This window comes from Mesoplodon densirostris, chromosome 12 (genome assembly GCF_025265405.1).
Source record: "Mesoplodon densirostris isolate mMesDen1 chromosome 12, mMesDen1 primary haplotype, whole genome shotgun sequence".
Taxonomy (NCBI): domain Eukaryota; kingdom Metazoa; phylum Chordata; class Mammalia; order Artiodactyla; family Ziphiidae; genus Mesoplodon; species Mesoplodon densirostris.
The window spans coordinates 28,601,440-28,877,698 of record NC_082672.1 but is presented as its reverse complement, the minus strand read 5'-3'; the positions used below and the strand labels follow the sequence as shown (position 1 = coordinate 28,877,698).

Genomic DNA, 276,259 nt, shown 5'->3' with positions numbered 1-276,259 from the left:
CAGGACCACAAAGGGTAGTGCATGCTCATGGATGCAGGCCTGAAGGACACTGTCACGTGGAAGGGGAGAGTCATGGAAAGCAGGAGCTCTGGAGGGGAGCAGCGACCTTTGGAATTCTCACAGAAAGAGAGCCAAGGGTAATAAATCCCTAACTTTATATTCCCTGTTCCTCCTATCTCTGCCAAGGGTCCTCATTGGCAGAACCAACCAGAAGCTAGAAGGTACAGGAGTACCTGGATGCAAGGCAGCTGATCAGCCTCCTGGGGCAGAGCCAGAGGACATTTTTCCATTGGGGTAAGGACAGGGCGACCCAGCCGAGGCATCCATTCTGGCCAACTTCCACTGGCTTCCGTCTCTCAGCTCAGTGTTCTCCTCACTGTGCTACAATATCCCTTTCACATAGTTTCCTTACAATTTCCCTTAGTCACTCCTTTCCAACTCAGATTTTGAATTCTCATAATGCATGATGCACTTGGTGTTCCTAGAGCCAAGAAGTTGTTGTCCCTAATTATTAGTCTTTAAGACCGCTTAGTATTCTTTGATTGTCTTTCTAATAGATAATAACACATCATCTCAGTGTTAGGAAGCTTATTACATCCATGCACCCGCAGAGTCTTTTCCAGGTGCTAATTCTGCCACTTACTAGGAGCTTGAACTTGAACAAGTCATTAACCTCTCTGAGCCTTTTTTCTCCATCTGTAAAATGAGTTCATTCCTACAATGCACTTTTGTTAAATAATGCACTATACAAATGTTCGTTATTACATAAGCTTTCCATAATTAAGTGATGCATGCTGTGTGGTGTGTCAAATGTTCATCTCATCGATAATGTGCATTGCCAATTGCAGAGTTCAATTTAGGGGTCATTGAATAGCTATTAAAATAAATTAATGGCAAGAGTGAATTCAGCATTATGTAGAACCCAAATATTTACTTCTGCAATAAGCACATAACCTAATAACTAGAGACTAAGCACCTAAACTAATGAAAAGAAGTGTAAATTCAGGTTTTATGTATAAATACATTAATGTAGCACCCATTTCACAAGCGTCTCTAAAACCTTTATCTGTCCTGGACATTTTTTTAATCCTCCTGATCTCTACCGCAGAGATTCCAGTACTAAAATAAATGGAAACAGCATTACTTACTACCCAAACAATGGTTGTCCTTTTGAGTCACTATGTGTAAAGTTTGAGTCCACATGTGCACATGCGGAGAACAGGAGAGACACAGAGAATATTCTAAACTGTCTCTCAGCCATTAATAGGGCTGATAATCCAAGGTGAATAAAAGGTACAAGGAAGAACTTTTTCTCTTTAGAAATTATACAACATTAGAACTGCAAGGGACCTTTAACAACATGAGGGGCTTCCAATAAGAGGTTCTCCATGCTGCTTTATTGAAAGAAAATCACTTTTGGAGCCCAAACAGTCTTGTTTTAAATTCAGACTCTGCCCTTTACCAGCTCTGTGACTTGGTAAGAGTTTTACTTAATCTCCCTAAACTTCACTTTACTTATATTGGAGATAAAAATACATCTCCAGGTTGTGGGGTATTGTGAAGATTATATGAAATAGTAAATGCATTCTTGCGTCTTTGTAAAATGTTATCATGCTTATCGATGACATAAGTCACTATAATGACTATCGTCAAAGAAAAAGCAGGTCTGTAACCTAGCAACGGAGAAGTAAGTACCACAGAGGCCCACATCCTTGATTGTGTGTTAAATCTACTCTTTGTATTAAAATTAACTTTAAATCTAGATTATGTCTTTTCAAAATACTCCTAATCATTCAAAATATTCCTAAACATATTTAACTATATGTTTCTCCTTCTTGTACAACTGTATGTAGGAAATACAGGGTATATTTTCCTTAAACGCATGGGTTTCTAATTCAAAAAAGAAAACTATCTAGTAGATAAAATGTGACGGGCAGATCTGTTACACTGCACTTAAAATACTTACAAATTTCGTGCTTATTTTTCTCCTTTAATCTTGCTATTATAAAATAAGGTCTTCCTTATTCATCATTTTTAGAGGGTAAAGGAAAGAAATCAGCTCAAAGGCAAAACCTCTTTTAAGAAATGAAGTGAAATTGTATACAATTATACGTAGTAACTTTGGGAATTACAGTAAGAGGAAGCTGAACTATAAATCTTAGAGAAATTAGCATTTGGGCAATAAATAGGTTAGAATTCTTTTTAATTAACATTTGACACAAATGTTCTTGATGCTAATGTGGAAACTGGAGAAACTGATATCTGCCTTATGGACCATGTTTCTCTTATTCAACTAGTATATGTTCAGCACCTACTGTGTGCTAAGTGCTGTGTTTGAAGTTGTGGTTAGAACTCAGAACAACATAGATTAAAAAATCCCAGGACTTTCCTGGTGGTCCAATGGTAAAGAATCTGCCTTACAATGCAGGGGATGTAGGTTCGATCCCTGGTCAGGGAACTAAGATCCCACGTGCCCAGGGCAACTAAGCTCTGGAACCCGTGCACTACATCTAGAGAGAAGACCGTGCGCCTCAATGAAGATCCCGCAAGCTGCAACTAAAACATGACCCAGCCAAAAATAAATTTAAAAATAAAATAAATAAAAATAAATAATAAATAAATCTAAAAAAAAACCTCCCTGCCCTCTGTGAGCTTATGTTCTGATGGGAGAGACAGATGCATAAGTGGACAATTATGGTACATTCGTATAGGGGTAACAGAAACCAATGGAGAGGACCAGATCTAGACTTGGGGGAGCCACACAAGTTTCCATGGAAGAATCTAGCAGGACTGACAGACAAAACCAAGCTAAAGAGCGGGGCAGAAGGGTGAGGGTAGCATCTGAAGTTTACTGGAGAAAAACACCCAAATATAATGACTTGTCTTACTTTAAATTCATGATGACAAATTGAAATGGACACTTAGGCAATGGTACTGCCTGGAGATATTCTCTAGTGTATTTTTCTTCCCTCCCTCTGGGCAACCATTTCACACCACTTTCTCTCAGCCCTCTCCATCCCATCCCCATCCAATTCCCAACTTATAACCTTGACTCGTACACATCCGTGACAAATATAAGTATTCACCGTCCCACACCAAAGCCACCCACAGACCAGCACATGTACTGACATCCTTGCCTTCCCTCTTGTTAGCATGGACGAACACTCCTGGCTGCAAACATGGGCTGGCCCTTCCATTTGGCCTCTGCAATACTTATATCCTCCAGGCCTCATCCTGCAGCTACTATCTTTCTCCTATATGCTAGTGTCTTCCTCTCTCCCAAGTCATTCTTATCACATTAACATGGTCTACATCTCCCAGCAGTAAAAAGTAACACTCTCTTTATCCCATATCACCATTATAAAGCCCCATTTATCTGCTCCTCTTTTCAGCAAAACTGCTTAAGGGATCTTCTATGGTTTTGGTCACCACTTCCTCTTGTTGCATCCTCCCACAGCCCATGCCACATGAACTTTCATCGCCCCTACTCCATCATGTTCACCCTCGTCATTGTCACCAATGGCCTCCATGTTGCCCAATCCGGTGGTTACTTCTTAAGCCTCATTTACTTCACTCATTGGCAGCCTTCAACAGCCTTCACTCCCACATTTTTTTTGTTTGTTTTTGTTTTTGTTTTTGTTTTGGTCGAGCGCCACGGCATGTGGCATCTTAGTTCCCTGACCAGGGATCAAACCTGTGTCTCCTGCATTGGAAGCACGGAGTCTTAAACACTGGACCACGAGGGAAGTCCCACTCCCACTTTCTTGAACTACTTTCCGCTCTTGGCTCCAGGGTACCCTCTTCTGGTCTTTTTCCCTTCCTCACTGGTTTCCTCTGCTTGCTACTCCTTCTCCCTTGGGCCTTGAAGTGGCCCTTTCCACCTTCTCTCTACATCATTCTTTCCAAGGGATTTCAAGACTGCTGTTGCTTTAAGTACCATCTCTATCTTCAGCTCTAACCCTGTTCTGAAAGTCCAGACTCCTGTATCCTATTCCATGTTAACATCTCTCCCTCACCCATAGGTATCTTTTTTTTTTTTTTTTTTTTGCGGTACGCGGGCCTCTCACTGTTGTGGCCTCTCCCGCTGCAGAGCACAGGCTCCGGACGCACAGGCTCAGCAACCATGGCTCACAGGCCCAGCCACTCTGCGGCATGTGGGGTCTTCCCGGGGCACGAACCCGTGTCCCCTGCATCGGCAGGCGGACTCTCAACCACTGCACCACCAGGGAAGCCAACCCATAGGTATCTTAAACTTAGTATGAACAAAACAAAACTTGCAATCACTAAATGTTTCTTTTATTCTCATTTGCAGTAATTGGGCCTAATTTTTAAATTAATTTCTTCATTTCTCAAGCCAAAAATTTAAGTATCATCCTTGATGTCTCACCCCTCTTACACCCAAGGGCTCAGAAAGACCTGACTACTCTACCTTGAAAATATATCTTAATGTGTCCACTTTTCTCCATTGTCAGTAACGAAATTATTAGCAATAATACAATATGTGTTAAGTGCTGACTACATGCTGGAGAAGAAAGGAGAAAGAAGGAAGGTTCCCAGCAGAGAGAAGAAGACTGGTGAGATCTGAGAGGTCAGAATCAGGAGAAACCAAAAGGGAAACCTGGGGGAAAGACATGAGGCTGGAGAAGGAAGTCGTATAAATATTCTGCAAGCGTTTGAACTTAGTCCTTAGAGATATGGGGGGGGTGGTCATTGAATGATTTTAGTTCAGGGAAATAAAATGATTAATTTACCCCTGATTTATAGAAATAATTCTGTTCAAATCCCTTTTTTATACATAATATAAACTTAAACCTCATGTTAGCAGGACCAAATGATTGCAGAGTCTGAATTTTATACCCAGTTAATTGGATTTTACACAGTATATTTCCTACTGCTTCTTAGTTTCAAAAGAATATGCTTTAATCCCAGAAAGTCTTATTGAAAACTATCGTTTGATCTGAAGTATATCAAGGCTGTTTTCATATTTTATCTTTTATAAAGTAATTAGTTAAGGAAGAATTGTTTGCATAAAACACTTTTCCCCTTTAAGAGCAGAATATTTTCAACCAATAATTTATCTAAAATCCTCCTTGTTGTTTTCAAACACCAAATCTTCAATTGACTTTTTAAAATATGGCATAGTCCTTGATTTGCCTGGTGTTTTGCCCGTTAAGGAATCCTGCCAGTATTGCTCTTGAGGGTATCTTCAGCTTACTTTAACATTTCTTTTATTACACTCCTTAATCTAGAACATATTCTTATATTCCAGTGGTTTTCAGACTTTGGGGGCATCAGAAACACACTGAGAACTTACTTAAAATGAAGATTCTTGACCTCACCCACAGGGATCTGATTCATGAGTCAGGTGTAGACCTAGAAATATTTCAACAAGCTTCCAGGTGATTTTAAGGCAGGTGGTCTTAGGGGATCACACTAAGGCCTTAGGAAAAGCCTTCTAGTCCCTCAACCCTGTGCTTTCATTCTAACCCTCCCCATAGCATTCAATTCCAGTGGAGTCCATAATTCTTCATTAAAATTCCCACTGGTCTATAGAATATTTGAAAAATATTAAGCCCATAACTATAACAAGAGTTTCTTAAATCCAGAGAATTACTATGACAGATATTGTTAATTAAGGCTAACCTTGGCCTTCAGACCCACCTTTTGTTTGATTTTTACAAGATGTGGGGAAGCATAATTTTATACACCGTATATCTGAATCTCTTTAATAGTATGATTCTATTGCACATGATCTATCAAAAGGGATTTTATAGCTCAAGAAGTTCAGCATATTAACACAACAAAACAACAATATTATTTTAATCCAGAAGCCCCTGGTTCTAAACCAGTCTCTAATCAACTAACTGAAAATCCTTGTTCAAGTCACTTTACACCTCTGTGCTTTGGGATTTCTATTTAAATGGAGGAAGTATTTAATCCTGTATATAGTTACAAAGCACACAGAGGTCCTCAGATCAAAGACAAATGAAATTCAAAGAAAGCTTTAGTAACCCAAAGACACTGGAGTACTTAAGATTGTTAGGTTTTCCTGATGGAAAACATCCTCTGAACTGAATTTGAAAAGTAATAAATCACCCTTAGCCTGTGTTTGGGAGTAGATGTTAAGGACAGAGCTACAATTTTCTTTTATTCACCTAAAGAATGTAAATTCACCCACCTATTTTTTATTGGTCCCAATTACCTAACGATGGGAAGACTCTTTCACCTTCCCTTCCTTGGTCAATTTCCGAGTCAGTGCAAGCAGTGACCAACGACCAGACTGAAGCACACTGGAAAGATGGTTTTGCGTAAGGTCATAGCCACTTGGCTTTGCTCAGATCGTCCCAAATCCATTTCATTCCCCTATTTCAAATCTTCCAAAATGAAAAGACATTAGAAACATGTATTCTGGTTGAACATAGTGTATGGAAGACATGAATTAATGACACTCCATCAGGAAACTCCACCAAATGACAATGAGGGGAGAAATAAGGGGCATAAATATACAAGTCAAAGAGAATAGAAAACAACAGGTAAGAGATATTTGCCAAGAATCTAACTCACTTATCCAACAAATGTAATATTTGTTGAATATTTATTGAGCACTTCTTATGCAAGGCAGAGTTCAAAACTATACATAATTTGATATACATAATTTTCAAATAACTGGCCGAGCAATATGGTCTTGGATACCCCCAAAGTACAAAGAAAATGGCCTTTTCACATTTTTCTCTAAATCTTCATAACCATAACCATATTTCTCTAAACCTAAAATGTCCTTTTTCGTGTTTTAACATTTTATATCAGGATATGTCTTTAACATGGTCTGATTTTTTTCTTTCTTTGAAAATTGCTATTAAATCTGTACAGCCATAAAATTGATGATACCATAAAATAAAGGAAGAGCATGGGATTCTTGGAAAGCAAGAATTTCAGAAAGAACTCCTCAGCTTTTTTCCTTTTTTAAAAAAAATTTATTTTACTTTTTTTTATACAGCAGGTTCTTATTAGTCATCCATTTTATACATATCAGTGTATACATGTCAATCTCAATCTCCCGATTCATCACACCACCACCACCACCACCCAGCTGCTTTCCCCCCTTGGTGTCCATACATTTGTTCTCTACATCTGTGTCTCCATTTCTGTCCTGCAAACCGATTCATCTGTCCGATTTTCCTAGGCTCCACATATACGCGTTAATATATGATATGTGTTTTTCTCTTTCTGACCTACTTCACTCTGTATGACAGTCTCTAGATTAATCCACGTCTCTACAAATGAGCCAATTTCATTCCTTTTTATGGCTGAATAATATTCCATTGCATATATGTACCACATCTTCTTTATCCATTCATCTGTCGATGGGCATTTAGGTTGCTTCCATGACCTGGCTATTGTAAATAGTGCAGCAATGAACATTGGAGTGCGTGTGTCTTTTTGAATTATGGTTTTCTCTGGGTATATGCCCAGTAGTGGGATTGCTGGGTCATATGGTAATTCTATTTTTAGTTTTTTAAGGAACCTCCATACTGTTCTCCATAGTGGCTGTATCCATTTACATTCCCACCAACAGTGCAAGAGGGTTCCCTTTTCTCCACACCCTCTCCAGGATTTGCTGTTTGTAGATTTTCTGATGATGCCCATTCTAACTGGTGTGAGGTGATACCTCACTGTAGTTTTGATTTGCATTTCTCTAATAATTAGTGATGTTGAGCAGCTTTTCATGTGCTTCTTGGCCATCTGTATGTCCCCATTGGAGAAATGTCTATTTAGGTCTTCTGCCCATTTTTGGATTGGGTTGTTTGTTTTTCCAATATTGAGCTGCATGAGCTGTTTATATATTTTGGAGATTAATCCTTTGTCCGTTGATTCATTTGCAAATACTTTCTCCCATTCTAAGGGTTGTCTTTTCGTCTTGTTTGTAGTTTCATTTGCTTTGCAAAAGCTTTTAAGTTTCATTAGGTCCCATTTCTTTATTTTTGTTTTTATTTCCATTACTCTAGGAGGTGGATGAAAAAAGATCTTGCTGTGATTTATGTCAAAGAATGGTCTTCCTATGTTTTCCTCTAAGAGTTTTATAGTGTCTGGTCTTACATTAAGGTCTCTAATCCATTTTGGGTTTATTTTTGTGTATGGTGTTAGGGAGTGTTCTAATTTCGTTCTTTTACATGTAGCTGTCCAGTTTTCCCAGCACCACTTATTGAAGAGGCTGTCTTTTCTCCATTGTATATCTTTGTCATAGATAAGGTGACCATATGTGTGTGGGTTTATCTCTGGGCTTTCTACCTTGTTCCATTGATCTATATTTCTCTTTTTGTGCCAGTACCATATTGTCTTGATTACTGTAGCTTTGTAGTATAGTATGAAGTCAGGGAGTCTGATTCCTCCAGCTCTGTTTTTTTCCCTCAAGATGCTTTGGCTATTTGGGGTCTTTTGTGTCTGCATACAGATTTTAAGATTTTTTGTTTTAGTTCTGTAAAAAATGCCATTGGTAATTTGATAGGGATTGCATTGAATCTGTAGATTGCTTTGGGTAGTATAGTCATTTTCACAATATTGATTCTTGCAATCCAAGAACATGGAATATCTCTCCATCTCTTGGTGTCATCTTTAATTTCTTTCAACAGTGTCTTACAGTTGTCTGAATACAAGTCTTTTGTCTCCCTAGGTAGATTTATTCCTAGGTATTTTATTCATTTTGTTGCAATGGTAAATGGGAGTGTTTCCTTAATTTCTCTTTCTGATTTTTCATCATTAATGTATAGGAATGCAAGAGATTTCTGTACATTAATTTTGTATCCTGCAACTTTACCAAATTCATTGATTAGCTCTAGTAGTTTTCTGCTGGCATCTTTAGGATTCTGTACGTATAGTATCATGTCATCTGCAAACAATGACAGTTTTACTTCTTCTTTTCCATTTTGTATTCCTTTTTCTTCTCTGATTGCCATGGCTATGACTTCCAAAACTTTGTTGAATAATAGTGGAGAGAGTGGACATACTTTTTTTGTTCCTGATCTTAGAGGAAATGGTTTCAGTTTTTCACCATTGAGAATGATGTTTGCTGTGGGTTTGTCATATATGGCCTTTATTATGTTGAGGTAGGTTCCCTCTATGCCCACTTTCTGGAGAGTTTTTATGATAAACGGGTGTTGAATTTTGTTAGAAGCTTTTTCTGCATCTATTGAGATGATCATATGGTTTTTCTTCTTCAATTTGTTAATATGGTGTATCACATTGATTGATTTGCATATATTGAATAATCCTTGCATGCCTGGGATAAATCCCACTTGACCATGGTGTATGATCCTTTTAATGTGTTGTTGGATCCTGTTTGCTAGTATTTTGTTGAGGATTTTTGCATCTATATTCATCAGTGATATTGGTCTGTAATTGTCTTTTTTTGTAGTATCTTTGTCTGGTTTTGGTATCAGGGTGATGGTGGTCTCATAGAATGAGTTTGGGAGTGTTCCCTCCTCTGCAAATCTTTGGAAGAGTTTGAGAAGGATAGGTGTTAGCTCTTCTCTAAATGTTTGATAGAATTCACCTGTGAAGCCATCTCATCCTGGACTTACATTTGTTGAAAGATTTTTAACCATAATTTCAATTTCATTACATGTGATTTGTCTGTTCATATTTTCTATTTCTTCCTGGTTCAGTCTTGGAAGGTTATACCTTTCTAAGAATCTGTCCATTTCTTCCAGGTTGTCCATTTTATTGGCATAGAGTTGCTTGTAGTAGTCTCTTAGGATGCTTTGTATTTCTGCCGTGTCTGTTGTAAGTTCTCCTTTTTCATTTCTAATTTTATTTTATTTTTTTAAATTAATTTAATTTTATTATTATTATTTTTTTTTTTTGGCCGAGTTGGGTCTTCATTGCTGCACGCGGGCTTCCTCTAGTTGTGGCGAGCGGGGGCTACTCTTTGTTGTGGTGTGCAGGCTTCCTATTGCTGTGGCTTCTCTTGTTGTGGAGCACAGGCTCTAGGCGCATGGGCTTCAGTAGTTGTGGCATGAGGGCCCAGTAGTTGTGGCTCACGGGCTCTAGAGCGCAGGCTCAGTAGTTGTGGCACAAAGGCTTAGTGGCTCTGTGGCATGTGGGATCTTCCCAGAACAGAGCTCGAACCTGTGTCCCCTGCATTGGCAGGCTGATTCTTAACCACTGCACCACCAGGGAAGTCCATCTAATTTTATTGATTTGAGTCCTCTCCCTCTTTTTCTTGATGAGTCTGGCTAGTGGTTTATCAGTTTTGTTTATCTTCTCAAAGAACCAGCTTTTAGTCTTATTGATCTCTGCTACTGTTTTCTTTGTTTCTATTTATTTCTGCTCTGATCTTTATGATTTCTTTCCTTCTGCTAACCTTGGGTTTTGTTTGTTCTTCTTTCTCTAGTTCCTTTAGGTGTAACGTTAGATTGTTTATTTGACATTTTTCTTGAGGTAGTCTGTATAGCTATAAACTTCCCTCTTAGGACTGCTTTTGCTGCATGCCATAGGTTTTGGATCATCGTGTTTTCATTGTCATTTGTCTCTAGGTATTTTCTGATTTCCTCTTTGATTTCTTCAGTGATCTCTTGGTTATTTAGTAACGTATTGTTTAGCCTGCATGTATTTGTGCTTTTTACGTTTTTTTTCCCTGTAATTGATTTCTAATCTCATAGTGTTGTGGTCACAAAAGATGCTTGATATGATTTCAGTTTTCTTAAATTTGCTGAGGCTTGATTTGTGACCCAAGATGTCATCTATCCTGGAGAATGTTTCGTGTGCACTTGAGAAGAAAGTGTAAACTGTTGTTTTGGGATGGAATGTCCTATAAATATCAATTAAATCTATCTGGTCTATTGTGTCATTTAAAGCTTGTGTTTCCTTATTAATTTTCTGTTTGGATGATCTGGCCATTGGTGTATGTGAGGTGTTAAAGTCCCCCACTATTATTGTGTTACTGTCTATTTCCTCTTTTAGAACTCTTAGCAGTTGCCTTATGTATTGAGGTGCTCCTATGTTGGGTGCATATATATTTATAATTGTTCTATCTTCTTGGATTGATCCCTTGATCATTAGGTAGTGTCCTCCCTTTTCTCTTGTAACATTCTTTATTTTAAAGTCCATTTTACCTGATATGAGTATTGCTACTCCAGCTTTCTTTTGATTTCCATTTGCATGGAATATCTTTTTCCATCCCCTCACTTTCAGTTTGAATGTGTCCCAAGGTCTGAAGTGGGTCTCTTATAGACAGCATACATATGGTCTTGTTTTTGTATCCATTCAGCAAGCCTGCATCTTTTGGTTGGAGCATTTAATCCATTCACTTTTAAGGTAATTATCACTATGTACGTTCCTATTACCATTTTCTTAATTGTTTTCAGGTTGTTTTTGTAGGTCCTTTTCTTCTCTTGTGTTTCCCACTTAGAGAAGTTCCTTTAGCATTTGTTGTAGAGCTGGTTTGGTGGTGATGAATTCTCTTAGCTTTTGCTTGTCTGTAAAGCTTTTGATTTCTCCATCGGATCTGAATGAGATCCTTGCCAGGTAGAGTAATCTTGGTTGTAGGTTCTTCCCCTTCATCACTTTAAGTAAATCATGCCACTCCCTTCTGGCTTGTAGAGTTTCTACTGAGAAATCAGCAGTTAACCTTATGGGAATTCCCTTGTATGTTATTTGTCATTTTTCCCTTGCTGCTTTCAATAATTTTTCTTTGTCTTTAATTTTTTGCCAATTTGATTACTATGTGTCTCGGCATGTTTCTCCTTGGGTTTATCCTGTATGGGACTCTCTGCACTTCCTGGACTTGGGTGGCTATTTCCTTTCCCATGTTAGGGAAGTTTTCCACTATAGTGTCTTCAAATATTTTCTTGGGTTCTTTCTCTCTCTCTTCTCCTTGTGGGACCCCTATAATGGGAACGTTGTTGTGTTTAATGTTGTCCCAGATGTCTCTTAGGCTGTCTTCATTTATTTTCATTCTTTTTTCTTTATTCTGTTCTGTGGCAGTGAATTCCACCATTCTGTCTTCCAGGTCACTTATCCATTCTTCTGCCTCAGTTATTCTGCTATTGATTCCTTCTAGTGTAGTTTTCATTTCTGTTATTGTGTTTTTCATCTGTTTGTTTGTTTTTTAATTCTTCTAGATCTTTGTTAAACATTTCTTGCATCTTCTCGATCTTTCCCTCCATTCTTTTTCCGAGGTCCTGGATCATCTTCACTATCATTATTCTGAGTTCTTTTTCTGGAAGTTTGCCTATCTCCACTTCATTTAGTTGTTTTTCTGGGGTTTTATCTTGTTCCTTCATCTGGTACATAGCCCTCTGCCTTTTCATCTTGTCTATCTTTCTGTGAATGTGGTTTTTGTTCCACAGGCTGCAGGATTGTAGCTCTTCTTGCTTCTGCTGTCTGCCTTCTGATAGATGAGGCTATCTAAGAGGCTTGTGCAAGTTTCCTGATGGGAGGGACTGGTGGTGGGTAGAGCTGGCTGTTGCTTTGGTGGACAGAGCTCAGTAAAGCTTTAATCCACTTGTCTGCTGATGGGTGGGGCTGGGTTCCCTCCCTGTTGATTGTTTGTCCTGAGGCGGCCCACCACTGGAGCCTACCCGGGCTCTTCGGTGGGGCTCTTTGGTGGGGCTAGTGGCAGACTCTGGGAGGCTCACGCCAAGGAGTACTTCCCAGAACTTCTGCTGCCAGTGTCCTTGTCTTCACGGTGACACACAGCCACCCCCCGCCTCTGCAGGAGACCCTCCAACACTAACAGGTAGGTCTGGTTCAGTCTCCTATGGGGTCACTGCTCCTTTCCCTGGGTCCGGATGAGCACACTACTTTGTGTGTGCCCTCCAAGAGAGGAGTCTCTGTTTCCCCCAGTCCTGTCAAAGTCCTGCAATCAAATTCCACTAGTCTTCAAAGTCTGATTCTCTAGGAATTCCTCCTCCCATTGCCGGACTCCCAGATTGGGAAGTGTGACGTGAGGCTCAGAACCTTCACTCCAGTGGGTGGAGTTTTGTGGTATATGTGTTTTCCAGTTTGTGAGTCACCCACCCAGCAGTTATGGAACTTGATTTTATTGTGATTGCGCCCCTTCTGCCATCTCATTGTGGCTTCTCCTTTGTCTTTGGATGTGGGTCATCATTTTTGGTGAGTTCCAGTGTTTTCCTGTCGATGACTGTTCAGCAGTTAGTTGTGATTCTGGTGTTCTTGTAAGAGGGAGTGAGAGCACATCTTTCTACTCCACATCGTGAACCACTCTCCTCCTCAGCCTTTTATTAGTGATGAAACAACAAGTATTCAGCATCCCTACAAACTTTTTCCACTTTTCCCATGCACATCAGCACCACATGCTTAACTATGGCCCATGGGTTGGTACATGTCCAAACCACTCCAGAGTAGGAACCCCCTTTTATCTCTAGCATCTAACCCAATTCCTAACATGTGGTAGGTGCTCAATAAATACTTGGAAACTCCATAAAAGAATATGAATATCCCTGTAACATCTTACCCTTTCCCTATCAGTATGACTGTGGTCAACCACTTCATCTCTCTGGGTCTGTTTGCTCAGCTACATAATGAGCAAAATGAGCTTTGGATGAGCTCAGCTATAGACTCCTTCCAGCTCTAACCATCTCTGGGTAGGAGAGGTCATTCATTAAGATGTTGCAAATGGGAAACTACAGTGATTTTAGAGGACTTATTTGACGTGTGTATTGCTTATGAAGGTAATGCATTTAATAACTGTTATGGGCTGAATTTATGCTCCCACCCCCATGCATGTGTTGAAGTCCTAACTCCTAGTACCTCAGAATGTGTCTGTATTTGGAAATAAGACCTTTAAAGGGGTAATTAATGTTAAGTGAGGTCATAACTATACATCCTAGTCCAATATGACAGGTGTCCCTACAAGAAGAAGAGATCAGGACACAGACACACACACAGAAATCATGTGAAGACACAGGCAGAAGATGGCCATCTACAAGTCAAGGTCTTAGAAGGAACCAACCCTGCCAACATCTGGATCTCAGACTTCCAGCCTCCAGAATTGTGAGAAAATAAATATCTGTTGTTTAATACAATCTGTCTGTGGTACTTCGTTATGGTAGCCCTAGCAGCCTAATATAATAACATTTGCTCAACATTAATTGTGTAAGAAGGGAAAAGGAGTTTCCACACTTTGGGACTCCTCCCATCTCTGTCCCCAAGCCTCACAATTGCTGCTTACATGGAAGTCCTTCTATTCCAATGAACTCAACAATACTACATCATATCACTTGAAAGCTATTTGACATATGGCAGCTCTCTTTGTGTCTTATGGCTGATTTGTATAACTTTACTTAAGTCAACTGGCAGCTGTTTCATCATGCAAAGTCTTAGACAACTCATATCTAGCACTCTTATGGAAAATTCATAATGTAGAACAGGGGTTGGCAAATTATGGTCCTTGGTCAAATCTGCCTGTTTTAGTAAATACAGTTTTATTGGAATACAGCCATGCCCTTTCATTTGCATATTGTTTCTGGCTGGTTTCCTACTACAATGGCAGAGTTTAGTAGTGGCAAGAGACACCACGTGGCCTGCATATCCTAAAATATTTATTATCAGGCCCTTTGCAGAAAAGTTTGTGACCCCAGCCCTTGAGGAAAAGTAATCAAAAATCACAACAGCAGTTCTTATTTTTGGCTGTGCCACACAGCTCATGGAATTTTAGCTCCGTAGACCAGGGATCGAACCAGGACCCTGTGAAAGCACCCAGTCCTAACCACTGGACCGCCAGGGAATTCCCAGCAGTTTCATTGTTAGTGGTGAAGATAATGGATTTTGCTTCAGTTAAACAGATAGAGTTTATTATAATTTCTTCATTTCTGGGCCCTTTTGTTGGCTATATGCCATGACCATTTTTGTTTGGGAGTTGAGAGCATCTGATATGTTAAACCATATATAATTGCTGACATTCAACAGAGTCTGACCTATAACTATGGTAACTTCATGTGACTCAATCTAATACTTCGGCCTCCTTCAGTGTGATCAGTTTCAATTCCCCTTTCCCTTTGTAGCCTTCCAACTATCTCAGTGGTTCTCAGTCTTGGCTACGTATTAGAATCACCTGGAGAGCATTTAAAACATTAATGCCCAGGCCACAGCCAGAACTGATTGAAGCAGATCTTCCAGGAAAGGAGCCCCACATTTGATATTTTTAGAAAACACCCCAGGTGATTCCAATGTGCAATCAGGCTCGAGCGGTTCTGAGCTGAGCTTTTGGCAATACCCAGGTGATGCATGTTAAGGACTCCTTCCACTGAGATAAAAGAATGAGGGCAATTGTAATGAATGACTGAGGTTATCACTACTGCAAACCTAAACCTGAGTTAAATCACCTGGAGGGCTTGTGAAAACACAGATGCTGGGCCTTATCCTCAGAGTTCTAGATTCTGTAGGTCTGGGGCCAAGCCCAAGAATTTGTATTTCTAACAAGGTCCCAGGCGATGTTGATGCTTTTGGTTCAGGATCCACACTTTGAGAACCACTATACCATTACTATCTTCCATGGGCACAGTGCCTAGCTCAAAGTAAGTCTTTCGTGAATGCTGTTAAACCAGATAAATGGGAGAATTGTGACAGAAGTTACAGCTGGTGATTTTCTCTGTGCTAGGTGCTGGAGATATAGCAATGAACAAGACAAAACACCTCTGTCCGCATGGAGCTTATGCTCTAGGGAAAAATACAAAACTTTAAGGGTGAATATGAATACTACAAAAGGGAAACATGGAATACTGTAGCAGCACATAGAAATCCCCTGCCTAACGGTTCCTAGACCTCTGAAAAGCCCCTTTTAAATTCCATGTTGCCAAGTTCTGTCATCACTAGGTCAGCTAGAATCCAAGAACACAACACTTACTTGGGAAAATGGATGGAGAGCATGAAAGAGAAAGTCAGAGAAAGAGAGAAAAGAGAGAACAAGCATGAATGAGAGTTGGTTGATATATTTTAAAAAGAGCAAAAAATGTATTTGACCAGGAGTCAGATCTAGGTTCCTATTTTGGTCTTGTTACCACTGCATTAGTCGGCTCAAGCTGCCGTAACAAAATACCACAGACTGTATGGCTTAAAAGAAATGTATTTTGTCACAGTCTGGAGGCTGAAAATCTGAGATCAGGGTGCCAGCATGGTCAGGTTCTCATGAAGCTTCTCTTCCCAGCTTGTAGATGGCCACCTTCTCACTGGATCCTTCTATGGTCTTTCCTCAGTGTGTACGTGTGGAGAAAGCAAGAGATCTCTCTTTCTCTTCCTCTTCTTAAAAGGCCACCAATCCCATCAGATTAGGACCCCACTGTATGACCCCATTTAACCTTAATTACCTCCTAAAAACCCTACCTTCAAATACAGTCACATCGGGACTTAGGGCTTGAACATATGAATTTTATATAAATTTTGAGTGGACACTCAATATTTTGTTAGTCAGTGGTTGAGTCCATAGCAACCACTGACTACAAACATAGGTTTATTTAATCAACTATAAAATTATATTGTTTCTAATATAGCTGAGATCCTAATACTTCCTAGGAGGAAAAACATGGAGGTGTGAGTAAAGATGAGATGGCTCATTTCTCTGCTCCTCTCACACGCATAGAGATTCTGGAATGCTGGCACACCTTAGAATGAGAGAAAGTCATCATTTTCAGTTATTTGAGCTGCTTAAGACTATAAAGACCAAAGACAGACTCAGGGATGCAGAGAGCTAGATGGTTGTCTGGGATATCAAGGCAGTTGTGATGGCCCAATTGCCCCAACTAATCTTCCATTCCCATGGGTCAGTTGCTGTTCTCTCCCAGCCACTCTGGTTCTATAGCCCTTCCCACCATGAGTGCTCTCTCCAAGTCCTGGTCCATTTCTCTCACAACAGATATAGCCTCCTGTTATCTCCATAACCATGAAATGACGTGATTGGTTTTGTCCTGGGCTTAATTTTGAAATTCTTTTTTGCAAACTGTTATCGGAAACCCTCATTTTTCAAGCAAAGTTCCAAGTAATCTTTTGCATAGGGAAATCCATAAGTAATGTACTACATCAATAATAGACTTAGGTCAAGTAGATTTTTTCCTTACCCTTCATACTGCAAGACAGTTGTCTAAGTTCCTCCAGAATTCCCTCTTTCTATTCCTCTAAATGCTCCCCTCTGAGTGCTCTCCTGGTAAGCAGTGACGTTTTGTTTAACTGCGTATCCCTGAACAGGATGGTTGTGGTTTTAGTAGCGGGAGGACTCAATGGGCTTCACTTACTGGAGAAATTCCCAGCAGCCAGGGCACACAGCCACAGAACTTCCCACATGATTTACAAAAACTCTCGGCATACACTGGAATTTCTGGGGCATACAAAGCCATAAATTTCAAATCCATTTGTAAGACTGGTTCCCTTTGGTTCAATACTTGTGTTTAGTGAATGGAATAAAGCATGAAGTAGCACGTTCCAGGGACAAAAAATCAGTTATCAGGCTATGTGGGCATTATGGTTTTAAAACAGTAGTGGATGGAATATTTCCAGGGCCCTTCCTCCAGACCCCTGGAGGAAGGGGTCTGACCACTTTTGACCACTTTTCCTTAACATCTAGCTGTGTCACTCTTCTGGATTTGCCTTGCCTCTTCTCTCCATCATTGTACATGTTTTTTAGCTTTTTGTGTTCAGTGAACTTTACCCTTAATCTCAGGCACCTGGCCCCTTTGGCAGAGTCTTAGGGTGTTCTCCTGTCCTTCTATATCCCATGATTGCCTTCCCTGTCTTTTATTTTTGTTTATATCACTATTGAGAAGCAAGTCCCAAGGGTAAGAAGAAAGAAAGACAGAAAAGAAGGACAAAAGGAAACAAAGGAAGAGAAAAGGGCCAACATATGACTCAGAATTAGAACTGCAGTAAAGGGACATCCTCTAGGCCAGTGGGCAGGAGTTGCATTCTTGCCAACCCTTCCCATTAGCAGGCAGGCAATGCCTCCATTCAGACCATGTAAGTCATTTTGAAACTGATTGCAGCTGGGGCTTTTATTGGCATCCTTTTTTTGAAGTTGACTTTCAGATCATCAGTGGTTTTGTCTGCAGACCCTGATGCCAAGGTGAGGTGACAAACCTTTGTTCACAAAGCAATATTCTTAACAGTGTTTTGTCCTGGGCTATGGAGCTGTCCGATTAAAGGTGAATATAAAAAGATTGGTTGGTGGATGGATAGGAAAGGATAAATGAGTAGGTGATATGATACAGCAAGTATTATAAAATGTTAATTATAGAATCAAGGCAGTGGGTGGATGCGTGATTGCTTTAAAATTGTTTCAACTTTTCTGGATGTTTAAAATATTCACAAATCAAATATTGCCAGGGAGGTGGGGAGATGAGCACAAAGCTAGCAGTGAGGTTAGTAGTAGACAATAAATACTTGAAAGCTGAGCCTGCAAGTAGGACTGTAGAGGTGTTTTTTTTAATTAAACGATATATTGTTATAATTAATCATTTCCCTACTCAGTATTTTCCAAATTAAAGACATGGATGTTATGCAAGAAGGAAAGTTATTACCATTTTAAAGAACTTAAATGAAACATACTATCAAATTTCAAACAACTGATCATTTAGTAACACATAGAAAAAGTATGGGTTTTGGTGTCAGCTGGTAATGGGAAAATGCCATGACTCTACCATTAAGTCAAGTGACCATCTCTATGAGCCTTGGTATTCTTGCATATAAAATGGGCTGGGGGGCTTCCCTGGTGGCGCAGTGGTTGAGAATCCGCCTGCTGATGCAGGGGACACGGGTTCGTGCCCCGGTCTGGGAAGATCCTACATGCCGCGGAGCGGCTAGGCCCGTGAGCCATGGCCACTGAGCCTGTGCGTCCAGAGCCTGTGCTCCGCAATGGGAGAGGCCACAACAGTGAGAGGCCCGCGTACCGCAAAATAAATAAATAAATAAATAAAATAAAATAAAATAAAATGGGCTGGGAGGGCAGGAGTGAGCGATGATGCCCACGTCTTACAGTTAAAGAGTTATAAATGTCACTTAGAAAAAGAAATCAACTATTAGAATTACAAAGACTAAAAAGACTTTTATGTTATTCAGATGTTTCAGACCGTCCCACCCCATGCCGCACCCACCAATTTGCCCAATGCTATCTAATAGCATTGCTGGAGCACTTTGAAAGCTTAAAAGTTCAGGAGACTCTCAATTAAACTTAACCTTTTTTCTTCTGAAATACCTGGAACTCATAACACATGTAATGGGTTTTTTTCACTCAGAGAGAAAAAAATAGATGGAAATAAAATATTGTGACTTTTAACTGTAGTTCTTAAGTAATTACACAAAATCTATGTGTACCTATCACAGAAAGAAAATTTGCCCATTATTGAAACAAATGAAATACACTTGCAACGTTCCTATGAGAAATCTTTGTCCCAGGTCCCTATTTAATGTTGCTACTAAAGAATAGGGTGGGACTTGCCCTTTTAACCTCCCTCAGAAAAGAAATGGAACTATGATAGTATAACAAAGCAACCCCAAACTTAGTGTCTTAAAATAACAGCCATGGGCCTCCCTGGTGGCGCAAGTGGTTGAGGGTCCGCCTGCCAATGCAGGGGATACGGGTTCGTGCCCCGGTCTGGGAGGATCCCATATGCCACGGAGCGGCTGGGCCCGTGAGCCATGGCCGCTGAGCCTGCGCGTCCGGAGCCTGTGCTCCGCAACGGGGGAGGCCACGACAGTGAGAGGCCCGCATACCGCAAAAAAAAAAAAAAATAAAAAAATAACAGCCATTAACTTTTTCTTGGGAACCTACACTTATGCTTATCTCAGCTGTGCCTCCTCAAGTACCTGAAATCCAGCTCTGCTTCTGGATTTGGCTGCATGGGGTGCTGGGCTTGTTTACCTGGTGGATCCAGAGAGTTCCAAAAGAGCAGGCTGGCAGGCACAGTCTCTGCAGAGCAGGCATGATGTCACCTCTTTTGCATTCTGTTGGTCAAAGCAAGTCACAAGGTCAGTTGAGAGTCAAGGAGAGCAGAAATAGGCTCCCCCCACCTCTTGATGGGAAGAGCTATGAAGTCACATTGCAAAGGGAGCCAAATAATTATAGCCATATTTGCAGTCTATCAAAGCAATCACCACATTCATCACTGTTACCCGGAAAGATGCTGCTGAAAGTGTCAGCACATCCTCTTTAAAAGCAATTGTGCAGTCGTGGACCAAATCCTCTGTTTCAGGACTGACCGTCAAAAGGTGAGAGGCCTGAGCTATGAAAAACCAATGTGCTTACACCTGCCAGAATGGCTATTGTCAAAAAGACAAGAAATAACAAGTGTTGGCAAGAATGTGGAGAAAAGAGAACCCTCATGCACTATTAGTGGGAATGTAAATTGGTGAAGTCACTATAAAAAACAGTATGGAAGTTCCTCAAAAAATTAAAAATAGAACCACCATATGATCCAACAATTCTACACTTGGGTATAAATCCCAAGAAAATGAAAACACTGATTTGAAGATACATGAACCCCAATATTCACAACAACATTACTTGCAACAGTGAAGATATGAAAGCAACCAAACTGTCCATGAACAGAGGAATGGATAGAGAAGATGTGGTGTACATATACAATGGCATTTTACTCAGCCATAAGAAAGAATGAAATTTTGCCATTTGCGACAACGTGGATGGACCTGGAGAGTATTACGTTTAGTAAAATAAGTCAGACAGAGAGAGACAAATACTGAATCTTTCTCACTTCTATGCAGAATCCAAAAAAATAAAACAAATGAACAAATATAACAAAACAGAAACACACACACAAATACAGAGAATAAACTAGCAGACTTCCGGGGAAGATGGTGGAAGAGTAAGACGCGGAGATCACCTTCCTCCCCACAGATACACCAGAAATACAGCTACACGTGAAACAACGCCTACAGAACACCTACTGAACGCTGGCAGAAGACCTCAGACCTCCCAAAAGGCAAGAAACTCCCCACATACCTGGGTAGGGCAAAGCTGAGAGATTCCCGTACAGAGGATCGGTGCCGACCGGCACTCACGAGCCCGAGAGGCTTGTCTGCTCGCCTGCTGGGGCGGGCGGCGCTGGAAGCTGAGGTTCGGGCTTTGGTCAGAGCGCAGGGAGGGGACTGGGGCTGGCGGCGAGAACTCAGCCTGAAGGGGGCTAATGCGCCACAGCTAGCCGGGAGGGAGTCCGGCAAAACTCTGGAGCAGCCGAAGAGGCAAGAGACTTTTTCTTCCCTCTTGGTTTCCTGGTGCGCGAGGAGAGGGGATTAAGAACGCTGCTTAAAGGAGCTCCAGAGACGGGCGCGAGCCGGGCTAAAAGCGCGGACCCCAGAGACGGGCATGGGATGCTGGGGCTGCTGCCACCGCCAAGAGGCCTGTGTGCAAGCGCAGGTCACTGTCCACACCGCCCTTCCGGGAGCCTGTGCAGCCCGTCATTGCCGGGGTCCCGGGATCCAGGGAAGGCTTCCCTGGGAGAGCGCACGGCGCACCTCAGGCTGGTGCAACGTCACGCCGGCCTCTGCTGCTGCAGGCTCGCCCCGCACCCCGTGCCCCTCCCTCCCCCCTGGCCTGAGTGAGCCAGAATCCCCGAAGCGGCTGCTCCTTTAACCCGTCCTGTCTGAGCAAAGAACAGACGCCCTCCGGCGACCTACACGCAGAGGCAGGGCCAAATCCAAAGCTGAGACCCGGGAACTGTGAGAACAAAGAAGAGAAAGGGAAATCTCTCCCAGCAGCCTCAGAAGTAGTGGATTAAAGCTCCACAATCAACTTGACGTACCCTGCATGTGTGGAATACATGAATAGACAACAAATCATCCCAAATTGAGGAGCCAGGAGTCAGTGCTGTGCCTCTGAGGTGGGAGAGCCAACTTCAGGACACTGGTCCACAAGAGACCTCCCAGCTCCACATAATATCAAACGGCGAAAATCTTCCAGAGATCTCCATCTCAACACCAGCACCCAGCTTCACTCAACGACCAGCAAGCTACAGTGCTGGACACCCTATGCCAAACAACGAGCAAGACAGGAACACAACCCCACCCATTAGCAGAGAGGTGGCCTAAAATCATAAAAAGTCCATAGACACCCCAAAACACACCACCAGGCATGGACCTGCCCACCAGAAAAACAAGATCCAGCCTCATCCACCAGAACACAGGCACCAGTCCCCTCCACCAGGAAGCCTACACAACCCACTAAACCAACCTTAGCCACTGGGGACAGACACCAAAAACAACGGGAACTACGAACCTGCAGCCTGCAAAAAGGAGACCCCAAACACAGTAACATAAGCAAAATGAGAAGACAGAAAAACACACAGCAGGAGAAGGAGCAAGATAAAAACCCACCAGACCTAACAAATGAAGAGGTACTAGGCAGTCTATCTGAAAAAGAATTCAGAATAATGATAGTAAAGGTGATCCAAGATTCTATTTCCAAGATCCAAAATCTTGGAAATAGAATAGACAAAATGCAAGAAACAGTTAACAAGGACCTAGAAGAACTAAAGATGAATCAAGCATCAATTAAAAACACAATAAATGAAATGAAAAATACTCTAGATGGGATCAATAGCAGAATAACTGAGGCAGAAGAACGGATAAGTGAGGTGGAAGATAAAATAGTGGAAATAACTGCTGCAGAGCAAAATAAAGAAAAAAGAATGAAAAGAACAGAGGACAGTCTCAGAGACCTCTGGGACAACATTAAACGCACCAACATTCGAATTATAGGCGTTCCAGAAGAAGAAGAGAAAAAGAAAGGGACTGAGAAAATATTTGAAGAGATTATAGTTGAAAACTTCCCTAATATGGGAAAGGAAATAGTTAATCAAGTCCAGGAGACACAGAGAGTCCCATACAGAATAAATCCAAGGAGAAATATGCCAAGACACATATTAATCAAACTGTCAAAAATTAAACACAAAGAAATCATATTAAAAGCAGCAAGGCAAAAACAACAAATAACACACAAGGGAATCCCCATCAGGATAACAGCTGATCTCTCAGCAGAAACTCTACAAGCCAGAAGGGAGTGGCAGGACATAATTAAAGTGATGAAGGAGAAAAACCTGCAACCAAGATTACTCTACCCAGCAAAGATCTCATTCAGATTTGATGGAGAAATTAAAACGTTTACAGACAAGCAAAAGCTGAGAGAGTTCAGCACCACCAAACCAGCTTTACAACAAATGCTAAAGGAACTTCTCTAGGCAAGAAACACAACAGAAGGAAAAGACCTACAATAACGAACCCAAAACAATTAAGAAAATGGGAATAGGAACATACATATCAATAATTACCTTAAGTGTAAATGGATTAAATGCTCCCACCAAAAGACACAGATTGGCTGAATGGATACAAAAACAAGACCCATATATATGCTGTCTACAAGAGACCCACTTCAGACCTAGAGACACATACAGACTGAAAGGGGATGGAAAAAGATATTCCATGCAAATGGAAACCAAAAGAAAGCTGGAGTAGCAATTCTCATATCAGACAAAATAGACTTTAAAATAAAGACCACTAGAAGAGACAAAGAAGGACACTACATAATGATCAAGGGATTGATCCAAGAAGAAGATATAACAATTGTAAATATTTATGCACCCAACATAGGAGCACCTCAATACATAAGGCAAATACTAACAGCCATAAAAGGAGAAATCGACAGTAACACAATCATAGTAGGGGACTTTAACACCCCATTTTCACCAATGGACAGATCATCCAAAATGAAAATAAATAAGGAAACACAAGCTTTAAATGATACATTAAACAAGATGGACTTAATTGATATTTATAGGATATTCCATTCAAAAACAACAGAATACACATTTTTCTCAAGTGCTCATGGAACATTCTCCAGGATAGGTCATATATTGGGTCACAAATCAAGCCTTGGTAAATTTAAGAAAATTGAAATTGTATCAAGTATCTTTTCCAACCACAACGCTATGAGACTAGATATCAATTACAGGAAAAGATCTGTAAAAAATACAAACACATGGAGGCTAAACAATACACTACTTAATAATGAAGTGATCACTGAAGAAATCAAAGAGGAAATTAAAAAATACCTAGAAACAAATGACAATGGAGACATGACGACCCAAAACCTATGAGATGCAGCAAAAGCAGTTCTAAGAGGGAACTTTATAGCAATACAATCCTACCTTAAGAAACAGGAAACATCTCGAATAAACAACCTACCCTTGCACCTAAAGCAATTAGAGAAAGAAGAACAAAAACATCCCAAACTTAGCAGAAGGAAAGAAATCATAAAAATCAGATCAGAAATAATTGAAAAAGAAATGAAGGAAACGATAGCAAAGATCAACCAAACTAAAAGCTGGTTCTTTGGGAAGATAAACAAAATTGATAAACCATTAGCCAGACTCATCAAGAAAAAAAGGGAGAAGACTCAAATCAATAGAATTAGAAATGAAAAAGGAGAAGTAACCACTGACACTGCAGAAATACAAAAGATCATGAGAGATTACTACAAGCAACTCTATGCCAATAAAATGGACAACCTGGAAGAAATGGACAAATTCTTAGAAATGCACAACCTGCCAAGACTGAATCAGGAAGAAATAGAAAATATGAACAGACCAATCACAAGCACTGAAATTGAAACTGATAAAAAATCTTCCAACAAACAAAAGCCCAGGACCAGATGGCTTCACAGGTGAATTCTATCAAGCATTTAGAGAAGAGCTAACACCTATGCTTCTCAAACTCTTCCAAAATATAGCAGAGGGAGGAACACTCCCAAACTCATTCTACGAGGCCACCATCACCTTGATACCAAAACCAGGCAAGGATGTCACAAAGAAAGAAAACTACAGGCCAATATCACTGATGAACATAGATGCAAAAATCCTCAACAAAATACTAGCAAACAGAATCCAACAGCACATTAAAAGGATCATACACCATGATCAAGTGGGGTTTATTCCAGGAATGCAAGGATTCTTCAATATATGCAAATCAATCAACGTGATACACCATATTAACAAATTGAAGGAGAAAAACCATATGATCATCTCAATAGATGCAGAGAAAGCTTTCGACAAAATTCAACACCCATTTATGATAAAAACCCTGCAGAAAGTAGGCATAGAGGGAACTTTCCTCAACATAATAAAGGCCATATATGACAAACCCACAGCCAGCATCGTCCTCAATGGTGAAAAACTGAAACCATTTCCACTAAGATCAGGAACAAGACAAGGTTGCCCACTCTCACCACTCTTATTCAACATAGTTTTGGAAGTTTTAGCCACAGAAATCAGAGAAGAAAAGGAAATAAAAGGAATCCAAATCTGAAAAGAAGAAGTAAAGCTGTCACTGTTTGCAGATGACATGATACTATACATAGAGAATCCTAAAGATGCTACCAGAAAACTACTAGAGCTAATCAATGAATTTGGTAAAGTAGCAGGATACAAAATTAATGCACAGAAATCTCTGGCATTCCTATATACTAATGATGAAAAATCTGAAAGTGAAATCAAGGAAACACTCCCATTTACCATTGCAACAAAAAGAATAAAATATCTAGGAATAAACCTACCTAAGGAGACAAAAGACCTATATGCAGAAAATTATAAGACACTGATGAAAGAAATTAAAGATGATACAAATAGGTGGAGAGATGTACCATGTTCTTGGATTGGAAGAATCAACATTGTGAAAATGACTCTACTACCCAAAGCAATCTACAGATTCAATGCAATCCCTATCAAACTACCAATGGCATTTTTCACAGAACTAGAACAAAAAATTTTGCAATTTGTATGGAAACACAAAAGACCCCGAATAGCCAAAGCAATCTTGAGAACGAAAAATGGAGCTGGAGGAATCAGGCTCCCTGACTTCAGACTATACTACAAAGCTACATAATCAAGACAGTGTGGTACTGGCACAAAAACAGAAAGATAGATCAATGGAACAGGATAGAAAGCTCAGAGATAAACCCACGCACATATGGTCACCTTATCTTTGATAAAGGAGGCAGGAATGTACAGTGGAGAAAGGACAGTCTCTTCAATAAGTGGTGCTGGGAAAACTGGACAGGGACATGTAAGAGTATGAGATTAGATCACTCCCTAACACCATACACAAAAATAAGCTCAAAATGGATTAAAGACCTAAATGTAAGGCCAGATACTATCAAACTCTTAGAGGAAAACATAGGCAGAACACTCTATGACATAAATTACAGCAAGATCCTTTTTGACCCACCTCCTAGAGAAATGGAAATAAAAACAAAAATAAACACATGGGACCTAATGAAACTTCAAAGCTTTTGCACAGCAAAGGAAACCATGAACAAGACCAAAAGACAACCCTCAGAATGGGAGAAAATATTTGCAAATGAAGCAACTGACAAAGGATTAATCTCCAAAATTTATATGCAGCTCATGCCGCTCAATAACAAAAAAACAAACAATCCAATCCAAAAATGGGCAGAAGACCTAAATAGACATTTCTCCACAGAAGATATACAGACTGCCAACAAACACATGAAAGGATGCTCAACATCTTTACTCATTAGAGAAATGTAAATCAAAACTACAATGAGATATCATCTCACACCAGTCAGAATGGCCATCATCAAAAAATCTAGAAACAATAAATGCTGGAGAGGGTGTGGAAAAAAGGGAACACTCTTACACTGCTGGTGGGAATGTGAATTGGTTCAGCCACTATGGAGAATGGTATGGAGGTTCCTTAAAAAACTACAAATAGAACTACCATATGACCCAGCAATCCCACTACTGGGCATATACCCTGAGAAAACCATAATTCAAAAAGAGTCATGTACCAAAATGTTCATAGCAGCCCTATTTACAATAGCCCGGAGATGGAAACAACCTAAGTGTCCATCATCGGATGAATGGCTAAAGAAGATGTGGCACATATATACAATGGAATATTACTCAGCCATAAAAAGAAACGAAATTGAGCTATTTGTAATGAGGTGGATGGACCTAGAGTCTGTCATACAGAGTGAAGTAAGTCAGAAAGAGAAAGACAAATACTGTATGCTGACACATATATATGGAATTTAAGAAAAAAAAATGTCATGAAGAACAAAGAGGTAAGACAGGTATAATGACACAGACCTACTAGAGAATGGACTTGAGGATATGGGGAGGGGGAAGGGTAAGCTGTGACAAAGTGAGAGAGAGGCATGGACATATATACACTACCAAACGTAAGGTAGATAGCTAGTGGGAAGCAGCCGCATAGCACAGGGATATCAGCTCAGTGCTTTGTGACCGCCTGGAGGGGTGGGATAGGGAGGGTGGGAGGGAGATGCAAAAGGGAGGGGATATGGGAACATATGTATATGTATAACTGATTAAATTTGTTATAAAGCAGAAAAAAAATAAAATTAAAAAAATGTCTGTAAAAAAAAAAAAAAAAAAAAACTAGCAGATACCAGGGGGAAGAGGACTAGGGGGAGGGTTAGGATAGGTGAAGGGGATTAAGAGATACAAGCTACTATGTATAAAATAAATAAGATACAAGGATGTAATGTATACCACAGAGAATATAGCCACTATTTTATCATAACATTATATGGAGTATAATCTATAAAAATATCAAATTACTATGTTGTACACCTAAAACTAAGATAATATTGTAAGTCAACTATACTTCAATTTAAAAAACCAAGGCGATAATATCTGAATATTTTATAATATTACTTTGGACAGAGAATAAAAAGCAACTGATAACCTGATGGCTAGTCTCTGAGTCTCTTGATGTCAAGAAATTGATGTCTTGATGTCATGGTTTATCTTTAAATAATCAAAATTAGACCTAACGCAGAAAACACAGTTATACCTGCATTAGACACAAAAGTATCTTTAGTAGTTTACTACCACATTAACATGCATGGTACAGAGGGCACTCCAGCAGGATCTTGAAAAATGGTTTTTCTCTAGGTGAGATTGTGAAAGGCCTGGGATGCCTGTTTTCCCCATCCTCACCTCAGGGGCTGTATTCCATAGAATATTCTGGATTCCTTAGCTGGAAGTAATGTTTCTCCCCTCTTACACAAAGCGTTTTATTTTTATCTCTCTTTCAACACTTAAACTTTCTCCATTATCTTTTTTTTTTTTTTTTTTTTTTTGCCATACGCGGGCCTCTCACTGCTGTGGCCTCTCCCCGTTGCGGAGCACAGGCTCCGGACGCGCAGGCTCAGCGGCCATGGCTCACGGGCCCAGCCGCTCCGCGGCATGTGGGATCTTCCCGGACCGGGGCACGAACCCGTGTCCCCTGCATCGGCAGGCGGACTCTCAACCACTGCGCCACCAGGGAAGCCCTCTCCATTATCTTTTATACACATAATTCTTCTTCCTCCCAAGAATTGTTTGTCATATCTTCTTTTTTGTGTTCATCTTTGTGTCTCTCATAGCACTTTATAAAGTGCCTCTTTGATATTGGAGCTAGCAGGGCTGCTCTTTAGTTGTACTGGGCATTCATGGCTGGTGTCCATTCTGATTGCTCAGTAGCCATGCTGTATCATTCATAAGGACACACACACACACACACTCATTTAATTAAAGAATCTGTGGGCATTGAATGCATAATTATAGGGGATTATATACTCCAAAATGCCTTCCTATTACAACAGAACGAGATCCTATACAAATTTCCACAAACATACTTTCTAAAGAATTTTTTTTAGCCTCACAAGAAAGTAAAAGGAATATCTATACCCTCCACCCAACTCAACGAAGACAAAAATAAGATGATGAAGAAGTAGCAGACAAAATCCAAACAGTGAGCAGCAAATAATTCCAAAAGCTGAAGTTACCCTAGGAGAAAATACTCACCCCAGCTATGGAATGGGGAGGCTTCCACATTAATCCAAGACCCTCAAGGGGTACTAAAATGCTTCTAAGTTGGTAGCCATGGTAGACAAAATTCTAAACATGACCCCTCCCCCAAGATTCCTGTGCCCTAGTTATTCAATCAAATGCTCATCTAGGTGCTGCTCTGAAAGTATTTTGCAGATGTTATTATAGCCCCAAGTCAGAGACTCCATTGGTGGGCTTGACCCAGACAGGTAAGCCCTTTAAAAGCAGATAATTTTCTCCAGAAAGTAGCAAAAGAGGAAGTCAGAAAGCATCATGGGGATTCACACCCATTGTTGGCTTTGAAGATAGAGGGGGCCTTGGGCCAGGACCAGAGAGAAGTCTCTAGAAGCTGAGAGTTGCCTCCACCTGATAGCCAACAAGGAAATGAGGACCACAGGGAAGATAATTCTGCCAACAGCCTGGATGTGCTTGGAAGCAGGCTCTTCCCCAGAACCTCCAGATAAGAGCTGAGTTCGGCCAGCACCTTGACTTCAGCCTGTGAGGCCCTAAGCAGAGAACCCAGCCAGACCTTCCGAAATTGCTCACCACATAACTGTGAGCTAATAATTAGGGGTTGCTTGAAGTTGCTAAGCCTGTGGTAATTTGTTATGCGGCAACATATGACTCTGCAGTTTAAAGGTGTGAAGTTTAAAGAGGAGAGGGAATATGAGTAGTCTGTTCTTGAGAAGTGGTCATAAGGAAAACTGTCATTAGGCAAAACCAAGTTTCAGTTAAGGCACAGAAGTGAGGGCAGCGTTAACGTTTGCCATGCGCTTGTCAAAATGAGAAGATGATGAGTTCAACAGAAAGACGCTGACAGATACCATTATCAAGTGTAGGGTCTGGCTTACTTTCTTTTCTTTTTCTCTTTCTTTTTTTTTTCCCTTTTGTCTTTCTTTCTTTTTTAAAATCAAGGGATAGCTAAATATAAAGTTACATTTTATAAAGATAGCTTTTCTTTTGTATCCTTTCAGTTTTATTGAGATATAATTGAAATATAGCACTAAGATTAAGGTGTACAGTATAGTGATTTGAATTCCATACATCATGAAATGGTTACCACAATAAGTTTAGTGAACATCCATTGTCTCATATAGATACAAAAGAAAAGAAGAAGAAAAAAATATTTTTTCCTTATGATAAGAACACTTAGGATTTACTCTCTTAATAGTTTTCAACTATAACATATGGCATGTTATATTTAGCATGCTGTATATTACATCCCTAGTACTTATTTATCTTATAACTGGAAGTTTGTACCTTTTGGCTGCCTTCATCCCATTCACCCTCCCCCCACTCCCAAGATGGCTTTTCATAAAGCAGAAGATAACACAGTCAGAGGGAAATAAAATTTCCCAGGTCTCAAAAAGTTCCCCAACGTCTGTTGACAGGGATGGAATTAACTACCTGAACCACAGCTTCTATCTCAGCCACACCTTGGGGGTGTCCTGAGATGCCTCAAGGACAGCTGGAGGTGGGGACTGTAGCATTTCAGGGTTGTCTCCCCAGTTTTCTATGAGTCAGCTTCAGACTCATCCTGACAAGCTTTCTACCTCCCAACTCCAGGTGTGAAAATCTCAGGGAGAGAAACTCATGGACCGTGCAGGAGTCAGTGCTGGCTTGGGTCAGGTTTGCTAGGAGAAGAGCCTGTGAAGGGGCTATGTGTTCAAGTCATTTACAGTGAAAGTGCTCTCAGGAGAAAAGGAACGAGGGAGCAGGGACAGGCAAGGGGAAAGAAACCAAACAAGTGTGTAATTTCAAGCAAAATTCCAGCTTCAGCCTGATCCTGCGGGAAGCTCTGGAATGCAAACGGCGCTCAAAGTTTGTCCAGATACAGGGCAAGTGTGTGGCACTTTTAAACTGACCAGCTGGTCATTGGCTAAAGGTCACCCCATTCCAGATGCTTCTGACTCTCTGCACTTGCTTGCAAATGTGTGAAAGCAAAGCATCTCCAGTAGCCCAAGACAGGCCTCAGAAGAGAGTCACAGATGCAAACCTTTAGATACAAAGTACATCAAAGCCAGGACACAGGTACATAAAAATAGGTACCAGAGGGGATCGGTGCAAAACACCAATAGTGTTACATGCGGCTTTCTCAGGATCAAGTGCTACGGTCAGTGCCTTGGGATTTGATGTATCTTCATTTGATTCAGGGACTTCCCTCTTGCACAGTCACGGTGGCCAAGTATATGAAGTTACATAAATGATGGCTGCTGCTATATAGATCTCATGATTAGAGACGGGGAAAGGAGAAGTTCCCCCAAAAGGAATATGATAGATAAAATGTAATCTTTTGCCATAGTTACTCCCCAAAGATTATGAAGAGTGAACCACTTTCCACCAGAATTCTGCAGATAACTTTGAAGCTTCGAAGAATTTTGGTATTGAGGTCTAACACAAGGATACAGAATTATAAAGGATGCAACATTCTGTTCTTTATAATACTTGTTCCTTCAAGTAATATTTACTTATGGAGATGTCATTTAAAATGAAGAGTTTCTAATGGAAAGAAAAAGCTCTGGAAAAGGTCAAAAAGCATTCATAAGTAAAATGTATTTGAACTCATAACAATGTTTGAGTAAAGATAGATTTCTGGAGAACTGATCTGGCATATTATTTTCGTTATCTTGATCTACATTTCAGGAAATAGAATATGCGTGAAGTTTGTTGCTGAAAGTATTTTATTTCCTAGAAAACAATGTTTATAGCTAAGAGGGTATCACATGTCTTTCTGATTTTAAAAAAGGCAATTTTGAAGTTGGAAAATAAAGACAAATATTATGACTTACAGTTGATTTCAAAAGAGTACACATTTCAAAACAAAATATTGCAGAATATCACAAAGTAAATGTTCCCTCGGCTTACTCAAAAATCTGTACTAAGGCAACTGCAATGAAAGATTCATTGAGAGTTTGTGTAAGATTCCTGCAGAACACATCAAACAGTATGGAAATCTGACAGATGCTTGGATTTTATTGAGACAGTTTTCACAAGATTATAAGAGCTTCTTTCTAGTTTATAAAATGCATGGCCAGGCTCAGGATGACACTGCTAACACAAAGGGAAATTCAATGGAATTATAGAAAAGTACCAAGAAAAAACCAAGAGTTTGGTTAGGTTCCCATGGTTATGTTAGGTCTGTTTTCTGATTTATTCTTGCTCTCCTGGGTTCTAGATATCCTAGTGCCCTTTCTACTTTTCAAGGCTAACTCACTCCCTGTGGCCCTGATTCTTTACATTTCCCTCAAATATGGATCTAGAATCCTCTCCTTAGGTATACTTTATATTAACCTCTTAGTTCATGTCTTCTTCAGGTTGTTCTGAGTAAAAATTCACCTAACCCAGTTTGGTTCAGGTCATCTGTTGCTAAAATACCCCAGTCATGACATGCTGCCTTATCTCAAGAATTACAAGAAAGAATTTCTCAGGTGTAAGGAAATCCCAACATGATGTTTTTACATTTGATAATATGATTTTAAATTTTCTTTCAAAGAAGGAATAGGTAAAAATATCAAAGAATATTCTACAAAAGAAAAAGACGAAGAAGGGGAGCCAGCCAGTACTGCCTTATATTAGCCACAATAAATACATGTGTAGAGCTGGGATGCGATAACCTCACAGTGATACGAATTTAATATATCATAAGGCAAGCCTCATAAAATGACCAGGAAGGAAAGGGATAGTGGTTAGTGATTAGTGACTGGAGCAGAAAATCCATGTATATTTGAATCGTACACTGTGTAACACAGTAAAAACCTAAATATTTTAATGTATAGAAAAAGAGTTTAATATTTATCAAATATCTAAATGCTGGATTGCTTTTGATTACCTTAGAAGTAAAAGACAGAATCTAAAAGCTAGAAGTCTATAGATTTAGCTAAAGAGACCTTGCAAATCTTTACATCTCCATAAAAACAGCTTCCTCAACCAGAGTAGACAGACATACAAAAGGCTGTGAAAAGGTGGATAGAGCACATATGATAAATACAGCACATTCTTTACGACTGAAAGACTTTATACAAATCGGTAAGAAAAAGAAAATCCCAGTAGATAAATGAATGACTTGAACAAGAGGAAGCATAATTAGCAAACAAAAAGACTTAAAATTATGAACCTTGTTAAAAACGTAAAATATACACAAAAATAACAATTAGGATTTTTGAACAATTTAAACATACTGTCAGAGGAGGCTTATGGAATTTGGTACACTCACCTACCACTGCTGGCAGTGGGAATTGCTACAAATATTTTGGAAAACAAGTTAGCACCATATATAAAAATCATAATTTGCCTTGACACAGTAATCGTACTTCCAGAAACTTGGTATAAAAAAGACAAAATAAATAAGAAACAGTAGGACTTGTGAGAGGAAGAAAGGAAAGAAGAAAAGAGGGTAGGAAGTTAAGAAGTTAGAAGGAAGAAAAGAAGGAAGAAATAAAGGAAGAAAACACTAGGGCATTAATTAAATCGTGGAACAATTCAGTTTATGACGTACTATGTAACCTACAAAAAGCAAGTAAAATGCTTACTATGCAATGTTCAGTAAAAGAAAGCAGGGTATATTCTTTGGCAGATATTATTTTTATAAATAATAGTTTATTTAAAAATAGTTTATTTGTTGTAATAGTTTATTTTGATAAATAATAGTTTATAATAAATAATTTATTAGTCATTCCATTGTACATGCTGCTTCAGTGGCCTTTATCTGATAACTGTGCACTTTACCCTAGTTACAAAGATACTTTTTCTAAGAATATGTGAAAATCTGGCTTTTTGGATAGGCTTTGTCCCACCTCTCATCCATTTTACACTTGTCTGATTGCTTTAGTTCCCCACTTTGGTCAGAGGGGAGGGAGCAAAGGAATTGACTGCCCTGCTGTAGGTTTTTCCAACTGGTATCAGGGAACAGGCTTTCCTTTTTAAAGATTAATAATAACATGGTGGAATTTTTCTTGTTTGGTTGACATTTCTACACTTTCCATTGTTGTCAACCTGGCAGCCCCAAAAAGCCCCTCGAACAACCCCGAAACCACTGCTCTGGCTTGGGATCAATAGGCAGCAGTGTTTCCAAGCTGACAACTTTAGGTGGAAGAGATGTCAGAGTCACAACCCACCTGCTTTTGCCTTCTCCACTGTGAAAACTACAAGTGCCCATCTCCGTTTAATACCAAAGTCCAAAACTACAACACAAGAAAGAGGTTTCTAGTTCCTGCCTCCTCCTCCTGTAGTGGCAAAACTGTCTTTCCGACGGGTTATTAAAATCTCTGAAGTTGAGATGTGGGTTTTTTTTTTTTTTTGAAGTGCTCACATTCTTGGTTTTCGAATATCTTGAAAGACCAGGTACAACTGAGCTTCCTGACGACAGCATAGATCCAGCTCTGGTCTCCCAGAATGCCACTGAGCCCTGAGGTGGCGATTCTAGAAAGGAGCCCTGGAGAAAGCGGTGGTTGTTAGCTAGCAAGGTGTTACTGAAGTAAGAATTTCATAAAAATAACTACCTATGGCCTCAAATATATTTTCAGTGCAGTTCTTACCCAAGACTGACAGATCATTTGCTCTTCTATATTACAGAGCTGATATGATTTGGTTCTTGGTTATTCACTCCCTTAATGAAACTGATATGGATAATAAACTTAGGGCAAGAATATCAGCTGTTAATACAGTGCTGCGGCCAGGATCAATTAAAATCCATGTACACAACTGGTCAAAAAGATGCAAAATTGTGTTTCATATATGGAATATTGGATGCAATTCCTTACCTGCCTAACCAAGGCCATTTTTTTATACAAGTGCTTTTTTCCCATTATTTTAGTTTTTTTCCTTATCCCATTTGTAAACATATCACAACATACCAGGGACATCTAGGAAACAAGAAAAATTTCCAAATGGAATCATGACACTACAGAGAATTAAAAGCAGTTTTAAGAAATCTTAATAAATATCGTTGCAATTTTAGAAAAAAGTTCAGTTCCCTAGGACTGACCGCAGGATGTCCCTGTGACATCTTGGCAGGTTTTACTGGTGGCCTCTTCAGCAAGGGCTGGCCCGTCTCATCTTCATTCGGGACCCTGACAGTTGACACGTGGGCTTTCCTGGCTCCAAACTCCTGTGCCCGGAGTCACTTCCACCAAGCTCTCCCTGAGGGAACAGCAGAGAAGAGGCCACAAAAGGCAGGAATCCCCTGGATCTTGAAACGTTAGGGCCTGTTTCATGATGGATTTATTTCCTTTCTTGTTTATGTGTTTTCCTTGATGTAGCTGGGCCTCAGTTTCCTCTTCTGTAAAATGTAGATAATAACTCTTCATGTGATGGCTTTGAGGAATGAAGAGGTTCCGATGAATAAAGTACCTGGCACAGTTTATGGCCAATGCAAAGGACTAAAAAAATGACAGATAAAAATAATGAAAAATTTAAAATATGATAAGCTGGTTGTGATTAAACCAGTTCAGTGAGAAAATCTGTTTATTTCCTACATGTGATAGATACCATTATAGAAATCTTGACTCTTTTGCAGTAGGTTCCAGTACATGAATTTATTTTTATTTCATCTACCTAAACCTAAGAGCCCTTGAATTAATACAAAGACGATACAAAAATATATTTTATTACCAGAGCCCAGATCTCTTTTTCTTTTTTAAAACTAGAACTGCAGGATCCAGGGAAAGCTTAAAAAAAGACACAGAAACCTATTCATTGACTCCCACATATATTCTATTTCTTCCAATTCCATCCCACAATAGTCATACAGCTTTCGTGTGAATAAAGGAATAAGGGAGCATCCTCCCTGATAATCTCCCTCATGTCTGGTCTTGGCTCTGAATTATGAGAGTTCTTTGCCTGTAAGTCTGACCTCTTTCCTCCCCTCTCATTTTGCTAACCAAAGCTTAGTCTCATATCCTCACTGATGATTTACAAATTTTACAGAGCCTCTGGCATTTAGAATATCTCATTCTTTGATGATCATCTTGATATCAAAGCTAAGTTAGATTTAACATAATTAAATTTTGTAATTAGCAGCTCTGTGTTTTTAAACTCCTTTGGATATTTTATTTTCTCCAGAAAAGCATTCTTTGGTTCACTGTCATTACATCTGACTTTACATTCAAATTCTCTCAATAGTTAAAACTTAGCAGAGAGTAGGGCGAGGACTTACAGAATGTTGAGAAGTAAATTATTAAACGAATATTCTTATTTCATTGAGCTAGTTCTAGAAAGTAAAAAGGGGTTAATTTGTGTTCCCTCACATTTATGCAGGACCCACTGTAGGCAGAGTTCTATTTTGGTGACTGTGGGAAATCACCAAAAATGTGGAAAAAATGAGCCCTGCGACTCATGTAAATTTTAAAAGGTGGGGATTTTCAAGAGATCTATTTGTCCAGGTTCCCTATTTCTAGGTATGTTTATGGTTGTGTCAATAAATAAGCAAATGTAGCTTAGTTTTCTCCTGTCTGTGGATTGGGGGATGCTAATATTCAATCACCACAGAGGGTTGTTCTGGAGTGAATTAAGAAGAGTAGCCTGTGTGTGTGTGTGTGTGTGTGTGAGTGACACTTAACCACAGGGCTACATAACTTCCAGCATCTTTCTCAAAGGAGCCTCATTCCACCTCTCTGGCCTCTGACCTTAGAATTATCTGTGTGCAGGACTGCCTTGAATCAGGAGGTAGACACGTTAGGGAATTAAAGGATATGTTTGCCAATGTCTGACACACTGAAGAAATTTCTCGGCTGGTGAAAAGGATTTGGTCTTCTAGGAGTTCCTTGGTGGGCCCAGCAGGCCTATGGGGGCAGAGCCTGCATAGCCAGCTCTGGCCGTCAGGCCTGAGAACGAGGAGAGGGACACTCCCGGCAAATAAGCGAAGCCTCCCCTAATGAAATGTGACAGTGTTCCCACTGGTGGGAGGCGGCGGGGGAGAGGGCTGAGGGAGTGCTGGTAGTTAGGGAGGGATTTGCATAATTACATTCACCTGAGGGACTCCATTTACCCAACAATGGGTCTCATTGTGGTAAAGCCAGCAGCTGGCCACACTGTTAGAACAATGTGAGCTGTGGCCTTGTTCTTGCAAAACAAATGCTTGGATTCTGAAAAATGACAATTAGCATTTGGAATGATATACAGTTATTAATAGTACGGATCTTAGCATGATGTGTAACACTCCATATTATGAGGCATGTATTTATATGCGATGCATATATTACTCCATCCTATAGCAGAAGGATTACATAGCATTAATAATATCACATTTATGACTATACTGTCTACAGCTTCCATATATATATATATATATAAAACCATATATATTTATGTATATGTATATGTTTGAGACCTATGTGTTAAAGTACCCATGAACAGAGTGAGATGACTCTTCTAGTAGAAGTTTTCTCCTGATGTTTGGAAAAGAACCAAGTATTGAAGGCTTTTCCTGTGTAAGGCAGGTACTGTTGTAAGTTCCGGTACAGTCTTTTTTGTTCTTTGACTCCGAAAGATTGCCATGGATTTGAGAGATGTTAATCAGAATTTACAGGGGAGGTGGCTGACGGTGGAAGGCTGCCGGGCTCACATACGGCTGAGCTCCGTGGCTGGGGGCATGTTTATCCAAGACTCCAAATAGACGAGTGGAGATATGAAGACAGCAAATACTGTGCCCGGCTTGTTTCCTGGTATTGCTCACATTTACATTAAAGAGGGAGGTGCAGGGGGTGGAGGCTGGGTACGTTTAGACGTAATTCCTTTTATTATGCCCAGTAATTGTTCAGTCCCTCACATTTAGAGCACAGGATGCACTTCTGAGGGGAAAAGGAACCCCACAAGGGTTTGCCTTAAGACTCGGCTCTAATTAAGGACACATTTAAAATATCATTATGTAAGAACAGCAGCATCCGCATTTCTTTTCAGCATTTTACTAAAAAGTAGGGAAATACAGAAACCCTTTAATTAAGGAAGGAGCCAGGTTCCTCTTTTGAAACTCAAGCTGTGCCCAGCCTAATGCAAAAAGCAGGTATTTGCTTTAGCAATTTCCTGAATTTCTGATAAGATACAGAAGCTAGCAGGATCCCGAAGCCAGGAGTAGGTCCGTGTGGCCCCCGTCTTTTAGAGATGGCGTCCTGATGAAAGACAAACACGCTGCTCTTTATCTTCCTTCGACAACAGACAGTGGGAATTCAAGTGAGGACACCTTGCTGCCAGGGAGAACGCTCACTCCCAGGGAGATGATAATGCAAACGGGCAGGACGTATGGTGGAGCGCATACAGGGAGTCTCAGGAGGGCCATCACCAGGTCTCATGACCCGGCCTTCCACCCGGTCTCTGCCCCATCACTCCACCACCACCGCGCCACCAGACTGAGCTTTCTACAAAAAAAAACCGCACTTCCTTGAAACGTTCCTGGTCCCCATAGTCTATGGCAGTGGTCCCCAAACCTGGTGCTCCGTCAGAGCCACCTGCGCACGACCCCACCCCAAACCTTCAGAAACAGAATTCTCGGGGACAGACAGACACAGAAAGGAAATCTGTATTTATATTTTACTTTTCCTTCAGCCTTTCGGAATCAAAGAAATAATTACAACCACCAGAAAGAACTCAATCTTCCATGATATATATTTCCATGGGAATTTCATTTTCCTTCTAAATGCCTCTGAGGATTCCTGGGTTAAAGGGAAAGACATTCTGAGATTTTCCTTGTGTTTTCTTTTTCCTACTACCCCAGCTCCTGCCCTTTACTTTTTCCTTGATCAGTTTGGTGGTCTTGTAACAGGGAAGAGCCAAATCTGACTACATGTTGGATCTGTTTCTTTTACGATAACCTTTGCTTTCTGCTGCTCATGTTCACTAAAAGGATACTGTCTATACTAATGGCCTGCCTTGGGGAACCCTGCCCCTCTGCCTGAATGTTAAACCAAAGTGCCTTTGTTCAAGGAAGTGTCCTGACCCTGTCCACCTGTGGATGACTGCAAGAAAGAAGAAATTAATACATCCCCTCCCCAAGGCTGGCCATTCCAGGGGATATTTGCAAAACATATGGCCTTTTTACTTTACTTCCTCATCTCCTGCCCCTCTCTGTTCTATAAAAGAAACTGGCATCCAAACCCCCATAAGATGGGTATTTTTTGGAGACATTAGTCTGCCATCTTCTCAGTCTGCTGGCTTTCTGAATAAAGTTGTATTCCTTGCCTCAACACCTTGTTTCCCGAAGTATTGACCTGTCATGCGGGAGCAGAGTGAGCTTGGACTCAGTAACAGTCTCCCTGTCCTGTCTTTGTTTCAAATGATCCCCACCTCCCTACTTTCCCCAGGGTATCACCACCACCAGGCTGACACTAATTAGTGGATAATAAAGCTTACCTAATGACACAGGAAACACTAAAGGCAGAATAGGAAACAAGGTAATATTCAATATCAGACACCACTTCTCCTAGAAGGACTTGACCCTTCCCACCATTAGAGGAGTAACAGGATGGTTATCGCTGTCTTTATGCCCTGACCTTATCTGCTCCCTGCCCCAGAGTGCCCTCTTCCCATCTTCTCTCTCCTCCCCTCCCCCAGTATCAGGTTCCTACCTGTTGTCAAATGAATGCTTGTATTCCCCCCAAATACACATGTTGAAGCCCTAACCTCCAAATGTGATGCATATCTATTTGGAGGTGGGACCCTTGGGAGGTGCTTAGGTTTAGATGAGGTCATGAGGATGGAGCCCCACGATGGGGTTAGTGCCCTTATAAAAAGAGGAGAGACCAGAGTTTCTCTCTATCTCTCTCATGTGAGAACATAGCAAGGAGGTGGCTGTCTACAAACCAGGAAGAGGGCCCTCACCAGGAACTGAATCCACTGGCACCTTCATTTTAGACTTCTCAGATTCCAGAGCTGTGAGAAATAAATGTTTGTTGTTTAAGCCACCCAGTCTACAGTACTCTTTAACAGCAGCCCAAGCCAATAAGTCACTGCCTCTCCTCTCCAACTCTCCAAAATCATCACCTATCCTGGGTCTTCCTCTGGGAACAATCTAGAAGATGTCTGAATTGGAGGCATCTTGCTCAGCCTCTGAGAGACCCACCTTTGGTTCACAGAGGAGGTTAGTCCTTTTTGCATCAGTCTCCCCCTCCAGCCAAGTTCCTGGGCCTTGTGTTTAAAAAACAATATTAATGTGTGTCCACCCAAAAAAGAAAGAGCAGTGTTCTCCACAGATAAATTCTGTAATATTCCATACACTGTCCGATTTTTTTCATTGCAAATATCTCCTTTGCTGATACCTTAAAACTCTCTCCAGATGATTCTCCTGACCGTGTCTGGGAACTACGGCCTTCCCTTCTGTGGAAGATCCTTCTGGGAACCCTGTCCATCCTGGGGATTCCTGCTAACCCCAGAAGACTCTCTCTGCCTTTTGCTCCCTGAAGCTTTCTGTAAGTCTGCCCAATGTAGCTTTTTTTTTTTTTTTTCTCACACTGCTATACTTTGCACCTATCAGTTTGAAATCATTCATCATGTGATAGTGGGGTTTGGGGGTTGTCACTTCAGACTTGCCTACTGATCTGAGAGCAACTTGAGGGCAAGTCTTGCTCATTATGGTGTTCTCAGTGTCACAGAGTGGAGTATTGTGTGTTTACTGAATAAAGTAAGAGGTGAATTGATAAGTATCAGTTGGATTAGGCAATTAAGAGGTCACTGATGACCGTGGGCTTCTGCCTATGGTTGTGCAGACTGGGACCTGCACACAAGTGCTTGACTGGTGGGGGTGGCTCGATGGAATCTTACCCACAGTCCACTCTCCTAGCAACACCCTCTGCCATGTGTGTTTCTGCCCAGTGGAAGGATGTCATTTACTTATTAATCTACACAGAGATCATGTTTTTGCAAGTTGTCAGCTAGAAGAGGCACTTTGTGAATTTACTCAGGGGCACTGAGCATGCAGTAGAGTCCCTGGGGCTGTGTGGCTCCCACCTCCTGAGATTGGAGTCCATGGTTGCAACCCCATTGAGTCATTTCATTCCTTTTTCTCTGTGAAGGGGGAAAACCTATCACAAAGTTAAATGAATACTTTACAATGGCCATCTTTGCCACATATTTGGAAAATGTTCAAAGAGCCCAAGATGTTTCCACAGGCACCTCAAACTCAACATGTACAAAACAGAAGTTATCACCTCTCCTGTGTTTCCTTCAATGGGTACATCTGATTGCCCAAGCTAAAAGCTCTCCTGCACCACCACTCTCCAGTCTACCCACAAGTCCTACTGGGTCAAACTCAAAAAGTGAATCTGATTCTCTACCCTCCCTTCTTTGGCCACTGCCCTGCCTCGGTCCCTCATCCTCTCTTGACTAGATTATGTCAGTGGCTTCTTCCCATCTCCTGTTATATCTGGTCTTTCCTCCCAAGTTCATCTGCCAGATATCTTTTTAAAACCAGGACCTTGTTCTCTTGCTAAAATCCTTGTAATGTCCTTCTTTTACTCTCAGCCCACTGGATGTGTTCAGATTCTTTAGCTTGGTATACAAGTCCATTCACTTCTGTGCCAACCTACAATTCTGCCCTTTTCCAGCTGCTCTACGCTGTGCATTAGCCAGTTTCCTGAGGGCGCCATGTTCTATCAGACTTCCTTGGCTTTGCACATGCTGTTCTCTAAGCCTGTGCCTTCCCACCTTGTCTGTCAAGTTTCATCCTTAGATGAATCTAAATTTCCCTCTAGTTCTCTGTCTCTTCTCAGTATAACTGTACACCCCTCATTGTAGAACTTTGTGTTCACATGAAATCATTTTTTTAATCTCTTCCACAGGACCTTGACTTCATCAAAGGTGATGCATTATTAATTTTTCTCTCCCCAGCACTTATCAAAGTGTCTAGCATTTATTTTGTGCAAAGTAAATCTTTGTTGAATTGACTGTCTATCAACAGAGACATCAAGAGCTCTACCAGTAAATAATATACAACCACTAAGAAGAATGAGTTATATTTACGCATACTGATTATAATTTCAGAGTGATATGTATGGAACACCCCTATTATTTGTAAAAGGTAGAAAACAAATAACTCTTTGCATTTGTTTTTGTCTATCTGAATGTAGTGAAGTGGATGAAAGAAATCCTAGGTGCAATCCTTGGTTAACCCAGCAAGAGAGGTTGGAGAAAGGAGGGGAAGGGTGATTTTCTTAATAACTCCATTGTTTGACTTGTCACAAAGAGCAGATGTTGCTTTTGTAAAAATCAATTAAGAAAAATAAATGGTTGATAAGTGAGTAAATAGGCTTCAGGAAATATGTTTTCAGAAAAGAAGGGATAAGAAATTCTGAAGAAGAAATCAAAATCGCCAGAACCTACAATTAGGGTATTATTATTCACTCCCTGAAGGATTTTTCTCTCCTCTGAAAGAATCTCCACAGCCTTCTTTTTTAAATGGCAACTCCATTAAAGCTCTTACGCATTTGTTAATAGATCATTAACTGCAGTGGGGGACACAGGGGTGGGGCCTAGAAGGAGAAAGTTTTAGGAGCTGGTGCCAACTGAAGATCAATCAGAAATAAAGATAAGCTCCAGCGATATTATAATGTAATTATCAGGAAAATTATTACTTCGAAAAAATTCAAAGGTCACACAGTTTTTCTAGAGAAAGGGCAACAGGTAGCTCAGGTGGAAGAGGAAGGTGCCTGGCTTCTGGGAATGGAGAATGTGCAAGGTCAAGGCTGTAGTGAAAGCACTGTACCCATCCAGCAGGTACTGTATCCAAGTTCTACTTCTCACTAAGAAAGAAAATACTTTTCAGGTGTCTGCAATTTGTCAGAGAGGAGTAGGTGGTGGTGTGCAGAGTCTAAGAAAGCTTTTTTTTTTTAAATAAAAGCATAAAAATTAGATAAAGTAGACCCATCAGTCACCATGAAAGTAGAGGAAACACCAAGAATGTTTCATAATGAACATGGTGTGGCCCTGTAATGCAGAGGATGATGAGAGCTACCGACTCATTTTTAGTATTTGATTTAAAAAAAGTCAATCAGCATGCATTATTGACTTATCCCAAACTTGTCATTAAGGAATAATTTTAAAAAGAAATTTTCTACCAAAAGAAAGAAAATTCACAGGTCTCTTGGGCTCCCACCCACAATATTTATATGATAAAATCAAGTTAAAAATAATAAGCACATACAAATGAATCTATATACAAAACAGAAACAGTCTTACAGACATAGAAAACAAACTTATAGTTACCAAAGGGGAGAGTGGGGAGAGGGAGGAGGAGAAGGATAAATTAGGAGTATGGGACTAACAGATACAAATTACTATATATAAAATAGATAAGCAACAGGATTTACTGTGTAGCACAGAGAACTATATTCAATATCTTATAATAACCTACAATAGAAAATAATCTGAAAAGAATACATACATATATATATATATATATATATATATATATATATATATATATCTGAATCACTTTGCTGTACACCTGTAACTAACATAATATTGTAAATCAACTATGCTCCAATAAAAAAAAATAAGCACAGCCTTGAGGGTGAGAGGAAGAGAAGACACTTTGTGGCAATACATTGACTCCTCTGGATCAGGTAAAATAGGGGTGGCAGTCTTTTTCTATAAAGGGCCAGATAGTAAATATTTTAGACTTTCTGGGCCAAAAGATAAAAACCAGAATTTTTATGACAAGAGTGAAAAATAATGTTCTACAACTTCTTTTGTTGACCAAATTCAAACTATTTATGGACAGTGAAATTTGAATTTCATATCATTTTCATGCTCTATAAAATAGTATTGTCTTTAAACATTTTTTCAACCATTCCAAAATGTAAAAAGCATTCTTAGCTCATGGGTTATAAAACAACTGGTGGTAGGCTGGATTTGGCCTTGGGCTATAGTTTGATGACCCCAGACATAGAATATTTCTGGGTCATGACAGGGGTCCTTAATCGGTCAAGGCCCTGCCGGCTCAACTTGAGCTTGGGCATGACTTCAGAATCCTTCTCAACACAGCAGTGCTGCCAGTGGCAACAAGAGAAGTGGGGAAGGGCAGCCTGCCTGCCATGCAATGGCCATCTCCATAGTGAATGCTTGAAGAATAGTTATTCAAATATCAGCTGGGTTCTTCCTGCCCTTTCAAGATGTGGGTACAATTGACTCAGTCCTCTATCCCCAATGTCAAGAAAGTCAAGCTCCAAGATTCTGGTAATTCCCCAAGGAGCTTGCATGCTTGTGTTCAAGAGCAACTGCTTCTGCTACATTAGGTCAGTTTATGGATTTTCTTGCCCTTGTTTTCATTATTACTTCAACCAGAATGGGAAATTCAGTTATTAATATTTTAAATATTTTAATATCAAATTCATAGACTTTTAATTGAAGATTTGGGGATGCAATGATGATTTACATGGCAGCAGTAACAGCATCTGTTCAGCATTGTTGTTAACATCATCATCATAGCAACATTTCCAGACAACTGGCTTGTTTTATCAGACACTTTTCATATATTATCTTATTTAATCCTTCAGTAGTCATTGGATATAGGCTTTAAAAAAACAATTATTATCCTATTTTACTCAAAAAATTGAAGATAAAAGAGGTTAAGGACCTTGCCAGTTGCAGAGCTAGTTAGTGGTAGAGCTAAATTATGAACACAGTCAGCAACCCGCAGCCAGAGTTCCTGAACACTATGCATTCTGTCTACAGCGCTTTAACAGCATACATTTCTGTTCTTGAATGTCCTTCCCCTACCTCCTTAGGAGTTCTCATTGGCCAGATGACCTCATGGAGTATCCAGGCTTCCAGTCATTTTCCTGGTCCTTCTCCTCACTGGTGCCTTTCTCACCTCTTCTCCCAGATTGCTCCTGTGAACTCCCACAATCTTGATACAATTATTTAGAGTAACTTAGTTTTGCCTGCTCATCTACCCAAACTGAGCTGTAGAAGAAGTCCTCTTTGGGAAGTAATGCCATTTCATAGGAAGAAAACCATGATTGGTCAACTGGATGTGGAAACATAAGACAAGGTCTATAATGAGAGGGTGGAAGAAATGAAGTACATTAGAAAATGGAAGAATTTTCTTTCTGAGAGAGAGCAGGGCAGTGAACGGACAAGAAAGGATGAAATCAGGGAGACCTGAGCAGAATGGCAGAGAAGATACAGTAATTTTTTTTAAAGAAGTTGCTTACACTCAACTGTTCAGTAAGTTCTTCTATGCATTAAAAGGCCTTGTGAGAATATGCAGAATGTGTGAGATCAAGAAGTGAGGAAATCAGCAGAGATGGAAGGTAGAAAGTAAATGTAAGCTCCTTGAGAATTTAAAGAAATTTTATTGATTTTCAATATTGGATTTTTAACATCACACTTCCCAGATGATGTGCTAATGTTACCTAAATCTTTGGGAACAGGGTCAATCTATACAGTAAAGTGTGAGCTCACAGGGAAGAGGATAATTCTAACTGGGTGAAGAATAAAGAATGTAGAAAAATAAGTGCACAAGGAGGGTGAGTTGACAGTGATCTGAAAGCCATACCAGAGAAGGCAGAGGAGAGATTAAAAAGGGGGCCTGAATTAAGAACAGGATGGTAGCGCTGGAAGGGATAGGATGAATATGTGAAGGATGATGGCACTGGTCGGGGTTCAGGTGCAAGAAGCAGTGACCTCTCTAGGTATTTCAACTGGAAAGGAACATAATATAGGGAATTTAGTTCTTTCCAAACTTTTTGGAAGGACAAGAGAAGCAGACTCTAGGTCAATCTCTAGGAATGAAGAGAATTGTAGAATGACCCATTTGGGAATTGTACACCTGCCTCAATAAGAGAAGTGGGGAATCAAGAGGACACCTTCAGATTTCAGGAAGAGTTTCCCCTACCTGTGGCAGGAGCTGCTGTCACTGCAAGTAGTGGCTCTAGAGCTTTGCTGTGCTCGTTCCATCTGCAACAGCAAAATGTACATGCCCCAGCCCATACTTTGTAACTCTCATTACAGCAAGAGATGGCATGCTGGAGCACAATTAGACTTGCCAGCAGAGACTAGCATAGAAAGATAACTTCCACCTCATTTCTGCCTTCCAGGTATCACATGAGTGCATCTCACTGATGAAACCTAATTACATTAAGAACCAAGTACCATGCCAAGCCACAATGGGGACAAAGGCAAAAGAAAACAGTAATATTGCATTATATTTTAATTTTAAAAAAATACTTCATTAAGATTATTTATCTTGATTACTAAGTTTTTCAATACCCTCTTAAATATTGTGCCTGAGCTGCCTTACCTAGCTGCAAGGGAGTCTTAGAAATATAATTTTTAGCTTTCCATCCTCTGCTGTCCTGAAAGCACCCCGGAGTAGGTTGGGATGGAGGCAGAGAGTCATCTGTGACCATTCATTTTATGTGTCAACTTGACTAGGCTATGGTGCCCATTTTTTGGTCAAAAACCAGTCTTGATGTTGCTGTGGAGATATTTTTTAGATGTGACTAACATTTAAATCGTTGACTAAAGCAGATGACCGTCCGTAATGTAGGTAGCCTCATCCAATCTGTTGAAGGCTTTAAGAGAAAAGACTGGGATCACCAGAAGAGGAAGGAATTCTGCCTCTACAATTTTGTGAGCCAATTCCTTAAAATAAATATCTCTCATATATTTATAACATAATATAAAAATATATTTATATACATACACACACACACACCAGCAATCTCTCTAGGTATTTCAGCCAGAAAGGGACATAGTGTAGGGAGGTGGGTTCTTTCAAATGTTTCTAGAATGGCAAGAGAAGCAGACTCTTACACATATGTACAACACATCCTGTTGATCCTATTAGATCTGTTTCTCTGAGAACCTTGACTAATATACTTGGAGGAGGTGGGGATGGAGGCAGAGAGCAGGTTCACTAGCTCTACCACTATTGAAGTAGAAGAAACAATACTCAGTTGTAGTTTCACTGTAGAGGGAGGGAAAGAGAGAAGGGGGAGACTATGTTGATTCCAGGTTCCCAGTGTGGGTGACCAGCTGGTGGCCCTGACCACGATAAGGAAGATAGATACAGCACCAGATAACCCCATGAGAAAACAGAGCACATGCTCATCATCCTTAGAAGACACAGTTTAACATCTTCCAAATGTAGCCATGTTCCAGTGCATGAGATCCACCCCATGCATGTCACAGGTGGCCTGGAACAGGTAATTTGGTTATTTGATCACTTATTCATTGTTTCTTATTCCTTCAATAAATATTTAAGTGTCCACTAGTGTCAGGTACTATTCTAAGCTTTGGAGGTACAATGGTGAATGAGAGATGAGTTTACTTCTTTCATGATGTATTCATTCTAATTTAGGAAGAGGTGATAAACAAATACACAAATGAACAAAGGAAACAATTCCAGATAGTGATATATGCAGTGAGGACCATGGAACAGGGCAATGTGCTGGAGAGTGACAGGAAGCGGGGGTTACCCCGGACGTGGTTATTTAACTTGAATACACCTGGAACCCTTTGAACGTAGGGGCCAGACAGCCTTAGGGTGAGGGAAGAGCTGAGCTGCTGTGTTCGTCTCCAAGCCAGAATGAAAGAAAAGAGCTCCAGGCTCATGTGATGAGTTATTACAGGGACCGCAACCACAATAAAAGTGTCTGTGATGAACTCTTTGGTTCCCCAATGCTGAAGAGGAGTAGATCATAACTGAATGAGCCTGTGTAATGGAGATGCCAGCTAGATGGCAAGGCCTGGGCCCAGGGCTGAGTCTAAGAAGAGCAGCACGAGAATCCCCCTTGAGACCAGAGGCTCCCTAGGGTGAGGGTGATGCCTGGGGGTAGTTGTATTCCCAGACCTAGCACAGTGCTTGGCACATGGTAGGTGCTCTATAAATATTGGTTGATGAATCAAGGAATCCCTTGGCTGAAGATGGAGGGAGTGACTACAGAAGAACCAGGGAGCCTTAGCATTCTGCCAGATTTCTTCCTTTTTATTTTTTCTAATATTTATTTATTTATTTGGCTGCATTGGGTCTTAGTTGTGGCACGCAAGATCGTTGCGGCACGCGGGCTTCTCTCTAATTGTGGTGCGTGGGCTCTAGATCTCATGGGCTTAGTTGCCCAGTGGCATGTGGGATCTTTGTTCCCCGACCAGGGATGGAACCTGCGACCTGTGTCCCCTGCATTGGAAAGCAGATTCTTAACCACTGGACCACCAGGGAAGTTCCTCTTCCAGAGTTCTTCACACTTGGGAGCAGTATTTGCCTCTCTCCATAAAACAAGTCCCAGAGTCTCCCAGGTGGGAAGTTAACTGGCCGGTTGACTGCAATTTTGTCCCCTTGATTTCAGCCCTTGCTGTCCCCTGGGGGACTTGTTTTTAATGCTCCTGCCAAAGTATGGTCCCAAATCCTTTACTTAGGTTTGTCACCTTGGCACAGCTGAGAATTCACAGCCTGGGAATTCTTGAAGATTCATGAACTGCTCTGGGAGTAATATCATGCATAGTTTTCTCATCTTTCTAGACCTGCTGACTCTGGTGCCACATACTATGAAGAAAGGCTACTCAGTTCCAGTCCCGAAAGATGGGCACAGTTTCACAGACAACATAACCCAGCTCTAGGCCCAGCTCCCCAAACAGAGATGACTGAATCTTACTTTCCTTCCACACTGAAGCTAGTATTTGCCATTAAGATAGCATTGCCAGATCTAGCAAGTAAAATACGCCCAGTTAAATCTGAATTTCAGAGAAATAACGTTTTTTTAGTATGTTTCAAATATTGCATGAAACATACTTACAATTAAAATGATTTTTGTTGTTCATGTGAAATTCAGATTTGACTGGAGGGTCTTATTTTATCTGCGAAAATAAGACCTACTTAAGACTGAGAAAGAGATTTTAAACTCTGTCACTTGCATAAGTTTTTTCCATTAGATCCTTACTCTGGGTTCCAGCCCGAGGTCTCCACACCACCCTCAGGGGTGTGGTGGTGTTTTTACAACTGTAAGTGAGTTCTCCCTTTATCTGAGACCCTACCTACTTCCAATTCTACACACACAGGGGTCTTTGCCTGTCTGGACAGAATCACAATATCTGAACATACAATGAGTATACCAGCCACACAACAGAAAGTACACATTCTGTCACAGTTTTGTCTAGTCAGCATAGGAGAACTTTGTACTTTTCATTGGGTTAGTAAACTCAGTCTCCCAATGACCATGTCCCCCAAAATCCCAAGAAGAGTAAAGCTTCATGGACAGTTGGCAGATATGCAGACGAGAACGCTTCCATTTCTCGTGCACATCAGAGGATTAAATAGTCAGCCAACCATATGACATGCCTAGGAGCTATTTTTAGCTCTGTTTTAACCTGTTGAACTCCGGATAGCAGCTTCTGTATTTTTATCTAATGTTATGCTTCCTTTGAGGCAACAAGTATAGGGCAGTGAGGTTAAAAAAATACCAACAAACTAACAACGTTCAAGAAAACAATCTAAAATAAGCACCTGTGTAGTGATTATAAAAATATACAGATTTCCTTTCCTTCTACTGGTAATGTTGAAGCCCACACATCTGTGATGTGTCTGCATGTGATGCTCATCTAGGCACATGCTTCTTTTCCATTTAACCTTTTAGGTCATATCTGTTAGATTTCTCCCCTTCCCCTGTCACGTGATCAGTGCAGGATTTGTTGCTTTCTCATGTTGAAGCACAGTGATAATTCTGTTTAACCCTTAATTCAAATATAAAGGGTAATGACCATAGGTGTCATAATGAAGTACGTCCAAAGCTTAGCTGGAATTCCTGGTCCTGGTTCTCTTACTAAGTCAGGTTCGCTAGGCAATGTCTAAAAGTGTCCCTAGTCACTTTCTCCTCTGCTTAATGGGCATGACATTGTCGGTTCTTCAGCTGATTGTAAGTTCAGTGAGGACTTGGACCTGGCTTTATTCACTGCTGTAATCATCTGCTCGGCTGCCATAACGAAACACCACAGAGTGGGTGGCTCAAGCAACAGAAATTTGTTTTCCCAGAGTCCTGGGAGGCTGGAAGTCCAAGATCAAGGTGTCGGCAGATTGGGTTTCTTCTGAGGTCTCCCTGCTTTGAAAGCAGATGGCCATCCGCCTTCTCTCTGTCTCCTCACCTGGTCTTTCCTCGGTGTTTCCTTGTGGGTCCAAATTTCTTCTTCTTATGAAGATACCAGTCAGATTGTATTAACGCCCACCCTAATGGCCTCATTTTAATCTAATTACCTCTTTAAAGGCTCTACCTCCAAATACAGTGCTGGGGGGTTAGGACTTCAACATATGAATTTTGGGGAGACACAATTCAGCTCATAACAACCACTGTATGTCCAATAACTAATTTAGAACCTGGCACATGGTAGCAACAGGTGTTTGTTGAGTTAATACAAGAACCTTGAGAATGTCTTTTGTGAGGCACGTCACTTAAGTTTCTTGTATGGGTTAGTCCAGAGCATTTGATTTTTAAGCTTTTTTTCTACCTACACATTTTGCTTGTCATTGATTGTGCAATGGAAAGTAATCCAACCCATATAAGATTTGTGACATCCCGCTTCCATAGAGATGAGGCTGCATGGAAGCACATCTCTCCCACTGGCAGGCACAGAGACTGTCACTTCCATGTCGCATTTGCCTGCTCCCGGTCAGGCTCACGATGGTGGCCGACTGTAAACCTAGTGGCAGTAACGAGGCTTCCCCAGCTGTCATTCCCCAGCCCTCCTCCCAGCAGATGCTTAACCTCACCCTGTGGAGGCATGCATCTCTCTGCTTCTATTAGTTTCTTCAAATTGGGAAGAAAAAAACTATAACCCACCAAAGATCTCTTGCTACTTCTCTGGGGAGAATGGGCTTCTCAACAACATGTCCATTGTCTGATCTGAGCTTTGCTCTACTAGTCTTTCAGGGAAACAAACAAAAAAAGAGCCCCAAAACTTTGATCCCTGGGGAGGTGAAGCGGAAGTTGATCTTCACCATTAAATTTTTTTATAGATAGCAAAGTCCATGCTTCCACCTGCATCCAAAGCAGAGGCAGCTGGCAGAACAAAGCACCAGAGAAAAATAGCTGACCAGAATCTCTTAAATTGCCCATGTACAGGTGCAGCTTGTTTTTCATCTTGGTGGCAGTCACTAGTGATTGACAATGTTTTACCCAGAGGACTTAACCCCTTTTTCTCCTGAATGAACCAGAGTCAAGCCTTATGGTTTAGAAAACAATTCCCGCCCCTACCCCTCTCTCTGTTCTAAAGAAGTTCAACGCAAATGAATGGCAATAGTGCTTCGAACTAATGTTAACCTCAGTGAAAGAATGAAACAGTTTCAGACAAAAGTTTTGAAAAATTATCCCTAAGCCTTTCCAGCTTTGATGCCAAGGCTGAGACACTCCTTTTGTATCGATAGACCCTCAGAGACGGCGCTCCGTGGACGCTCCTCTAGAATGCGGATAATACCGTGTGTTGGATTCTCTAGGTGTTCAGTAAGTCTTAAAGTACCTGACCTAGGAAACCAATTCCTGTTTGCCCTCAGCTTTTTTCCATCACCATCAAACAAGTTATTTTAGAGACTGTGTAGCAGAGAGAAGAGATACAGAGACGCAGCCCAATTTTAAAATTTCCAAAGATGGTGAATGGGGCAGCCTCGCCTCACCAGTTCTGTGCTGTTGTGTCTGTTTCCCCCAGAATAACTCGCACTGTACCTCACATGGAGTTACTTTTCATTCTTGTGCACAAGGACATTAGCCATCTGGGGAGTCCCCCAGAAGGGTTGAATTTGTGTAGAGTCCAGACAGCCATCTGCATGGTGCTCTCTCTGGCAGTCTTTGGAACTTGCATGGTGGATGGATTGAGGGGTCACATGGGGACAAGGGAGTCTTTAACAAACAAATGAGCAAACATCAGGAGGGCTGCAAGAATAGCTCTCAGAACCTCCACAAGAAGTTCTGAACATTTGGAATGAGGCCAAGTGCAAAAGAGAAATTACCTCCTAAACATTGAGCCCTCCTAGTGAGAAGAGAAGTTTATTACTGCTGATTATAAGTTAGCACTTCAGGGGAAGGCTCCAGAGCCCAGGGGTGGACCCCTCTTGATCCTCAGCAGGGTCCTGAGCCAAGGGAAAGCGATTCATGTTCTGGTAGCTGCATTATGAATCACCTCCTCTTAGCACAAGAAACCTCACAGATGAATATTCTTGATCATTTAAATGCCTGGAACACATGATAACATGAACACAGAGCATGTCCTCAATAACTCTCACAGCCATGGAGCAATAATTTGACTTCTGAATGGAAAAAATGACATGCAGACAAGTCTGACACTTCCTTTGAGGGTCTTGGTAAATTTCCAGTTATCACACATGCCCAAGAGGCTTCCCACTCTGTGTCGTTCACCTTTGAAATGAGTGAATGTTAGGTTAAGGGCATCTTTCCAGATGTTCAGGTCTCCATACTCAAACCAGTTAATCTGGAAGTAAAATAATCAAAGGAACTCTGGGGCCTGGGAAACCAATCTATCTCATTCATAAATCAAAACTTTTGTGAGTCTTGATATATCGATGTGGCCAAAAGCTATTGAGTTTAAATTTTTTGAATTTTCATTAATTGTTTTGATCTTAGACATGGATAACAGCTGCTAGCGATTGTGCATGAAATAAAACACCAAGATTATGCAGAAATTATAGCCTCAGCACCATGGAGATAATCTAATGAGGCAAAAGCTTGGATGCATGTCAACTTAATCGGAACAATAGGTGCTGTCAAGCAGACAGAGATACTGTAGGAAGTAATGCCTTGGAAATGGCCCAGTCTAGAATCAGGCGGCCTAACTCCTCTCCTTGTGAGTTGATAGCGGGCACATGGAACACGCTTCTGTTTCAATCTAATTCACAGAAACTTCTGCGTCAGCGGTGAGAATAAACGCTAAATTCTACTTCATAATTTACTCCTTTCTTTTGGACTTACGTCACCACTATAATCTGGAAGCAGAGACCACACAGGCCCAGAGCGATCCACGGGGCAGCTGAGCACTGGTGATCGTCTTCTCACTTTGGACATTCATTCCATGAGGGAGAAACTCTTTCTCATTGTCATACAGATTCTAACAGATTTACGCACAAGGGGTTATATAGAATGCTCTAGACTTTGGATATTCTTGGCCTTGGGAAAGAAAAAATTTTTTTTAAGTTTGTAAAGGTAATTACCATTATTTACAGTACTGAGGGCAAAGCCCCACCCTGGGCTTGAGGCCAAGGGATCTCAGACTAGAGTGTATTGAGGTGAGCCAACTCCAAGACAAAAGCACAATTATGCTCACATAAAAACCAACACTGGTGGTAGTGGGGTGAAGGAAACACCCACGCAAGGGGGAGGTGTGTGTAGGGAGGGGCTTGTTTTGAAGTTTTGCATAAATTTTATAAATTTTTTCCTCCATAGTCCTGGGAATGAAGATTCTGCAGAGGTTTTCATCCTGGGTCTCTTGTTAAGCTGTGCCCCAAGGAAATGGACTTCCTTCTTACTTGATTTACCAATTTATAAAACTGAACTCTAAATAAAAGCATTTTGGTAGAATTAAGAAAACGGGAAATGTTATGTAAGGTGTTCTGAAGCTTTCTTCATTTCTTGGCAGAAAGGAACTCAAGCAAAAATCAAAAGAAGATATCTTTAGTTTTTAAGCCCACCTCACTTTACCCTCCTTTCTGATTCACATCCATTTGTCCACTTAGGAAAGTGTTAAAGCAGTGGGGTTAGAAACAGCGTTGCCACAGTCTATCTGGTTCTCCAGTAAGAAAATAATTAGCTACTACCTAAATACTCACACACATTACCTTCTTGTTAACCACGCCGTGTAACTTTTTCTTCTTGCCAGGATGAAGGCCAGATGATTATTTGGACTGATGCTATCAATCAGTGACAAAGAAAGCTTGTGATGGCAGTTTAGACATGCCTCGAGGTCCACTGGCACTGCAAGGAAATGGGAAGCAGTGACAGGGAGAACTGAGACCCACCAGGCACCCACACTTAGCCTGGAATGGCTGAGCACACTGGTCACCAGAAGGCAGGCTCCCTAGCTCGCCTGCTGCATGCTAGTTCAGGAGAAAAACCATAGGAAGTTGGATTTTCCCCTTCAGTCCGGAGGAAAATGCTCTTTGGGAAATGGATGGGGATACGTGAGGTCCTCGGGCTGTGACCTCAGTGAAGCACAGGCTGAAGACATTTTGGAGGATCAGCCTGCCTCTTGCCACTGCACATGCCAGAGGCTGACACCTGATAGAACTCGAGCCACCAGCTCTGCACACCCAGCTCTCACCTGCCTGGAAGCCTTGAGGAAAGGGGAATTACAGGTGGGCTGGGCTTGAAACACTGCTATGGTCCCACCTGAATTTCAGGTGCCCCAGGGAGTCCTTTCAACCACCTGGAATTGAGGCTCTTTCAAGGTACAGATGCAGTGTATGTTTGTCTTGCTTTTGTTTGTGCCTGAATACAAGTACCAGCTGGAAGTCAGGTGTGGGGCACTGCAAACAATTTTGGCTGTAAATAGAGAGAAAGTAAGAGTTTAAAAGCCAGGATGGGTGTGGAGGGGAGGGAGTGAGAGGGGTAAGGAAATAGATTTACTAGAGGAAATAGAAAAATACACAGAAATTTGGATTGGTGTGATACCGCTGCATAATTTCCATGATCTGTTAATAACCCTACCTACATTTCACGCCCAACTTATCGATATACAGAAAAGCCTTTGGACCTGTGATCTGCCTTGTTGAGTACTGAATGTGCCTATTATGCACCAGGCACTAAAGGTAACATTGGGAATAAATGATGAAAAGATATTGTCTCTCTGCAAACGGCAAGTTAACACTTATGAGATGGTTGCCATGATGATGTACACGGGCCATGATGACATAAAGGCCAGCTATGTCTCCTGAGGGTGGTGAACGGAGACTAAAGAGGAAACACAAGAAGGAAGACCTTACACAACCCTCTTCTTCACCCCAAACGCAACCCTAATAGACACAATTCTTACAGGGATGTGAAATGCATTGGTGAAGGTATTTTATTATTCATTTCTTTTAGACTAGGGTAACGTCTCTGTAGCACATAAAAATTGGAAAGAAAACATTTTTCTTAAATGTTAAAGGTTGGTGTGACTATTTCAATATGAACCTTTGAGATTCATTTCCTTTTTAAATTTTATTTAAAAAAATTTTAGGGCTTCCCTGGTGGCGCAGTGGTTGAGAGTCCGCCTGCCGATGCAGGGGACATGGGTTCGTGCCCCGGTTCGGGAAGATCCCACATGCCATGGGGTGGCTAGGCCCGTGAGCCATGGCCGCTGAGCCTGTGCGTCTGAAGCCTGTGCTCTGCAGCAGGAGAGGCCACAACAGTGAGAGGCCCGCGTAGCCCCCCCCCAAAAAAATTTAGTTTTATATTGGAGTACAGTTGATTTACAATGTTGTTAGTTTCCGGTGGACAGCAAAGTGAATCAGTTATACATATACATATATCCATTCTTTTTTAGATTCTTTTCCCAAATAGGTTATTACAGAATATTGAGTAGAGTTCTGTGTGCTATACAGTAGGTCCTTGTTGATTATCTATTTTATATATAGTAGTCTGTGTATGTTAATCCCAAACTCCTTATTCCTCCTCCCACCTTTCCCGTTTGGTAACCATAAGTTTGTTTTCTATGTCTGTGAGTCTGTTTCTGTTTTGTAAATTCATTCGTATCATTTTTTAAGATTCTACAAATAAGTTATATCATATGATATTTGTCTTTGTCTGACTTACTTCACTTAGTATGATAATCTCTAGGTCCATTCATGTTGTTGCAAATGGCATTATTTCATTCTTTATTATGGCTGACTAATATTCCATTGTGTATATATACCACATCTTCTTTATCCATTCATCTGTCGATGGACATTTAGGTTGCTCCATGTCTTGGATATTGTAAATAGTGCTGCAATAAATATTGGGGTGCATGAGATTAATTTTCGATCAAACTATTTTGTTGAAGACTGTTCTGCAAAACACATTAGAAATCTGGAAAATATTAAATGTTTAACTTTCTTATGCATTTCTAAAATAACAGAAAGTCACTTTTTGTCAACTGTGAGGGGAAGAAGCATTTTAAAAAGAAGCCATTTTATTTTAAAAGAACATACAGTCTGTAGTTTGGCAAACTTAAGGGCAGTAATTTAGTAATTAAGAGGGGAATTTTGGAGTCAGACAAACCAGAGATATAAATCCTGACATCCTGACTTACAAGCTGTGTGATCTCCGACACACAGAGTTACCTTTCTGAACTTCAGAGTTTTTGCTTTGTTTTTAAATGGGAGTAATGATAATGGTATCTACCTTGTAAGCTTATTTTGAAAATTTAATGAGATAATTATGCATATAAAGCCCCTGACAAGGAGCCTAGTACCTACCCTGTGCTCAGCAAATGGTAGCTATTATTAAAATTAGTCTATAATCATGAATAATTATAATAATAAATACTTTCCCTTTCCCTGCTAAATTATGACTATGCATAGGACAAAATGAATTGGAATAATGATTTTTTGTGAGTGAATTTAAAGGCTACAGACCACTAAAAAGGTTAAATAAGTTTTTGAGGGAATGATCTGAGAGTGCTGAAGAATGATTTATTTAAGAGGATAAATGTCAAAATCACATTTCCCTGGCTGTGTAGATAGCATGAGTGTCACAGCAGGGTTACCCACAATGGCCTGCATTTCTCAAGAAGCTGACCAGACTAACGTTTATATTCAGGAGTAGTTGCACTAATCCTAAGGAGAAATAGAAGATCCAAAGTTGAAAGCACATGAGCAAAAGTTAAGGGTGTTCAATAACATCTGTAACATCAGTCCCATAGAAATCTGAGTTCAAAGTGTCATGACTCTCAGCAGAACCCAAGCCGAGAACTGTCGAGCCTCATCCCTCTACACCAGGCAGCCAGGTCTATGTGTGATTCGTACACCTCTGCCTCGGGGGCTCTGGGGGGCTCCTGAAACTTTCTATGTAAACACTGCTGGGCTGGATATTGGTCTTGCTTAAGACCAAATAAGGTCAAAGAATTGTTGGAAGCTTTTAGATATTCTTTAGGTGATAAAAATATAGGGGATGGGGGCTTCCCTGGTGGCGCAGTGGTTGGGAGTCCGCCTGCCGATGCAGGGGACATGGGTTCGTGCCCCGGTCCTGGAGGATCCCACATGCCGCGGAGCGGCTGGGCCCGTGAGCCATGGCTGCTGAGACTGCGCGTCCGGAGCCTGTGCTCCGCAACGGGAGAGGCCACGGCAGTGAGAGGCCCGCGTACCGCAAAAAAAAAAAAAAAAAAAAAAAAAAAAAAAAAAATATATATATATATATATATATATATATGGGATGAAAATGACTAGATTCATTTACTGGTATAAACATATATAGCATGAGGTGGTGAATTCTTAAAATGAGATGCTTACACTCAGGCATTGTGATAGCGTGGAATTTGTTTATGAATCTAGGAATCTTTTCTCCAGAAAATTATTGAAATTTTAAGAAAAAAGTGGTAAAGGTATCAGATTCACAGTCAATGGGGTTAGATATACAAATTTTAGAAGGCTTTTGGAGGATTTTTACCCTCAGATGAATGGGAATGCAAAATATTACGCAAATCAGACTTACTCTTCCGGATAGTTTGCCTCAATAAAAACAGTTAAAGACATGAAAGGAAGACTACATCCACATTTAAAGATTGTGCTTTTATGTAAATAAAGTGCTGCTCAGAGTGCACTGGGGGCTTGGATAGAGGTAGTCAAAGTCACTCTCAGGATGGATCCTCCATCTTGGATTCCCAGTTTCAGGAGCAGACTGAGATGTGTCAGTGATGGTTTAATGTTGAATTCAGTGAATGCCACTGCTGATGTCAAGCAGGAAAGAAGGAAAAAGGGAGCCAGAAAAGAAGAAGAAAAGGGTAGCATGTGAGAAAGAGAAGAGAGAATGAAAAAAGACAAAAGACAGTTGTGAAGGTGTGGTAGAATGACTAATGACATTTTCTTAGATTCCTTCCTAAATTCCCTAGTCTTACTGGGCATTTAAGATTTTTAAAAAGATTAAATTCCATTTGAGAACTTCCTTTGATACTGAGCACAAGCACAGATTTATAAGAATATATATAAAACAACTATATATATATATATATATATATATACATATAACAACTATACTTCAATTTTAAAAAGCGTTATCTCAGGCACACAAGAAATGTTAAATAATACATTGATCAATGGACTGTCAGTTTCAACGTCATGTGCTAAGTAAATGTCTTTATAGACATTAGGTATAGGACACTGTGAGAGTACAATTACCCACCGTTAGTAATTAGGAAAGGAATCTTAGTGCATGTGTTATTTGAGATGAAACTTGAATGGAAATATATTTGGCAGAGGCTTTGGGAAAAGGGTGTCTTCAAGTCAAGAGAACAAGTCAAGGGCTTGAAGCAGCAATGGTCCCTGGAGGGCAGTAGTATGGTCTCGCTGCAGTGTGAACAGAGGACCTCCACACGCAGTCATGACACGGATGAACAGAGGGGACGGATCAGGGAGGTCTTTGCTGTGCTCAGTGGTTTGCACTTCCAGATATCAACCAAGTTTCTTACTTTTGCTGTCACTTCCAAGGTGACTGAATTTCATTTGAGTTTCCTGTGATATCAGAGAGCACAGGACTGAATTTATAGGAATAATTGTTAAGCAAATAGGAAAAACTCACTGGATTTCATAAGAGTGGATGGGAGCACCAGTGAAGAGTTTTAAACGGGGTGTGACGTGGTCAGGTTTGCATTTAATGAAAGGTTCTGTGGTACCTCCAAGTTAGTTGATATAATGAAGTTTTACGTCAAATGGGAATTTATTGCCCTTTAATAGAAAATGTAATTTATTTGGTAACTTGAATAAAAACTATTTGGCTTCAATATACAATGCATGATATGATTTTGTTTTACTTGATTTGTGAAAAGGTTTTGAAAGGGACTCTGGCATTTTCTGCACATCTCCTTCTTCCTCTGTCTAAAAAATACAATAAAAAAATTTTTTTACATGTTTTTATTTGGCCTCTGTTACAACTTTACATTTTAAGTTCTTGTATTTAAAAATATATTTAAATATAGGATGGCAGCAAAAACAAACACTTTATAGCTGACTACAGGAAGAGATCATAAATTGACCCAAAAAGACCCACATCCAAATTAGTGTTATTACATAATGTTGCCTCTTGTACAGGGAACATATATTGGCTTTCCATATAACTTATTTCCACAGTTTTCAGATGTCAGTGATGAGTTTTCCTGGTTGGAAAGAACACAGCACTGGGAAGAGGACAGCTGGATGCTGATCAACAGTTACTGGGCAAGTCACTCAACCTCTTTGCGATTGGTTTGAAAAATGGGGGACTTCTCTGTTTAACAAAGATTGTCATGAGGCTCAAGTTTAGTAATGTGTGTGGAAGTCCTCTGAAAACCACTGTGGGGTGATGGTGGCAGTAAACATGTGACAATTTCAAGGTGAAACACAGAGTAGAAGAGTTGAGGCTCCTGGTTCAACTGTCCACCCAGCTCCTGCCCACTGCTTGACAAACAGGCTTTCAATAATCAGCTGTTGGATAAATTGAAAGCGATCGCACACGCTTTGAAGAAACATGAAAAGTGTTAAAGCTATTGATGATCTTTAACTATAAGGATATATTTAGGCAAGCTGTCAGTAACTCCAGCTATTGATACATAAATAGAATCAGTCCTTATCTGTATCCAATTGTCAACATAGTAAAAAACCAAAAATCAAAGAAAACGACCTCTTGTGCATGCCCTGAAATGTCTCTCTCTGGACTCTCTGCTATCACCTTATACTTTTCCTACTTTCAACTCTCACTCATTCAAATTCACCACTTATAACAACCTAGTGTTAAAGGGGAATTTACCTGAATGTAGACTACGCTCTATACGGGATGTTATTCTTAGTTGTGTAGGAGGTTGAAAAAGTTCAGGATTTTTCAAGGATTAGGATTTAATAATTCAGCTTTAAGGTAACTGAGAATGTTACCTAGTAAACAGCAGTAGGAATAGGAGGTGGGGTCCTGGCCCTGGATTCTGTGACCCTGGACAAGTATGTAAAAGAAGGGTCTTCCTTTTTATGTTTTGATCTCTCTCTTCCATTTCCAGAGTTTTACATAGATGAGCTCTGAAGGGAGCTTTTCCAGTGGAGAGGAGTGGAAGGATACAAAAGCATTCCTACATGGTCTCTTGCTCACTTTTCCCCTTGGGTTATTCAGTTTGGGGTTCTGTGGCTGCTTTTCTCTAAAACTTAAGCCCAGGCAAAAACGTTCTCTGGTCCTCTGAACAGAATACATTTTCAATAGCAAGGATAAAGGGAAAGACAATCACTGGAGAAAATACAAAGAACATCAGGTGTTTACAGTTAGCCTTTGGCAACTGGGCTGAAACCACTGCCCCTTGCCTGCCTGGCTTCTCACCTCTGTTTCTGCTGAGCAAGACCCGTCCTATTCTTTACCACCTGGAACCTTGCCCTTCTCATGAAAACTTCCAGATCCAAGGTTCCCACTCTCCCTTGTGTTCTCTTGTTTGTAGTCCGAGGAACTCCGACCTTCCAAAGGAAATGCACGAGGCTGTGGACATTGATATGCTGATTTTATTTTTAGGGGCAGAATCTCCACTCCCCCAGCAAGAAGGAGGCTTGCTTACTAAGGTCCATCCTTAACACCAACCACTTAACACCTGTATCAAATTATACACATCAGGTAAAGAGAGGATCATTCTTTCACATCGATATGAACTGACAACTCACTGTTACACAGGAAAATCTATTTTGGCAAAAAAAAAAAATTACATTTTTTTTCTTTCTCTGTGTTGCAGCAGGGATCATTTCTGTATTTATCTGTGCTCTAAGTTTGCAAGATGGCAGGATTATGGGTTCCAGAAGAGAATGACACAGATGGAGAAGGTGGTCTTGTGAGTCTTGCTTACAGGGAGAGGATGTGTTCGAGAGAGAACTGACCTCAAATCTCCCAGGAGAGAATCCCATCATAGCTACAACGGGCAAGCATGCCAACCTAACGATATCATCCCCTACCCAGGGCGGTCCCTCTTCAGGGAAAGACTGGGCAACACAGAGAATAGATTAAACACTCAGCTTAGGATCTTTTCTATATTCTAGACCTTCTTTATTTTGGAATTAAAAAGTGACAAGTTTGTCCTTGGCTACAGGACACTCTAAACAGAGCTATATTCATGTTTGAAAGAAAAAAACTACCTTCACTTCATGGGACTGTAGGATTTGCAGCAACTCTAGTTTGTCTGTCGCAAGTGTATTGGATGTTTCAGTTTGCCAGACCTGTCATGAGAAATTAATTACAGGATGTTGCAGAAATGGCAAAGCTCCAGCAGCATCTTGCATAGTTTAATATAGCCCCGTTTCCCCATTTCAATGTATTTGTGGTTAGATAAATCCTCAGAAATTTACAGCTGCTATAGACTAGCTTATTATGTACTCTGCCTGCACACATGATAAGTATAAGAATTTGATGTTCTTAAAGTGCATAGATTTCACTGACATTTCTTTACCACGATGGAAATATTTAGTTGCTAAAAGTAGCATGTGCAGATACTTCTGAACATTAACTTCTTCTGTATAACAGGCAGGGATGTTAAAAACATCACCGCGCTTAGCCATCTTCCATTTACTTTAAATCGAAGAACTGCAGCTCTGGAAAAAGTTGTGTGGAATGTTTATATAAAATGGTCCCATGAACAAATTAAACAGAAAAAAAATTAACTACTGATCCTCAGTTGAAGTCACTGAAAAACTGAACCGTAGCGACCACGTTTTTCTCCAGGGAACCTTCTTCCTTTGGTCTAGCGACTGCTTTTTCACAAGCTTCAGTTGTTCATTTTTGCTCTAGCAACAAGCTAGTTTCCTCGCCTTCCTGCTTTCTCCTCCTTTTGTACTTTTTTTTTCTTAACTATAATTGTTCCCTCTCAACAGTAAGTCAGCTCATTCCAAGCAACTTTAAGGATTGGCAATATATGTTTACTTATATAATTGTTGTATAAAAAAAAAATCCTACATTTTCCTCTACCAAATTCTTTCACAATTCTTCACAAGGATCCAAGTGATGAGTTAAGAAAAAGTGAACTAGAATGAGTAAAAATCAGATTGTTTAGTACTTTTAGAGATGAATGACATTGAAGTATATGTAGCTGGACCATTCTGACACAAGTAATAAAACGTGTGTTATGCATGGTTATGCATACTTACTTATGACAGCCTCCCGCTCTTTAGATTGTGAGTAGATAGTAAAATTGTAGATTCTTAGCAGCTTTATCCTCCCTAACTTTCTGAGACAATCAAAATAACCCATCCATAATCAGAATGAATTTGAGGTGTTAGAACAGCAACTTTTGAAAACGGGGCTCACAACATATGCTTGATGTAGATGTGAAGAGATCATTAGAAAAAAAGCATTCTTTGTGTTTACAAAACAGATGTTTTTATGTTATCCAGTTCCCGCCTTAAGTTAAAGTATTCCCTATTCACTTTAATAATTAGAGCAGAAAGATATGATGAATGAAGTACCTCATTACCAAGTTTGCTTTCCGGGTCTCTGCAGAGAGTAGCTGTCTGCTTTTGCCTAGCTGGTCCATTGTTAACCCTAAATGATGCTGACATTCAATTCGCCTGCAGATAATTGGGTCCATCCACAGACTGAGTTTGCCACTCAACAGAGCCTTTTGATTGACGTGACTCTTGATGTTTTTATTTTCTCTTATGTGACTGGGATACTGTTTCTTGAATAAAATGTTACTGTCCATGTATTAGTTTGAGTCCACAGAATCGATTCCTTAAAAAAATGTAAGAATTAGAGTATGGAGTAAAGATTTTGCAAAACAAATATGAGGTAAAGACATTATCAGTTTTTTTAAAAAAAATTTCACTCAGATATGGTATTTCATTTTATGTAGGTCACGGCTGCATGGAAGACATATGAGATGTTTCTAGTCTCTGAGTGTGGCTGTACATTCATCAGGTTGCTTCCTTACTCCTGTGTGGGCTGGAGGCCAACCCTAGGTGCTACTGGCTCACTCCACCCAGCACCTGAGGCGGGTGGGGACCTTTGAGATGTCCCAGTGGAGTCTGACAAACCTCCATGGACAGCAAGCAACACACTGAGTGACCATGTGCACTTGGACAAGTTCTTTAACTTTCAAAGCCCCAGTTTCCTTATTTGCGGGGCAGGGAAGATTTTATCTTCCTCCTGGGTTTGAAGTGAGGACTAAATGAGGTCATGTACATAAGGTGAAGATTTGGGGAATCTCTTCTGTAGTCAAGTCCAATGAGGTAGAAATCAACAAATATAGAGCTTCAAAAGTTGGACTAGTGAAAAATGTTCCCATAATCCACTTAACAGATATGGACCTCAGATGGAAATCACTGAAATATGTATAAAAGTATAAGGTCATGAGTTTTTGATATAGTTTCTAGAACTTTCTACCCCTCTGAAAAATAGTTGTGAGTTAAATATATGACTAAAATAACATGACATATAAAGTTATAAAATGGTAAATTATTTCCCAGATGGTCCTGCTGAACTTCCTAAAGAGAAAATATCTTTCTTTAATAAAACTTTTCTGTAACTGAAAAATAAAATTAATGTCAAGTATCCATTTTTTTTGGAAAGAAACCTTACGAAAGGTTTCAAAAGTATCAAGTGTTAACCATTTAAAACACTGATTTCATATTTAAAAGGTGCATTTTAAACATGAATTTGCATTCATGGTGTAAAATATTTCAAGTTTTAAATCTTTTTAAAACTTGCTTTTTATTCTAGCTTTGCAAATTCTATTCATTGTATAGTTTTGATACTGAAGAAACTCGAACCTTCAAGACAGAGTAGAATCAATAATTGGAAATTAATTTGTAAGAATGACATTATCTATTATCTAGAAAAGATAGTGTCAAATTGATACTTATTTGGAGAAAAGAGACTATAAAATGGGATAGAATTCAATAATTTTAGAATAAAAATAAAACAAAGTTAATTTATTACTAAGTAAATAGTCTGATTTCTCTGCTTGATTATAATTTGGACTTATTACTTGGAGGGCACTCTTATGATCTCCCCCACGCGATCTCATCTTAGAAGGTGGTGAAGATTATTAATTAATAATAATTAATCTATTCACGAACATAACCCAAGTCTTGCTTTGTCATCAGGACAAAAAAGAAAAGAAATGGGCTTTGCGTAGAAACAACTTTTCCTGGTGTTTGCCTCAATTGTTATTTTTGCCTTCAGTAGTTGCAATATAAAAATAACCCTTTACTTTATTTTTCATATGAACATTGGGATTTCAGCAAATGTTTAGCTCCTCTGACATTATTTTATTATCGTCTTGATTTAAAATCATGTTGCAACTTGTTGAAATTCTTTGTAATTAAAACCAAAATCAGAGAATCTACACATATCTCAAAACTATGAGCTGAAACTGCAGAGAGCCACATATTTTTATTTTTTTAATTATCAAGTGCATTCACAAGACAGAAAAAACAAGCTTGTACAAGGGTGACTCAAGCTGGCTGGGTCCAGCTGTACCTGAAGCACAGACGTGTGCATCCAGAACAGGGGAGCTTGGTACTATCAGAACACATTTCTGTGCTAATGGCTGAGGGCTTCAGCAGTCATCAATGCCACTCACCACTTTCAAAAATGCCCCCCTCCCCCCAAGTTCTACACAGCAGGGGCAAGTTTACCAATTTTCATGCCTCTACAACATGTGCAGGGGTAAGAGTAAAATATATTTCTACTAGAAGATTTTTCACATCGGGTATACATCTGGGCAAAATTTACACCTCAATGCCCAACACTGTTTTTCTTACTTCTTACTTTAATGGAATCAATTGTCTAATTTGGTAAATAAGTTTTCTAATTTTATATAGTTTTGACCTTCTTGAAGTTAAATATTTTATTGACAGACTTAAAATCACAGAGTTTTAAGAAGAGTCAAGTGAAAAACAAAGAGATGAACTTTCCCATTTTATAACATCTCACTTCAAAATATATAGTCACATAGTAATGACACTGTTACTCTGGAACTAAAGAAATAAATAATTCAATGTAAAAATTTAAAAACAAGTATTAAGACTAAAATAAATATTAAACAATGTTAAGCCTACAAATCACTTATATGCTTCAACATGAAATGCTTTTTTTTAAAAGTAAAAAAATTTGGAACACTGTTGCCAGTCTAGCCAAAAACCACTTTTAGTTTATGTGTATCAATTTACACATATGATTCATTCAAAACAAACACATTTATTACCTTTTAATGCCTTTCTTACTTGGACCATTTTGAATACACAAAATCCTGAAGCTGCTTATCTTTATTTTAAATAAAGTTAAATTTAAATAGCAGATATTTCATATTCTGAGTATATCATCACACATATAACCACATTACAGATATAATATTAAGTGATTACTTTACGGACATCCTAACAATGCAAACACTTTTTCCTCATATTTGCTGCATGGCAATTATGGTTTTTCTTTATTGATTTTTCCAAGAATGGTAATGTAATTTTGATGCAGTTACTAATAAATACAAGTACCAATACTTTGATCAACAGCAAACACAATGGTTTATAACAATTAAGCTCAAAAGGCCACATTTATTTTTCCACCCATACCTTGCTACTGATTTTTCTAGATTCTTTCATAAGTATAAGAAATAGTAGAGCCTTCCTTTCTTCCTGGCCATCTGAAATTTCTGAACTCTGAAGAGAAATTCCATTTGGTTTAATTTGTCATTTCATTTCTGTATATTTGGTTCCTTGCCTCTTCATTCTTCTTCAGCTCTTTTTACTAGGAGAAAATGACACAAAATGTACTAAAATGAACTTAAACAATGTCTTCTAGTTACAACAAATCTTGGCATGCCCAGGCAACAGCACAAGTAATAAAGCACACTATGCGGGCTTCCCTGGTGGTGCAGTGGTTGAGAGTCCGCCTGCCGATGCAGGGCACACGGGTTCGTGTCCCGGTCCGGGAAGATCCCACATGCCACGGAGCGGCTGGGCCCGTGAGCCATGGCCACTGAGCCTGCGCATTCGGAGCCTGTGCTCCGCAACGAGAGAGGCCACAACAGTGAGAGGCCCGCGTACCGCAAAAAAAAGAAACAAAATACCCCCCAAAAAACACACTATGCAACACACACACACACACATACACACGACCAAAATACTAATTTGTCTTCTTGAACATACTTCTAGTTTAACTTCTAGAATTAAGTTCTAGCTTGCCTCTTGAACATACAGTTAAATTAACATCTTTTAGCGTCATCAGCAGTTGCTAAAGGCCTGATCCAGCACTGACTAGTTAATTTAAGTAAAAAAGAAATACATTTCTCAAATACAGACAATAAGCACTGCAAACCCTCAGTAACTTCCAGAAATTAAGTGCAGGCAATCGGAGTTTATAACATTCTTCATTCACTGGAAAAAAAATTGTCATGGAAGATGTTTCCGGGTTAGTGACTGGAAAGCCTATAGGCCGTTTTATTAAACAGCACTCTTTCATTTAGTCTAGGGTTGTGTCTTCTTTTAGAAGTGAGTAAACTATTATAGCTTTTCAAATAAATCCAAAAAATGGTACGTGGCATTTTTGATTGACAAAGATAGTGATGGTTAACTATGTATCTAGATGCAGCTTTGAAATAAAACAAATTATACCATCAATAAAAATCAAGAACCAATAGGCAGATGGAACAAGATGTTGCTTCTTTAGAGACTATGCAGTTAGTACACCAAAACTAGAGGGTGATAAACTAGGGGTTGAACCTGAAATTTTCTGATGCAATTATTTACATATCAGTGATGAGTATCTGGACTTACACAAAACTGTTGTTGTCTTTCTTCTGAACAGAAAGGGTTTAACATTTGGTTGCTCTTAGAAAACAAATTTCAACCTAAGGATAATGGCAATCTGATTAGGTGGTGGTCAATTCCATTGATCACTCCTGAGTAAAGTAGAGGCTAGAGCATCATGGCAAAAAAGGATGTGCTAATAACCATTCCCTAACCCTAAACCGGAAGGTTAGGGAACATCTGTGCCTTTAGGGACAGGCCCAATCTTTTACTTTTTAAATTTATTTTACTGAAGTATATTTGATTTACAGTGTTGTGTTAATTTCTGCTGTACAGTGAAGTGATTCAGTTATACATATATTGTGTATGGATATATATATATATATACATGCACACATTCTGTTTCATATTCTTTTCTGCTATGGTTTATGGCCCAATCTTAAATAAATGGTTGTACTACCTTTCCATACGAGGGAAAAAAAATCCTTTGTCAGTCCTTTTTTTCTGATTTTAAATTTGTTAAACCAGTATTATATAATATATAGAAGCCCCGAAATGTTTCAAGTGAACACGCTCACAAACGCAACTGAGGTAGACTATAAAATGGTACAGCTATGGTGAGGCAAGGTACAATCTCACCAGGGGCAAAAAAGGGCATCATACTGTCCTGGTGTGTATAAAGGTACAGCATATAAAACTTGCCTCAAATTAGGGTCTGATAAAAGTGGGGAAGAAAAGGCTCAAATGGATGCTGAGCACAAGTCACCCAGAGACCCTATAAACGTCTGCAAGGAACAGTGAGGAAGGTAAAGGACCTCAGAGGAGTAACGAGACAAACAGGGTGAGAGGAGGAGTTTATGAGAGTGGTAGGACAAAACCGAGGAAGAAAAACAGAAAAGGGAGGGGGAGGAGGAGAAGAACAGCTGGAAATGAGTGAGATGGATCCTGCACAAGACCGTAGGACACGCTAAATCAATCAGACTGAGGCTGCATTGTGAGAAGTAAACACAGGAGCCAGGAGGACCCTCAAGAGAGGGAACCTGAAGAGAAACTTAACTGGAAAAAGCTAAAGTAGGCAGTAAAGATAACATATTTAAGGGAAATGACTCAGACTAAGAAGAGGAAGGAACACTGAGTACAGAATGACAAAGACTATCTATGAAAGGGAGAAAGGGGACACAATAAAAGGAAAAGGAGAAGAGACTGCCACGTGCGCACCTTGGACAAGGAACAGCCCCCTTCTGACAACAGGGAACAAGCAAGAGGGACACAGCAGCACGATGATGGCTGCTGACAGCACAGAGACCGAACACCTAAGAGGCAGCAGAGACTTGCTGAAAAGGGAAGAGATGTCATCTAACCAAGACACCAGTATGAAAACAAATCCAGGCTTTCTCTGTGGTATCTCCTCATAAAGTATCCCCGTAACATAACAGAGGGAGAGAGTAACAGAGTGAGGGCCAATAAAGGCAAATCATATGAAAGGAGAAAGGAAAATCTCATAGCAGGATTTTGAAAATGAGTATGAAACCAGGTTAATGTTTGTGTGTATGGTATGTGTGAAAAATAAGATTCCTAAAAATATTGGGTCCTACTCCACAAGAAATTCAATCCAATGAGTATTCCCTGAAGTTTTACTACGTGGCCAGACACCAGGCTAAGTACTGGGGAGAGAAAATGTGAGCATGCTATAGCCCCCGCCTGGCAAGTACTTACCATTTAATCAGAGTTAAAAGGCAAAGCATGAGGGACCTTCAAGATGGTGGAAGAGTAAGACGCGGAGATCACCTTCCTCCCCACAGATACATCAGAAATACATCTACACATGGAACAACTCCTACAGAACACCTACTGAACGCTGACAGAAGACCTCAGACCTCCAAAAGGCAAGAAGCTCCCCACATACATGGGTAGGAAAAAAGAAAAAAGAATAAACAGAGACAAAAGGATAGGGATGGGACCTGCACCAGTGGGAGGGAGCCGTGAAGGAGGAAAGGTTTCCACACACTAGAAGCCCCTTTGCGGGCGGAGACTACGGGTGGCAGAGGGGGAAGCTTCAGAGCCGCGGAGGAGAGCGCAGCAACAGGGGTGCGGAGGGCAAAGCAGGGAGTTTCCCGCACGGAGGATCGGTGCCGATGAGCACTCACCAGGCCGAGAGGCTTGTCTCCTCGGCCGCCGGGGTGGGCGGGGCTGGGAGCTGAGGCTCGGGGCATGAACCGTGTCCCCTGCATTGGCAGGTGGACTCTCAACCACTGCGCCACCAGGGAAGTCCCTCTTTCTTTCATTTTTTTAAATTACATTTTTATTTTTTTATTTTTTATTTTAGTAAATTTATTTTATTTTATTTTCTTCTTTCTTTCTTCCTTTCTTTCCCTTCCTTCCTTCCTTCCTCCCTTCCTCCCTCCCTTCCTTCCTTTCATTTTTGGGCTCCCTTTTCTTCTGAGCCGTGTGGCTGACCGAGTCTTGGTGCTCTGGCTGGGAGTCAGGCCTGAGGCTCTGAGGTGGCAGAGCCGAGTTCAGGACACTGGTCCACAACAGACCTCCCAGCTCCACGTAATATCAAATGGCGAAAGCTCTCCCAGAGATCTCCATCTCAATGCTAAGACCCAGCCCTGTTCAATGACCAGCAAGCTACAGTGCTGAACACCCTACGCCAAACAACTAGCAAGACAGGAACACAACCCCACCCATTAGCAGAGAGGCTGCCTAAAATCATAATAAGGCAAAAGACAACCCAAAACACACCACCAGACGTGGACCTGCCCACCAGAAAGACAAGATCCAGCCTCATTCACCAGAACACAGGTATTAGTCCCCTCCACCAGGAATTCTACACAACCCACTGAACCAACCTTAGCCACTGGAGCAGACACCAGAAACAATGGGAATTATGAACCTGCAGCCTGCAGAAAGGAGACCCCTAACACAGTAAGTTAAGAAAAATGAGAAGACAGAGAAATACACAGCAGATGAAGGAGCAAGGTAAAAACCCACCAAACCACACAAATGAAGAGGAAATAGACAGTCTACCTGAAAAAGAATTCAGAGTAATGATAGTAAAGATGATCTAAAATCTTGAAAATAGAATGGAGAAAATACAAGAAACGTTTAACAAGGACCTAGAAGAACTAAAGAGCAAACAAACAATGATGAACAACATAATAAATGAAATTAAAAATTCTCTAGAAGGAATCAATAGCAGAAGAACTGAGGCAGAAGAACGGATAAGTGACCTGGAAGATAAAATAGTGGAAATAACTACTGCAGAGCAGAATAAAGAAAAAAGAATGGAAAGAATTGAGGACAGTCTCAGAGATCTCTGGGACATTAAACACACCAGCACTGAAATTATAGGTGTCCCAGAAGAAGAAGAGAAAAAGAAAGGGACTGAGAAAATACTTGAAGAGATTATAGTTGTAAACTTCCCTAATATGGGAAAGGAAATAGTCAATCAAGTCCAGGAAGTGCGGAGAGTCTCAAAAGGATAAATCCAAGGAGAAACATGCCAAGACACATATTAATCAAACTATGAAAAATTAAATACAAAGAACAACTACTAAAAGCAGCAAGGGAAAAGCAACAAATAACATAGAAGGAAACTCCCATAAGATTAACAGCTGATCTTTGACCAGAAACTCTGCAAGCCAGAAGGGAGTGGCAGGACATATTTAAAGTGATGAAAGGCAAAAACTTATAACCAAGATTACTCTCCCCTGCAAGGATCTCATTCAGATTCAACGGAGAAATTAAAACCTTTACAGACAAGCAAAAGCTAAGAGAATTCAGCACCACCAAACCAGCTTTACAACAAATGCTAAAGGAACTTCTCTAGGCAGGAAACACAGCAGAAGGAAAAGACCTACAATAACAAAGCCAAAACAATTAAGAAAATGGGAATAGGAACATACATATCGATAATTACCTTAAATGTAAATGGTTTAAATGCTCCCACCAAAAGACACAGATTGGCTGAATGGATACAAAAACAAGACCCATATATATGCTGTCTACAAGAGACCCACTTCAGACCTAGGGACACATACAGACTGAAAGTGAGGGCATGGAGAAAGATATTCCTTGCAAATGGAAATCAAAAGAAAGGTGGAGTAGCAATTCTCATATCAGACAAAATATACTTTAAAATAAAGACTATTAGAAGAGACAAAGAAGGACACTACATAATGATCAAGGGATTGATCCAAGAAGAAGATACAACAATTGTAAATATTTATGCACCCAACATAGGAGCACCTCTATACATAAGGCAAATAATAACAGCCATAAAAGGGGAAATCAACAGTAACACATTAATAGTAGGGGACTTTAACACCCCACTTTCACCAATGGACAGATCATCCAAAATGAAAATAAATAAGGAAACACAAGCTTTAAATGATACATTAAACAAGGTGGACTTAACTGACATTTATAGGACATTCCATGCAAAAACAACAGAATATACTTTCTTCTCAAGTGCTCATGGAACATTTTCCAGGATAGATCATATCTTGGGTCACAAATCAAGCCTTGGTAAACTTAAGAAAACTGAAATCGTACCAAGTATCTTTTCTGACCACAACACTGTGAAACTGGATATCAATTACAGGAAAAAATCTGTAAAAAATACAAACACATGGAGGCTAAATAATACCCTACTGAATAACCCAGAATCACTGAAGAAATCAAAGAGGAAATCAAAAAATACCTAGAAACAAATGACAATGAAAACATGACAACCCAAAACGCATGGGATGCAGCAAAAGCAGTTCTAAGAGGGACATTAATAGCAATACAATCCTACCTCAAGAAACAAGAAACCTCTCAAATAAACAACATAACCTTACACCTAAAGCAATTAGAGAAAGAAGAAGAAAAAAACCCCAAAGTTAGCAGAAGGAAAGAAATGATAAAAATCAGATCAGAAATAAATGAAAAACAAATGAAGGAAACGATAGCAAAGATCAATAAAACTAAAAGCTGGTTCTTTAAGAAGATAAACAAAATTGATAAACCATTAGCCAGACTCATCAAGAAAAAAAGGGAGAAGACTCAAATCAATAGAATTAGAAATGAAAACAGGAGAAGTAACAACTGACACTGCAGAAATACAAAGGATCATGAAAGATTACAACAAGCAACTCTATGCCAATAAAATGGACAACCTGGAAGAAATGCAGAAATTCTTAGAAAAGCACAACCTCCCCAGACTGCACCAGGAAGAAATAGAAAATATAAACAGACCAATCACAAGCACTGAAATTGAGACTGTGATTAAAAAACTTCTAACAAACAAAAGCCCAGGACCAGATGGCTTCACAGGCGAATTCTATCAAACATTTAGAGAAGACCTAACACCTATCCTTCTCAAACTCATCCAAAATATAGCAGGGGAGGAACACTCCCAAACTCCTTCTATGAAGCCACCATCACCCTGATACAAAAACAGACAAAGATGTCACAAAAAATGAAAACTACAGGCCAATATCACTGATGAACATAGACGCAAAAATCCTCCACAAAGTACTAGCAAACAGAATCCAACAGCACATTAAAAGGATCATACACCATGATCAAGTGGGGTTTATCCCAGGAATGCAAGAATTCTTCAATATATGGAAATCAATCAATATGATGCACCATATTAAAATATTGAAGGAGAAAAACTATATGATCATCTCAATAGATGAAGAAAAAGCTTTGGACAAAATTCAACACCCACTTATGAGAAAAACCTTCCAGAAAGTAGGCACAGAGGGAACTTACCTCAACATAATAAAGGCCATATAAGACAAATCCACAGCCAACATTGTTCTCAATGGTGAAAAACTGAAACCATTTCCACTAAGATCAGGAAAAAGACAAGGTTGCCCACTCCCACCACTATTATTCAACATAGTTTTGGAAGTTTTAGCCACAGCAATCAGAGAAGAAAAAGAAGTAACAGGAGTCCAAGTCAGAAAAAGATGAAGTAAAACTGTCACTGTTTGCAGATGACATGGTAGTATACATAGAGAATCCTAAAGATGCTACCAGAAACCTACTAGAGCTAATCAATGAATTTGGTAAAGTAACAGGATAAAACATTAAGGCACAGAAATCTCTTGCATTCCTATACACTAATAATGAAAAATCTGAAAGAGAAAATAAGGAAACAGTCCCATTTACCACTGCAGCAAAAAGAATAAAATAACTAGTAATAAACCTACCTAAGGAGACAAAACACCTGTATGCAGAAAACTATAAGACAATGAGGAAATAAATTAAAGATGATACAAACAGATAGATATACCATGTTCTTGGATTGGAAGAATCAATGCTGTGAAAATGAGTATACTACCCAAAGCAATCTACATATTCATGCAATCTCTATCAAACGGCCAATGGCATTTTTCACAGAACTAGTACAAAAAATTTCACAATTTGTATGGAAACACAAAACACCCTGAATAGCAAAAGCCATCTTGAGAAAGAAAAATGGAGCTGGAGGAATCAGGCTCCCGGACTTCAGACTATACTGCAAAGTTACAGTAATCAAGACAGTATGGTACTGGCACGAAAACAGCAATATAGATCAGTGGAACAGAATAGAAAGCCCAGAGATAGTGCCACACACATATGGTCACCTTATCTTTGATAAAGGAGGCAAGAATATACAGTGGAGAAAAGATAGCCTCTTCAATAAGTGGTGCTGGGAAAACTGGACAGCTACATGTAGAAGAATGAAATTAGAACACTTCCTAACACCATACACAAAAGTAAACTCAAAGTGGATTAAAGACCTAAATGTAAGGCCAGACACTATAAAACTCTTAGAGGAAAACATAGGCAGAACACTCTATGACATAAATCACAGCAAGATCCTTTTTCACCCACCTCCTAGCGAAATGGAAATAAAAACAAAAATAAACAAATGGGAATTAATAAACCATAAAAGCTTTTGCACAGCAATGGAAAGTATAAAAAAGATGAAAGGGGCCTCCCTGGTGGCGCAAGTGGTTGAGAGTCCGCCTGCCGATGCAGGGGATACGGGTTCGTGCCCCGGTCTGGGAGGATCCCATATGCCGCGGAGCGGCTGGGCCCGTGAGCCATGGCCGCTGAGCCTGCGCGTCCGGAGCCTGCGCGTCCGGAGCCTGTGCTCCGCGACGGGGGAGGCCACAACAGTGAGAGGCCCGCATACCGCAAAAGGAAAAAAAAAAAAAAAAAAAAAAAAAAAAAAGATGAAAGGACACCCCTCAGAATAGTTGCAAATGAAGAAACTGACAAAGGATTAATCTCCAAAATATACAAGCATCTCACACAGCTCAATATCAAAAAAACAAACAACCCAATCCAAAAATGGGCAGAAGACCTAAACAGACATTTCTCCAAAGAAGATATACAGATCGCCAACAAACACATGAAAGGATGCTCAGTATCACTAATCATTAGAGAAATGCAAATCAAAACTACAGTGAGGTATCAGTTTACACCAGTCAGAATGGCCATCGTCAAAAAATCTACAAACAATAAATGCTGGAGAGGGTGTGGAGAAAAGGGAACTCTCTTGCACTGTTGGTGAGGATGTAAATTGATACAGCCACCAGGAGAACAGTATGGAGGTTCCTTACAAAACTCAAAATAGAACTACCATATGACCCAGCAATCCCACTAGTGGGCATGTACCCTGAGAAGATCATAATTCAAATAATACCAAAATGTTCATTGCAGCTCTATTTACAATAGCCAGGACATGGTAGCAACCTAAGTGTCCATTGACAGATGAATGGATAAAGATAATGTGGCACATATATACAGCGGAATATTACTCAGCCATAAAAAGAAATGAAATTGAGTTATTTATAGTGAGGTGGGTGGACCTAGAGTTTGTCATACAGAGTGAAGTAAGTCAGAAAGAGAAAAACAAATACTGTGTGCTAACACATATATATGGAATCTAAAAAAGAAAAAGAGCTTTGAAAAACCTAGGGGCAGGACAGGATAAAGATGCAGATGTAGTGAATGGACTTGAGGAGATGGGGAGGGGGAAGGGTAAGCTGGGATGAAGTGAGAGAGAGTGGCATGGACAAATATACACTACCAAATGTAAAACAGACAGCTGGTGGGAAGCAGCCACATAGCACAGGGAGATTAGCTTGGTGCTGTGTGACCACCTAGAGGGGTGGGATAGGGAGGCTGGGAGGGAGAAGCAAGAGGGAGGAGATATGGGGATATATGTGCATGTATAGCTGATTCACTTTGTTATAAAGCAGAGACTAACACACCATGGTAAAGCAATCATACTGCAATAAAGATGTTAAAAAAAAAAGGGGAAAAAGGCAAAGCATTTGTAACAGAAATAACTCTGAACTTGGAGCCAGAAGATCAAGTCCTAGTTCAGGCATTTTTTACTCTGACTCTCAGACCTTGATTTCTTTAAATGTATAAAGAATGGGCTGTATTAAAAAAATTCTGAAATTACTTTTGTTTTAAAAGAAATGATCAAGTGTAAACAGAGAGATATACCATGTTCTTGGATTGGAAGAATCAATATTGTGAAAATGACTATACTACCCAAAGCAATCTACAGATTCAATGCAATCCGTATCAAATTACCAATAGCATTTTTTACAGAACTACAGCAAAAAATCTTAAAATTTGTAGGGAGACAAAAAAGACCCCCAATTGCCAAAGCAATCTTGAGGGAAAAAAACGGAGCTGGAGAAATCAGACTCCCTGACTTCAGATTATACTACAAAGCTACAGTAATCAAGATACTATGGTACTGGCAAAAAAGTAGAAATATACATCAATGGAACAGGATAGAAAACCCAGAGATAAACCCACACACCTATGGTCAACTAATCTATGACAAAGGAGCCAAGGATATACAATGGAGAAAAGACAGTCTCTTCAATAAGTGGTGCTGGGAAAACTGGACAGCTACATGTAAAAGAATGAAGTTAGAACAATCCTTAACAGTATATACAAAAATAATCTGAAAATGGATTAAGGACCTAAATGTAAGACCAGACACTATAAAACTTTTAGAGGAAAATACAGGAATAACACTCTTTGACATAAGTCACAGCAAGATCTTTTTTGACCCACCTCCTAGAGTAATGGAAATAAAAACAAAAAGAAACAAATGGGGCCTAATGAAACTTAAAAGCTTTTACACAGCAAAGGAAAGCATAAATAAGGCGAAAAGACAACCCTCAGAATGGGAGAAAATATTTGCAAACGAATCAACAAACGATTAATCTCCAAAATATATAAACAGCTCACGCAGCTCAATATTAAAAAAACAAACAACTCAATCAAAAAACACAGAGAAGACCTAAATAGACATTTCTCCAAAGAAGACACACAGATGGCCAAGAGGCAAATGAAAAGCTGCTGAACATCACTTATTATTAGAGAAATGCAAATCAAAACTACAATGAAGTATCACCTCACACCGGTTAGCATGGGCATCATCAGAAAATTTAAACAACAAATGCTGGAGAGGGTGTGGAGAAAAGGGAAGCTTCTTGCACTGTTGATGGGAATGTAAATTGATACAGCCACTATGGAGAACAGTATGCAGGTTCCTTGAAAAACTAAAAATAGAATTACCATAGGACCCAGCAATCCCACTACTGGGCATATACCCAGAGAAAACCATAATTCAAAAAGACACACACACCCCAATGTTCATTGCAGCACTATCTACGATAGCCAGGTCATGAAAGCAACCTAAATGCCCATCGACAGACGAACAGATAGAGAAGATGTGGTACATATATACAAAGGAATATTACTCAGCCATAAAAAGAAACGAAATTGGGTCATTTGTAGAGACGTGGATGGACCTAGAGACTGTCATACAGAGTGAAGTTAGAAAGAGAAAAACAAATACCGTATATTAACGCATATATGTGAAATCTAGAAAAATGGTACAATGAACTGGTTTGCAAGGCAGAAATAGAGACACATATGTAGAGAACAAACGTGTGGACACAAAGCGGGGAATGCGGGGGGCAGTGGTGGGATGAATTGGGAGATTGGGATTGCCATATATACACTAATATGTATAAAATAGATAAGTAATAAGAATGCTGTGTTAAAAATAAATAAAATTCAAAAAAACAAAAAGCAAAGAAAAAAAAGAAATGATCAAGTGTGTATATATATCAATATATGCTGAGTAGAAAAATTAGAAAATACACACAGTAAAATGAAGGAAAAAAATCACTACAATTCCACCACTTAGCGATAACTACTGACATTTATTGATGTATATTGTTCCATATTTTATGCATATGTTATATAAAAACTATTTTATAATCATCCTTTTAACTTAAAATTTTTTCATCATTCCTTCCACATCTACGAACATACTTCTATAATATTTTCACTATTTGAAATAGTCACATGGTGTTCTATTACATAAATGTTTCATAATTTAATCAATACTGGGCTTCCCTCATGACACAGTGGTTAAGAATCCGCCTGCCAATGCCCGGGACATGGGTTCGAGCCCTGGCTCAGGAAGATCCCACATGCCGCGGAGCAACTAAGCTCGTGCGCCACAACTACTGAGCCTGCACTCTAGAGCCCGTGAGCCACAACTACTGAGTCCTTGTGCCACAACTAACGAAGCCCGGACGCCTAGAGCCCATGCTCCGCAACAAGAGAAGCCACCGCAATGAGAAGCCCACGCACCACAATGGACAGTAGCCCCCACTCGCCACAACTAGAGAAAGTCTGCACGCAACGAAGACCTAACGCAGCCAAAAAAAAAATGATAATAAATAAATTTAAAAAAATAATAAGTTAATCAATCCTTTATTCATAGAAATTGAATTTTTTTCCTTCTATTTTTAAAACACTGCTTGAAGGAGTAGCCTTTTAACTGAATCTCTGCATGTATACTTAAACATTTTCCTACAGTAAATTCCTGGAAGTAGAATATTCAGGTCAAAAGACATCAACAATTTGAAAACTTAAAATAAACAAGTATTACCAAGCTATATTCCACAAAGGATTGTTTTAATATATACTATTACTGGCAGCATATGAGGAAACCCACTTCCCCACACTCTCATCAACACAAGGTTATATCAGTTTGAAGCTTGCTGCTATTTTCTGAGGGAAAAATACCATCTCATTTATTGTTTTAATTTCTATTAATTTGATCACTGTAATTGGACATTTTTCATATGTTCACTGCTATATATCTATATATATCTATCTATCTATATCTATATCTATCTATCTATATATATATATCCCTTTAAGAATATCCTATGCACCCCGTTTGCCAGTTCTCCTACTGATATACTTCTTTTCCCTTTTGACTTTTTAGAGCTTTTTATAAGTTAAGGGTATTAACGCTTCGTCTGTCACATATTTTGTGAAATTCTTCCTGATCCCAGCTTATTGGTTGTTTTTAGATTCTGCTTATGGCATTTTTTTCTCTCTGACATAAATGATTTTAAAGTTTCTATTATTTAGAGCTAAAAACCTGTTTCAAAATATGTTTTCTGATTCTGGTATCAATGATAAAAAGTCATTCCTTAACACCCATGATTATAGAACTATTGATTTATAAACTTTCTGTATAATGAGATTTTATTTTTTGCCATCAAAATCTAAAAATGCTTATGGAAAATTTGAATCTAATTCTCATTAAGTATCAATTTCATAAAAGTGTACGTGGTAGAGCTTAACATTTTCACTTTCATCAGACAAACTTCACTTCTAGTAATAGAGAAAACAGAGGCCGCCTTCTTTAAGTCCTTTCCTGTCCTTCTTATACTTTATCTCTCACCAGAAAACATCATCATTCAAACTCATTTTGTCTCACTTGCCTGTCTCAGTGGAAAAAGTAGCCCCACCTTCTTGTTTCAAATACTACTCTTTTAATTATTCTCCTTATCCTATACCTTGACTGGCTCTTCTCAAGGGGCTCTTTGCTCTGGGGTTATAAATATTCTTGTCATTCCCTCCTGTATAAAGATCTTCCTTACATCTTGTGTTTTCCACTAGTTTCTGCAGAACTTTTTCTTTCCTTTGAAGTCCAACTTCTGGGAGAAGCAGCCTCTCCTGACGGGCCTTCTCCCTGTGGGCTGGAGACAATCTGACTCATGCTTCCAGGACCCTCCATTCAAAACCATCTTCTCCCAGGTCACAAACAGCCTCTTGGTTGCAAATCCCCAAGGCATTTTTCAGCCCTTATTTGACTTCTGCTGTCTTTGATATTTGTCCTTGTTGACCATGCCTTTCCTAAACCTTCCTGTTGACTCCGTGACATGACGGTCTCCTGGTTTCCTCTTACCTCTATGAGGGTGACTTTCCGGCCATTTGCTCGTTCTTCTTGCCCTGCATATCCATGATGTGTCTGCGGTCCTCAAGGCTCTGTTCTCTGCCCACCTCAGAACTGCAGGAGGGGAAGAGTGGAGACAAGGAGCCAGTGAGAAAGCTGCTGCAACAGCTCAGATGGGGCTCGGATTTAGGGAAGTGGCAGTGGGAATAAAAAGGGGAGATAAATGGGAGGATCTGAGAGAAAAATATTCGACAGATGATATGAGCGATTATATATGTGGGTGGGCAGCGGGGAGTCAGAGGTATTTCTCTGACGTAGAGACAATAAACCTTAGCTGGTTTGGCTCCTTTTTACTGTATGAAGGGACAAGAATAAAATAAATTTTACTTCTTTCAGAAAAATATTAGCTGCCTAGGAAAAACCAGGAAGTTTTTATGAAATTAAATAGAAGTGTGTGTGTGTGTGTGTGTGTGTATGTGTGTGTGTGTGTGTGTAAAAGAGCAGGAGATTCCTTACTGACAAAGAAGAGGTGAAGGGGTGAAAGAAGGGGTGAAGTTTATGCATAAGAAAACAGTGATATCCTGACCTGTGGGATGGGGAATGCAGCTTTTCAAATGGTTCAACAGGAACAGTAACATAGAAAACAAATATTTTGTGGATGAGTGTTTAGTAATTCAAGTTATGTTAGAAAAAAGAAAATACAAAAACAATGAAAAAAGGGAAATTCAAAGAATGGAAGGCAGTGTCCCCTTTCTAGGATGTCTAGGAATGATGGGAGACATCACAACAGAGCTTGAAAAAGGTACAAGAATTTCAAAATCAGGCAGTAAGGAGGACTGAACAGTGACTGCTGTGGACTGAACTGTGTTCTTTCACAGGTTGAAGCCCTAACCCCCAAAGTGAATATATCTGGAGATCGGGCCTTTAAGGAGGTAATTAGAGTTAAAGGAGGTCATAAGGGTGAGACCCTAAGCCACAGGACTGGTGTCCTTATAAGAAGAGGAAGAGACACCAGAGAGCTCTTTCTCTCCACACATGCACAGAGGAAAGGCCATCTGAGGAGACAGCAAGAAGCTGGCCACCTGCAAGGCAGGAAGAGAGGCCTCACCAGAAACCAGCCCTGTTGGAACCTTGATCTTGAATTTCCAGGCTCCAGAACTATGAAAATAATACATTTACATTATTAAAGCCACCCAGTCGGTGGTACTGTTACAGCAGCCCGAGAAGACTAATATGGAGATGTCTAAGTAAGTAAAATGAAGTCAGTTGACTGAGAAGGAAAAGGGTCAGAAGCCACAAAGATGAAAGAACAAATAAAGTATGTCTAGAAAGGAGGAAAATGATGAGAGAGAAAAGAAAAGTTGAGTTCTGAAGCAAAAAGCATCGATAACTTACTGCCTATCTCCAGGGAACCTACACCTTAGCATTAAAGTAAAAATTCAAGTGTCTGTGGATGCCAGGGTGACAAGGAGAGCGAGGAAAGCAAGCCAGGAATAATACGGCAGGGACCCTGGTAAACTGGAGAGTGGATGACTCATCTTAGGGAGGCGACCACTAACTCAGCTCCAGTGGATGGAAGCCAGCAAAGAATGTGGAACTGTGGTCCAGAACTTCAAAAGAAATAAGAAATCTACATTTATGTGAAATCTTTGTATTTGGGCAACTGGTAAGATTACAGACACAGTGGACCTGGACTGTATCTTGCTGGGAGGCCCAATTTAAAAATATATATATATATATTTTTTTGGTCTGTGCATTCCCCCACCCTGTAGAGTACCCTGCTAGTCTCAGGGTATTCCAGGCACTTTCATGCAATTGTGCCTTAGCTCCTGCCATCCTTCTGACTTCTAGGTCCTTTTCTTTTTGTTCACCCTGTCTCTACATGGTTTTTAAGAATTAAATGCTATCTTACATCTTTGGCTTTCCCTGATCACTGTGGGAAAATCAGACCGTGTGACCCTCTCCACCTTTTCTTTCTCATAATGTACATATGATCCAACAGAAAGCTACCCTGAAAAATACAACATCTGGACTTTTGCTTGCATCCAAGATGAAGTAACAGGGACCAGATTTATTGCTCACCTAAAACAACCAAAAAAATTGGGCAAAACATATGAAATAATTTTCAAGACACTGAATCCTAAGCAACAAAGGAAAGTGATACCGAAGAAATGGAAAATAAATGAGATGAGCCCTATGACTCCCCAGCTTACTGCCTTGAGAGCTTCCAGGCCACAGCACAGGGGGATGGAGACTGTGTGGAGCCTGGTGGGCTCCCTGAGTGAGTGCTAGGAGTCTGAGGAGACCAGGTAGGCTATAGTTCACAGACTACCAGAGAGGAGACAGCTTCATAGTGAGAGAACTTGGAGACGTGCAAAGGTTCTCTTCAAGTATTCAGCAGAGTACAGGTGACAATATACAGCGGAGGAAATCTCCCGAGGCCAGGGACAGTACCTATTCCCATCAGCCAGGATGGAAAACCGCACAACTCAGAACGCATTGGGTAGAATACCCAAAAGGGATTTGTGTCAGTAGTGAGGAATAATTAGCCCTAGACTAAACACAGTTCCAGTCCCACCTAACAAATCTAGAAAAAGAAGCACAAATTAAACCCCAAAGAAGCAGAAATAAAGATCAGAGTGGAAATCAATGAAACAAAATAAATAAACAATAAAGAGAAATCAATGAAACAAAGCTGTTCTTTTCAATAAAATTGATAAACCATTTGCCAGGCTGACTGAGGAAAACAGAGTAAAGAAATAAATTATCAATAATAGGAATTAAAGAGGCAACATTATTACAGATTCTTTCAGTATTAAAAAGATAATGAGGGAATATTATGAACAACCTTATGCCAATGAATTCAACCACTTGGATGAAATGGACAAGTTCCTTGAAAGATACAAATTATCAATGCCTATATAAGAAGAAATAGATAAACTTAATAGCTCTACTTCTATTAAACAAATTGAACTTGTAGTTAAAAATCTTCCATAAAAGAATACTTCAGGCCCAGAGAGCTTTACTGGTGAGTCTACACAACATCTGAAGAAGAAATAGAGTGACATCAGTAAAAACGGTGGTGTAAGGACTTCTGAAAATTTTCTCCTCCAAATAAGCTATGAGAAAACTGGCAAGCAGGGTTAGAATCAACTTTTTTAGATTCTGGAAATCAGCCAATAGCTTGTAGTAACCCGGAGAATGTTTATTCAAGAAGAATGGTTGACACTTGGTAAGAACAGTGAGCTTTGTGGCATTTTAACTTACCTTATCCCATCCCCACTGTCTGGCTCTGTGGGTACCTTGAAAAAGAAGAGCCTGCGTTTATGGTGAAAGCCAGCAACCTGGCAGCCACTGGAAGGAGCAGAACAGGGCTGGAGCTCTTTCAAGGCCTCATTCCCAAGGAATTATCATTATCTGACCTGTTTGGTGGTTTCCTGGAAGACACCACTTGTAAGGCTGTCTGCATTTGACTTATCTTAGAGCTTGCCTTTTCCCTGGGAGGCAATTACAATTAACTTCAGGGCTGCCTGAGTGGTGGATAACAGTAGGCAAACAACAGACTAACTAAAAGCTTTAAAGGAAAAGCTGGGGGAATAAGCTGTCCATGAGGGTTTTGAAAAGCTCAGACTTAGTCCTGGGAGTCTAGAGGTCTTACACATGTGTAGGGCTGTGTGCATGCACAGGAAAGACCTGAGAAGGCCTTAAGCCCTCACCACTGGCTGACCTTAAGACTCTATGCCAACAGGAAGTGAAGGCTAAGACAGAGGTGTCAACTGCCTGGCTGGGTGTTGAAGGTGTGCACAGCACACACAGAGCCCCTACCTGGCAAGACTGGGGGACCTACTGGTTCCAGGTGTTTAAGGAAATCGGTGTCCAATTATTAGCTGATCACTAATCTAACTGAGCAAAGACTCCTGTGGACAAACACATTACAGTGAAAGAATTAAAGAATTTGTTCAGAGAAGTTAACAAACAACAAACAACTAGAATAAGTAGCAACAATAACAAACCCTGGGGAGGGGGAAGAATCTAATTTCCAGAGTTGTCACATTATATCATTCAAAATATCTAGTTTTCAATAAAAGGTTACAAGACATGCAAAGAAACAAGAAAGTATGCACCACACAAGGGAAAAAGCAATCAACTGAAATGGTCCCTTAGGAAGCCCAGACATCGGACTTTCTAGACAACAACTTGAAATCCACTATTATAAATACATTCAAAGAACGCAAGAAAACCATACTTAAAGAACTAACGGAAAGTATGGGAACAACATCTCATCAAATAGAGAATATCAATAAATAAATAGAAATTACAAAAGGAAAAAGTAATATCATATCCTCACAGACTCTTCCAGAAAACTGAAGAGGAGGGAATTCTTCTTAACGCATTCCATGAAGCCAGCTTACTCTGATAGCAAAACCAGACTAAGACAGTACACGAAAATAAAACTATAGACCCATATTTCTCTTGAACAAAATACAAACAACTCTAAATAAAATTTTAGCAAATCAAGTCCACCAATTTATAAAAAGGATAACACACCATGACTAAGTGGGGTTTATTCAAAGAATGAAAAGTTGGTTTAACATTTGAAAACCAATGTAATTTACCATATTAGCACATTTAAAAAGAAAAATCATATGATTATCTTAGTAGGTGCAGAAAAAGCATTTGACAAAAATCCAACATCCATTCCTGATACAAACTCTCAGCAAACTAGGAAATGAAGGAATAAAGGGCATTTATTTAAAAACCTATGATGATGTACTTAGCAGTGAAAGACTGAATGCTTTCTCACTCACTTCCCTTCAGGACAAAAGAAGATAAGAATATATACTCTCATCATTTCTATTCAACATTGTACTGGAGGTTCTAGCCAGTGCAATAAGGAGGGAGGGAGGAAAGGCATCCAGATTGGGAAAGAAGAAGCTAAACTGGCTTTTATATGTATGACTGCCTATATAGAAAACCTGGTGAAGTCTACCAAAAAGTTATTAAAACTAACAAGATAGTTTAGTAAGGTAGCACGATACAAGATCAACATACAACAATTAGTAGTATTCCCATAAATTAGCAACAAACAATTGCAAATTGAAATTGAAAAATAATACCATTTACCAATGAGATATGCAGGAATAAATGAGCCAAATATGTGCAGAACTTATACGCTGAAAACTAACAATCAGTGTTGAGAGAAATTAAAGAAGGCCTAAATAAATGGAGAAACATTTCATGTTAATGAGTCAGATGACTGAATACTGTCGACATGTCAGTTCTCCCCAAACTTACCTTTGGATTCAAGGTAATACAAGTTGGGATTCCAGAAGCCTATGTTGTAGAAACTGAAAAACTTATTCTAAATTGATGAGGACATACAAAGGACCCTGAATAGTTAAACCGACTTTAAAAAAGGACAAGACTGGAGGACCAATAATACCTGATTCCAAGACATATTATAAAACTACAGTAATCAAGACCGTGTGTTACTGGTGTAAAGACAGAAGTAGATCAATGGATTAGAATACGTCCAGAAACAGACCTACCCTTATAATGACAATTGATTTTCAATGAAGGTGTAAAGACCATTCAGTTGAGGCATGGCTGTTTTTTCAAGAAACGATGCTAGAACAACTGGATATCCAAATGCCAACAAAACAAAACAGAATCCTCTGATCCAAACCTCACATCATATACAAAACTTAACACAAAACAGATCATAGACTTAAATATGAAACCAATTTGAATTATAAAACTTTTACAAGAAAACATAGGAGAAAAGCTTTGTAACTTTGGCAAAGGTTTCTTAGATACTATACTAAAGCATGATATATAAAAGAAAAAAATTGACAAATTGGACTTCATCAAAATAAAAAAAAAGTTTGCTTTTCAAAAGCTACTGCTAAAAGAATGAAAAGGCATAACAGAGACCGGGAGAAAATATCCGCATATCATGTGTCTGATAAAGAACATATTTAGAATATATAAGGAACTCTGTGATGTCACACACCTGACAATGGATAATTTTGATTTCAGAAAGGGTGGGGAATGGGAGGAGGAGAAAAAGGCTGAAAAGTGAATAATCAAAAGAAGAAATTTAAAAAAAAAGTTGCAAGTAGTAGGGTATTTTAGGGGAAAAAGGTAAACTAATTTCTTCTCATGAAAAGAAGAAGAAATTGAAGAAGTCTGGAATAGGATTATTATAAAGATGGGAAAATATATAGTGGAGGAGAGATCGGATACTTGGAGTTAACACTTATGGCTGCACTACATTAAGAATAGATTGCATTCATTCATTCATTCAGTTCACATATGAGTGTCCACAAATAAAGGCCTTTAATATTATTGACCATCTGAATTAACTTCTCTCTGACCAAACCTGCTAATGCAATAAAACATTCTAGGTTTAAAAAAAACCCCAACAAACTCTAGATAAAATATATTAGTAACTAGGGAACACTAATACTAATTATGGATTATAACATATTTGTAGAAGCTTCATTACAAACTCTGACTTGGGCAGCAGATCATAACATCATAGGGGCATGAGATAAAAAAGGTAAAAGTTTAAGACTTTCAAGAAAATGCCTTTAAATTAACCTATAAAAGTTTCTTCTTGGTATCTTTTTAAGATAAGAGAGTGTAGCTTTATTAAAATGTGTAAAAATTGTTTGCACAGAAGTGATTGAAATTTCTGAAAAAAAATTAAAAAGTATAAATGAGACAAGAAATTCAAGTGGAAAGTGGTGAGAGGCAGTCCTATGTGGCTCATTTACAAAGTTTGGTCAACCAACTAATGAGCAGATGTTAGTAACTGAATGGCAAGGCTGCAAAGAAACAAAAAAATTAGCCTCTATCCATTTACTTGGGTACAATGGACTCATTTAAGTAAATTAGAGAAATAAAGAAATGACATACTGGGCTATAGTATTTCCACCTTCAACTTGCCTACAGTTCTTAAGTCATGAGAAATGTGTCTTAATTCATCCTTACTTCTAAGAAATTATGAGTATAGGGAAAGCCCAAAGGCTTTAGATGAACTTGAGCATTTAGACATATCTGAACTTCTCATGAAAATTTATTTTCAGAAGCTTCTTAAGTGCTCTATGTTCAAAAAGAGAGGCCAAGCTACCCTGACAGCCTTAGAAACAAGCTGGGATGGTTTTTGAGGCTTTTTAAAATTTTAATCTGGAGAGCATTGTGTGGATCTCTCTGTCACCTGAAAATACGTATCCAAAGTAGTCAAAGTGACTATAGAACCTTTCATTCACATATTAGATAAAAGTTCTAAAAAATTTTATAAAAATGTTCAGAGAGAGGACTGTTCCCATAATGTATTAAAATATGGTCATTTTTGATTGTTGAAACAGAGTTTGTCCTCATTGATCCAGCATATTTTTTACGTGGGTGATCCGTCACTGAGTATACTCCTCAGAGCCAGTTATTATGTGATCAACTATTATGTAAAATTTCAATTGTTCAGAGATTGGAACTGAAAACATACCTGGCAGATATAACAAAAACAAAAAACTGAAAGACCTGGGATGTGTATTTGTGTCGTGTGACAGGGAGAGAGAAAGCATGGAAAGAACAGCAGATTGGGAAACACAGGATCTGTGTTCTGGTACTGGGTCTGCCTCTTACTACCTCCCTCAGATCATGTTTCTCCACATGCAAGACAGTGGTCAGAGCAATGGTCTGTAGGGAAATGGGGAGACTCAAATGTGATAATGAGTGTGCTCTGATGTAATACAGGGCTATATATAATCATATAATCATCAATATAATTTTATCTCTCAAAAAGAAAGATTTTTTAAACTTACAACAAAATGGCATCTTACCAAGGAGCCTAATAACACTGAATATAGTATAAAAAACAAACACACACACACCCCGGTAGTCTGAGAATCAGGAGACTTAGGTCTTGCTTGGTTCAAGCGCTGACATAAATATGCCTTGTGACATTTGCACAAGGTCTTTCCTCTTAGTTTTCCTGAATATAAAACAGAGGGAATGTAGAATTCTAAGGGATCTTCTAGGTCATGATTCTGTGACTCTTAAATACCATTAAAAAATTCTGTTTGTCTTTCATCTGTAGAATGAAATATTATAAAATAATGCACGGTTTTATCTGATAATTCCTGTAAATTAGAGTGTCATTTAAATCAGAATTTCTGAACTGGAAGAGACATATTCTTCAAAATGTCAAAGTGCATAGCAGGGTTAACGAATAAATATGGGGTTGGCCCAAAAATTCATTCGGGTAAGACGTTATAGAAACCCCCAAACTTTTTGGCCAACCCAATATTTTCCTGAAGGACATTCAGCAGGGCTTCTCTGTATGCACATGTGTGTAGGCATGCACCCAATGTGGGGACAGTGGCGGTGGGATGGGAGGGCACAGCAGACATCTGAGCTGTTCAAGGTTGTTACACTCATGTGATAGTTTGCTAGTGACTTGTGAATATGAAGTCAGGGCTTCAGATTATGTACAAAATCATCTGCAATGATAAAAATTGAGAAGTGCTTTGCAAAGGTTTTCAGTATTTTTTTTTTGAGGTAAGAGAGATTTTCTATTTATGTTATTAAGTAATATAGCAAGTATCAAAAAAATATAAAAACTTCCTAGAGATCTTTTAAAATAAATACTTGAAAAATTGCTCATCTACCTTAGGCATTTCTAAGACATATACAATGATAATGTTCTGGGTATTAGCTTTTTTTCTTTAATGCCTTGAAATAGGCATTTCATAGTTTTTTTAGTGTGGTATTATGAAGAGGGAAATGGAGAAACTGTCCTTAAAAAAAAGAAAAAAACAACTATTTATCACTGCAAATTATTTAGGAGGAAAAGCTGCTTACTGTGTCATAGACTCTGAGCCCGGTCTGAAATCCTGGGACTTGAATGACTGCTGTGAAAGAAGAACAAAGAGTAAATCACAAATCACAGAAGACAACACAGGCAATATTCACACGCTGAAAACCCACCAACTGGATGAATGAGGAAAGAGCATGCCTGTTCTGAACACAAGTGTCTATCAGCATGTCTATCACAAGTGTGTATTCACTCCCATGGAAAACCAAGGAAACAGCTCTCCAGATTGGTTAAGCGCTCTTCGTAAATAAAGTGAGCTTTCAGGTGTGTGGCAAAAAGAGTCAGTTGTGAGTCAGCCTAAATTATATCAGTAATACTATTTTATATTACTTAAGTTCTAAATTTACCTTTCAACAGTGCATCTTTGCTTTGTAATCTTGTCAGTACACTGTATTTTCATGGTGTTACTCACTGAACTATGTGTAAAATTTTGAATCTGCAAGCTCTTTAAATCTTCTACAAAATTTGCTTAGTATATCTGTTTTATTAATGGCACCTCCATGAGAAAATCAAATAAGCACTTTCAGTTGTGCCAGATTATACTCTGAGAGTTAGACGGTTCCTCTAGAGTTTGAACATTAATCCCAAATGAAAGGATACTGTGGAAAATGGTGGTTGATATGACAGTAGTTTAGAAATCAACTTAATCTTGCTATAAGACAGACTTGCAGGGCCTCCCTGGTGGCGCAAGTGGTTGAGAGTCCGCCTGCCGATGCAGGGGATACGGGTTCGTGCCCCGGTCTGGGAGGATCCCATATGCCGCGGAGCGGCTGGGCCCGTGAGCCATGGCCGCTGAGCCTGCGCGTCCGGAGCCATGGCCGCTGAGCCTGCGCGTCCGGAGCCTGCGCGTCCGGAGCCTGCGCGTCCGGAGCCTGTGCTCCGCAACGGGGGAGGCCACAACAGTGAGAGGCCCGCATACCGCAAAAAAAAAAAAAAAAAAAAAGACAGACTTGCAAATTTTTTTTTACAGATAATTACATGTTATGGAAAGGATCTACTTAAAATTCACATAGAAAATATAAATCACTACTATGTTAAAGTTTTGAATTACATACAAATGAAAGAGATATACCATATCTACCTAATTAAAATTTTAAAACCCCAGAAAACAAAAAGCCAAAATGAAATGAAAGACAAGGAGTACAACTGTCTCTTTCAGTCTTAACTTCTTTGAGTAACTACTGCTTTCCCAGTCTTATCTCTACTGAAACTTGTTTTGCCTTTTTGGATTTCCTCCTTCACAATCGGATTTCAGCAAGATTTGGCACTGAGTCCCTTTAAACAAGTATTACTTTTCTTATCATAAAGATTTCAAGAGGATTTTGTACTTTTCTGGGCCATAATTATGTAATATTATTGCTGGCTATATAGCTTTAAATCAAGCATGTAATGAAAACAAGAGTTAAAGGGCAAGGAGACTTAGTGGCAAAACCTGAATGTTGTAGTAAGTGAGCCTATTTCAAAGAACAAAAGAACCAATCTTGGATTTTTCTCAACTATTTGAAGATAATCTGACTCAGTTAAAATGTGTTTGGGGAAAAAAGTAAAAACACATAGAAAATTTAAATTCAAGGACTAATGCAGACTGCAGAATAGTCTACCTGCCCTCAAGCCCATAGAGCAGAAGAAAACCATCAAAACCTCTCAGAAAGCATCAACTGTAACTGAATTTCTTCAGTTTTTTTCCCCAGACTTATGAAATAAATTCCAAACACAGCCATCAGATTAAAGGTCAGACGCTTCTTTTACATGGTCTAAGTATTACTTCTCTCTCTTTGCCCAAGGCAAGAGCAACATCTTACCTTAAATACACATATATACAGTCGGCCCTCAGTATCCAAGGGGGATTGGTTCCAGGACACTCCCACCTGCACAGATACCCAAATATGCAGATGCTACAGTGCCTCATATAATGGTGTAGTATTTGTATATAACCTAACAACCTCCTGTATACTTTAAATCATCTCTAGATTACGTATAATACCTAATACGATGTAAATGCTATGCTAACAGTTGTAAATACAATGTAAATGCTATGTAAATAGTTGCCAGCATGGCAAATTCAAGTTTTGCTTTTTGAAACTTTCTGGAATTTTTTTTCCAAATAATTTCGATCCATGTTTGGTTGACTCTTTAGATGTGTAGCCCGTGGATAAGGAAGGCCAACTGTATATGAAATGTTGTAAAACTACTAGATTAAAAAAACCCAATATAATGGCTCTAATCAGAACATAAGTCTACTCCAGAGGTTGAGGGAAGGGAAGTCAGACTGAATTATACATCACTGTTACGTCAGTGTTACTTTCCCTTGCTTGTTGTGACCCTGACAAATGAGTAACAACATATTACTATGGGCAGGTCTTACCAAACCTGCTTCTAATAGTCTTTTCATATGAAATGGGTGCTGTGATGTCCTCAGAAAGTCTGTCTTAAGCAGGTTAAACATGGTTCCTGCCCTGTTTCCTACTGTATTACTGCATTACTGTAGCGGGCATATCCAAGTCCTTTTTCATGATGCAAAGGTTGGCTTAACCTATGTTCAAATGCTATGAATCACAAATTAGTAGGCGATCCACATTACAAAGTCTTGACACTGATTTATAAGAGGACACTTATTTCTTTAGGACCAATACTTCACTTCTCAACACCTTTACTCACTCATTCCTCGGTCTCAGCAGCAGCGCGCCATATGGGTATGGAGGCAGAAGGAGGGGGAAGAAGGAGGTGTCTCTGTGAGCTGTTTTGTTTCACTTTATCTTTAAACAAAAAAGGCCCAAGGCTGTGAGACAATCAGCCCATAAGCACCCTCACCCCCCATCAAGGCCAAGGAGCATGATTGCCCTTCTTTCCCTCCTGTCCACACACACCTCTCAGCTGTTTTGTGACTTCATTTCCTCTTCATGTATACCCTTGATTTGGAGAGGAGGGGATGAAGAGAGGAAGATGAGCAAAGCAAAGGAGATGAATGAAAGGATCAGGATCTGGAGACTCTTGCTTCCCAAACCCTCATAACTTCATAGTGATGCTTTTAAGTTTAGATGCAGTGAGACAAACATGAAAGGAATGATTAATGGAATGATTTTCAGTGCCTCCAGTGATTACATGGAGATTTACCAAGAAGAAACAACTCATAAATAACTTTGTGAAAGAGAAATGGGCCATGCAAACAACTCCCTCAAATATTTCTATAAGCTTGAAGAATGAATGTAAAATTAAGTAAATGTTCAATCTATGTTTGTTGCAGTAGCACACCAGCTTTAAATAAGGCAAATTTATGATATAGTAGAGCTCTATTTTTAAAAGCTATTTATATACCTCCTGATATCTACCTTTTCCAAAGAATTAATAGCTGCAATTTTTTTATACCTACTTTGTAGGAATTTTTATTGAAAAGAAAAAAACCCCAACAACGAGGGCTTCTGGTTAAATTCTAATCTTGGTTCTGTCCTTAACTCTCTATGTGGCCTCAGTAAGCCACTTAACTTCTCTTGACGTCTGTTTTCCTTATTTGAAAATGTACAGGAGGTGCTCAGAATAAAAGCATGAACTATCATAGCACCATTCTTATATTTTACAGATGAGGAAATGGAGGCCCAGAGTCACCAAGATTACAGGAGTAGCCTGAAGGTTACAATCTTGTTTTTCAAACTGATTTAAAAGCAAAACTCGTTTTCAATACAATTTTGTTTGAAAGCCTCACATACAAACCTGAAAAGTAGAATTTCTCTAGGTGAAGCTAGGTTTGGTGGTCTGGCAAACCTGGCCTCCCCAGACCTACCCCACAGAGCCCTGAGGAACAGGGCTCTACAGAGGAGAGAGTTTACAAACCACTTGACTAGATAAGCTCTTTCAGGTTTTCTCTGTTGCTAAAATTATGTTTCTGGGAGCATAATTTTATGACTTTAAATATTCATACAAGTTTGCTGTTGATTCTTTGATTTTAGAATTTATTGTTGATTATTTGAGTTGTATTTGACACTAAATCCTCCAATTATGCTTTTCCTTAAGGACAAAATATTCCTCTGCATTAAGATGCAGTTTCTATAAGTATATTAAAACAAAAAGTAAAGGCCTTCATCTTGATTCATGATTTGTAGTTTGGGATACTAATTATGCCAATTAAAAATGACAACAACAATAAATACTTATCGGAAAGCCACTCTAGGGGCAAGGCACCGTGCTACATGCCCTGGAGATACAAAGCTAAGTATGCTCCAAGAGCTTATACTCTAACAGGGGAAGGCATGGAGACAACCAACAAGGCAGAGGGAGATCCACATTATGATAAAGGGAAAAAAATGTGCAGATATAAAGGAACAGAAGTCTTGTATTTCAACTGGAGGCTTTTGAGAAGGATTCTCAGAAGAGGGAGCATTTAGTTGTCTCCTAAGGGATAAACTGAATTTCTGATAGCTGGCATAGCACAAAAATTATACAGCTGGAGAAAACGGGGTAAGCAGAGGTTTGAGGTTTCGCATCTGCAGGGCAGCCTACTTGGGGGGGGGGTGATTTGGGAGATGAGAAAAAGTAGGTCAGAACTTCTGTTCAATCTCTGAGGGATGAGAGCTAGATTAAAACCTAAGAGATTTGGACTTCAAAGACAAATACAGCATCAGCTAAGATGTCTGAGCTGGTAAATCACGACTTGATTTCTATTTTAGGAAGGTACCTCTGGTAGGCAGGTAAACGGTGCAGTAAAGCCTGGAGAATGGGAGTGTGGAGACCTCCACAGGTAGGGGCTGGGGGGCTGGTTCCAGCAATCTCCTTCCCAGGCTCCCCTCTCTCAGTGCACTCTTTAAAAAAACTGGCGCTCCTTAATGCCTTCTACCCTTTAGTTCTGTACTCTCCTCTGTTCCCATGGATTCGACAGGTATGTTTATGCTAAAGACTTCCAAATCAATACCCAGAACCTGGATCTCCAGTTTTCTTCAAAATGATTTGGCAATCGTTAGTTTTCAGCAAATCTTGTAAATACGGCAGTTTTTCTGGAAATACACTTGGAACCATCCATCTTCATCAGAACTATCTCGCAAGACTGAGTTCTCAGCAAATCTCTCCCGAGCCCCCTGGCTGCCGCACAGGCACTACACACAGCGCATCTTACGCTGAAGTGCCCTTCTGCTTTTACACACTGATGGTCACATTAGAGACCTAGGTTGCTCCTTTTCCTTCACATGGATTTCCTCACCAAACCCTACTTTCTCATTATGGCTGGCTCGGATTGCTGCAACCGCCTCTCCTGGTCTTATTTCACTGCTTCCCCCCACCCCCTTCTCAGAGCTTACAGAATGAGCTTTTGAAACAACTGATTTGATCATGCCATCCTCCATGTTTTAAATCCTCCAATGGCTCCTCAGATCAAATCCAGCTCCTTAACATGCCACACAAGGATCTTCTTGATCCCATCTCCTCGTTCAGGTTCAGCTTTCTCTCTTTTTAACTTTGCAGCCCAGGCTCCAGCCATGATGAAATATTTGTGGTGGCCTGTGTGCCATGCCTTCATATTTGTTCAGTCTGCCTGGAATGCTCTTCCTCCCATAACACTCAATTTAGAAATCAACCCCTCTGGAAAGCCTTTCCTGACCTCATTAAGCTTGGGTCAGGGGCCACTTCTATTTGCCCCCCTGCATTTCATATAGAACTCTACCAAAACAGACTTTTATGCTGTAAAACCCCCGATATTTGACTGTTCTTTCAAGAGAGAACTCCTTAAAGGTGAAAGTAGATGATGATTCCATAACACACTGGAGTAGAGAAAGAAAAAAATCGGGTTTTTAAAAATTGATTTGGTTTTGGGCACACTGGACCAGAGATTCCAGAATGACACCTTCGTGAACGTGGAAATTTCCAGCAGGTGGTTAGAAATACACTTGGGGAATTCAGAACAGGAGCCGAAGTTACAGATGTAGACTTTGATACATCTGAAATATCAAAGTAATATTTGAAATGATAGGGGTAGAGGATAATCCAGAAAAAAGTGCTAGAGAAAAATAAAAGACATATAGCATGTAGCTTGTAGAAGGCTTGTATTACAGTGGCAGGCAAAGCCAGAGAATGAGAGAGAAACAGGAGAGGTAAGCACACTGTTACAAACATTAAGGAAACAGAAAAAAGCAGAGGTGTTAATGACCCAGAAAGCTGGCATATGGAGGATTTTTTAACATGGTCTGTAAACTGCTGGAAACAGTCCCTCCCTCCATCGTGTGCTTTATCCCTTATCCCTTCCCCTGTGACCAGCTGGTTTTTCAGTTTCTCTGATGAGCACTTCTAGCTACTTGAGGGCTTCTGCACAAGCTGTTTCTAATGCCTCAAATGTATCCTCCTGCCCCCCCCCACCCGCTTACAAAATCTAACCCATCCACTTCTCACCACAAGGCCTCACAGCTTCCCTTCCCTGTCCTTTCACTGCTTATGTTTTAGTTTTAGGACCCATTAATTACAGTTACTTTCACTCATTAGGCTGTAAGTTCTGTAAGTAGAGGGACTATTTCTGTTTAATTCACCATTACACCATCCAGACAACATTCGACCACAGTGCCTGGAAAAACAGCAGGCATTCCATATATATGTGTTAAATGAATAAACTATAAAGACACCAAAGGGGTGGAGGAGTGAGGATGCAGATCATTGGTTGAGTGAGGCTAGAAGAACGTGGGAGGGGAAAATGACCAAAAATACAAGTGGGGAGGTCGGCCATAGAAAGGAGGGCACTTCTGTCTATGATCTGAAAGCAGCTGGAGAAGGAAGGGGAAGTAACAGAAATGCAGAGGAAGCAGGGAGACAAAGTCAGCCTGGAGTAAGAGGTTAGGTGGACCTTACTGTGACCAGGCATGAAAAGCATGGGGTAGGGAGTCAGTCAGGAAGAACAAAAAGATGATCAAGACCACGGGTCTCACTGAGGCTGGGAACCACAAGTATGACACAGAGACAACCACCACAATTCTGTGCTTTTCTTTAGCAATGATGAAATTCCAGAGTAGAAGTGAGAGAAATGGACAACTGGTTTACCCCCAGGCCCGGGGACTGGTCAGACCTGTATGCCAAGTCACACCAAGTGCCATATGTATATGACATCAAATTGCTAAGTAAGTGCTGCTTCCATGCATTTATTTCCTGGGGATCTAAGTGAGCTGGTTTGGGGAGAGTGAAAACTGATGGCAGATAACCAAGAAGGCAGGAAATGTCAGAAGGCCACCCCTCCCTCTTTTTAAAAAAAATCTCTGCCAACTAAAGAATCATTTGGGTCACCCACTGCCTCTTTGGGGACTGGACTATTCCCTAGTGATGGGTGATAAGGGAAGGAAACTGGAGAGACTGAAGGAGACGTGGCAATGTTACCAAGCCCACTGCAGCCCTCTGTGCACTGCTGACCATCTACCCGTGAGCAACACCATCACTGCTGACGCTCGACAGGGTCAGGTCTGATCTGGAAGGTTGATACATACCTCAGTACAGCTGCTCCTATTTGTTTGCCTGATCCTTCCTTCATTCAATAAACATTTACTGAATACCTGCTTTATGCCGGATGCTGGGAATTCAATTTTAAACGAGACACAGTCTCTGCCTTAAAGAAGTTATGGCCCTTTTATTCCATCCAAAGACAAAGAAAGGAACTGAAGAAAAAAGTCGTATGCGTACGGGCCTCCCTGGTGGCGCAGTGGTTGAGAGTCCGCCTGCCGATGCAGGGGACGCGGGTTCGTGCCCCGGTCCCGGAGGATCCCACATGCCGCGGAGCGGCTGGGCCCGCGAGCCGTGGCCGCGGGGCCTGTGTGTCCGGAGCCTGTGCTCCGCAACGGGAGAGGCCACAGCAGTGAGAGGCCCGCGTACAGCAAAAAAAAAAAAAAAAAAAAAAAAAAAAAAAAAAAAAAAAAAGTCGTATGCGTGAGCCATGCGAGGAATAGTAGGTTACACTTTTGATCCAATTTCCTATGCCTGACCTTTTCCTTGTTCTTCTTTACTATAAAGACTTACAGGTTTTATAAAATGACTGTGTACTTTTAATACAGTTTCAAAATACAGCTAATCCTCATTATTTGTGGATTTCCTATTTGCAAATTTGCCTACTCACTAAAATTTAATTGTAACCCCCAAATCAACGCGTGTGGTGCTGTCACAGTTGAAAACGTGCACTGGCGCAGAGTGGTGACACATCTGAGCTGCCCAATGCACACGTTCCCAGCTGAGGGAGGAACGCTACCACCTCCTGATGCCTTGCAATGTTTCTCATGCTCCGTCTTATTGTCTCAGCTCTCATACAGTAAACAAGTGTCCTTTTTATGATCTATTTAGTGCCATGTTTTTCACATTTTTGTGCTCTTTGTTGGTGATTTTGCTGTTTAAAATGGTCTCTAAGCATAGTGTTGCAGTGTTGTCTAGTGTGACTAAGTACAAGAGGGCTGAGGTGCCCCACAGATAAAGTACGTGTACTAGTTAAGCTTTGTTTAGGTGCAAGTGACAGTGCATGAGTTCAATTTTAATGACTCAACGGTATTAAATTAAGTGTCTTTAGACAGACATACACATAAAACAAGGTTACATATTGATTGGTTGATGAAAATCTTGTGACCAGAGGCTCTCAAGAACCTGATCCTGCATTTCCTCTAGGAGCATTGGTTCAGAATTCACTAATTCAGTGTTCATGGTGAATTTATAGAACATAATTACTGTAAATGACTAAGATTGACTGTGTATTTTTAGGCATGGCTTCTGTGCATCCACCAAATTACTATTTTACTGTTCTTACTTGCTACCTTTCCTAATCTTATTCCTTGACAAATCTATGAAGTTTGGGGGAGCTCTGTCTTAAGCAAATTGTTATCATTCATAGAGAATATCCTACACGTCCAGTACTAAGGTGGGAACTTTGAGGGGAATATGAATGTTGGAAAGTTGATTCCTGTTGGTTTCACATGGCTGTATGTAATGGCTTATAGACTCATATTTAGACAGGTCAATTGGAAGTTTATAGCCTGAGATCAAAGGGCCTGAAGTAGATACGTTATTCCTTTGATGAGGCTGGAAGAACATTCTCTAGCAAAATTCCATAACTCTGTGTCTACAAAAGGGCTTTCATAAGTATAAAGGAGTATCTCCCAAAGAGTAGCACGTTTAGGGTAGAGTCTGGGCACTGATATTTTCACACAACTGCCCAAGGTGATTCTAAGGCCTAGCTGTTTGAGAACTCCTACACTGGCATATAACAAACCAATAAGCTGTGGGGGTTGGAGAGCTCAGGACTGATTCCTGATGTGTGTGTGTGAAGCTGACTTCGCTTAGTAGCCGGTAAGCATGGATTAGTGTGATCCCTGTCAACTCCTCCCATTCCTGCCTTCTCCCTTTCTTCTGGTTTGAATCTCAATTCTTACCAGCACTATCCATCAAGGATTTCAAATTCTCTCCCAACAAACAACATCAAACAGACAGAGTAACTCTCAGGCTCATAATTTATTGAGGGCAAATATATGTATAGGAGAGGTTCAAGACGGCAGAGGAGTAAGGCATGGAGATCACCTCCCTCTCTACAAATACATTAAAAATACATCTACATGTGGAACAGCTCCTACAGAACACCTACTGAACATTGGCAGAAGACCTCAGACTTCCCAAAAGGCAAGAAACTCCCAACGTGCCTGGCCATGTGGCTGACAGAGTCTTGGTGCTCCAGCCAGGTGTCAGGCCTGAACCTCTGAGGTACGAGAGCCGAGCTCGGGACACTGGTCTACCAGAGACCACCCGGCCCCACATAATATCACATGGCGAAAACTCTCTCAGAGATCGCCACCTCAATGCTAAGACCCAGCTCCACTCAACGACCAGCAAGCTACAGTGCTGAACACATTATGCCAAACAACTAGCAAGACAGGAACACAATGCCATGCATTAGCAGAGAGGCTGCCTAAAATCATAATAAGGTCACAGCAACCCCCAAACACACCAGCGGACGCGGTCCTGCCCACCAGAAAGACAAGATCCAGCCTCACCCACCAGAACACAGGCACTAGTCCCCTCCACCAGGTAGCCTACACAACCTGCTGAACCAACCTTAGCCACTGGGAGCAGACACCAAAAACAATGGGAACTACGAACATTCAGCCTGCAGAAAGGAGACCCCAAACACAGTAAGTTAAGAAAAATGAGAAGACAGAGAAATACACAGCAGGTGAAGGAGCAAGGTAAAAACCCATCAAACCAAACAAATGAAGAGGAAATAGGCAGTCCACCGGAAAAAGATTTCAGAGTAATGATAGTAAAGATGATCTAAAATCTTGCAAATAGAATGGAGAAAATACATGAAATGTTTAACAGGGACCTAGAAGAACTAAAGAGCAAATAAACAATGATGAACAACACAAAAAACAAAATTAAAAATTCTCTAGAAGGAATCCATAGCAGAATAACTGAGGCAGAAGAACGGATAAATGGCCAGGTAGATAAAATAGTGGAAATAACTACCGCAGAGCAGAAAAAAGAAAAAAGAATGAAAAGAATTCAGGACAGTCTCAGAGACCTCTGGGACAACATTAAACGTGCCAACATTTGAATTATAGGGGTCCCAGAAGAAGAAGAGAAAAAGAAAGGGACTGAGAAAATATTTGAAGAGACACAATGAAAACACAACAACCCAAAACTTATGGGATGCAGCAAAAGCAGTTCTAAAAAGGAAGTTTATAGCAATACAATCCTACCTTAAGAAACAAGAAAAATCTCAAATAAACAACCTAACCTTACACCTAAAGCAATTAGAGAAAGAAGAACAAAAAACCCACAAAGTTAGCAGAAGGAAAGAAATCATAAAGATCAGATCAGAAATAAATGAAAAGAAATGAAGGAAACGATAGCAAAGATCAATAAAACTAAAAGCTGGTTCTTTGAGAAGATAAACAAAATTGATAAGCCATTAGCCAGACGCATCAAGAAAAAAAGGGAGAAGACTCAAATCAACAGAATTAGAAATGAGAAAGGAGAAGTAACAACTGACACTGCAGAAATACAAAAGATCATGAGAGATTACTACAAGCAACTCTATGCCAATAAAATGGACAACCTGGAAGAAATGGAAAAACTCTTAGAAATGCACAAAAAAAAAGCTTCTGAGACTGAATCAGGAAGAAATAGAAAATATGAACAGACAAATCACAAGCACTGAAATTGAAACTGTGATGAAAAATCTTCCAACAAACAAAAGCCCAGGACCAGATGGCTTCACAGGCGAATTCTATCAAACATTTAGAGAAGACCTAACACCTATCCTTTTCAAACTCTTCCAAAATAAAGCAGAGAGAGGAACACTTCCAAACTCATTCTATGAGGCCACCATCACTCTGATACCAAAACCAAAGATGTCACAAAGAAAGAAAACTACAGGCCAATATCACTGATGAACATAGATACAAAAATCCTCAGGAAAATACTAGCAAACAGAATCCAACAGCATATTAAAAGGATCATACATTATGATCAAGTGGGGTTTATCCCAGGAATGCAAGAATTCTTCAATATATGCAAATCAATCAACGTGATACACCATATTAACAAACTGGAGAAAAAACATATGATTATCTCAATAGAGGCAGAGAAAGCTTTTAACAAAATTCAACACCCATTTCTGATAAAAACCCTCCAGAAAGTAGGCATAGAGGGAACTTTCCTCAACATAATAAAGGCCATATATGACAAACCCACAGCCAGCATCGTCCTCAATGGTGAAAAACTGAAACCATTTCCACTAAGATCAGGAAGAAGACAAGGTTGCCCACTCTCACCACTCTTATTCAACATAGTTTTGGAAGTTTTAGCCACAGCAATCAGAGAAGAAAAGGAAATAAAAGGAATCCAAATCGGAAAAGAAGAAATAAAGCTGTCACTGTTTACAGATGGCATGATACTATACGTAGAGAATCCTAAAGATGCTACCAGAAAACTACTAGAGCTAATCAATGAATTTGGTAAAGTAGCAGGATACAGAAGTAATGCACAGAAATCTCTTGCATTCCTATACAATAATGATGAAAAATCTGAAAGTGAAATTAAGAAAACACTCCCATTTACCATTGCAACAAAAAGAATAAAATATCTAGGAATAAATCTACCTAGGGAGACAAAAGACCTGTATTCAGACAACTGTAAGACACTGTTGAAAGAAATTAAAGAAGACACCAAGAGATGGAGAGATATACCATGTCCTTGAATTGGAAGAATCAATACTGTGAAAATGACTATACTACCCAAAGCAATCTACAGATTCATGCAATCCCTATCAAACTACCACTGGCATTTTTCACAGAACTAGAACAAAAAATTTCACAATTTGTATGGAAACACAAAAGACCCTGAATAGCCAAAGAAATCTTGAGAAAGAAAAACGGAGCTGGAGGAATCAGGCTCCCTGACTTCAGACTATACTACAAAGCTACAGTAATCAAGACAGTATGGTACTGGCACAAAAACAGAAATATAGATCAATGGAACAGGATAGAAAGCACAGAGATAAACCCACGCACATATGGTCACCTTATCATTGATAAAGGAAGCAAGAATATATAGTGGAGAAAAAACAGCCTCTTCAATAACTGGTGCTGGGAAAACTGGACAGCTACATGTCAAAGAATGAAATTAGAACACTCCCTAACACCATACACAAAAATAAACTCGAAACAGAATGTAAGGCCAGACACCATCAAACTCTTAGAGGAAAACATACGCAGAACACTCTATGACATAAATCACAGCAATATCCTTTTTGACCCATCTCCTAGAGAAATGAAAATAAAAACAAAAATAAACAATGGGACCTAAGGAAACTTAAAAGCTTTTGCACAGCAAAGGAAACCATAAACAAGACCAAAAGACAACACTCAGAATGGGAGAAAATATTTTCAAATGAAGCAACTGACAAAGGATTACTCTCCAAAATTTACAAGCACCTCAATATCAAAAAACCAAAGAACCCAGTCCAAAAATGGGCAGAAGACCTAAATAGACATTTCTCCAAAGAAGATATACAGATTGCCAGCAAACCCATGAAAGAATGCTCAACAGCATTAATCATTAGAGAAATGCAAATCACAACTACAATGAGGTACCACCTCACACCAGTCAGAATGGCCATCATCAAAAAAATCTACAAACAGGGCTTCCCTGGTGGCGCAGTGGTTGAGAGTCTGCCTGCCGATGCAGGGGACACAGGTTCGTGCCCCGGTCCGGGAAGATCCCACATGCCATGGAGCGGCTGGGCCCGTGAGCCATGGCCACTGAGCCTGTGCGTCCGGAGCCTGTGCTCCGCAACAGGAGAGGCCACAGCAGTGAGAGGCCCGCATATGGCAAAAAAAAAAAAAAAAAAAAAAAAAAAATCTACAAACAGTAAATGCTGGAAAGGATGTGGAGAAAAGGGAACCCTCTTGCACTGTTGGTGGGAATGTAAATTGATACGGCCACTATGGAGAACAGTATGGAGGTTCCTTAAAAAACTCAAAATAGAACTACCATACAACCCAGCAATCCCACTCCTGGGCATATACCCTGAGAAAACCATAATTCAAAAAGAGTCATGTACCAAAATGTTCATTGCAGTTCTATCTACAATAGCTAGGACATGGAAGCAACCTAAGCGTCCATCAACAGATGAATGGATAAAGAAAATGTGGCATATATATACAATGGAATATTACTCAGCCATAAAAAGGAATGAAACTGAGTTATTTGTAGTGAGGTAGATGGACCTAGAGACTGTCATACAGAGTGAAGTAAGTCAGAGTGAGAAAAACAAATACTGTATGCTAACACATATATATGGAATCTAAAAAAAAAAAAAAGGTCATGAAGAACCTAGGGGCAAGATGGGAATAAAGATGCAGACCTACTAGAGAATGGACTTGAGGATATGGGTAGGGGGAAGGGTACGCTGGGACAAAGTGAGAGAGTGGCATGGACATATATACACTACCAAACGTAAAATAGCTAGCTAGTGGGAAGCAGCTGCATAGCACCGGGAGATCAGCTTGGTGCTTTGTGACCACCTAGAGGGGTGGGATAGGGAGGGTGGGCAGGAGGGATATGCAAGAGGGAAGAGATACGGGGACATATGTATATGTATAACTGATTCACTTTGTTATAAAGCAGAAAGTAACACACCATTGTAAAGCAATTATACTCCAATAAAGATGTTAAAAAAAAGAAAAGCAAACAAAATACAATAAAACATGAAATTTTATTTCATAACTTAGATATTTGGGCATATAATTACTTTCATGACCAGTTTAAGTCATATAGTCTTCCATGTTTTATGTCTCTACAATAAAAAACCAAATCAAACTAAATCAACCAAAAAAAATGTGACCCATATACTAAGATTGTTCATATGGAAAAATTCAATTCGAAATGTAATTTAGACCTATGCCTGCCAGTGAGTTTAAGGACAGGGCAGTATGCAGCCTTCATGGTCCTGGCCCAGGCATGTTTTCTCCTGTGATCTTGGGAACGATATTGCTTTTCCAGTCAGTGACTCTGCAAGCAGGCAGGCATGGTCAAAACATTGTCTCACAAGGGAGAGGCTAACCTTTGGAGGTTGATCAAACATTCTCTCTCCTTCATGTGAGATACAGCAGTGGGTAAGAGGCTGCTGCTTAAACACACACACAGTAACAGGGAAGCAGAAATAGGGGTAAAAGAAAGAAAAGACTCATCAAGTACAAAAAAGTTTAGTAAAAGAGTGATAAAAACAAACCTGTTCCAGTATGTTCAGAGATCTTGCATTGTGCACATGATTTATGAGGATAAAAGAGACATTCAAATAAAAAAAGATTCCTCCTTTTTTATGTCAACTGATGGAGAACCATGTTAAAATCAGAGACCATTATGACCACATTATTGGGATTGCTAAGTAATAATAATAATAACGTTAGCATACCGTTAATTTTCCATGGTCTATGTGAAGATTAGCATACAGCTAAGTTTCTTAAGCAAAGGAAATAAATGGTAGTCAGGAGATATCTAAATCTGATTAAGAGACATTTTAATCATATTCATCACACTGAGCCTCACATAGCTGGATACATCTTTATGTGAAGCTGTTGTTTTTAGGTAGGGTAGTCTGTAGCTCCAACATCACTACTTATATATGTGCAAGTAATGGGAAAATGAAAGCAAAGTTTCCTTAACAAGATCTTAAAATAAGAAGAATTGTAATTTAAGGAAAAACATACATATTCATATGGGTATAAAATATTATATATTATATATATTTCTATTAAAATAGAGCAGTAGTTCTCAACTGTGGGGTGTGGGTGGGGTCCTTTTGACCCCCAGGGGAAATTTGGCAATGTCTGGAAGACATTTTTGATTGTCACAACTGGAGAGGGTTAGTGCTTCTGGCATCTAGTGGGTAGAGGCCTGGGAGGCTGCTAAACATCCTACAATACACAACATATTCCCCCTCAACAAAGAATTATCAAGCCCCAAATGCCAATAGTGCCAAGGCTGAGAAACCCTGGAGTGCCTGACAAAACAAGAGGACAGCAGAGTTAGGGTATCAGAGAACTTATGAAAAAAGGTCATGCTGATTGTCAAGTCAGAAGACAGGGGGACTGATAACAATCAATTCTGCCACTATCTAAAGGGCAATTTATGACTAGGAATGACTGGTGGGAAGCTTTCCCAATAACATGTTTCACATTTTAGATTTGTAATAGATTATAAGAGGGATGTTACTGATATTTAGGTTAACTTGCAAATATCATCATGGAGAGCAAACACTGCATTATTCTATCAAACAGCCCTTAAAGTCACTGTTGGAGAGAGTATGGGCCAAGGGGAACATTGGTTTGACCCAGTATAGCATCACTTATTTTATACTTTCACGTATCTCATCGTTCAAAGATTAGAATCCAAACTTGCCTTCTCAGAGTCTTGAAGGAGTCCTACAAATACTTATCAATGGTTTATTGAAACAATTCTCAAGTCTCTACTGAGAATTTATATTATTCTCTAAACTGAGTTTTCATGGAAGATTTGTGTAAGAAAATGAGATGTGATGGAGGATGGGCTCAGAGACTCAAACCAGCTGAATAATCAGTGGGTTGCTAAACTGGAAAACAACTTTGCCCTTATGTTATTCTGTACAAATCTAAAGTAATGCGAGTTAGGAAGACATCAAGAAAATGAAACATTCCCCAAACCTAGTTTTGGGGTAGAGACTATGGGGGGGATTATCTCACAGTCCCTTTATTTCAGAACCACTGGCAATGATCTAGGTCCGGCTCCCAGGAGAGATAAAGTGAGAAGACAAGCAGTTTGTGGGGTCTCACTCTGCTGAGGGTGAGAGGGTCCTGGAAACATGTAGGGGCATTGCCCAAAGTAGCAAGAAACATAGCTGTGGGGGAAGAGACAAAGCACAGGCTGAGGTACACTTGGCATGGACAATGGCTGAGGCAATGGTGTAAGAGGAGAATGAATAGTAAAACTCGTTACCAGACCTTTGATAGAGTCAAAACCTTATGGGTTCCTTGCAGGGCAGGAGAGATTCTGGAGGCTTTTAGAGTTCCTCTGTGTAGAACGTTTAGGGACTTTATTGTTGGGAGTGGAATCTGTGCATGTGAGGTGACTCACACTGGCTTTGCTGTCGTATCATCGGGGTCCCACTCCCTCTCTAGACTAAAAGATAGTTTTCAAACGTAAATAACGTTTTGTTTTTGAAATTAACATTTTCCCTCAAAATATTTATAAATTACTGAGCCAAATTATGAAGAACAAAGAAATATGTATCAGTGTCATCTGCACTGAAGGACACCAATAAGCACTTTAGCTTTAATTTCCTTGTAAGTTAAAATATTGCCTTAGTTCTCTTCAGAAAAAGAAAGAAAACTTCACATATTCCTGGAATTTTAAAGTGAATCCAAGCATATATTAATTTTTATCTATTTAATATAACAAATTAGAGATTAAATCAACTGTATTTTCTTTGATAAATGAATTACTAAAGTAAAAAATATATAAATTGATTTTGTTCTTTAGCATTAGGAAGCAGGCAATAATAATTATGATTGTATTCAATGATTTAGTGCACATGAACTTTTAGGTAGTTGGAAAATCTGCTACCACTGTCAATTATAAATTTGCTGTTGGACTTCAACACAGTAATGAAATCATATAATTCCTATGGTTAGGAATACTTCAGATGCACTCCTGGTACATGGAGAAGTAAATGGGAAAAATTTTTTTCTATATGAAGCGATTTTTGAAAATAGAGATATATAGCACAATTAATCCAGGCTTCAATAAAGTGTCTACTTTTGGGATGAAGAGGGTAAATAAAAATTAGATGTTTTTTAGAATAAGGCAGACACATGCACACTGAAGGCAACTTATTCATTGCCTACTGTCTTCCTGATAGGTTGACAGAATTATCAATGTAAAATTTTGTGTGCATGTGTTTGGCTGGAAGAGGAACTACAATGGAGTTATCTGATGCTTTGGGGTTCTCTGTTCTTGTTTTGGACTAGACAAGAAAACAGCTGTTTCTGAATATAACTGGAGTATGCAGTTAGTTAGGAAGCCAGCTCTTTTGAATTAACCCAGCCTGTTCTTACTGACTTTATATGCTAAGCAAAATACTGAAAATAACTAAAACATTTTTCTCAAATGAAGAGATGAGCTATAATGGATATTTTAATAATTATCTTGGAATAGAAAAACTAATAACTATTATTCATTTAATGAGTTTTTAGAGAAAGACAAATAAAACATCACAGTTAATTTCTTCACATTCACAGAAATAATCTAACATTCTTGTGTGTAATTATTACTATACGCCTGGCATTTATACAAAAACATAATTGGTTGTGTTAACACTGAAAATTTTATTGAAGGTAGAAAGTACTCTTCTACCTTGGGTTTCATTTTTTAGAAATTAAAAAAAGAAGAAAACCAAGCATTATCAGAAATTTAAAAAAAACCTGGGCATTTTAGGTATTAAGAAAAAGACAATAGGGCATCTCGGTACCTTGAAACTATGAAAAGAATAGAATTGTCTGTGCTAATAAGAACAGATATCCAACATACACAAAAATAAACTCATAATGAATTAAAGACTTAAAGGTAAGCCTTGAAACCATAAAACGCCTGGAAGAGAACACAGGCAGTAAACACTTTGACATGGGTCTTAGCAATATTTTTTGGATCTGCCTTCTCAGGCAACAAAAACAATAATTAACAAATGGTACTACATCTCACTAAAAAGCTTTTGCACAGTGAAGGAAACCATTAACAAAATGAAAAGGCAACCTACTGAAAGGGAGTAGATAATTTGCAAGTGATATATCTGACAGGGGTTAATATTCAAAATAATGTATGCAACTTAATATCTAACAAACAATCCAACTGAAAAATGGGCAGAGGATCTGAACAGACATATTTCCAAAGAAAACATACAGATGGCCAACAGGTACATGAAAAGATACTCAACATCAGTAATCATCAGGAAAATGCAAATCAAAATCATAATGAGATATCACCTCACACCTGTCAGAATGGCTATCCTCAAAAAGACCAAAAATAACAAGTGTTGGCAAGAATGTGGAGAAAAGGGAACCTTTATGCACTGTTGGTGGGAATGTAAATTTGTACAGCCACTGTGGAAAACCAGTATGGAGGTTCCTTAAAAAATTAAAAATGGAATCACCATATAATGCAGCAATTCCACTTTTGGGTATTTACCCGAAGAAAACACAAATTCGAAAAGACGTATGCACCCCTATGTTCACTGCAGCATTATTTACAATAGGTAAGATATGAAGCAAGCTAAGTGTCCATTGATAGATGAATGGTTAAAGGTGATGTGGTATATATACAATGGACGATTACCCAGCCATAAAAAGAAAATGTTGTCATTTGTGAAAACATGGATGGATCTACAGGGTATTACGCTAAGTGAAATAAGTCAGACAGAGAAAGAGAAATATCCTATGATTTCACTTACATGTGGAATCTAAAAAACAAATGAACAAACAAAACGAACCAAAAACAGACTCATAAATACAGAGAACAAACTGGTGATTGCCAGTGGGGAGGGGAATGAGGCATTGGGCGAAATAGGTGAAGGGGATTAAGAGGTAAACTTCCAGTTATGAAATAAATAAGTTACAGGGATGTAATATACAGCATAAGAAATACAGTCAATAACACTGTAATAATTTTGTATAGTGACAGATGGTTACTAGATTTACTGTGGTGATCATAATGTATTTAAATGCTGAATCACTATGTTGCACACCTGAAACTAATATTGTATGTCAACTATACTTCAAAAGATTAAAAAAAGCTGTCCAAGATATATTGGCGAAATAAAAATATTAAGTATGATCACAGTTTCATCAAAACAAAGAACAGACATGAATAGACATGTATGTATATATATGCAGACAACATTTTTAACAGGATATGCAAGAAACAGAGTAAACATGAATATTAGCAGGACAGAGGAGTTTTATTTTTCATTTACACTATTCTTTATTATTTGGATTTTTAAAACTATATTACTTTTACCTAGAGAAATGGAAATAAAAACAAAAATAAACAAATGGGACCTAATGAAACTTAAAAGCTTTCGCACAGCAAAGGACACCATAAACAAGATGAAAAGACAACCCTTAGAATGGGAGAAAATACTTGCAAATGAAGCCACTGACAAAGGATTGATCTTCAAAATTTACAAGCAGCTCATGCAGCTCAATATCAAAAAAACAAACAACCCAATCCAAAAATTGGCAGAAGACCTAAATAGACATTCCTCCAAAGAAGATATACAGATTGCCAACAAACACATGAAAGAATGCTCAACATCACTAATCATTAGAGAAATGCAAATCAAAACTACAATGAGGTACCACCTCACACCAGTCAGAATGGCCATCATCAAAAAATCTAGAAACAATAAATGCTAGAGAGGGTGTGGAGAAAAGGGAACCCTCTTGCACTGTTGGTGGGAATGTAAACTGATAAAGCCACTATGGAGAACAGTATGGAGGTTCCTTAAAAAACTCAAAATAGAACTACCATACGACCCAGCAATCCCACTCCTGGGCATATACCCTGAGAAAACCATAATTCAAAAAGAGTCATGTACCACAGCGTTCATTGCAGCTCTATTTACAATAGTCAGGACATGGAAGCAACCTAAGTGTCCATCGACAGATGAATGGATAAAGAAGATGTGGCACATATATACAATGGAATATTACTCAGCCATAAAAAGAAATGAAATTGAGTGATTTGTAGTGAGGTGGATGGACCCAGAGACTGTCATACAGAGTGAAGTAAGTCAGAAAGAGAAAAACAAATACCGTATGCTAATGCATATATATGGAATCAAAAAAAAGGTTCTGAAGAACCTAGGGGCAGGACAGGAATAAAGACACAGATGTAGAGAATGGACTTGAGGACATGGGGAGGGAGAAGGGTAAGTTGGGACGAAGTGAGAGAGTGGCATGGACATATATACACTACCAAATGTAAAACAGATAGCTAGTGGGAAGCAGCCGCATAGCACAGGGAGATCAGCTCGGTGCTTTGTGACCACCTAGAGGGGTGGGATAAGGAGGGTGGGAGGGAAATGCAAGAGGGAGGAGATATGGGGACATGTGTATATGTATAGCTGATTCACTTTGTTACAAAGCAGAAACTAACACACCATTGTAAAGCAATTATACTCCAATGAAGGAAAAAAAAGTATATTACTTTTATAGTATAAATCCTCAAATTAATTAAAATTTTTATACAAGGAACTTTAACAACAAATTTCCTCCCCAAATAAATGAATGCTACAGATTAATGCTTAGGCTATCAAAAATAAAGAGCCTAAAAAAGAAATGGTCCATGATACAAACACAAATAAACTAAGACTGTCAGCACTTCTTTTTTTCCAAACCTTCTGAGTTTCTTTCCTCCCTGATAGCAGCAATATTCTTCCTTGTATGAGATGCAAATTTACAGCACACTGTGATAAAAATGTTCTGGAATGAGCTTGAGGAAAACGTTCTCCTATACCCCTGTGGTACAGGTTAATTTGTCTGGGGATTCTCTAGCCAACTGTGGAGAGTAACGAACAAGGCCCGTCCCCTCGTCTTGCAGTGGAGAAGCCAAATGCTGCCACCACCCACTAACACTTCAGTGACCCAGACGAAATGTTAGAAGGTACCTGGTACATTTAGCGACAGAACAGGTGAGTTCCACTTGGAGGAACTTAGAAGATTCAGCAGCTGCCAAAGGGTATAATTTTACTTCTTATTCTATAGTTTGAATAGAAATAATTTAAAAAAGAAAAAATCAACTACTGAGGAGGTTTCTTTCCTTTTTTTCCTTAAGAAGTATAGACAATACAATTCTAAAGACTTCCACATGAAGAAAGGGTACAATGAAACAAACATAAAACAGGGATGTAAAAAAGCAAAACGTGGCTGGCTGTGCAGGTAACAGCTGTCTACCTGTGTTGCTGACTAGGTGGTAGAGGAAAAAGGGCACCGGCCTGAGAGCATGGAGGCCGAGCTCCAACCAGGAGGGTCATTCTGAACAAACCCCTTATAACCTTCCTGGATCTACCCTGATTTCCTCATCTACAATGTGAAGGAGTTGACTAGAATCACCAGGGTTGATCTCTAAGGTTCCTTCCATGTCATCAATTCTATAATTCTACGAACTTAGGACCCCCCCCCACGCCCCAATTCTAGTCACTTATCACAGATCACTTTTCATGCCCTTCTTTTCTAAAAAAAAAAACTTATATATGAAAATAAAAATAAAACTTGCACATGAAATTAAACATCTGATAGAATTTGTGGTAGGTTTATAAGGCAGGATCTTGATAAAAATCAAACCATAACATATTCTGATAAAGAAACTAAACTGAAGAAATACAACTATGCCAGGTGCTAAGGAAGCCCAGTTACACATTTCTCAAGGGCTGGCTGTTTGTGTCATGACTCAGTGTACCCAAGGCATTTTGGTTACCTGGGATGACATTAACGTTTCCCAGGGACTTCTTACGTACGTGTAGGTCATTCTTTACACTTTCTCCCACAGGGAAGTAAAACACTGTCTAACTATACATGTGGTACATGCCACATGTAAAGTTAAATACATATATGTAAGATTCTGTTTTAACACATGGATTCAGATAAAGCAGATCAAATCATGTTCTTCAACAAAAGAAATCCTTGCATCTTAAAACTTAAAGCCTTATTCGAGCTCCATCTTCTCCATGAGAACTTTTCTACTTCCTTCCCTAAATGTATTCTTATCCTCTGCAACTTCCTTGCTTCACCTATTTTATGTTTTTAAATGTTTTACTTGCATATCTACAAGTTCTTTGAGATCTGTTAGAATTAGGGTTTGGGCAGCAGTGGGATAGCCTGAAGCAGACCTCAAGGGTCAAGTTGGATATCTGAAGAATTGTCTGTTGGGATATGAATATAAAGGTCTATTTCAAGCATGGAGATCAGTCTGTGAGAAGAAAAGGTACAGAGAATTAAAAAATCGATTACAGTCTAAACTAAGACTGTGACGCAGTGAGTTCTGCTAAGTAGAGCAGTGGCACAGGCAGTGAGAACTGGGGAGTCTTAGAAGCAGGTAAGAGGTTTCCATCCATAGGAACACAGGCGTGTCAGGAAGAAGCAGCCAGAAAGACACTGACAGAGTTCCTTGTATCTCCTTTGGCTGAGGCAGAATGAGCTCAAGGCTGTTGGACAGGAACGTACAAAGGTGGGGGGTAGGTAACCCTAATTTCAAAGGTCAGCATGATGCAGAGTTGGGAATACCAGTAAGCCTCTACAAGTAAAGGTTGTGTCTTTCATAGCATCTCACACAGTGCCTGACATAGACTACAAATCTTGTTAGCTGTCACAATGACTCTATGCCGATGTTATAAATGCTTTCATTGCATTATATGTCTTTAGGTTACATTTATATTAGCATCTTCCTAAATTCTTAAATCTGGTGAATTCCAAACAATGGATACTAATACACATGCGACATTTGCCTACAGCCAAATTTCATGCCAGTTCTTTCAACTGTATCCCTTGTAGTCCCATACTGTTATAGGCAACCATCACCATGAATCCTTGCTGGATTTGAAACTGGAGTTTTACCAAGAATTGTTTTTGTTTCAGTTCTTTGCAGCATAAGCTGTTCATTCACACATAACCCAACCGTGAACCACGGGGGCTGGAATTAATACTGGCCTCCTCTTAGCTCTCTGCTGCTGATTTTAGGCTATTATACTTTAAGAGCGCTCCTCCTTGGCTGCCTTGACATTGGCTATAACACCCTCTATTTATCTTTGCAGCTGTTACCTTTGGACCTTGTGGTTGCACTAACACAATGGTTCTCAATGCTGGCTGTACATTACAATCACCTGGAAAGCTTCTGCAATCTACCCATGCCAAGGTCCCATGCCAACTCACCTAAATCAATTTGTGGGTGTGGAGACAGGCATTTATTTATTTATTTTTAAAAATTTCTCATGTGACTTCAGTGTGAAGCCAAGGTTGACACATCTGCTCTAATGCAAGAATTAAGAACTTCAGCTCCTGGTTCACCTGTGTCCTCTTCATCCCAACTCTTGCAACCATCCTCGAATTTTAATGTTCAAGAGAACAACCTGCCCGATACTCTGGGTCCTAATTCCTTGACCAGCTCAATTCTAAGAACACGTCCTTTGATTTCACTCCAGCTCTTATACACAACTCTGTGGATTGACCATAACTTTGGGTTGCTTGACATCTGATACATAATATTAAATAAGCAAAAGAATTTCTGGCTTTACAGAATTTTTTTTTTTGGAACCAAGCAAATAAACCACTTTATTTTCAGCTAGTGGGAGAAAAACCTGGAATTACAGGCGAGCCCCCATTGCAGCAGTTCACACCATCGTGAAAAGTTGGCTTACAAAGTCCTTTAATGAATTCCTGCCTTCTTGATCTGCACAGTACATCGGTATCTTCTCCATAGATGGGAAGGTAATCATGGCTCCCCTTCTCCAAAAAACTAGGTTTAAGTTAATGGTATGACTTAAGGAGCTCAAGCCCGTCTAGCTGTATCTGCCTTTACAGGCCGTAGCTCCAGTTTGTTAACTGCTTTCCTGTTTGACACTTTCCTGCTGCCACTGGGGCGTGGGTGGCTTGCTGCAAGCTTGCAGAGAACCCTGCTTTCTAAGTCTGCCAGTCTTCTCCCAATTGCATGTCCTTTCTGGTCCGGGTGACCCTCCATGGTGTGTCACTCCAGTGACTTGTCTGACCAGTGTTACTGAGCCTCTTATCCTCTTCTTCCCCATCACCCCCCCACAACAGCTCCAGTTATGCATCCGACTAAATCTGCCTTCTCCACTGCTAGGCCCTAGATGCTAAGCGCTACTGAGGAAAAACTCAACTGCACATTCAATCCAGAATGACGTCGCCTGGATTTTTATGGCATCCAAATAGCAGCTCCCAGAACGACTAAGGAATCTCCTTATATGTCCCCCATGAGCCCCTGCTCCTGCTGTCCTTACAGGTATTCTAACAGTCACTACTCTTCTTCCTATCTCACTCCTATGACCCTCATATTTGAAGTGGACCTTCCTTTCAGTTTTGGAGAACATGAAGATATCCTCAATTTCGAGACTTCCACGCTATCAACTTAACTGCATCCTCTTCCACATTTACCTGTCTCAGTGTGTGTGTGGGGGGTGATGCTCTATGCTCAACACAGCCAGACAATCCAATCCTTCACTGAGGGGGTTGTCCTGGGCATTCTAGGATGTTTAGCAACACCTGTGACCTCTACCCATTAGATGCCAGTAGTACCCCTCTCCTTGCAGATATTTGCAAAAATTTCTCCAGGCGTTGTCAAATGTCTCCTGCGTGACAAAATCACCCTCAGTGGAGAACCACTGCTCTAAGCCAAGACTAATCTATCAACCTGTCTTCCCAATAAAAACCTCCTGCTTTCTCTAAGACCCATGTGTGCTTTCTTTATCTACCTTCAACCTGAACCTGTCCTACTGGCTTTGACTCCTTAGGGTATCATTTTATGTCATTCCAATATTTAAAAAGTCATTCCTGGAACCAGGTCCCCCTCCAGCCACTGCTTGACTTTTTTTTTTTTTTTTTTTTTCCCTTCAAGTGAAGAGGCTCTGGGAATGACTTCCACGAGTTCACTTGCTGAGGCCCATTCTACTCTTCGATCCTCCTCATACTAGTATGAATCCATGACACTAGCGCAAAGGTGTCAGGATCCTCCTGATGTCCACATGACGAGACCCTAACTCACTGCCTGTTCCTGACACTCCTGTCTGTACCCTCCGTGAACCTCTATTTTCCCCTGGCTTCCAGGTCACTTCTTTCCCTCCCCTTTGATTACTCTTTCTTAATCTTCTTCCCTTCACATGAGTGTCCCTTAGATACTGAATACCAGTAAGTGTTCAACTGGGATTCTGTCCTTGGCCGCCTCCTCTCAGAACTCTTTCTCCTGTGCTATCTCCTTCATTACAAGCTTCAACTTTCCTGATATAATACAATGGATACGTTAACTCCTCCCATTTTATTCTGAAGCCCTATGTTCTCTCAAATTCCAATCCTGAATTTCTGGCCCCCTAGTGAATATTTCTACCTGGAAGCCCTACAGACACCACTAACAAATCAAGATATCTAAAACAACTCATCACATCCTACTCCCACCATTCCCTGTCTCTATCTCCCCAAATCTTCCTTGCTCTTTTATTATTTCTGTGGTACCATATCCATGCAGTTGTATAATAAAGTCAGGGCCCTTAGCACAAGCCTAGATTCCAGCTTCACTAATCGCACCCAATCAATCACAAAATCCTGTCCGTTTTACCTTATGACCCTTATCCTCCACACCTGCACTAGTTCAGGCTTTTGTATTCTATTTCAATGGATTCCTAACCAATTTCCCTGCCTCAGGTCTCAGCTACCTCTAACTCAACCACCGTGCTACCACTAGAATGGTATTTTCATCCTGTAAATCTGTACATGTCACTCCCCGGGTTACCTTCTCCGGGGATCCCCTCTCTCTGAAGGCTACAGTCTAAGCATCTGAGCAGAGCACACTAGGCCTGGCTCCTGTATTTCTCTTATCCTTCTTTCCATCAGACCCCATGGTCCCCAAACACAACCATCCTATACCACACCTTACTCAAGTTATTCCCTTGGCTAGAATGTTTTTTCCTATGATCATCTACCTAACACATACTTTTTCATCCTATAAGCCTCAGCTCAAGTCTGACCTCCTCTGGGAACTCTTCCTGGACTCCCCGGTGAAGATTTAGAGTGCTTCTTCCTGTGTGTGTCCAAAGCATCACGCACAGATCTTCATGACAGTTCCTACCATAGTCTGCTGGAATCACCTGCTTGTAGGAGTCTCACCTACCAGCCTGTAGGCTACTCAAGGGCAGGTGCATTGACTACTCAGTCTTGTTTCGGTGAGGACTAATAGTGTGCTTAGCATGGAAGTAAGCACTCAACAAATATAGAATGAATGGCAGGATGATACGTGACAGGTTCAATTGTCAAAAAACTCTATCACGACATGGTATTTGTTAAATATATATATATACCTGCTAGTTCATGGAGTCAAAAAGAACTGAAGTTATTCAGTCTAAGGCAAGAGCTAATGTCACATAATAAAATAAGTTAAATAAGGTAATATATATGGTGGTACAGTGCTTATAAACTTTACTACCAAAGCACTACCAACATCAGAATTCTGCCTGATATCCTTGAGGGAGCTGATGGCACAGGGTGAAAAAACATGACATTTCTCTGGCTAATAATAGATCCGTATTTATTTTAACCTGAAAGCATTTAAAATTCCTAGCAAGAGGAATGATCCAGGAAGATAGGACATCTTTAGTCTATGAGCCCCAGTCATTGTTAGCATAAATGTGGACCCCTCAGGTGGGGCTGAGGACAGTGTCAGTATCAGAGTTACAGAAACGTGGAGAGTGGAAATAGCGTCACACTTAAAGTCACAAGTTCTACTTCGGGTTCTCGTCCCATCACTTGGGCTGTGACTTGGGGTTTATTTTAATCTCTCTGAGCCTCCTCAGTTTCCTTACCTGGAAAATGGCTATAATAATATTTGCCTTATATATTTCAAAGTGTTGGTGTCAATATTAGAAGAAATAATAATGTAAACAATGAAGGATATAAACATGAAAAATAAAGGAATATTTCATCCAGAGAGAGTGAAAATCAAAGTACATGGAATACATAGTCTTGCAAACATTTACCTTTTGTGGAGCTGAAAAAGCTTTTTCCATTTTGGCTTTTTCCTTAGGGGTTAAAGGAGGGGATCGCTCCTTTACCTCTGGAGGCTGTTCTCGATACAGTGCTGGAATTGAACAAAGAATTCATGCAATCAAATCGAGGAGCACCGTTCCACGGGGCAAAACAACAATGGGGGGCAGACAGAAAACTAAACACACTGATATTCACACTTCCTTGGTGTAACAATAAGCTACCCAGAGCTTATTGTTAAGGTGATTTGTAGTCTTACACATTCCTTATCCAAAGAACACAACTTATGATTGGCAAGTTTTGATCAGCAGGATTTCAGAAATGCAGAAAGTGTCATTTTCACTTACTATGTATGTGGTCATGCAGATGCTTATTTTATCTTAATACACATTTACCAAGAACCTGCTATATGCAGGGTCATCAGCTAGGTACCGCTGGAGGAGATGCGAAGATGACCAAAGACAGTCTTTGCTCTCAAGGAGCTTACAGTCTGGTCAGAGACAGATATGTTCACAATTAACTGTAATATAAAACAGACTGTGACATTATTCTGAAGAGAGATAATAACAAAGACAAGTTCTGATGTGGGGATAGCAAATGCTTAATGGAAAAAGTGGTAGGTGTGTCAGACTGAAAAACAGGGAGGATTTTGCCAGGCGGAGGGGTGGATAAAGGATAATTTGTGAAGATGGTATGAAACAAGTAAGCACAGGGCTGGGACTATACATGACACAGGATCCACTCAGTGTTGGATCTAAGATTCTTATGAGATTATAATCTGTATAATCTACTTAATCTACACTGGTGTTGAATCTAAAAAGTTATGTGGGAATTTTAAAGGGCTAAAAAGGAAATCTGTTTTGGTTAAATGACTTAGGCAACTCTGAATTAAGAGAAAGTGATAAAATACACCTGATCAAAATTCTAAAATTATGAGCTACATTAATGGGCTTTGTGTGTGGGCAGATTTTATCATTGGGTTTCTTTACCTATTACTGGAAATGTTAGATGTGATTAAGGAAATTGATCAAGTTTTCCTTTCCAGTGGCTTAAGATACAAAGGGAATATCCTTTGTGATAACAGGGTACCAATGTCTTCTATTGTGTCATTCTCTTAAAGGACATGGCTTTCAACTGAACAGTTGATAGAGATTATGTATGTATGTATGTATAGTATGTACACACACACACACACACACACACACACACACACACAGTCCCTTAGATCATTTGCTTTGCATATCTGGCTTCAGATAAAGATAAAGGACAATTTCTCCTACCATTTTCAGAGTGGAATGTGCTGCTGACAGTCATTTTTTCTCTAATGTTAAAACTGGGAAGGTGAGTTTTTGTTAAATTCAGGTAAAAAGTAGGATAAAAGGAGAGGAAAAGAAACCCTGATGAACTGAGAATTCGATCGTATTCTCAGGTTTTCTGAAAAATTTTTGTTTGTTCTGGCTTTTGCAAAAGCTTTTTCAACAAGCAGTGACTGATGCCAAAAGAAACCATCAATTATTCGGGGGTACAATAAGGAGTTACGGCAACTGAAGGATGGCCACCGCCTGAGACACGGAACTGATTTCTGTACTCAGCCACCAACGATGGTCACTGCAGTATGCTTCAGAAGTCCCACTTTGGCTCTTATGGAAGAAAACCAAATTTTATGGAATCTTTAATCCCCTGCGGATCAAACATCTACAGCCTCTCAATATTTGCAAGCCTAAGAGGTAATTTCTGCAAACTAACTAGATTCTAAAGTTAGCACATAACACCATGTTGCCTGGAAATACACAATCTTTTTATACTGTCAAGTTTCCACTTGTATCTGAAAGAAACAACAGATTGTAATATCTAGTTAAAATGACAGATAAACTCCAGAGTGACTAAGACTGTGCAGGCAGCTCTTGATTTAAAAACAGAAGCTACCGCTGCAGAACTCCAGCTGCTGGTCCTGAGAGAAGCCGTCACTGGCGGGGGGAGGGAAGCAGCCTGGATATCTGAGATGACCTGGAAGTGAGAAGTGCTGAGTTTACGGGACATGACTGGGAATTAACCTGTCCCCAAATTTCTTCCTTCTGCACTGCCTTAACTTTTCTCCAGTCTGCACCCTCCTTTAAACATAAAACTATACCTCAGATAGAGTTTAAGAGCTATTAGTCATCCGATGATGGACACTTAGGTTGTTTCCAGCTCCGGGTTATTGTGAATAGAGCTGCAATGAACATTTTGGTACATGTCTCTTTTTGAATTATGGTTGATAAGGAAGATGTGGCACATATATACAATGGAATATTACTCAGCCATAAAAAGAAACGAAACTGAGCTATTTGTAATGAGGTGGATAGACCTAGAGTCTGTCATACAGAGTGAAGTAAGTCAGAAAGAGAAAGACAAATACCGCATGCTAACACATATATACGGAATTTAAAAAAAAATGTCATGAAGAACCTAGGGGTAAAACGGGAATAAAGACACAGACCTACTTGAGAATGGACTTGAGGATATGGGGAGGGGGAAGGGTAAGTGGTGACAAAGCGAAAGAGAGGCATGGACATATATACACTACCAAACGTAAGGTAGATAGATAGTGGGAAGCAGCCGCAGAGCACAAGGAGATCAGCTCGGTGCTTTGTGACCGCCTGGAGGGGTGGGATGGGGAGGGTGGGAGGGAGGGAGATGCATGAGGGAAGGGATGTGGGAACAGATGACTGATTCACTTTGTTATAAAGCAGAAACTAATAAATAAAAAAATTAAAAAAATTAAAAAATTAAAAATAAAAAAAAAAAGAGCTACTAGTCATTTACTGCTCAGAGAATAAAACCATGGCACAGAGGAAATCAAGAATTCTGTTATGAGAGAGAAAGAAGTGGGTAATTTTCGAGACACTTAGGGCTTTGGAGGGGAGGAGTCTGCTGAAAGCGGCAGATACTCTGGGGAAGGAGCTGCAGTGAGATCTAGAGCTCTTGGGGAGGGAGCCCTGGGAAGGGCCGGGTGCAGACCTGGAAGGTGGCCCAAGAGAAATAATTTTATCTGGGCCTGGCCCAGCACCCAGGATTCATGGAAGAAATTCTTTCTCCTTTTCTTCATCTCTTTTCCCTTCAAAGTTCAGAACTTAGGTTAGAAACCAATCGTATTTTTGTTCAACCATAGTTTGGGTTGAATGGGGTTTCAGAGACTAGCCTGAAAACCAATTACTACTTACAATAATTACTTTGCAGAAACAGAAGACGTAACAATAAACATTCAAAACGTAGTGTGTTCTCAAGGCTGCCTCTACTATATTTTTAAATTGGAACTATACGATTTTAGTGTTTCTGGAAGAAAGCTTAGAGATGATGGAGCTCAGCTCCCTCGTCCCATGGGAGGAAACGGAGGCATATCAGTATTAGTTGTCAAGCTAGGATTGGCAGTCAGTTCTCCTGACGGCTGGGCATCGTGCTTTTCCTACCACACACCAAGTTAACGGCTGATGGGAAGCGTTCTTCTGAAGAACTCCTCCCCTTTCTTCAGTCTTTGAACTCTTTTATTTTCAAACCCTCTGTGTTCGTTCTATTTTCTCCTCTCAAGGCCTGGAAGCAAATCTACAGCTTTCAGAAACTCAGATTTAGAATTTCTTCTCGACCTCCTTTCTTTTTCCTTTCACAAATGAGGGCTTAATTTACTTGAGAATGGAACACTCTATTGCAGTTTTCTTTGAGCAGGTACCAGCTAGGCCTGGGGATACAAGGTAGAAAGAATGGGAGTTGGGAGCTAGAGGTTCTTAGGTGCCTGTCAACTGAGGAGTCTCTGTGGCAAGAGGAGAGGTGACGTCAGTGTGTGAGCATCGGGTGGCGGGGAAAAGGGGCTGAAGAAGGGTGGTAGCTAGATGGGCAGGTCCCCTGGGATGGGAAGTCCATGAAGTAGATATTCCAATCTCAGAATGTAATAGCTTCTGAGTGTACTAGTGCCCCCTCCCTTTTATTTTTTTGCAACATGAGAATGAAGAGCAATACGCATCGGTAAATGTATGCAAAAGTAACAAGACAGCAAGTTAAAGCGTAGAAGATGATAAAATCTTGGACTATCAGTTATACCATATTAGAAAACCAGGAAGGGAGCATAAAACTTACTTTCACTAGCCACATGATTAGCTGGAAAATAACCTTCCTGTCCCTTTCCTCTGCTGCCATACCACCAGTCTTCATTATCTTTGAAAAACACTCGGATAATGTCTCCGCGATGGATGGTTAGTTCATCTGATCGATTCGCTGTGTAGTCATAAAGGGCCACTACCTAAGAGAGAGATAAGACCACCACAGCTTTATCACAACTGTACCACAGAGAAAACCCCCAACATTCACTTCCTCTTGCAGAAGAGCAGCTGAAACCAAAGCAGTACTTTGGTGAGTCTGAGGCTGTCTCAAGGTTTGCTAATGGGATCAGGGGTGGTGGGAACACAGCAGGAGAAGCAAGATAAAAGACTGTGGGATTGAGAAATGGTTAAGATCATTCAATACACTAAGATTAGCTTCAAAATAGCAGATGTTAATTTTTTTTAAGTAAATTACTTGTGAGGCAAATAAAAAAAAAGTTCACACATCATTCCCTTTCTTAAAATTGTTTCATTCTACCTTTGGTCCCATGCCCTGTGCGAAGCAGACGCATCTGAAAAAACAAAAAAATTCTCCAGAACGTCGACACTTTTACAAAAAGGAAAAATTCAATGGAACAACCAGTTCACATAATTTCATTGTGATCACTTGGGTTTATTGTTAATGCCTCTTTCTGAGATGTATTTCTATACAAATACCATTTTTGGGGTGTTTTATATGAATAATCTAAATCTTCCCCTACCTTTAAAAATACCTTCATAAGTTTATACAAATTTAAGAGGAAAAACCCTTCTATGAGAATCCTCTTTCTCTGTTTTGTTACAGTAGTCACTATATATATTTTTTCTTTTGAAAAACCAAATTCAAAATGAATGGCTGCACAGGAATCTACAAATCCCTTACAGCAGTTACAAGAAGGAAGCAGACCTCAACCCATTTTAGACGTGATGCAGTGTATAAAGTAGGACATAATACATACACTAAAGAATAAACTACTTCTACTTTTTTCCTATGTAAATGGAATTTGAAAATTTACAGGTTATACAACTACATACGTAATGGAAAATTATCATTGCAGACCTCTGCATTTAGGCTGAGTACTGATTTATTCACTTAACAAGTATTTACTGAAATCCTAATGTACCTGGTACTGTGTTAGGGACTGAACATACAGTGATAAACAGGCTAATTTCTAGAAGGGGTACCTTGCTTAGGCTTTGCAGGTGAATGAAGGATAATCAGGAAATAGCCAGCCGAAGAGATGGAAAGTGTGTCTCAGGCAGACTGCACCCCATGTGTGAGAGTCCAGGGAAGAGAAATCCCAAATAGCTCAATATGGTGGGAGCCTGGCATTAGAGGTAAGAGTCTAGATAGAAGGTGGGAGAGGCTGAGGCTTCAAGAGTCAGTAGGAGCCAGATCACACACGCTGAAAGGTTCAGACTCAGAATATGGGTAACGGGAAGCAAGGAATTCCGTAACAGTTCTCAAAACTCTTTGTGGTGCCTTGAAATTAATTTAAAATCTTTATTAACACATTAACCAGAAGACTTTAATGGATAAATATGGAATTAACTGCTGTCACTATACAATGTAAGGGCAGTAATGATAATTTAATTTAAGTGGTAAAAATACAATTCTTATTGCACTGCTTAGCACAGTCCCTAGTTTACAACATGCTATGCAGGACGTTGTTTAAAATTTTAAAATCTTTTGTAACTCTCAGTGTATTGATGCCAACTCACTTATGTAAAAGTGGAACTTTTAACTTTCCCCCTGCATTCTTCCTTCTCCAAACCTCTTCTCCTGTATTCTCCTGCATGGCACTAACACAGAACAGGAAAGCCAATAAAAATGTTCTGAGTGCCTGCCATGTTCCGGGTCCCTGGCTAGTTGCTTATGTGAGTTATCTCACTCAACCTTTGTGACAATCCTGTGAGGGCAAAAATTCTTATTTCAATTTTACAAATGAGAAACATGATACACAGAGAAATCTAGTAACTTCTCTAAAGTAAACTACTAAGTGATAGAATCAGGATTGAAACTCGTGTTTTTTTTCTTTCATTTTTTTTTTAAATGAAATACATTTATAGGCCATCTTTACCTAGGATCAAACATGGGAAAGAAGCAGCAGAGAGGAAGGGAGGGGGGATAGGAGATCCTAATCACTCATGAAAGATAAGACACATTTTTGGACAGCAGACCTCGGGCAGCTGGCTGTGCTGAGAAGATTAGCTCCCCTGGGTCACCTGCAGGCCCCACTGCGCCCCTTTCCCGACACCTGAAACCCAGTCCGAGAACCTGCGTGGGGATTTGTTCCCACTGTTCTTCATCCCGGTGTCCCTATAAAAAGAGGAAGAGATACCAGGAGCATACGTGCACAGAGAAAAAGGCCGCTTGAGGACACAGCGGGAAGGTGACTGTCTGCATGGCAAGGAGAGAGGCCTCACAAGGAACCAACCTGGCCGGATACTTGATCTTGGACTTCCAGCCTCCAGAACTGTGAGCAAATAAACTTCTGTTTTTAAGTCACCCTGTCTATGGTATTGTGTTACAGCAGACCTGTCAGACCAATACATAATACAGCCTCACAACCTGATGGTGTCAGGTGAATCACATGTTACCAGCCTCTTATGGTATTGCAAATGGGCAATGCCTCATTTGCATCCATCTTAGGTCCTTCCCGGGTTACAGTACTGTGTTCTACACTCTCCTAATGCTATCTCCTGATGTAGAAATAATGTCCTTGTCACCAAACTCCACAACTACCATCCTTAGGAGGGAGACTACACCCCCCAAAGCAGTCTTGCTTTGTCACCATCACACCATTACTGACATTTAGGCACAAAACAGCTTCACAATGAGCAGTCGGCGTGTTTCACGTGCCAACAGACCACAGGTTGGCGGCAGTGGAGCTGTGACCATTCTCTCATCATACTGAAGGCACATGACAAAATCCACACAGCTCATGAGAATCTGCTGGTATTCCAGTGTGTGTTTTTATCAAAATGTTCTCATCATTTGAAGACCATTACTCTCTTCTGAGCATCACAGTACACACAGTAAACTCTGCTTGTTTTATTTTGGTAGTGGATTTTGCATAAGTCACGTCTTCCCTGTCTCCAATTAGATTTCATTGTCATCCCGCTGTTTCAGGATAAAGTAAAGCTCCATTGGGAGCTTTATTCCCCAAGTGTTGGAAGACACAGTCCCATGCGGAGGTTTGTTTTGAATTAATACCATCTCTATTTTCCCCTTATTTTGGTAGGTGTTGTCACATAAAATCTGTTTTGACCATTCTCTTGAGAAGTATCTTCTACAATGTACCCTTCTGTGCACATGGTGGTCTGGCATGTGGGTATAACATGCTCAGTGCTATGATCCAGATCTTGAGCTGACAGGGCGGTTATGAAATCTTTCAGTAATCTTTCTTTTTAGACGTAAGTTTAAAAATATGTGTTTATGTGCCCATGTGCCCATGTTGGTAATTAATGATAGGTCTGGGAAATAAAATGTTCCACAAAATCCACTTGGTCACATTTGATCACTATTCACATATTTGAAACGGAGTTCCTTCCTTCTGTCAAAGCTTGCCGAGTTGCTTGGGCACAATCGTTCACGGTGGAAGTGCCACTGGCAAGCTTTTTTTTTTTTTTTAACATAGTTTTCGGTCTTCATAGCATTGCTTGCCAGATACTATTTCTTGGTTTAAGCAGAGTCTGCCAGGCTGTTATAAGACATTTAGGGGAATTCCTTTTTGCATTATCTTCTGAGAGATTTTTCATTATTACAGTTGTCTCCCTAGAATTCTCAGTGGTTCTTGAAACCATTGTACCGAAGGAACATTAACCACTGTACGGCTCAGCAGCAGATGTTCCTTGCAATGTTATCTGTGATGCAATCCAAAAATCAATATTCATAATGACCCCAAGTCATTCAACAAGCTGTGCTGAATAAGTCATGCACTTGAGCACTTTCTCCTCCAACACGGCTTCTGCTGGTTCCATAATTGTCGGGGAACTTCTTTGCGCCGGCCTGCAGCCAATGAAGCATCTGGATCCCACCCCCTTCCCTCTGCTTCCTACTTGCTTAACTTGATTTCAGAATTCTGCCCTCCAGAAAAGTGAAAGAATACATTTCTGTTGTTTTAAGCCACACGATGTTTGTGGTAATTTGATATGACAGCCCCAGAAAACTAATACATATGAAGTTTACTTTCGTGAGTACTAGATTTTCTGTATTCCTTTAAAGAGTACTGGATGTTTTTCTGCCATGTAGTTACTTGAGATCAGTTTGACCCCTTCCAGGTTTGCTTTTAAGTTGTGTTAGAGCAGATTCAGGAAGACTTTAGGACTCAATAAACTCCACTACTAAGATATGATTCTCCTGATAATTCCCCCTGATGCCCCACATTATTAGGTTTTTCCATTCTGGCTGGCAGGACTGTGAATTATTCCCATTCTGTTGTGTAGGCTACTAATTTCTGATGGTTCTTTCCTTATGGAGCTTAACCCCATGTAGGTGCAGATCAGTACTCAGCCAAAGAGTTATTAAGGGTACTTCTTATGGGTATTGGCAGGATTATTACCAATTAATATAAGGTGAAACAAAAAGAAACGTCTTAGTAATTATTTTATTTTATTTTTTGTGAGAACTCTTGTTACAGGTATTTAATGCACATTAACTAAAATGTATACATTTTCAGTTTTCGTAATAAATGCAATTATGACTTTATTACACTTCTGGTATTCTTAAAGAAAGCACATCAAGCTTTAATATAGAAATATTTTTTAAAAAATATATAGAAATATTTAGGTTACACTTAACTTCTGGCTCAAGTGATAATAAAACTTCTGTTCTTTTTTGATCTTATACATGTTCCCCTCAGGGATGGCCCATCTCTTGTAGGCTTGGAGTGACCTTTGGTTACATGGTTGGCCTTGTTGTTTCAACACTCTGGATATATTAAAAGATAAAGCAACTTACATAAAAGAACAATTAATTGGAGCCAAGGGAGAAGATGCTTCTTTGTGCAGATTCCATAAGGACTATGCAGAAGTATGGATGGTCTAAGCCAGGCAGTTACATTTATAGCACTGTTTTTCACATAGTTAACAACATGGTGTGATTGTAGCTTTAAAAATTATGAAACCCGACAGAGATTGTACTTTCTAGTTGAAATAAAGTTATTTAGAATAGATTGTGGCTTCAGATGCATTTGCTGCTTTTTCGACCTTGGGGAACCATCCTTAATGAATTTTATAGAATTGATGGCAGGGTTTTTAAAAAATCTCTTTCAAGTTTTAAACTGCTTCATTATTTATAAGAGGTCTGGGTAGAGCTGTAGCATTTCATATGCTTTCTGAGAGAAATGGACTGTTTTCTTGGCCACTGGAGATGTTTCCATGTAATCAAACAACAGTTTATACATCTTGATCCTATTTTTTTTTTTAACTGTGTGTTTCTTTGGAGTTAAAATGGCTGTGATAGCCTCACCAAACACTTCAATCCCTGATGGACTAAAGGTGAACATTCCACATAGTAGCATGCTCCCATTTCTTTTTTTTTAAATAAAGAAATTTATTTATTTATTTATTTATTTATTTTTGGCTGTATTGGGTCTTCATTGCTGTGCGCAGGTTTTCTCTAGTTGTGGTGAGCGGGGGCTACTCTTCGTTGTGGTGAGCGGGCTTCTCATTGTGGTGGCTTCTCTTGCTGTGGAGCATGGGCTCTAGGTGTGTGGATTTCAGTAGTTGTGGCACGTGGCCTCAGTACTTGTGGCGTGCGGGCTGTAGAGCGCAGGCCCAGTAGTTGTGGTGCTTGGGCTTAGTTGCTCTGAGGCATGTGGGGTCTTCCCGGACCAGGGCCTGGACCCATCTCCTGCATTGGCAGGTGGATTCTTAACCACTGTGCCACCAGGGAAGTCCTTGCTCTCATTTCTTTTGCTAGTTTCCACCCTTGTTCCAGACATAGGTTCTTCTTTCATATCTTTCAGTCTTGCTATAGTTTTGGGGTCACCTCGGAGATCTGAGTTCCTATTAATACAACAGGTATATTTAGTGTGTATTCCTTAAGTTCTGTTACCCACTCCTCTTTCACATTTTGAAACGAGGCTACATTTACCGCAGAGAAGCACACAGGGAGGACATCAGTCATCGGATAAGACAAAAGCCTCAGATAATCACAGTCTTCTTGTCTGCTCTTAGTCTTTCTGTTTGGCCGTGTCATAGAGAACCAGGAGGTACTAGTTGTCCCCTAAGGTGACACTGACTGTGTAGCAGTTGAAGATGGCAGGCATGTAATCCTCCAGGAAGGTGTCGTTGGCATAATTCATGGGCAGGCACATCTTGCCCGCCTCCCAGTTGCAAACCACCATGTACCGGAGCATCACTGCACTGGCCCACGAGCTATGCTGGGCATGGTCCCCCCACCTCCACCAGTCCCTTCCCTGGCTGTGCCTGCCTGCTGTCTCCCAGTAATATTTAACAAGTGAAATAAAATAAGCTTTAGTAAAGTCTCATTTCTCGATTATGTCGTGCAATGTTGGGTCTTTATTACTAAAATAGAAAAAAAACATAAAAAAGGTAGTAGAAAATCAAATTTAACAACAAATCCTGAATTGTACAGAAGTACATTACTAAACATTCAAATGACTCCTTTACTAATAGTGACAGTGGGACTACATTTTATTTCATAAGAAGAATGGAAAAACATATAACCCTACTTCTAGCACCATGTGGTAGAAATATATACAGTCTCTTATGATCATTTCCATGAACACTAAGAAAGACAACTCTAAAGATATTCATAAAAAAGAAACTAAGGTCCTGTTATTTTTAACTGATCTTATCTGGATAATAATAGATTAAGAAAACAGAGATAAAATAAGTAAATAATTGCACAAAGTTTATTGTCTCTGTACCAGACAAACTATCTGTTCTATCCTGCTACATAATGCTAGTATATATGACCTTAAACACTTCATCAAACAAATATTTGAAATATTTAATTCCAAATACCTTCTGGTAAAGTAACTACTAAGGGTAATGGAAAAAAATACGAAACTAGGAATCAAGACAGTGAGTTTCCAGTTCTGCCTGGGTCTCCAAGGCTAAAACATATCATAAAACACTCAAGCTGGATGTCTGTAAACTAAGGGGTTTGGACCAGATGCTAGGTGGTATCCCTTCCAGCTTAAAAATTCTATCATATCAGATATTCAAATAACTATTCCAAAAGAATGGCATTCACAAATTTTAACATAAATTCAAAATATTAATTTGTTGGATAAGAGTGTGCCTGATTATTTGTGATCATACATGAATTAGAAAAGCTTGTTTGTTTGCTGCAGTACTACACAGGAAAAGCCTCTTAGTCATAATTAAAGAAGAATAGTGATAAAGCATTTCTTTGGAATTTACTGGTTGGAAATACTGCTTTCTTCTTTGACGAATAGGAATGATTGAACTTTTGGACTTCACAAATAAAGCTACTCATTTTATATGATGATTGGTATTAATTAAACCTCTTCTTACTGGAAATCACAATTCACATACTTTGTTACAGTGAATCATTAGTGCTTCATTGAAAAAGGCTCTAAAATGTATCTTTGTATTGGTTATTTCCTGAAAAAAAAAAAAAAACCAAGATAATGATGCAGACCTTTATAGACTGGACTACAGAGCTTTGTTTTGTTTTGTTTTTTTGTTACTGAAGAAAGATGATAGTGTACTTTAATTATTTTTCTTGGGAGGGATAGCAAAAGGAGAATTATGAATCATTGGTTTAGACATGGGTGCTTGAAGTGTGTTCTCTAGATTAGCAGTGGCAACATTACCTGGAAACTGGTTAGAAATGCAAATTCTTGGGCCCCATTCCAGACCAACTGAAATATTCTGGGGATGGACCCAGTAATCTGTTTTAACGAGGCTGCCAGGTGATTCTGATGTACCTTAAGGTTTAATTAACTTTATTTCGATGACCTACTTTATAAAACATGTACATTTATTTTCTGCACATATCAAGTATGTGACTGAATGGTTAAGAAACATAATTTAAAATATAAAACCAAATCTTATAACAAATTGTTAACGGGCAAAGCTTAAAAATGTAAACCTGTTCCTCCTTTCCTATTTTACTTATGTTTCTTAGTTTCTCTCGTAGCACTGAAATGCTGACTTCGTCCAGATTTGAGTAATATAACATCTACTTCGCCGTTTTTTTCAACAAGCTCATGCTCAAACTGCAACTAGGAGTCATAGTAAACATTTCTTAGGTTCCCCTACCATCTCTTAAGGATTAGCAAAATGTTTAAAGTAGAAAAACAAGCAAAAATTGAAAGATTAAATCTGTTTATCTATCAATAGTTATTAGATACATATTGTGTCTGAGGTACTCTTATAGGCTGAGGAGACAGAAGTGAACACAGTTCCTGTCCTTGGGATATTCCGTTTCATGTTTCATTGTTTTTGGTATGGTGGCCCTTTTTAAAAACGGGATACCTTTAGTATTTCTACAAGTTACTCTGCTGTTTCTCTACTTTTAAGTTGCCAATAAAGAGTACTAGGGTGCATGCTGATATTGAATTTTAAAATAATAATTTATGAATTACTTCAGAAAAGTATAACAAATTTCTTTAAATTCTCTTAGCAAACCATGAGCTATGAGTAAATGTAAAATCAGTAAAAAAAAAAAAGAATCAGTTGAAGATAATATTTTTAAACAAAAATAAACTCAAGTATTTGCGAACAACGTATTATTCAGTTTATATACAGTTTTAGTAATTATAAATTTTATACTTCACAGTTCAAAGCAGTGGTTTATAGAGATTATATACAGAAATATATCCCTTATGATAAATGGAATATTCTTTTTTTTACCCTGTTGCATTTATAACTTGTTTCTATTTTCCTTAGATGCTACTTTCCTGGCCAGGTCCTTTCTGTTGCCATATTGTTATGAGAGGTAGTACAAATTTTTTTAAAAATACATAAACATACAAATTTATAAATACTAAAATAAAAATTATTGATTCAAGTTTGTTAAGGACATAAACACATGAATATATAAATGATAAAAAACTTAAAAATAAACATATAGGGACTTCCCTGGTGGTGCAGTGGTTAAGAATCCGCCTGCCAGTACAGGGGACACGGGTTTGGTCCCTGGTCCGGGAAGATCCCACAGGCCACGGAGCAACTAAGCCCGTGAGCCACAACTACTGAGCCCGCGTGCCTAGAGCCCATGCTCCTCAACAAAAGAAGCCACTGCAATGAGAAGCCAGCACACTGCAATGAAGAGTAGCCCCTGCTCGCTGCAACTAGAGAAAGCCCATGCGCAGCAACAAAGACCCAATGCAGCCAAAAATAAATAAATAAATATATTTAAAAAAATAAACATATAGATAGATAAGCAAGTTATACAAGGGTCTTCAAATAGACTTGTATTGTTGCAAAACTAGTTTGGAAAAGCCTATTCTAAAACTGAATAGGCACCTACAGGAACTAAAAAATGTTTGTATGAGCTACATTTCCATTTTTCTTTGAGAGTGAGGTATGGGTGCATTTCTCTGTGCTTATATACACATAATAGAGATAACAGACTTATCACTTAAAAATAACGTAAGGTCTGGGGCTTCCCTGGTGGCGCAGTGGTTGAGAGTCCGCCTGCCGATGCAGGGGACACGGGTTCGTGCCCCGGTCTGGGAGGATCCCACATGCCGCGGAGCGGCTGGGCCCGTGAGTCATGGCCGCTGAGCCTACGTGTCTGGAGCCTGTGCTCTGCAACGGGAGAGGCCACAACAGTAAGAGGCCTGCGTACCGCAAAAATAACGTAAGGTCTGGGGACAAATCTTTTGAGAATGAAATTAAATCTTTTTAATGCTTAATGGCATCTTCAGGATTTCCTGGGCACCAACTATAAGTGCAAAGAGTTACAGTACTTGATAGTTTTGAGAACTACTTAAGAGCACCCCTAAGGACATTTATTAACAGAATTCATTAAATTTATAAATAATTTATTTTCTTTCCTCAATGCGCCATGTAGCTTGTGGGATCTTAGTTCCCTGAACAGGGATTGAACACGCACCCTTGGCAGTGAAACCACAGAGTCCTTACCACTGGACTGCCAGGGAATTCCCATAATTTATAAACAATTTCTGAAAGATGAATTAACTAGTAACTCATTTATGTAATAAATGAAGTGTGTGCTATATATATAGCACTGTACATAGTATGGGAAATATAAAGAAATGCAGCATAAAGTTCTTGACTTGAAGCTGCTTAAGACAGTTAAGAAAAACATACTATTTCAAATATTATATACTTAAAAATTCTTATCCTGGGGCCTCCCTGGTGGCGCAAGTGGTTGAGAGTCCGCCTGCCGATGCGGGGGATACGGGTTCGTGCCCCGGTCTGGGAGGCTCCCACATGCCGCGGAGTGGCTGGGCCCGTGAGCCATGGCCGCTGAGCCTGCGCGTCCGGAGCCTGCGCGTCCGGAGCCTGTGCTCCGCAACGGGGGAGGCCACAACAGTGAGAGGCCCACATACCGCAAAAAAAAAAAAAATTCTTATCCTGAAAGTTTAATTCACTCATTCTAAAACAAGTATATAAATCTCAGTTTATTTTTTTCTCAGCAACGTATATCTACTGTTATTATTTAATAATCTGCTATGCTATAGATATGTGTTTATCTCTCTAGATGTATCGAGAAATATATGTATCTACCAATTATTTAATGCTTGTTATGTGTCAGGCATGCGCTAAGCATTTTACACTATATACGTATGCATGTGTGTATGTGTACATACACACAAATATACACACACACATATATATATTTGTGTACATACACATGTTCACACATATGTTCATAAACACCCTATTTAGTATTTATCATGCCTTTGTTTCTTTAATTATAAACCAAAAGAATTATTACTTGTCTGAATCACGCAGTTTGGCAGATTCTAGATGTTAGAAGGTTTGCTTTTCTCTTAAATCTATGCTCTTAATCACTAAACCTACACAATTAAATTTGAAGTTAGAGGCCTTCGTGGAACCAATTAAACATAAGTCTGCTTGGTTCACTGCTTATAACTTTTGCTAAGATTTATGCTAAAAGAAGGATCTTTAAGACTTGGTATTTCTATTACAGAAGGCACCTGAAGAATATCATCAAAGCACTTTTCTTCATATTATCTTCTCAGTCACAATTTGTTGAGGCCATCAAACTGGGAAGTTATATGGTAAACTGAAATAAGGCCAAAGTGACGGCAGATGTATGTATACTAACAGGTGTGTCCATCTGATCACTACAGTTTATATTTACACTTATACTGAAATGACTAGGCATTGTTAATTTGGAAAGGCTTTGTGAAGGAATCTTGAGTAATAAATTTAAATGGAAAGAGAAAAGCTTTTTAGGCTGCTGATAGTACGACATCAATAATTAACTGCTCATCTTATTTAAACACTGAGGCTTGTCTATTTCTAATTCTAATGTCAATCCAAATATTCTGGGAAAAGCTCATGTACACACATGTGAGTATTTGGTTTAGTGAGGAAGAAGACAAGAATATAATAGAAGGATAATGAAGAAGCTTGATGGAAAACGTCTCTATTTTAGCATATAAATATAATTATGACACATACAGAGATGTAGACGGTCAAGTAAGGGGCTCTAAAACCTACCAAACAGTATTTCAAATGGCAAAAGAGAAACCAGCAAATAGAATTTTAAAGAAGCAACTAGAAAACACTGAGCTTAAGAACAAATGAGTAGAGAGGAAGCACTTCTGGAATGGGAGAGTAATGAAAATTGGCTCTTCCATAAAATCAAGAAAACTGGCAAAACTGTCAAAATCAACTTTTAAGAACTTGAAAAATTAGCCAAAGGACTGCAATAATCCAAATATCATGTATTCAAGAAAAACAGTTGGATCTTGGTAAAAAACATCAAGTTTTATGGAATTTTAACCTGCCCTATTCCTATTACTCTCTTGCCAGCCCCATGGTAGCTTTAAAAACAGACTGACAACCATGGTTAACTGTGAAAACTATCAGGTCAGCAGTCACTGGAGAGGGCAGAACAGGTTCAGAGTGCCTATAAATCCCCATCTCCAGAGAAGTGCCACTATATGACCTAGGTGGCAGGCCCTGAAAAGCTCCATTCTCAGGGCTTGTCTTTATTTGATGTGACTCAGAGTCAGCTGTTGAACAGCGATATCCCTCAAGCATTTGTCAAAAAAATCAGTGGCAACTTAGGTGGTGATACATGTTATGACAAGTAAGGAACTGACCAAAAAATTAAAAGGAAAAACTGGGAAATAACATGTCTATCTATAGGGTTTGCTGAAAAGCATCAACAGATTCCTGGAAATCTAGAAGGCCATGGGTATGTGCAAAACTCTCTATGTATGCCCAGGAAAGACCAGAGAAGGCTCAAATCTTTCATCTCTGCTGACCTTAACAGTCAATGCAAGCAGAAAGTGAAGTCTAAGTATGGTAGAGTTATGAACTGCATGTTGAAGCACTAAAAACATGTCTTAACACACACATAGAGCCCTTTGGAAAAGGTCCTCGGCATTTAAGAAAATCTTAATACAATCATTAGCTGACCACTAAGCTAACCAAGCAGACACTTTATTGGTTGCACAACACAAAAAGAACAGTCTTTAAAGAATTACTCCAGGAAAGTCCCTAATTAAACAAATAGTAAAAGTAATAATAACAAAAATGACAAATCATAGGGAAGTGGGGGTAGAAAATCTGATTTTTAAGTTTGCCACATTATATTATCTCAAATGTCCAATTACAAGACATGTAAAGAAAGAGTAAAGTATAACCCTCATAGGAGTCAAAGAAGTCAATAGAAATTGACTGAGAAAGTCCAGATGTTGGAATTACTAGACAAAAACTTTAAATTGGTATATATATGTTCAAAGATTGAAGGGAAGCCATGTCTAAAGAATTAAGAGACTGGATATATGTATATGTATAACTGATTCACTTTGCTGTACAGCAGAAACTAACAAAACATTGTAAATCCACTGTAGTCCAACAAAAATTTAAAAAAAGAATTAAGAGAAAATGAGAATGCTATCTCAGCAAATTGAAAACATCAATAAAAAGAAAGAAAAAACAAACAGAAATTCCAGAGTTGAAAAGTACAATATTCACTAGAGGGGCTCAAAAGTAGATTTGAACTGGCAGAGGAAAGAATCAGTGAACTTTTTCACTGATTAGTCTGAGGAACAGAAAGAAACAAGAATGAAGAAAAATGACAGAGCCTCAGACACCTATGGGCTGCCATCAAGTGTACCAAACTATGAATAATGGGAGACCCAAAAAGAGAAAAAACAGAAGAAGGGAAGAAAGAATAGCTGAAGAAATAATGGCCCAAACTTCCCAAATTTGATCAAAAATATTAATCTGCACATCCAAGAGCCTAGACAAACACCAAGTAGGATAAACTCAAAAAGATCCACACCTAGACATATCATAGCCAAACTACTGAAGCCCAAGAATCTTGAAAGCAGCAAGAGAAAAACAACTCATCATAGAAGGATTCTCAATAAGATTAACAATAAATTTCTCATCAGAAACCTTGGAGTTCAGAAGTTAGTAAGATGATGCTTTCAACAATAAGTGTGGAAAGAAGACTCAACCTATGATTCAATAACCAGCAAAACTACCATGTAAAAAAGAAGAAATTAATACATTCCCAGATAAATGATAACAGAGAGTTTGTTGCTAGTAGAACTGCCCTTCAAGAAAAACTAATGGGAGTCCTTCAGGCTGCAACAAAAGGGCACTTAACAGTAACTCAAAGTCACATAAAGAAATAAAGAGCACTGATAAAGGTAATTACATAAGTAAATACAAAGGACAGTATAAATGTACTTTTTGGGAAACTCCTCATGTAAATTAAAAGACAACTTTGTAAAGAATTATAAAAATGTGTTGATGGGCTTACAATGTATAAATAAGAGAGTGTCACGGACTTACGTATACTACCAAATATAAAATAGCTAGCTAGTGGGAAGCAGCTGCATAGCACAGGGAGATCAGCTTGGTGCTTTGTGACCACCTAGAGGGGTGGGATAGGGAGGGTAGGAGGGAGACGCAAGAGGGAGAAGATATGGGGATATATGTATATGTACAGCTGATTCACTTTGTTATAAAGCAGAAACTAACACACCATTGTAAAGCAATTATACTCCAATAAAGATGGTAAAAAAAAAAAAAGATGTAATTTGTACAACCACAATAGCACAAAGGAGGCAGAAGGGAAAATAACGGTATTAAAGTTTTTACATACTATTAAAATTAAGTTGGTGTTAATCCAAACTATATTGTTTTAAGTTAAGATGTTAATTGTAATTCTCAGGGTAACTACTAAGAAAACAACTCAAGTAAATACACAAAAAGAAAAATGGATTTAAATTGGTATATTAAAAATATTACTTTAATCAAAAAAAGTGAGTAATGAAAGAGGAAAGCAGCAAAAAAATATATCAGACATAAAGAAAACAAAACAAAACTGTAGACTTAATTCTATCTTATCAGTAATTAAATTAAATGTAAATGGATTAAGCACTCCAAATGGAAAGCAGAGATTATCAGAATGGAAAAAAGACATGATCAAATCATCTGCTGTCTACAAGAGGAACATTTTAGATTAAAGACACAATAAAGTTGAAAAGGATGAAAAAGATATGCCATATAAACAGAAACCAAAAGAGAGCTGGAGAGGCTATTCTGATACCAGGTAAAATATAATTAAAGACAAAAACTGTCAGTAAAGATAAAGAAGGACATTTTAAATGATAAAAGGGTCAATCAATCAGGAAGCCATAAATAAGTATGAATATATATGCACCTAAAAAGCCTCAAGATACATAAGGCAAAATGGACAGAATTGAAAGATGAAATAGATGATTCAACAATAGTTGTTGAGACTTCAATACTCCACTTTTTATAATGACTAGAACTAGGCAGATCAACATGGAAACAGAAGACTTGATCAACACTAAAAACCAGCTAGATCTAATAGACATCTATAGAACACTCCACCTAATAAAAGCAGAATGCATATTCTTCTTAAGTGCATGTAGAACATTCTCTAGTATAGACAATACGCTAGGCTATAAAATAAGCCTTTAAAAAAAAAAAACCCTGAATGACAGAAAGTATGTTCTCCAACCACAATGAAATGAAAATAGAAATCAGTAACAGAAAGACAACTGCGAAATTGTGTCGAAATTAAACAACACACTCCTAAATACCAATGGGTCAAAGAAGAGAATACCAGGGAAATTTAAAAAAGATAAATGAAAAGAAAAACACAACATACCAAAATGTATGGGAAGCAGCAAAAGCAATGATCTGAGGAAATTTTACAGCTGTAAATGCTTTAACTGAGAAAAATCAGTCAAATCAATAAGCTAACCTTATACTTTAAAACTAGAAAAATAAAACTAAACCCAAAGCAAGTAGAAGGAAGGAAATGATAAATATTAGGATGGGAATAAAAGATAACAAATAGAAGAAGAATAGAGAAAATTAACAAAACCAATAATTGGTTCTTTGAAAGATCAAGAAAATTAACAAAACTTTAGCTAGACTGACCAAGGGTGGTGGAGTGGAAGGTAACACCCAAATTAATAAAATCATGAATGAGAGAGAAGATATCACTATTGGCCTTAGAGAAATATAAAGGATTATAATGGAGTGCTATTATCAACTGTATGTTAACAAATTAAATAGCCCAGATGAAAGGGACAAATTCCTAGAAAGACAACTTAAATGTGACTGAAGAAGAAGATGAACATCTGAATAGACCTTAAGAGTAAAGAGACTGAATTAACAATTAAAAAAATTTCCACAAAGAAAAGCCCAGGTACAGAATGCAGCATTGGCAAACTGTACCAAATGTTTAAAGAAGAAATAATGTCAATCTTTTACAAAACTCTTCCAAAAAATAAAAGAGAAATGAACACTTTCCAACTCATTCTATGAAGTCAGTATTATCATGATCCCAAAGCTGGACAAGAAAACTACACACTTCTTATGAATACTGATGTAAAAACATCAACAAAATATTAGTAAACAGAATCTACAACATATAAAAAGGATTATACGCCATGACAAGTGGGATTTATCCCAGAAATGATAGTGTGGTTTAACATATGACAATCAGTCTATTTAATAGACCATATTAATAGCATTAAGGATAAACCCCACATAATCATCTCAATAAATACAGAAAAAGCATTTAACAAAATCCAACATCCTTTCCTGATAAAAACTCTCAACAAAGTAAGAATGTAAGGGAACTGCTTCAACCTGATAAAGGTTATTCACAAAAGCGCACAGCTAACAACATACATAATGGTCAAAGACTGATAGCTTTTCCCCTAAGATTAGGAGCAAGAGAAGACACAGACACTCACCCTTGCTATTTCAACACTGTACTGGAGATTCCAGCCAGTAAATTAGGCAAGAAAAAGAAAGGCATCAAGATGGAAAGAAAGAAGCAGAACTATATTCACAGATGAAATGACCTTGTGTATAGACAATCTGAAGGAATCTACAAAAAATCCTCCAAAACATCTTATAGAAGTAGTAAACAAATTCAGTAAGGTTGCAGAATACAGGTGAATATAAAAAATCAATTATATTTTTATACCTGAGGAATGAACAATCTGAATATAAAACCAATTCCATTTACAATATCAAAAAGAAGAAAATACTTGAAATAAAAGTCTAAGACTTACATACTAAAAACAAAATGTCATTGAAAGAAATTAAAGTAGACCTATATAATTTGAAAGACCCATGTTACTAGATTGGAAGACTTAATATACTGTTAAGATGAAAATCCTCCATTTTGATCTACAGATTCAACGTAATCCCTATTAAAAATTTTGCAGAAACTGAGAAGGTGATTTTAAGATTCATATGGAAATGCAAGGTACCTAGAATAGAAAAATAATCTGGAAAGACAATAAAGCTGGAGGACAAGCTCTGCTTTTAAAACTTACTACAAAGCTACAGCAATTAAAAAGTGGATTACTGACATAAAGATAGGCAAATGAATCAACGCAATAGAATTGAGAGTCCAGATATAAGCCCTTACATGCATGGTCAACTGATTTTTGAAAAGGGTGCCAAGACCATTAAATGGGGAAATAATAGTCTTTTCAATAAATGGTGCTGGGAAAACTGGATAGACACATGCAAAAAAAATAAAGTTACATCCCGAACTCACACCATATATAAAAATTAACTCTAAATGGATTATAGACCTAGAGGTAAGAGCTAAATGTATAAAACTCTCTGAGAACACATAGAAGTAAATCTTTGTGACCTTAGATCAGACAATGGTTTCTTAGATATGGTAACAAAAGCACAAGTAACAAAAGAAAAGAGTAGAGAAATTGAACTTCATAAAAATTAAAAAAAAATTTTTGTGCTTCAAAGGCCATGATCAAGAAAGAGAAAAAGACAACCTACAGAACAGGAGAAAAATATCTGCAAATCACGTATCTGATAAGAGACTTGTATCCAGAATATATAAAGAACTCTTACAAGTCAATACTAAGACAAACCCAATTAGATATAAATAATATGAATATATTTATATTATATCTATATTTATGTATGAGTTACCTAATTTATACAGTTGATTTTATATAATATATATTTATATGCTATATTCCTGGCACATGGTAGGTATACAATATGTGTCAGGTATAATTATTATTATTCAACTCCTAGAGTTCTTTGAGTTATCACAGAGGAATGGTGTTTTAAAATAAAAATATTTCTATAGGACACCCGCAACTATAAATGTTATCCTATTTTCCAAATTAAATGTAGATGTGCTAACTTCAACTCCATGTCTAAAAACAAAACTGTATTGCTACCCTTGGTATAATAAGATCTGATTCTCATATATACATACATACATAAATACATAACACAGTCATTAAAATATATCCTATTTATACAATTATATAGTAAAACATAATTTGCCCAACTAGAAAATGGGCAAAGGATTTGAATAAATTATCCAAAGAAGATATACAAATAGCACTGCAAAAGATGTTCACATCATTAGTCATTAAGGAAATGCAAATCAAAATCAGGAGGTATAACTTTTCACTCAATAAATTGGCTATAATAAAAAAGACAGCAACAAGTGTTGGTGAGGATGTGGAGAAATTGAAACTCTCATACTTGGCTGGTGGGATTGTAAAATGGTTCAGGCACTTTAGAGAACGTTTTGGCAGTTCCTCAAAATGTTAAATACAGAGTTACTATGTGACACAGCAATTTCACTACTAAATATACACCCAAGAGAACTGAAAACCTATGTCTACACAAAAACCTGTATGTAAATGTTCACACAGCATTATTCATAATAGCTAAAAATGGAAGCAACTCAAATGCTCATCAATGAATTAAAGGATAAATAAAATGTGGCATATCCATATAATAGACTATTATCCAGCCATAAAGAGGAATGAAATTCTGATGCATGCTATGACATGGATGATCTTTGAAAGCATGTTAAGTGAAAGAAGCCAGATACAAAAGGTCACGTATGATATGACTGCATTTATATAAAATGTCCAGAATAGGCAAATCCACAGAGATAGGAAGTAGATTAGTATTTGCCAGGGGCTAGGGAGAGAAGGCAATGTAGGGGGGTGGGTGGCTACTACTGAGTATGGGATTTCTTTTTGGGGTGAGGAATATGTTTTAAAATTAGACACTGATGATGTGTACAAAACTATGAATATACTAAAACCCAATGAATTGTAGACTTTAAAAGAGTAAACATTTTGCTATGTGAACTATATCCAAATAAAGCTGTTATAAAAAAAGAACATCATAGAAATTATGGTTATGGAAGGTGAAGTTAGTCAGAATAAAGGAACAAATACAAGCAAAAACACAGAGGTGGAGACCATAACGATTCATGTCAGAGAGGGGAGTCTTGATTCTGGCTATAGAAATGGACAAAAGAGGTGAGACTGTGGAAATATAACAGAAGAGGAAAGCAATACATGTGGTACATAAGAGAAATAGATAAGCTTAATATATTACCAAGGTTTTGTCAGTAAGAACTAAGCAGTTGGTAGTACCAGTGACAGAAGATTAAAGTGGAAAGGCCCAATGTAAGTCCCAGGAAAGACAGGAATTTTATTGAGCTGTACTCATTTTCAGGTTCTTTAGTTCCCAAGTGGTTAACAGCCTAAGTATTTATTATGAAGATTTTTCTAGTAGAATGGAGAAATAAAAGATTAGTTAAGATTAGAAACATCAACTGAGGAGTCATTCATGCTTAGGTACCAGCTGACACTTGGGTGTGTACAATGAGTTTTACAAGTAGGTCTCAAGGAAGAAGGGACAAAGCCCAATCACCTCATTCTTGGGTGATACAATTACCTTTTCATTCCTGTTCTTTTTAGTCCTGTTCTTCAAACAGCTGTCTGTGGCATGTGGGTAGCATAGTTTGAAGTGTAACAGGTGCTTGTAATTTCCTTTCTCAAGGTCACAGGTGACTCTGCCAGTGCACTAGAAAAACCACAGCTTCTGGGCCCCTTTCTTCCCACCAAACCCCAAGATCCCCTTCTCACATCCAGATTACTCTCTGTTACTTACGTGTCTTTAACCCACCCCACAGCTTTGAGAAGTGAAGTGCCACTATTCTGAGGAAATCTAAGACTCTATCCACTAACCCCAAACCGTATCTGATTAAAACTCCTTGGTGTGTGGATGGGATGTTTTCCAAGAAAAAAATTCTGCAACTGGCTTTCTTAGATAACACCCATGGTAGATGGTGAAGAGGGAGGAATCTGTATTTGGCTGTCCTGTCCTCAAGGTCTTCATGACCCTTCTTGGCTGTCATTCTGGTCAGCCCTACCAGTATTGCTCAGTTGTCTACTCTCTTCATTACCACCCCTGCCTAATGCCATTACAAGATACAGTGATGATACAAAGATCAGATGAGATAATACGCACTATGAAGCAGGGTTTTTAAAACCAAAAATTGTTTTCTGTAAGTGTTAAGTGCTGTTAATATTATCTGAACTGCTCCCAGTTTCCACAGAATCTGCCTTGTGCCACTGAGTGACATTTGAGTTTAATGGTTTAATCATGTAAACTTATTCTGCTCTTAATATTTTTGGCTCATCTACCATAATGCATTAACACATTCAATTTAAATGTTTCTAAAAGACTCTTAAAGACCTTTTATGTTTCAGTTTCCCTACTGGCGAATGATGATGATGATGGTGGTGGTGATGATGATAATGATGATGATACTTTTATCATATAGAATTATAACATTCATGAGATATCCTACATAAAACACTTTGCACGGTGCCTGGTACATAGTGAGTGCCCAATAAATGTTAGAGGTATGATTGTTATTACTCAACTCCTAAAGTTCTTTATCAAAGAGGAATGGCGTTTTGTAGTAAAGTATTTCTGTAGTACTATAAACGTAACCATATTTTCCAAACAAAATATAGATCTCCTAACTCCAACTCCATTCTGAAAAGAAAATTTATTTCTAGGTTTGGCAAGATAAGCTTTGAATCCATAAAGTGCCCTCAGAAAAGTCTGCTCATGTTGCCATATTACCAGGCAGAGATATGGTGACAAGAAAACTTTATGAAGTTTAATTAAAAACACAGGAGCTTCATTCCCTCTAGGGATTTATCTTACTCTTTATGCATTAAACTAATCTGTGACCCAATAGTGTGGTTATACCAAGAGGTGTCTGCATGACTGGCTGCTGCACTACGACCTCTGCCGAAGACTGATCTCTGGGGACGCTGAGAAGATGGCAGGATAAAGGGCATCACAGGAAGAAGAGACCTGGTAAACTCGTGCAGATTTATCAAGGTAAGAAAAGAATCTATGGAACATCTGGAGTGGCAGATGGTAAATGCCCATCCAGGCAGGAAGAACAGAGGACTAGTTTGATAACTTTTTTTTTTTTTTTTTTTTTTTTTTTTTGTGTGTGGTATGCGGGCCTCTCACTGCCGTGGCCTCCCCCGTCGCGGAGCACAGGCTCCGGATGCGCAGGCTCCGGATGCGCAGGCCCAGCGGCCACGGCCCACGGGCCCAGCCGCTCCGCGGCATATGGGATCCTCCCAGACCGGGGCACGAACCCGTATCCCCTGCATCGGCAGGCGGACTCCCAACCACTGCGCCACCAGGGAGGCCCCTAGTTTGATAACTTTTGATTAAATTTTCCCAAAATGGAAAATAATATTCCATAAAATGATGAGTCTGAAAAGTTTTTCTAAATAATTGCTTCATTTTATGGCATGATCAACTCAAGTTTTGGTTTCTGCTATGTACTATATTCAGTGCTTCCTTACAGGGATCAAATTTTATATTGATTAAATGGAAAATTTCAAGGAATCACCAAATCTTATTTTAAAAGACAGGTAAGTAAATGCTTTGCTAAAGGACAATGCAATGTAACATTGAAATTGCTTTTAAACATTAACATCCCCCCCCCCAAATGACTTTTATTTATAAGGCATTTTGTTGATAAATAAAAACTTAAATTGACCACATGTAAAGAAATTGTCACCTTTTTGATTTTGTTCATTGTTCACTATTTTCCTCATGTTGTGAATAAAGACAGTAAATAAGGGGCATTATAAAATTTGTTCATGTTACAGAGTTCATGAGTGAGTGACCATGGCTGAAAAAAATCAGCATTCAAAAGAAAAATGAGTCAAAAATAAACTGATGAAATTCAACAAGGATAAATGGACCACTGCACTTAGGGTTAAACGGTAATAGTGGAAAGCTGAGAGATTACTGTGTGCTAGACACTGTACTCAGTACTGGAAACAGCACTAATGAGGTGGGTACTATTATTATCTCCATTCTAGAGATGGGGATACTGAGGCACAAGTAGGTAAATAATGGGAAGACAGGTCTTGACAGTAAATCTTTAAAATATCAAGAAGTTATGGTAGGTCATAATTCAATATCAAACACAGTATGCAGATTATAGAAACCAATAATATCACTATTTTTCATATCACAATTAGAATATTAAATCTAGTTCTGGATGTCACCTTTCCAAAGAATATGAACAAACTGGACGGAATCGGTATAGATTAAGTAGAAGAAAATGGATAGAATTAGTCTAAAAAAGAGAATGTCAAGATGAAACAGACACTCTCAAGCATCTCAAGAGCTGTGTTTATAGCAGAGGAATTGATTTGTTCTATAATGATGTAGAAGCAGAGTAAAACCAAGGTACTAATCATTTGTAGGTAAAGCAAAAAACTTGAGTAATTAATGAAAACACAGTGTTTCTAAGGTAGAAGTAGTTTTTTCTTTTCCAGGAAAGAACATATCCACAAGCAAGGGGGCTTCTTTTTGTAACCAGTGACACATCCTTCTCATATGTTGAAGCTAAATGACTAAAAATGTGTAGAGATTAGAAACGTCTCAATACGCTTATCAAAATATCCCATTATTAGCAGATAATGTAGTCCTTGGCAAATGTCAAGAACTCCAGAGGCTCTTAGGTAACATGTTAATTAAAAAGAAAAGAATTTCCTGGCTCTATATTTACCATCTGTGTGACCCTAGTGAAGACTCTTCACTTTTCGGTGCCTCAGTTTCATAATTTATAAAATGGGGATAATAATACCTATCTAAGATTATACAGATGAAAAGAAAGTAGATATAAAGATACACTGGCAACATGGTAGGTATTCAATACATGTGTATCATTGATGCTCACAACAAAGTTAAATAATAGTTTGATATAATTATGATTAACTTAGAAATTCAGGATCATTATGAATATTAGTAATATAATAGCTAGTAATATTATGTGTAAGGTATTGGACAGTTCTCAGACTGCAGTGCTGAACAAGAACATGGAAAACCACTCTTTTAGTGGTGTTTACATTTTCCGAGGGGAGACAAAATTCTATAATTTTTTATAGGCCTTTCTGCTATAAAGTCTTGCATTCTGTAGAATGAGGCTTATGAAAAAAAATGCAGTTGTTGCAGACTACTTAAAATCTATGGAACTTGTAACTAGGGTGCTGAAAGTAACTAACAATCCTAATCAAAGTACTAATGTGGTATTAAATCTTTGCTGGCATCTGTACCCAGCATTATAGTTAAGTCAGGTCCATGAAAGAATTTCCTTTCAATAGAGACCAGTTTATCAAAATTAAAAACCCAATCAGGTTTTAGATTTCATCAAACAAAACAATTCTTCATTTGTATTAGCAGTTCTTGAACCTACTAAATTAGACATTAGCAAAAGGCATTTCAGCTTTTTTCTAAAATGACTCAGTCTTTCCATTTGATTATGGGAAAGCCTGCCTCTGATTGGTTTAAACTTGTAACATACATAAATAAACCTGCAATCTTATTGACATCATTCATCTATTTATTAACTGCGCATTGGCTAATTTGCATTACAGAAACACAGACTGTACTTACAATGACAGTAAGTACTACTCCAAAGAAACAGGTTAGGGGGTGAAGTAAATGTTTTGGGCGGGGCATATCACCACCTCCCCTTATGGCATTTAACAGAGCTCCTGCTTTCTGCCTCCTGTCTTCCCAGTTTAAGTTCCTGAGGAAACAGACTCCCTTCCAGCACTTGCTCTTTTTGCTGCTCTCAGGGGAAAAAATGACCAAAATAATTCCTCTGGAGTCAGGTCTCATGGGAACCACATGTTCATACATCTCACTAGAGCTTGACTAAGGAAGTACTTCAGCTAGAGTCTAAAATGGAATGATTTTAATTTCTTTAGTTTTTTAATGCTTTAGATGTACTGTTTTAGAATATTTATGCACTTTTGAATTGTTCTTGATTCATAGTTTTGATTAGCCGATTCCTCAAGTTCCACCAGTTTGTGTAACTGAACATGACTTTATTTGTGTTGGGAAAGATAGTGAAAGAGATTGAAATGGGCAAAAAAGATTACTGGTTGCTCTTTCAATAGAACCTAGGCAGCCAGACCAGTGCCCTTCCTTTTCCCCCCTGTACTGCACATGCTCTCTAACCCCTGCTGGCTAAATTACACAGTTATCTGAACATCACAACCTACTGCTTGGCATCATTTCACCAAGCCCTGGGCTTATGAAGGTGGAGAGATTTGGTCTGTAGTGAAAGGACTTAGTTTTTGATCTACTGAAGACAACTAACCCATGTCTACTAATTAAGCAGCATGAAATTTCCAATAGCAATGGTGGTGATGGGCATTTGTTAGTCGACCCGGTGGACACGACTGCCATGTGTATAATATATGGGTGAATTCTAACAGAATCCTGAGAATAGGAAGAATGAGAGAAATGATGAGTGAGCATTCGAGCGATGACTACCAGAAATTTGCTTAGTTCTTCTTTAATATGTTGTCCTGGAACAGTAAGAGCAGATGAAAAAGACCCAAAGTAGACCTAAAAGATCAACTTCTTCAACCTTCCTCATTTTACCAACTAGAAAAGTTTTAAATACTTAGTAAGGAATCTTGCTACAACTGCCTGACTCTACTCCTTTGTCTAATGCTAAAACACGGTGTGCAGCCTTCTCCCCATTTATGTTCCTGAATTTTTCCTTCCATCTGAGAAAGTTTTTGGAAGTCATAATGTAGCATAAATACTAAAGCTTAATGTTTCACTTTTGAAGAGCACGGAAAAAGAAACATTTACTTCACTTTCTATAGAGTCCTTTCATGGCAGCCCTTTTGGCCAAACATTACTTTCTGTTGTGAAATGAGTCAGCAATATACACACAAGGCTAAGTTAACTGCTATTCTATTTTCCATCCTCCTCTCATGACAGGTTTCCCGAATTGCTTCCAGTTCATCATGTCTCCTAATGTTACTATCTAGCTTCCTTTCTCCCAAACTTTTCTGACTACCTATGATGGCACAAAACCTCCAGTTAGACTCCCTTGGCTTCCAAGATGCTACACTATTCCTGACTTCCTATGTCTCTCTTTTCTGTCTTCTGTGAGGGCTCTTTTTCCAACCTTCTGAATATGGACATCCCTGAAGTCCAGTCTAGCTCTTTGTGCTTATTTCTTTCTATAGTTTCAGCCTATATTCACTGATTAATTTAAGCTGTATCTACTGACAGTCTATAAGCAATGGTGACTAAAGCAGACATGGTCCCTTACTTTCATGAAACTTACATCCATTCTATCGAGGAAGACAAGAGATAAACATGAAAATAACTGAACAAAAAAAATTACAAATTGGGATAAGTATTAAGAAGGAAAAAAAAGGTGCAATAAAAAGACTAAGTGGGGGGCTTCCCTGGTGGCGTAGTGGTTGGGAGTCCGCCTGCCGATGCAGGGGACGCGGGTTCGTGCCCCGGTCCGGGAGGATCCCACATGCCGCAGAGCGGCTGGGCCCGTGAGCCATGGATGCTGAGCCTGTGCGTCCGGAGCCTGTGCTCTGCAACGGGAGAGGCCACAACAGTGAGAGGCCCGCGTACCGCAAAAAAAAAAAAAAAAACTAAGTGGGGAGTATCTACTTCAGATAGAATGGTGAAGGAATATCATCTGAAAAGCTGACAGTCACTGGGATCTAAAGAAAAAGCCCATTATGCAAAAGGGGGTGTATATTCCTGGCAGAGAGACCAAATGTTCAAAGCTGATAGGTGAGTAGGAGAAAGGCTGGCTGTGTTCCAGAAACTCAGAGCAAAGATTATCATAAGGTGATGCTGAAGAGGTAGGCAGAGACCAGATCAGGCAAGGCTGGCCTGGTAGGCCCCAGGAAAGGGTTTGGGTTTTATTCTACAAGTAAGGAGAAGTTATTGAAGAGTGTTAATGAGGAGAGGGATAACCCATTCTGACTTATATTTTTAAAAGATCACTCTGGCTGCCATGACTTACAGAATCGATGAATAAAGGGATCACACATTTAGGACTGCCCAAGACAATCCCAGTTTATATGCCTGTTGTCTTGGTGTAACTGGATTTCTGCATCGACAGTAGGAGACAGTCACAATATGCAATAAATAAATACATAACCACACTTTAAAAAATGAAAAGAGAGGGGCTTCCCTGGTGGTGCAGTGGTTGAGAGTCCGCCTGCCGATGCAGGGGACACGGGTTTGTGCCCCGGTCCGGGAAGATCCCACGTGCCGTGGAACCGCTGGGCCCGTGAGCCATGGCCGCTGAGCCTGCGCGTCCAGAGCCTGTGCTCCGCAACGGGAGAGGCCACAACAGTGAGAGGCCCACGTACCGCAAAAAAACAAAAACAAAACAAAAAAACAAAAAACAAAATGAAAAGAGAAAAAGAAAGAAGGTTGGTCAAGAGGCACGCAGGTCATTGCGGCAACCTTCATCAGATTCCCTTGTTCCTGGTGTCCCTACCCTAGCTGGGACCCTGGTGTCCTCCCTTTGATTCTTGACCTCAGGCTTGGGATATGTTCTTGTCCATATTATCTGGCCATCTCTTGTGGTGAAATAATATTCAATATCTGGTATACAGAAAAATATTGAGTGGAATGTGTCTCAACTCATTTATCCCTCACAACAATCCTTGAGGTAGGTATTACTCCCACTTGCAGACAAAGAGGTAAAGAATCCTGCCTGAAGTCATATGGAGTAAAAGTGGCCAAAGCAGGACTTGAAGCCAGGACATCTGGTCTGGACTCAGTGTTCTTAAGCCCTCTTCTAAAATTACTCCTCAATGCAAGAGACCTAGACATGTTTAGGGAACTACAAGTAGCTCAGAGTGGCCAGCCTTGAGTATTGGGGAAAAGTTGGAAATAAGTCTACAAAGGTAGCAGAAGGCTTCCGACCACATGCTAAATAGCTTAGCTTTCAACTGGTAGGAGATGGGGTGCACCACAAGATCTTTAACATATGATCATATTTATGCCTTGGATAAATAACTCTGTGGAGAACGAATTTGGGAGGTGAGTTGGAGGAGACTGGCTCCTGACTGAGCTTCTTCTAAAGACTGGATATCTGCCCCCTTCCTGGACGGGGCCTTTGGACACCTGTTGTGAAGAGTCTGCTTGCTTTCCGCTTATAATGATACACAGGACTTCCCACAACCGAGGTCTGAGGCTTCTGACCACTGGATCTCCTTTCAGGACACCAGAGCTGTTCAGTGTGGCTCTATCAAGCACAACCAATTTAGATCTTCAAACTCATCCTCTTTTCTGAGGTTCAAGCCTATATTCTCAGTTCTCTACTGAACATTTCTACTTGTTCATGGCTTCTGGTTACCTGAAATTTAACATGTCTAAAATTGAATCTATTATTCTCTAAAAATCATCCTTCATCCCTATTTTTTAAAAAATCTGTTAACAGAGTCATCATTCTCTCAGTAACGTATGTCTCCAGCCATCATTTACCTCTTTTTCTTTTGAGTTTCTATCATCAAATCTTTCTCATAAGCATACCTCTATTTCCATTTCCATTGCCCCTTCCTTATTCAGACCGTTAGCACTTGAATGTGGATTATAGTAGCTTCACAGGTCATTTACTTTCTTCTAATCTCCAGCTACCTGCAATTCCATGAGCTGCTTTTATTTTAATTTTTTAAAAACATTACCCCTTGATCATCTTATTCTCATGCTCAAATGCCTTATTGTTGCTTATATTGATAAAGTCTTAATTTTTTACCTAACATCCAATGATCTTTATAAATCATGCCCAAATTACCTTTTCTTAATCTATCTCATGTTCTGAAATGCTCTGCTTCAGGCAAACTGTCTCCATCTATAAACTCTGTGTACTTTCCTTCTACGATCTTTGGTCACACTGTTACTCTGGTTTAGAACATCCTATTCCTTTTAAAATCCCATCTGTCCTTTATGATCCAGTTTAGCACCTTCCTACTCTAAACAGCCTTCCCAAATCACTACAGCCCTGGGAATTCCTAAAGCACTCACGGCCCATCCCACATTCCTATACTTGATTACAAGCTGCCTTGTTGACATGACATCTGTACTATATTGCTCTGAACTTTTATCCATTTCATGTATTGAGATTTAACTATTTACAGTTCACTTTTCTAACTAGACCAAGAGCTGCTCAAAGACATAAAGCATGTTTTATACTTTTTTGTATTTCTGCTTTCCCCCATACCACTCCCACACCTACCCAGCACTTGATACTGTACTGTCCTATGGGCACCGTACACCTAATGTTTGCTGATAATTTAGAAAATAAATTCCTATTATGCCACTCTTATGTTATAGTCCTCCAGTAATATGACACTTTCAGAATTTTAAAACTTTCTCAGGTAGAGAAATTTAGCAAAGTCAGAAGAGAACTGGGGGAAAAAAGTCTGAGAAAAACAAATGTCAGCAGAGTATGCTAATGGGAAAAATCAACATAAGCTTCATAATTTACAGTATCTGGAGAAAAATTAATGTGCAAATGCTTAAGAAAATGTTATATTATGGATAACTCACAAGTGGTCTTTAAAAAGAACCAATTTTGCATTTACATTTGAATTTCAATAGAATTGCTCTGAATTGCTACTTTATTGATAAGTGAAAACAGATTCTTTTATGACAAGTTATAAAAGCTTATAGTTTATCAGTTCCCTCTCCACCCTGCAATTGCCTTCAGGAAGAGATTGGCCATAGGTTCTATTTTATGAGTTTTATAGGGGCACATTCACCCTAGTTTACATACTATGAATTCCCGGAAAATTCTATAGATTGGCTGTCCCCCAACAGTATGTTAAAATGTGAAAGACATATTTTATGTAAACATATGTATAAATTTATTAAACTAATGTGAAATAATGCAATATGTAGCAATCTTGTGAACCTAGAGTGGGCTAAACAATGATAATAATCTAACAACAGAAACAACTCAAAATGTTGTAGAATGAATATCATATAATCCATAATCATATAATCCCAAAGAGGCTCAGAATAAAGTTTAATTTGTATGTACATTTATGAATATGTTTACTGTTAAGGGCAAACAATACCCCAAACATCTCAGATATATTTTCATAATAATAAAACACTCTAAAACACAGTAAAGTTTACCACTGATGAAAAATCATGTGACAAAAATTTATCAATCAAGCCCTTAGAAAACCTAGAAGGAGTGTAACCGCAGAATGAATGAACAGCTTGTTAAACTGGTCTTATAACAATGAAGAATAATGAACCAACATTTAAATTTCCAATCAAGCTAGGATATCTTAATTCTTAATAATTTATGCAACACTTTAACAGATGGCAAAAGTGTTCCATAACTGGTATAATTCTGATGAGACAGGCAGGAGTTTGTTTCAACCTGCTGTGGTAGATGTGTAGACCTCTACGAAAACATAAGCTATAATTTTATAAACTGACAAAAAATCTCTTTGTTAAAAGAAAATTTGTTCAAACTAGTGGGGGTTGTGGGATCACTGAATAAAATAAGAAGAAAGAAATAGTATTAGTTAGGGTTACAGGTTTGGAATGCAGAAGCTTTACAAAAATGATTGACTACAATAGGCCATGTTGATGTTATTTGAATTTTATCATACCAGTTTTCACTGGAAGAGATTCAAAAACAGTTCTCAAATCACTAAAAATACTTTATATATTCAACATGGCTTACCATGTTTTAATTCCACCAGAAAATAGGAAAAGCTACGGGAACTGCTGTGCATATGACTGTACATTAAAAGGCAGGTATGTTTTAACTAAGTCCTTCGTGTAATAACCTAAAGTAAGAAAAGACCAGACATGTGGGTGGAAGACTTCCTTATGCTAGTTGCTATTTCTCTTTGGTTTGCAAATAAATCCTCCATTTAAAGTAACTATGGGACTCAAGCCTATGCTGATTTAACTATTAACTTACTTTTACACCTGCCTTTCAGGGTTCAGACAATGACCTCCGATTAATCTGAGTCTGATATTATCCTTAACTTGCTGGAGGTTATAAGCAGGTGCAGCAACCAGCTCTTAAAGTGGCATGATCTAATTATCTTCATGTAATCTAATATTATGATTGTATAATGTCTTATTTGCTTTTCCTATAATGTAACACGACTGAGTGAATACCATTCAGCCCAAAAATCAGTGAAAAGAAAGCCACATATTTATGCATCAAATCTGAGCTAAGACATTAGGTATAAAGAAAATGAAAGAAAATCTGTAATACATGAACAGGCAAAAAATGCTACCTATACAAAGGAATAACTATCAGACTGATTTGAATGTCTCTCCTGAAATACTCAATGACAGAAGGCAAAAAGATGATCAATTTCCACTATGTTTTGAAGGGAAAAGGTTATATTCAAATAATTAAAAGCCCTGGCAAGCTGTTTTATGCAAAGACAAATGAGAGATATTTTAAAATATGCAGATTCAGGTAATATAATTCTCAATTTATACTTCTTGAAAAAATAACTTGAAAATATACTCTTAGATATGAACAAAATTAAGAGCTCTGAATACAAAAAAAAAGTGATTATAGCCAGTTAAAAGGAAGGTTTGATTCTTTTTGGTGAAGGGGTTCATGCCATGTGGGGATATTCTGTTTTGCTTTCTATTGAAGGAAAATCAAAGATATGGTATTATTTATGTCAAAAAGAAAAAAATTCCAAACAAAAAATTAAAATTCATGTAATAAATGACAAAAAAGGGAAACAAGTAAATTAAAAAGAGAGTGGGAAAGAACACAGAACCAAGGGACAAAAGGGGTTTTGTTCTCAGGCTAACCTATATTCACTTAAATAACACTACTGCATCCCACTATAATGCTATAGGATCAAACTATCCTCTGTAACCATATATTTACAGAAAAGTTCATTCCAACCTGAAACGTCAAGAAACACATCTTTCCCTGTCATAGAAGCCTAAGAAAGTCTTGCTTCCCTCCCCTGCTGAATAGTCGTAAGTAGCATCTAGCACTCTCCTAGACCCCAGCCATTCATGGTAGCACTTAGAGCCAAAGGAATTGTAGAGAGGTAGGCTGGAAACTGGTGGCTAAGTATGAGGACAAGAGTCATTCAGAGCCTCAGCCATTCTGAAATCCTGGCCCACTCCCCTTCTATTTTTTTTCTCAGGCCCAAAGAGTCTCTCTCCTTTTTAGCCAGTATAGTACAAAGTTTGAACTCACAAATATCCCACTTTGTAAAACTTTTAGACTTTTTCTTATTTCTTTTCTCTCTAAATATTTTCTTCTCTCAAACCCTTTAGGGAAAATAAGGGCACACTGACACAAAGGATGAAAATTAGGTAAAATTATATTTCTGTGAAAATCAGACTTTATCTGTCCTGGGGCCCAGCAAAGATTGGGTAATGAACAGACTTGTGATTCTATTTAGAGGTTATGGAGAAAGGGCCAAGGTTAACTGTCAGCAAGCTGGGGAACTATGGGGGAGAGGAGAAAGGTTGTTGAATATGCTTAAGTCATAGTAAAGAGACAGAAGGAGAAGAGCTCAGAAAAAGACATCAGAAAGGAAGACTGGCTCAAGTCAAACCTGGGGATCTAATGAGTGTTAGGGCAGTGTCTGTATACACCAAGTATTTTAAAACTTATCAACTATACAGAGTAGAAATATTATTAATATATTAGGAGCCACCATTTAATAATCCAACTGGGAGAACATAACCAAAAAACAACGATACCTAAACTATTATGCATTAAATTTTGTTCCTAATTCACAGGAGTAATTTCGAGATCAGGGCTCTACTGTAAATTTTGTTCATGCCATTATTTCTCATGATTTCATGAATATTTGGTTCTATTATTTTATGATTTAATTCACATGGGAATCTGCCATCAGCCTACAGGGTGAAACAAAAAAACCTGGCAGGTTACACTTTTCTGAGTTCCAAAATGTACAAAACACTCAGAATGTAAACAAGGCGCTGCAGGAAAGCCTACAGGAATAAAATAAATTTCAAAAGTATATAAAATAGTCAAATGAGTAGATTATTCAAATACCTTTAAATAATTAATTTTCCATAATTGCTAGCCTTCCATTTTAATATTAATGAATAAAATTTACATAATGTTACGGCCATTCTTTTAGCATACTTACTAAAGGATAACGGGAACACACACACTATGTCCATGTACCTTTTTATGACTATGCTAATGATTAATTCCTTAAACACCAGTCATTTCTGAAGCCCCACGTATTAAGTTAAAACATGCTGAATCAATTATATGGATTTATAACAAATAGAAAAAATGGAGTCAATTTGTCCATGAGGAAAATATTAATTATCAATAAAATTCAAATATAGTTTAATACTTTTTTATTTTCTTAAAAAAGGTATTACCAAATCTTTCTCACAATAGGAAATGCTGAATTGTACAGAGTACTTGAAAGATTTATTATATAGAAAGGATAAGAAACAAGAATATGCTTAGTGAAGAGATATACTCTAGTCTATTTCTTGTGAATCTTTCAAGTGGGAACCAGCAACTGAAGTGTATTTCATACATACAAATACTATATACAGAGATTAAAAGGGAAATTTATTTGTCTTCATTCTATATTATTTTCTATAATTATTTTTAATATAGTAAATAGATACTATAACTATTAAATGCCTTTTGTTGTCTGGTAGTAATAGTAGTGGGGTGAAAGATTAGATTTCACTTTTATAATAAGGCATAGTAATCTACAAGAGGAATGAAGCATAATGGCCTACTTTCACTATTACAAAACATTCACTCTAAATAATGATGCTAGTGCAGAAAATAACACTCATTTTTACAAGGGTGTAAATCAATTTGCATAAAGATTTACAGTACTTTATCAAAAGTATAAAGTATTTTAAAATTAAATACCATTCTATTCATAACATTAATATAAACAAGTACCTGTAAAAATGATACAGCATCTTATTTTCCTATATCTTAGTAAAAATTCATAGGTTATCTTGATTAATTAGAAAACATAAGGTTAATTTTCTTAAAGGGATATAACTCTTGGCAAAAGGTAGGTTATAAGAGTTTTCTACAATGGCATTTTGTGTCACTATAACCAGTCTTATATTGTGCCTTCTTAACAGTTTTAACAATGTAGAAATAGATTGCCTTACCGTTGGTGCTGTATCTACATGGTGGTTACAAGGCTTTCTTTCTATACTGATAATCCCTGTGAAATGAAAAGATTGTGAATATTTGCTTATTATACCTATACATTTTATTTTGAAAACATTTATGTCAGCAAGACATGACTCCTACAGCCTACAAGAGAAAAGCCTCACTTGGATGGCAGAATCCTTTAAAGCGGTATCATGAATTCTTTGGTCAGAAACAGTTGGAGAGTTTGGCTAAGAGACCTGACTCAAGGTGAGCTAAGCCAATTTCCTCATTCAAGTGGCATCCAGCAATAGCAGAAGATGTGCTCTTATTCTGTTCTCAGCTCAAAAATTATACCATTATCTCCCTCTGCTACATTTCTTCAATGAAAGTTTTGCTTCTGTCTTGAGGTCATCAAGTTTTCATAAAGAAATATCACAAAGTCTATGAAAAGAATCGCTTCCTTATTTTCTCAAAAACAAAAAATAAATCTATTTGAATTTCTCTTTGATCATCTGATTTCCTACTATGATACAATCGGCTATCTATTCAATCACCACAGAGTACTGAAGAAAAAAAAGTTCCCTTGATTCTCTGGTTTAAAATGACAATATAGACTGCTAACCTTGAGAAAAGTCATTTTATCATGTATAGATTTATCTTTTTGATCCCCATGTCCTCTACTGCATTTCTTTGTAATAAACAGCTTCTGAGGATGTAACACATTGCATCTCATCTGTAAAGATACTGGTTCAAAATCAAGCTCAAGTTTAAAATGAACACAGGTGTGGCTCTCATGTACTTTTCAATCTCTGTCAATCAGCAGACCAACATGTGAATAGTTAACATGTGAGTAGTTTAACAGTTTGTTAAATAACGCTAAAAGCTAACCACCAGGGGTGGTTAGAAGTGAGAATTGCAATGCACTGTTAAGAGCAAACAGTACAATTCCTAGTTGAAACAAAACACTAGTTTCTCTCATTTATAGGCATTTAACTCATTTTTGCTTAAAGTATAATAAATGAGATCAACACAACACAATCACTTTTTATCACTTTTGTAAGAGTATATTCAAAATGAACTAAGTACTGTGAAACAAGATTAAAAAAATAGTTTTTGTTTCATTTAAAAATACTCTCCATATGTATTGTTAGCCAGTGAAGTGTAAAGCACTATACTACCTGTATTCAATCAGCTAATATTTAGTTGTAAGTGGCTATTTGGCACTCAGTGATAAAAGATAAATTATAAAGGATAAATTATGATTTCTGACCTTAAGAGTCTAGTAAAACAGATGTCCTTTTTTGGAGAAATACTATACACCAAATTAACAGTTCTGTGTTAAATGTAATAACAAAGTCTTTAAAGTAATTTTGATGGAAAGACATTTTTATTCTTAGATAACACTGGCCTTGAAAAGTTTTTTTTAAAACCCAAGTAACACATATTTGAAAATATTCAAATAATGCTGATCCTTATTGTAAGACTTTACACTGAAGTATACAGAACTAATGGTGAAATCCTCACCTCCTCAGCCCTCATGCTCTCACAACCCTCTCTAGCTGCAACCGCTAAAGTATACAGAACTAATGGTGAAATCCTCACCTCCTCATCCCTCATGCTCTCACAACCCTCTCTAGCTGCAACCACTAAGAATAGTCTGGCATGACAGACACACTGGCTTTAAAATGAGAGTGGTCATACCACGGGGTTCAGGAATTAGCAACAACTTACATATGTCTTCTCACTACTATAATCTGACTGCCATAAAATAGGCCTAGGCTGACTACTGATTTTAAAATTCTTATCCAATTAGAAAGTAATTTCAAAATGATGAAAATCAAAAAAACTAAAAAAACCCCAAATCTACCTTCTTAGCTTATGAAAGTACAAAGAAAAAAATTACATGTTTTACAGTTTCAACTTCAGGATAAGAATGTGGTGAAAACTAGAATTTTAAAATGAATTTTCTAAAGATATTGGGTTGGCCAAAAAAAGTTCATTTGGGTTTTTCCATAACATCTTATGGAAAAACCTGAACGAACTTTTTTTGGCCAACCCAATATAAGCTTAGTTTTAAATTTAGATTGCCTACTGAAATAATATCATTTAGAAATACAATCATACATGTTTGTTTAAGCTTTCAATAGAGAATATACAGAAAGGAATAAGCTTAAGGAAAAGCATCCCCAAATATTTTGCTATTTTAAGTAAATTTTACCAAAAAAAAATCTGTATTTTACTTCCCGTGTATCTGATCAAACATTCCAGATGTTTCTGTGAAAAGTTATTTCTTGGATGGGATTGACATTTAAGTTAGCAGACCTTGAGTAAAGTAGATTGCCTTCCATAATGTGAGTGGGCTACATCCAACCAGATGAAGGCCTGAAAAAAGACTGACCTCCCCTGAAAGAGGGAATTGTGCCAACAGACTGCTTTCACCAGGGTATGTCCAAGTGTGTCTTTGTTATTATTAATCTTTCTTGGGACTTGATAGCCCTTTAATCTGCAGAATCTTATCATTCTTCTGCTCAGGGAAGTTTTATTCTGCTATTTGTTTAATTCTGCAGCCCATTTTATTTTTACCTTTATAATTTTTATCTTTTGATAATGCCACTTAATCTTCTAGGTGAGTATCTTCTTTTTCACTTTGTCTAATGATTTTAAAATCTGAAATCATGTTTATTTCCTTTCCAGAGGCCTACGAAGACTAAGGCAAGAGGGATGGCAAACACTGGACAGTATCTCAGAAGATGAAGTTTTTTTTTTTTCCTGGGATCTCAGAGGCAGTGTGTCAGGCAACGTGTGGGAATGGGAGGGCTGTGTCTTCCTTGGTGCTGAGCAAGGAGCTGTGCATGGAAAACAGGCCTCTTCTCAAGGTGTGGGCAGAAAATGGGTTTTCCAGAGTTCACTGAGGGCTCTCAGCCAGCAGAAGCTATAAATCCTCTGGGTAACTGGCTATTATCTGTCAGTTTAATGTTTGTAGTACATCAAGGGCCTGGCAGATCCTATGGACCACAATGGTCCTTAAACAGAGGCCTATACGCCCATCCACCTGGAGGAGTTTGCTTCCAGGACTGGTTACTGGGAGATGGCTGTAAACTGCAACTGATGAGACTTGAGAGGAGAAGCTTAATCCTGTGCCTTAGCACAGGGGTAACAGTTGCACAGGTTTGTTTTCATTTTTTTGCTATAGTTCGGACCTCCAGCAGAATAGTTGGGACCACAACCATGAGCATGCAAAGAAAATAAACTCTGGTAAGGAGTTTCAGTAACTTGAAGATCAGCAAATAACCTTATACGACTGGTAGTGCCACTGATAACAATGGAAAAATTAGAGAATCTCTTAAATTAAAATAAAACAAAACAAACAAAACTTGACAACTATTAAGAATTTTAAGATAGTTAATTAATAAACAACAAAGATAACACCACTTTAAAGGGAGGAAATAGCAGCTTTCAGAAAGTAAGTCAGAAGATGGGTCACACAACCAAGGAGCAGCAGTACCATTACTGAAACCCATGCATCTAAGTCACAAACCTCCAGACCCATTTGTGTGTTTGTCTAGCCCCTGTGGTCAGGATCTGATTTAATTCACTTTTGTATCCATAGTGCCTGGTCCAAATGCTCGAAACACAGAAGGTCCTCAAGAGTTAACTCAAATATTAACTGAATGAATTAATCTATGCCATATCCACCGGGTTCATATTCTACAATGCAGTGTTAACTGTGTGTATTAGTCATCAGAATGTTTGAATTAATGTTCTAGGACTCTTTTTAAAAACATTAATTAACTACTTCCTTTGGTAATGTTTCTAAACCTACTATAAAACTGAAATGTATTATTTTAAAATTTTCCTAATTTTCCAGACATTAATACACTCTGGAGAAGATAATGAAGAAATTTTATGCTTCTTGGGAGATGCTTTGGGTATTTTACTTTGTGGAAAATCAGAACATGACATTATACCCCACTTGTACCTGACTGATTGGAACAGCAGAATTATATATTTTTTAGTTTCCTTAAACTCTACCAACCTTCAAGTCAGGACCATGATCAAAGGAAAGAAAGAAAAAAGATGATCAGATTTATTGCAAAAACAAAGCAGGCCAAACAAAGTGCCAAATTCTGAAGCCAGAACATATATCCAGCAATCTTATGTATCATCACCAAATGATTATGGGCAACCCACCAAGCACAAGGCATTGTGCTAAGGACAGGAGAACCTCTCTCCTCCCTTCTATGAAACTTTCTAAAGAGTTATTTGTTTTAGGCAATACTATAACTATGCATCCTAATTGAGTTTTGGAAATTGCCATTAATCTCTATATGGGGCACAGGGAGAATTATGCTTTGATTATCTACAGCTAGGACAAATGAAATACAATTTATTATATTCCAGTAAAATACAGAATTTTAGAAGGCAAAGATCTTTCCTTCCAAATTCAATATAAAGATGTCTGTACGAAAACTGCAAGCCCTTCTCAAGAATTGGAAAAGAAGTAAAACTGTTACTCAGATAATATAATTTATACCCAGAAAGTCCAAAAGAATCAATGCTAAAACTAACACAACCAATAAGAGAACTAATAAATCAGAAAGTCAGCATAATATAAAATTTAATATATAAAAATCAATACCCTTTACATATTCAAACAACCAGTTAGAAGATATAATGAAAAAGCATACCTCATTTATAAGATTATCATAAAAGAGAAAATACTTGAATAAATACAAAAAATACATAAAACAGTATGAAGAAAATGTAAAAATATTTCTGAAAGACATAAAAGTAGTCTTGAACAAATGGAAAGACATCCCTTGTTCTAAGACAATGTAACATCACATAAAGGCCAATATTCTCTGAGATAATATATGAATTTTATGTGATTTCAATAAAATAGTTTTTGCCCCAGCACTAGACAAGTTGATTCTAAAATTCATATAGAAGACTATGCAAGAATAGCTAGAAAAATCCTGGGGAAAAAAAGGGGGATGACTGAAAATAAATACTAAGTATCAATATATATTGTAAAAAGTCTCTGTAATTAAAACAATGTGGGGATGACACATGAGTAGACATGTAGATCAACAGAATGTATTAAAATGCTCAGAAAAAGATCCAGGACTAAATATAGCAACACCAATAGCGGGGCAACCTGACATTATATACCACCTGATGTGATACAAAAAAGCACAAATCACTTACTGTATTCTTGCCAAAAAAAGTCTGGCTTGGATCTAATCATGATAAAATAGACAAAATCAAAACAGTGGATATTCTACAGGACAACTGGCTCAGGCAGACTCTTTAAAAAAGTTAATGTCATGAAAAACAAACAAAAAAGATTCTAGATTAACTGAGATTAAATGAAATTAAAATGACATAATGACCAATATAAGTGCTAATCTGGACTGGATGCTGTACAAAATAGGTAAGCAAATAAAAAATTACTTAAGACATCTTAGGCACAATTAGGAAAACCTGAATATGAACTGTTTATTAAATGGTATTATAGTATCATTAGTTTTCCTAGATGTGATAATGGAACTATGGTTATTTAAGACAATACCCTTCTTGTTGGCAGATATATGAGTGAAATTTTAAAAGCGAAGAAGCAAATGTGAATTTAGAAGTTTCATTTTACCTCCTTTTTTCAACGTTTTTGTGGTTTTAAAATATTTTAGAATAAAGTTTGGGAAAGGAGTGTAGGCCCTTAATAGACTTTTAGTGACCATATAGTAGGCAAGCAAATTTTCAGTGGTTTTGAAAATTGAAAAATCTTCCATATAAGCAGAGTAAACAGGTTTAAAATTCTCACTGAAAAAACTTCGCAGCATTATTTAAAACAAAGAGCCAACAGAAAATCAAAACACTCACTCTGGATTGATTAGAACACCTTCCTAAAAATGAGAGAAAACTCCACAATTAATGCATGAATGTATTTATATTTGACATGCTGATAGCACCCCTCAATAAATCTACTGTTTATTAAAAATAATAATTTTAATTATAATAATAATTATATTATATATAATATTAATATTATTATATATAATAATAAAATTACCACCCTGTTCAGAGATATGAGTTGTTTATAATCTCTACTATTAGACTTTGTTCCTTTATAATCAGGGAAAAAATACATTCCAAAGAACAATTTATTTGTATAATATATCCTGACTCTGGAGCTACTCTGTAATGTAGTCAAAGACTGGCTCTGGCAATTATTAGATATGTGACTTGGGCAAGTTATTTATCCACTCTATGCCTTCATTTCCTTATTCAGTACAGGGGAAGCAATATGTATCTCACTGGCTGACGGGAGGGTTAAATTAGTTAATTAATATAAAAAATACTTCAAATTATACCTGGCCTACTGAACGCTGAACATAATTGATATATATTCAGAATGTTTATTTTGATTTTAATGTTTAAAATATCTGATCCAGAAGGAGATCAAGATGGCAGAATAGAAGGATGCTGAGCTCACCTCTGCCAATGAACACATAAAAAAAAAACATCTACACGTGGAGCAATTGTCACTGAAAACAAACGGGAGACTGGCAGAAAGACTCTCCTACAACCAAGCTTGTAAAGAAAGATCAGAGTCGAGTAGGAAGGGAGGGGAAGTGATCAGGTTGGGCCCTGTGCTCCAAGGAGGGGACACAGAAGAGGAGGAGGATATCAGGGGCTCAAAGATCCTCCCTGAAGAGTGAGGGGTTTGAACCACATCTTGGGCACCCCAGCCCTAAGGTTCAAAACCAGGAAGATGGGTACCCTTAGTGGGTTTGAAAACCAGTGGGACCTAAAGGAGGACTGTAAGAAATCGAGACTTCACTCATGCAGAGTGTGCACGTGCTTGCTTACTCCCTGAAAAAGGCAGAGGAAGTAGATTAAAACTGCCCGGGGCTGTGGCCAGTTTCCCACAACTGGCTCAGTGCATGACCCAGCCTGCACCAGGTGCCTGCTCCAGCCCCTCTTGCTCTGGTGCAGCTCCTTCTAGGGCAGAGGTGCTGATGCTGAGGAGAGTGGGCTCTTGTAGGGGTTGGAGCCGGCTTGGACCTGGCACTGCATGTGAACAGGGTGAGCGCAGCCATGGCTGACACTCATGGAGGCAGCAGATCAGGAGTGGTCTGCAACTCTGACTGGTGTGCCATGACCATCCCAGCATGTGCCCAAGGCTGGGTGTCTGCTCTGGCTCCTCTTGCTCCAGCACTGTTCTCCTCTGGGGAGGAGGTGCCATTGCCAGGAGTGGGGAGAACACATACTTAAAGGGAATGAAATAAGCTCGGATCTAACCCTCAGGGTCCTCCTTGGGACCCACACCCACCCCGATATGGTGGTGATGCCTAATGAGCACAGGAAAAGTCCGGGCTCACACCTGGCTCTAGCTCTAGCCCCTCCATCTCTAGCCCCTCCATCTCTAGCCCCACCTCCCACCAAGGTGATAGCTGCCAGCACACCCTCGGGGAAGGCATGACCCTTGCTCATTTCAGATCCAGCTCTAACATCAAAGCCACTGGGCACATGCAGACTACATAGGATGCTCCCACACAAGAACACCTCTTCAAGACCACAATAGTTAACTGTTTCACCTAATTTCATAGAGACATAGAAAGTTAAACAAAATAAGAAGACAGAAGTTTTTGTTTCAAATGAAAGAAGAAGAAAAAAAAACCTGAAAGAACAACCAATGAAACAGATAATTTACCAGATAAAGAGTTCAAGGTATTAGTAATAAGAATACTAACTGAACTTGGGAAAAGAATAGATGAACAGGTGAGAATTTTAGCAAAGGACTAGAAATCATAAAAAGGAACCAGTCAGAGCTAAGGACTACAATAATTGAAATGAAAAACATAGAATTAGCAGCAGACTATGTAATACAGAAGAATGCATAAATGATCCAAAAGATAGAACAATGGAAATCATCCAATCAGAACAGCAAAAAGAAAAACAAATTTTAGAAAATGAGGACAGTTAAGGGACCTCCAGGACAATATCAAGCATATTAACCTGCACATGGTAGGGGTCCCAGAAGGAGAAAAGAGAAAGGGGTTAAAAATATATTTGATGAAATTATGGCTGAAAACTTCCCAAAGCTGAAGAAACAGATTTCCAGGTACAGGAAGCACAGAGTCCCAAACAAGATGAACCCAAAGAGGCCAACACCAAGACATATCATAATTAAAATGACAAGAGTTAAAGATAAAGAGAGAATTTTAAAGGCAGCAAGAGAAAAACAGTCATATACAAGGTATCAAGCTTTCAGCTGACTTTTCTGCAGAAACTTTGCAGGCTGGAAGGCAGTGGTATGATATATTTAAAGTGCTGAAAGGGAAAGACCTACAGTCCAGGATACTCTACCCAGTAAGGTTATCACTCAGAATTGAAGGAGAAATAACTTCTCAGACAAGCAAAAACTAAAAGAGTTCATCAATACTAAACTGATCCTACAAAAAGTGTTAAAAGGTCTTCTCTAAGTGGAAAAGAAAAGGCTACAACAAGAAAAGAAGTAAGAATTTATAGGAAAGGAAAAATCCCACTAGTAAAGGCAAATATATAAGAAATGGTATGGATCAACCACTTAAGCTAGTATGAAGATTAAAAGACAAAAATTGTAAAATCAACTATAACTACATTAAACAGTTAAGAGATAGACATGAAAATGTAAAATATGATATCAAAAACACAGAACATGGGGGAGGGGAGTAAAAAAGGAAGATCTTGTAGAACGTGTTAGAACTTTAAAACAAGTAGATATAGTTATAGGTCAACATATATGAACTCCATGGTAACCACAAATCAAAAACCTACAACACACACACACAAATCAGACAGAAAGGAACATAAGAATAACACTAAAGAAAACCATCAAACCACAAGAGAAGAAACTAAAAGAAGAAAATAAGAGAGAACTACAAAAACAACCAGGAAACAACAAAAAGGCAATAAGTACATACTTACCAATAATCACTTTAAATTATCAGTGGACTAAATGCTCCAATCAAAAGACATAGGGTGGCTGACTGGATATAAAAAGGTGTATTTATATGTTGCTTATAAGAGACTCACTTCACAGCTAAAGACACACACAGACTGAAAGTGAGAGGATGGAAAAAAATATATATCACGCAAATGAAACAAAAAGAAAGCTGGGGTGGCAATAGTCATATCAGGCAAAATAGACATTAAAACAGTGTCTAAAACAAAGACAAAGAAGGGCATTATATAATGATAAAGGGATCAATACAAGAAGAGAATATAACATTCATTAATATATATGCACCTAATATAGGAGTATCTAAATATATAAAGCAAATACTAACAGACTTAAAGGGAGAAACTGACAATAATACAATAACAGTAGGGGCTTCAACACCCTAATGACATCAATGGACAGGTCATGCACACAGAAAATCAATAAGGGAACAGTGGTCTTAAACTCCACTTAGACCAGTTGGACTTAGTAGATATCTTCAGGGTATTCCACCGAAAAAGATGAATACACATTCTTTTCAGGTGCACATGGAACATTCTCCAGAACAGATCACATGCTAGACCATAAAACAAGTCTCAATAAATTTAAGAGGATAGAAATTATATCAAGTATTTTTTCTGACCACAACGGCATGGAACTAGAAATTAGAAAGAAAAATGGAAAAAACATAAAAACATGGAGACTAAACAACTTATTACTAAAAAACCTATGGGTTAACAAAGCACATGCAGACTACATAGGATGCTCCCACACAAGAACACCTCTTCAAGACCACAATAGTTAACTGTTTCACCTAATTTCATAGAGACATAGAAAGAGACATAGAAAGCAATCAAAGAGGAAATCAGAAAATATTTTGATATAAATGAAACTAAAAACACAACTTTCCAAAATCCATGGGATGCAGCCAAAGCAGGTCTGAGAGAGAAGTTTACCACAATACAGGCCTACCTCAAGAACCAAGAAAAATTTCAAATAAACAACAAAACCTACTATCTAAAGGAATTAGGAAAAGAACAAAAACAAAGTCCAAATTCAGAACAAGGAAGGAAATAATAAAGATCAGAGAGCAAATAAATGAAATAGAGACCAAAAAACAATGGAAAAGATCAGTGAAAACAAAAGCTGGCTTTTTGAAAAGATAAAATTGGTAAGCCTTTAGCCAGGTCCATCAAGAATAAAAAGAGAGGACCTAAATAAACAAAATAAGAAATGAAAGAGGAGAAATTATAACCAATATCACGGAGACACAAAAAAATCATAAGAGAATACTACAAACAGTTATATGCCAATAAATTGGACAACCTAGAAGAAATGGATACATTCCTAGAAACATACAATCTTCCAAAACTGAATCAGGGAGAAAGAGATAATCTAACAACTAGTAGTGAAATTGAATCAGTAGTGAATTGAATCAGCAAACAAGTTCAGGACCAGATGACTTCACAGGGGAATTCTACCAAACATACAAAGAATATATGCATTATCTTTCTCAAACTATTTCAAGAAACTGAAGAGAGAGGAACATCCCAAATTAATTCTATAAGGTCATCACTACTCTGATACCAAAATAAGACAAAGATACTAAAAAAGAAAATACAGGCTTAATCTATACTTATGCTCCAAGCCTGTATTTCAAAGTATGTAGTCTAGTTCCTAGCACAGGGCTTGACTCATAGTAGGACCTTTAATAAACAAGTTTCAAATAGATGTGCAAGTTATTTGATGTCTTGCTCTAGATGTCTGCCAGGCATCTCAAACTCAATATATCCAAAACACTGTATACAATTCATTATCATTTTCCCAATATTCCTATATTCCCCTATTTTTGTTAATGGATTGCCATCCATTCCTTCACCGAAATTAGAATCCTTAGTTATCCTCAAATTCTACTTCTCCATCTCTTACCATTCACATTCCAAATTTCTAATACCTTAATAACTTAACAGCTCTAGTTTCTTACTTCAGTCCTGTTCTCCCACCTCAATTATTAAAATAATATTTTAACTGGCCTTCCTAGCTGGGATGCCTTAATACTTTTTATAATTGACAGTCTTCTCATCTTGCAACAATTACTTTAAATATTGCTTTCTCTACAAGGAATTATTCGTCATTACGTCGTATCTGCTCTCCTGTATACTTTGTTCATATTTTTATTTACAGCAAGTATTAAACTGTACAATCCCATCCACCTCCCCCTTTTAAAAATACATCTCTAGTGAATAATGCCAGTGTTGGGGATAGGGCGGTGCTTTGCACTCATTTATATAAGGTTCTGTATGATCTGGCCTCTCACTACCCCTCTGACTTCTACTCCCCCCCTCATTCCTCCACACCAGACATATTAGCCTTTTTGCTGTGCAAAATGCACACTAAGCAAATTTCTGACTTGGGATCTTGGTTGGGTTTGCTATTCTTCCTGACAACATGGCTTTCTTTCTTCTTCAAAATTTTGCTCAAGTGTCACCTTCTTTGTGAAGCTTTCCTTTACCACCCATTAAAAACAGCAACCTAACCCCACTCCCCAGTTCACCCTATCCCCTTTCCTTGTTTTGTTATTTATTCTGTATTTATTTGCTTATTGTCTGTCTCTCTCCACTGCAAGTAAGCTTAAACAAGGACATGGATTATTATCTGTTCTGTTCACTGATACATTCACATAACACTTATAACAGTGCCTGGGACAAAGTAAGTACTCACTGGGTACTTACTGAATGTATGAATGAATCTTGCATTCCCAGAATCTGTATATGCAGGAATTAAACATCCTTTAGAATTAAAAACAAAAAAAGAAGAAAGTTAACATGAGAAAGGGTTGAATAAGGGAAAACTATTTTCATCTACTACAGTGGTACAGTATTGAGAATATAAGAAAGTGAGAATTCATTTTCCTGGGTCCATCCATAAAAGATCCAATTTAAATTCTAGACAGAGACAATAAATTTAAATTCTGAAAATAAGCATGATAATTTAGAAGACGTTTTCCACAACTCAAAGCAATGAGAAGTCATTTTAAAAATATGATTATGCTATATCAACTTTTTCCCTGTTAAAGTTCACTGAATATTAAGTACATTAATTTGCCTAACTGCTATACTTTGCATTTACACTGCCTTTAACATTAGTTTTTAAAGTGTTTTGCTTTCAACTGTTTATTAAATCTTCGCTTGAAAATATACAGATTGAAAAGACTGAGGAGACATTAAGTATCAAGCCTCATAATATTACTACAAAAATAAAGAAAAAAGAAGAAAGAGAAGAAAATGAGACTATCCTCTCCCCCAAAAACCTCAAACTTTGTTGACTCTGTATTGGCCAAAATAAAAAACCTGCTCACTGCCTACTCTGCTCAGACAAATTTAATAGCTGTGAGATGTGAAAGACTGGATTCCTTTCAAAAGAAGGGCAGGTATACACAACACACAACACACACACACACACACACACAGTGTCACTCACACACATTAATATAAAAGAAACTGGAGTGCTTTTTATGTATTAACTCACTTATTCCCAGAATACCACTGGGAGGCACATTTGAAAGATGTAACATAGTAATTAAGGCTCTCACATGACTTGAGACATTAGTCTCCTAAAAGGCCAGCAACAAAATCCAGATTCCTCGTTCTAAACTGCCATTTAGAGGAGTCTTAAATGGACAATATTGTTCTATATTGTAAAGACAACACAGAATTAATACATTTAATCGAACAGATTCCTTTCTCTGAGCTCTCTTAGTGTTTTATGCTTATCTCCTGTTGAACTCATCCCCAACATATTATACCTCTTTCTTTGCCTGCTGGATTCCCCAACTAGACTGGGAGGACTTTGAGGGCAGTCTTTCAGCTTCCATTTCCCCAGGGCTTAGCACAGTCCCTAGTGCATAGTAAGCTCGCCATAAACATTGGTTGATAACCTGTATGAATTAATTTTTGATCAAGTATAAAAAGGTTTTTATTTTTTAAACTAACAGTTTTGTAGGGTGCTTCTACTAAAATACAGTATTTCTGGTTTGATAAAAAAGAAAAAGATGGACACTAGTCAAAAATCATTCTCAATTTTACTCCTTATGAAATTATAGTTGAATGTTTTTTCAGAGAAAGTTGAGGAAAAAAGTAAACTGACTGAAATTAGAACATTAAAATAATGTTCTACTTTTTACTTATCAAACATTTATACTGCAAAAACCACTTAAATTATTTTTTTAAAAATGACCAGTCATTCCACTTAGTCATTTCTTAGTTTCCATATTTGTCATCAACTTTGCTCTCAAGACTTGCAGAAAAACACGGAGTTATTCTCTACATTTTCATTCACTTTTCACTAAGGAAAAATTTTCCTGAAAATACATGTTTAAAATTCTGGAAAATACAAATCAGCATTATCTAGACTTCTCTATCATTACCAGAAGGTCTGGTTCCTCAACCTAATTTCCACTGTTAGTTGGCATTTCAATAAGTGATGGATATTCATTTCCAGAAAACATTACCAGTAAATTCTATGATATCATAGTCTCTTCACTATCTAGACCAAACTGACTAAACCACAAAATGCAAAAAGTATGCAGTTAGCTACTCTACACGAAATCTTAGGGCTATTCTGAGTACAGTATTAGAAAAGTATAATCTAACTGAGTAAGAGTAAATGAAAACTTAATTTAGATAGCCCTCCTACTCTGAATTTCCAGGGCCTTCAGTAGACACAAACCAAAATGTTTAAAAACTAAAGTATTTCTTATCATAGACTTAATTCACAAAAAAGTTAATTTGGGACACAGAAATTTACAAAGGAAATAAAAATTATTTTTAGGATATAAATAGGATTTCATTTTTTTCCCCATGACCAGGGGAGGGGAAACATAAGGAGCTGCTTCCTTGGTTCTAAGCAGTGCCTAACCTAAGCAAGATTAGTAAATAAAAAATAATTACCGATTTTTTAAACTCAAAACTTTTCAAAGAATAATAGAACATAAAGACTGAAATGGATTGTGATGTGAAATCTGTGAAAATGCTAATGTGTTGGTATATAAAGGGAAGGAATGGGTATATGTGATTAATAATATGGAATAAAATTTATTCTACTTTAAACATGAATTAAACTATTTTTCATTATCATAGATGTGGTCAACATTTTGATATACAATGTGTTCACTATAATACTGGAAAACTAAAAATATTCATAAGCTCTAGCAATTGAAGAAAGGCTTCAAAATTATGGAATACTTTTCTTTAAGACCAGGCATTAAGTTTATTATCAGAAAAAGTTACAGAAAACCATAGAAGTACATATTTGGGAATACATTCCACAACATCTTTTTGTATGCCTAACTGCCTTAAAAATGGAAAAACTGTCATTTCAGTTTGAAATTATAAAATAGTAAAATGTGTCTTTATGGTTGATATTAAACAATGTTAAACATAGTCTTTCTCAAACTATAAAAAACAAACAATAAAGTTATGCCTGGTCAGAAATAATTTTGCCATTTTATAACCTGTCCTCTCACCTTGCCTGTTGCAGTCAATATAAAGTTGTTGTAATTCTTCCTCTAATCCTCACTTTGAGTGGATTGGTTACTTTATACTATCAATTTTCCCTGGAGGCACAGCAGTAAATTATAAAACATTCACTATTTTCACCATGATATAAATTATGTTCTGGATAAGGAGGCTTAAACCTTCAAAGTCTCCTACTTCAGGATTATATAATGAAAACTACTTTTGTCTTGGAAGTGTTTTAATCAGTATGCCTAGAAGTTGTATTTTGAAAAAATATGTACTGAAAGAATATGGATTTTAACGTAAGACATACACTAAATTTATTTCTAAGAGCATAGTGATTTCTCTTTCTAAAATTTAGTGGGAAGTTAAGTAAATTTAAAATCAAAAGGTTCAATGATTAAAATAGTTCTGGATATAGTCATAAAGATACTATCTATAACTCTTACTGCATTATAAGTCAAACACAGGTTGGTATTTAAAAACTTTCACTTGCAGTAAACACTTTCCTATCCTCTATTTTCAAATGACAAGTCACTAAGATGAAATCACTTGCTCCAGGTCACAGCATAAGAAACAGAATCTGAATCTAAATTCAGGTGTCTCTGACCTCTTGGCTACGCGCTACCAGAATATGTGGTACTAATTTAAATACGAAAAATAAGAAACTTCTGGAGTCTCTATTGAAGTTAATCAATGCACAATCGTGATGATGAAATATCATGAAATCTTCAGGATAATACTTTCAGGAAAGTTTTAATACTAAAGGCATTATTTGTATTTAATTTAAAAAATGGGTAATCCATTCTTTATATTCTAACACCTGATTTGTCTGGTGTCAGATAATGAAGATTTACATTGAAGTAGATTTTGTAGATCTGTACTGTCCAATATGATAGCTACTGGCCACGTGTGGCTATTTAAATTTAAATTAAAATGAAGTAAAATTAAAAATTTAGTTCCTCAGTCACACAAGACACATTTCAAGTATTCAACTGCCACATGAGGCCGAAGTTTCCCATATTGGACTGTGCTGGTCTAGAATTCAGGAAAGAGGTCTGGGCTGAAGATAGACATTTGAGAATCACTGGTGTGTGGGCTTTACTTAAAGTCATGAGTTCATCAAGGAAGTGAAGTATAGGGAATAAAAGAGGATCAGATTGCAGTGGAACAGTCTAAAAAGATATGGAAGAAAAGAGGAAGAATCAGCAAAGGAGAATGAAGAGCAGTAGCTAATGAGATAAGAGAAAAAACCAAGAATGTGGTGGCCCCCCAGACACCAATGTATTAAAAAGCCATCGAATGTGTCAAATGCTGCTGATAGGTCAAGCGAGATAAGGACAAAGAATTGACCACTGGAATCAGCAATGTGTATAGGTCACTGGTGAGCCTGAAAGAACAGATTAGAAATTTCAACAAATTTACAGAAGATGAAAAGTGATTAGAAACATCTGTCTGAAAACATTATGGTGGGCTGCTGTAGATACAAAATCTGACAATGAAACTCAGAGGAGCTGTGAACACAGAATCAGCATATTTGGTGGGGGGCAAAACAAAACATAATCCAGGAGAAATAATGGAAGGTTCATATGTAAAACACTTGGGCCAGATAGGCTGCAGATCCCACATAAAATGGATGCTGCTGAGCATTAACCACAAGCAAAAAAAAAAAAAAAAAAAAAAAAAAAAGTCAGTGGCACTGTCTCTAAAAATAATATTGAACAAACCATCTGGACAGAGTGAAGACTTCTAGAGTGGATACTGCTGTCCTGCTTATTCTCTTTCTGGAAATTAGACCGACAGCCTGACAGGTGGACTCATTTATCTTACCTGTTTACTACCCTAAATATAAGCCTGCCAGTTAATATGTTTTAGCCATATATACAAAGTTCTCAATAGACTTTCTGCTCAGGTGACAAAATAGTTAGATTATAGAGTTATTTACACAACAGAAGAGGGAGGGACACCATATTTGTATCCAGTCATTCATTTAAAAAAAAAACAGATACCAAGGATCATCAGATATAAAGGAAAAATCATTGGCATAAAAGAAAAACACAGGATACATTAACAGATGAAAAAACTGAACATAGAGGAAATATCAATTCAGAGAAGAGAACTTAGAGATCTAGGAAGATATAATGGCATCCACAGAACTTTGATACTAGGAAAAAGGAACAAACAGGACAAGAAAGAAACCATAAAGATCAAATGGATGATTGGTGAACTAAGAAAGACTTAGAATAAAGGAATGAGAGGGCTCTGCAACTGACTAGTTAGAAAAAGGAAAGGAGAAGGAGTCCATAGTTTCCACCTGAAAAACAGTAATGCTAACATCAAGAGTAAAATTCAGAAACTCCTTTCAGGAAACTCAACCTCACTCATGGCATGGCAATGATTACATTTCTGTCACATACATGACAAAAAGTGGTTAGCTTATATACCTTGCTACACAAGTTTGAGGCTGAAGATCTTTTCTGAGATTAGATTTCATATTTCAGAGCCACATATACTACAATAGCTCTGTTTAACTTTGCCTAAACTCTCAGAAATTTCATACTTGATCTTTTAAAAAAAGATGCCATATGCAAATAACTTCTATAAATCTTTAAAATATAAAAAGACAAATTAAGAAGTTATTATTACATCAGTTGGAAAGCTTTGGAAAAGGTAAACATCAGAATACCTGTAAAATATAAATTCAGTGATCTGGCATGTACTCTGGCTATGTTAGAATGAAATTATGTATTTTTCATATTCATTAAATCAGTAAGACTCATTTTAATTTCTCATAGTTTATGGTTTTCAGTTGCTTTCTTGTTATTTTTCACTGTTAATTATTTTACTTTAAAAATTAATACACTGGGCAAATGTCACAGTATAATTTGACAACTAAATTTAGTAGGTTCTTAAACAAAACACACACACACACACACACACACACACACATAGAAATGTGACTGAAAAAGAAAAACTTAAAGTAAGTTTTTTACTGTTAACAGATAGAGGGAAAAGGTTTAAAATTGTAAGGTTAGAACCATATATACCATATAAATATTCTATAAAATAGCTTCTTACAAAAAAAATGGCTAGGAAACAGTGCACAAATTTAAGTTTATTCAAATCATCAGATTCATATGAGGAGAAATGCTTGCATTTATATTCTCCCCTCAGAGGGTGTTAGGAGAAATTTCCTATCTCAGTGGGGACCATGATAAGAAATTTCTTATCTCAATGGGGACCGAGTGCATACCCCTGTGCATGAAGACCATTCATTAAGTATATTAACATTTACTAGAGTTAATAAAAATGATGTTTAAATTAGGAAACGATAAATATGTAGAATATACTATAAGTTATCGACATGGTTAGAAACACTTTACTCATTCAAGTGACATTTATTATTCAGGAAATATAGGCACTTGTATTACAATTAAGGATAAGTTTCAACCGTCAACAAGTAGATTAACTCAGATCACTGGAGAATTACTTAGTAAAATCCTGATATTGGTTACTAAAATAGCTCCTTATATCTTTAATGTACTAATCAAACAACAATTTTAGAGACTGATAACAAAAAATATCTAACAAATAAACTCTCTTCTTTGTGGAAGGGAATATAAAATAGGGATGTGTTAAAGAAAAAAATCCATGTGATTAAGGTCTTTTTCTCAGTGTCCAGAAAAATCCAAATATTAAAACATTCCCACCTCCAGGGGTTTTGTGTTGGCTAGTACTTATGTGGAAAGCCAAAGTTTCAAACGTTAAGTGGGTTCTGGTGGATTATTTATATTTGAGATATTTGTTTGAAAACCTGTCTTCTAACTACTTCATCTTAATGTCTTTTTTGGCATGCTTCTCAAAATTCTCTTTTGAGAATCCATGTTTGCCTCTCTGACATGTTCTTTTTTCTGTCATCATCACTTCACACATCTATTAAATCATGTCTTAAAATAAGATTTCCTCCATTCCTTTGGCCACAGTGCAAACTGCATGATTTCAAACGTGAAAAAAAATAATATAAAAAGAATCTCCAAAAATTTTCATGTTGTTTATTCTCACAGTATTTATGGATTTCAAAGTATCTCATCCTCACAATTCTATGAAGTAGAAAATTCATCTGAAGTAGAAAGTAGAGACACTGTACTGGCATAGAGAAACTACCCAAGATAACAGCTGGGAAGTGGCAGAATTAGAGCTCAGCCCCAACACTTCTGGCCTTCTGACCCCAGGTTTAGGACTTTTTTCACCAAAACACACAAGTGCTGAATTCAGAAGAGTGGTTGGTTAGCATCATTAAGCTCATTTAAGGACATGTGTCTACAGATAATCAGTTAATTCTGTAGATTATCTTTGGTAGTGAATTAATTCCTTTCATCCCACACCTGAACGGAAGTCTTGTAATTCTGGAGGTTTGAAATCAGAATTCAATGAAACATTCTTTTTCAATTAATAGTTTAAAGTTCATTAAGTAATACTAACAGAAAACTCTGCCAATTCTGATAGTATGAGAAAGTCTTTGAACTCATTTTGCCTTCCTTAAAACGGAAACCCCCTTTTACCATCACCTGTGTTTGAGTTATTCTAACCTAATTTTTGCCTAAATGTTTTCTTTTTCTCCCTTTGAAATATAAGAACCATCATATTTCCAGCTTACATGTAATCTACCTTCTACAATGGATTTATATAAGGATATCACAGAATCTCTGGTGAAATTATGACACATAAATAATAGATTTCAGTTACATTATTTAAAAAGTTTTGCACTTCTCCATAAAAAGTTGAAACCTTAAGAAATACTGACATTGTAAAAACAATAAAATTAAAATTTGACTGGAAAAATAGCTCCTAATTTTAAGAACTGGTCAAGGGAATAAGTGTATACTTGGCAAAGATATGCAAAAGAAATGGAAAGATACAGTTTTTCAAATATTATCCAACATGTAGAAGCACAAAAATTAACTTGACAGACCTCTCAACCAATACTGAAGTCATCTGAATTATTTTATGATTTTGTTTAAGTCAAATATCTTGACTGTTTAGGATATGGAAAAAACATTAGTATATGTTTACATGATCTAATGTAGAGTGCAAACAAAATATGGAGAAGACGGAAGCTATTGATCACTTTTAAAAACCAAGTCACACTCTGCCACCCCGTCAAACTCCAAGTCTACAATTTAAAAAGAGGATATAGGACTTCCCTGGTGGCGCAGTGGTTAAGAATCCACCTGCCAATGCAGGGGACACGGTTTTGTCCAGGAAGATCCCACATGCCGCGGAGCAACTAAGTCTGTCTGCCACACCTACTGAGCCTGCACTCTAGACCCTGCATGCCACAACTACTGAGCCCATGTGCCACAAGTACTGAGCCCACGTGCCTAAAGCCCGAGCTCCACCACAACAGAAGCCACCTCAATGAGAAGCCCGCGCATTGCAACGAAGAGTAGCCCTTGCTCGCCATAACTAGAGAAAGCCCATGCACAACAATGAAGACCCAACACAGACAAAAATAAATAAATAAAAAAATTTAAAAAGAGGATATAAAGATTACATTAATAGTCATATTAATAAAAATGAATCATTTTATTTTGCATGCCTCTACTTACCTATTAATATGAATTAAATTCAGTGCAATGCTGTGAAAAGATATACTAAGTACATAAAAATGAACGATGCTGTCCTTCAAATATAGTCATGCAAAGATGATAAGCACTTCCTCTAACTTCCACCCTCATAACTGTGATTGATTTTATTACTGAATAATCCACATGTTAAAATTTACTACTATTGATATAATAAGGACTCTCAAGATAGTTGAATGGGATCTGGGATTCAGACCAACTATCTCAGAACAAAATTTCTCTGCAGAGAATCTCTTGATTTGACTGGTGACTAAATACCACAATTTCACTGGAACTAGGCTTTAAGAAATCTAATAACTGGTGAACACAGAATTATATTTAAAGGTCAGATAAAAAGATAACTTCATTAATTCTTAGAAAATACCTTCGTGACACCTCAGTTTTAACAACTACACCTATTCCAAATAGTACTGTCCAGGTTATTACTTTGCAATATATCACACACCTCCAATGCTAGTAAGAAAAGTACACGCCTGTGGCCAGAGGGACCTCTGGGCAGAGTGGGAGGACAACGGGCCAGGAATGAAGGAGTGGCTCTAGGCATAGCCTCACTGAGGGTCCACTTCACTTCTGAACTAGTGCCCCCCTCCAGCCAAAGGCAGAGGCAGCGTGGGATGGTGAGGGTGAGAAGTACTGAGCTAGGAGCGATGAGATCTTGCTCTAGATAAAAATGCCACTAGCTATGTGAACTCTGACATGTCAGCCCTTCTGCTTCTCAGTTTCACGGTAAAGGGATTGACAGTCAAAGATTTAAGGTCCTAGCAGCTCTCAAAAGAGTTTACACTCTATGATTTTAATGTTTACCCTACTTCTCAGAGGGTTTTGTTGAGGATCAAATGAAGATGTATATAAATAAATTTTGATACAAATAGAAGTTACTGTTGTTTTCTTATAGATTTTCTTCATTATACTAAGGAAGTGTGGAAACAGTTTTGAGATGCAGTACAACATGTTCACCATATGGTGAGACATTTATGAACTATAACCTACAATTTAACCTAAAATGTTAAAATTAAAATGTCCTTTTTCCCCAGCTTTATAAAGGTATAATTGACAAGTATAATTTTATAACTTTCTTTCTTATACAAATTACTCAGAAAAGATTTATGGTTTTAATTTTAATAAGTTTAGCTGATTTATTATTTTGTTCATTAAGAACCTAGAGCAAAAGCCTAATGAACAGTTCCTAAAATAAGTATCTAATAAAAGTTGTATCCAGCTCTTTCCCTCTCTAACCTATCTCTCACTAAGACACGAGCTGTATTTTTTAGAAACATACTTTATCATTTCTCTTTCATCCTCATACCTTTGGATAGCTCTATTTTATCTAGAGAATAAAATGTGCATTCCTCAGTAGGGCACAGTTTGACCCCAATCTACTTTACAACTCAGTTCTTCCTAAACACATCCATCTCACCATTTCCTCCAGCTAACCTAAGATTCAAACCACTGCCTAGCCAAGTCAAGCTCGCTTCCAATTGTTTGTTTAATTGCCTGTCTCTCGGCTCAGCGTGCCCTCCTGCAGCCCCATCTGCTGATGAGGCCGATGACAAAGACAGAGGCGAGACCTCGGAAGGTATTATAAGGACTCTGGAACTCATTCTGACCACCATAGAAACCCAGTTAAGAGTTTTAAGCAGGGAAGTAACAGGATCTAATTTATTTTTCAGAGAATCACATTGTCTGCTATGGGGAGAATAAGCTAAGGGACAGGAGTAAAAGCAGGGAAGTGGAGGGAGAAGAGGGATCCCGAATGGCTTCTGGTTCAATCTAAATGACTGGGTACGTGTGCCGGAGTGCTGGGTGGGAAGACCTGGTGTGGGGCAGGGGAAGTGGAAGTGGAGGAACTGTTTGGGGGCAAGAGTTCTGCGTGGACGTGTAAAGTGTGAGAAATCGCTCAGCTGCTTTATCCTTCTATATTTCAGTGACTCTTGGTTTATACTGTGATTTTAGAATTTATCACACTCTGACATAATTTGTTGCGTGCTCATTTGTCTTCCCAACCAGACAGTAAGTTCCTTGAGGGCAGAGACTGCCATATTTAGCCCATATCCTTAAGAAAGGGACTTAAACAAAGTAGCCACTTAAAATGATTTTAGAATGAATAAAGATAGTATTCTAGAAACTCTGAAGAATACAAACCAAGGAAGAAAGAAAGTCTTACTTTTCTAGCAGTCTCCATTACCCAGAACTCACCTTGAATAAGGTCAATAGAAGTCACAGCAGACCGTAAATGCACTTCTGGGTCTGGTCTTCCAGCATATAAACTCACTTATATATAATATATATCAAATCAACCCCTCCACTTAAGCCTCTTGCATGAAGGCCAGTGGGCCCATATTGACTAGTTCTGTGTAAATGGTCTTTCTTTATACTGTACAAAGCCAAAAGCTGATAGCTTTTCAGTAAGATTTTTATTTTTAAACATCCTACTACATTGTTTTCATAGTCCTTCATTTCAGATTCTAATAGATTAGTTGTACAGTCAAGAACACTTAACTATTTATCCCTTTTTAAAACTGGTTTGAATATTGAATAGACTCACAGAATTTTTAAGACAGAAACTCACCAAATCCAGAGCCCTCATTTACCTGCAGGGATGAGAAAACTGAGGCCTGAAGAAATTACTAAAGATTCTATAGTCATTCAGAAGTGAAGTCAGGTGTAGAAACTAGTTCACCTGTTTCCTACTGCAGGATTTTTTTCCACAAAGATTGGCTTCTTAATGAATAAGATGGATTTGGCCATTTTGCAAAGGACTACATAGTCTGCTTTTATAACTTTTCTATACAGCAATATCTCAATAAGTTTTATAGGAAGGATATGCCTTAAAATGAGGTCAAGCATTTTAATAACTAAAAATCAAGCAAAGCATTCTTACCATGTATTACATGGCTTAGTGGTAATGTTCCTGGGATAGTGCACACACCAAGGGACATGCATGATTTAAAAGGCCCACTCAAGGCCTATATGGCCATGGAAAGCTGAAGGTAAATGGAGCCAATCCTACCTATAATTGTGAAGTTTGCAAGACTTGCCTTTATCATATCGGGCTTTCCTTTTATTCTTTATCTTTAGTCTTTATCTGTCACAGTGGTAATCGTGCTTCCATTTCAAAGGCCTTCCTATCTATCCTCTCTGCTCTTTCCGTTTACAGAAAAACAATTTTATATCTATTATCTACACCTTATTGGTTGATAAACTTAAGACACTACTTGAATGAACTTTAATCAATCTGGTAAATCAATCAGACATTTATGTTCTATCCCCTTAATCCTGAAATGTGGAAGGAAAGATTTGTTCCTGGAAGAATTTTAGACCTCAGCAGAAAGATAGGGATCAAGTGGTGGAGACAGGTTCCCTCCCTCCTAGTCATCGGTCTGAAGGCAAACCAAGTATTGAGTTAGGGTGCAGAGAATGTGTCTACAGGAGCAGCCACGGTGGGCCCCCCACTGTACACAAGAACAAACAAAGCTATTGCTCTAACTTTTAGCGGTATCTGCAACACTAGAAATCTAAAATTTCTAAGGTTTGGGATAATTGTTAATTATTTTAGTGATTTAAAATTAGAACTCAAAGTATTTTCAAAGCTAATGTACACACTCACCCTGTTTACAATATAAGTATGTTACACTCATATAGTATCTTATGCTTATAGAGTGCTTTCATACATGCTTTGTGATTTGAACTTCAACAATATATAATGCAAACATCATTTCTAGTTTTAAAATGAAGATTCTAACATTTGCAGGTAATAAGGATAATAAAAGGCACAGCCAGACTGAACATAAGAGTTCCTGAACCAAGTATTTTCCCACTGTAATACGTAACTCAGTGATATTAAAGTGTAGCAATATTAAAATAACTTGCATATGTAAACTCCAAATACCTTCAAAGTAGAAAAGTAATATTGTTCCTAAATTTCTAAATAAAGTATGTTGATCTTTTCAAGCTCAAGTTTCTTCCTCTTCTTATAACTCTCTGTCAAAGACAACTGTTTTGTTATTCTGAGCTGTCTCATCTTTCTAAAAGACTTCAATAGCAGAAAAAATACCATAAAAAACCTAAAGCTAATGAATAGAAATAGTCATCTTTCAATACCAAAAATACACATTTCTCACCTAGATGCTTTTTCTTCGATATCCTCTGAAAACCTTATTCAAATTAATTTAAAACATTAGCCTAAAAATTTGCAATTGTATAGTTCATTTCAACTCTGTGACTGATATACGTTTTAATAACTAGCTTCTTTGCATATTTTCTTAATTTTCTAATTTTGAAGAAACACGATAGTACTGGCAGGATGTATTCTGGTTCTGCCAAAATGCATTTTATCTGGGCTTTCCTTGAAATGAATTACAAAATGTGATTATCCATAAACTATGGTTCCTTTACCCAAGGGAAATTGAATCAGATTTCATATTATACATGTTTAAAACTCACACGTTTTGCTACCTTTAAGTTATTATCTGCTCAATAGAATAGAGGTTGGGAGTGTCTACTATTAAAGTTACCAAATTCTGCTTTGTGACCGCCTGGAGGGGTGGGATAGGGAGGGTGGGAGGGAGGGAGACGCAAGAGGGAAGGGATATGGGAACAGATGTATATGTATAACTGATTCACTTTGTTATAAAGCAGAAACTAACACACCATTGTGAAGCAATTATACTCCAATAAAGTTGTAAAAAAATAATAATAAAGTTACCAAATTCAAATTTGCTTTTGAAATAATTTAGAAAGAAAAAATGCTGGAATATAATTCATCATGTGTGAAAACTGACCATTACAATGCTACGAGATAGATTTCTGAAGTGAAATAAATGATATCCATTAAAAAATAGAATCTGAACATTGAAAGAACAGTTAAAGCAAGAAAGGGGCTCACCAGTTTGAGTGAAACCAAATTGACGCAGAATCTGATGAGCGTCCAGCATGTTTGATTGTTTTGACTTCGACTGTTGTGAGGAGGCTGATACTGAAGTAAATGAGAGATTTTTGTTAACCTGTAATAGGAAAGGCAAATCAGAAACGAAAGCGTAATTTCCTGGGTTACTGATGCAAAAACTGGATGAGAAATAGTTGCTTACAATGCAAACCAGGACACGTGTCGAAAGGAGTGGCAATGATTTATACGCTTAGTTTTTAAGAGTTTACAAAACTTTAAAGTTTTTACAGAATAGTTTTTATCAAAGAAGGAATACAGTGGTAGTGAAAGTGTAACTATATTAAAGTCAATCTGCCTTACTTTGAAAACACATTTGCTTATCATGGAATTGACTTTATTAGTAACTCAGAGTGGTCTTAAAAGTTATGGCAAAAAAAATGTGAAAAATAAAACTGACTCCTTGACTGCTTTCAATTAAGAAAGGGTTAAAATGTTTCACACCCACATTTCTTTAGCATTTTTGAAATAGCAGGTACTTCCTTTTCAGAGACTGCACAGAAAACACCTGTAATATTCATGTTTATATACATCATGGTGACATAGATAACACAGCTGCAACCTAACTTGCCAAGTGAAATAGTTTCCACTGCATCAAAAAATCTCATTCTTAAGACAATGTCAAAGAACAACTAAAATAATGAACAAGCAAAATTTCTGCAAGTAAACACAATGTTTTACAACACAAAAATCCTACTATAGTTGTCTGAGTACAATGCTTTCACAGAAATGAAATTCATAACAAGTGCAACATTATAACTACAGCTACTGTAGAAAAATACATGTCACAAAAAAGTTTTAAATGTTTAGTAAATTAATAAATTCACTTTGTAACTCAAACAATTTCAGCAGTGATCTAGTCACTCATTATTAATAAACCATTCATTTATCTTATTCTTTTTATCATTTTCAAAAAGCACGATAAAATGTGATCTAATTTTGAAAAAATTTGAAACAGTTTCAAAAGTAATCTGTGAATTAACAAACTGTTAAATGATAGTTTATGGTATGTAAATATTAGTAGATGAAAATAGCTCCTTTCTCTTTTTTTGCAATAATCAAAACTACACAGAGGACTTCTACTGTATTAGTATTTAAAAATTCCCTTTTGGTGTTCTGTATACAATAGTACTGGGTTGTGGTTACATACCCTTTATCTGACTCATTATTTACATAATGTTTGTAAATACTTCCCTTCTTTCAAACAGTGATAGTAAATGGTATATCTTAGATTAAGTTTTTCTCTTGAAGGAAAGATAATTTGGTGAAAAAGTCAATTAAGACCAGATGATAATACAGTTCTAAGGTTCCTAAACTGTTGTGCTATCATCTTATAAAAAAATAAAAATATTTTTCAAAGTAGTTAGATGGGGTCAAATACTACATCAATACTAAGAAAAATTATCCAGCTAGAAAAATTCTGTAAGGAGCCATTATTAAACACTGACCAAAATTAAAGTTGACTATATTGATACAACAGCTAAAGTAACAATGCAATCACCTAACATCATCGAACTTCATTTTCCATCTTTAAATGGAGATAATAAAAATAGTATGTATGCTTCAAAGGAAATGTGCCTGAAGAGCAGTAACAATGAACTGGTATTATAAAGTGCTATTCACATAGGCTAACCATAAAGCACTAAACATCATATTAAATATGAACTAGATTAAACAAAGTACGTTGGTAAAGGGAACCTAAAGTGCTATACAAATAAAGTGCTATATAAATATTAGTTATCATTAAAATCACACAGGTAAGGGTAATTAAAAATATGTAATGCAGTAAGAAGATGCAGTAAATTTTTCAGAATGCTATGCTTTTAAATGGAAGTACTCTATACAAAATGACATATTTATCACTTAACTATTTAATCCACTTCTCTTTTTAGAATCATTTTTCAGTTTTACTTCTGTGTTCTTAAAATTTTTTATCCTATGTGTCAAACAAAGCATTTTGAAATCTGGTGCAAAAGAACAGGTGTATGCTGGACACCACACACACACACACACACACACACACACACACACAGACACAGACACACACACACAATCTGCCTTAATTTACTTGTGTTAAAACAAAAATGGATACCAAGAAAGCTAGAAGAGGATACTTAAATGCCTCCACTCACACAGAAAGACTTGTCACTCTTTTTAAGTAAAATGTTGTTAAAAAAAAACCAACTATAATCTACTATCACATGTTTTTCCTAAGCATTTTTATAATTTGCTCTTTCTGGACACATTTCTTTGAGACTATTTCGAATGTCCATGAAGGGATAAGTGGCAACCTAACAGAGCAGATAAGTCAGTTTCTAAGGCCGGGGTAATTGTTAATTATTATAGTGATTTGAAATTAGAACTCCAAGTATTTTCAAAGCTAGCTTACACATATTCACTACTTCATTTAAAGGAAGAAAAATAATAACAACCATTAAATACAGTGAAGCAATATCTATTTTTGAAATGTATGCTGTGGAAAAGAATTGCTTAATAATTTTACAACAACAGAAAGGTTGGCTAAGATAGTCTACCCTACAACAATCTATCCCCTTTTTACAACACACTTTTCTGCTTGCTTCATGCAAAAACCACAGTCAGCCAAAGTCAGTTTAATACCTCCATACTGTGTAAAAAGAAAAGCATAAAAATTTAATGAAATTCATAATAGAGAGAAAGAAAAAAAAAACCATCTAGAACTGCCAAGTTAATCACAAAACTGTTTTGCCTACTCTTTCTGGGTATAAACAGTTTTGTGTAAAATATGCAAATACTAATTCTCTAGGAGGGGGTTAATTTTCATGTTAAAAAAGTCATTGCTCTAACCTAAAATTGAATGCACAAAACTAAACAGGCCAGCAATAGTTTACCTTTTAGCGACTAAATTGTAAAACCACTGGGAGATATATAACACTGATTTCCATATACACTTACAAGTCTAATCATTTCAGCTGATTTTATATGCTATATTCACCTGAAGAACTGTTTTTAAAGTTTCAACTTGTGAAGACACTCCAAATGGTTTTAAATGATAACAGAAAAGATATTAATACTGTCTATATGCTTATGTTAACAAATTTGTCCCACGTCCTCCAGACAACTGTCTAGTTTTTGAATTAAATTTGAACAACGCAGATAATACTTTAATTTGAAGACAGTTCAAAAACCTAGGCAGTATGTAGGAAATGTTTTGTTGCAAGTTATATGTGTGTTGTAAAAATTAAAATCCCAATATTACAAAACAAGTTAAACAGAAAACTTGAGCCAAAGTGAGATTCAAGTTATCTGAAGTAGGTCTCTTAATATCTCATAATATAAGTTTTAAAAGCAGCTTACATTTCTGTGATATCTACGTTAGTAAAACCTAAGAAATGAGTTGGCTATGGTGTCATAAAGAGAAATACAACATGATCTCTAGGCCCCAGATATTTTCCTTGCAAATTGGGACAGTGAAGTGAGGGATTAGAAAGAAACACTGTTAATTAAAGAGAAATTTTTACAGTGAGGTAACGTGCTAGAAAATCTCCCCCAAATCAGTTCACCAATGCTGTATTAACTAAACTAGAATTCTAATTGGGATCAGTCATAACAAAGTTTTACTTTGTAATATTTAATCAAGATTTTTTGAGCCCTTGATACATATACCAAGGACTGGTGGTTCAAAGATTACTGATATATTCCTCTGTGAGAAGCTCAAAATTAAGATCTAGTCCTGGTTCAGACCACTTATCCAGTAGTAATATGCCTTAGGGAAAGCCAATTTACCTCGATGCATCTTGCAGTAACAAACCTTTACCTCCTTTCTCTCTTAGTGTATTTCCTGACTCCAGAGAGAAAATTTGGTGCTAGACCCCCCAAAATCCTCACTTCTAAGAACATACCTCTTGCACCTACCTTTCTGTTTCTCCTAATGTCAGAGAAAGAGGTACCCTTCCATTCAAGATTAATCCCTCCAGCTGTCCCCTTGGGGATATCCTTAAAACTCTTCCAAATTCTACTTCCAAATTCTCTACTGGCTGTTTGTCTAAAGGCTATAAGCATACATCTTTCTACTTTAGTACAAAAATAGAAAATGTTCATTGCAGCTCTATTTACAATAGCCCGGAGATGGAAACAACCTAAGTGTTCCTCATCGGATGAATGGATAAAGAAGATGTGGCACATATATACAATGGAATATTACTCAGCCATAAAAAGAAATGAAATTGAGCTATTTGTAATGAGGTGGATAGACCTAGAGTCTGTCATACAGAGTGAAGTAAGTCTGAAAGAGAAAGATAAATACCGTATGCTAACACATATATATGGAATTTAAGAAAAAAAAATGTCATGAAGAACCTAGGGGTAAAACAGGAATAAAGACACAGACCTACTAGAGAATGGACTTGAGGATATGGGGAGGGGAAAGGGTAAGCTGTGACAAAGCGAGAGAGTGGCATGGACATATATACACTACCAAATGTAAAACAGATAGCTAGTGGGAAGCAGTCGCATAGCACAGGGAGATCAGATCGGTGCTTTGTGACCACCTGGAGGGGTGGGATAGGGAGGGTGGGAGGGAGGGAGACGCAAGAGGGAAGGGATATGGGAACAGATGTATATGTATAACTGATTCACTTTGTTATAAAGCAGAAACTAACACACCATTGTGAAGCAATTATACTCCAATAAAGTTGTAAAAAAAAAATAATAAATAAAAAGAAAACAAATTCTCACTGTGATTCCATAATTTCCTTATGCTTCACTGAAAGTTAAATTTCTTGAAAAATAGCACATAACTGCTATCCATATACCTCAACCATTCACTTTCAAGCAGCTACAACAAAGCTTTTATCCATCAGAACACTAAAACCAAAGTTAAAGTCATCGTGGACTTCAAATGATCAAATTTAGCAGATTCATTTAGGCCTCTGAGATAGCTGACATTGTCAGTAACTCTCCTGTTTCTGGGAAACCATTTTTCTGTTGGTGATCCTGCCACTGCCTATCAGTGTTGTTTGCTAGACCCACTGGGCCCTCTTATTCCCTCACAACACATGGTAATCCCGGGCAGTAATGTTTGTTTTCACTGCTTCATCTACCTTTTATACAGATGATTCTTCAATATATTGGGTTGGCCAAAAAGTTCGTTCGGGGTTTTCCACAAGATCTTTTGCAAAAACGCGAACTTTTGGCCAACCCAATAAAACTCTTCTGATTGGTAAGTTCAAAACCAAACTAACCTTTCCCCTGCTGTTCACTTCCTCAGGGAAAGATATCACCATCCCCCCAGCTGCCCCAGCCAGACAGATGGGCATCACCTTGGACTGCTTCCTCATGCTTCACACAGAGTCACTCATTAAGTCAATCGGGTGCTCTGGCATCTGACCCCACTCCTCCCCCACAGTTAGTGTTACTGCTGCAATAGTCTCCTGATTTGTTTTTGTATCTCTTGTCTCTTCTCTAATTCTTCTTCTATACTCCTACCAGGATGATTTTTCTAAAATGCTAATTTTATTGAGCAACACTTCTGTTTAAAACCCATCATCAACTGTTCCACTGGATAAAATCCATACTTTTTAGTATGGCATACAAAGTTTTCTATATTATAACAACTACCTAGCTTTCCCACCTTACTGCTCCATCTCCTATGTTCCAGCTACAACAAATTGCATACAGCTTCCCAGACATGCCAGGTTGTTGCATGTCTCTGTGACTTAGTTCATGCTGTTCCTGTTTCCGGGAATGGGCTTCCTTCCTGGCTCCATCTTCCTTGTGGATACCAACTCCTTCTCCAAGCTTTCACTCAAGTATTATATCATGTACGAAAAGCCTTTCAGACTCTCCCAATAGAACTTACCTCCCCCTCCTTTGTCTCTCCACTATCCCCACATCTTCTAGTACTATGGCACTGGTAACACTTTAGTACGATTACTTATACTGTTAGTTATCATCCATCAGACTGTAATCTTCTTGAGGGTAAAGAACAGGTTTCGTCTACCTTTCTTTAGTAAGTGGCTGGTATAGCACTAATAAGAACTACACAGAAGTCAAATGCATTAATACATATGAAAACAGTGCATGTTTTAAAACCTTACCCAAAATTAAGGTGGTATTTGTATTTAAGACTTCTCGAATATAAGTAACTTTTTTTTTTTTTTTTTTTTCAGTACGTGGGCCTCTCACTGTTGTGGCCTCTCCCGTTGCGGAGCACAGCTCACGGGCCCAGCCGCTCTGCAGCATGTGGGATCTTCCCGGACCGGGGCACGAACCCGTGTCCCCTGCATCGGCAGGCGGACTCTCAACCACTGCGCCACCAGGGAAGCCCGTAAGTAACTTTTTGATGATAAGAATTACAGAATAATGGGCTTAAAAGTAAGAAACTCATTAATTTACATGGTTTAATACTCTTATTTAACTCTAGAAACAGGAGTGTGAAATAATAGAAAAGTATACATATAGGTCTCTGCCCCTGGTTCCTGGCACAGAGCTCCTGAAACCCTTGTGGTTTCCTAAGTGGTAAGAGCACTGGGAGCATCTCTTGTCCTCGTATTTTATCTTTGACTCTGGTTCCTGAAGCTGAGCTCCAAAATCTCTTGGAATTTCCTAGGTGATAGGAATGTCTTTTGTTCTAGGGAAGGGACTCTTGGTGGGCTTCTAGATTGGAGATGAAGAAATGATGAGAAGCTTAGAATTTTCAGGCCCACTCTCCATTTTGCAGGGAGGAGAGAGGGGCTGGAAATGGAGTTAATAACTGACCATGCCTACCTGAAGTCACCATAAAAATCCCGATGATATGGGGTTCGCAGAGCTTCCAGGATGGTGAGCACAGGGACGTGCTGGGAGAATGTCACACCCAGAGGAGGGCAAGGAAGGTCCACGCCCCCTTCCACATGCCTTGCTCTATGCATTTCTTCCACCTGCACGTCCATCCTTTATCATATCATTTCATAACAACCTGATAGGTAACAAGTAAACTGTTTTCTTGAGTCCTGTGAGCTGCTTCAGCAAATCAATCAAACCCAAGGAGGGGGTGGGTGCAATCTCGATGTATAGTTGATTGGTCAGAAGCACAAGTAACCTGGACTCGCAACTGGTGCCTGAAGGGGGGTGAGGGGGGCAGGCTTGTGCGACTGAGCCTTTAATTTGTAGGATTTGATGCTATCTTCAGGTAGACAGTGTCAGAATTAAGTTGCAGTTCACCCAGCTGGTGTCTCAGAACTGCTTGATGAGGGAAACCCCGCCACCTCTGGTGTCAGAAATGTCGGAGTGTGAGAGTGAGGGAGACGGGAGGAAAACTGGGTTTTCCTAAAACAAGGGTTCTTCCTGTTTTCTAAGATATCCAGTAACAAAAGTCCATAATTTCGTTTCGTGGCCTATTGTAGCTTGTACTACTCCTACAGCCAAGCCAGTCTTCCAAATACTGTCAAAATACTGTTTTTTAAAGGAGTTTTAAAAATTTATTTTCATTGGAGTCTCTATTTTTTTAAAACTTTTTATTCTTCAGTGAATAATATGTTCCAAGATAGTTTAAACTATAATACAGATCATTACTTCACCTTTACGGCATTCTTGAATAAACTTTAGCTTGGTTACATTTATATTCATTTAGGGTAGATGATATCAATAATTGAAAAAAAAAAAGATAAAGTCCCCTGGCTTCCAGAAGCTTACAGAGGCGTGTGGAAATTCAGACGTGTAAGGATTAGAGGTGGAAGCAATACCATGTAAAATTTAAAAAGAAGGAAAGATGGAAGGGAGAGAGGGGAGGAGGGGGAGGGAGAGGGAAGAAAGAAAAGCGTTGTTCCTCCCTGAGGGAATTCATAATTTAATTCTGGAAAAGACAGGCAAAATTTATTACAATTTAAGGCAGAATAAGCCCAATTATATAACATGCCAGGTATGAATAAATATGTCTGAGAACATGAGAAAAGCAGACTAATTCCATTTGTGAGGAATCATACAAAGCTTAATGGAAATAGACTCATACCATTTCTGCTATGCTTCAGTCCACTCCTAAACAAAGGAAAGTGCAAGGAAATTTGTAAATTATAAATTTATGTGTAAGTCGTCCAGGGCTACTGCAATTCAGAGCAATGTAACAGACTTCTAATACCAATTACTATCTCAGAAGTAATCAGATGAGAGAACTCTTTTACCTTCCCATCATCAAATCTGTATCTGAGCATCTACCCATACTTTCTACCTATTTGCCTATCAGAAAGGATGAAAACGCCCTTCTCTTAAGGCTAGTTTCTCCACTGGTATTCAGGATTACATCCCCTTTCACATTTTCTAGGACTTGAGTCCAGCAATTACCACCTCCACGGGACATTATCAACTTCTCCATCACCATTGAATTATTCCCGTCAACAAATAAATATGCTTTAATATTGTCCATCTAATGTTCCCCTCCAGTTGCTGCTTCTCTGCTCCCCAGTTAAAATGTCTTAAAAGAATGGCCTACACACTCTCTGCTTTATATTCTCCCAATCTGTCTTCAACTCACTTCAATTGTGCTTTTGTCTCAGCCACTTACTGAAACAGCACTCATCTAGGTAACCAAAGGACACCACCGTGCCTACTTTCTGTCCTCATTTTACTCTTTCTCTCAGTAGCATGTGACTGTTTATCACTCCTCTTTCTTAAAATACTTCCTCTGGGATTTTCTGACATACCGTCTCCTGGACCAGGGCCTCAGGTATTTAGCTATAATCTCTCCCCAGGTGATCTCACCATATCTGACAGTTTAGAACAAAAAGGACTTTAGCCCTGACTTCTCCCCTGAGCTTAAGACTCATATATCCAATTGCTTACTTCTCAGCTATAGTCATATTGAAAACTCCACTCCAGTATTCCTCACCTCATTAAAAAGCACTGCTACCATCTACACAGCTGCTGAAAGCAGCACTATAGAAGTTATTTCTAATTTCTTTCTCTTACACCACATCTAATCCATCACCAAGTTTTGTTGAATCTACTTCCGAAATACATCCCCAATCTGTCCACTGCTTGCATTTCCATTATTACCATTGTTAAAGCTAATTAGTCTAGGGGACCATTAGACTGAGGTGGCACTAATGCCAGGGTAGCCTGTGACCACAAAATCTAAGCCTGAAATACTTCAAGGTTGCAAAACTGAAACCTAAGGACAACTAATCACAACAGCCAACTAGGCTTTAAACTAGAGCCTATCAATAATTTCCTTGTTTTGCTTCTTCCTTTTCTCTATAGAAGTCTTTCCCCAGCTCCTGTTGGTGAAATGCTTCTAATGATTTCTGGCTAGGCCCTGCCCAATTCGAATCATTTTTTGCTCCAAAAAACCCTCTTAAAATGTTTAATATGCCTCAGTTTATCTTTTAATACCATCCTAGTCCAGGCCACAATCTCCTCTTTCTTGAACGGAGACCCTTACTCTCCTTTTAAACTCTGTTCTCACATTCTCTCTAGCTTAACATCTTAATCACTGATTTCTCTAATTAAATCAACATGCTAAACTCCTTACAGAAGGACAGCAGAATATGCCACCCCAAAATATGTCTCTTTGGCATAAGGATTACTTTGAGAAACTTCAGACACAGGAGTTCTGAAAACAGAGTGGAAGTTACCCTTTTGTAAGGGAAATATATTGGGTTGGCCAAAAAGTTCGTTTGGGGGACTTCCCTGGTGGCGCAGTGGTTAAGAATCCGTCTGCAATGCAGGGGACACCGGTTCGAGCCCTGGTCTGGGAAGACCCCCACATGCCACGGAGCAACTAAGCCCGTGTGCCACAACTACTGAGGCTGTGCTCTAGAGCCCACGAGCCACAACTACTGAGCCCGAATGCCACAACTACTAAAACCCGCACACCTAGAGCCCATGCTCCGCAGGAAAAGAAGCCACTACAGAAGTCCACGTACCGCAACAAAGAGTAGCCCCCGCTCGACGCAACTAGAGAAAGCCTGTGCACAGCAACAAAGACCCAACACAGCCAAAAATACAGTTAGTTGTGCTAAAAAAAAAAAAAAAAAAAAAAAGGTTCACTGGCCTTACTCAAAAAAAGAAAAGTCTGTTCGGGTTTTTCCTAAGATGTTATGGAAAAATCTGAACGAACTTTTTGACCAACCCAATACATTAGAAAAGGGATCGACTATACCAGGAAAAGAGCTATCATCAGGGACAACTTTTTCACGTGAGAGACTTATCTGCATGGCAGGGTAACCTTGTCTACTAACCAGTTCCTCCTCTCACCTTCCCTTGAATTGCATTCTGCCTCTGAAGCCCCAGATCTCTCCATCCCTTTTCTAGGCTCAGGATGGTATATAAGCCTCAGTTACCTGGCAGCCTTTGGAATATCTTAACTTCGTGGAGCTCATGTATGTATGTAATTAAAATTGTATCTTTTCTCCTGTTAATCTGTCTATGCCAATTTAATCCTTAGACCAGCCACAGAAACTAGAAGGGTGGAAGGTAAAGTTTTTCCTCTCCTACATTACCATGCTTGCAAGGCCCTTTAAAAGGCATGCCTGATCTCCTGATTTTCTCTCCAACTTGTCAGGAAACACTGTTCCTCCTTGCTCGCTCACTATCCCACTTAAGCTTAGTGGTGTTCTTTCTGCTCCTCCAGCATGCCAGTTTTATTCCTAGATGAGGACTTTTGCAGGACAGGACTAGCTCCTTGTCAAGTATTTCTCTCAGAGATGCCTTCCATGATCATCCTTTAGAGTATAACTTGCCCCACTCATTCTTTGTCCCAAGGGCTTATTTTATTTTCTTCACATCACTTCTTGCTGAAATCATCTTATTTCCTTTTTTGTTATTTGTCTCCCTACAATAGGATATTCTGATTCACTGTTGTATTCTCCATGTGCGCACATGGTCGCTCTCTCTCACACACACACACGCACACACGCACACACACTTGGTATACATTCAATAAACATTTGTTTAAAGACTGTTAATGGAAAAAAAAGGAATAAATCTTCAACAATATAAAAATCTAGATGGGATTTAGGGAAGAAAAAACTTAGGTACCTGGTAAAAATTTATTATCCTGGATGTAACAGATGGGAAATGACATAAATATATTCTGCTTTTAAGAGTAAAGTCTTTTGACAATGGTAAAGACCATTCAATGGGGAAGGAATACTCTTTTCAATAAATGGTGCTGGGACAACTAGACAGCCATATGCAAATGGAATAAAATTAGACCTCTACATCACATCACATTAAAAAAAATTAACTCAAAATAATCACAGACCTAAATATGAGTTAAAAATATAAAGATCCTAGAAAACAGAGAAGTAAATCTCTGGAACATTGGGTTAAGCAATGGTTTCTTATATATGACATCAAAAGCACAAGTGACGAAAGAAAAAAATAGATTAACTTAATTTCATAAAAATTAAAGCCTTTTGTTTTAAAGAATACCATCAAGAAATTAAAAGGACAACCCAAAAAACGGGATAAAACATTTGCAGATCATCTATGTGACAAGAGACTTGTATCCAGAGTATATAAAGAACTCTTAAAGTGAACAATAAAAATAAATAATTCTTTTTTTAAAGAACAGGTAAAGGAGTTGAATAGACACTTCTCCAAGGAAGATATAAAAACGGCGCAACAAAAATACTCAACACCTTTAGTCATTAAGAAAATGCAAGTCAAAATCACAATGAGATGCCACTTCCCACCCACTAGGATGGCTATAAAAAAAAGACAGAAAATAGCAAGTGTTGACAAGGATGAGGAGGAACTGGAACCATTGCTAGTGGGATTCTAAAATGGTGCAGCCACTTTGGAAAACAGTTTGGTAGTTTCCCAAAATGTTAAACATAGAGTTACCATATGACCCAACAATTCCACTCTTAGATATATACCCCAGAGAAATAAAAACATATGCCCACACAAAAACTTGTACACACATGTTCATAGTAGCATTCTTCTTAATTGCTAAAAGGTATAAACAACACAAATGTCCATAAACTGATGAATGGATAAACAAAATGCAATATATTTATATAATGGAATCTTATTTGACAATAAAAAGTAGTACTCATACATGCTACAAATGGAGGACCCATGAAAACATTATTCTAATCTACAGAAGCCAGTAACAAATGATCACATATTCTATGATTCCATTTATATAAAATGTCCAGAATAGGCAAATCTATAGAGACAGAGAGTATATTAGTGGTTAGCAGGAGTTTGAGTGTTGTGTGTGTGTGTGTGTGTGTGTGTGTGTGCGCATGTCCCTACCCAGAAATGGAGAATGATTGCTAAGAGATACGGGGTTTCTTTTTGGAGGGAATGAAAGAACTCCAGATAGTAGTGATGGTTGCACAACTCTGTGTATATAATAAAAACCAATAAACTGTACACTTTAAAAGGGTGAATCTTATGGTATGTGTATTATATCTCAATAAAACTGTCATAAAAAATAACTAAAGACACTAGTAGGTTAATCTTTCTAGACCTTGATTAATTTCCAAAAATGTCATATTTTCAATGACTAGTCTACTTTTGTTAAGTACTAGGAATACAAAGATGAATGACATGAACCTCCACCCTCAGGAAGTTTCCAGAATAGCAGAGGACGTTCTCCATAAAGTCTTTTGTCAAATATGTGCAGAACACTTTACTCTTTGGACATTCAGACAGCATTACAAAAGATGGGTACATAATACATGTGTTAAAATAAATAGAAATAGCTCTGAACTGCTAATCAAGAGGATAAACTACTTTTTTGACTCCAGTTTTATATTCTATACATACTTAAGAAGATTTAGTAATCTTAGAGCTACAATCATTACACCAATCATTGCTATCAGGAACAAGTTTCCTGAACATCTGCAGCCTAAGTCAGAATATAGCTTGTTCTCCTTTTTCCCCATCTTCCTTCCCCTTGTCTATATTCTATTTCCTGTTGACTTGTGATAATTAGGTAAAAAAGTGATGGGTCCTGACTGATACTGGACAGCTCAGTGATGGGATAAGCCCAGTGTTTTCTGACACATTTCCTCCATAAGATGCCCCATGTGGAACGAGACAATAGGCTACTTACTTCTGTATTCCAAGCACCTGCCACATGGTAGGAGGTGTCTACTGAGTAAAAACAGTATTTCCACTGCACTGACATTATATAAAGCAGTCTTTGAATATACTAATACCACTTTAATTCTTTCCCTTCTGGAGGTCTCTCCTTTCACTTTGTGACATATATAATCATATTTGATAAATATACAGATGTCTAATTATTCAACTGAATTTTGGGAACAGACAGAAGAAAATAAGAGGGAAGGACGAACATGTGGTGTTATTCCAACTCTTTTAAATAAAACTTATTTTCTTGACAACTGAGTTAAAGGTTGTACATAAAATAACCTTGCTTGTAGAAGGAAGAAAGCTGTTGTGTTGATAACATCCCAGATACAATTTAGTTGAAATTGATTAGTAATCAAGGGCCTTTTTGTATACCTCCATTTTTCAGACCATGGGAAAGGAAGTATGAAACACAGTATAAATGATCTAGAGCATTATCAGCACAATATATCATTGCCGTTTATGTGTGGCTTTACATTCATTTCAAGGCTTATACACTTTACTCAGCATTCACCCATTGGAACTGTATTGCTGTCTCTTACCTATAAAGTATCATGTAATATTTTTCTCAGAGAAGGAAATGATCTTGCTGGCCCATTACTGAAAGTATATGCCAATCACTTAATATTTTTAAATCTTCAAAAATATGAAGCTACTTGCTGAATTCTCAAGTGCCAGTATTACGATTCCTTGATAAATCCGAGCTCAAATGCAGAAGATATGTATCAGATGAACTTTGTAAAAGTTCTATTACAACTATGAATGGTACATTTCAATTCTTTGGTGCATCACAATGAAAACTTAAGTTATCTTCCTGGTAGTAAAAACCACTCACTCTAGAGACTGTCATACCCAGTGAAGTAAGTCAGAAAGAGAAAAACAAGAATCGTACATTAACGCATGTATGTGGAACCTAGAAAAATGGTACAGATGAACGGGTTTGCAGGACAGAAATAGAGACGCAGATGTAGAGAACAAACGTATGGACACCAAGGGGGAAAGTGGGGGAGGGGTGTGGTATGAATTGGGAGATTGGGATTCACATGTATACACTAATATGAATTAAATGGATGACTAATAAGAACTTGCTGTATAAAAAAAAATAAAATAAAATTCAAAAACAACAACAACAACAAAAACCACTCACCTTTGCAGCACAGGCTCGTATCACCTCCTAAAAGAAATAGGATAAAATAAGTAAAGAAATACTCATAATTTCATTTAATAAAATATCAACTCTCTTTAACACATTCAGATATTAATCTCTTAATAACCAAAATCAACATTTGGGAGAGTGTTTTTTTTTGTTTTTTTGTTTTTTTGTTTTGCGGTACACAGGCCTCTCACTGCTGTGGCCTCTCCCGTTGCAGAGCACAGGCTCCGGATGCGCAGGCTCAGCGGCCATGGCTCACAGGCCCAGCCGCTCCGCGGCATGTGGGATCTTCCCGGACCGGGGCACGAATCCGTGTCCCCTGCATGGGCAGGCGGACTCTCAACCACTGCACCACCAGGGAAGCCCGGGAGAGTGTTTTTTAATCTAACACCTGCAGGTGTCACTCTGCACTGTTCCAATGAGCTGGAAAGACTATAAATTAAAGAGACTCAATGACATGATTTTGGTTTGCCAAAGCAAAACGCACTGACAAACAAGACTCTGGAGGGCCCACATGTAACTGCCTCAAGAAAAATTTGTCTCCTCAGTAACTTAGCATAAACACTAAAATTCTCTACTGGGACACTAACATATCTAAAAGACACACTCTGAACTGCAGTATATAATTATCTCTATAAATAAGAATACCCATACATATAACTCTCAAATTAATAATTTACTTCAGAGGAAATCTAATAGTAAACACTTTTGAGGAGTAAAGGATATGACTGGAGAAGCTACAGAAGGGGACTGCCTACAACTCATGGGAAAAGGCCAAGAAAAAGTCACTTTTGAAAAAGAAGTTAGTCAAAGGCAACACAAAACAGATGACTTGTAAATTTGCTGCTAGGGAGACACAAATAATATTCTAGTCCAATTAAGGTTAACCAGCATATATCATCAGCCTAGTACAGCACTAGGAAAAAATGGTAACGATCAATGTGGAGTTTAGAAAAAAAGAACTGAAAAAGAAGAGTGTCCTTTTGTTTTTAATCCATAAATTTCTAAGGGACATAGACTACATCTAAAGGATATTAGTAATTTCAATCACTAAAAGGAGACAGTAAAACTGACTGTGGGCATGAGATTCTGATTGCCTGCACTGAATCTCAGCTCCAATGTTTCCATCTGTGTGACCTTGGCAATATTGCTTGATCTCTGTAAGCCTCAACCTCATCTTCTGTAAAATGGGGATAATACTAGCATCCACATTATAGGATGGTTTTGAGGATTAAATATAGTGAACACGTAAAACACTTAGCACACCAGGAATTCATTATGTCAGTTTCTACTCATAATTAAACAGATGTTAATAATCACCAATTATTAAATGGTGAAATCTCCTGTGGGGTAGAGAAAATTAATCTTTTTTTTTTCAAAATTGGCATAAAACATTTAAAAACCCATTCAATCCCAATTCCTATGACTCTGCTTAACAATCAGCTCTGTGATCACTGACCCAGATATCAGGTTAATTTTTAAAAGGGTGAGTGGTCTTGAGTGCTCAAGCAGCTGGAGAGGTATACCTTCCATTATAAGATGTTTAAGTTTATAAATCAACTTTTTGTGGAACTGTTTACTATTACCAGGTACCCCAGATTCTGAGCAGCTCTGGGTACACTAATAAGACCAAATTTCTGGGTTTGAAACCTTAGAAAGACATGTGTCACTGCTCTCAAGATACTGTCTACCTGTGAGGTCTTATCTGGATTGCAGAGCCTTTTAGGTATTGCTGCAGCAGCAGCACAAAGTCGGCTCTGTTAAGTATGAAACAGTTAAATGAGTTTTATTATGAGTAAATGATAAAGCTACTAAGAACAGAAAATTATCTATTTTTGGCATCCTTTTCTCGTTCATGAGTAAACACCTATGATAAATACCTGAGGAACTGAATTTATTATGCAATTCGCACACACACAAATCACACCCTAAACTTGAACTGTATTTTATCAGAAAAACATTCCTTTTGTGGTTACAAAGAAAGGAGTATCTCCAGGGATACAGTCTTCTACAATATAGAAGTAATATAGTCGTCTCTATTAGACTTCTACATAGAAGACCAGTGACAGAGCCTTTTAGACTAAGTAACAAACCTAACTGGAAAAGGAATTTAGGGTCTACCAAAACACAGCTCAGGAAACAAGAGAAAAGGCATTGTGACAAAAGGTGAGAATCCAGTCAACCTAAATGCTTGCAAAACATAAAAAGAATGGAGCTTCCGTGGGAACAAAGATGACATTTTGTTTTGATTCCCATGTATACTACATACATTCTCAGAGAAAATACACCGCAGATAGCATTTGAAAAAAAAGTTCAGAGAATTCTCTTAATACAGGAAATATATGGTTTTTCAAAAACCACAGCAAATAGACAAAGCTTTCATTTCCAAAGGCAGCCTCAATCTACCTCAATCCCAAAGCGTAATTTTTAAAAGGAAAAGTTTAGTAAAAGCTAAATAAATCAATGATTCTATGAGAAACAAGTTTTTCTCTTATAATAAATTATCAATTTACTTTCCCCTTGCCTTTATCTTAAAAAATATTTTTCTGATTTTATATTTCTTTTACATCTACTTTCATTTATCTGAGGATGACAGCTATAAAAGATGATGCAGGAGAAAAGCTACAAGCCCAAGGTGATTCCAGGATGTTAAGTTTTACCGTGTAAAAAAGACTGACAGATTGTAGGAAACTGGTTTTTATATATCTATCTGTGAGTCGCTCTTAAGTCTGTAGATGAAATCATTTTGCCATGCAAGATTTTAGACAAGGGCCATTTTTTTTTCCTAGTGAATAAATATTTTTCTCTAATTTTTAGAACTCCATTTATCTATTCATACTTCCTTTTAAAATCTGGAACACATTCACTATTCAATTATTTTAAAATGTTAAAATATAAAGTCTTACAACACTGAAATATTAATTTATAGTAATATTATTCTAAAATTTATACTGATAAATATAAAAAAATTTCCCCCATATTCCAACTAAAGCTGAACCCGTTGTCTGAGTAATCTGCACTCTGGTATACCCCACACTCTCTAACTTTCTAAAGAAAGGAAAGGAGAGAGGAAGAAAGTACAGTCAGAACTAAAAGATGTCTCAATGTAGTTCCTCCCACGTTGGGTTTAAAACTGGTCAATATCCCTATAAAAGGAGGAGGGGAAAGGATGATATTTATTAAGTGCCAGGCACTGTGCCACAAGGGGGAACACAACAAGCCCACAAAGTCCCTGTCTTCAAGGAGCTCAGGCCAATTCTCACTAAAAGAACTATTAGGGTCAAAGAGCCTAAGTATTTTTAAGGATGTTCAAGCTTCTCAATACATTTTACCACTTATCTTTGAGAAACACTATATAGTAATTTACCACCAACAGAATACCACGTGACTTTTAACCAAGCATCCTCCTCCTGATTTTCATCATCTATTTTCCAGTTTTACAGGCAATATTTGGTTTCTGTGGCACTACTTTTCTCTGAAGTGAGATAGAACTTTAAAATACACTTAAGAGACATTTGTACCTACTCTTTTTGAAAGTACATGTTTATTTCATTTATCCATTTCTTTGTTGAAGTCTCACTATTTTCTTTATTATTTAGTTCTTCCATATTAAGAAGGCTGTTCCATTTATATATTTTATGTAGACATCTTCCCAGGTTGGTATTTGCTGTGTGTGTGTGTCTGCATGTTGTATATATACGTATACACACATATACACGCATATATTTTAAAATAGAGAAACAAGTCCGGGCTGATCTTTACAGAGATATCAAGTCAGGAAAGCCTAATAGATTATCTTAAGTTCAGTTTGTTTACTGCAGTTAGTGATTTTAGAACAAGTACCAGAAAGGAGCTATAAAAGTATAAGAAAGCCTAGTTTTAAGTAACTACTTCGTTCAGTGAATATTTATTGGCATGGCAATGTAAAACAGAACTGAAATGGTTTTAAAGTTTCCAACTTCTCAACTGCATAAAATAAGTAAACTTACTGTGACAGAATCAATCCTCTGTTTCACTTGCTGCATCTTCATTGAAGAATTTTCAGTGAGGACATAGTCATCAATCTGAAAAGAGCCCTGATGAGGAAGTCTAGGGCAGGTGCATAAAGCATCTTGACTTTGGTGTATTCCAGGTAATGGAATTGTTCCATTGTAGCGTTTGAACATTTCAGCCTCCTGCTGGGCAACTGGAAAAATTAGTCCATAATTAGTTCAAATCATCACAGCAAAAGCATAATGAAATAATTAAGCCATGAAACTGTAGCATTAAAGGAATGATCAAAAAGTACATAATACATTTTAAATACTGGGTAATAATAATACAACATGATGAACAAAATGTGAAATTATTAAATACTGTAAACCATAAAGAAGGAAATATAATAATTTCATAGGTAACTTCATGTCAGGTAGTATAATTGAGCCTTGAAGACCATGCAGTATCTTGGTCTGGTAAACATAACAGATTGGAAGGGGACTCTAACTTTGAAGAGATGCATACAGAAAACACAATATAAAAAATCAAAGGCATAATATAATAGAATTAAAGAAAACACAAAAACAATCAAAATAATTATTCACAAACCCATTTCCTTAAAACAACTGTTTTCATATCTTCATACCTCTATCTTTATTCATATATACATTTTATGTAAAATATCATAGTGTAAACACAATTGAACAGTTTTTCAATTTAAATGTAAGTTTTTGCCTATTTCTACAACTATGTAATTACCATTTATAAATGCTTTACAATGTCTCATCTAAGGAAGCGCCATAGTTTATGTATTCTCCCATTGCTAAATATTTACAATATTTTCTGTTTTCCCTCATTATAGGCTATGCATAGGTACTTTCATAATTTATTTTTTAAAAGAATCCTTTCTTTGGATTTAATACCCCAGAGTGGAATAGATGGCTCAAAGGGTGAATGTTTTTGATGATGATGATGATGACGATGACGACAAGGGTATTAGCACCTGTATTGTACTTTACGATTTTTAGGATGCTTTCACATACATTATCTCATTTGATCATTTAAATAAATGAATTTGAAAATTTTAAAATGCCTGTAAGTACAAAGGAGAAAAAGTAAAAAGTAGTCATTTAAAATAGTATTTTCTTGATTACACAATTATATAATTTAAAAATCCATAAAAGAAAAAATTGACAATTTTGGACTTCATAAAAATTTCAAACGTCTGTTCTTTCAAACTCTTAAGACAATTAGAAGAAAAGCCAAAGGCTGGGAGAAATATTTGCAGATCATATATCTGATAGAGCATCACGTGTATATAAGAAACCTAACTCTCAAAATTCAATAATCAGAAAGCAAACAAGCCAGTTTTACAAATGGACAAAAGATCTGAACAGATGGTTCAGTGAAGAAGATACATGGATGGTAAATAAGCACATGAAAAGGTGCTTAACATCATTCGTCATTAAGGATAAGCAAATTAAAACCACAATGAAACAGCACAACATAACTATTACAAGGGCTAAAATTTAAAAGATTGGCCATTTCAAATTTAGCAAGGATACGGAGATACTGAAATACAGACTAGTGGTGGGAAGGTTAAGCAGCACAGCCACTTTAGAGAACAGTCTGGAAGCTTCTTAAACATATGTCTGTGCTGGGATCCAGCTCTTCTATTTTTAGGTATTTATTCAAGAGAAATAAAAGCATATGTTTATACAAACACTTGTAAACGAATATTCACAGCATCTTTATTTGTAATAGCTAAAAACTGGATAAAACCCAAACATCAACAGGTGAATGGAAAAACAAACTGTGATATATCAATAAAATAATACTCAGAAATAAAAAAGAACTATTTATAAACTCAAAAACACAGATTAACTTCAAAGTAATTATGAGTGAAAGAAGACAGATCAAAAAAAGTACGTGGTATATACTGTTGCACTCATATACAATTCTAGAAAATGCAAATTAATTCATAGTGTTTGTTTGGCAGGAGGGGGAGGTAGGGAGAGATGACCAAGGAGCACAAAGTAACTCTGGGGGATGATGGATGTGTTCATTATCTTGACTGAGGTGATAGTCTCACAAGTATATAAATATGTCTTGACTTAACAGGGTGTACATTTAAAATATATGCAGTTTATTATATGTCAATTATACCTCAATAAAACTGCTCACAAAAAAGTGATAGGAGTTAATATTCAAAGAGTCCCCATAAAATCAATTAAAAATGAATAATCCGGGCCTCCCTGGTGGCGCAAGTGGTTGAGAGTCCGCCTGCCGATGCAGGGGATACGGGTTCGTGCCCCGGTCTGGGAGGATCCCATATGCCGCGGAGCGGCTGGGCCCGTGAGCCATGGCCGCTGAGCCTGCGCGTCCGGAGCCTGTGCTCCGCAACGGGGGAGGCCACAACAGTGAGAGGCCCGCATACCGCAAAAAAAAAAAAAAAAAAAAAAAGAATAATCCAACAGAAAAATGGGCAAATGACCATTACAGAAAATTCACAAAAAGGAGAACTATATATTCAACTTCACTACTAATTAAGGAAGAAATAAGAGGAAAAAGGCAAATTAGAAAGTGATGTTTCTTTTATTGCTTGTTCAACTATCCCACTGTACCTCAAGATATTTGTTCCCACGGAACAAACTGAGTAAGGGTAGCCAGGTGTGTACTGAAGTGTTCCTTAAAATACTGAAAAACATATAATAGTGGAATTATGCAACAATAGTTGTTTAAATAAATTATGGTGTATTCATTTAAAGAAAGGGAATTCAGCCACTAAAATTATGTACAGACGTATAATTATCATGATAGAAAATTGTTCATAATATATTATTAATTGGAAGAAAAACATTTATAAAGCAATAAAATGAATATACAAAAGGATGATCACTGGTTTTTTTAGTTATCAACCTTGGTTTCACGAAGCATGAATTTGAAATAGCACCTACAAAAAAATTTAGGTCTCTGACCTTTATATTCATGTACTACTTCATTCACGTGTTCTAAGTGAAGAACAGCTCAATGATAACTGGGGCTCTCTACCTGCAGACCTTGATGGTGGTAAGAACCAGGGGACGTAATTGAGGGAGAAGACCTGCTTACAGCCCACCCTTGCAGTGATACACGTTTCTCAGTACCAATGACTGTTTTCAGATGGAAGTGTAGCCGTGTCTACACTTAGATTTTTGTGGGTTTGACTACTATTTTTCAGTATATAGTTTGGACTTCTTTTCATAGCACTCAGAACATTTACTTACCTCAAATAAAAGATTGTTTAAAGAACAAAGAGAAACTTTGAACCTGTAAAAGAAGAGTGCTCAATGGACTGGAGGTTTAACTTTAGTAGATGGGTCAGGGATGAATGAATCAACACGTACAAATCACGTTCCATGATCTTTGCCTGATTTGCTTTTCAAAATTGTCCTCTTAACATTTCATTGGTTTTTGCTACTATGAATGGAAAGTGAAACTGGGTTTAACTATTTAATGGCATTTTCTGACTCCCTATGTTTTTGTACTTGACAGATACACAACTACAATTTCACCTCAAGCCCTAAGTGGGTGAGTACGCGTTAGAAGCACAGAGGCTGATATAAGCCAACAGTTACAAGGGACAGTAGGATTTGGGTATTAACCTTACTCTTTTTGTCAAACTGCATTTTCTAAGTATTATGCTATGCTAAACATGTATTATTTTCCTTTTTTAAAAAAGGAATTTATTTAACTAGTGAAAAATAACCAAAGGCAATTGCCTGAATATTTATCTGTTTATTTTTCCAGGCATTAAGGATGCCTTTCAGAAAAGATTAAAATGGCCTAAACGGATGCAGATGACAAAAATAAACCCCAAACAATAATGAATACTTGTTTCTGTTGTCTAAAGGGAATTTTCTATACAAAAGCCATCTGACTGAATTTCAAGGAGGCAAATTAACACCCTACTTTATCTTTAGCACCTCTAGTTCTGTGAAGACAGCCATAAAAAAAAAAATCTGCAGAAGTATTCATGAAGACCTAGTTTCTCAGATACTACAAACTACAAACAAGCTGCGATCAGTTCTTGCATTCTTTCCCCTCCCCAGCCCTCCACAAATACCTATTTGTGTAAGACTATACAGATTATTTCCCTGTAAAATAGGTTATAATAGATGATTTCTGAAATTCCTTCAAGCTCTATGCTTCTAACAGTTCAAAGCTTTCTAAATCATTTTCATAGAGGCCATGGTTAGAGAATGATGTTGCAATTAGGTAACTGTATTTCTTCACTTAGTCATTTTCTCTTCCTTGTACTAATTTAACTTTGTATGTTTAAAACTTAGCTCTAACCTAACTAATACGTTTAAAACTCACAATTTTAAGTCTCATCCCTATCCCTTCATGACTCTTAGAGGAGTGCACTAGAGCAGCCTCTGGGAATACAAAAACACTGCCCCGCTCTTGGGGGTCTGAATTTTTGGAGGTCAATAAGAAATTACTGCTATGTGCTAAGTGGTACAGCACAGCAATAGACATGTGCTGAGAACACAGAGGTGGCAACTACATTTGCTTAAAGGAAATGTAATTTCCTTTCCTTCCTATATCCATCAAAATACTTCTAAATTTACTTACTATCACCTGTAATTTGGGATTCTAGACTTTACACAATTTTAAAAATTCTTTAAATGTTTTCATAACTGACCCTCTTTCTTGATTTATATAGTAAGTTCAGTGCTTCTCTGTATGTTCTGGCCTTAAACAATTATAAAAAAAATAAAGTGGTTTTCCTCAGGAGATCTTTATCTTTATAGGAGGAAGAATGGAGGAAATAAGATATTTCAATTCTGTGCCCTTTGCATTTGAAAATAATACAAGGTTTGTTATTATTAAAACCTATGTGTACTTATGTTATTGACTTTATAATAAAGTACAACTAAAAAATAGCATGGTCTTTTTCTTACACTATATTAACAGTAATATTTCTTTGTGGTTCAACATTTAATACCTTTGGTCAATCTGCTATTACACATACCCATGTTACTGTGTATAGTCATCTTACTGGATACCTAATTTACTTATCAATATTTCTATTTCTAATTACAATATGATTACTGTAAGCTGGTAGGTCTACTGCTCTAGTTTCCTGGCATTCAGCAGTTATGCAGCATCCTCCTTCTCTTCCTCTCACACTTGCGGTGTGAAGAGAATCTCTGTGGTCTGAATGTTGTGTTCCCCTAAAATTCCTATGTTGGAATCCTAACCCCCAAGGTGATGGTATTAAGAGGTGGGGCCTTTGGGAGATGATTAGGTCATGAGAGCAGAGCCCTCATGAAAGCGATTAGTGCTCTTATAAAAAAGACCCCAATAATGTCTTTAGCTGTACCATGTGAGGGTACAGCTAAAGGTGCTGGTTATGAACCAGAAAGTGAGTTTCCATTGGACAAAGAGTCAGTGCTTTGATTTTGGACTTCCCAGACTTCAAAACTGTGAGAAAGAAATTTCTGTTGTTTATGAGCCATCTAGTCTCTGCTATTCTGTTATAGCAGTCCAAATTGACTAAGACAAGAATGTTCAAGGGCTTATAATTTTTTATTGTATTTCACTGGGCCTGACTTGTTCCTGCTTCAGCGAATCTTAAGAAACTGCGTCAATGGATCAAAGAAGTTCTACTGAGTAATACTTCAATTCTAGTAGCATGAGTGTATTTCAGGGCCTGTTCATAATATTGTATTTCTTGAAATATTTTATATGTCATGTAGAACTTATAAAGTGTCACTAATAAAACTTCAAAAAGCTATACAAGAAAGTGTAAAAGACTCATGTCTCATAGCCAACCATATGGGAGATGGTCTACCATCATTCAGCAAATCTGTTAGTTGAACATCAAAAATATAATAAACTATCTCCAAATCCCCTGAAGTACATGCATTGTAGTTTTGTTGATTTCCTATTCCATTATCAATCATCACACATCACGCTATTCAACTGAAAGTGTGGGACATGTATACTGCTACAGAAAATAGCTAGGATTTCCCTACTGCAGCCTGCTTCATATATCTATGCTCCACGCCTTGCTTTCTAGTTTCATTTTATCCTTTGATAAAACACTGAGATAAAATAAAACAGGTATTATTTTAATTTTTCAGGTGAAAAAACAGATACAGAAATGATAAATTTTTTGACCAGGGTCAAATAGAAGGTGATGGCATTTTGTCTAGGACCAAAATGCTCTTATTCCTACTTCAGTCTTTCCCTCCACACTGTTGTCTATTTTGAACTGTACCATTTTTTCTTTTGGGGGGCAGTGTATTTATTTTTAATTAATTAATTAATTAATTAATTTTGGGCTGTGTTGGGTCTTTGTTGCTGTGTGCAGGCTTTCCCCAGTTGCAGTGTTGCGGTGCATGGGCTCCAGGTGTGTGGGCTTCAGCAGCTGTGGCACATAGGCTCAGCAGTTGTGGCTCATGGGCTTCAGAGAGCAGCCTCAGTAGTTGTGGCGCACGGGCTTAGTTGCTCCACTGCATGTGGGATCCTCCCGGACCAGGGCTCGAACCCGTGTCCCCTGCATTGGCAGGCAGATTCCCAACCACTGCGCCACCAGGTAAGTCCCCTGGAGGCACTTTAGAAAGCACCAATGTAAGCATAAGAAAATGCCTGGGTGAGGAATTCAGGGCTCTGGTTTGTGCTCAAAGCCATTAAGTTGACTATGTTTTCCATACGCCCTGAATCCTTGAATGACATAAGCTTTCAATGAGAGTATCCCTCATGTGTGGAATATTAAAACAGATGTTTCAGGATATAACCAAGAAATAAGTAGCTTCAGTATGTCTTAAAATTTGGCATTTCTATCTCAATTTCTCCTACTAAGCTAATAATAGATATCTAAAACTCTAACCTACAATCAGTTATATATGTTACTGCTTAGTCTTATCCAAGTATGAGGATTACAACATCTGAGTTTGCTTTTGAATCATTCATAATTAGTACTTCAAGAACACCATTAAATTATACATACAACTACAGATGTTAAATTTATTTCCACTAGACATTACCTTATTGCAAAAATATTGTAAAAGTAGTTACATTAAAATTTGACTTACATAATAAAGAAAAATCATATTTTGGACTATATTGAGAATATAATGGCTTAATGCATTGTAATTACCACCAACATTTGTAAAGGAGTGAACAATTAATGATACTAGACAACCAAAGCTCCTTTTACTCTTAAGGGGTCTTCCTAAATATTAAAATTGAAAACAAACACTACATTTCACCACAGGCATATCTGGCTATCTTCTTAAGTTACTTCATGAAATAGGAAATGCAAAGACTAAATAAGTAGCTGTGGCAGATAGCTTAATGTTTTAAGAGCATAGGCTCTGGAGCCAGACAGCCTGGCAAGCATCGTCATTTTACCAATTGTGTGACCTCAGGCAAATTACTTCATGCTCCCTGTGCCTCAGTTTCATCTGCAAAATGGGGATAATAATGGCAACTATCTTGTGGGGATTTGGGAGAACTGTATGAGATAATGCATGTAAAATGCTCATGAGAGTAGGGGATACTTACTAAATAAATAAATAAATGCTTGATAGCATAAATACTTGATAATTAGTTACTACTACTACCACTATCATTATTAGTCCCAAATTTACTAACTGATCACGCCTTTCATTCTATATTTTTATAAAATGTAAGGGGAAAATGCTATTCTATGGGATTTTAAATTCTTATTTCATGTATTTATTGCACATCAGTAATATAACAGGTAGGATGTTAGACACAGGGCCTTGTAAACACCATGGGTTTTTTGTTACTGAGCAAGTTGTATAGGAATGTAAAGGTACATATTGCCCTGAATTCTGGTAAAACATGTCACAATGTGAAAAATAAACCTATCAACAATGACGATGCAGGTGATCATTAATAAATATGAGTTCTATAAATAAAATCATGTTTAGTGTCAATGGCAGACTGCTTTTCAGTTTAACTAAAATTCTCCCAGAGGTTTAATTAACTACTTAGGAAGCACAGAAGATTGGAAAAGAGCATGGTTCTGATTCCTGGGTTTCACAGCGCTGTTCAACTTGGCACACAATAAATGCTCAATGAAGATTTGTTTTACCTGAAACACTATGACTGAAAAGCACTCCAGAGTTAATACTGATTCACAGGAGATACTGCCACCTAGTGAAAAATTAGGCTCATTACCTGGGATTACCGTATAATGCTGAGAACTTCCCAAATTAAGACTTGATCCTGCTTAAAATACTACATGTATATTCAATATGTGCCAGTATTCAGACTAGGTACCAGTAATAAAAAGACAGATAAGCCTCCAATTCTGCTTCCCACAAAGTACAGACAATATAAAGAAATCACATACTCCACGGAGAGGCATAGAATAAATGGTTTTGTAGGAAAAAAAAGTTTGCATATTAGACAATCAAAAGCTAATATTTCAGGAAATCTGCTAAAAAGGCAGTTTAGTGTAGCAAATGAGAGCGTGGACTCCAAGTCCAGCCTGTATGGATCCAAGTCCTGGCTCCCATAATGGGAATAATTATAATACCTATCTCATAAAATTATTGTGAAAACTTTAAAAAATATGGGTAAAGTGCTTAAAACAGCACCAGGAACATGGAAAATGCTTTGTAAGTATTAGACATAATTATCATTAAATGTAGAACAGGATCCTAGAGATTGAGGTAGACAAGTATTGATTAATAACAGAACATTAATTGCTGAAGTCTAGCTTCATAAATTTAATTCATTAGAAGCCGTTTCTCTGACTAGTACTCTGTTATTATGGGAATCCTAAAAGTACATTATTTGTGGTACACTGTGACTAAATTTTGTATTACTAGATGATTAACCCTTTCAACATCAGGCAAATAAAACTGCCTTCTGAAAGTAAAAATCATATTTCTTACCAAAAAAAGCAAAAAGTCAGTAGAATGAAAGACCCAAAAGACCACAACCTGAACACATGCTTAACAGGGAAAGATGCTTGCTGACTCTTCACAGATTTTGCTAGAACTGAAAGATGGATGATACATTTAGCTACCACTGTGGTCTCATTCACAGCTTATTTAACTGATAAAAAAAAAATGAGCTTACTCCATTTTCCTTAAAAATTGCCTAAATGTATCAGCTGCTCTGATAAATACTATCTAAAAAATCATGTAACTGTTTTGTATCTTTCAAATTTTTTACCATTAAAACATTTATGTAAAACTACTTGTAAACTTTATTTTCAGACAAGAAAGTGTGAGCAAAATAGTCCTGTGTTAAAAGATAAATAAAATATAAGGCAAAGTATAATAGGTCAGTAATAAATGTTATAATTTTCATTGAAAAAATTTTAAGACTTCATGATTCTGGCCTGTATTTAATGAGCAAAATATTTTAGAGTCTGAAACAACTTTCCATTTTTTCATGGTTATATACAGTTCACAAGAACTGTGCTAAATCCTGGATTGCTTGAGATCACATTAACTTTTTCCTAAACTGCTTCTTTTTAAAAATAGGCAGCAAAGATTTGGGAAAATGTATTGAAACATTTTGAGTTTTGTTTGTAAAGGTGTGTTAGTATATCAAAAATTGTGTTCTAAATATACTGCACAAAATATTTTTATTTAATATGTGTATTAATTGAACATTTAAATTTCTAAAACACTCATGGAAATCCCTCATTTACATTAAGATACTGTGGACATAATGTTCTTAACTTTATGCATTTATTTTCTAATACAACTGACCTAGAAAGGTACACACTCTAAAAAATAAAAGAAAAAGGCTGACCAACAGAAAGAGTGAAAGAAAGGGAAAAAAACCTTTTTTTCCATTTCATTCCACACAGAGAGGCTTATCAGCATATTAAAATATACGTTCCCATAGAGTCGAGTGTATACAGGTTGGATGAGCACGGTAACAACCCACTTTATCCTTTTTGTTTGTTTTAGTATAGTGCTTATCAACTTACAAAGTACTTTCACAGTCCCTGTCTCATAGCACCCTCGCAAAAAAATCTCTTAGGTAGGACAGATATTAGTAGTTGTAGGACCATTTACTAGATAGGGAAATGGAGCTTCAGGAAGGCAAGAGGCTTGTGCAAGGCCACTAAAGAAACAGAACTGAGCCTAAAAGTAAATGCTTTTGAACTCCTAAGCACTTGGCTCTTTCTACTTATGCTTCTAGAATGGACTTCTTAGTCTAAATGTCTATTGTCACAAAACCAAATGGACAAACCTAACTGGGCTAAGCTACTGATGAACTTCTATCAAAGACAAAAAAATAAACTAAAGAAAAAAGATGAGACTGGAGCTTTAAATTGCATTTTGTAGTGAAAATTTCAAAAGCCTAAAAAGCAAAATAGAAATTCAATGAAAACTGTGGTGAAACTTCTGAAGAGTTTGAGGAAATTAACTGAGTGCCTATTTCCTATATAACAGTTCCCATTACAAAGTAAATAGGTATAACTCTTCTCCTTTCTGTGAAGATTTAAAACGTATAAAAGAAAGACCTGTTTCAGGACATATGTTTGAACTAGACAACAAACTTGGGCACTGGATGATTTGAGAAATCCACTTGTCTTTTCCCATAGTCAGGCAGTGTTTACTTTTGCTAAATTTGTTTGTAATAGCAAGTGGTATTGTGTTGTTTAACAATTCCACCATCAGTAATACTGTTCTGTAAATCTGAATATGTGTCAGAGAAATTTATTATTTCTTCTTTGTAAAATTCTTTAAAACAGGATAAATCTCAATTTTACATATTTTCTAATATAATTCACCTGTAAAGGCATAATAAAATCCATACTATGATCAAGAACTTCAGGTTTAGAGCTTAACTCAATTGTCTAACACTTAGCACTTATCACAAACATTAACCAATTCACACTGTATTAATGCAGTAAGCTTAACCACTTGCATGTCATTAACTTAAAACACTCCGTCTAGATAGTTCCACAGCAATGTTACCTGTATACATATTTGCATATTTATGCATTTATGATGTTGTGTGGAAGCCATCTTAGCTTAGCAAAAACAGTGAATGATATCCTAAACAAAGCAAAGAGAGTAATAAAAAGCATTCTGGAACTGCAATTTTGAGAGTGTCAGCACTATCAATACCATGCAGAACAATGAAATCCTAATTTCAGGACAAAAATTAAAGAAATATATGAAAAATAGCATAAATCCAGATAATTCTAATAATGCCATACTATTTCTGAAAAATGTGTCTGAAGTCTTTATTTCCTTATTATTTTCCAAAATTATAGAATAGTGTAATTTTAGTGTAGAAAAAGACGTTAGATTTCTAATTCCAGATCTCATTTTCATTGACGCTTGATTTTTTTGCCTTCTTTTTATGTTAAGAAACTCTCAAAATTACAACTTATTTAAACTATGTGCTTTAGTAAAAAAGAAAAACAAAGAATAGGAAATTAACTCAATATTCAAGTAAATACATTACAGATCCATATTTCCTAAATGTTATTTATCTTTTAAATTTAGACATATTCCCAAATAATTTTTAGGTGAATTTTATTTATTTAAATTGATTTACAAAGGAAGTGATGACTACCTTTCTGTGATTACAACGTAAGAGCACAACCATTATGTGTACTTTTGATGATATTTAAACTCCATAATAATAGTGCTCATGGAAAAATAAAATGTTATAATAATAATATGATCTTTTTAAGTCACTTGGCTTTCATAGTATATTCAAGAGAGCTTTGTTAATACAAAGGATGACAGTTTTCACAGAGCTCATAATTTCCAGTTCAGTCTAAATGTAAAGGTTACTCTAAATATTCTCCTCTTACAAGTGGTAGACTTACCATGGAAATCATAAATATATAGAAGAATTGGCTCATTCTGCCCAAATGCACAAAATGCCACCATATTTTCAAGTGGATGATAAGCAATATCTCGAATGGGTGACTTGAATGGCAGGTCAGAATACATTGCTACTTGTTCTCCTAAATAAGAAAAGACATTCAATAATTTGTACCATCTCAGATACTTCTCATTAGAAGATTATTCTGTAGCTTATTTAAAAAGATTTATAGTAAGTAATGATAAAGCTCATGTTATTTACATGAACACCTTAAAAACTTATAAATATTTGAGTACCACTATATTAAATAATTATCTTTATTTTTCATTCTGTTGGCCCTCCTTTTTCTACTTCTCAGTCCAACCTCTTCACGGAGGTATTCAAGGCACAAAATAAAGACAAAGAGCTTGGAAGTAGAGAGACCTGACTCTGAGATCTGTCAGAGCTGAGCAAATGCCAACTAACAAAAAACTCCAGGGAGAACTAGGGGAGGAATGTCAGGATTAAAACTAAAGAAACTCTGGTTGGGAGAGGTTTAGTGAGGAATTAATTTTTTCTATTTTTCTTCCAGAGGCTGTTTGACGTACCATCTGCTTTAAAGATGCATATGATTATTAATGACTAAAAGAGGCCCACAGCAGAAGTTTAAGTTTGAAAATCAGAACTCAAAAAGCAAAGAATCCAGTTCCATGGATTAGGGAAAAGAGATTTATGAACACTTATGAACTGATGCTGAAGTATCAAAATACAGTAAGAAAAAAAAAAAAAAACTATAAGTGAACTGACTAGTCAAAAATGCCTAAAGGGAAAGGTGAAGAAAATAAAAAGCTGAAGTCAAATACTGCTCATTAAAGAAATTTTAAAGTAACTTCCATAAAATTCTTTCTACTGCTAAAAAAAATGTTTATGTAGTTTTGGCTTTTCTTTTAAAAAGCAAGGTGAAGCACAAATGAACTGCCCAATATAATAGCTTATGTTATTGAAAAAAACTGAATTACAGGGCTTCCCTGGTGGCGCAGTGGTTGAGAGTCCGCCTGCCCATGCAGGGGACGCGGGTTCGTGCCCCGGTCCGGGAGGATCCCACATGCCACGGAGCGGAAGGGCCCGTGAGCCATGGCTACTAAGCCTGCGTGTCCGGAGCCTGTGCTCCACAAAGGGAGAGGCCACAACAGTGAGAGGCCTGCGTACCGCAAAAAAAAAACAAAAACAAAAACAACAAAAAACTGAATTACAGTAAAATTGCTATTAAGTTTCAGACATCCAAAACTGACAGGAGTATGTTTGTTTCTAATAAAAATGTAGATGGTTAACCATTTGTATACCTAGTTGTACTCTAAATTCAATTTATAATACTGTGTTTTGATTTACATTCCTCATTAAATACTTCTCTAAGTTCAACCATATCTCATTACCAGCAAGGAAAGAATAAACCTTGAATTACAATGTGAAATTCTAAAGCCATGAAGATATCAAAACCGTAATGAACAGAATTTAATATAAATTTAGACTGCAGCTGAATTCCATTATCAGCTTTCCAATTTTGAAAAACATAACTGAGAACCTGAAATCAGAATTTCCTTGAAAATTACTCCATAAAATTATAGGTTTTTTTTTTTTTTTTTTTTTTTTTTTGCGGTACGCGGGCCTCTCACTCTTGTGGCCTCTCCCATTGTGGAGCACAGGCTCCGGACGCATAGGCTCAGCGGCCATGGCTCACGGGCCCATCCGCTCCGTGGCATGTGGGATCCTCCCGGACCGGGGCACAAACCCGCGTCCCCTGCATCGGCAGGCGGACTCTCAACCACTGCGCCACCAGGGAAGCCCCATAAAATTGTAGTTTTTATACTTCATCAAAAACAAAACAAAAAAATTTTTAAGTTCAATGAAATATTATTTACCTGTTTCTGGGTTCCAAACATATACTATACCATCCTCACTTCCAGCAAAGAGAAAAGTCCCACATGGTGTCAAAGTACTGTGAATCTTCTCTCGATAATTTGCTGCACCTACAAATTTCCTTGCTGCTAATCTAGAAACCAAAAAGATTTTACAAATGTAACCTGTCTTACCCATTTAAAAGACTGGTGGTAGGAAAACTTTTAAATACTTCATTTGCATTTAACAAACAACTTGTGAGAATCTGTTATGCAGGATACATTCTATGATGGATGCAGAATAAAGAAGAGATAGTCCCAGAGCTCAGGGAGCTTATAATTTAGCAGGAGAGAGAAGAAATGCTTTAAAGTAAAATAGAAAGTGGATGTAGAAAGTGCCACAAAAGAAGAACAGAAAGAGTACTTTTCAGATTTGGATAGGAGAGATGATTTCTAGCTATGGAGCAAAAGACTACTTTGGAAGTAGCATTTGTATTGGTTACTAAGAAATGAACAGAATTTTTATATTCTTATATTTTCTCCATGTGATAAATTTTTAAAATCAAACAATGAATACGTGATCATTGCAGAAGTATCAGACAAAACATTATTGAATCATTTATTAAATATGGTATATAACCTTCCAGGCTTTTTAACTTATGAATAATAACAGCTAACACTGTTTTAGTGCTTATTATGCACCAGATAGGTACTATTATCATCCCTGGTTTACAGAGAAGATATTACATATACTGCTCTGTTATCTGCTTTTTTCAGTCAACAGTGAGTCATGAATAATGGCCACCAAGTCAGAAAATAAAGATTACGCATTATCATTTTAATAGGCATATATTATATCATTGTCTAAATGTATCTTAAGAAATTTTCTATTGTTGGATAACACTTAGGATGTTTCCAGCTTTCCCCTACCATGAATATGATTTCTGTGAACAACCTTGTGTATATACATATTTTTTGCACTGCCTCATAATTATTTTCTTAACATAAATAACTAAACCTAAGGTTACTGGGTCAAACACTTCTGCTATGTTTGTTAATGTTTTAAGTACGTTACATGTATAAACTAGTTTATTCCTCACAGAACATTTATGAGGATGGTATATTATTTCTTCCATTTGAGTGATGAGGAAAGAGAGACACAGGGAGATTAATCAGCTAGTAAGGGGTGGAACAGGCAGTATTTTGACTGTAAGCAGTTTTCTTCTAGAGCCCAAGCATGATCATAGGCTGAATACTATACTGCTTAAAAAGAGAACAACCAAACTCTGCAGGCCTGGTCTTCTGAAGTCTGGCTCTAATTTCTATTGGATTCTCTCTCGGCATTCCTTAGCAAGAAACCCATGCTCATACAAACTCACTCTGCCCTGAATACAGCTTCTATTATGCTACCTCCAAACTTTATTCCAGGCTTTTCAGGTTTTCCACCCCAGTGAGGACACTGCCATCTTGTCTAAATTCTACCCGTCCTTCAAGATTGAGCTCAAAGACCAGTCTTGCCACAGAGCCTTTAACAGAAGACTATATTATAGCTATCAGCTTTACCATTGTCATGAAAAATACAATCCTTTTATTATGTATTTATACTCATTAAAAATACTTATTGAGTACTTGCTGTCTGTTAGGTATGATGTGGGTACGATGTATAGAAAAAAAGAATAAGCAGATTCCAGTCCTTGAAGATCTCACAATGTAGCCTAAGTGTTTCGTATGCTATTTTGGAGGTAGTACAACTAGACTATAAATTCCTGATGAACAAATTCTGCTTATCATTCTCCTACAGCACCCATGCCAGTGTCTCAAACAGTTCTACATAAATGCTGAAGGGCTTAATGGTTAGCCCTAAAGTGATGATTGCAGAATAAACGAACCTGGATTACCACATTTGCCTTTCTAAATACAATAATGAAATTTAATAAAATAGCTTTCTCTCATTTTACAGGAACTTTTAATGTCAAAACCAAAGCACACCAGAAGTCCATGCTGCTTTTCCTAGAACTCTGCTTCTGCCTTTTACATTAAGAATATCTCTTTTCATTTGCCTCTTTTAGAAATAAAACAAAAAGGAAAAACAAGGATGTATGAATCAAAAGCCCTCTCATTCAGGCATGATAGCAGATCATAATACTATGTTAAACCAATATCATAGAGATAAAAGATATTTGATGGCAGTAGTTTCTTTTTTTTTATTGTGAAAATAAAAAACAATAGACCACATCTCAGCCTAAGAACTATTCACATTTTGGGTCAGATAATTGTTGCAGAGGCCTGTCTCATGCACTGCAGGATGCTTAGTGATATCTCTGGTCTCTATCCACCAGATACTGGAATAAACATTCAAAAGTGTTTCTAGACACTGCCAGAGGTCCCCTGAGGGACAAAATTCTCTAGTTGAGAACCACAGCTGCACTTTATAAATATGAATTAAATCATTACTTAATCTATGAGCACTTAACCTGCAAATACTGAAATATACTTACATTCGGAGATCCAAAATTCTCAAAGTACTGTCTTTGGTATGAATTAACAAACGTTTTCCATTGGGATGAACCTCCAAGTAACTTATTGGAATCCCCTTAAACTCACTCTCTTTAATTTCCTAAAATGATTTTTAAAAAGATTATAAAATATTACCACTGTAAAGTTTGTCTAAAGTTAAGCCCTTTTAAGTGTACAAATTTAATTTTAAGATGTCATTTTCAGTTGCACAATACAGGATGTTTTAAAATTGTTAGCAAAATTATTCCGAGTAACTTCAGGTTAAGGATGAAAATAAAGCTGCTAAAATCTATTTTTGGTTGTTATGTAACACCATATTTAATTAGTGTTTTTGTAGTATATTCCCAAACAAGAAGCACTTTCTACCAACACATCTCCTAACACTACACTGTCTATCATCAGATAAGAAACTTTCCAATTTTTATAAATTCAAAATTAAGTATAGAATTAGCTCTCAAGTTCTATTTCAGTCTCAGATTATTTCTTCATACATCTATTTCCACTTGTCCTGAAAAAGGTAAATTATCAGCATCTTATTCTGAAATAATTTAGTTTAGATTGTAATATTTTTTTTGGATACTTAAGGCAGCTAAATCTTCTACTTATAGAAGAAGACTATAAGTAGACCTGATTAATGATGTCAAGAAAGACACAAACACGGAAGGAGAATCTGCCTGAACAAGCCGTGTATAAGGACAATTTCCAAAGGTTCTTGTTTCGATTACCAGGAGAAAGAAAAAAACTGCAAATGCAAAACTGCTTAAACTAAAGTCTAAAGAGTCAAGAGAGGGTCTGCTTTAACCTGTGGGCAGAATTCTGAATTAGCCTTCTTCTCCCTCAAGGACCCCTTATTATTCTTGCCCGCTTCTCTTAGAGGGTCTCCTCTTCAGAGGTGGGTTGGCACCAGCTGAGGTGGGGTACAAACTGCTATAATCCTAGTATCAGCAGCTGAGCCCCTCCTACTGCTATTTGGTGCTAAAACCTGCTGTCAGCTTTTTACAAGTTACAGAATAAAGTCAAATACTGATACCACAGATGGGGGATTTTACTGAGCCCAACTACGATTTGGAGGTGGAGATGCACTGCTGAAGGTGTGAGCAATTGGAGCAACACTTACACAGATGCAAATGTGCAAAATCAAAACCAAGGCTGCATAACAAGTTAAGTGTTAGGTACAGGTTTGAGAAAGCTGCTGGTAGATTCAGTGTTTGTAGTATCTGTTAATGAGTTCCTTCATATTTTTATCATATTCATGCTCAAGCCCTAGTTCTAAAGACCACGCCCTATACCAAGGAGTGTGTGCAACAGCACATGGACACCTCATCTTAAGGGACAGATGTGTATAACCCAGCATCCTTCCCCCCACTGCTGGTTGAAGAGAACCAAGTAAGAAATCGCAGTCTCCCATCTGTCCTAGGACATAAGCTACTAAAAAGACATCCCAGCTCATTTCCTAACTTTCTATTTTCGACTGTCTCAAGTAACCACCAGGAGGCAGATTTCCAAGGTATATTTGCCTTTTGGTTACTATATTGAGGTAAAGAAACATGATTTTTAATACAAATAATACACTCTGCACTGTAGACTCAAATGATTAGAAATGGTGCCTTTGGAGCCTTGCCAATCCTTTAGGTATCAATATGTAAGTAATTAGAAAGTCCTTTGCAAAGTTTGTGAAATTAGGCTACAACATGAATCCCAAGCCATCATTCATTAATCTGACAGACTAGAGGAGAATGACTAAAAATAGAATAGACTGGTTTTTAAACAGATCTGACAGACTCAACAGATTTAACTAAAGTTCCTGGAAATTCTTTTTCATGTAGAATGTCTTTTTTTTAAACAGGGACAATTATAATCTATTATGAAGAACAAAACTGAAGAACACAGGTATAGCATGTAAGACAAAAACTATATCAATACATATAAAAACAACTCACATTTAATAATTCATTTTGTATTTTTAACTTAAACATACTAAATATGCACCAACAAAGTTGCTTGGTATACAAGCCATCTTTAAAACACTCTCCTTCAAAAATGAGATCATTCATTTGTTTCTGCCAATTTAGTATATTTCAAATGAAACAATTACTGTGATTAAATGATAGGCCCTCTCATATTTATATAATCTTGATCACATAATTTTGAGGGATAGCACTGTTAACAAAACCTTGAGCACAGTGTTTTTAGTGATGTTATTAGACCAAGAAAAAAGAATATGAATAGCAGAAAATGTTATTATGTATAGATGGTGATATAACATATACCTCATTTTGCATAAATTTCAGTAATGGATCCCTGAATACCATAGGGCAAATTAGGGCTCAAAAAAAAAAAACACAAAAGCCTGGCCAAAATGAAGAAAATTTCACTACGTCACTATTATCAATTAGCCATCAGGAAGACATGATAATTGACTTCTCAGGGACTGAGAAAAACCTAATTTCTTTGAAAAGAATGAACGGAATGTCCTGACATCTTTTTTTTTTTTAACATCTTTATTGGAGTATAATTGCTTTACAATGGTGTGTTAGTTTCTGCTTTATAACAAAGTGAATCTGTCCTGACATCTTAAAGTCATGTGGTTCAATTTCTTTTTCCCCATTTCTTTAATTAAATCCCCAAATATGAAATGGCTCTATACCTTATTTACACTCCAGTGACGCACTGAGTGTTGCACATCATTAACTTTGACATACGTATTCCAAACAACAATCACCCCTGTGCAGTCTCCTGAATACATGTGATGACCTATTTAAAAAAATAAAATTACTTACGTATAAATGTCACACAGAGGTTGAAACAAATATTATGAAATTGGGAAAACACATCCCAATAAAACAAAGAATTGAAGGGCTAGTAAAAGGCATTACAGTTTTTAAAAAGTCCAAAAGGCAAACAATCAGATCCTAACTATCTTTAAATGAATTCTTCACCCTTTTGAATTATTTTTGATGATTTATTTCCCTTTGTCACCTACCTGAATCTGAATACAAAAAGAAATGAGCATCTCAGTTTATGTGTACGTGGCTCGAATTCCAAAGCTAAACAAATTATTTGAAATATCCAATATGATCTGTATTGCTCACCTTTATTAACCTATATAATCTATTTTATATTCCTGGAAAAACATCTATACTCTAATATATACTGTTAGCATAATGCCTGAGACCTGGTAGGAACTCAGTAAATGACCAGGGAATGAATAAAATAATAAATAACAGGTGCTTCAGTTCAGCATCATTTCTTAGAGTCAAACCATCTTACAGTTGAATGGGACCTCAGAGATCATCAGATTCAACATCATAACCCGTCAGGAATATCTTACAAACCATTATGAACAGATGGTTGTTCAGCAACTGTGAATGTAATATTTTACACAAATGTAGCTTATTCAACTGATGAAATGCTCTATATTTTAGAATGTTCTTTCTAATTCTGAGCAAAGAAAATCTGTTTCTTGCAGCTTTGGCCCTACTTCTACCTACAGAGCGACGTAGAAGGACTTCTCTTTTTTCCACATCTTAACCAAATATCTGAAGAAATTCTTCATCTCTCTTTTATAATCTGAGCTACTTCTATTATGAAAGAATTTTCAGATGCCTTTCTATCCTTGGTTGACCTTTCCTGAATGGGTTCCTACTTATGAGCATCCTTATGGTTGAACTGACTACATTAGCAGTATTATCATTTTGATCTGGATCCCATATTTATTTATTACAGCTACACACACCTATTGTCTGAAATAATAGAAAAGGTGACTATTTAATAATGAATTTCTTTATTCTTCCAGCTGACAAAATAATCTACATTTTATGTCCTTAAAACACTATCCATAATACTCATATTCTAAGATTAAACCTTTAAATAATTGCAAATCTCCCTTCTGTATTTTCTGTACTAAAAAAAAATCCTGTTGCTACATTTAAAATATATCTTTTCAATATTCCTCTGGGATTTCCACCCCCATCTTCCTCATTTTTACCCTTTACATAAAACGGCCCTTTAAAAAACCTACTAAGGGAATAATCACCAATCCAATGAAATATATTTTGCAATTTGGAACAGGACTGGTTGTTACAGCAAAGATTAGTTGAATCAAAATGTTTAGAAATTTATTGACTTCAAAATTAACTAACAATTCCCTCAGTGCCAAATTTATGCCAAGGTCTATCATATGATCTGCAAAATATGCATAAATCTAAATATACACAAACATATTTAATTTTATCTGATACATAAAGTCACCCTCAAGCTTAAATAATTATTATCCTAGTGAAACAGAAAATTTTTCAAAATTCTTCATGTAACGAGCCTTCAACTGGCATATATTCTTGGACATACCTTCAATATCAAAACAGAGAGAGTTGATGAAACTCTTGTGAGCATCAAACTGTCGGATTAATATGGCAGGATCCTCTCTCATATCAACTTTCCATATACGTATCACAGAATCATAGCATCCTGTAACCACCAGCTCTTTTACAGCTGGGTGGAATTTAGCCGTGTAAACAAAAGAAGGATGAGGTAAAACTCTGAAAGTATTTGTATTGTTTATTTCATTTTTCCATATCCTGGAAAAGGATAAAAAAGTTACGTATTGCTTCTGAAAGGCAGACATTTCTCTAAGAACCAATATGGGCAATGGACTTTATAAAAGTAAGCAAGTGACAACAACGAATGGTAAATTTTATAACAATAAAAATAATGTGATGACATTATTTGACAGCCAGAGTTCTTTCAGTTTGACAAAGCTCTTTCTTATAGTTATTTTCAAGCATAATGTTTTATTCCTCTACTAATTGTAATCTATACTGTAAAATGACAAACGAATTGTAATCTATATTGTGAAATGTACTTGTATATGTCTGTACTTTTTAAACCTACCTATTTTTGGCATTAAGTAAACACAATGGATAGTTGGTAAAATACTGCATTTAATACAATATAAGTAAAAAACAAAACAGAGGGAGAAATTTCAATGATTTCCCATTTAGGCTGTGTATATTGTTTTTCCAAAGTGCTTACAGTTGAGGGTTTAGAGAATAGGGTACTCTATTAACTTTATATTTGTAATTTCGAAGCATAGATAATGAACATAAAGATCTCAAAGACTTAGAAGGGACGTTGAAATTACTATATAAATACTTGAGTAAAATAACATTAAAATCATTACAATATTTTATAGAAAACAGGCTATCTAACATCGAGCACTCACTTTATGTTTAATACTCTTGTTATCTCTTCCTTTATATAATAGGTGATTTAAAAGAAATTAATATTGTTATTGCTACAGTCTTGACAAGAGTAAACTCTAAGAGTTAAACTATCATGTTAGATACTCTGCAAGTCAATATGCAGGCAAAATCTAGGAACAAACAGGTGCTTTGTGAGTGTGAAGCACTTGATTTTTTAAAATTTAAGCTATCAGAATTAGAAGAATTTATTAATTTTTTAATATGGGGATTTATAGTTCATCCTTTTAATTACTGTCTAAGAACTGAAGCAAATTAAGTCTTTTTCAAAATTATCTATAAAAAAAATAGTTACTATTCAAGAATAACATTCTATAAGTTTTCTCAGCAGCTGCTTAAAATACAGGATATGATCTTTAATTACTAAGAATCCAAACTCATAAATGAAGGAAGTGAAAGAACATGTTTTCAAGTAAAAGTAAAGCATGTGTGTCACTGCATAAACATTTTTACCACAGTAATATTTTCAATGAACATATGTAACATGAAATATAGTACTTATAGAAAGAACAAAATCACTAATTTGGAGGGAATATTAAGGAGAATGCTAAAAGATAAAACTTCAGTGGCCTGCTAATAAATCTTAGCAGCATTATCTGAAATACTATATAACAAGAAGAAATGAAGCAACTGTACCTTAAAAACAGCTCAATATAATTAGGACAGACACAATACCTTAAAATAAAAATGAAGCTTTTTACATAAAAGTGGAATTGGTATCAATGATGGCTTTCATCACCCAAGCAATGGTAAAATCCAAGATCAAAAGAAATGTATTAATGGGTTTGTGAAAAAAAATCAGATTGACCGTAGACAGAGAAGAACAGTGATACACAAATCTGTAAAGACCAGATGAACACACACAAAAATTATCAGAATTAGGAAAGAAAAAAAATATTCCAAAGTTAAAACAGTATGTGTGAAGAGAGGGCAGAGTGGGGCTTTATGGGCCTATTTGGGAGCCATTACACATGGACAAGTCTTTCTGATTATATTAGGAGCTGCTGATCTGTAGTGTCCTCAAATTATACTGAAGATAACTAAAGACGAAGATTTAGGTTAAGCCCATCTGGCAGAGAGCAAACCAGTGGAAAACAGTTACTCAGGAGACACGAACAATAACAGGTGACAGTGACCCCAGGGGATAACAGAAGACCTGGGCAGAAACCCGACCTCCTGCCACTTCTGAGCATTAGCAACTCTCGTTCTCTTCCTTTTGACTTTAGCTCATTCAGTGTAAGTATTCTTCACCTCTTTCAAAAACCCCACTGTCTTTTTCGTTCTAGCCACACTGTTTCTCTCTTCACTCAGTTAATCCTTCCCAACAATATTTTTAGGATGTAAAGAGTCCTAAATTAGTATCAACTTCCAAGCTACATAAAGAAAAAAATATCCTTTACTACAATATATGCTGTGCGAGGAAACCCAAGTTGACTTCAAGAAATGGTAACATCTGAGCTGGGTTTTAAATGATGACTATGAGCCCACCCTGGCTTACAAAAGGCATTTAGACGTGTGTTGAGTGGATGAGTTGGGCAGGAAGGGGAGGAGAAGGGCATGTCAGCATAGGAAGAGTCCACAGGTAACATGGAGATGCCAAAGAAGATAAGATGCTAAAGGTATTTCAAAAGATTGTGTGGGTGAGGCGGAGGGTACATGGGAAGTGCACAAGGGATGAGAAGGTCAATAAGGGTCATGCCTGTCTTGCCATGCTAAGGAACTGGAACATTTTCCAAAGTGCAAAGATTTTTAAAGTCAAGACATTATGAAAGATGGTTTTGGAAAGAATTCTAGCAGAGCAGGGATGGAGGAGCTAGAGGGTGAACGCTGGGAAAGCTTAGCAGCAACAGTTTAAGCAAAAGATAACAAGGACTTGAATTAAGGCAACAGCAGTGAGGATAGAAAGAATGTGACAGAATGTGAGACTTTTAGGAGGCAGAATTAATATACTTTAGAACTACCTGTATGTAGGAAAGAAACATGAGTGCTACTCTGAGTTCCCAGCTTGGGAGACAGGGTGGATAAGGATGCCATTAAAAACTATATGAGGGCTACAAAAGGAAAACAAAATTTGGTGATTTCCGTTATGGATTTGAGGTGCCATTGGGCAATCCAGACAGAAGTGTGTAATACAAAGTTGAATTTGGAAAAAGAGAAGGAGCTCCAAGTCATTAGCATGTGAGATTCAAGGCCAAGGAGATGAGAGAGACCAGGATAAGCACACCAAACCACAGAAGACATCGAATAAAGGATCTTGGGGATAAGCATTTACAGAGAACAGGCAGAAGAAAAGGAACAAGAGAATGAGAATTGGTCAGAGTGATAAAAAGAAAACAGAAGAGGTTGTCAATGAAAACCATGACTTGAAAATATTTCAAGACTGGTCAATAATGAATTATTGCAGTGAAGGCAAACAGGGTAATGACTAAAACTAGCCAGTGGATCCGAAAATTAGTAAGAAACTGCAGGTCTCTCAAAGAAAGTTTATATAGCACGGTGGAAGTGAAAGCCAGACTAACTGGGGGAAGGTAAAGACAGTGTGTGTAGAATGCTTCTTGATGGTGTAGAAAGAAAAATAATGTGGTAGCCTGAAAGGCAGGAGGACTTTAGAAAAAGATTTCCTTAAGATAAGGAAATTTGAACATACTTCTGAGAGGAAAAAATCAATAGAGATAGATACTAAAGAGACAATAGAGATAGGAAATAAATGTAACAGATTAAAAAAGTAACTTTTAAAATATTTTATTATGATACTTATTAAATTGGAAGGGGCTAAATTATTTTCAAACTGACATTTTGAAAAATGCAAATAGTTGACAATCTATTAAGCTCTTAAAACATAAGGTGCATATTCATTTACTGACCCTATACTGTGCATTGAGCAGCACCATGTCCTGGCCTCTGCATCCAGCTAACAGTGGAGACGGAATCCCTGCCATCAAGAGTTTATATTCCAGGAAAACTCTCTGTTGTTTAAGAACTTCATCTCAAAATATTAATTAAAGAGTGTACAAAATGATCATTTAAAGACAGTGAGGACTAGAAACATTATATATTACATAAACGAAATATATTTAACAGAATGTCTTTAGGAAAAACGTTTTCATTACTTCTTATTTAATCAGTGAGTCTGTATGATGCATGTTTATGATGGTTCCTTGATAAGCAAAATATAACTGAAGCATAAGAGTAGTTATATCACTTTATATTCATTCTCTCTGCTTTCTTTGAGGGCAAGCAGCATACACAGCGAGTACTTCTCAAGTATACTAACCTGGCAGTGCCATCAGATGATGCAGTAAGGATATAGCGATCATCTTTTGACCAGCAAAGATCATAAATGATATTGAGGTGGCCACACAATTCTCTCAGGAAACGTCCAGAAGGAATTTCATATACTAATGAAAATATTCAAAAATTAGTCTGTTTCTAGACAGAGGATTCTTAACCGAATAACATAAAAATTCATAATTTATAATAATTTGTATACCAGGTAAGCACTGTCTATAAGAATATTATCACCAAAGACATTTTCAGTATTAAAAAATGTCAAAATCGACTTAAAAGTAAGTTTTCACTTGCTTTAGACACAAGAATTTACATACCTAAAATTTTATAATGGGCTACAATTAACAATTATTCTTATCTCTTCAAAGCAATCCTAATAATCTTTGATAATCAATTTATTAATCAAATAACTTTAAAAAATATTTATTTATTTAGGCTGCGCCGGGTCTTAGCTGCGGCATGCGAACTCTTAGTTGTGGCATGCATGCGGGATCTAGCTCCCCGACCGGGATCGAGCCCAGGGCCCCTGCATTCGGAGTGTGGAGTCTTACCCACTGGACCACCAGGGAAGTCCCTCAAATAACTTTTAAATTGCAATTCACTTCAAAGATTCTGTAATTTGGTCTTTCATGAATAAGGTATTGTTTTATCTGAAAATCAATCCAATTCCAACCAAAATTTAACTATTCGAAGCAATGAGAAATTTAAACTGTGCTATGGTGAGAAAAAAATTCTAATACTAAAAATGATAGACACTACTGTGAGAGAATGAACAGAGATTTAATCTAATAAACAAGGCATTGTGGTATGGCTATGTTACATATACATACAATGAAATCTAAGATGACAACTTAACACAGAAAATACTTTCCAAGTCTCTACTACCACCTAGTGGTGAAACCAACTGCTCTTTAAAATATCAAGCAGTACACAAGAACTTCTGTAATAGCAAAATAAAGACCTCGGAAAATCTGCTTCCCCATAAAAGCAACGAGAACACTGGCAAAAACTGTCAAAATTAACTTTTTCAGAACTCTGGAAATGAAAGGCTTGCAAAAATCCGAGGAGCATTTATTAAAGAAAACAGCTGAATCTTGGTAAGAACACCGAGCTCTGTGGTGTTTTAACGTGCCCTGTTCCCATTCCCCTCTCCCAAGCTCCAAAGTAGACTTAAAAACCAACAGCCTTGAAACTACGAAGAAAACCAGCAGCCTAGCAGCTACGGGATGGGGCAGAAGAGGCCTGAAGATCTCCAAAGCCCCACCTCCAAGATTTCTCACTGCTGGACAGCTGGGCAGCTCCCGGAAAGGCTCCATTTTCAGGGCTTGGCTTTATCTGACCTGGCTCTGAGCATGATCTGCGTGAAGAGCCGTAACTCTAGGGTGCATGAAGTAATCAGTGGTGTGGCTATCTGACACAGTGATACCAGGTGGGCCTAAGAAGAGGCTGACCAAAAAATTCAAAAGGAAAAACTGGGAATGAGGTGTCCATAGGGGACTTTGAAAAGCTCCAATATATTCTGGGGAATCTAGAAGGACACGTACACATGAAAGGCTGTGTACATACTTGTGCAAGAAAGACCTGAAAGGCCCTATCTCTTACTGTGACTGCCCTGAGGACTGTGCAAGTAAAAGCTAAGGCAAAGTTGTAAACTCCCTACTTTAGAATTGAAAACATACACACACACACACACACACACACACACACACACACACACACACACGGCACTTCGGCATAGGCTGGGAGACCCGTTCACTCAGGCATTTAAAACTCCCTCTCTAACCACTAGCGGACCACTAAGCTAACCAAGCAATGACTCCAGGGGTAAAACCTGACAAAGGATAAAGACCACAGAATTAGTCCAGGAACATCACTAAACAAACAACAACAACAACAAATCCCAGGTGGACAGATGGAGGGGGGGTAAAGAGAGGAATGTGATTTCCAGAGTTGCTACATTGTAATATTTAAAATTTCCAATTTCCTAGGGAGACACACCCCTAAAAAAAACCCAAAATAGTAAAGTATGGCCACACACAGGAAAAAAAGCAGTCAACAGAAACTGTCTATGACACTGGCTTCCTAGATAAAGACTTTAAATTCACTTGCATAAATATGTTCAAAGATATAAAGAAAACCACATCTAAAGAACGAAGGTGTGAGAATTATTTCTTACCACTTAATAGAGAATATAAAAAAAGACCAAGCAGAAATTCTAGAGTTGAAAAGTACAATAACTGAAATAAACAGTTCACTAGAGGGGCTCAACAGCAGATATGAACTGTCAGAATAATCAGTAAACTTGAAGACAGGTCAATTGAGATTATGCAGTCAGAGGGGCAGAAAGAAAAAAAATGAAGGAAAATGAATAAAGGTGCAGAGACCTGTAGGACGCCATCAAGTGTACCAATATAGAAATGATGGGAGTTCCAGAAGAAGAGAAGAAATAGAAAGGGGTAGAAAGAACATTCTAAGAAATAAAGATGAAAAACTTCCCAAACTTGTGAAAAACATCAATCTGCACATCCTATAAGCTAAATGAATTCCTAGTATACACACCATAATCAAAAAATGACAAAGATTCTTCTTTTGTTTTTTGAGATTTAAGCAGTAAGTATATTTAAATTCAAGTTTTTCTTTCTTTCTTTTTAAAAAATATTTATTTATTTATTTATTTGGCTGTGCCAGGTCTTAGTTGCACATAACAAATTTGAGGGCTTTCATAATCAAATTATCACTACTATCAACTGACTAAAATTGGATTAAAATTCATCAAGAGATTTATTAATCCTTCACGTTGCAAAATTTCTATATTTAAAGTAGAAAATGCTTAAAAAATACCTCCTGAAAGTTTTAAAAATAAATTTATCTTCCTTCATTTGATCATTTTCATTTTATTTCTGGACCTACATTGTATAGCAAAGTGCAAAATTTTTCTAAAAGAATTCTTACTTTACTTGAGGAAATCTATTTTAATTTAGTAGTACTGGTAGATGACTCAAATTAAGATTTCAATGAATTTTAAGAACCAAGAAACATCCTCTGTATAGACTACAATCAGCTTAAACAGAAGGATTATTACTCACAAATAATTGGATACCCATCCCGGCTGGCACAGGCTGCTGCTAATATTCTTCCATTGTGGGAGAAAGCAAGACAAAAACATCCTCGCTCTCCTGCATTTAGTGAGAAGAGGTGCTTGTTCGGGATACGGCAAGCCTGAAAAACATACATTTTACCAATATAGATGAAGAAACATTAAAATATGAAAGCCAGCTGTTAACTTCAATTATTGTAGCTGTTGCAGTTTCTGGTTTTTTAAAAAGTCCCTTTACTGTGATGCAGAGGAAGAAGAAAGCAAGTAAGCAGAACGATGGAAAACCATAGTAAATTACTTTCAAAGCAGAGAATCAGTTTCAATTCTCCAGAAAATTAAGTGAATTTATACTCCATGCCTAACTAGCACTATTCACCCAAAATATGAATAGAAAATTTCAATATCTGATACTCTAAAGCTGTCACTACCACATTATTTTTATACAGCCACAAAAATGAATGTATGTCACACCACCCTTATTTCATGACAGCAACTAATAAGTGATTTTTGCTGAATCATAAACTTGTTCTGAGTCTATAAATGCCATATAGGCCTAGCTGAAGTCCATGATGTATGAATATTCATTCTCTTTCTTTTTTTCTCTCTTAAAATAACCATTATTTGTACTGCTTTCCAAAATGTATTTTCAAAGTAAATCAATCACCTCCTATTGATTTCTCATTCACTAATTTTATTAAAATTCCTTCATACTTTTTATGTTTCATTCCTTATTACCAGATGACACCAAAACTTCCTGTGCATTATTATCTGCTGTAGAAAATACTACTTACTTTTATTTGTCCTAATTCTCTCTTTCAAACTTTTGTGAGCCTTAGTTCCTGTGTTTCTTTCTTATTATTCAAAAAGTTCAACTGAACATATATTGGCCCCTTACTATATGCCAAGAATGTGGCACTTTATTACAAATGTCTTTTTATATATTCATCACAGTAAACCTGTCATTATTATTACTATATATAGCTAATAAGGATTATTCAGAGGGTTAAGCCCAGCTTAACGGGCCTAGTCAAAGACTATTGGTTCAAGGGCCCGCTTTCTAGATTGGTACCAGGTTTTTCACAAGTAGCATCAAGATTTAGCAGCATTATGAAGAGGCAACATTATGAGCAGCTACTAGAAAGGCGAAAAATCCAACAGACATTTATTAGGTGCCAATAATGTACCAGACACCATTTTCCCTCCATTCTCTATTGGGATGATATAGAAAAGGGAAAGGGGGATAAAAAGAGGAAAAAAATTGAAGGAAAAGTTAGGAAGTTTCATAACCACTTGCTGCTGCTCTTAGAGGAGGAGACGTAGTTAAGGAAAACTCTGTGCCTCATCACTTAAGCCAAAAACGGCACCATCATTTTCTTTGTATTCCCAGAGTTTGACACTGTACTCAGAAGAGGCACTTGATGAACTCAGAAGAGGCACTTGATGAATAAAGATCCTCAACATTTTCAACTCTTTCCCCTTCTTTACTACCTTGTCAGTCACTAACTCACACTAGGTCTTTTCTTTTGTAGTTACCTCTTACTTCTCACTTTTGCCACCAATACCCCAAGGTTGGACCCTTCTCACCTCACACATCAATGACTGCAACGGCTACCTTTCTCTCATTCTGATGTATCCTACCTCAAGATCTACCTGCCATCGCCAGCGTTAACCTGTCCTAAAATACAATTGTTATCATGCTTCCTCCCTACCTGAAACCTCCCATTATGTCTCAATCCCACACAATCAAATATTAGGCTACCTACCATTTGAGCCGCTCCACAATGCGGGCCTAATCTATCACACCACTTTTACCTCTTATACAAACTTGGGTTTCCAGCCAGCCAAGTTTTGAGTGCCTGAGGAATACAACAGGTGCACTCCCATTTATTTACAACATTGCCACAATATGAAATATTCCTCCCTGTCCTCTTCACCCACTCCTAACTTGTCCATGCTTTAAAGTCTATCTCAAGCTCCACCAACCTGTTGAATGAACCCTTCTTCCACCACTCCAGATCACCTTCTACATAACTGCAATTCTCAAACTGTTTTAGTTTCAGGGTGCTTTACAGTCTTAAAAAATTTTGAGGACTCCAAAAAGCTTTTGTTTATGTGGTTATATAAACAGATATTTATTATATTAGAAATTAAAATTGAGAAATTTAAAAAGTATTTGTTAATCATTTAAAAAACAACAGAGCAAACCCATTAAATGTTAACATAAATAATTTCTTTTTATGAAAAATAACTATATAAAATGGGATTGTTCTGTATTTTTGAAAATCTTTTTAACATCTGGCTTAATAAAAGATAGCTGGAATTTCATAACTGCTTCTGCATTCACCCTCTTGTGATACCATGTATCATTTAGTCTCTGGAAAACTCCAGTGTATACTTGTGAGAGAATGAAAGCCAAAAAGAAAAACTAAATCATTATGGAATCATTAGAATCATTATGATCTTATTATGAAAATAGACCGACTTCAACAGACCCCTTGAAAGTATCTCAGGACTCCCAGCAGTCCCCAAATTACACTTTGAGAACTGCTGATCTAAACAATTATTTTTATAGTTTTATTTCCTCAAGACTTCTTTGCAGCATACCTGACAGTGAACAACATTGTAACCGCTTCCCATGTCCCCAACTGACGTGAAAGGTCCCCAAGGCCAAAGTCTAAGTATTATTCTCTCCATATTATTATGTCTGAAGTATTTAAAATTGATTTTAAGATGTATCTGTAAAATTAGCCTCAAAAAGTCAGATATCAGGGGCTTCCCTGGTGGCGCAGTGGTTGAGAGTCTGCCTGCCGATGCAGGGGACACGGGTTCGTGCCCCGATCCCGGAAGATCCCACATGCCGCGGAGCGGCTGGGCCCGCGAGCCATGGCCGCGGAGCCTGTGTGTCCGGAGCCTGTGCTCCGCAACGGGAGAGGCCACAGCAGTGAGAGGCCCGCGTACAGCAAAAAAAAAAAAAAAGTCAGATATCATGCAAAACAAAATGTGAAAAGGTCTAGGAAAATAGTCATTCTTTGTATATACTGAGTATATAAAATGAACCACTCTACTCTTTATGGAAACAAGAGATTTGCAAAACTTTATCAGTAATGCTTCTTGCCACTACAAACTATGCTAACCAAGTAAGAGAACTTTAGAAAAAGCTTAAATACAGGTCAACTTGTGGTAAAGGTATATACATATACCTATCTCTATCAAAATGTGACTCAGGAAGAAGCCAGGAGCTGAAAAAAAGTTCACGAATCCATAAATTGTGGATTTACGGGCTGAACTGTGTCCCTCCAAATTCATATGTTGAAACCCTAACCCCAGTACCTCCGAATGTAACGGTATTTGGATATAAGGTCTTTAAAGAGCTGATTAAGTTAAAATGAGGTTGCTAGGGTACAGCCCTAATCTGATAATAAGAAGAAGAGATACCAGTGATGCACACACACAGAGAAAAGACCATGAAGAAGCAGTAAGATGGCAGCTATCTGCCAGCCAATGAGAAAGGCCTCAGAGTAAATCAACGCTGCCAACACTTAATCTTGGGACTTCCAGCCTCCAGAATTATGAGAAAGTAAATTTCTGTTGTTTAAGAGGCCCAGTCTGTGATATATTTTTATGGCAGCTCTGACAAACTAATAAAACTCCCCAGGTCACTAAAGAACTTAAGATAGTGCCTTTATGCACATGATAGGCACTTTATTACTATTTACCAAATGAATTAATAGAAAGACAAGATCATGGTTAAAAACAAGGATAATCTGAGAGTTTTAAGTAGGAAGCCAGTTACCATAGGAGCTGCTGGCGTTTTTAAGGTAAATGACTAAATATCTAAATGAATCCAGTGTCAGAGACCACTTCACCTGCCCAGGCAGTCGTGTCCACTTCATCACTTCCTTTGAATCTTCTAATCCAGGTTCTGTGTCTACTGAACGTGCCTCATGGTGTTGTTCACAATACAATGGTTTACCCTTTTCTTCCTGAAGAGCCATCATAGAACGGTAAGATGGCTTTATCTAAATATGTATAGAAAATGAGAAAATGCATACATCACGTTAATCTTTTTCTCTTTTCTAGCATATATGGTTTTTAAAATATTGAAACAAACATTATAATATGAAAATGTTTTCAAAATGTAATCCAGAAAAAAATTCTACTTTTACTTGTACACTATTCTAAATAAAATAAAGCTTGCTTGAAATTACAGTCCTAAACCCCAAAGCCTTAAAAGTGGGAAGGAATAAAACAGAACTCCAATAGTTACATAAAATAGTTTTAGTAACTCTGTCCCTTTGTTTCCGCCTCTTCACCAGTACCTACCAGATGTTATATCATGGCTCTGACATTGTACTATGGTATCTCTGGCTTTAGGATCACGAAACTGATAACATAAAGATCTAAAGTTTTTTAAATCCTCCATTTCTTAAAATAGTTTTAACTACACTCAAACCAATGAAACCAACCCTATGGTCACATTTTATAAAATCAACTACAGAATATGCAACTGGCCTGAAATGTCTTATAGCAAGGAGACAAAAGCAAAAGTTTCACCTCATTTTAGGACAAATGCTTTGCTAAGATATTCATAACTTTAACCTATATAAAACAGAAGTAGAAATATTACTTATTGATTATTTAAATAATATTGTAAAAAAATGTGCCTGTAATTCATGGGTCTGCAAGCTATGGTCTGGGCCAAATGTGGCCTGATGATGTTTTTGTAAATAAAGTTTTATTTGAACACATCCAAACCCATTTGTTTAGTTATCACCCACATATGTCTATGTAGCTACTTTCACGTTACAAAGGCAAGGTTGAATGGCTGCAACAGAGACTGTATAGCCTGCAAAGCCTAAACTATTTACTGTCTGGTCCTTTATGGAAAATATTTGTCAACTCCCACTTTAAATCATTCTCTTATCTTTAATTTTTAAGGATCAGTATTATTTTTAAAATATATTTTTTCCTAAAGCTGAAATCTATACTTAGTACTTAAAATTCATTTAAGTATCTTGTAAGTATCAGCTATTACAGGCTTAATATATAATCTCTGAAGGTCCCTTTCTATTTCAGAAGTCTATTAAAATAATTCTAAAGACTTTACTTTTTTAGAAATAGAAACATGTCACCATTTAATCTCAACAATGGAAGATATATTTTTTGCATGTGCTATTAACTTACACTTTCTGGAACTTTTAATCCTCTTACTGTTACATACAACGTTGATGGATAAGGATTTCTTGGACATTTTAACCACCACTCAAAAACCTCGATGACATTTGATTGGGATCGAGGCTTTGTGGGTGGGTAATACAGCTGCAAGCGAAGTTTTGAATTGATGTTTACATTTCCATTGGCTCCTAGAAGCTTAAAATAAGAATTCAAATAAAATGTTACCTTCATTGAAAATACATCCAATAAAGCAATAGTATATAGTCAAAAACTCATTTTATAAAGATTAACATGGCATGCTGAAATTCTTTAGATTTGTAAAGCAGAGGAAAGAACACTGACACAGTTGGTCAAGCACAGTTCCAGGTCATTTTGACAAGATAGCCCAAATGACTTAAAATATCTTCCCAAAGGCTGTCTTTTCCCCTATACAACTTCAGACTGTTGGTAAAGCACTTACATTACTGTGCTGGGTGCTGCTTTGTTCAAAGGAGGTGATCAATACACATTTGTTTGTAATAATACTGTTTGTAATAAAGATTAAAATGCATATTATTTAAACACAGAAACAAATTTCCCATTTGTTCAGCATCAGTATTTTTAGTGGTAAAGTTTCATGATGTGTAAATTTTTAAAAAGTCAAAATTATTTTAAAAAAGTAATTAAGATACTTAAACTTGTTTGAGCCCCTTATTACATTTTTAAAATATTTTAGTCTACCTTCTTAAAAAGGTCTATTTAATTAAGAAAAACTATTAAACAAGACAACGTATGTTTCAGCTACATACATGGAGATTCTTATGAGAAAAATAATCTCACCAACTCAAAATAGGTCCTCTTTCACTAGACTATGACTCAAGTAGAAAATACCTTTGCTAACTTTTGTGTCCTTTACAAATTAGTAGAGACAGTTGGGAGCTTTTGCAGCAGTTTAGGCAGGTGGAGCTGACAAACTCCAAGAGTAGGAAGGGACCGAGTACAGGGAATATTTAATAACTGTTACTGACTCATGCAACTTGGAAAGTAAAAACGAGAAGAATCAAGAAAGACTCTAAGGTAGTGCTATCCAACAGAACTTTCTGTGGTGATGGGCATGATCTCTATTTGTGCCATGCAAAACAGTATCCATTAGTCGTACATGGCTATCGAGCACTTGAAGTGTGGCTAGTGCAACTGTGGAAATTAATTTTTAATTATATTTAATTTTAGCTAATTAATCTGAATTCAAATGGCCACATATGACCTGTGGCTACCAAAACAGATAGGGCAGCTCTAAGGCTGTAAATCTGGGAGACTGGACAGATGGTGGTGCTACCAACTGAAGCAGCAGATGTGGAAAAGGTAAGAGATCTAGGGAAGATGTTCAGTTTGGGGGAGTCAGATATCTATGGGTCACCCAAGTTGAAATGTCTGAATTCTGAGGCACACACAAGAAAAGTGGGTCTAAGAAAAGTGGATTAAAGATGGAATCATGAGTAGGACTGATATTAAAGAGATAGGTGGTAGACCAGGAAGGAAACTGAAGGAACTGAAGGAATGGGATAAGGAAAATCAGGAAAGGATGGTGTCAAGAAAACCAAGGTAACAAGAGTTTCAAGAGAGTGATAACATAGATGTGATAAAAGAAGAACTAGAAAATGTTCAATAATTTGGTAAATAGAAGTCATAGTGATATGTTTGGAGAAGCTTTAGTAGCTGAGACAAAAGCCAGATTGCAGTGTGTTCAGGAATGAGGCATCAATAAAGAAACAGAGTTGGCAAAAAATATAGCTCATCTTTTCCCTACCCCTCTTAGGGGAAGATGTGAAGTCAGTGGAGGTTGTAAGCTGAGAGGTGATGTTATGATACAGAGGGGTAAAAAAACAAGTTTCAAACTGAGCAATTGAGATGTTCAGTCATTAAATATTAAGCAGTCGAGATTCCCTTCATAAACTACTACTATCTGCCTGAAGCTTATCATAAGGGAATAATATCATTTTCAGAAGATATTTATTCCCCAGATTCTAAATCATACTCTCCATATATTGTATTCATATTCACCAGGCAATTTAGTTTGCTGCTTAGTATGAGTAAACCACTAAGATTCAGCCAAGATCCTGCCATTATGATTACAAAACATACAAAGTGGAACTTGAATAAATAAGGCTTTATTATTTTTTAGTTTAAAAGATTAGTCATATATATGTGCTAAAAGAATCAAAAGTGCCTCTACCTGAGAATTAGGATAAAGTCTTATTTAAATCTGGACAAAGGTCCTTTGGGGTTCATTTGGACCACTCTGATAACTTTACAGTTATCTAGGACAGTCCTGGAACCAATGGTATAGGTTCTAAAACATTCGCATTTTAATTTGATTCATGCCACTTTCTCGATAGATATTCACGGAGCACCTTCTATGTGCCATTAATATGCGGAGAGTGATGATATTATAAAATAGAGAGTTTGAAGAGTGATATATTAAATGCAAAGAGATCTGGTAAAATAAGGACTAAAATATGTCCAACAAATTGGCCAAAAAGAATCACCAGTGACTTGAAAAGCTTACAGTCTAATGAAAGGGATATGTGTTCTAATAGAGGATACACATAGAATAATGTACACTTTAGTCCTGACTGCCATTTATATCAATGGCATAAAGTGGATAAATAAAAATTAATATGACACAAAGGTTAAAATGCTGTGAAATACGTTGTTTCCCAAGTGCAGTTTTCAGTAAATACTGCAGTTATGCACAAACCGTAGCATAAAAGGAATGAAAAGTTTCTAATAAGACCACAAGATGGCAATGTTTACTATGTGAAAGTGACCTTTTTTGCGTTTTTTTGTTTGTTTGTTTTTATTTTTGCCTTTTTCTTTTTTATTTAGTATGAGAGGGGGTCTAGAAAAAGATATAACAGGTTATAGAAGGGAGATTTTAGAAGGTACAATGGACTAAGTGATTCTTCAGCCTATCAGACTGCCATTCAGCAAGCAGACTGCACCTCTCCTAAAGCCTCTAACCCCCAACGTGGATTAAGTGCCCCATTTGGGTTTTCACAGCATCTACTCCATAGCACATAATCATATAGGTAATACGTTTACACAGAAACTGAACTGGAGGGCAAGAACAATGTCTAATTTATCTATGAATGCCCTATATTTAGCAGAGTGCCTGGCATTTCATAGACTATTTTCAGAGACTATTTACCATTTACATTTCAAATAGTAAATATCTGTTGAATGGATGGATGCACAAATGGAAAAGTTCTAGAAGATAATACAAAACAGGTTAATTACTCAAGACATTTTAAAACTCAAATTTAGGTTTAAAGTCAGAAATAAAAGAATTATGTAAGTAAAATGTCCCCCTTTTTAAACATTAATCTATCCACGTCTTTCATCTCTGCTGAAACATCCTAGTCAAGACACCATCATTTTATGCCTAGACTACAGCAAGAATTTTCTACCTTGATTTCCAGTACATACATTTGTACCCTCTCTAATCCGTTCTCCACTCAGCAAGATAATCTTTCTAACAAATAAATCAGATTGTTTCATCCTTTTGTTTAAAATCCTTAAATGGCTTCCCATTACTCTTTAAAGTTTATAATGGTGCCCTGTTGCTATAATGGCCCAAAGACCTTGTATTATCAAGGTCCTGTCTACCTCAGCAAGCTCTTCAGGCACCATTTCCCCTTCAGTCTCTGTCCTCCAATCTTAGTGGCCTTCTTGTGGTTATCTAGGTATTCCTTGCTCCTTCCAACATCAGGGTCTTTGCATAGCCTGTAGCCTCTAACTAGAACTCTCTCTTCCCCACTACTGCCATCCAGCTCATGCTCAGGTTCAATGTCTCTTTTGTAGGAGACCTTTTCCTGACCCCGCAGGATGTTTTCATCATCTACCCCATCCAACTTGAGAGTATTTATAAAAATTGTAATAAATGCTAAGTTGTATAATCAATTGTTTTATGTCTGTTTTTCTTGCTAGAATATGAAGGCCATGAGGTCAAGGAGTTTATCTTCTTTGTTCTCTGACTAGAACAGTGGCTGGCACATAAATAATAAATAATTTGTTGAGTTGAACAAATGAGGTCAGGGCTGTGTGTGTCTTTCTCTGTGCTGGATCCTTAGAGCCAAATAGTGTACCTGGCATACACTAAGCACTCAATAAATGTTTAAGAACCTGAATGAGCATCACCTGAGCTTGAATTAGTAACTCTTTACCATGACAATCTTACCTCCTTATCATAACTCCTTATATGAAACCAAACTGACTTGGAAAAAAGTAGACCATCAGATGTGAAGATTATTTTAAACATTGTTTAAAATGGATGAAAAACATACCTTGAGAAATGCCCAGGCGATTTTCCGGAAGCCACATTCTTGGTTTCGAATTTCAGAGTTGTTCTTAATTTCTTCCATGCTTAAGAAATCAAGAATCTGTAAATAAGCATAAAAAATTACTTCACAGTATACTAGGCTATCTAAAATTTAATATTTCCTAATAATATATTATTAAAATTTGAAAAATCCTCCCTTAGAGGGAAGAAAAACATTTTTATCTCATCTCACTCACTTTTGAGTTAACTCATCCAGTTAGTAAGGTCTATTTTTTTACCACTTTATCTTTTATCAATAAATCTTTAAGATTTATTTAAAATTCAAGACAAAGCATTAATTACCTCAAATATAGTCCTGGCAAAAATACACCAGGCACAAAATTCTTAAGCTTTGCTCTTTTTTTAATGTATGAGCGCAGACTTCAAAGAATTGTTTGTTTAAAAAACTCATGGCCTTAATCTGTGGGTTTTTCCTTGGATCAGCTTCCTGAAATTGGGTATTTTCTCTTTGGATATATGCTGTCATTAGGCTTCTCAAGAGAACTTCTTTCATATCTCTATCCTCACTGGATATTAAAGCTCATGGATTTGCAACAACCTGCCACAGAGACTACATGTATTCTAGGTACATGTCAGAGACTACCACTTACTGGTGCTTATCAAAAGCTCAGCTGAGATAACAAATCTTTATAGAGGACTGCTTAAAAAATAATATGCACTCTATTTATTCCTCTTCTTTATATACTTAAACTTGTCTTCAATGTAATACATTCTTAGTGAAAAATATGATGACAGTATAAGAAAAATATATAACGAAGTAAAAACTTATAATCCAGACCCATAGCTGATCAACATTAACATCTAGTTTATAGGTATCTAAACCTTTTTGTGTGTTCCAATGCTATTTGCAAACTATTTTCACATAATATGTAGTGGATAGCTTGAGTCAATACATACATATGTAGACCATTATGTTAATGGCTGCCTAGTATTCTTCTGTATTAGAAATATCATAAATTTAATAAAAACCATAATTTATTTAATCTTGCTTAAACTGGAGGAGAGGCTTTCTCTCCTTTCCTTTGCTTATGGAGAGATAACATGAAGAAGGGAAAAGAAATGTGGTATTTTAGATTCAAATTATCTTTAAATACTAATTACCTTCACCTAAAACTGGAGTAACTCTGGGATAATCACTTTATACTTCGAGCTTTCATTTCCTTTGCAGTAAAAAATTAGAAATAATAAGTCAGCTAATATCCAAACTATGTAAAAAACTCTTACAACTCAATAGTAAAAAAATAATCGGATTAAAAAGTGGGCTGAAGATAGGAAGAGACTTTTTTCTAAAGAAGACATCTGGCCAACAGGTATGTGAAAAGATGCTCTACATCAAACATCATCAGAAAGATGCAAGTCAAAACCACAATGGGATGTCACCTCACTCCTGTTAGAATGGCTATCATCAAAAAGATTAGAATGAGTGTTGGCAAGGATGTGAAGAAAAGAGAACCCTCATGCACTGCTGGTAGGCATGTAAACTGGTGAGGCCACTGTGGAAAACAATATGGAGGTTCCTCAAAAAATCAAAAATAGAACTACCACATGATCCAGCAATTTCACTTCTAGGCATTTATCCAAAAAACCCACAAAAACCCTAATGCAAAATTGTTCATTGCAGCATTATTTACAATACAGATGTGGAAACAACTTACATGTCCACTGATGAATGAATGCATACAGAAATTGTGGTATACACACACACACACACACACACACACACACACACACACACAAAATGGAATATTATTAAGCCATAAAAAGTAATGATATTTTGCCATTTGTGACAACATGGATGGATCCCAGGGCATTATGCTGAGTAAAATACGTCAGAGAAAGACAAATACTGTATGATCTCTCTAATATGTGGAATCTAAACAAACAAATAAACTAACCAAGATCATAAATACAAGAACAGATTATGGTTGCTGGGCGGGGGGCGTTAAGAGAAATACGTGAACTGGTTTTGGGTTTTTTTAGTTTAAATAAATTTAGTTCTTTAAAAAAAGTCAGCTCACAGGCGCTGTACTCCATAAAGCTTTCCCTGACTGCTATGACCCTCCACTAACCCTTGACATCTAAGAAGTTCTACTTCATTTTGGTTATATAATACATTGTATTAGTCAAGCAATCTGTGTATTTTCTTCTTTATTTCTCCTAGTAGTATACAAAATCTTAGGAAGTCTGATACAGCTAAATGAGTTTACTCTTTGTGAAAAGGGTTAAAAATGGAAGACCGCTTAGACATAGATTAGATTCATCAATTCAGTGAATAGTCATGGCATTGTTGTAGGATTAAATAATACAGAGTAAATCAAATGGCTAACTACTTGTACTAGTAAAGGCTCAGCAAAGACACGATTACTTGTATCTCCATAGCACATTACAAATACTTTATTCCTAGAGGTCAAATTCTCACACTACTTTGTTGTATTATTGATCTACTAAAATAATAGCTTATACTTGTGCTATTAAAATATTAACTAAAATTTAGTTTAAATTGCTCTATTCAATTCATACCTCAAAGAACAGGATGACTTTAGGACTCTCATCAAAATCTCGAAGCAAATAGGGAAAGTTTTCATTAAATATAATTTGTTCTTCCCACTCTGGAAGTCTTGATTTTAACTGTTTAAAGTCATATGGCTGGGTCATAATAGGAAGAATATAATCCACATTCTCTTTTTCATAGTAAGATGAAACAGGCCGTTCACTGTTCAAAAAAGATACTTCCATTAACACAGTTCTTTATAATTTTAAGGCAAGAAAAAAATAAAAATAGAGTGTTCAAGGTGAGGTGACCAAAAATAATAAATAGCCATGATACATAAGGAAAAAATTTTTATCTATCTAGAAAACTACAAATTTTATGTGACGTAAAAGTAGTAGTATCTTAGTTTCATCTTGTATTTACATACTATCAGTCAGTTTCATAGAATTATTTTATTATTTACACATAAAGTGAGAGGTGTGATTACACCTTTGGCATACAAAGCTGGAATTAAGTAACACCTTCAGAATCTTAAATGAGTTTGTGATAAATTAGTACATTAGATTTAAATAACAAAATGATCACAACAGCATTGTAAGTACTTTGAGGTGTGTCATATTTTCTTTGTATGCTCCAAGACAAATGAATAAGTGAATAACCTTTCTGATAATTTTCAAGTTTCCCAGGCCTGCCATTTTTCCAAACAAATAATTTTCTTTTGAATTCTAGTACTGTCATTTATTTTTTCAATATTATACTTTCTATTTGGGCCTTCAAACACATACTAGCTATAGAATTAATATTAGGAAAAATTAAATTCAAGACATTTGTCTCATCTGAGGCACAGATAACATATTAGCTTCAAAAGAAAAAAATGAGGTTAGAGACAATTAAAGCAGTGCCACATAAGATGATTTACAATGCAAGTTAAATGCCATACAATGAAAGTTAAGCTTGGGAGAAACTCTCTCAACTCCCCTTCACTTAAAATGAATTACTGGGGCTTCCCTGGTGGTGCAGTGGTTGAGAGTCCACCTGCTGATGCAGGAGACACGGGTTCGTGCCCCAGTCCAGGAAGATCCCACATCCTGCGGAGCGGCTGGGCCCGTGAGCCATGGCCGCTGAGCCTGCATGTCCGGAGCCTGTGCTCCGCAACAGGAGAGGCCACAACAGTGAGAGGCCCACGTACCGCAAAAAAAAAAAAAAAAAAAAAGAATTACTGAATTAACACATGTTCTCCATTTCTTCTATAAAACATACTGATCGATATCAATAGTTGATGAACACCTACAATTAGTATACCATTCTCTAATACAAATCTATAGCTCTATTCCCATTGTCTGTCAGTGGCAGAAGAGACTTCTGTGGTAGACAGTTTCAATTTCAAGGGTTGGCTGTGTAATTAAAAAAATTACCTGTCATCTTTCTTGACATATTGACCAGTATTCTCATCAACCACATGAATTTTCACCATCGGGTGAGAAATCATAAAATCTGACTTAAGTCGATCAGTTCGGTGAATGTAAACTCCCAGGACAAGGTCATCATCAAGCAAACATTTGGGATAAACTGGACTATCTCGGCTTGTTATTTCATGAACACCATCACCATCAGTGTCTTCATTATCATCTGAAACTACATGCATGGAAGAAAATCAATGTTATAATTAATTGTTCCCATAACAGTATACTCAACCATAAACACTGAATTTACAGATTATCTAATCCTAGTGATCCATGATTATTTGTCTTTGTTAACAAAGGCACTTCAAGGGAAAAGAATGAAAAAGCCAGATAATAGCAGACTACACTCTGAGAGTAAATACTGCATTTACTAATGCACTAAAATAGGGTGAGGTATCTTTTTTTCCCTAACAAGGACTAACAACACAGAAAGAAAAAAATGAGAGCCAAAGACAAAAAAGTAATTTCATTTAGAAATTTTCTAAGTGGAATATGTTATCACTCAAGTTTCTGCTTCTGGGTAGGATGCAGTAGGATGTTGCAGGTCAATGTTTCTGGTAACAACAACTTGAAAAAGCCAAAATAATTTTGAAAACCTTATTTTTAAAGGCATCAGAAAAGTACAGAAACAATGTATAGTAGATCGACTAAAATTCCAGAGAGAGAGAATCAATCAGGGGTAAGCTGATGGACTGGCAACTGTTTCAGTGTCTGGGGACATTTGCTGATTAGCATATGAGCAGAGGACCCAAGAAGAAGGTCACTACTGGGAGAAAGAGTAACCAGCAAAATTTTTAGTGGGTGCATGGGGTTAAGTGATAAATCAGCCTCAAACACAAGGCCAATGTGAGAGGCTAAAGAGGTAGTAAAATCTCCCAGTCTTGTGGTACTAGGAAACAATGACCCACCAGAGGGAGGGGCCTGAAACAAAACAGGCAAGGAGGAAGCCCTGGAGGGCATGGTCATTTTATGCCTACAGCCACTTTTCACCTGGGGTCACTTACCAATTCTGGGCGCATCTAGAGGTTGAGAATCCAGGCGTGCCCCCTGGTAGAAGGTCCCTACTGGGGGACAGAGAAACCAGCAGAGATTTTGGCATTCACGTGGGGCTGGAGTGACAAAATTGGAGACTTGAGGGGCCTCAAATGCACGGCCAGTCTCTCCCTCAAGACATTTGCCAAAACTTGAAGTTGCATGGGGCAGAAGGCTAAAGGACTAAGCTGAAACCTCTGACAGGCAAAACTGAATCTCCCCAAGTCTTTTAGGGTAGACAAGACAAATACCTGCCAGGCTCTCAATTTGAAACACCTGGAAGGGCACATCCTAGGAACAGGGCAAATCAGAGATAGAGTCTTACCAAAACTGCAACCCAGATCTGACTTAGCTCAGATTAGTTGAAATCAGTTGCCCACCCTGTCTGCCTAAAAGTGGAAAGAGGAAACCCTCTCTAGTGGAAGATAAAATCATCTGGAGCCTCTGGGATTCTATACACGATGTCCAGCATATAATAAAAAAGTTACTAGACATAAAAGAGGCAAGACTGTATGACCAATAACCAAGAGAAAACACAGAAAACAGAAGCAGACCCACAGATGATTCAGCCTGGAGTTAGCACAGGAAAGACAGACAAAATTATTTTAAAAAATAGAGACTTTCTATGGAGAATTGAAACTCATAAAAATAACAGGCATTATGGAACTGAAAAATATAATGTCTGAAATTAAGAATTCAATGGATGTGTCTAAAAGCATACTGCATACAAAGGAAGACATTAGTGAACTAGAAGAAAAATCAATATAAATATCCAAACCAAAGCATAATGGGAAAAAAAACAGAAGAATATGGGGGGAAAAAACATAAGAAACATGTGGATAAACTCAAAAGAGTTTGTGAAATTATAATCTAGAAAAACAGGAGAAGATGATGAAGAAGCCATATTTAAAGAAATAATGACTAAGAATTTTCCACAACTGATAAATGATATCAATCAGTAAACTCTAAGCAGGGTGAATTCCATCAAAGCTATATTTAGGCATAGCATGATAAAACATTGAAACCAAAGACAAAAGGAAAATCTAAACAGCAGCCAGAGGGAAAAAAAAGACAATAGTCCCCTCAAAGGGACAGAAATAAGACTGCAGTTGGGAACAAAAATGATGGAAGCCAGAAGACAACTGTATGATTTCCTGTAACCTAAAATTATATATTAGTAAATATGCTTCAAAAATGAAGGTAAAGTAAAGGCACTTTAACACAACAAAATCTGAGTGAATTAGCAGCCCTGCACTAAGAGAGAGAATATACTGAGTTCTTCAAGCAGATGAAAAATGGAAAAATGGAAATAAAGGGAAAAGTAAATTTTGGGGTGAATATAAATTAATATCAACTGTACAAAATGGTAACTGTAACATCTGTGAAGTTTAAAATATATGTAGGCCTAAAATACAGGATAAGAACCTAGAAGGCAGGAAGGGGGATAGATGCAGAGAAAGAAAGCACCTGACAAAATCCAAATGGAGTCAAACTATTCTCATGTTTTAGCAGTGTTGGAGAAGTGTATTTTGTTAGGGAGTTAGTTTGTACTAGACTATAATAAGTCAAGAATAAGCTTAACGTTCTTCAGGATATCAGCTAAAAGACAGTAGAAATATGTGTAATTAATAAGTTAGTAAGTTAATAGAGGGAATAAAATTTTTTCAAAAGAAGGCAAGGAGAAGAACATAAAACACTTAGGTCATACGGAAAAACTAACAGTGAGGTGATAAATCTAAGGACACAGAAAGGTCACAAACAAGAGGATATTGGGGGAGGCACAAGAGCACTTCGCATTTATTGGGCACCTGTCCTCAAGGAGTTCACAGCCTGGGGGCTGAGACCCCACATGTGCTGGAGTAGGAGAAGAAAAGAGGTGAAGGCAAAAAGGAAAGGAATACAGACATACTGTGGCCCAAACAAAGGGGGTACAAAGCAGGCACACACAGGGAGCCTAGGGGCTAGTAGAGGAATGAAGTACTGGCAAGCCCTGCCTAGACCTGGAGACCACGAACCAAGCACAGGTTTGAAGGTTGTCCTTTCTCAACCAGGTTGGTACCACCTAGGGGTACACTGTGGATGATGCTGGAGAAATGAGGAAGGGAAAAAATGTACTATGGAAACTCAAACCATAGTAGACTTTAAGGGAGAATGGTTACCAGAGATAAAGAAGGACACTGCATAGTGATTGCTATAGACTGAATGCCTGTGACTCCCCAAGATTAATATGTTGAAATCCTAACCTTCAATGAAATAGTATTAAGAGGCTGGGCCTTCAGAGGTCATTAGGTCATGAGGGTAGAGCCTTCATGAATGGGATTAGTGCCCTTATAAAAGAAAACCCAGAGAGCTCTCTTGCCCCTTCCACATTGAATCTGCAGGCACCTTGATCTTGGATTTCACAGCCTCCAGAACCATGAATAATAAATGTTTATAGTTTAAGCCATTCAGTCATGGTATTTTGTTATAGCAGCCTGAATGAACTAAGATAATAATAAAAGTGTCAATTTGAGAGAAAGATATAACAATCCTAAGCATGTATATATATTCAATAACATAGCTCCAAAATATATAAAGAAAAAAATGACAGAAATAAAAACAGAAATGCAAAATAATAATGGGAATTTTAATACTCATCTCAGTAGCTAATACAATAAGCAGACAAAAACAAAAAATCAGTAAGATGAGAACACAATAAACTTGATGTGATATACACAGGACACGATCACACCCAATGACATCAGAATTCATGTTCTTTTCAAGTGCACGTGGCGTATTTACCAAATCGATCATAAGATGGTCATAAAGAAAGCTGTGATAAATTCAAAAGATTGAAATCATTCACAATACGTTCTTTGACAACAATGGAAGATAAAAAACAAACAAACAAAAAAGAAGATAACTAGAAAATCACCTGCTGCCTGAAACTAAACAATATGCTTCTAAATAATGAATGATCAAAGGAGAAATATAAATGGAAATTAGGAAATATTTTTATGGAATGATAATGAATATAGAACATATCAAAAATTTGTGGGATGCGGATAAAGTAGGGCTTAGATGGTAACTTAATGTGTTAGATGTATATAAAGGAAGACTGAAATCTTAAAAAATCCATCTGTAAAGCTAGAAATCAACAGCAACTCAAACGCAAAGAAAGTAGAAAAAAGGAAATAATATAGATAGAAGAAATCACCAAAATCATACACAAATGTATAACAGATAGAAATAAAAGCTAGAGGTTGGTCCTTTAAAAATATTTATAAATTGAAAATCCTGAGACTAATGAAGAAATAAAGGGAATTTAATTACCAATATCAAGGGGTACCCTTTCAGAAACTATAGACATACAAAATTTGAAAATATATATTAAATGGACAAATTCCTCAAAAAATACAGTCTATCAAAGCTGATAGAAGAAACGGAAAATATGAAGTCTGTTATTTATGAAAGAAACTAAATCTGATTTAAAATTCTTTCCACAAAGAAAACCTTGGCCTAAGAGGCTTTATTAGTAAATTCTTCAAACATTTAAGGAAGATGTAACACCTATTTATACAAATACTTACAGAGAATTGAAAAGGGAAGTATTTCCCAATTCCTTTTGAGACCAGCAAAACCTTGATATTAAAAACTCTGTGTATTTTAAGAAAGAGTAGTACAAACCAATCTCTCTCATGACTACAGTTACAAAAATCCTTAACAAAGTATCAGCAAATCAAATCCAGTAATAAATTTTAAAAAAGAGAGCTAATACACCACAACAAAGTGGGTGCCCCCCACCTCTGCCAGAAACATAAAGATGGCTTAATAATCAAATAACGATTAACCACATTAATAGAAAAAAGGGTGAAAATTAATATGATTATGTTGATAGATGCAGAAAAAGCACCTGATAAAATTCAGTATCTAGTCATAATAATAATAAAAAAAACTATTAGCCAATTAGGAATAGCCGGTAATTAATCCAATAAGAGGTATTTACAAAAAAACCTATAGCAAACATCACAGTCAGTGGTGAAATACTGGAAGCTTTCCCCAAGGCTGAGAGCTAGAGAAGGATACTTGTTATTGTCACTTCTATTTAACACTGTAATCAAAGTCCTAGCCAGTGTTATCAAGGTAAGAATAAGGAGTAAGACATACGAACTAAAAAAGAAACAATAAAACTATCACTGTTAACAGAAAGACCTATTATAAAGCTATAGAACTAAGACATGGTGGTGGTGTTGGTACAAACCATCTAAGGATAGAGACTAGTGAAACCGACCAACTTACACAGTCGTGTTATGATAAAAGTGACACTGAAATGCAGAGGAAAAGCTCTCTTCAGTAAATGGTACTAGGTCAATTATATATTCATACGAGAAAAAAATGGGTCTGGACCACTACCACTATTAAAAATCAATACCTGATAAACTGGAAATCTAAATGTGAAAAGTGAAACAAAAAAACTTTTAGAAAATAATATACAGAGAAACATCTTCAGGACTTGGGAAAGATCTCTTAAATCACAGAAAGCACTTAACATCGAAGGGAAAAATGGATACATTGGGCTATATAAAATTTTTAAATTCTGTTTTTCAAAAGATACCAGTTGGAGAAAAATTATAAAACCCAGAGTGGGAAGATATTTGCAATATATATATGTATTTATATCTGAGAAAAGACTGCTATCTAGTTATATAAAATATGCTTACAAATTAATTAGAAAAAGGCAGACAATTCCATTTCTTAAAAAAATACACAGAAGATGTGAACAAATTTACAATGAAGGAATCCAAGTAGTCAATTAACATGAATAAGATGCCCAACTTCACTAGTTACCATGGAAATCAAATCAAAGTCAAAAGGGAATAATCACTAAACACTCCTAAGAATCACTAAAATTTTAAAACACTGACAATATAAATATTGGTGAAGATGTAGAGTAATGGAAGCTCTCAAATGCTGCTAGTATCAATTGGTAACCCAAGTTTGGAAAGGGAGAAGTACCTGTTAAAGTGAAAAATATACATACTCTATGGCATAGCAAGAATGCCAAGAATGTGCCCAAGAAAAATGTATACTCGTGCTCACCAAAGATGTGACCAGACTGTTCATTATAGCTTTATTTATAATCGCTTAATACTAGAAACACCTCAAATGTCCATCAACAGCATAGGTAATTAACTGTGGTATATTCACACAACGGGTATCTATACAGTACAAAAACAGGACTGATGATGCATAAGCTCAAGTGCATGCAACAACAGTATAAATCTCACAAAAATAATTTTGAGCAAAAAAAGCCAGACACAAAGAGCATAGTATTTATTGTTCTATTTATATTAAAGCAGAAAAACCAAGAAAAATTGCCTATGTGTTAGATGAAAAGGCAGCGTTTACTCCTGTAGGATAATGAACAGGAAGGGAACTTGTGGGGGCTTCAGGGTGCTAATGATGCTCTGGCTCATAATTTGGATGATGACTTTACAGACACGTTCAGTTTGTGAAAATTCACTAAGTAGTATACTTGTAACATGTACATTTTACTTCTAAACAAATAAATTATGGGACCACAAAACACCATAAATTGCATCATCCAATGAATAAGTACCATAAAGTCTAAAATTGCCTATTTTAGTCCCAATTTTTGGCCAGTTAAATGGGAATTGAAAAGAAAAAAAAAGAAATGTAACAAGCAGAAAAAAGGCAAGAATAAGTAAAGAAAAATAAGAAAAATGAAATGAGTAAAGAGGAAGGTAGAAAGCAAGAGGTAAAATGAAAAGTGGGCAGGAAGGAGAGAAGCTGAATTAGGAGAAATTGTGAAGATACCATGTTTGACAGAGGCATGCAGCTTTAACATCTGAAATGTTTATCGGCTGTTGACAATTTTATAGCTTTCAGTGCTATAAATCTTAATTATTTAGGGGCAATAACATAAAGAAGAAATCTTCTATGCCACAATAGCAACAACAAAGTCAATGTCATTCTAGAAGTGAATCAAGTCGTTAATTAGAGATGACTCAAGTAAGACTAACTCATCACAGAGGTCCACAGTTATAAATAAATGAATGTTATAATCTGGACGAATCCAAGAATAAGTACCAAATATTCTATATTGGATTTTTTTCAATTATATCCTTTGGAACTAGATTTTCTTTAGTTTTAAGGACTAACAGTTCTAGAATCAAGTTATTCGTACCAAGGCACACATTTTTCATTTAATTTGGATAACAAACCTGCTTTAGCCTTCTTCTTCTTTTTTTTCGGTTTGGATTTTGCGTCATCTTGCACATTGTCTTCTACATTTTGTTCCTTTGAGCTTATTTCATCATCTTGATGAGAATCTGTAGTAACTGCTCCAACTGGAGATTCCTTCTTTTGTTCACCTTCAACTGGGTCATCAGAGATGATCAATGTACTGCAAATATAATCCAAGTTCAAGCCATTGGAAATGTACCATTATTATTATTACTGTGCAGCAAAGTAAACAGTGAATAGAGGCAAAGATAATCCTAAAATCAATATTATTTCCTGCTGGGAGATACATATATTTTCTTACACACTAAAATGGTTGGCTGCTAAACTAGGTATTATGTGTACTCAGTTACGCTTGGTGATACATTATGTACCCCATGAGCCACATTAAACTCATCTCTAAACTCCAGGGAAAAGTGAAATTGTATTTTATGATCGATGGATCTGTTTTTACCTAGGATTGTCAAATCACCCTCACTCTACTGCCAAGTAAATAAATAATGAACAAATTTCTAAATTACTTTATTTAAAAGAAAAAAAAGTGTTCTAATTTTGTTTGTTCTGTTTTCAAGAGGCTTCAGATAGTCAACTTTTGATTTCTATGTAAAAATTAATTTCTTGTGTTTTCCAATGTTTGGTGTGTCACTACATTTTCAGAAGGCTATTATTAAAATTAAAATATTCATCACATGAACTACTAAGTGGCAAGGGGTGGCAGCCTAGAAGCATACTGAGTTGCAAAGAGAAACCAGCCTATTAAAGTTTGTGATTTATCAAGTAAAAAAGAAATCTGCATTTAATAATCAAAAATTGACTTCCAATATATTTAGTCATATTTCAAAAAAAGAGGTTGAGAAATAAAAAGAGTAAAGGAAAGTTTCAAACTAGTCATTCCAGAAAGCCATGTTATTTTATCACGTCATCAAAAACTATTATTTAAAGAGAACAATTACCCTTTGTATGCTGTTGTCATGTAAAGCATGGTTTTATTTAAAACTCATGAACTGATCTTACTGAGTATGACTTACACTTCATAATAGATATGGTAGTTATGAGAAGAAATAGGATTTATGGTATACTGTAGTAAGCAGCCTTTAAGATGGTCCCCAATGATCCCTGCCTCTGGATATTCATATCTTTGTGTAATCCCCTTTCTTGATTGTGGGCTGGACCTAGAGACTTACTTCTAATAGACAGAATATAGGAAAAGTAATTGGTGCTACTTCTAAGATTAGGTTCCAAAAAGACTGTGACTTTGGTCTTGCCTTTTCCCTCTCAGAGCCCTTGCTTGGGGGAAGCAAGTGGCCCTGTTGCGAGTAGCCCACATGAAAAGGTCCATGTGGCAAGGACCTGATGTCTCTGGTCAAAAGTCAGTCAGGACCTGAGACCTGCTAATGGCCATATGAGTGAGTTTAGCAGTGGATCATCCAAGTCTTCCAACAGCTGCATCATTTGGCAGATCTTCCCCCAGCCAAGCCTTGAGATGACTGCAGCCCCAGCTGACATCCTGACTGTAGCCTGTGAGAGACCCTGAGTCAGAGGCACCCAGCTAAGCCATGCGCAGATTCCTGAGCCACAGAAACTGTGAGACAATATACGTTTGTTGTTTTGAGCTGTTAAATTCTGGGGTAACTTTTTAATGCAGCAACCGATAACTAATTCATATACTAACATGTCCCTGTTAGCAACTCTATTTGCCCTCTCTTTGCTACAACTGGTTGTCTAGCTTTTGATAAGAAGGGAATTATTTTTCAATGAGGACATTAAGGGAAACTGACCCTGAATGCCAGAGAATAGTCAAATACAGACTGTTCCCACCTCAAGTTGTTTATCCAGATGTAGATTATGAAAAACAAATTTAATCACAGTAGTTAAAAGATTTTTTTGTCTTGTTTTCCCCAAGGAGAGACATATAACTATGAATATACTCACAGATGTTCACATTGTATATGTAAGCATATATGTATAAGCATTGTATATAAAAAAAGACTAAAGGAATACAAAATTGCTAATAGTGATTATCTTTGTATGGTTGGATTACTTTTGTTTTCCTCTCTGTGTCTGTGTGTTCTACAATGAGTAAATGTTATTTGTAAAATAAGGGGAAAATGTTATTTTCATATATCCCAACAGGCATTTGTAGCTCAATAAAGGGGCTACTTAGGTTTCAATTATTTAATAAGCAGATGTGAATAGTTAGGGTAAAGACTCTTAAGGCAAAACTGCCAAGGTTCTGGCTCAGCTTCTTACTGGTTCTGTGACTTAAACCCTTCAGTTTCCTCACCTGCAAAACAGGATGATAATATTACTATTCCTTATAAGGTTATTATAAGGGAAAAAGCATGTGTTCCTTGTAAAGCATTAAGCACACAGGAAGGGGCTACATAAAGGTTAGCCTTCAGTATTTTACTGGCTGTGTCCAAAAGGAGGACTAAACATTTTCTTTGTGAAAATGTAATAGGGAAGAACCTTTTGTATTCTATTACAAGTTAATCACTAAAGGGATGTTGCCTATAAGCTTAAATTATACACAATGGCCCATCTCTGGGAGCCCTGCTTCCCAGGTAATGAGCATTAAGCTAAAATACCTTTGTTTAGCTCACAGGAAACATCCTGACCAGGCCCACCTGTGAATGACTGCAGGGAGGAAGAAATTAACACATCCCCTCTGGAGGCTGATGGGAACCAGGAAGTGTTTGACTTTACTCCTTCCCCTTCTAGTATGAAAGGAGCCTGAATTCTCACTCAGGCAAGATGTCTTTGGGGGCACGATCCCACCATCTTCTCGGTTTGCCAGCTTTCCAAATAAAGCCGTCATTCCTTGCCCCAGCAACTCACCTCTCGATTATTGGCCTGTCATGCGGCGAGCAGTATGATCTTAGACTCAGTAACAAAACTACAGGTATCACTCAAAAGCTGAAAATAATAGTGTTTTTTTAAGAGGACATTTTATATTTATCAATGTAACATACCTTGTTTCAGATTTAGACAGGATTGGAACTTTCTTTTTTTTCTTTTTTCTTTTTTCACCATTCAATTTGTCATCATACAATGAAGTATCTGAAGGAAAGGAAGTCTCTGAGGGAAAGTAAGCCAACTGCTCCTTGAGTTTCTTTTGGATTTTCTTCTTAATCTCCTTTGCCATTTCTTCAGCTACTTGGAGCTGGTGTACTTGCATCAGTTCTTCCTCATCTAAACTATTTTCTCCTTCCTTGGCCTTCTCACTTTTCTCACGAGTGACACCTGGCAGTGGCTTGGTCCATGCTTTCTGGGGTGTTGCATCCGCCTTCTTCTCAGGAGTTTCCGGCTCCACTTCTTGTGTTGTCACCTGGAGTGCTGTTTTTATAACCTTTTTGTTTGCCTTTTCTTGCTTGTCGTCCTCCACATTAACATCATTATCTGGATCTTCAGTTGCTGGCTGCGGATCTCTTGGTTTGTTTTTAGTGACTCGCATGTTCTTCCCTGGGTTCTTAGTGTTAGCAGCACTTATATCATCACTTTTAGTTTCTCTGATTTTCTGAAGATTGCTTCTAACTGCATCAAGCTAGGAGAAGACGATACAATAACAAAGTTTCAGCTAAGCACAGTTTAGTTACGTGAAGATAAAATAATGACAAGTGTTCCACAATGTGTAATACTGGGAGGATTATTTCACTTTTTACTTGAGCACTGTGACACCATTCTACGGCATATGATGAGCGTTTTCCTAGTTATCCTCCCAGCGTTAGATCAGCAATCTTGAGAGTAACTTCAGATCAAATGAATTAACTAGTTAACAAAGGAAAAAGTACTTAATGACTTTTCAGAAGTGAATTAACTGCTCAAATCTCAAATGCTAGTTTCCTCTTTGGCAGAATGATCCATACTCTAATCTAATAGATATTTGTGAAAATGCTAAAAGAGCCATGGTTAAACCATTTCATGTTTCCCAATAGAAAACACACACGGGTCATTTATTTTGCTTCATAATTACATTAAAAAACCAAAGGTTTATAGCTCTAGGATTACTCTGCAATTAGTCCAAATGTATCACTGAAAATGCTGCTCAGTATTAAATATTATCAAGTTAGATCAAATGACAGACTAAGCACACACTTGTACCTCTTTCTCCAAACAAAATTATTTAAAATGAGAGATATTTTTAATAGACAATCAGGCTAGAAATCAAAACCGAATGTTACTAGTAATGAAATAAACATTTTGAGAATTTTCCCAAGGATAAAAAAAGCAGGCAGGATTAGATCTAGTAAACTACCAGAGAAAAGCACAGCACATAGGAAAAGACTTCTCCAGAGAAAAGGTTGGTTCTGGAGAAGCCAAATCAAGTAATTCAAGAAGGAGGGACAAGCCTGAGGATGACCAGTTGAGGAGTTGGGAGGGACAGCTCTGTCTCCCTCCTCCATTCGTGTTACATGGTGACTTTCATCCAGAGACCAAAGCAGCTGAATACAGAGATATGGCTTCATGTTTTAGGTAGGTACAACCCTCACCAACAGCAGAAGCAGACTATGTTGAAAACAACCAACAGGCAGGAGAAAAATTCTCAAATACAAAGATGACTAACAACTAAAAACTAACAAACACTGAAGGAAAGCAGCACAATGAAGGAAAAGCCACCAAATCCAATAAAACAGAAAAATTAAGGAAGAAAAATAAATGGCATAAATAAAATAATTTAAAAGAAGTGAACTTAATATAATGAAGAAATTCAAAAGCATGAGATTAAAAAAAACGTAGATGTTAGAATTAAAATTTCGAATGACAGAAATAAAAGCTTAAGAGATGTGTTCAAAAACAGAAAGGGCAAAACCGAAGTGCTATAAGATGGAAGCCAATACCAAAATGAAGAAGTCTTCCCGAAATGGATGAGCTTACCAGTGAAGACTGAAGTTCAATTTTCAAAAATCCTCATGTTTAAAAGTGGTTAGAAAATATGTAATATATGTGAAAAGATGGGAAAATGCTAGAAGAACTAGTAACCCATTATATATCCAGTATTTTACCATCTCCAAGACTCTTCTGCTTACCTAAAATATATTTCCAAATCTATCTATTCTTCTAGGATAAATTCTGAATCCATATCCTAAAAAAAATCTTTCCTAATCAAATCTAATAAAAATATTTTCTCTCTTAAAAAAAGTTTATTTTCACATGTTCTGTTTCTAGAAGCAATATATGCTTAACTTAAAACAGTAAGAAAACAAAAAATTAAAAATAGTAAAAAAAATTCAGAAATTACTTAGAAAAAGAAGACCCAAAGTTCAATCCTGGGTTGCCTCACACAAGGAAAGTCATTGCTAATCTCTTCAGAAACTTATTTTTGTTGTTTTTCTATGAACATAGTCATACCTAATAACCTTGAATTTCCATTATGTCAAAATGGGGCAAATGCAAATTTCTGTTTTCTCAGAACCAGAAACGTAGTGGCAATCAATAAAAATTGTGAGGACACTCCAATAACTGGAATAACCAAGAATTAGAAATAGAAAAAAGAATTATGGTCTAGAAGAAAGGATGTTGAAAACAAAACCCTGGGGAAGCTAAATAGATGAGGCTCAGTTTATTTATTTATTTACTCTCTTCCACTGATCTGTCAACCTTTGTACTAATAACGTCATTTTAAATACAATTCCCAGAGCAACTGTGGTAGCATCCCAAAATTCCATTGCACTGAATTGATAGTTTCATTACTTTTTAAATTCCTGTTTTTGTGGTTTGGATTTCCTTTGTCTCGCTAACAACTTCATGAGATAGTGTTTACATTTTCGAGTAGTTTATAAATTTTAAACTTTTGTTACTGATTTCTAGTTTTGTCATACTATAATTTAAAAAGGTCTACTTCATGGTATTTCATAATTCATGGATTATCACTGAATTCTGAAGTGTCCGAAATACGTTTGTTCATGTTCTATTATATCTTTGCCCATCCTTTTATCTTTACTATCCGTGCCTCATTTAGGTTTTTTGCTTTAGTTTGTTTTTTAAATCAGCTTTATTGAGACATAACAATAAATTATGTGAAGTACAGTAATATTCACCAGTTTTACGTGTATACTTAAATGAATTTTGGCAATGTATACAGCTGTGACACCACCACAATCATGATGTTAAACATCCATCACCCCACATGTTCTTTGACAAAGTCAACTCCTACCCCTCCATGTCCTGGCCCCACTCAACCATTGATCTGTTTTCTATCACTGTAATTTTGTCTTGCCTGGAATTTCATATAAATGGAATCATATAGTATACAGCTTTTAGTGTCTGGTTTCCTTCACTCAGCCTAAAGCTTTGGGATTTATACATGTTGTTGCGATTATAGTAATTTATTCCCTTTCATTGCTGAGCAGTATTCCATTGTGTGGAGAGATACTACATTTTATTTCTCCATATACCAATTAATGGACATTTGAGTTATTTCCAGTTTTGCATATTATATGTCTTCCTTTCTCTTGAGTGAATACCCACTAGTGGAACTGATATACTATATGGTCAGTACACATTAAGTTCTTAAACAACTACCAAACTGCTTCCTAAAGTGGCTGTACCAGTTCACACTCCCAAATGTATGAGTTCTAGTTACTTAACACCCTTGTCAGCACTCCACATTGTTAATTTTCATCTTTTTGTGTTGTAACAGGTGTATAATGGTATCTCATTTTTTTAAATTGCATTTTCCTAAATACTAATGACACTGAGAATCTTTACATGTGCTGATTTGCTATCTGTATCTCTTCTTTAGTTAAATGTTCAAATCTTTTGCCCATTTTTATAAGGTTGTTTTACATCACTGAGTTCTGACAGTTCTTAAAATGTCCTAAATACACTTTATCAGACAGTGTGTTGCAAATATTTTCTCTCAATTTATAATTTACTTTTTCATTTTCTTGGCAATGTTTTGAATTTTCACAGAACCCAGTTTATCCCTTTTTTCTTTTATGGTTCATACTTTTGTATCCTGGGAAACCTATTTATAACTCAAGGTTACCAAGGTTTTATTCTGTTTCTTCTATAAGTTATATAGTTTTAGCTCTTATGTTTTTTAGGTCGTTGATCCATTTCTATTTAATTTCTGAACATGATATAGTCAGTTTGTAATATTGTATATGTATATCTGATTGTCCCAGCACCATTTGTTGAAAAGATTGTCCCTTTCCTTATTTTGAGGTACCTTGGCAATTTTGTCAACAATCGACCATACACATTTGGGTCGATTTCTAGAGTCTCTTCTGATCTATGACTTACATATCCACCTTTATGACAATACCAGGTTGTCTTGGTTACTAAAACTTTACAATGAGTTTTGAATCAGATGACAAAATTCCTTTGACTTTGTTCTTCCTTTGCAAAACTGTTTTGGCTATTCTAGGTCTGTTGTTTAAATTTTCAAATAAGTTTTATAATTATATTTTCAATTCTTAAAAGTCTGCTGGCATTTTGAATTGAATCAATAGATCAACTTTCAGAGAATGGATAATAATAATCTGTCAATAATTATTTGACAATAATGATTCTTTCAATCCATGAATATGGATATCTCTTTATTTGGTTTTTACTTTCAGCAGTTTGGGGATTTTCAGTATACAGGTCTCACATATTTTTTGATAAATTCTTCCTTGATTGCTACATATTTTTGCTACTACTATAAATGATATTTTAAATTTTAATTAAGTTAATCATTACTGGTATAGAAATACAATTGGTTTATACTTGGACCTTATATTCTGCTAAACTCATTTAAAAGTTCTAACAGCACTTTTTAGAGAGTCTGTCAGCTGCAAATGAGATTCTTTTACTTCTTCACTTATGATCTTTATGCTCTTTTAAAAATATTGCATTATTGCATTAGTCAGGGTCACCTGCACAATTATGAATATGCATGGTGATGTGCTCAAGCTTAGGGCAAAAGCTTTCAGTTTTTTACTTTTAAGTACAATCTTACCTGTAGGTTTTTGTAGATGTCCTTTATCAAGTTGAGGAAGTTTCCTTCTATTCTTTTTGTTTGTTTAAGAGTTATCAGAATGGGTGAGGAATTTTGTCATCTTTTTATTGCATTTGTTGAGATGATCATATGGTTTTATTTAATCTTATGATATGGCAAATTACACTGACTACTTTTTTCAAATGTTGTGATATATTCCTGAGATAAACCCCACTGGTCACGGCATATTATCCTTTTTATATAATGTAAGACTGATTTCCTAACATTTTGTGGAAGATATTTGCTCTAGATTCAAAAGGGATACTGGTGTCAGTTTCCTGTAATGTCTTCATCTGGTTTTTGTTTTAGGGTACTTAATAATTGCCCCCAAAAAGAGTGGAGAAGTAGTCACTCTTTTTGCATAGTCTGAAATAGTTTATATAGAATTATTATGATTTCTTAAATAATTTGGTAAAATTTATCAGTGAAGCCAGCTGAGAAAACTAGCCACCTGGTTTTCTTTGTGGGCAGGTTTTTAACCACAGGCACATTTTTTTAAAAGATATACAATATTCAAGTTATCTGTCTCTTTTTGAGTGAGCTTTAGTAGTCTGTGTCCTTCAAGTAATTTATGCATTTCATCTAAGCTGCTAAATTTATTGAAATGAAGTTATTTCATACTACTCCCTTATTATCTTTTTAAGCTCTTTAACACATCTGCAGTGAACCCCTCTTATATTCCTAATATTGGTAATTTGTGCTCATTTCCTATTTTTTCTAATCAGTCTGGTTAAAGGTTGTGCAGAAAAGGGTTAACTCAGCAGCCCTGGTTGCTCAAATCATTCAGATCCCAAAACAGGCCTGTTTTCAGAACCAGCCCATGGCCGGCTCCTGGGAACTGAGCTCTGAGCCCTTGGAATGTTGTGCTTGATAAAGGTGAATGAATACATAAATCAACTAAAGGATATTATTAACAGCTAGAGAATCTAGAATATTTTCCACCCTTTAAAATTAATTTAACACAAACATTTTCACAAGCTGTCATTTATAAAGAAGTTATCGCCTCTATGAAATACCAGTTATTAGGATAAAATGAGATAGGAGAAAATAAAGGAATGAAATCAAGGTGATATAAAACTAACAATGATAATAAACATGATTTAGATTTCCCCCTTTAAAAGGCAAAAATTCAGATGCATCTTCAAAATTAATAATAGCTACAGTTTGAGTATTTATTCTCTACTTAGCAATTTATATTTATAGTAAGTCCCCTACATAAGAACGAGTTCCATTCTGAGAGCACGTTCATAAGTCCAATTTGTATGTAAGTCCAACAAAGTTAGCCTAGATACCCAACTAACACAATCGGCTATATACCACTGCTTTTACACTTACTTCTAGACATCCTGGGCTTGAAATAAAGACACTGTACTACTGTACCCTATACAGTACTGTAAAGTACACAAAAGCACAACTATTTGTAGAGGATGTATGACGATGTATGACACGTGACGCCAGACACGTGAATTAACTAATGTGACTGGACATGAACGCACATTCGCATCTCTGAAAGTTTGCAACTTGAAGGTTCGTATGTCAGGAACTTACTGTATTTGTTCTACCTATTACTGCTGAGTATCAAACCACTCCGGACTTAGTGGTATAAAATAATAAATCATTCATTATGCTCTGAACCCAATATATTCTCCTTATTCATCATGCCTCTCATCTTTAGTTCCTGATGCTTTGATTCTATAATCCATCACTTTATTCATCACTCACCATTATCATGTACTTTCCATCTATCACACCTGTCTGGAAAAACTCCAGGTACTATTCAAATTAAGTGACTTTCATCTCTATAACTATAACTAGGCTGTTGAATACTGCTGGAAGAGCCACTTCAAAACTTGGCACTATTATAAACATGTAGCCTACAAATTCAACTGAGACCTCAAAGCTATGGACAATTCTTCTATGCTGCATAATCTGTTCATGTGCACTCTTCTGTGGCTATTTCAAACTTTCTTCACTCATCTCTGATGTCCAGTGCTGTCACTTCCTGACTCACTTTCACAGATAAAAGCCATTAAAAGGGAAGCTGCGGGCTTCCCTGGTGGCGCAGTGGTTGAGAATCTGCCTGCTAATGCGGGGGCCACGGTTTCGAGCCCTGGTCTGGGAAGATCCCACATGCCGCAGAGCAACTGGGCCCGTGAGCCACAACTACTGAGCCTGCGCGTCTGGAGCCTGTGCTCCACAACAAGAGAGGCCACGATAGTGAGAGGCCCGCGCATCGCGATGAAGAGTGGCCCCCGCTTGCCACAACTAGAGAAAGCCCACACACAGAAACGAAGACCCAACACAGCCAAAAATAAAAAAATAAGTAAATAAATAAATAATATTTTTTTTTTAAAAAAGGGAAGCTGCTTGGTAGCAACTTTCTGCTACCAAGTCTACAAATTTTCATGCACCCCAAATGACCTTTTTCTTTTCCTTCTCATTATAAAGAGGTGGGTTGAATTATGGTTTTCTCCAGATATATAAACCATAATTTGAAAAGATAAATGCTCTCCAATGTTCATTGCAGCACTATTTACAATAGCCAGGACATGGAAGCAACCTAAATGTCCATCAACAGAGGAATGGATAAAGATGTGATACATATATACAATGGAATATTACTCAGCCATAAAAACGAATGAAATAATGCCATTTGCAGCAACACGGATAGACCTAGAGATGGTCACAGTGAGTGAAGTAAGTCAGACAGAGAAAGACAAATATCATGATATTGCTTATATGTGGAATGTAAAAAAAAGGCTACAAATGAACGTATCTACAAAACAGAAATAGAATTACAGATATAGAAAATAAACTTATGGTTATCAGGGGGTAAGGGGAAGGGGGAAGGATAAATTGGAAGATAGGGACTGACATATACACACAACTATATATAAAATAGATAACTAATAAGGACCAACTGTATAGCACAGGGAACTATAATGGCCTATAGTAATGGCCTATATGGGAAAAGAATCTAAAAACGAGTGGATATATGTATATGTATAACAGATTCACTTTGCTGTACACCTGAAACTAACACAACATTGTAAATCAACTATACCCCAATAAAAATAAAAATAAATAAATAAAGAGGTGGGTCTTCTTGTGTTCTAGAAAACTTTCCTCTCCCATATCATCAATTTCTCCATTATCTTCCAGCTATCAGTGTTTAAATACCTGAATGCAATCAATATCATCTTCACAATATCCCTTTTTACAGCCAAACTTCCTGAAAAGGTTGTCTATATTTGTTGTACTGCTTCACCTTTCTATGAACCTTATATTAAACAGCTTTGCTCTCTACCCTGCTAATAAACTTTCAAATATTTATTTGGTAAGCAAAAACACCATCTCTGGTTTCCAATCTGAATAGCTTTTAAAGTGTTTCTATATTTTATTAGTCAATGTTATTTTGTCTTGTAATTAGTTTTATTTTTCATGCCTTTTGCTCACTTAGAGATTTAGTATCTTACTATTTATGGCATTTATTTGTGGTATTTCTTTACATGTTAACAGTATGGAATGGAACTTACTCATAAGGTTGCTCTGAAGATTGATAGGGTAATAACTATAAAACACTGAAAAGATCCTTCTAATTCCAGAATATAGGTGTTCAATAAATGTTAACAATTATTATATATTATTGGCTATATAAAAGAGTATTAGATCTGTGGCTATTAAAAAAATCACATATTTTCCTCAGTGAATTGGCTTTTAGTTGCATTTGTTTCTGACTCAAAAAAGTATCTTCTACATCAGGTTTATTCATTCAACAAATATTTAGTGAGTCTTCTGTGTGCAGACAGAGAATATTCTCGTTACTTGGGATGTCTCTCATTCCTTTTAAGATCAGAGTATCTTTCTACACTGGAAAACTGAACCAGCCCATTTCTATTTTCTTATTTAGGTATTTGTCTACTAATTTAGATTTTTACATTTACCTTTTTAAGATGTCTGAAGTGTAATTTAATGTGAGATAAAATGAGACTGTAACTGACCTCTTCCCCCAGAAGCTAAAGCAACTCTATCACTACTAGTTCTTGTGTCATAGCTTCTTGAAACACCTGGCATAAGAAACTTCTACTTATTTAACTGGTTTCAAGGCTCAACCAGATATATATATTTCAGATCATAAATTCTCTATTCTTAAATCCTTCATTTTGATTCATGTCTCTGGAAATGGTACTATACATTCAACTAATCCATCTTCAATAGTTTTCTTGTTTTTTTCAGGGAGGGAACACTAGCAGCAATTCTTTGCTAATTCACATGCTCACTGTTGCCCTCACAACTGACTGACAATTTAGGCAAGTAGATTCCTTGGAACACAGTTTTCCCCTAAATATTGTAGAGATATTGCTCCATTGTCTTTGGCTTTAGTGTTTTTTGAGAGAAGTCTGAAATGCACTAGATGTTTCTTCTTCTGTTTAGATGTTCGCAAAATTTATCTTTTTCTTTATTACAGTTTTCAGATATAGTTCTCATCTCATAAAATTTATCTGAAATGCAAGATGGATTCATCTCTTCTTAGATGTTTTTTTAACCTCAGAAGGCTTCCTCCTCATGCTCTTTTTACTGTTTCTGCTCCACTAGTGCTGTCTGGGAATACTTACTTGTAGGTCAAGTATTTCTATATATTTGTTATTTCTTATAGCTTTCATTTTAGTTTCAGCCATTTCTTCTCATGAACAATGCTTCATATTTGTCTGCCACATTACTAATTAAATTTTTCCATGGTATCAATTCTATTACTTAGGCCTGAGATATAGTTTTAAGGAAGCAATGAAGAGAGAATGTGGAGACTGTGGTTTTAAATCCTTATTCTACAATTCTTACACGATATTAAAAAATATGGCACAAAATTTGTATGTGTAGGTTATACCTGAACAGAAGGACTGCAGGTTGTTTTGATTTTACTCCAGTGTAAGAAAGTCTTTGAAATCTAATGGGTGAAAATTAGCTCATCCATTCTGGTTATTTCTGCTTCACTGTCTTTGACTATTTTACAACTCAGTAGAGAAAAAGGGTTAACATGTAGAAAACTGATAATACAAATGTTTCCTGTCCATAGCTATGTAAATGATTTCTATTAATACAATGCAACTGAATTTTGTCTGTTAGATAAATCTCTGTAAATTAAATCCATCTGAACTGGTTATAACATCTTACTGGTTCCCTCATTAATTAATGATTTAAATAAAATCTTTGTTATGTGTTAAAAAAAACATATATATATATATATAAAATAACTCCTACTTATTCTATTTCTGCCTCTACAGCCCTGGCAAAGATGGTAAGTCGTTTTCTGTTCAGATGTTCATAAAATTTCTCATATGCAAAATAAGAGCTCTAATATCTATTTTCATGATTAACATAAAAATCAGAAATAATATTTGTAAAACTCTTATCAAAGTGCCTGATAGGCAGTTGAAAAACAGTAACATGAATCTGCCATTATTACGAATTTTATTATTTCTTTCTCTTTGCCTAATTTTCTTATTTCAGCCTGCTTCCTTTTCAGTGTCAGCCTGTTCTGCACATGGGAGTCCTTGTTCTTGTACTGAAGAGATACCATCACTTCATGCCTTATTAAAAGGGGTCCTATTGGGTTGTGGTTAAGAGAGTGGATTCTGCAGTCAGACTGTCAGAGTTTGAATCCTGGCTCTACCACTAACTATGCCACTAACTTTGGGTAAGTTATTCAACCTCTCTGTGATCTAGTTTCCCCATCTATAAATGGATATAAGACTTCATAATTTTATTGTTTGTATTGAAAATGAGTGAATATAAATAAAATGTTTAGAAGAGTGCTTGAAAGATAGAGAGCACCATTATCTAGTAAATAAAAGCAGGTATTCCTCCTCTGTTTGCTAAAGTAAATCATTTCAAAAATAGTTTGTTTTCCAAGAATAATCCTCTTCCGTTGAGCTGAAAAATCTCTTCCTAAATATTTTTTTTAAGAATACTTATCTCTGAATTAAGAGAGACCTTGAATGGCCTCGTGTGTGCTAAAAGAGGCTGAGTAGATTACATTTAATCACCTCCCACTTGTGTGTCCGCAACATCTAAACTGGACCTTGGATAAATGAACATATCTTCTGCCTATTTTCTAGTTATCCATTTAATTTAGCATTCTTGGCCTAAACTGCACCTTGTTCATGCACACAAAGCCCAGTTCTGACAGTGAGAGAAAGTATGAGTTTCTACTTTGACTGAGTCCATAAAAATAGTCTGCAGACAGTTGTGTCCAGGGTTCTTTCTGCTTTTGCCAAATGTACACCACCTTACTCAAGGGGAGGGCATATCCCAGTAAGCAATGCTGCACCGTCCGTATGCCACTCTTCCCTACCATGCTGCACACTGGTATACCAGAAGTGGCATATTCTATTTTAGAGCAGCATCCACTATGGGAGACCTAATCTGATCCATTCTGTCAGCAGTTCTTAATTAGTATGCAGTAGTACACTGGTATACTATGAACCCCTTGCATGTATGCAGCTGCATTCTAGCCAATGCTATAACTTTTTTTTTTTTTTTTTGCCTCACTTGAGAATATAACTATTACACTGATGGCTGCCAGACAGTGTTAAAATGAATAGGTCTCATGACAAAATACAGACTAGGGTAAAATATGCTACAAGTAAAATGTAGGATGCATATAACTCATAAAACTCCTGCCAAAGAAATGTATGTATTCTTTGTATCAATTAACAGGACATGCATGTACCAATTACCAGAACATGCATGAAGTTATTTATTTGTGTGGAGATTATGGTCAAAGAGGTAAAAGGTGCAATGGAAATAGCGAGGTAGGTTTGAAGAGTGAATAGTGCATTAACTGGGATACTACTACAGACTCTATAATACCTTGGGAATCAGGTTGTAGTTAACTGCTGATTTGTTTAGTATTGCTTTGAGTTCTGTATTTTCAGTCCCTTCAAGGGTGCTACCAAAAATTCTATCATTTGAAAGTATACCTCAAGTACAAAAGGATAATTATTTCTTTAAGGTTCCACTGATTTCTCCTGGCTCTGCTGGGTAGAATCAGATGAAGAAGTCTAAATAAAGATAAGCCATTAAATATCCAAAGTAAGATATTATTTCCTAAGTTCTTCACAATTCTGGGTTAAAAATCTTGGTTTTCTTCAAGAACGTGTAATATGGCTAGTTTTGCGTTTCCCTGTTATCCCTAATCACTTTAACCAGTTGGTCTGTTATTCTTGTAGGACAGCACTCAAGAACTCAATACTCAAAGAGTGAAGAGTGAGGCTAATTCTAATGCAAGCTTTACTTTACCACGTTATTGACCACAACACAGATTTACTGTTTTTAATTTCCAAAGTTCCTTGGAGTTTTCATATGAAAGTCATAATTTTATGCAGATATACAAGTCACCATTACCAAATGATCAGTTACTCACTGAGATTTTTTCTCCAGATTTGCCAATATTTTTCTTCAGTTTTTTTCTTTCACGTATTAGATCATTGCGGGCCTTAAGCAATTCCTCAAAGCGAACTTTGGTCTTCACCTTTGCTTCACTCTCAACTACAAATGATAATGACTCATGTCATTTTCTATGCAACTCTATTATCACACATATTATGTTAAAAAATAAACCCCCCACAGCCTTGTAAATACCTGTATGAGTTAAAAGGATTAGTCCTTCTTTCTTAAAAACTTTTCTTTTGGCTTTGGTGACACCACACTCACCTATATCCATCTTACCTTTTGGGCTACTTCCTCTAAAAGTTTCCTTTGCTAAGTTAACTCTTTACTTATGATGCACAGTAGCACCTACGACTATTACGTGGCCTTAAAGAAGTCACTTAACATCTCTAAACTTCATTTTCCTTATGTGTAAAATCGGAATAATCCTATGTCAAAGATCATTTTTTCATGAAAAATGACTAGCACTTGCCTGGCCAACAATCAGCCTTCAACAGATATTAAAAGCTGAAAGTTGTTTTCCCCTTTAAAACATAAATCAGGGCCTCCCTGGTGGCGCAAGTGGTTGAGAGTCCGCCTGCCGATGCAGGGGATACGGGTTCGTGCCCCGGTCTGAGAGGATCCCATATGCCGCGGAGCGGCTGGGCCCGTGAGCCATGGCCGCTGAGCCTGCGCGTCCGGAGCCTGTGCTCCGCAACGGGGGAGGCCACAACGGTGAGAGGCCCGCATACCGCAAAAAAAAAAAAAAAAAAAAAAAAACATAAATCAGATCATGCTAGTACCTTGCTTAAGACCCTGTAAGTTTCCCAGTTCACTTAGGACAAAATAAAGCAAGTCCTTCACATGCCCTACATGGTTCTTACTTCCTGGTCTGTCTACCTCTACAGCTTCAATTAAAACAAATACCCCTATAGGGAGGATGGGAGGGAGGCTCAAGAGGGAGGGGATATGGGGACATATGTATGCATATGGCTGATTCGCTTTGGTGTACAACAGAAACTAACACAGTATTATGAAGCAATTATACTCCAATAAAGATCTATTTAAAAAACCCAAAAAAACAGATATCCCCTTAGATCCCTACATTATAGCCAAACATCCTTGTTTTCAGCTCTTCTGCCAGAACAAGCAATCTCCCATGTGAAGCTGCTTCCACCTGGTGCAAACTTCCTCTAACTCCTCACAGCTGGCTGGTGTTAAGATACCTGTTTAAATGTTGCCTCTAAAGCGGAACATTTCCTGACAACCTCATCTAAATTTCTGTTTCTCACAAGACAGACTGTTCTTTTCCTTCACAGCACTTAACCCAGCTTGAATTTGTGTAATTATTTGTATATCTATATACATCAATATACTGTGTCTCTCCCACTATATGAGGTAGTTAATAACTACATCCCTAGCTACTATCATGGGGTCTAGCACAGAGTAAGTACTCAATAAACATGTTTCAAATAAATAAATGCTGAATGAATGAATGCCCAAGAGCAGGTATTGGCAAATACTACCTGCAGGCCAGTCACCTGTTTTAATAAATAAAGTTTTATTGAAACACAGCCATGCCCATTCTGTTAAGAACTGTTATGGCTGCTTTTGCACCTCAATGGAAGAGCTGAGGAGTTGTAGCAGAGACCAAACCTAAAATATTTACTAGCTTGCCTTTTAGGAAAAAGTTTGCCAAAGTCTACTCTAAAGTGAAAAACCCATTTTGACAATAAAAAATAAAAACTAACCATATGTTGTTATTATTTACCTTGCCCAGCTGAGCCCCAAATTGCCAGTCAATGGATACGTACTAACCTTAATCACCAACATTACATAGAAAGCTAAATATCAAACTATGAAATATCTCTAAATGTAATTTTTGGTTGATGACATCTACTTCATTCCTTAACTGAAGAACCCCTTAAAATAATCCAAACTTTAAAATAAATATGTACTGCATATATAAATTTCATAGAAATCTTACCAGTGGGCATATCTCAGCTTCATGGAGAGCACTGAGTTATAGTGTAAAGCACTGATTCAATCAGGATCCTATTAAAACAAAGAGGATTTATTTGTAATATGGAATTTCCAAATAAAAATTATAAGATACAAGATTATGTGATTGTCTACTACCTCATCAGGTTTATACCAATAAAACTAAGTTATCTTATTCCAACCTTATGTAAATGACTTAAATACATCTGAACCAGTTTAGAGTCTTAAAGTAAAGCAAACTGGATCATAATTGAGTAAAATATTTATATATTTGAAACAAAAAATTTAAAAAATTTTTGAAAGGCAATAAACATCTAACTTAGTATATTAATACACCTTTTAAAGTATTTTAAGTAAAAAAAAATGAACACTTCTATGTACTTTTGAGAAACCAAACTCCATATCAGGACTGACTTTCCCAAGCACATACACTATTACACTAGTAAAGTATGCTTCTGGGTAGCACATTCACAGATAATGAATTTAAATATTTCTGTACCTGCCACTGAAAATGCTGCAAAAGAGAAGGTTAAGCACAAGCATTCATTCCATCTTCTCAAATAAATACCTGGGTGTGTTTCATTGTGTATCAAAACCATGGGTAAACTCAGTATATATATTCTTAAATTTCCAGTTTTTGTAAAAGATGAGGGTGTGTGTCCAAAACAGACATTAATTCTCACATTAGAAAACAATATGCATACATTTTTAAGAATAAAAATGAAGACTGTTAAAAAAATTGATTTGACTCAACAATTATCAGTTAAGGTTGCAGATCCCTGGGGATCCACATTTGTGTTCCTTTAGTATTAGGGGTACTTTGGACAGAAAAGTCTGATAACAAATGCTAAAAAGAAAATAATGATTATACAAATACACTAAGTATGTGAGTTAACTTCTGTAACAACTATCAGGTATACAGACAAAATAGACATCATTAAACACACAGAGTAAAACCTCCTATTCTTTATTGATAGGAAACAGCATTAACTCTTTCTAGAAGATAATAGATCCAATAAGCCTGATCATCTTTCCAATCTACTCCAAATTAGAAAAGAGAGAGGCTGCAAAGCCAACTGCATCAGTAATTGAAAGCTGACAGCACATAAATAGAAAAAAAAAAGCAAATAAGGATTTAATATTTATAGTATTCCATGGTGATTCAATATATAGGAAAATAGTTGAACTATATTATGACTGAGTCATCAAGAAAAGGTTTATTTATATTCTTTTGTTTTATCTTGAGCAGAAAATGTATGACATTTTAGACAGATTAAATAAAAACTACTGAAGAGATGGAATAAAGAGTCAAGGATGATTCTCATGTTTTTCAAAAGGAAATAATTAGACCAGTAGTATCATTAATTGGAATATAGTGCAGTACAGCACAAGTGTAGTGAAGTAGTTTAAAACACAAGTCCTGGAATTACTGTAATCTCCCATGGTTACTTGTATGGGCCGGGCAATGTTTCCTCATCTGTAAAATCAGTCTAACAGTGACTATTCAAAGGGCTGTTGTAAGAGTTAAATGATTAAAAGGTTAAAACAGTGCCTTAGAACAAGCATCAATAACATTAGCTACAATTATAACAGATACTTCTTATGGGGACACTCAGTGAGCTTTAGCAGGGCATGTTGAGCTGGATATCTGAGGCGTATTAAGCAGCTATAAGCATTGGCTCTATTGTCAGATTCCTGGATTCAAATCTCAGTTCTACCTGTCAAGAGATTAATCTCAATTTCCTACTCTTTAAAAAGAGAATGATAACAGTATATCACTTACAGGGTTTTTGTAAAGATGAAATAAGAATATGCAGGTAAAACTCTAGGCACAATGCCTAGAGCATGGCAAGCTCTTCGAAAATCATAGCTATTATTACTGTAGGCACATATAGAGTGTGTGTGTGTGTGTATGGAGATTCATATATATATATATATATATATATATATATATATATATATATATATAAAATCAGTTTATGTTCGGTAGGTGATATAGTAATCCAGCAAGGAGATAAGAGTCTGAAGATTTGGGCATCATTTATTTATATTTGTGATGGTTGCAAGAAAAAAAAGGGCCAAACACAGAATTCTGGGAGCCCACAAAATAAACTAAAAAGACATCAGGGAGATAGATGAAAAACTGGGAGAAGTAACCAAAGGAAAAAGAGTTTCAAGAAAGAAGTGGTCTACACTGTGTGGTACCAAGAGTTCTTGCAAGATTTGAAGAGTGTCCACTGGATCTGCAGTCAGGAAGTCACGTGTGCAAAGCTTTTTGTGGAGGGACAGAAACCTGGCAGCCACAGGGGGAGGAATGAATGGAAGGTAAGACCTGTAGAAGAAATGTGTGGATAATTCTTCCTACACTTCTGCTTCCAACCGTCTCCCTCCACCCTGCACAGGCAGTGACATGAGGCAGTAGCTTTGAGGTACAGAAAGACTAGGGAAGGATTTTGCTGTTTGTTTTAAGACTGTTTCCATGCCTCCATCACACTACCCTTAAAAAATAAACCACTGGAGGAATTTTCTAAAATACAAATGTGATGGAATCATTTCTTTGTTTAGAATTCTTCAGTAGCTCCCAATACTGGAAAACATGAGGTCCTTCCCATTGGGGTCCAAAGCTACTAGTGAAATGACCCCTTGCCTTTCTCCACCTCCCCTTCTCTAGGCACACTTCCACACTGTGGGCTCCAGCCCTGTGAAACCACTTGCAGGCCCTCAAATGTGCCAAACTCTTTCTTGCCTTTGTACCATTACACATACACCCCTCTCTCCTAAGAAATGCCCTTCCTCTCTTGTCTCTCTAACTCCTAACTATCCTTTGACACTAAATGCAAATAGTATTGAGACAGGCTAAGACCTGGGACCTGGGTCCCTTTACTGGAGTGTCTGCACCTGGACAAACATAAACTATAAGGGACTAAACACAACTGCATGCATGCACAGTTGGGGCAAAATCATGAACAGTAAGATACAAAAGGGCCAAAAGCCAACTTCTGAGGTGCTGGGAACAAAAGCCACAGCATACTGTGCAGGATCCCTGCCCACAGCACCACCAAGGGGGCGGGCAGAACACCTAAGCCACGCCTCCAGCCCAGCCCACAAATCTGGCCCCAACCTCTCCCCCTTTAAGGAACGAGCTCTGCCCCACACCCCGACCCACCACCCCGTTTCCCGTTTTCACTCCCTCGTGAAACAACAGAAGTCCCAATAAAGCCTCGCCTAAACTTCTTGTCTGCCCTCGTATCAATTTCTATTGATTAAAGAGTCCAAGGACCCAGGTCAGTATCAGTATCTTCTCTAAGGAGCTCGCTAACTTTGAGGGGTTAGAGACAGTCTCCATAAATAAACAAGATTCTGAAGATGGTTTTAAAAACTTTGGGTATTTGAATTTCTTTCAAATGTATATTTTTAAAATTTCCCAGAGTCCTCATAACAAGCGATTTGCTTCCTGAAAGCCCAAGTAGTAACAGAAATCGTTAAATATGTCTCCTCTGTGCTCCGACAGTGCCTTGATCTTCATACCTCCCACCTAGGCCTTGAATTTTCACTCTGGTAAAATCTTCTGTGACCGCCCCCCACCAAACTGCTAGCTTGTGGAGGGCTAGGCCTGTGCTCTCTTCATCTATGTATCCCATTTTAAAAGGGGGGAGGGGGCAGTAATAATGGTTCTAGGGTCAAAATGAGTCAGGCTTAAGCTTTTTTTTTTTTTTTTGCCTGGGAAATTAAAATGGCACCTACTTTATTGTAAGGAGAAAAGGAAATACTGAAAAGCAAAGTTATCAGCACAGTGGCTGGCCCATTACTTTACGTCCATTATTATAGTATTAAAAATAAACAATTATGCGATAGACAAAAAATATTAAATAAATTATGTATTTACATTATTTACCACTATTTAGTAGTCTAATGTACAATCCAATTAGTAAACACTAATATTAGTTTAATGATAAACATAGTAAATACATTACAGAAATGGTCATCTCTAAATGGTAATGTGTACTATAGCAAATACATTATAGAATGACTAATATTTGATAAGTAAGATCATCAGCAAAAATTAAGGTCAAACTTAAAATGACATCTGTGAATCTCATATATGTCATTATATTTAAAAGCTTCTCCCTCACAAACCCTTTTACAGGACCTGCTAAGAGATACAAAATAGGGAAATTAACTGCATTACATTTCATCTCATTTTATGTTTTCTCTAAACGCCTGATTATCAGCCAATAAATGACTAAAGATCAAGGGAAGAAAAAGCAGAGGCTTGGATGATTCGCTCCTTAACCGAATTTTACAGCACGGGATAAAAGGAAACAAACAAAACCCGTATACATAATTCAATTAATATATCAGAATAGTCTCCATAAATATATAAGGTTCTAAATACGATTAAAAAAACTTTTGGTATTTGAACTTCTTTCAAATGTATATATTTTTAATTTCTCAGAGTGCTCATAATAAGCAATCTTCTTCCGGAACGCCCAAGCAGTAACAGCAATCGTAAACGCAACAGGTGGAAAAACTGTTAGCATCCTTTTCTCAAAAGAAGGAGAAGCCATATGCTCCAGTCAGTAGATGTTTTCACAGTAATGCGGAAATGTAGCACAGGGATCCCTAACTAGTATACGTTTTCTTCTATTTGTATACATATCGAAACGACCCTGTTAATGTAACTATACTCTTAGAAACGTAACACAACGATCACCTTTTCTCAGATGTAATTAAGAAGGTATTTCACGGGTTCAAGATTCAGCACCAGGTTGACACCCTAAAAGGAAATAAACGTATGTACTTAGTACGCATCTGATTTAAACGCTGTTAAACCAGAACCGGGAATAGGAAAGGCAAAGATTGCATTCACTCTTTCACGACACCACGCTCAGCGTTCCGGAGAAAAGGAGCCCAGGAATGGGAGATGAAAAGTAAGTACGAAGAGGTAACTCTCCGAAACCCCAACCCTCCACTCTGCCGCGCTGGGCGGGTCAAACTGCAGTGGTGCAGGGCAGCCCCCGCCCGGCCTCCCCGGCCCGCCGCCCCCGCGCCTTAGGACTCGAGCAGCCCTCCACACCACTGTCCCCGAAGAGGGCCAGGGCAGGCCGAGCGCCCGAGCCCGGACTCCCGCCACCAGCAGGCCTGCAGGGTACTCACGGAGAAGAGGGCGCAGACCTGCCCACAGAGGGTCCCGCCGGAGCCGACGCCGGGACCGTGCGGGGTGGCCTGAAAGCTACGCGGCCGCACTGCCCCCCCAGCGGCCAGCCACCCGGGCTCTGAGCCCCCGCTGGGCGCCGCAGTGCTGGCAGCGCGCCGCCAGCTGACGTCAGCCCCTGCCTACGCCGCCGTTCCCATGACAACCGATGTGGCGCCAACTCACCGCCTGGACCTCTGCCGGGCCTCGGCGCCCCTCCGCGGCCCCGCCCCCTCCCACGGCCCCGCCCCCGCGCCACCTAAGCCTGGGCCTGGAGGGGCTGCAGTGCGGCGTCTGCGGAGCGTAGGCCGCGCGCGCGCGCGCGCGCCCGCCCGCGGGCCCTCAAGCTGCGGCCGGGCCCGCGCTCAGGAGCCGAGCGTAGGCTCTAGGCCGCCGCCCTCCAAGGAGAAAGAATACGTTCCCTCTGGAGCGGGAAGGGACCATGGAAATGCTCAGGTGCTTCTCGGAGCCTGCTCGTGTCCCCACTGTCGCCCCGAAGAAGCGCTCTGCTCCTCAGAACTATAGCCAGCGCTGGGCAAAACGGGAGGTGGCAAAGCGAGATGGAGGCTGTTATGGAACCCGCCAAGGCTAGGAAATATGAATGAGGCAAAGAAACACTCTCGTCACCCCCCAGGCGATCGCGCCCACGAAATGAAACCTCCTTTTAAGGGTGGAGAATGCAGAGTTGTACTACACACCAAATCTTAAGGAAAAAATTATCCACGATTCATCTGGTGCTGAGTTATCTCACTATGTGTTTAAAGCAGAACAGCAACCCCCCAAAAGTCATCTTTTGCTACACCCAGTGCCCCCTCCCACCTTCTAATTTTTGCCACAGCGCCATCTTTAGCTCTGAGTCACTAGGGATGGAAAAATACTAGTCAAGTCACTCCCGGACTCTTGAATTTTCTGCAGTTGTAGTCACACACTAAAACCTGTTGCTTCGTTTGTACGGTAAGAGCATTATGCATATTTCTTTGGAGGCCTGCTTTTCCATTCCTATTAGCATCACCACACCCTACAAAGCATATCTCATTTGTTTCTCCAAATCCTGTGAGAAATTTCTCAAGTCAGTGAGAAATATTACCAATCCAATGGATGTTCATCTTTCCACTTAAACTCTAATTCTCTTTCTGGATCTCTGTCTTGGTTTTATCCTCCCAGTGTTCTAGTTAAATGCCTGCAGACCAGCCTAAATGCCTCTTAACATCAAATCAGGTCCATTCTACCTTCTTAACACCCCCCAGGGTATAGTCTGTCCATCTTAACTCTACTGCCTCCTGCCAAGTTTCATCACTTCTCACAGGGATTATTGTGAGATGGGCTCTTTACCAGTCTCTTGACTCCAGTTTTGATCACTGAATTCCATTCTGCACACTGCTACCAGAATGACCTCACTAAAAATGTAAATCTGATAATACCACTCTCCTAAAAATTATTCAAAGATGATCTGTAGGAGGAAGTTGAGTTACTTTGCCTAGGATACAAGACACTCCATCTCCCTGACTAGTTTCGTCTCTCATTGCATTGTTTCAATTTTATGCTTTAGCAATATTGAATACGTTTACCATGCAAAACAATCCATACCCTTTCATACCCCAGTTCTTGCATATTGTCCCCTCTCCCTGAAGAATCCTTCCTTGTAAACTCCTACTTCTCCATGTCTCAGCCCAAATATTGTCCATCCTTTGAATCTTAACCAGGTTGACTGATTTCACCAAACATTCCTGCTATATATCTTGTTATGCTTTGGATACTGATTCTATAAGTTATATTTTAATTGTTTGCATTATACCTTAACTTTCCAAGCCCCAGTATCTACCACAGTACATATCAAGCAGTTGGTACTTCATAAACATTTGTTGAATGAATAATAGATGACATATATTGGCTTTGCATTGTAGGTGTTTTATGTACTTTTCATCTGTCCTCACAACTGTGATGTAAGGACCCACTTTACAAAGAGAGGTTATAACTCTAGCTGCTCGTTATTAGGCATTTTAATAACACATTCCCTAGTCTGTCAGACTGGCTGAGATGTACACCTGCTATCATTTCTTGCCTGGACCTTACAATAGCTTACAGAGGTATGCGTGTATGTGTGTTGGGGGGAGTGTGAGGTCAGGGAATGTTTCATAGCAGAAGTGACATTTAAGTAAAGACCTAAACAATGTGTAGAGTTGTCCAGGTTGGGAAGAGTTTCTGGGTAGAAAAAAATGGAGTATAATCCTCACTAAAAGAAAGCTTGGCATAATCCAAGAACCAGCATGGCTTACTGAAATGTTGAGAATGAGACTGGGGGCTTTTGGAGGAAGTAAGACAAGAGAGATAAGCAAGTTATGAAGAGACCCAGACAATATGTTGTGAGGTCAATGGGGTACCATTGAAGGGTTTTAACCATGGAGTAAATGGTCAACTTTTCATTTCAGAAAGATAACACTGACTGTAGTGTAGAAACATGGATGGGAAGAAAGCAAATATAGATCCAGGAATATCAGTTAGGACGCTGTTGTTTTAGACCAGACCATGTAAGAGATGATGGTGGTATGGGCAAGGCTAGGAGCGGTCAGAACGGACAGAAGTGTATCAGTTCAAGAGATTTGGGGAGGTAGAAAATGTTAGGACTTGGTGATTGATTGGATGGAGGAATGAGTGATAGGAAAGAATAGAAAATGATAAACAGCTTCTTCCCTTGCCAGGTGAAGAGGTGGCAAGCACGTCAGGGCCACAATGGTTACATGAAATGGGAGTGAGGAAATAAGTATATATATTGAGGCTAATGGGAGCCAAGTGTCTCTGACAGAGAAGGGAGTTACAAATAGGAAAAAAAGGAATTCCAGAATGACTTTTGTGGTAGTAGTGGATTGGAATTGGTTAAGTCAGTGTGAACTCACAGTTTTCAATATATATATAAACACATACAGAAATAAGTGTAGATAAAAGTATTTGCATACTTGTGTGTATGTGTGTCTCCTGTCTGTCGGTCTATCTATCTATGTATCTATTTTTCTATCTCTCCCCTCGCTCTCTGTTCAAAAGGTCTAGGAGCATGATATCCTAGAAGCAGTGAGCACATAGAACCTAGATCTTGGTTTCTAAACACGATTCTCCACTAAAAGGGACTAGAGATGCTGGAGAAATGGCTGATTCAGAGCAGGAGTATGGCAAGTATAACATGACCCTGGAAAACCTTTTGGCACCAGAAACTAAAGAAGCTCTCACAGAATGATGGAACATATCAAGGGGACAAAGAAGTCAGCTTGAAGGGGCCCCCATTAGCCACATCTGGGTCAATCTGAGCATCACTATAATAATGTTAATAAATTATGATCCTCTGAAGAAAATAAAATACTTGAGTCCATGCTGACATAAATACATGAATTTTAAAAAATGGGGATAAAGAAAAGCTCTTCCTTACATTAGACTGCCAACTAATAAATGTAGAGAGAATGATATAGGTAGAAACATCACCATTTGGCAGCCATTATAGTAAAAACTGATTCAGGCAAGAATCATCAATGTATGCTAAAACTAGAGGGTGAGAGTTTTAAGAGATTATACACACACATATATATGTATATGTATATGGTAAGAAACCTTAGAACACACTTTTCTGATATTCCTGCCAAAAAATGCATAGCCTGAATCTAATCATGAAGAAAGATAAGACAATCCCAAACTGAGGGACATTCTACAAAATCATAGACCTGTACTCTTCAAAAGTGTCAAGGTCATGAAAGACAAAGGAACGTCTAAAGAACATTTTCGGTTTGTAACGGACTAAAGAGACATGACAATTAAATGGACCATATGATTCTGAATTGGATCTTTTTGCTATAAAGGATATTACTGGGATGGTTGACAAAGTGTGTATGGGGGTCTGTGGACTAGATGGTAGTAATTTAACAATATCACTTTCCTGATTTTGATGACTATATTCTGGTAATGTAGGAGATACCTTCATTTCTAGAAAATACACACTGAAGAGTTTAAAGGTCATGAAGCTTCATGTTTACAGTTTACTTAAATGGTTCATAAAAAAAGCATATATAAAAATATAAGTAAATAAAAATATAAATAATATACATACAGAGAGAGAACAATGAAGCAAATGTAATATATCAACAATCGGAGAATTTGGGCAAAGGTGTTCTTTATACTATTCTTGCAATCTTTTTTTTTTCTGTAAGTTTAACAGTATTTTAAGATTATAGAAAATGGTTTTAATGTACTGAGGTTTCTGGCTTAGGTACCTGGATGGAGAATGGCTAATTAGTTAACAATGAAAGGCAGGAAGAGCAGGTATGGAGGAAAAGATGTTTGTTTTCAGTAGGATATATCCAGTAGGCATTTGAGTATGTAATTAACATATTCATGAGCCCCATTCACACTGGAGAAAGCTAATATGCTGCTTTCACTTCCATTAACCAAGAGTGCAAGACTGAGGACACTCTACTAGTACTAGGAGAGGCAAACAATTGAGTAGTAGTGGTGGTAATTATCATAAAATTGCCTAATCATTCATGAAAATAGATTTAGGGTATCCAAAACGTTAAATAAATATAAAGAGTGAATTTATTGAATAAAACAAAAATATGGTTGATATACAAAATATTTATCCCCAGTACAGGATTGCATTAAACCAGTCAGAACAGATGTTGGCCTTACTGCTTGTATTAGCTTGCTAGGGCTGTCGTGCAAAGTACCACAAATGGGGTGGCTTAAACAACAGAAATTTATTTTCTCACAGTTCTGGAGGTTAGAAGTCCAAGATTAAGGTGTTAGCAAGGTGTTGGTTTCTTCTGAGGCCTCTCTCCTTGGCGTGTAGATGGCTGCCTTCTCCCTGAGGCTTCACATAGTCTTCCCTCTGTACCTGTGTGTGTCCTAATCTCCTCTTCTTAGGATTAGGATTAGGGCCCACCCTGATGACCTAATTTTAACTTACTTATTTCTTTAAAGACTTTATCTCCCCAAATAGTCACATTCTGAGGTTCTAGGGGTTGGGATTTTAACATATGAATTTTGGAGGGTTAACTTAGCTCATAACACTGCTGGAGAAGGATTCTGGAAGCTTAACAGAATGCAGTGATGGGACCTTGTTTGGATTCTCATTCAAAACTAACTTTATAAAGACATGTCTTAGGCAATCCCAGGTTTTTCAGTATGGGCTAAGTATTGTACAATAGTAAGGAATTTTTGTTTTAGATGAAAAACTGGTATTGTGATAATATAAGAATGTGATCATTTTAAGTCTATACAGTAAAATGACAAGATGTTTGAGATTTGCTTTAAAATATTCCAGGAAAAAAAAAAAAACAGGTGGGGGAAAGATGACACATATCTATCTAAATTTTGATAGCTGTTGAAGCTGGCTGATAAGTACCTGGTATTTTATTATACTTTTTCTTTGTGTGTTTGGAAATTTTCATAGTAAACAGGAAAACAAAAGTAAGAAAACTCATGTTACAGAGAGTTTAAAAGACATAGAATCAAGGAAAAAGGAAAAAATAAGCAGTACCATTCCCAAAGAGACTCTCAGTTAACTTTTTTGGATTTTTTTTTTGTTCAGTCTGTTTTCCATGCATATTCTAATTTTGGTCATATCTTATATAAGCTGTTTGTTTCTGCTTTCTTGAATTAACATTATGTTATACCTTTCCATGCAATTATGCATGCCATATAAACATCGTTAAAATTCTAACTTTGTTAATAATGTTCATATGTGCTTACAGTAAAAATTCAAACAATAATCCAGATGTTTATAATGTGGAAACTGAAAGTCTGCCATATGTAAATCACTGGCAATAGTCTTTTATACATTCTTCCAGACTTTCTTTCACATATATACTAAATATACTAAACTATAAAGACAGCTTCATACTATAGATTTTATCCTGCCACATCGTTTTTGAGTTTATCATGTATTATTATTCCAGAGGGCTTTTAATGTCAGTAATATACATCCATTTCATTCATTTTAATGATTCATACTATGTTATTTTGACTCCAAAGTTTATCAGTTATAATAAAAGTGCCAAATATGGTGGATTTTTAAAATTAAGAGAACTTTCATTTAAGTCTTTCACATTATTATTAGGTTTATTCCTCAGTATTTTATATAATTTTAGTGCTATTTTTAATGCAGTAAATTCTCTTAGTATATGTTCTGACTGGTGATTGCACATTTTCCTGCTTTTCCTCCTCCTAAGTTACCTTTGCTAGTTTTTGCTTATCTTCTTTACCTCTTGATGTTGGAACATCCCAGAGCTAACCTCTTGGACCTCTTCTCTATAGTTACTCCTTTGGTGATTTCTTCTAGTCTGTAAAACCCCATGGCCATACAGACTACTCCAAAAGATATCTCCCCAGCCCATGCTTCTCTCTTGAACTTCAGACTCATTTATCCAAATTCATGCTAGATATCGCTATTTAGATGTCTAGTAGTATCTGAAACTTATCTTTTCTGACACTTAACTCCTAATCTTCTGCCTCCTCAGACAAACCCCACTTGAAGCTTTCTCCATCTCACATAATGGCAACTCCATTTTTTTTCCAGTTACTCAAGCCAAACACCAAGCACCTTGGAGTGACCTTTGACCTTTCTCCTTTTCTTACAACCCATATGCAACCTATCAGGTTAGTATAGATTTAAATCCAAATCCCATGTAAGAAAGGCCACATTTATAATTCAAAGGGGAGATTTTTTTTTTCTCTACCCAAATTTTAGCCTAAACGTTCAAGCCTCCTTGTATCCCTTTGCTAGTGTAGTGTTTTGAGGATTCCAGTTTTATGCAAAGATCTCAGTTCCTATGCTGAGCAAGGCCTCATCTCCTGTGTCTTGGGAGGCCATTACATTCTCGGACTACATTCAGGGTATCAGCAACTGCCTCGAGGTTAGACACAACTTCAGTGCCTGCTTACCACACTTGTTTCAGTTCTCTCTTCCTTTTGGCCCTTGAGAATTTCATTTGCTTTTCAATGAGTTCAATGATGCAATTTAGTCAGCATTTCTAGCTGATTTTCAGAAGTTTTTTTTTTTTTTTTTTCCACAGAATATCTCTTTGACATATTGGATAAAAAGGAATTCCTTCTCTCTCAACTCTTAATACATGTTGCAGGGAATTTTATGAGTTAATAGTAGTTACCTTGTAATAGTGATTGTCATTCAAGCTTAGCCGATGCCTTGCTGAAGGAATTGAGCCTCCTTTATAAACTTTCTGTAGGGTGGCGTGCTAAGAAAACTTGATGAACCTGTAGATATGGGTTAGGTCAGAATTCACTGAGCTTCCCACAGTGTATAAAGCTATTTATAGATGTGTTGTCTACATATGAATACCATTTTATTAGGAGAATGTTTCGATTTGGGTCTCAGGGGCCCCATGAAAAACAAACTGCTGCAGAGACTAAGGAAAGAAAAAGAAAAAAAAAAAATTCAGCATAAACTGAATCCAGGTCTCTACAGCGGTGAGTACTAGATGGCAACAAATCGATATGTATCATTACTTGTGCCTAAAAGATCCCAGTTTAAAGATATGTAAGGCCTTAGGCACCCATTTCTTATCCAAACCACTTAATTTACTAATGTTTAATCTACTACTAGTTTGAATTTGTAAGAGTTGGTGAGATGCATTTAACACTAGGGCTGAAAATATAGTCTCTAGATTAATAAATACAGTAGAGAATGGTGCTTATACTACCAGAGTCTTTTTATCAACACTTAACAAAAGTCCAGAGCTCTTTCCTGTCATTAAAGATCACTCTCTAAGCTTATCTTTCATCTATGACCAGAGACCCTCTGCTTGGACAAAAGGCACCTTTTGGACACTCATTCCTCTTCCTGAGTTATAAGACCTCTTGTGATTGCTAATGCTTAAAATTTCATCTTATTGTTCAAATGGTATCTATTTAATAGATTGAAAGCTAGCTTCATTTCTCTTATGAAGTGTGAAAAGAGGGGCTTCCCAAGCCCTGCTATGACTAATTACCAGGCCTCCTCTGAGGGACTCAGGTCAGATGTCTCTACCGCAAGTGAGAAGGGACTTTCCTTGTTTTCAGATGTAAGATTATCTTGGTATACTTAGTATGTAAAAATTTTAAGTACATAATTTAGCTTCATGATCCTAGTCTTCTCTCCTTATCTAAGATAATTTATAATTTTATGTGTAGGGGAACAAAATTTGCCATCCCAAAATGTCTTTTTGGCTTGGGGATTATTTCAAGCTGAAAATAATCAAGGCCCTAAAGACTCAGGAAGAACGCTTAACTTTCCCCCAACAGCCTAAAAAAATTTAGATGGAGGGCCTGTCCCAGCGTTCACCAGACACGTCTGCCAAGAGTGTGGACTAGGCATGGTGAGGGAGACTCAGGCTGGGCTTAGAGATCAGAGGTCGCTCTGGGTCCCATGTTTGCCAAACATTTGCTTTTCCATCTCCATGTCAATCGCATTCCTCCCCTTTGAAGTCCCAAGACACTATCCCCAACATCCTGTTTTGTCTTAAGCGGAAGATGGTATTTAAAGTGAGGGCTTTAGCCATTTTGGTAAGTTACTCAGTTCTCCTGGGTCTCTCCCGTGTATACATGTTATTAAACTTTTGTTTGATTTCATCCTGGCAATCTATGTGAATTTAATTCTTGGACCAGCCAGCAGAACCTAGAAGGGTAGAGGAAAATTTCTTCCTCCCCAACATATGTCTTTTAAAATGCTTAGAACAAATTATTATTAATGTGTTAATAATACAGAAAGACTTGTGAGGGAAAATGACAAATGCCTGGTTCACCACTTCCTTCCCAAAGTGCTGCCCTTGAGAGTGAACTGCTTTAAACATTTTCTGTATTTTTTTTCTTCCTGTGATTACCTCTCTCTTATCACCATTTCTTAATTTGTGAGTTTTAAATATTACCTTAATCTACTGCTAAGAGACAATTTAACTCATTTGCTTCACCTTCTACCTTCCTTAACCATCTCTTCCCAATAAGTCATATAAGGAGACAGTAGAGTATAATAGATAAGAGCACACACTCTGGAATCCCACTTCTGCCATTTACCAGCTGTGTGACCTTAGGCAAGTTACTCAATCTCTCTGCACCTTTTTCCACTTCTGTAAAATGGGGAAAATAATAGTCCATTCCTCAGAATAACTATTTATTATGAGAATAAATGGATCAATACATCTAAAGCAGTAAGCAAGTGTTACTGTTATTATATTTAATTCCTTTTTTGGTTATCTTTGTAAGTTTAAATAGTATACATATTCCTTTTTGGTCACGCCGCAGCTTGTGGGATCTTAGTTCCCTGACCAGGGATCGAATCTGGGTGAAAGCACAGAGTCCTAACCCCTGGACCGCCAGGGAATTCCCCATATCCCTTTATTTTTGATCAACTATGTATTGTATCTCTTGTTACCACATCTTTTAAGATGAAGATACTGGCAGGCTTACACTTCCTTTTCACCGCCTCCCCCC

At 37.5% G+C, this 276,259-nt stretch overlaps 1 protein-coding gene across 6 annotated transcripts; it reads right to left on the bottom strand.

The window, feature by feature from the left end:
- Window positions 1-55,066: 55,066 nt before the first annotated feature.
- Window positions 55,067-266,917, bottom strand: AHI1 (Abelson helper integration site 1). 6 transcript variants are annotated; one of them, XR_009533948.1, is made up of 32 exons: window positions 266,761-266,917; window positions 266,318-266,380; window positions 261,590-261,657; window positions 259,598-259,722; window positions 247,166-247,737; window positions 244,175-244,356; window positions 236,871-237,090; window positions 235,485-235,677; window positions 232,909-233,004; window positions 228,596-228,781; window positions 227,278-227,430; window positions 223,401-223,533; window positions 220,301-220,424; window positions 216,116-216,345; window positions 214,416-214,522; window positions 211,750-211,868; window positions 209,276-209,406; window positions 207,379-207,519; window positions 195,557-195,753; window positions 191,562-191,588; window positions 177,296-177,413; window positions 163,982-164,038; window positions 152,281-152,336; window positions 119,252-119,414; window positions 115,135-115,235; window positions 87,848-87,897; window positions 78,995-79,096; window positions 65,521-65,695; window positions 62,413-62,677; window positions 61,090-61,170; window positions 60,293-60,445; window positions 55,067-55,748 (listed from the first exon to the last, which is right to left on the bottom strand). XR_009533948.1 is itself a non-coding variant. In XM_060114693.1 (28 exons), exons 3-27 carry the CDS (start codon window positions 261,597-261,599, stop codon window positions 78,997-78,999), a joined length of 3,591 nt encoding a protein of 1,196 aa, XP_059970676.1. In that variant the 5' UTR covers window positions 261,600-261,657; window positions 266,318-266,380; window positions 266,761-266,917; the 3' UTR covers window positions 64,992-65,695; window positions 78,995-78,996. The 6 variants fall into 6 exon arrangements, 4 of the variants coding, with proteins under 4 accessions (XP_059970676.1, XP_059970677.1, XP_059970678.1 ...); XR_009533949.1 differs by having other exon boundaries at window positions 62,421-62,677; XM_060114693.1 differs by lacking the exons at window positions 55,067-55,748; window positions 60,293-60,445; window positions 61,090-61,170; window positions 62,413-62,677 and having other exon boundaries at window positions 64,992-65,695.
- Between the last annotated feature and the right edge of the window lie 9,342 nt (window positions 266,918-276,259).

Coding starts and splice junctions, on each gene's coding strand:
- AHI1 (XM_060114693.1), bottom strand. Junction 195,754..207,378: donor ATATATTTATGATTTCCATG/GTAAGTCTACCA, acceptor TAATTTTTCCAG/TTGCCCAGCAGGAGGCTGAA. Junction 177,414..191,561: donor TACGAGCCTGTGCTGCAAAG/GTGAGTGGTTTT, acceptor TTCCTATTACAG/GTTAACAAAAATCTCTCATT.